The following is a 243,793-nucleotide window of genomic DNA, read 5'->3' as shown; positions in this document are numbered from 1 at the left end:
AGAGTTTTCTCCAGCTGGTAGCGTAAGATGGAGTCAGATTGCAAATGTGAAAAAGATTAAACATGCCACGGCTGCCTTGAAGATGAAGGAACAGGTCCAAGAAGCTGTGAGCAACCCCCACCCCTGGCAGCCAGCAAAAAAGCAGGGTTCTTGGTCCTACAACTACAAGGAACCGAATTCTGCCAACCACAGGTATGAGCATGAAAGATACCAAGCCCTGGCTGAGAAAGCAGCCAGCCAACACTTTGATGTCAGCCTAGTGAGACTGAGACTAAGCAGAGAACCTACCATGCCATATTGCCATATTGGCCTTCTTACTACACAACCGTGAGATAATAAATGGGTGTGGCTTAAGGCATAAAGTTTGTCGTAATCTGTCATGCAGTAAAAGAAAATACAGGAGTCAGTCTTCGCCTTCCACCAAGATTCACAAAGTGGTGAAATTTCACAAGCACAGAGGTTTGGCTACTAGGTGGCCAAAATGAGTAGGATGTAACGGGGAACCACAGACTTCTTAAGATAGGCTGTTCAGTTGTGTAGTTTTGTGGAAACTGAGAAGAAATCATGGCCCCCAGCTCTTTATGCCCCAGCCTTCTGGGGCAGTTGATGCCACCATGTACCCAACAAGGAAAGATCAGTGGCCTCGAACGTTAGCTATAGATCCCTTCTGAATAGACCTCTGATTTGACCCAAAATTCAGCAAATTATATACTTACTGCATTCTATAGTGAATTAAATCACACAAGTACTAAAGAACAAGTATATACAAAATCTTTATAAATTCACTTATTTCACCAAAAGTATACAAGCAGTATCAATTCACCGAGACAAAAATGAGTATTTTTGTTCTCCACAGGTCACTGAAGTCCTTGTACAATTCCAAGAAGCTATTCATAGAAACGGAACTAGGTTTGAAAACAGTACTGTGTCATGTAAAAATTACAATTCACTGTTGAAATTAAACATTGTGAATAATGTTAAGTACCTGCTATGTAACACTTTATCCAATAACAGTATTAACTGCTTGCTAAATAAGGCTTTGATTTATAAAATGCACATGTTTCCAAGACTGTTTAACATCTCTACTTATAAATTAATTCACAGGATTCCTAGTGTTGCTTTTTAGCTTCAAATGGATATTAGCGAAACTAATACGAAATGATCCCCCCTTTGCAAGCAATGAATTTACTTTCCTTCCTAAATGCAAACATCACATGAAATTAGATTACAACCTTTTTAACCTCTCCTCTAAAGGGTCTGTGACATGAAAGAGGAGACCAATGCCTTGTTTACCAACCTGGAGACATCTCTTGCCATCAATTCACTGAGTGGCCCCGACCTCCAGGAACTCCGGGCCTGGCATGTCTTTTACATCCAGCACTGTATGCATAAGTAAAGGAGAGCAAACAAGGGACCAGAAGGCCCCGTGTGAGCCAAGCATACTGAGCAACCACACTGTGCTTCTGCTTTACTCACTTCACTCATGATCTGGGTACCTGGTTAGCAGGCAGTAGATGGGACATGTCACACACAGATCTGAGTCCTCGAATAATGTACCCTTTGCCAGGTTTTTGTCCCTTTGTGGAAGAAAAATGGAGTAGAGAGGAACATAGCTGCCGGTAAAAGTTACTTTCCCCTCTCTCCCATCTTCCAAACCGTCACTCCTTATGAAATGTACTATTAAAATGATTTTTCTCTCTCCTTGCACCAATGGAAGAAATGAAGTTCTGCAGACACCCACAGTTAAGAGATCCTCCAGATCCAGCAAACAAGACCCTTAGGACATATGAAACGGATTCCCATTAAGACCAAACTGTTATGCTTCAATTAGGTACCAGGCTGGCATCTTGATACCTTGGTGAGGCCTAAATTTTACCTTCCTTGAGACTGTATTTCAGCCAATTGCCTGTTTGGAACAGGAGTAGGAACAGTCAAAAATATTAAATTATAAAAGGCAAAAAATTATTAAAGGCAAAGCAGCCTCATGTCAGTTTATCAGCTCATTTGGGAATATTTTTTTAAAAAGTACGACCCCTGTCCTACATTCAGGATTTTGTCACTTATGTGAACCATCTAAATCCTATCTTATTAGAGTAGCTCGAGTTTTATCAGGCTATACCAGTATGGGGTGAGGTGAATCTAAAAAGAAAATCTCCTAAGTAAGCTTCTCTCCTAAGGAGAAAAGAGGTGGCAAAAATTCAAGTGTTAATTTCCCTTTCCTGGGAAGAATTTTAGAAAAACTCAATAGCTCATCTTTTGAGCTCTACCAGCTCCTTATGAAATCCTCATAGCATTAGAATCATCTAAAATACAAGAGGCAGAAAACATATTTACAAAACTGGGCATTCTTTAAAAACAACTCTTGCTAATACTGGGAAAACCATGTAAAGGAAATGTCAAAAGAGGGACAGAAACATCCTTGGCAAAGTGAGGAATGAGAATACCAGGGTACAGCATCTAATATACATTTTTAATGCCAGAAAATGGTGAACCTAGGAGGAGCTGAGAGGTGGCCTGGTCCCTGAAGTGGACTGCTCAGCTATCTGCGGACCTAAGGAAGTTTGCAAGTGGATGACTGTGCACACACCGAACCTTGCGAACTAACTGGTAGCTGTTCTCATGAGAGAGCATAACCACCTGGCAAGCTTAAAGGCAAGTGTTTTCATTCTTTTAATTAAACAGGCTGTGTTAAAATTCACAACAAAGCCGGCCCAGAACCAAGCAGCCCGCTGTGATGTAGTGCAAATCTCATGGTAACGGAAGGCCGTCGAGAGGCTACACATTGGTTTCCAGTCCTAGCAAGCGTCCCATTCTCTCCATGTTCTTGTCAATTGTAGCCTGACAGGTTATCTCCTTGGCACATTCCATAGGAAACCAGCCTCTCTCTCCGTCTCGCAGTCGTTCCCCCTCATACCAGCCTGCAAACAGGAACAGAGTCTTCATGAAGCAATGAGTGTCTGGATGAATCTGGACCCTGCCTGGCTCTGAGGAGGATGTACCCCAGCTTGTGCATGACGTGATGGAAGGTGAGGAGAAAGTGCAGCATAGGGAAGGGCCTAAAGGAGGAATGAATGACATACCCGAGGTGGCACACAATCAGGAACCCTGAAGGGAGAAGGTTGAAAAGAGCCTGGGAGCTTGGGCTGGGCTGGAGAAGGGGATGCTGTGCATAGGTAGGGGCAGCAGGAAAAGGATTTTTTTTTTCCTTAAGTGAGGAAGGAAGAACCTCAAAATGAGAAGTCACTGGGGGAGTAGGAAGGAAGGGAAACATGGTTCCTTTTGAATAATACACCATGTGACTGCATTCCTATTCAGAAACAAAAGCAATGATGTAGCTACAGGAAAGGCAGGAGCAAATGAGCAAACAAACCAAAGGGATATGAAATATGAGCATTAATAATGTAATGAGACTCTTTGGTTCTATGGCACCCTGAATGCTGCACCAGGAGTATCCCTAAGAACCCCCACTTACCATCGCTGATACGTTGATAGATGAGAACCACATCCGCCACCTGTAGGGAGAGTTCGTCTGGCTGTTTGGCAGTGAAGGATCTAACGATTTCTACCTGGGTCAGTGCTGCGGGGTTAAAGGGGACATACTAAGCTCCCAGTAGCAGAACAGGTACAAATCAATACAGTATATTTATTCAATCTTTCTGTGCAATTCAAGGCCAGCTTGACAGAAACAAGTTTCTATCAAGCAGAAACTCTGTTCCTCGAACAGTCTTACTTGGCTAAGAGCTTTAGAACTTTAGAAGCTCAGGGGGCGCCTGGGTGGCGCAGTCGGTTAAGCGTCCGACTTCAGCCAGGTCACGATCTCGCGGTCTGTGAGTTCGAGCCCCGCGTCAGGCTCTGGGCTGATGGCTCGGAGCCTGGAGCCTGTTTCCGATTCTGTGTCTCCCTCTCTCTCTGCCCCTCCCCCGTTCATGCTCTGTCTCTCTCTGTCCCAAAAATAAATTTAAAAAAAACGTTGGAAAAAAAAAAAAAAAAAAAAAAAAGAAGCTCAGGATCAAGAGAAGCCTTTTATGATGCATGCATCCCCTCAAAAATAACCTTGATAAGGAGCCATTAGTCATGTCACATAATAAAGCAGACAACAGCCATTGTGCATTGGGGAAACTGAGGCCAGACAGATTAGGTGATGTGCCAAGGCCATGCAACTAGTGATAAAATCTGCAGTACCCCCATTCTCCCGGCTCCCACCCAGGGGTTTTTCCCTAGTTCACCAGCACAGGAAAGCTGCCAAATAAGGTCAGAAATAAAAGGAGCTCCAACTGAAAGTCAAACAATATTTCGAGTTCTCCCAACATGCTGGCTCATAACAATTGTAACTTCAGTGACTTGATACTGACATGAGTTCTTAATTTTTTTTAAATATAAAACTTGATTTTAGGCAACTTTTAAACCAATCGCTTTAGCTTTGGCTCTAAGCTTAAAGCTATGATCTCTGAGTGCTCCAAGCTAACCACTCTGGCTGCCCTAGTTCTTTCGTTTTGACCTTCCAGCTACAAACATCCAGAAAAACATAAAATCAAAGTCAAGGTGCTACTAAGCACATGACACGACCCTTTATTTACTGCATCAGTTTCTACTTCCCTAGAAGAAGGAAATGTATTTTCTTAATGTTATCACTTTAATAAATAAGGTCAAAAGGAATGGTAACATAATTTTCTTTAAGATTAAAAAATACATTCCACTTCGATTCAGACTGTCAGTATGGAGAAGGCTTAAACGTGCAACTCCTGCCCACTAACAACTGCTGAAAATCGAAGAGGTTTACAGTACAAGCAGAGCTTTCAATGTAAGTTACTTAACTTAATCCTGACAATATCCCTGCATTGTATATAGGGATACCCCTGACTTGCAGATGCACAGGCTCAGGAAGGCTGTGCAACAATTGGCCACGTTTATGCAACAAAGAACTGCACCTTGGATTTGAATTCAGACCCCCGACCTCCAAGGCAGGGATCACACAGTTCTGACGTAGGGCCACAGGAAGGAAAGCTTGGAGGAAACTTACAGCGTGGGTATTGTGGCCATTAAGCACTAATAACCCAGCGTCCAGCAGGGGGCATAGACCCTCCACATTCCAGACCAGGCTGCCCTCCAGGTACTTACAGGTTCGGTCCAGAGGTTGCTTCCCGCTACTGTGTCCCAGGGCAGTGATCCAGCGGGCTCGCTCGCTCCTAAAACACACAGAGCATATCCAACTGAGAGATTCAACGTGTCTGGACACAGAATGCAAAGCCATTCCCAGAAAACAGGGAGAGACTCCCCAGTGAGTTATGGTGGTGTATGAGTTATTTAAAAAGGATAACCTGGGGAATCTAGGCTGAAAATTAGTCAACACTGTTAAAAGATTCTGAATGAATTTGACTAATCATTGATTAAACAGAATTTAAGTTTAACATTTTTAAATTTTTTTAATGTTTATTTTTTGTGAGAGAAAGACACAGAGCATGAGCAGAAGGAGATGTAGAGAGAGAGACACACAGAATCCGAAGCAGGGTCCAGACTCTGAGCTGTCAGCACAGAGCCCGATGTGGGGGCTCAAACTCAGGAACCACAAGATCATGACCTGAGCCGATGTCGGACGCTAAACCGACTGAGCCATCCAGTTGCCCCTCAACATTTTTTTAAATTTAAATTCAAGTTAGCTAACATACAGAGTGGTTTTGGCTACAGGTGTCGAACCCAGTGATTCATCTCTTACATATGACACCACTATTTAATAAAGAGCTGATTACACTATCACATAATCACATAAAGATATTTAGTATATTCAATCTGATATTTTAACATTTCAAAAAAGTGAATTTCATTTAAAAAAAACTCCTAGTAAATCAGTTTCTCTACACTCTCTTCTTTCCCCCCACTCAAACCATTTCACAAAGATGAGAAACTTGACCTATTTAAAGTTGTGTAGTTCTTTATACAGCTAATACTGCCAAACATGAGCCTTATTGAAATAAAAATTCTTTGAACGTTTTTAGACTGTTCACAAATGCTTAAAATGGCTTAATGAATACAGCCAAAAAATGTTGAGGGGAAAAAACGAACTGGGACTTTTTATATAAAGCCATCATTACATGAAACAAAACAATTATTTAAAGGATCAGAAGTTTCAGATAAGCATTATTCCATAATTCAGTTATCCTCCGAAGGTCCAGTATCAAGATTGCAATTAAATAAATAAGGCTCACACACACACTTTAAAATCTTTGAGGCACTTAGTAACTAACCCATACTACATAGCAGACACAAGCATGTGACATCCATTACTTCATGTAATCCTCCAAAAGCCCATTTAAAGGATGAGAAAGAAGGCTGTGTGGAGGTCCCAAGGCAAGTGATACAAGTCGTCAGTTTTTATAAGGCACTCCACTGTCTTAAGAAGGGGCACCTTTATGCCCGTACTTGAAATACATTTTTTTCTCCTGTAACAGCCTGTACCTAAAGATGGTTGTCACCCTTGCCCCATCTTCTCCGCCCCTCAAGCATCCTTCCACACAGACTGCTTGTGAGCCTGGGGCATGCCACGCTGTTCCACACCCTTTCCTGCCCGTTCCCACTCTCAAGTAGAACCTCTGTTTCCACCCCTCATACTCATCATTAATGAAGAACATCCATAAAACAATGCACTAATCTTAAGTGTATACAGATCTGTGATTGCTTATGTAGGTGCACCCAACACCTTGTGTCCCTTTCCCATCAATAACCTCCCACAAAGGGAACCACCACCAGAGACTCATTTTACCTGTCGTGTACTTTATAATGGAATTCTTCAGCATGCCCACTCAATCTTGCAAACACAAGCCTCACCTCCTCCAGCTGGCCTCCTCTGATGCAGGAGCCCACACCTCCATCCCCATCCAGTTTGCCAATTCTGCTCCCATGCACTCCTCTGCTCAGCCCTATCCCGTTGCTGGCCAGCTGGAAGCCTCACAAAGGCAGGCATCTTGCCCTTTCAGTTCACTGCCGTTATCTCCAGAACATAACCAAGGCCTATAAAGATCTGTTAACCGGATGATCATGACCACTCATCACATACTGACCCCCATTTAGTGGCTTGTCTGTTTCTCTTGGCCATAAACTTCAGGAGGTAAGGCATTGGGTCTTGTTCTAAATAGTTATTAGAGCACTTATGTGCCAGCTGTGCTACTTTTTTGTATTTGGTGAGTACCATCTAATTTAATCTTTATGACAATACTGAAATTAAATATTACCATTCTTCCCCCCACACCCTCCAGAAGACAAAGCTGGAGTGTTAATAAGCATTTGCTCACAGTGACACAGCTAAGTGATGGAGTCAGAAAATAAGCCAGGTAGGGGTGCCTGGGTGGCTCAGTCAGTTGAGCATCCGACTTCAGCTCAGGTCATGATCTGACAGCTCGTGAGTTTGAGCCCCACGTCAGGCTCTATGCTGACAGCTCGGAGCCTGGAGCCTGCTTTGGATTCTGTGTCTCTCTCTCAAAAATAAAATAAAAAATTAAAAAGAAAAGGCAGCCTGGGATCTAGAAGGTGATGCTCCCTATCAGGTGCTCTCAAAGTAATGAGGGAAGTCAGGAAGGGTGGAAACTGCGATGTGCTGAAAGACAGACTTAGTTAAGAAAATGAGGCTGAGCCCTAATCAAGCTGATGCATCAGGTAATTGCACAATTTGTGTAGAAACTGATGATACAGCTTGCTTTAAAAAACAAAACAAAAATAGTATAGGACACAAAGGGCCTCTGGGTGGTTTTATAAGGAACAAGTAGTTTAATAAAGCACAGCCTTCTTTAAAATAATCTTAAGCCAACACTTAAATCCTTGATATCATCTCTGTCAGATATAAGATCTATTTTTTACTCGGGCTCAACTGGAAATTTCCAAAGTACAAAGGTAACTGAAAACTAAATAATACTGTACAGATGGAAAATTGTTCACCAAGAGACATCTAAAATGATCCACGTGCCATTCCCAAACAAGTCAGCCTCCTCCTTGCCTTACCGTGTGTCTTCACACGGCCCTGACTCCTGTCTGCGGCCCTTCAGTTAGACTCCCAGGCACAGCCCGCCTCTGGCACCGAGTGGCCAGTTTCAGTGACAGGCCTGACCCTGCAGACAGTTTCCAGAAATCCAGATGAAACCTTTCACTCGTGTGGCACGCTGCCTGGATGCTAATGGCATCCCTTAGACACGGCGGCCTCTCACAGAGACTCGAGAGGACAGAACAAGACACTCCTTGTTGCCCTCACTGAAAGGAGCCACTTCTTGACATGGCTTCAATGAAGCCAGTCCCACCCCCTCTTACATGCCGTCAAAACCGCACAACTTTCCCCGCGGCCTCCCAGAGCCCTGCCAAGGAGCTGCTTCCCACTATGAAGCAGAAAGCACTGCCTCCCTAAAGCAGGGAGGAGACTCCCTCAATATAAGAGGGAATTCTGAGAACAAGAAAAGCCAGGGCACAGACCTACCCATTATTAAACTGAGATATCAAGCCCAGGGCTCACTTGCAGACAGCTATCTTCTCCAGGGACAATATGAAACAATCAACATGAATCCACAGTCCACCCCACACCCCGTTCGCAGACTTTTCCCTTTGCCCAAATAAAGTGAGAGAATAAGTAACGCCACTCATGTGGACCTGGGCACATCAACGTCCAAGACACCCGAACGCTGCTCCCTTAGACCAACATCCACTGAGCGCCTCCTGCCTTTGCATGAGCCCTGTGCTAGGATGGGGTTGCAAAGTGAGTAAAACAGGGTCTCTTGCTCTCCACAGCCTTCAGTGTGAAGGAGCAGAGAGGGAAGCAAACAAACACAAAATCCAGCACAGTATGCAGTGGGCTGTGGCAGAACATTCTGCTTAAAACACATGGCACCCAGGGAGAGAAAGAAGACTGAGAAGAGACGTTCCACATAAATATCTGCAAGTAGAGTCCTTTCCTAAGACCCGTGTTCTTCATGCACAGCATAAAATTAAGCACCTGCAGTTCCCTACTCAGGAGTCAGATGTGGTAGCATCATGGCCTGCCTCTCATACAATTAAGCACAGTAGGCTTAAACTTAATTGCATAAAGGTCTAAGTTACAAAGCTGGATTTCTCATTGAATGCCAGGCATCTGCTAGAAAAGACAGATACGTACTGAGAAAAATGGGAGAGTAGGCTTTGAAACAAAGAGGCAGGGCTGCAGAACAGACAGGGGCTGTTGAACCTTCTCTGTGTCCCTCTTACGGTGGCAGCTGGCCAGATACCTTTTGTGTTTCTTGTCACAGCCTACAAATTTACCTGGGGTTCCTTTTGAAACTCCTACACCCACGGCCTTTGGGGGAAAGTCCTTCAAGCCTTTGTAAAGAGCAGGTTTGTGAGGATGGTTGTTTTTGTTCGTTCCCTCACACACTCAGTTCAACCAGATGAGTTCTGATCCATGAAAGAAAACCCACAGGGTAAAAAAATGTCATCATGAGTGCTGTGCATCAAAATCTTACAAAGCTGGACACATGTTCACAACTTACCTAATTTAAAAAATCTAACCCAAGCAAAGCAATTCCCTTAGCCCACTAAGAGGGTTCTAAAATTCAGATTTTGTGACATGTTATATAATTAAGCCAATTATTTCTTGAATTATCTGTTTCCTCGATGATATGAGACCCATGTCATCACCTGTGCTCCTGTTGAAGTGGGGCTGGTGATGACGATCACAAAAGATCAAGTGCTTTGAGGGGCACTATGCAGTGTAAGAGATCATTCCTGGATGTGGATTCCAGATTCAACGAGGGGAAAAATACTACAACCTATGATAAATACATTTTTGCACATAAATTACCATCTATTGTGGATTATTTTTTTTTTTAGAGGATGAAGCACAAGAGCATGTCAGACATACTATGTACAATTTTATTCCACTTACTTCCTGTTGTTAATTAAATCATTAACAGAAGCAGGAAGGCCGCAGACTCCCTGGCAAACAATGCGCCTTTATGAGGAGGCCCAGGAATTGGTCGCCTGGATGGCTGACAGGACCAGCCACATTCACAAGGCTTCTACTTCTTTCAGTGAGGGAGAAATTTTGAGAAGGATCTTTGATTATGGTTTAAGGTGATTATATCCTACAGCTCAACACAATGGGTAAAGAAATTGTGCGTTTGTCGCTGAGCATGTCCTGATGTCTCACGGCTGCATACACGGAGCCCAAATGCCATTCACATTCCACTGTAAACCCAGGAAGCCAAGGACGCCACTTGCTGCAGCCTCTGGTCTGTGCCAGCTGCAGCTGTGTGTGCTTCCTCTTAATGAAGGCAGACAATGGGGGCTCTCCGGCTCCCACATTCCTCTAGAAAGGCCCAGAGGGAGAAGAATGACAGCGGTAAAATATTCATCCTTTGTCCTTTTATAAAAGATAAGCTTTTGTACTTTTCACAGACGACGGTCTCATTAACAATGTGACTTAAGATTTTGAACGGCAGACAGAGATAACACCATCTACATGGGTTAGATGTACATCAAGAAAATTTTAACCACATCCTTTATAGCAATCTTTGAAAAACAAGCGGAACATAGAGAACACTTGCCTCAGCAGCACAGAAAGGACAGTGAATAAAGACTGACAGGGAAGCGATACTTCCCTACACATGGTTACTATTTATTCTATCTTGCCTTCTAGAAAAGCTAACTAAATTATGGATCAGTCCCAAAAATATGTATTGGGAACTGGCCACGGACAAAAGTGAGACAAAAGACAAAGCTGGAGTTGAGTGTAGGGATTAGTAATAAAACCACGCAAAACTGGAGAGAAGGAGAATCATTAGGACACTACAGGGTGTCTCAAAAGAGAAGCGATACACAGGTTGTCCTCGGGAATGTGGAAAGATGCAGTGGACTTTTGCACAGGAAGAACTGGCAGATGACAGGTTTGTTCAGACCTGGAAGCATCACAAATGACACCAGTCTCCAGATTGGATCAACTCGAAATGGTGCCAATGGTACCACTTTACCACTTACGGAAATGTGTGTTTAGGGAAAGCAGTGGGTAGCTGACTGGCTCAGGTAGGCTGCATTTCTGATGGGAGAGCGAATAAGGATGGTTAGAAATGGAAGGAAAGCTAAGAGAGTACAGATAACAAGTGAAGAAAAAAATCTCAAAAAGGGAGTCAGGGTGAGCTGAACAGTCAACAAAATGAAATGACACTGGAGGTAAAGAAAGGAAGACTGTTGAATGGGGTAACTAGGAAGCCACTACTCATCTTTCGATGGAACAGCCTTAACAGGGACGCAGAGGAAGAAGTCATATTGAAGACCCTTAAGGAACAACTTAACATGGTACTAGCTGCTCAAACCTAAAATCCAAAACATCATCAATTCGTCTCTCACAGCCACCCCAACTCATCCAATCCGTAAATTCATCCTATTCTCTGCCTCCGAAATAATCGTGTTTCTATCTCCCCTCTCAGACCACAGCCCAAGCCACTGCCAGGACTCCCCTTTACTGCAACAGGACCCTATTTGCTCTCTTCTGCCCCCATTCCAATCTTCCGGAGAACTTCCTGCCATGACTTAAAAGGCTCTACACGCTTGCTTCTCAAAATACGTGTGGTGAAGAACCAGTCCTCACCCCCCACCTCAACTTCCTATCCCATCCACTGTGAACCAAGTGTTCTTAGAAATACAACAAAAATGAATTAACTGTTAAAATAATCACATGCTTTGATGATGCAGAAATGTCGAAATGCTCTAAGTTCTTAATTCCTTCCCTCACGCACAGGAGGTTATGGTTTGAGGACTGATGGCCCACGGGCCATACTGGAATAGCTCTGCTCTGAAATGATCTGGCCTCTGTTGGCCTCTTGACCACCCACTCTCTCCTTGGTTTATTCTGATCTAGCCATTTTCACGATGTTCAAGCCAAGTTTGACAACATCAAACTCGTTTCTCTAGAAGTTTTGCATTTGTTGTTTCCTTTGCCTAGAACATTCTGGCCCTGCATTTTCCCACAGGCTGACTCCCCCTTGTCACTCAGGGTTCAGTTCAAATGTCACCTCAGAGAAGTCTTCCTGCACCATCTATTCTGTTTTTTATTATAGAATTGAAACAATATGATGCCCTAAATTTACCATCTGAGTTTCTGCAAATGTTTTTCCTTTTAGTCTATGGACCTAAGAATACAATTCACGTTTTAATAATTTCTCACATTTAATAGCAAGTGGTGGGGCGCCTGGGTGGCTCAGTCAGTTAAGCATCTGACTTGGGCTCAGGTCATGATCTCATGGCTCGTGAGTTCAAGCCCCGCGTCGGGCTCTGTGCTGACAGCTCGGAGCCTGGAGCCTGCTTCGGATTCTGTGTCTCCCTCTATCTCTGACCTTCCCCTGTTCATGCTCTGTCTTTCTGTGTCTCAAAAATAAACATTAAAAAAAAAAAAAAAACTGAAGTAGCAAGTGGCTTCCTGGAGTTTCCCTTCCAGGGAAAAAGGGCCAAATGGCAAGGTAGGGGTGGACTAGTCTGACTGGTGGCATCTCAGTAGGAAGATTCAAATTTGTTACCAGAAAGAACACTAGATTCAGGAGGGTCAGGGTCTAGTCCCAGCTTTGGCAACAACTCACTTCCTATATGACCTCAGGCAAATCATATCACCTTTGTCTCATTTTACATATGGGAGAAAAAATGAGGGAGGTGGAGTACCAACCAGTAATTAGGGCCACCACATATTTTACTACCTAAACAAGACACCTTTGAGAGTCAAAGTGGGTGCTATTGTTAGTTGTGCCAGAACAGACATTATACTGATCCTGAAGAAACCAAGATGTATGGTCACTTTACTTCAGCTCAGTTTTATCCTTCTCTAGAAACCCCTATGGGACCCTTCCTCATGTTCTATGGCTGGCTCCATTTGGCACATCCCAGATGCTCAGTGTTTACCCCATTTCCTTTTGGGAAGCTTTTCTACATTCTTTATGTAATCAAAGTTATTGATCTGTTCTACAATTTCACCGTTATAATGACTGAACTGTTGTGTCAAACAGCTGCACCCCTCCTGCTGATTTTACATTCTGTATATCCCCACATGATCTCTGTTGACAGCAGTTTTTCAAAGAAGGTAAATATTTAGGTATGAACCACCTCCTTTTTCAAACCAAAGAATAAGTAGACAAAGGACATTAGTAACTAGTATAAAGTACTACAGATATTAAAAGGCCAAAACGGTGGTGAAAACCTGGTTTTCTCAACCAGTTTGCTAATAGGCCACCTTAATCACACATAACATACAAGAGAAGAAACTTCAAAAACATATAGTCACCTATAAATTTTGCAAATCTTAGAAGCAAAGAAAATACTCTACGTAGACCAAAACTCTGATTGCTCAAAACCAGTTCGGCCCAGGGCTGACCTGCACTTTTTCCAACATGGCATATAATAATTTGCTGGACTTTTAAACAGTGAATTGTTTTCTGGGGGTTTTTTTTTTGGTTTTTTTTTTTTTTTTTTTTAAGGAAAGTACGTCCTGGCTGTAACATTTTCTTTCAATATAAATGCTATTTTATGCCTTGTATGCTTAAAGATGTTTGTTTATTTACTTTTCAACTGATACCTAAGTTGGTGGTGGAGGGGAGGAGAATGAGGGAGTCACTCCTGTACCCAAGGAGACCTCTGCCTGTCTGGAATGTTCTACACATAGGAGTCAGACCCATGGCTCATATCATTTATGGGTGACATAACTCAATATTCTGGAGAACATTTCTGATTGAGGAAATGAATATACCATTCAGTCCATGGCAAGATCAAAAGGCAAGAAGGTAAACAAATGCTACAGAATGTCCCAGAAAAGGATCTAGCCTTGGTATAAAAAGAACTGGACGTGTCGGTTTACTTCCTACTTTGCTGGAATAATCTCAGAAACAAGTGGTGGAGGTTACATAAATTATGAAAGAGACAGTCAGGAAAAGCTCTGCTGATACGTTGGCAAGACCTGAATATAGAACAAACAATCCGAAAAAAGAAAAAGAAAGAGAACAAACAATCCTTAGAAACACAGAGGAAAGGAAAACACAAAGCAAAACCAGCAACACTTTCACCATTACTAACTAAAACTGACAACTGAAAATCTGTTTGAGAATTCTCTAAAATCTCTGGATAAGCACTCATCTCCAAAGCCTTTAAAGACTTTTCACCCTTAAAATCATATAAGATCCAAAGCTTAGACATACTAAATTCTCTTTTAAAGAGAGGCTTCCCCAGAGGAAGGTTGGGTCTGTCTTCACTGGACAAGAGGTTTAATCACTTCCAGAGTTGAAGAAATGCCTTCCTGAGCCCTGGTCTTACGTGTCTCATGCTGGTCATCTGCACAGACCAGCAGTAGCACCCACCCAGAGGAGCAAATACAGGAACGTGCCTGGAATGCTGCAGGCTCCTTCGGCAATTTCATGGAAGAGCTCCGGGACCTTAAGAAAAGGCATTTCTTTGTTTCATAAACAAACATAGGATGAAGCTCCTTTTCTTACTCCCTCTGCTAACTCTCAAGTTCATTTGGAATACTCTATTTTGGCAAATTTTCAAATCTCAAATGGAGTTTACATCAACCTATCCCTCTTGGTTTTCTTTAGCCTTTGAAAAGTTACTTCTAGTGCCAAAAAGATATGAAATGATCATTGAAAACGTTTTATATGGATGCTTTATAATTGTAATCTTCTTCTGATGTCTCTCTTTAATGACCCAGAAACACTGTTAAAATACTCTTAAGAAGTAGGGACACCTCTCTGGGTTTACTTTCATTAAGATTTTGCTACAGTCTCAGGGTTGTTATTCACCAGCTGCTGATCCATTTTAATTACACCACCTGGGAACCTTGGCAGATTTGGGTGGGAGGTATGCGTAGGATGATCCCTGAGGATAAAGAGTGAGAGAACTTCCCCTTTCCTCTACTGTTCCACCCAACATAATACCGGCCTGTGATGACTGTTTCAAGAGGAGGTCTCCAGCTTCCAAACAAATAAACTGGTCAACTGTCTCTAAATGGACCAAACCATGGGGGTAGACTTGAAAATTAAGCTCGCTTGCCTTCATCCATCCAGTGTGAGGACGGACTGCACCATGACCACTAGTACGCCAGCAGACACACACAGCGGGACTCTCTAGCCTCGGCATCAACTCTGATAGGAAAGTGGATTCATTCATATTTCCCCAAACCGAGTATCTCTTTTGATAGAAATCATCAGGCTTTTTGCTGTCTAGCTGAAGGCAGGTGACTGCAAAATGGCCTTAACTCCTTTATCTGGGAAAACTTACAGCCTACATGGAAACTACCAGGTGTCAACTACCCATGGCTCATGGATCATATCTTTATCAATGATTAAAATAAAGTGATTTTTAAACCACTTTCTAAATATAAAAGCACACCACCTAAAGCACAATGCATCCATCAGGATTCATGAAGATGAAAATAATAACACCCATCTCTCGAGATGTTGAGAGGATCACAAGGAAAAGATGAGATTCTCCATGAAGCACCTAGACCGAGTGGTTGGGCATAATAGGTACTCAGCAAAAAAATACATAGTAGCTATTGTTCACCAGTTTTTTAGAGAGTCTCAGACCAAGGGTAATTAATTAGGGAAGAATGACACCAGATAATTCTGAAACCATCCCTGTCCATACTTACTGTGTCTCAGCCCCTAGCAGCATTTCCACTTTCTCACTCGCATGGTTACTCAGGACTGTCAGAGTAAAGAGGTGGCTGGCAGAGCTCTGTCTTGAATAAAGCATTGTAGAACTGTTCTTCCCTGGAGAAGAATTAAGCTCTTCATTGTCACAAGATTCCACCAATAGCTGATCTCTTAAGGAATAATCATTGACGTTGTAACTTTCTTCACTAGAAGGAAAAGGGAAAAGAACATGTCAACAATTCAATGGATAAGACTGTGACACTGTCCATTTTCAAGTCACATTCAGGGAGAAGGTGATGGGGAGGAAGGAAGGATAGGAGGAGAATGATTTATTTAAAACTTTTTTTAATGATTATTTTTGAGACAGAGACAGAGCACGTGTGAGGGAGGGGCAGAGAGAGAGGGAAACACAGAATCTGAAGCAGGCTCCAGGCTCTGAGCTCTCAGCACAGAGCCCGATGCGGCGCTTGAACTCACGAACCATGAGATTATGATGTGAGCCGAAGTCAGACGCTTAACCGACTGAGCCACCCAGGCATCCTGAAAATGATTTATTTTAAAATATGAACTAGAGGGGCGCTTGGGTGGCTCAGTTGGTTAGGCAACCGACTTTGGCTCAGGTCATGATCTCAGTTTGTGAGTTCGAGCCCCACATCAGGCTCTGTGCTGACAGCTCAGAGCCTGGAGCCTGCTTCAGATTCTGTGTCTCCCCCTCTCTCTAGCCCTCCCCTGCTCATGCTCTGTGTCTGTCTCTCAATAATAAATAAACGTTAAAAAAATTTTTTTTAATGAACTAGAATCTGAATTATATATACTGATTATGAATCAATATAATCCTCCCGAATTAAGCCTGTTAATTACTATTTTTCTGCAATGTATAAATTGTATCTCAGGTTTGAAAGCAATATTAAAAATAATGCTGGGGAAGGGGCACCTGGGTGGCTCAGTCGGTTAAGCATCCAACTTCAGCTCAGGTCATGATCTTGTGGTATGTGAGTTTGAGCCCTGCATCGGGCTCTGTGCTGACAGCTCAGAGCCTGGAGCCTGCTTCAGATTCTGTGTCTCCCTCTCTATCTGCGCCTACCCAGCTTGTGCTCTTTCAAAAAAATAAACAAACATTAAAAAAAAGTGTTGTTTTTTTTTTTTAAATAATGCTAGGGGCACCTGGGTGGCTCAGTGAGTTGAGTGTTGGACATGGGCTCAGGTCATGATCTTGCAGTTTCTGAGTTCGAGCCCATTTCAGGCTTTCTACTGTTGGCCTGTCAGTGCAGAGCCCGCTTCAGATCCTCTGTCCCCCTCTCTCTGCCCCTCCGTGACTTGTGCACTCCAAAAAATAAATATTTAAAAACAAAACAAATAATGCTAAACTCTAGCTTTCATTTTACATTATCCTGGAACTTGATAATGTATTACAAGTGAGACACACATGCATAGTGGTAATGCTCGAACAGGCACACTTCCCTAGTCTTCCCTCTGTCCGCAGAATAAAGAGGGAGCCCCAAACCTACCCATGCTCTGGATAACAACAGCTCAGTCCCAGCCTCCAAACCACCAGGCACAGGAGGGAAGAAGAGCCTTGGAGATCTGCCTAAGCCATCCTTCTAACACACACAGCCTCACCATCTGCTTCAGAAACCACCAGGACTGATTTCTCTATCCTTGCTTATGGCCATGATCCCGGTATTCTCCATTCCCCTGGAATCTCATCCCCAAAGCACTGTGAACACACCTAATCTGGCTCTATCTCCCTGAGCTCCTCAGCTTGTTCCTGAACCCCTTCTGTGTCCTCCAGAAATGGACCTCATATAGGGAATCCAGCAAAATCTTATAAATCCTCAGCTCTGCCTTGAACCCTCCCTTTACCTTCTTGCCTTAACAGAAGCTTGGCTCTCCCTAGAAAACATGGCCTCCCCATAAGGCTTTCTATCAGCTGGTTTCTCATGCTGCTGCTAGACAGTGATCACTTCTTCCTCCCAAAAAGTCCTTAGCTTTGAAGCTCATACTGTCCGGCTCTATCTCATAATCAAAGTCAAGGTAAGACTCCCAGTTGAGTTATCTACCCTTATGAGTTTAGTTGCTGGCTCACGGTCCCCCTACAACACTATTTTCTTGAATTTCCACACAGGGGAGACTTCCATTACCCCGGCTTGTCAGTTCCTTGACTTCCCCTTCCCCAACCATCTTACCTTCTGTCCTTCAGCTACCCCACCATCGTCATACCCTAGACCTTGTCATTGAAATCAACTGCAATGTCTCTGTAATCCCATGTCAAACACCCTCTCCAACCATCTGTCTCTCCTACTCCCCTCTTCTTCTAATCCTCAACCCCAATGATTCTTTTTTTTTAATTGTTTTTAACGAGTATTTATTTTTTAGAGAGAGAGATTCAAAGCATGAGAGGGGGAGAGGCAGAGAGAGAGGGAGACACAGAAACCGAATGAGGCTCCAGGCTCTGAGCTGTCAGCACAAAGCCCAACACGGGGCTCAAACTCATGAACCATGAGATCATGACCTGAGCCTAAATTGGACACTCAACCGACTGAGCCACCCAGGCGCCCCTCAACCCCAATGATTCTTTAGCCCACTGACTCTACCACCTTTCCCCTGTCCTTGAACCCTTTATGCTTACTAGATTACCCAGCTTGGATTTCTAGGGATGTAGTTTTAATCACCACGTGTATACATGCTCATCTCTTTGGCAAATCCCAACCCTGGTTAGATACAGCTCTCCCTCTACTCCACATCTGTGCCCTTGCAGCTGAACATGGGAAAGCTCAACAAATAACTGCTAAATAAATGGATGACTATGCAATATATTCTAATATATTCTAGGAACAATATTGAATATTCACCTTATTTAATAATAAATGCAAATGTGTGAACTCAGGGGAGCTATGAGAAAATGAAACTCCTCATGCCCAACTACACTAGGCATTTCAGGATAGGCCGCTTTGCTTAAGATTTCTTAGAATTTCTTTCATTCAGTGGCGGACGTCTACCAGTCAACCACTCCCTTGTAACTCTCCTTAGGAAAATTTATAAAATCTTTTCTAAAATTTAGTTTGGTATTCTCTCTTCAAAAGACAGCACACAGTTATTATCTATAAAAGCAAAATACTGCCTTCTGATCAAGTCTACTTGTTGCTACGGTAATAATCTGTATTAACTGGAAGTTCACATGGCAGGATCATTTCCAAAGCTTTCCTGAGACTGCCTGCAGACCAACACAGCCAGAGCCAGCACATATAAAATATTTCTCATATCAAAATAAGGTTTATCAAAGTTCACATGATTTTCATCAAAGGAGAAAGCAGAATAATACACTTTACAAACAAGTAAGGTTGTATTTTCAAAAGACCATGTTTACAAGAAACAAAGCAATTTTTGGCAGAGCAGGGAATGCTTATAAGGTTGTCTAGAGATCTTAAACATGAATTTAACAGCTCAGAACCCAGGATAAAAACCAAACCTCAAAAGAACAAAAGCAGAGCCTCAACAACATCAAAAACAAGAGAAAGAACGAGAAGAACGAGGGCCTCCTTGTTGCCATCCTCTCTCTGTAGCTCTAGTTACTCTTTTGGTCCAACTCACAAGTTAAACAAGATGACCTGTTAGCCAAAGACACCCATTTCCAGTTAAAAGGAATTCTGTTTTCTCAGAGAAATCCAAGCATCCTAATGTTGCGTATATGGGTGTTCAGGTAGTGCCCTAACCAATGACACTGCATAGGTATTCTTCATCTTTCCAAAGAAATAAAAGGCAAAGAAATGTATATGCCATAAGCCCATCATTCAAGAGGACTCAAGTTCCAAAAAGTTGTCGGCAGTAAAGTGGTTCCACCTATTCAAGACCAAGAGGTCGCAGGAAAGCCATGTAAACTCTTATGAGTTAACTAGTTAAGTCTTTCTTTTCCTCTTAATTTTCTGAGTTCCTATTTTCCCCAGTGTTTGTGTCAGTATCCGCTAATGTGTTGCAATGATGCTCTGAATCTTTGTCTTTTGGAGGCAATTAAAGCCAGAAAAAGTAGAAAAATTAAGAGTTTTTTAATTGTTCTCTGGAGCAATGACAACTACAATGCCATGAAGAGTTGGGGTGACTATGTGACCTAGTTTATGCCTGTTATCCTCTCAAATGTCCAGTTTGGAAGATAAATTGTGGCCACTTTATTTTATAGCTATGTGGCTTCACCTCGAGGTATCCATTTCTATACATCTGCACATTTGTGTCACAGAATAGGCCTGAACAGGGAACTTTTCCCACTCTTTGAATTTCTTGAATCCAAAATAGGACACAGGAAACACATTTGCTCTTTGTTGTTGTTAACTGATCCAATAGCAAGCATCCAGTATTACTTCACCTAGACCTGTAAACTTCATTACACAATGTTTACAACTTCCTCACTACTCTTAATATGTTTCTATTTTAAAAACCTTGGTTTCATTGAACAGTAAATCAATTATTTATTCTCACCCTCTATTATTCAAACCAACTGAAACAAAAACTAAAAAGCCATTCCCTCTTGCTAACACATCTGTGTTCTCTCTCACACACACACACACTCACACACTCAATCTCATAAAGGTTCAAAACAATCCTACTTTCTCCTCTGATTCTGCTAACTATTGGATAAAACTCATTCTCCTAATGTCAGTCGGCACCTCTCTCTCATGCTAATACAAAAGGAAAAATCTGTGTTAAGATACGTGCCTAAGCAGAAGGAAGAGGGGAGAATCCATAGCCAGATGCAGCTATTTACAAACCTACTTCCCTCCTCTGCTTACTCACCCATGTCCAATAAGTATAACAGAGGCTAAGCTGGGGTGGGTAAGAAACCCCTTTCCTGAGGGAAGTTGATGCTAATCAGACTTCCCCATGTTTGTCTCTATCATTTAACAAACATATGGTTTACATAGTCTCTGAAACAATTTGGATCATGTAATTAGGAAGTTAAATTGCACAGAAAAAGGCAAATGGAAAAACCACCTTTCCTTGCATGGAGAAGTTTATATGTAGACTTCCTTTGATTGTCTTATGTGTGCTCCAAGTTTGCCAGCTGCTAATCAAGGCTGTCTGCTTTGTGCAAGCAGGACCCCTATCAGGTGCAGCAATCACATCTATAGAAGTCCGTTGCTCTGCCATGTAAACAGTGACGGATCTCTCTGTTGAAATCTACTTAAAGTCCTAGTAACCTCTGCTGAGATTCCATTCTTTCCTTTCTTTCTTTTTTTTTTTTTTTTTTTGTTTCTTTTTTTTCTCTTCCCTTCCCTTCCTTTTTCTTCCCTTCCCTTTCTCTCACCAGATAGCTATCAGTAGAGAACAGGATCTGGTGGTAAATACATACCTCAATTATTCTTCCCTCAGGAAGGCATTCTTTTGTTAAGCAGTTCAAATAGTGTTTGGTCTTACCATATGCAACCTAACGAAGTGGGTTAAAAGATGACATACCTTATTGTGAATAGTGGCTTTCTTAAAAAGATTATTATGGATCACTTTTAACTTTCTGCCCCATCAATTTCTAGAAAGGCTGGGATTTTTCATACTAGGCCTCTATTTATTACCTTTAAATCAGGATATTTCACAACCGCATACAACAGGCACTTTTTTTTTTTTTTTTATTGTTTATCTATTTTTGAGGCAGAGAGAGACAGAGCACCAGCAGGGAAGGGGCAGAGAGAGAGACCACACACACACAATCCAAAACAGGCTCTAGGCTCTGAGCTGTCAGCACAGAGCCCAATGCGGGGCTTGAACTCACGAATCCATAAGACCAAGACCTGAGCTGAAGTCGACGCTTAACCGACTGAGCCACCCAGGCGCCCCAACAGGCACACATTTTTAAAATACCAAAGCCACATATATACATATGCATTAGTGAGTGTAGCAGGACAGATACCAACCTCAGCACAGGAGTTACTCTGGGGAGGAAGAGGAGGAAGAGGAAGATGGGATGATGGTGGAGATACTATGGATGTACCCGCAGTATTACATCAGGGCTTTTTTGTTTATAAAGGAATGATCTGACAGTAATATGGCAAAAAGTTAATGTCTATTATATCTGGATGATAGGTATGTTAGTGTTTGATAAGAAAAACTTAAAGAATAATAAATGCATCGTGTCTGTGGATGTTTAAGGGTACAGTTGGAAGTGACTATTGCATAATGGAATTTTTCTGGACCTCCAGAAAAAGGATTATTTGCAGATGACATCATTGCCTGAAAAGATACTACAAAGTAAGAGTGAATTCAATAAAGTAGTTGCATTGAGACAAAAAAAACAAAAAACAAAACAAAACGCTTTTCTATATATGACTGACACATGGTTAGAAAATGTAATCAAGTAAGTCATCTTATTTATAAGAGCCACAAAACCCATAAAATATTTACGATTAAACCTAACAGGTTTCTGCTATATGAAAACAGTTTCTGCTATACTTCAGAAGAAAGCCTGAATGGATACAGAAGTTTGATATTATAGAGGTTCCAATTCTTTCTAAATTAAAATAGAACTTTATCATATCACAACAAAGTACAAACAGGGTTTTTTGGGATGTGGTGAAGAATGGGAACAGTCAAGCTGATCGTAAAACGTACAAAAAATAAACATGTAAATACAGTCAGAAAGATTATGGAAAAGAATGAGAGCCATCCAGTCTTATGGCATATTAAAAGCATATTGTAAAACTACAGTAATTCGAAGACTGGGCCTGGAGATGAATTGACAGATGGGTTAGTGAAACAGAGGAGTGGGTTCATGAACTGATCCAAACACATCTGGGAATTTAGGACATGGTAGAAGTGACATTTCAAATCTGTAGGAAATTGACAGGTTAGTCAACAAATTATAGTGGAACATCTGAAGAAACATCTGGAAAAAAAAAATTTGGATCCCAATCTCATTCAGTAACCAGGATCATCTCCTTGGACCCAAGCTCTGGGTCCATTAAAAGTCATGAGGAAGAGGTGGTGACAGAACAGGTCTTTCTCCTAGGCACAGACCCATCTGGACTTGCCTTGTGATTGGAGGTGGGGGGTACTCTTAAACATGCAAATACCTTAGAGAGAGTTCTCAACTTAACCTTTATTAGCAAACCTTTTACTTTAAGTACATAATAAGGATGACCAGGAATGGGAAATGGGCTAGTTGACCAAGATGGAGCCATACATATGAAAGGAAAGATGTGATGGGGGAAGTGAGGGGAACGGTTGATTGTGAAGGCCAGCTTTCCCACAACCCACTGCTCCTCAGCCCTAGGAGTTGTCTCATATTTTACCATGCCATTGGTACGGGACTTTCTTTTATAGCCAAAATCTGACAGATGGAAACCCAACTAGCACCTCCAATTCTTCTTTTCATAAAAGAGTTAAATTTAAAAGAATTGATGCAATCAATGAATTATCCAAAACAATATGATTTTTCGCATACATCAAGATCGTGATGTTTATTTTTTACCTATGCAGTAAGTAGCTCCAGAGACTTCGTTTAAAACATGCACACAGTTGCCCTGTCCTGAAAAACCTTCATTTGAATCTGCTGGTGCAAGACAGACGTCTCCTGAGCTACTCACTGCCTGCATTTTTGGTTTCTCAGACCCTGTGCCTACGTGCCAGTGAAACTGCTCCCCAAGGCCAGCATGGCCCAGCATCCCACCAAACCCAATGACTTGATTTTCACAACTATTCTTGACATCTACAAAATTTGATGATGTGGAGTACTGTGACATCTTGAAACTCTACCTTCCTCTTCTCATGCCTGTGTAACATTTCTAAGTCATCCTCCTTTTGGGTCATTCTCCAAGATCCTCTCCTTGACCCCTGCTGTTCTCTCAGGATTTATAATGGCTCTGCCATTCTCCCCGCCTGTTGATTCACACGACTGGATGAGGTTTGATAAAATCAGAGTTTCTTCCTATTTTCCTTTAAGACATGCATATGAACTCCTCTGGTGCAAATTTCCATTAATTTCTCTTCTCCTTCCGAAAACATGATTTCTAAATCCCCATATCTGATCTTGTGCTTAACTAGAATAAAAATACCCTAGTTAACATTTCTGGAATGGAGACTATTGGTCTATACTGAAATTTATTTTGAGTTAAGAGATTGAAACATTATGTCACATGACTGACATTGATTTTACTAAACTTTAAAGCTTAGTTTTAGAATAATACAAACAAGTATTTAGTGAAATAATGTGCAATTTTAAAGTAATGAAGTGTAGTACAACAGGTAAGAATAGAGACTTGATTTAGAATGCCTGGTGAGAATCCCAATTCTATCACTTACTCACTTCATGATCTTGAGCACATTACTGATCCCCTTGGTGTTTTAGCTTTCTCATCTGTAAAATGGGGATAATAATACCAATCTCCTTGGATTGTTGTGAGAACTAAGTGATACAGTAATATATTTATTACTTGTAAATATAAGTCATATATTATTTTGTTGGAAGTAAAGTTCTTACAGTCATGCCTGACTCACAACCAGTAAATGTTAGCTATTATTTTTAATTTTCCTGACAGATCATGCATTTCAATTGCTTGACATTTTGTTCAAGGCTTGATAATTGCATGCACTTTGCAAATGGGCAAGTGAACAGAGCACAACTTGAACTAAATACGTATCTCAAGAAATTCATAATGTGGCAAGTACTCCAACAAAACAAGGCATGGTATTTATCCAGAAACCAAGTTCAGTCTTACTTGTTCAGTCCTTCAAAATAATTCTGAAGACTAACAAACATGCCATATGCTTGCTATTTCATTGTCAAGAATCTAACAAATAGTTGTAAGGACCACACTTGTTGGTAAGATAAGGATCTGCTGTGATTCATGGTCACCAAAAAACATGACTAGTGACGCATCACAGGACTAGAAAGGCCTCATTCCTCTCAACACCGATCTCCAGATTCCACAGCCCAGGACCCTGTGCCCATGGGATGCCCTGAACCCATGGTCCTTAAAAAAAGGAGATGGGCAAGTCCAAGAGGCTGTTACCACCTTCCTGAAGCTTTCTCTCTGGCATAACTAAACTAAGCAAGCTCTAAAGAGCAAGTAGGCAGCCTCTTAAATTGGCAACAGGATTACTACAAATTACTAAGTAATCTTCATATTCAGGTTTACTTCCACTGGCTTCCTTGAACGAAAGGAAAAAAAATACACCGAATTTACTTTTTTCAGCCACAAACTTATACTGTCTCCTAATCAGTTGTGAGGGATATTGCAAGACAATTGATACTAGAGAAGTGTACACATGAGTAACAACTTATAAAGGAATAAACGTAGATCAATGGTTATCCTTGCCATCTGACATGAACGGGGAGGGAGAGGCACTGAGTTAAACACGTGTATTTCTAAGATCATGTATTGGGGGCCACAAATCATGTCTGACTCCACAGTGTACCACAACCTTCAAATGTATAGCAATGGCTAAAGGTCTCAAACCATTTTTTAAAACTGTAAAATAATCTAGAAGAAGGGCAATAACTTAATTTGTGCCAAGATCCTTAGAGAAAAATACAATGACTAGGAATAATAATGATACTCAGCATGTATCAGTCACTTAGCAGAGACTATTTGCTGTCTTTATGTGCATTATCTTATTTAATTCTCACAGAAATTCCATGAAGATGATGAACCGTTAGACCCATTTTACAGATGATAATACTGAGGCTCTAAAAGATTAACAGTAACTTGCCCAAGGTCACATGGCCAGGATTTGAGCCCAGTTCTACTCAACCCCAGACATTGATATTGTGCTTCCCAGTCACCACAGCTTTCAACATTGAACAGCAGTGTCAACTCTTCCTACAAATTAGAGGAAATGATACCCAAACCACTCAATCTTTATCCAAGATTCTCCTAAAAGTTAATTTCCTGAGGAAGAAATTTATCCTGCAGAGGAAGAGAGACAATGTCAGGTGACTTGAGCTCTCTCTAATAGGAAAGACTTCAAAATGGAAAAACTCAAAACGAGGTCAAGCCAGGCTGTGACCCTTTGCAGGGAGCCTGCACAGCTTTAAGCCACTGGGCATTCAAACTGCTTGGGAACACTCAAGTTCTAACTTAAGTCCCTGAACTTGTGGATCATGATCTGGTAGTAATCCATTATAGAAAATCCTTTTTTAAGCCCTCAGGATTTGTAATGTGTCTTAGAGTTCAAGTTATGTCAATATATGTAACATTTATGGAACCAGGAATCAGGAAATGAAAACCTACTGCCTTAAATGTCTTCAGGAAGGAAATGTTACAAAAAGGAAACTCTCTTCCCTGTACTCTGATGCTAGATTATCTAAAAGGCAGAGGAAAGCTCGCAAATGCAATTTGGTACAGGTTCTAATTTCCTCCTAAGATTAGTAAGGGTGTTTCTCAAAATAAAAGGTGCAAGCTTCTAGGCTGTATTTCCCCAATGACATTACAGGATGAGGAAAGGTGAAAATATTCTAGAAAAATAAAGTTAAAACATAATGCACATAAAAAAATTGTTTAGAGAGGAGGCTTTGGAGTCAGAGACTCAGATTAGAATCATGAGTCTTTTCTGAGAGACCTTGGAAGAGCCTTTCTCTCTCTGCCTCAGTGTCCACAGTCGTAAAGCGGAAATACTAATACTACGTTGCTATAGCAACTCGACAGTATGTTGCATATGCACTCTGAGTACTGTACGTGCTCGATAATATGGGTTCTTGTCATCATCATTACTATTACAACTCACCTAACTGCAGGGAGTACCCGAAAACATCAGGGCCGGATCATTCGTGGGCAGAGAATTGAAAAGAATGAAAACACAAATCAGAACATGACTATACTTACTATACTTTCTTGTTATAGATAACAAAACTAGACTAGATTTCTGCATTCTTTTGGTGTTGTGCAGGACACCCAGACCCAGCCCATATATCTGTGTGCTTCAAACATGCTGGAGGACACATCTGGGCTGGTAGGAACAAAAACGTACTACCAAGATACTCACATGAACCACAGCTGGATGACTAACACCAGCCAAAAGGAAGTGGGTTCTGAGTCTCCAAACACTTCCGGCCTCTTTGAACTAATGCCCCACCCCCTTCCTGCATTTATCTGAAAGGCAAGGCATTAGTTCTTTTACAGAGCTCTTCTTTTATTCCCCACACTACTTGTATGTTAGTGTTCTGTGGAAAAGATGATCTCCCAGTTGTGGCTGGAACTGTCTATCATCTAATCTGCTGTCAGCCTCCCCTGCTTCTTGTCTACCAAGTCCCAGTGTGTCCAGCCGCAGGGGGTGCAGCATGGCTGAACCTGAACAATCATGGCTCTCCTGTTCCCCTTTGTCTTATGCTGGCGTTCCCAGCCTCTCTTCTACTGATGACAAGTCTTGTGACCCAAGACTGACCCATGAAACATAAGAAGCCTCCCAGGCACTGTCTGGGAAAGATTTTCCTCTGCTGATAAAAAAGAAAAGCCACTTAAGGAAGGAGTCCCTTTGGTCAGCCTTTCCTTCTCAGCCTTGCCTCCCTGCTAGGTGTTTGAAGGAAATCATGATGTTTGGACCTGCAGAAACCATGTGCAGCCCTGAAGCTATATGCATGGGGGCGAAAAGTGAACACAGCTCGCTGCATGCAGGTGAAGAAGAGACGGGGTTGGGTTACTCACGACCCTGGACCCAGACTTCCTCCCCTTAGTCACATGTTTGCCTACAGAAGTAAATGTCTTCGGTGTTTGAGCCACTGTTATTTGAAGGTTCTGTTACATATAAAAAAAAGCTTTCCTAAGTGATCCAACATTGAATCTCTCAAAGAGAAATGGAGTACACAGGGTTTCCCAAGCTCACCTGACTTGGGGTGTGTGTGTGTGAGAGAGACAGACAGACAGAGACAGAGAGATAAGTGAACAGTTTTTTTACTTAAACTCCTTGGTATAACTATACTTTTACTTACAGCTCAAAACATTAATTGATACAATAGTACAAAATAAAAGCAGGTCTGAAAACACTTCCTCTATAAAGCAGTTTTGCAAATACAGTCCTAAATGTTTTTGAAATTGAGGTTATGTGACATTACTGGGTAAGTTTATAGGTAAAGCTCAGAGATATGAAAAGCCACGTGATAAACACAGGTCCAGATTTGTATTTGCCAAAGTTAATTAAGGTTAATATATAATGGGACACATGGGTGGTGCAGTCAGTTGACCATTTGACACTTGATTTTGACTCAGATCAGGATCCTAGAGTCATCAGATCGAGCCCTGTGTCAGGCTTAAGATCTCTCTCTCTCTCTCTCTCTCTCTCTCTCTCTCTCCCTTTCCATCTGCCCCTCTTTCCTGCTTGCACTCTCTCTTTGAATTTTTTTTTTTTTTTTTTTTAGTGTTTATTTTTGAGAGAGAGGGAGACACAGAATCCAAAGCAGGCTCCAGAGTCTGAGCTGTCAGCACAGAGCCAAACATGGAGCTTGAACTCACGGACTGTGAGATCATAAGCTGAGCCAAAGTCAGACGCTTAACTGACTGAGCCACCGAGGTACCACTCCCTTTCTAAAATCAAATAAACAAACAAATAAATAAATAGGAATCTGTAATGGAGGATACAAAAAAAAAATCATCTTTTAAAATAAGGGAGAATTCAAAGTAATTTTAGCTTGGGGATGGAATGCAGGGGTCTGCCCATTGAGTAATGCATTCACTCAAACTGTTTATATTTACACAATCAGTTCCAATTTAACAGATATTTATAAATGATCATCATGGGCCAGGTGCTGGGCTATGCACTGAGGATACAAAGGTCAACAAGACAGATATGAACACCCAGTAACACAAATGTTACCACAGAGAAAGTACAGGGTTTTATGGGACCATAAAGCAACAGAACTGAACCCACTCCAGAGGACTGGATCATAGCACCCAGGGGGTATGACAATTAACTGAAGACCTAAAGAATAAAAAGGGCTTTGCCTAGAAAAGGCTTGGGTGGAGTGGATCAGTGGGGAGGGAGAGAATCCAGGCAAAGAAACATGTGCCAGGTCCTGGTGGCTAAAAAGGGGTTCAGTGAGGCTAGTGCAAGGTAAGGCCATAGAAGGGCCATCTACAAAGATGAACTGAGTAGATGTGCCTTTCAAACAGCACACTCTAAAAAACTAAAATAAGAAGATAAAAAGCAGACTCTGGCTGTGGAACGTAAAGTGGACGGAGGATGGTGGCAGGACTCCAGTCGGGTGTGTGTCACAGGTGAATTCAAGGTGGCTCCACAAGGGCAGTAGCCCTGTGAGAGGAGAAAAGCAATTTCACGGGCTGCTTAAGAGGTCGGTATTGGCTGGATAGGGGAGCACCTGTGGACAAGGAACCAAAGTAATCTCTTGGGTTTATTGAGGAGCACCTGGATGCATGGAGGTGGCTTGAACAAAGGAAGGGGAGACTTTGGACAAGAACAGGTATGAGAGAGAAAATGTGGATGAAGGTGACCTAGGAGCCCTCAAAATATAGGTGCTCAAGTCACGTGACCATGAGGACATTCCAAAATTATGAGAAATGGCATCATCAATCGATGTTTAAAAAAAAAAAAAAAAAAAAAAAAAAAAAGGTGTGTTCTAGGTGTGTTCTAGAACTGGCTTATGGCACTTTTTTTTTTTTTTAATCTGATTATAATCATAATTCAACAGTGGTGATGTTCTGGGCAATGTAGAGAGCTGAACTGTGTCCTCGAAAAGTCTAGCCCCTGAGACCTGTACATGGGACCTTATTTAGAAGTAAGGTCTTTGCAGATGTAATCAAGTTAGGGTGAGATCATCCTGGAGCAGAGTAGGCCCTTAATCCAGTAACTGGCGTCCTTATAAGGACAGAGGGATTTTGAGATACACTGGGACACAGAGAGAAGGCCGTGTGAAGACAGAGGCAGAGACTGAAGTTGCGCTACTGTAAGCCAAGGAAGCCCAGGGGCCACCAGGAGCTGCAACAGGTGAGGCAAGATTCTCTGCAGAGACTTCAGAGGGAACATGGAACTGCGAGTATTTTTATTTCAAACCTCTGCCTCCAGAATTGTGACACGATCCATTCCCATGGTCTTGAGCCATCCTGTTTGTCACACTTTGCTACCGCAGCCAATGAAAACGAACAGAGGGGGATCTGCATTTTGTCTCAGAAGAAATTGGGAGGGGAGACTGAAGCCAGATATAAGGCACTGAATGAGAATAAGGTGGTTAACTACCTTACAAAATAAGGCTTTGGCTGGGAAGCCTGGGTGGCTCAGACAATTGAGCGTCTGACTTTGGCTCACGTCATGATCTCGCAGTCTGTAGATTCGAGCCCCGCATCAGGCTCCGTGCTGACAGCTCAGAGCCTGGAGCCTGCTTCAGATTCTGTGTCTCCCTCTCTCTCTGCGCCTCCCCTATTCACACTCTGTCTCTGTCTCTCTCTCTCTCTCTCTCTCTCTCAAAAAATAAACATTAAAAAAATAAGGCTTTGGAGAATCTGAAGTGTTTAGGTCTTAGGTTCAGTTTTTACATTTCAAAACTAGAGACCAGACTACAGTTACTTGGTCTCTAAGGTTGTTCATGGGTATAGTCTAGCCTACACACTATAATCGATCATCATAAATAAGTTATTATGAGGCACAAATGAGTTATTATTCATTAGCCTGGCAATCTATTCCTTTCTTACAATATTCCTGTCACGGCTGTGTCAGGTCTGATAGGTTTGCACACCTTCACTACTGTGCTGGTTCACAGTCTGCCATGACTGTGGTACAGTGGTTCCCCACTGGGGGCAATTTGGCGCCCCAGGGACACACGACGATGTCTAGAGACGTTTTTGGTTGTCACCACTGAGAAGGAGGTGCTGCTAGCGAGGAGAGGCCAGGGATGCTGCTAAAACAACCTACAAAGCACAGGGCAGCCCTTGTGACAAAGAACTGTGTGGCCTCAACAGTGCCGACTTGAGAACTCTGCTCTAGAAGTACCCACATATCCCGCAGTCAAAGCTTCAACCACCGAAGAATTCACTTTCTCATCCAGAAGAGTCTATCTGGTCACATATCCTGCAGGAATCTGGTAGGACAGTCTATGAATACAGTGATCTGCAAACATCCCAGGGCTAACGGAGACTTTAAACTTCCTCTGATATTTTATTTGTTTTTAAACGTTTATTTTATTTTTTTAATTTTTTTTTAACGTTTATTTATTTTTGAGACTGAGCGAGACAGAGCATGAACAGGGGAGGATCAGAGAGAAGGAGACACAGAATCTGAAACAGGCTCCAGGCTCTGAGCGGTCAGCACAGAGCATGATGCAGAGCTCGAACTCACAGACCGCAAGATCATGACCTGAGCCGAAGTTGGACGCTTAACCGACTGAGCCACCCAGGCGCCCCAACGTTTATTTATTTTTTGAAGGAGACAAAACACAAGCATGGGAGGAGCAGAGAGAGAGGGAGACAGAGAATCCCAAGCAGGTTCCATGCTGTCAGTGCAGAGCTGGATGCAGGGCTCAAACCCATGAACCGCGAGATCATGACCTGAGCCGAAATCTAGAGTCAGACGTTTAACCCACTAAGCCACCCAGGTGCCCCATAAACCTCCTCTGATATGCTAGAAAAGGTGAAAATCCCTGACCTAGAAGACAGCCCCATGGTCGCTAAGCGCTCTGCAAGCGCCAGCACTAATACACGCACTGTGAAGCGGAGGAGGCCACACACGAGGCAGTCTGTGGAACGAGCTCAGCATAAACCATCTGCCAGACTGGGTCCGAGGAGGAAGAGTAACTGCCCTCCCCCGGTGGCCAGGAGCCTCCCTGAAGCTGAAACCCACTGGAGACCCAGCAGCTAAGCCCCTTGGCTGAACCCTGGCATTACAATTAGGCAGTGGGTGGCTGCATGGGTCCTACGGGGCTGGCACACGTAAGTATCTTTTATCTGTACCTTGTAGCCAAGCCGAAATTATTGCCTTCTTCAAAGCTGCTGTATCTCCTTCGCTGCTGCCTCTGGCATGCGAAGCATTTGCACTTGCTTCCTTGAAGCAACAGTGTAAATACGGCTGCGCATACTGTACATTTTTAACCAAGCCTGTTTATCAAGTCTCTGTGGTCTGCTTGTCACCCTCACCAGGTATTCGGGTCATAAACAACTTGAGCCTCCAATGCTATTCTCCTTGTCAAGAGCACCTTAGAAATATGATGAGCTAACTGGTAAGGGCAAAAGAAATCCCAGTTTGGGTAAAGGCAAAGTTAGGTACCAAGGCTGGCCTCTTCCGTGGCGCTGTAGATTTTGTTGTTTCATTTACTAATAAGACAAGTTTGAACATACCCGAGCAAATAAATGTGAGAGAGCTAGGAAAGCAAGGTTCCTTATACAGTAATGGCAGAATCTGCTGTGGAGGACAAAGTACACTGCTAAGTAGAATGGTATATACCTTAATTCTGAAGGTCAAATGTCTGCCTTTATTGGGTAGTTCTAGTCAAGTTTGAGAGTAAAAGTTGTATTCTACTAGTTTAAATACCCTTAATGTTTTCATCAAGTCACTGAAGACATCATTATCAAAGGTACATTTATATTTAAAATTGGCTTCGTACTGTCAATGTATATTTTATCATTAAAATAAGAAGTTTAGTTAAAGCTTTTGGTCCATTGAGACAAAACAAATATTTCAACAGCTGGAAGATGTTAAAAGTCCAGGGCAATGGCATTTGAAGAGTCCCACAGAACTACTTGCCCTAAAGACAACACATCTCAAAGAAAGCCTGAAGAAACATGCTATCTCAGAGGATACCAACAAAACACAAAAACCCGAAATTATAATCCCCTCTCCAATTTTTATTTATAAAAACCTACTCAGCTATTAGAACTATTTACACTTCCGCAGGTATGAGAAATCATTTCTTCTTGAAGTTACGGAAACACTATTTTCCTAAGTATGAAAAACACTAATCGGCATCTTTATGTATTTATCATAGTCATATGATGGCTTTTCATAGTCTTCAGCTCAGCTAGACAGCCAAGCAAGTGAAATAAGTCAAAATGCAGTCTGATTAAAAGGAGCAAAAAGGAAAGCTCAAACTCTGTTTTGATTTAGTTTGAATTTTCAAGCTAAACTGTCAGCAACTCAGACAGAGAATTTAACTATCTGATAGATACATCTGTACATTTATTTTATGTATCCATAGAAGTCTGCTACCATGATTCTCTTCTTCATCTTGTCTAAACTGGACTCCATGTACTGCCCATACTCCTATTATATGGCAGTAATTCAGCCCACCATCCTGGTCTTCCTATGTGGAAACACACCACGGATGTACGTTTCTCCCCTAAGTTCATATTCTAGAAAATACAGAATATTTATGAAGGACCAGTAGAAAAATACTTTACAATCCTATATACATTGAATACACTTATGAAGGATGTTCGCTAAAGGCAGAGCCGAGGGGAGTGTGTGTGTGTGTGTGTGTGTGTGTGTGTGTGTGTGTGTGTGTGTGTTTTGAATAGGGATAGTTAGAACAAATAGTGTAAAAAAAAAAAAAAAAAGTGTGTACAGTATTCCTCCCGGATGTCTTCCTACAACGGAACATGAATATACAACCAAAAGTCCAAAGTAAGAAGGGACATTCTGCCAAATGATTTACTTTAGTCCCTTCAGAAGGAAGTACTGGTGTACATTTTCCCAGTCACAGGGAGACTTTCTAGACCAGCAAACGTTAAGAGCAGTGGATTTTAAATTAAGTTACAAACACTAGAGTTGCATCCCAGCTTGTTCTGAACTGGAGCTACTTTGATCTGTTTGTTTTATAAAACAGTTTTATGGCAGACGAAGTTTGAAAAAAGCTGATGGGGAATAATAAGAGTGCTACCTCCCCAGGGACTTGGTGAAAATCCAGCAACACAAATGTGTCAAATGCTCAGAACAGTGGCTTGCACACTATAAAAGCTCAACAGAGGTTGGCTGGGATGATGATGTTGACAATGATTTGAGTCTTAACTGTGGATGTAATTTGAAGACAATGAAACATGGTTTCCTTCATGGTTCCACATGTAGAAATTATGCGTCTAACCTCACAAGCTTTTAAAGGATAATCACCCCTAAAAGGCATTTGAATTACAGAGCCTTAACGCTGGATGTACAGCCAGCAACCTCACAAAAGGGTTTACCTCTTCTTCTTGGTGATAATGAGTACGTCGTTAAAAAGGAAGAAGTAGACTTGCTGTTTCGATGTCCTTCTTGAGAAGAGCACCGTGTCTTCCACGTAGGCTGTCAATTCACCTCTTTTCACCAACCACCGGGAAGAGGAGACTAGAGGAAAAGGCTGCAGAACGAGAAAAACTCAGTGTATGAAGCCAAATTAAAGTCCTTTTAAGACTGTGGAAGGGAAAATAAAAACTCACATCGAAACAAATGATACATATCATGGGATACATCATTACTTGTAAGTATATAATAGTGAAATATAATTATTGAAGTACAGTACATTCTTCAAGAGAAAATAAAAAGAGAGCAATTATTTTACAATATGAAAAACCTATTAACTTGCCTATATGATAACTAAAACTCACTGAGAAAATTTTATTGAGTCAGCCAAATATTATTACCCTTCCATTAACTCTCACCTGAAAAGGAAGACTGACAAGGAGTCCCTTAAAACTGAAAAGCCACAAAATGAAATCCATCAGTATCAACTGTAGTTACTTTAAATACCACAAATCAGAATCTAAATATACGATTATTGTAGTTAAGAAACGAAAAAGATCTGCATTCAATCTATGAACTAAAAAGACTTTATTCAGCGGTGCCTGAGTGGCCCAGCTGGTTGAGCATCCAGCTTCAACTCTGGTCGGGATTTCGAGGTTTATGGGTTCAAGCCCCACATCAGGATCTGCACTGACAGCTCAGAGCCTGCTTCGGATTCTCTGTCTCCCTCTCTCTATCCTTCCCCTGCTCATGTTCATTCTCTCTCTCTCTCTCTCTCTCTCTCTCTCTCTCTCTCCTCTCTCTCCCTCCCTCTCAAAAATAAATAAAAATTAAAAAAATTGTTTTAAATAAAAAAATAATAACAAATAAAAAGACTTTATTCAAGGGGTGCCCAGGTGGCTCAGTCGGTTAGGCATCTGACTTCGACTCAGGTCATGATGGTCTGTGAGTTTGAGCCTCAAGTCAGGCTCTGTGCTGACAGCTCAGAGCCTAGAGCCTGCTTTGGATACTGTGTCTCCCTCTCTCTCTCTACCGTTCCCCCATTTATATTCTTTCTCTCTCTCTCTCTCTCTCTCTCAAAAATAAAAATTAAAAACAAATTGTTGTAAATAAAAAAAATAAATAAAAAGACTTTGCTCAAGGCGTGCCTGGGTGGCTCAGTTGGTTAGACGTCTGACTTTGGCTCAGGTCATGATCTCGTAGTCTGTGAGTTCAAGCCCCACATCAGGTTCTGTGCTGATAACTCAGCCTGGAGCATCTTTGGATTCTGTGTCTCCCTCTCTCTCTGCCCCTCCCCCACTCGTACTTGGTCTTTCTCTTTCTCTCAAAAATAAACATTAAAAAAAATTTTTTAAAAAGACTTTATTCAGAAAGAAAAACTCCCCACAAACTATGTTTTGTCTACTGATTACCTACTTAGCCATATTTTGGAGAACACCAGTTCTTAAGTTTATAGCAGTTTTCCTCATGGAAATTCATCTCTGAAGGCATCATGCCACTTTCTGACTGTGAAAACAATGTTTTTCCAAAATAATCCATCTTAATCTCATAGAAAAGGCTCTATCCAAGGAATTACGTACTGCTTTTTCTTTACCCAGCACCTAGTTTCCAACTGGAAAATTCAAAGCCAAAGAACAATCCTTATCCTTGGGTGCTTTTTTTTTCTTTTTAAAGTTACCATAAATGCTTACTGCCAAAAATCTGATTAAAAAAAAAAAAAAAAAACTGTATCCATAGAATAAGCAAGAGTTCTTGGACACACAAAACATAACGGTAGTATAGTAGTATGGTCCAACCAAATGTCATCCTTTTCAGAGAACAGTGAATAAAAATAGCTAGAGGAAGATATTATAGAGAGGAAATAAGAGCTAAGAAAGGATTTCATTTTTTTTTTTTTTACTTTTATAAAGGGACTTTTATAAGGAGGTTGCTCATCAGTTACATACTATTTTCCTGAAGGTTTAAAAGGAAGATGAAAGATTATGGCTGACCTCAAACTTTCAAAGCTGGCTATTAAGGGAAACTCACGGAGTTTCCAGCCCCCAAATTTCAAATCAAACGATTATCCAACTGAGATGGCTGAGACTTTAAAGACCAAAGACAGACAGAGAGATGCTTAGATAACTCCGGAGGACCCCACCAGCACACCCAAGAGGTCACCACAAGGGATCGCATGTCGGGTTTGGTCCTGGGAAGGGCTGCAATTACTGGGAGCCCAGGGCTATCATTGTATTTCGTGTAACTCTACAGGATAAACCAAGGACAGTGTTGTGGTTAAGTTCCAGTATACATGCCACCCTACAACTGTTCTTGGTGTAGGAGATGGGAGAAGAAAGTTTTTTTAAACTGCATTGTTTTTAAAATTGATTTTTATGGATTCCTCATATTCCACTAGGCAAAAATAAATTTCTAATAAAGATCTAAAACCCACAGTGGCTTTTAAGAAGTCAATGCTTTTTTGGAAAATAAAAATCTAATGTTATAAATGTTTTTTGTTTCAAAATTTATTGTTAGAAGATTAAACTCATATTTTTTAATTTTTTTAATGTTTATTTATTTTTGAGAGAGAGAGACAGAGAGACAGAGAATGTGAGCAGGGGAGAGGTAGAGAGAGGGAGACACAGAATCCAAAGCAGGCTCCAGACTCTGAGCTGTCAGTACAGAGCCCAAGGTGGGGCATGAACTCATGAACCGTGAGATCATGACCTGAGCCTAAGTCAGATGCTTAACAGACTGAGCCACCCAGGTGCCCCCCAGACAGTTTTGTGTTGTTTTTTTTTTAAAGGAAGAAACTATTGAAATGATCCAAAGAAAAGAATCCAAACAATCCAAAGTCAGAATAAATGAATTCCTCTAGTTAAGAAACTCTGACTAGAACCAACATTGGAAAAGAAATCCATGAATAAAAATATATCCTTAAAAGTACTGAAATAATTCCTATGGAGAAAAGAGTTTCCATTCTTTTTTTTCCTAGAAAACTCGTCTCAGCATAAAATTTAACTGATTTTATGGGTCAGTGAGACAAAGAGCCACTGAAGACTGAATTGTTTTTTAGTTGAGATAAAATTCATCATTTAACCATCTTAAAGTGTATATATAATTCAGTGATTTTTAGTACATTCACAATGCAGTGCAATGATCATCACTACCTAATTCCAGGACATTTTCATTACCCTAAAAAGAAACCCCAGGGCACCTGGGTGGCTCAGTCGGTTGAGCATCAGACTTCAGCTCAAGTCATAATCTCACCTGTGAGTTCAAGTCCTGTGTCAGGCTCTGTGCTGACAGCTCAGAGCCTGGAGCCTACTTCACATTTTGTGTCTCGCTCTCTCTCTCTGCCTCTCCCCTGCTTGCTCTCTCTCTCTCTCTCTCTCTCTCTCAAAAATAAACAAAGATTTTAAAAAATGAAACCCCACATGCAATAAGTAGTCACTCTCCATTCTGCCTTCCCATCCTCGGCTCATGCCCTGGCAGTCATTAATCTACCTTCTAACTCTATACCTTGGCCTGTTCTGAACACTTCACATCAACAGAATTATATAGTACAGGACTTTCAAGTCTGAGGTTCATCCATGTGGTAGCATGTGTCAGACTTCAGTACTTCATGGTTAAACACTAATTGTATGAATATACATTTTATTTATCGATTCACCTATTTTGTTGATAGACATTTGGGTTGTTTCCCCTTTTTTGGCTATTATGAATAATGCTGCCATGAACATTCGTGTACAAGTTTTCATTTGAGCAAATGTCTTCAATTATTTTGAGTATATACATAGGAATGGAATTGCTGGGTCATATAGTAACCCTATGTTTAACTTTTTGAAAAACCACCAAACCGTCTTTCATAGCACAAAGACTTTTTTTTAATAATAGATATACACTTTTAAATTTTATTTAAAACCAAGTTAGTCAACATATAGTGTAGTATTGGTTTCAGGAGTAGAATTTAGTGATTCATCATGTACATATAACCTCCAGTGCTCATCCCAACAAGTGCCTTTCTTAATGCCCCTCGCCCATTTAGCCCATTGCTCCATCCATCTCCCCTCCAGAAGCCCTTAGTTTGTTCTCTATATTTAAGAGTCTCCTGTGATCTTTTTTAACACCTTACGGTTCTGCATTTTGTCTGCTATATCCTAGACTTCTACTTATTAGCAAGGCCCCCAAACAATGACCAGCAAATCCATCCACCCACCAATACAACACCATCCCACTCAATTACTCTTAACTTACAGCTTATGGTGTGGCCCGACAATCCTCTACTTCCCCATGTATTTATTTATAAGGCCAAACTTCCCATGACAAGCCAAAAAGTAATCCTCCTCAACTCTGTGGAGGCAACTTCTAGAGAAAGCTGTGGTCTAGTGGAAAAAACACTGGATTTGAGGCACAAACTGGTCTCTGATCTCAGTTTGGTGACCGACTTTTTCCCTATAACCCTCATTTCCCTTCCTCCCACCAAGGTTGTTAGATGAAAAGCCAAATCTGTCTAAACAGTCTCACATCCTATTCACTCTCCAGCACCGCAACATGCCCACCAGGCCTATGAAACTATTCCAACCAAGAATCTGAATGATATTTACTGCTTGCCTCCTATGAAACAGAACTGTTCCAAGTCCTTCACATCTAGTAAATTAATTTTATCCTCACAAGAACTCCAAGGGCAAGTACCATTATCAGTCCCATTGTAAGGTTCAGAAAACTGAGACATAAAGCAATGTCCAAGCTCATACAGCTGTCCAAATTCTAATTTGGAATTTTCTAATGGGTTTTCGTCCTTATCTTTTTCTTTTTAATGTTTATTTATTTTTGAGAGAGAGAGAGAGAGAGAGAGAGAGAGAGAGAGAGAGCAGGGAAGCGGCAGAGAAGGAGACACAGAATCTGAAGCAGGCTCCAGGCTCTGAGCTGTCAGCACAGAGCCTGACTCAGGGCTTGAACCCATGAACCGTGAGATCATGACCTGAGTTGAAGTTGGATGCTTAATGGACTAAGCCACCCAGGTGCCCTGTCTTCCTTATCTTTTTCTTATCACTTTGAGTTTATATGTTGAAAATATTAATCTACTATCTGATATGTGGGCTGCAAATATTTTTCCAGTTTGCTATTTCTCTTTTCACTTTTTTATGTCTTTTATTTTTGCCCTCTATAGAGAAAGGTTTAAATTTTTTCATATAAATGAACTCATCAATTTTTTTTAATAACTTCTGGACTTGGGGGGCACCTGGGTGGCTGAGCCAGTTAAGTGTCCAACTCTTGATTTTGGCTCAGGTCATGATCTCACAGTTTGCGAGTTCGAGCCTCGCATCAGACTCTGTGCTGACAGTGTGGAGCCTGCTTGGGATTCTCTGTCTCCCTCTGTCTCTCTGCCCCTCCCGCCCCTCAAAAACAAAAAAAAATAAACATTAAAAAACAATGACTTCTGGATTTGGAATAAGTTCAAAAGGACTTTCCCATGTCGCTAAAGTGTCACTTCCCTGCCTAGAACTTTTCACTCTCTCCCAAATGACCTTGCTCAGCTGCTCCTCTTGGCACACAAGGCGCCACATGAGCTGCTTTTTACTGTTCTGGTTCTGCCTTACTCCCCCTGCACCTCATGCCTACCCACACTGGACACATACAGTTGCTGGACTACAGCAGCTGAAGCCATGCCCTGTGCATTTGCTCCTGCTTTTAACTTCCAGAAGCCTCTTCCTAACTCGCCTTTCAAGATTCAGCTCAAACATAACTCTGGGATGAAGCCTCGCCTGACTGCTGCAAGGTTGTGCTCCCCACCCCTCTATTCCTCACAGGTAGGGATGACCACCCCCTTCCCATGAGAGTGTTCTCACAAAAAAAAAAAAAAGTGAGAGAAAGAGATGGGGAGGGTCAAACAGTAAAACAGACTCTTAACTATAGAGAACAAACTGAGAGTTGCTGGACAGGAGGTAGGCAGAGGGATGGGCTAAATGGGTAATGCACATTAAGGAGGGCACTTATTGCGATGAGTACTGGGTGTTGTATGTAAGTGATGAATCACTAACTTCTAAGAACAATAAAAATAAATAATAGTAAAAAAAAAAAAAAAAAAAGCCGGGTGCCCTCAACTGTCTTCATCTACTGTGACAGCTGTAGACTTTGCTGACTCCTCTGTAATTCTGTAGTCTCCTATTAGACTGTTAGATCCTTGAGGGCAGGGATCATGTTTTGGTTTTCATGCTGCCTTCCACAAAGAAAGTGCTCACAAAATTTGATGAAACAATGTATGTGCTTGGACAAATCACTGAACTTCCAATATCTATCTTCGCATCTTTAAAATGAACTGAGGGGCGCCTGGGTGGCTATCGGTTAAAGCGGCCAACTTCAGCTCAGGTCATGATTTTGTGGTTTGTGGGTTTGAGCCCTGTATCGGGCTCTGTGCTGACAGCTCAGAGCCTGGAGCCTGCTTCAGATTCTGTGTCTCCCTCTCTCTTTGCTCCTCAAAAATAAACAAACATTAAAAAAATTTTTTTTCATAAAAAATATAAAATGAACAGGGGCGCCTGGGTGGCGCAGTCGGTTAAGCGTCCGACTTCAGCCAGGTCACGATCTCGCGGTCCGTGAGTTCGAGCCCCGCGTCGGGCTCTGGGCTGATGGCTCAGAGCCTGGAGCCTGTTTCCGATTCTGTGTCTCCCTCTCTCTCTGCCCCTCCCCCGTTCATGCTCTGTCTCTCTCTGTCCCAAAAATAAATAAAAAACGTTGAAAAAAAAATTAAAAAAAAATATATATATATAAAATGAACAGAATAAAAATGTCCATTGTTGTCCATGAAGTGTTACAGAAATAAGATCCTAAGATTTTAAGAGTATTTCTAAGTGACCTGAATTAAGCACCTCATTATAAATCAACACATAGATTATCTTCCTTTAGCCTCGCAAATAATTTTAAGCATTGAATCAAAAGAAAACAACCCAAAATTCATGAACTTAATTGATGTTAATCATTTATTTTTAAGGACCCTTAGGGTAAGCATTTTTCAATAACAAATTAATTTTGGGTTCTAGAGAAATAGACCTTAAAGATATCTTAAGCCAATTGGGGTACCTGGATGGCTCAGTCAGTTAAGCGTCTGACTTCAGTTCAGGTCATGATCTCTCGGTTCATGGGTTCGAGTCCCACATCAGGCTCTGTGGTAACAGCAAGCCTGGAGCCTGCTTTGGATTCTGTGTCACCCTCTGTCTCTGCCCCTTCTCTGCTCACACTCTGTCTCTCTCAAAAATAAACCCTAAAAATATTTTTTTTAAAAAGATTATCTTAAAGGGGCACCTGGGTGGCTCAGTCGGTTAAGGGTCCAACTTCCACTCAGGTCATGATCTCGCAGTCCGTGAGTTCGAGCCCCACATTTGGGCTCTGTGCTGACAGCTCAGATCCTGGAGCCTGCTTTGGATTCTGTGTCTCCATCTCTCTGCCCCTCCCCTGCTCGTGCACTCTCTCGCATGCTCTCTCTCCCTCTCTCTCTCTCTCTCTCTCTCTCTCTCTCAAAAATAAATAAATTTTTTTTAAAAAATGTTTTTTAATAAAAAAAGATATCTTAAGCCAAGTGATTTTCAGTGAAGAAAAAAAAATGTTAGGTAAAGAATTTATCGTCTTTAAAAATCAAACTGGTTAGGGATTTATAATCTGTAAAAAAAATGGGCAGGGCAGGGGGTGGTGGGGAGGTAGTACCTGGGTGGCTCAGTCAGTTCAGCGCTCAGCTCTTGGTTTCTGCTCAGGTCATGTTCTCAGGGTTTGTGAGTTTGAGCCCCACATAGGGCTCCAGTGTGGAGTCTGCAAGTGATTCTTTCTACCCCCATCCCCCACCTCTCTCTGTCACTCCCCCACTTGCTCGGTCTCTCTCAAAATACATAAACTTTAAAAAAAGAAGAGATAAAACTTTTGATTTCTAGACATATTTTCTAAAATACTTAACAACAAATTACAGAGAAAAACAAGTTCGTTTTTGAGGGATGGGGGAAAGATGGGTTTTGAAATTACCATAAATTTCTGTAGAAGATATTATAACTGAGTGTGTGTGTGTGTGTGTGTGTGTGTGTGTGTTTAGCAAGTACCTATCACCTTCTGCTCTAAGAATTATGGGTCATGTTCCGACATCTAAATAGTTATAGTCACGATGTTCTAGTGAAGGAGTTTACACTGATCTGCAAGTCAGGATATATGGACCCTAGTCCTGATCCTACCACCATTAGTCCAGTGACCCTGTTAACAATGAAGTATTCTCTGGGCTTTATTTTCCTTTTTTATACAAATAAAAGCATACAGTTACACTGTACCAGTGTCTCTATAATAGCAGAGAATCTGCTCTCTGCATAAGGCTATGAAATGATGATCACTGTATTTCTACTGCACAATTTAGGAGCACTTTTACTATGAAAAAATATGACCAGTCATTTTAAGTTGCTTCATTAAGTTTACAAGTTACAAAATAAAATAGAATCACAATCGTGAGCATTCACATCCACTAAGAACTCAGTTGTGAGCCAACAAAGGACTGGGACCTCTATTTGCCATTAATGGTCATTTTCTTTTTCAGTCATCCTGTCATCCACTCCTAAGTGGTATCAGACAAGCAGTAATAGGGAGCGCATATTCAAAAAAGAATTATGGAAGAAAAACAAATTTGAAAAGAACTTTCCACTAACAACCTTTGTTTGGCAAACTGGAAGAGGAGTGCCCTTATCTGATTTAGGAGAACACGTGATCCAATTCACGGGATACCACTGTTTTGCAGGACACTTTGAGAATACTAAAGAAATCACCTTTCCATCCCAAAATTCTATTTTTCTTAACTACCTTTTTCCCTAAATTTGGCATCTTCCTGGGGGGAGGGAAGTGGGAGGGAATGTGCTAGTTAGATAACATGTAACCTGTGGCCTGGAGAAAGGCAACTTTATCTGGTGACCATAAGCAAGAGAGCTGCCTGGTCCGTCTGCATCTATCTCCCTTGGTCAGTCCAGTCCCTCTGCAATCAATTTATGGCCCTTCTTTGAAAAGCAAATTCCTATCTACTCTGTTGCCCTCAACTACCTCTATTTACATAAGACATAGGCAAGAGCAGCAATAAATCTGTTTATGAAGAAATACGAGAATACCTTAATTTTAAATTCCAACTGGGAATTAATGGTGTACATCATTTCAGTCCTTTCCATCTTCCGAGCTCCTTCATTGCACAGTCGAACCAACTGGGAACACAGAATAATAAGGAGGGTTAAGAGGTCAAGGAGAGAAACCTTAATTTCAAATGCAGATCTCTCACAGGAAATAATTTGCACTTTGGAAGCTCCAGAGGCTCATTTCTGACAGTTAAAGAACTCACAGTTTTACACAGTTAAGACATTGTACCCCATTAGAGGTGGTGTATTAAGATGTGAGGACAGAGGGGGAAAAAAAACTCCTGAAAAGTCTGGGAGGAGCCCTCTGAGGGCTCTCCCACAGTCTGATCTCGGACCCTTCAGCTCCTTTCCTCTGCCCCTCCTCCTCTCCTTTGCCAGGGAAACCAGGGAAACCTCACACAGCCCCAGGGAAGATGCGCAGTCCAAATGGCTGGGGCAGACTACCAACTTCAAAGGCAAAGTTTAAGCAGACTGTTACCTGTAAAGCATAGGACCAGAGCACAGGATGCTAAAAGAGAGAAACCTTCGGTGGCAACTACTGGTGACTGATTTCTTCAAGGATAGGAACTTCAGGGTAATTAGAACTACTGAATTATCTACAAACTGGACGCAGAGTCCTCTGATAATAAGATTTATTTGGTCTTGGTTCATAGTTCCCAGCACACAGTCCCTACAGTCCTTATAATTTCTATTTACAAGAGCCACAGGGGCATTTTTAGTTATAATATTTACTTTTGTTCCCAGTTCCCAAAAGCTCCAGAGCGATGATGGTAAAATGGTGTCTTCTTATTCATAAGAAGCCCCTTTCAACCGCATCTGAGTTTATGTTAATGAAGTAGCTTTCAGAAAGCCCCTAAGGATAGGGGCCAGCTGCCAGCAGAGCCAACCAAGTGATTACAGAGAGGGTTGTAACGTTCAGCCCTACCACACCCTCCCCCACCAGACTTCTGGGGAGGGGAGAGGGCTGGTGATTGACTATGAAGTTCAGAGAACTCCAGGTTGGTGAACAAGAACACATCTACATACTGGGAGGGTGGGGAACCCCACACTCCATGAAGACAGAAACTCCCGTGCTCGAGACCCTTCCAGACCTCATCACAGCATTGGTCTAGGCAGAGTGAACACCATGAGCAAAGGGTATACGATGGCAAAGTGCTGGTGTGCCCGAGAAAGTGTAAGATCCTGACACATGAAGATGGCACAAGATGGAACTAGAGGCCAGGGTCAAAGCACACAAGGTCTTAAGGCATCTGGATTGTATTCCAAGTGCAAAGAGAAAAGTCTTACCAGCAGGCTTTCAGCAGGAACGTGATATGATGCAATTTATGCTGTGATCATATGCTTTTCACAATGTATTTATTCAACCCCCTACTGATGGACGCTTAAACAATTTATGATCGCCTAATGCATTTCTAGATTTGGAGGGTACCCCAATCTTCAGTTACAGCTTATCTTTAAGTCTGAACCTAAAGAGTTCACTGATGCAGGGAATGATGGGTATACCTGATCATGGCTAGGAATCTGAAACTGCACCATCCTGAAAGGATTAAGACATGTCAGAGTGAAATCTAACTAGGCAGCCATGGCTCCAGACATTATTATAATTTCTCTCGTGGAGTATGTTCACAGTTCCCCAATCTACGTTCCCAGACTCGGTCTGTCCCCTAGGCTCCACCTCCACCTAGAAGACATCTCTTCTTGGATGACTCACAGGCATCTCAAACTCAGAATGAGAATAACAAAACCTGACCATCACCTCCAACACTCACTCCCTGCAGCTGAAAAACCTAGCCCTCACAGCTCTCAGACACCGCCCTCTTCTTTGTGCTCCATATCCAAGCAGTCATAAAGCCTCCTTAATGCTGCTGTTCCACGGTCCATGACCCTCTCTTTGTATTGTACCGGAACTCAGGCTCAAACTCCCTCTTCCCTACCAATTCTCTGCCATCCCTTGCTGCTACCCTACTCTTACACATCCTCCAGATAATGCTGTCAATCTTTTTAAGTTCAAATCTGATCATGAAATGCCTTGGCTTAAAAGCCTTAGAAAGATCCCCTTGGTTTTCAGAACTAGGTCCTAGTAAAACCATGATCTGGCAACTGCTTATTGACTGCAAGCCTGTTCCCACTCCTATCTTGGGCCTCAGCCCTGCAAAATTTCTGGATAAAGCCCACGTTCCATCCTGCCCTTGCACTTTTGCATGTGCTTCCCTTCCCCTCTGCCTGAATACCCTTCATCCCGCTCTGTCCAACCAACTCCTTATCTACTAGATTTATACCCCCCTACCTGTCTTTCAAGACTTATCTGGGGCATTTCCTCTCCAAAAAGAATGAAAAGCAGAGATTGTGAAATCTCCATTATTTGTAAACCCAGTGCCCACAACCCAGCACCTAAAAACACAAGGAACATTCAGCAAATGTTTCTGCCTGAACAAGCTGCCTTCAGAGACAGTTTATAAATCACTTAAAAATAAGGTGGGTGGGAGGAGGGAACAGCTTCTTTATAGCAATCCTGTTTTAAAATGAGAGGGGTGGGGCGCCTGGGTGGCTCTGTCAGTTGAGAGTAGGTACGACTTCAGCTCAGGTCATGATCTCACAGTTCTTGGGTTCAAGCCCCACTACGGGCTCTGTGCTGACAGCTCGGAGCCTGGAGCCTGCTTCGGATTCTGTGTCTCCCTCTCTCTCTGCCCCTTCCCTGCTCACACTCTCTTTCTCAAAAAATAAACATTAAAAAAATTATAAAGTCTACTTTATAAAAAATGAAATAACATAAAATAAAATAAAATAACATAACATAAAATAAAATAAAATAAAATAAAATAAAATAAAATAAAATAAAATAAAATAAAGTAGGGGAAAATGGCATTATTAAGTTTGGGTTATCATCTTATTTCTTAAACTTTCAAATATCGACTCCCTCAGCAAAAGATAAGAGTCAGCCACCATGTCAGAAAACAGTGTTTTAGAAGGCATATTAAAAACAAAAAGGTTCCCAAACTGTCTTAACCAACAGTCTCATCAGTAGAGCCCATTTTTTTTTTTTTTTTTTAAATTTTTTAATGTTTATTTATTTTTGAGAGAGACAGAGACAGAATGCGAGTGGGTTAGGGGCAGAGAGAGAGGGAGACACAGAATCCGAAGCAGGCTCCAGGCTCTGGGCTGTCAGCACAGAGCCTGATGCGGGGCTCGAACTCACAAGCCGTGAGATCATGACCTGAGCCGAAGTCAGACGCTCAACTGACTGAGCCACCCAGGCACCCCAGTAGAGCCCATTTTAACGGCTATTTCAAAAGGACGAGGACTAATGCAGATATGTGTGCTCTGGTGTTTTTGATTAAAATCAAGCTCAGTATATTAAAGCCATGACTTCCTTCAGCAGCTGTTAAAGCTTTATTAAATTTAACTCACTAATTTCTTTAGGACAAATTTATTTTTTTAAAAAAAGCTCAAACACTCTAATAAGGAAATATAAATTGAAAATAAAATATTTTCAGTCGTTCAAACTTACAAAGATTAAAAGAATATCTGATGCTGAGAAGTGTGCAGTAAGACCAACATTTACATATCATGGTGGCCATGAACATAGGGACAACCTTTTATGAAGGCCCTTAGGGGCCTTTAAAAAATACCTACATTTTTTCCAGTAAACCCAGTTCTAGAAATTTATCTTTAGAAATAATCAGATGAGCACAATCACTGATGCAAGACAATGTTCTAGGCAGTACTTTGTAGAACAGTAAGTCAAACAGGTACCACACAAATGCATTTTTCAGTGTACGTTTATACCATGCACCGGTATTAGAACAAACATCCAACTGGGAGGATGTATAATAGAATGACAACAGTCATCACCTTCGATAAAAGTACTGATATATTTTTAGGTCTCTTAAATTTTCTAAATATCCTAGTTTATTTAAAAAATATACCTCTGTAAACCTGAAATGCATTCTTACAGAGCAGTACCTAAAAGGCATAACAGAAAACTTATGAATCCCTCCCTTCCACACAAAGCTTGATGTGTATGATTCTGCAACTGTTTCTACATACCAATAACATACATATGTGCGTCAACACATTGTATTATTTAGATGTTATCACACCATTTGTACTGTTCTGCAACTTAATGTTCCTCACGTAACAATATAGCTTAGGGATCTTTCCCTGTTAACAGATAGATACATCTACCTTGCTGCAAATGGCTGAAGCAGTAGTTACAGGAGAAGAGTGAAGAGACTTGGCTATTTTGCCACTAGGAGAACAGCTTATAATTTAATAGTATCTCCAAACAGAGGTAGCATTTTTGTGAGGTAAGAGTGAAAGCAGTTAATCTTTTCCGTGGGAGAGTAAATGGAAGAGAACGGCAGCAAAGACTTCACAGGCCTAAGAAACTCTCTCTCGACCACCACTCCTTCAACACCAGACATCATTGTGCACCAGCTGAACTTCAGATTCCCTGGAAATTGCCCTCCCCCTAGCTCCACCCCAGCATGTGAACAGAAAGTCAGAAGTAAACAAATTGTTATTGAGGAGAAACATCTTTCTTGCTTTTGAGTTGTTCAACTAGGCCAATAAGATTTTCCAAGGCCCCAAATTCGGTAAGCTGTAACTCTCATTCCAGCAACATGTATGAGGAATCTCAATGACATTATTCACACTATACAAAAAACAAAAAACAAAAAACAAAAAACAAAAAAAAAACAAAAAAAAAAAACTTCATTACATTAGCAGTTTAATTACCAGAGAAGATATTACTCATGTTTTCTAAGAATGAGTAACTATCCAGAGACACTTGTCCAGGGGCCTTCCACAGAGTCTGGCTCTAAAAACTTGGACCTTGATATACCAAATTTCACACTCTAAAATAAATACTGGGAACTCCCAATTGCTTTCTTTTTCGGATAAAGCAAACAAGTGAAATTCTGCATTTAAATTTTAAGAAATTTGTTAATGTTTATTTTTGTGAGAGAGAGAGAGAGAGAGAGAGAGAGAGAGAGCAGAGGAGGGGCAGAGAGAGAGGTAAACAGAATCCAAAGCAGGCTCCAGGCTCCGAGCTGTCAGCACAGAGATCGACATGGGCCTCTAATTCACAAACCGTGAGATCATGACCTGAGCTGAAGTCAGATGCTTAACCAACTAAGCCACCCAGGCACCTTGCATTTTAATTTTGAACAATAAATGCTCTATATATACAACCTGTTTGTTGAAAATACTGATACTGTTTTCCCAGAATCTGTAACTCCTCATCAGTAACCTACACAAATGCAAAAGAGGATTAATTCCTGAGCTGACTATATTAGTGGTTTTAGTTACCACAATATTAGGAGACTAGGGAAATGATGCTGATGTTCATAACTTGTGCTCAAGAGAGAAAAAGAAATGCAGAGAAAACAAGTCACGAAGACAGCATTTCTTCAGAGTGCCTTTTGTATGCTAATAGTATCAGATTAAGGCAATTCACTGATCCCTTACATTTTTGCCAGCCTTTACTACAAGTACCAGTGTCAAACCCAGTGAACAAGAGATGCCTGAAGGAATGTTGTGGCTTACTGTGACTGGGATGTGAAATTCTTGGAGACACTAAATATCATTCCTAATTCAACAACTACTACTGCCTTCCTCTTTCCTCTTCTGTGTGAATTCTTTTTTAACTTCTCAGTAACAACCAAATAAAATCTGAGAACATGTCCTTCAAATCCAAGGTTAGAACTTCTCTAGCAGCTCCACCTAAAGACCGTCTCCCCTACTGCCTCCAAGGAGGCAGCACGGGATATGGGGTCTAGAGGAGAGGCCCATGGGCAGGAGGACCTTAGGTAACCCATGTCAGGCTAAGTTTCTTCACTCGGTGTTTCCCAACGTGGGTTGTGCAGACCAATGATAGGGCCAGAGATGAATTTAAGTGGTTGGCAGATTGCTCTGGTTTAAATTTCTATACCCCTCCAAGCTCATATGGTGAACCCCTGACCCCCGAAGGTGATGGTATGGGGCAGTGGGGCCTCTGGGAGGTGCTTTAAATGTCATGAGGGTAGAGGGGGCGCCTGGGTGGCTCAGTCGGTTGAGTGTCCAACTTCAACTCAGGTCACAATCTCATGGTTCGTGAGTTCGAGCCCAGCATTGGACTCTGCAATGGCAGCTCAAAGCCTGCTTTGGATCCTCTGTTTCCCTCTCTCTCTCTCTCTGTCCCTCTCTTGCTTGCTCTCTTTCTCTCTCTCTCAAAATTAAATAAAAAATATTAAAAAAAAAAAAAGTCATTAAGGTAGAGCCTTCATGAATAGGATTAGTGTTCTTAAAAAAGAAGCCCTACTGCCCCCGTAGTCCCTTTGACCATGTAAGGCTACAAGGAGAAATCTGCCACCAGAGAGGACCCTCACCCAACCATGCTGGCACCTTGATCTTGGACTCTTCAAACCTCCAGAACTGTGACAAATAACAAATGCCTGTTGTTTAAAAGCCACCCAGTCTGTGGTATTTTGTTACTGCAGCCTGAATGGACTAAGGCACAGATAATCTTACTTTTAAATAAAAAATGGATGTTGGTGGCTCAGTCGGTTGAGTGTCCAACTTCAGCTCCGGTCATGATCTCAGGGTTTGTGAGTTTGAGCCCTGCATTGGGCTCTGTGTTGACAGCTCAGAGCCTGAAGCCTGCTTCACATTCTGTCTCCCTCTCTCTCTGCCCTTCCCCTGCTCATGCTCTGTCTTTGTCTCTCAAAAATAAACAGGGGGCGGAGGGGGAGGGGGAGGGAGAAGGAGAGGGAGAAAGAAAGAAGGAGAAGGAGAAAGAAAGGGGGAGGCGGAGAAAGAAAGGGGGAGGCAGGGAGGGGAAGGGGGAGGCGGAGAAAGAAAAGGGAGGCGGGGAGGGGGAGGGGAGGGAGGCGGGGAGGGGGAGGGGAGGGAGGCGGGGAGGGAGAAAGAGAGGGAGAAAGAGGAGAAAGATAAAGACAAAGAAAAAAAATGGATGTTAGAAAAACATATTAGCTCACAAAGCCCATAATTTTGTAGGTACATCCTCAAGGATGAGGATATGTAAAATGCAGTCAACTTAAACCTGATTAAAAGAAACCGTCAAGTGTACCTCACAGTAAAGTGGTGCAAAAGTATACCAGACTCTAAGGTGATGAGGTAGCTCCAAGGGTTCAGGAAGCTTCTGCTGCTATCATGATCTCTGCTCCCTCTGCCTAGCTCATACGGTATCCTGACTCCTACATTTCCACAGCTTTATCTCAGCTAGACATTCCTATTAGCATTTAAAAGGTACCCACAGATTTTTTAATCTGTAAACAAACAGAGACTTCCCACACTTTTCTTTCAGCTACAGCTCACTGGCAGCCACCGTGTTGCAACAGCCTGCTACGCTTGCCAGCCGGCTGCAAATCCATGCCTCCCACTCATTCCTAACACACTGCAATCCGGCCTCCCCACCTGCCACTGCGAGGACACAACCCACCTGATGATAAACCCATGAATGCCTCACTCATTACGCACTGTATCCCCTAGGGGCACTCGACAGCGCTGACCCTCCTTCCACCAAATCATCTGCCGTTTGCCAGGCCATTACGGTTTTCCTCCTTCTTTGGTAAGGTTTGGGTTTTAAGTGGCCTCTGTGACGAATGGTGGAGTTCCTCATGGTTGTGCCTCAGACTCACTATTCTTCTTACTGTACACATTCTTCCTAGGAAATGTCATCCACTCTCCCAACTTCAGAACCCATCCTATGCCCATGCGTCCCAAATCCAGGTCTCCACTATTCAAGCCAACTTGGATATTCTGTAAGAACCTCTGTTATAACCTATCCAACATGGAAGTCAGCAGCTTCTCCCTATGTTTCTATTGTAAAGGTAAATAGGAACATCCATGTAGCTGCTCAAGCCAGAGACCATACTCCTTGACTTCTGATCCCAAATACACTCACCCAATCAATCTCCGTGCTACTTCCTCAACATTCTATTATATATTGCTTCTCTCCATCTTACTGTCATATCCATAAAGGCCACTGTCACCTCTAGCCTACTCAACTACAAAAGCCTCACAACTGGTCCCATCCTCATTGTCACCTTCACAACACATGAATTTATAGCTTCTGTATCGTTTGAAGAGAAGGTCCACACGTCCCTAACATGGCTTCTTGGTATTCTTTCCTAGATTGGACTCTATAGCCACATAAAGAACATTCCAGCTCTTCCAAAGCCTCCAAATACTTTCTCGCTGTTGGGTCTCTACACACACCTGAGACATTCTCTTTCCCTCCAAGCCCTGGCTCCCAGCAAGCTAAGCTTGCTTTAGATTTCAGCTTAAACATCACTATGTTCTTCCCTACCATGCCACTCACCAGCCTTTATTATAATTCTTATTTAATGTCCTCCTTCCCCTTTACACAGCACAGTCCACAAGGCATTAACCACAACTGTCTTATGTACCCATCACCATATTTTCAGGGGCTGGCTTCATGCCTGGCACCATAGTTGATACTCAGGAAATAGCTGTTTAATGAGAGAATGAATAAACAACTATTCAGACACCGAAAGAAAATGAGGTATCTATTGGCCCTTACAGCAAGACTGTCTGAAATAGTCAAAATACTAACTTCACTTTGTCTTTTAGCTACCTAAGGAACTCCGTGCAAATGGCTTTGAGAATCTACCAGTATTTGGCACCAAAGCCAGACACATACTCTTCCAAGGTGTTGAATGGTTTACTGTGCGATGAACTAGCTGTTCCACAGTTACCTTGCTCACTTCCTTTAAGGCTCTTTTGCAGACTTCATACTTCGGAGAGTCCTTAGGTGTTTTCTGACAGATAGTCTGCAATGAAGTAAAAGAAAAACAAAATCAAGGTCCAGCCACATCGTTTTACTCACAGCAAACTCAATAATGCTGAACACAACATTATGGACACGTATGAAGATGATATTACAATCCAATTACAAAACTAGGAAATAGTCATTAGATGCACAGGATCCAAGTAAATCCAGGGAATTATTCAATATGAAAATAGACTTCAGAGGTAGATGAACCTGGTTTCAAATCCAAGTTCTGTCCCTTGCTAGCTATTTGACTTTGGGCAAGTCACCTACCTAGTCTCTGTAAGCCTCAGTTTCCTTATCTCTAAAATGGGAATAATGCCAACCTCGTCACAAAGCTGTTGCCAGGATTAAATGAAAATACATGTAAAGTTTTCTCTATGAGTGCCTAGCATACGGTAGGCCCTCAGTGAAAGACAAATTCACTTTAGTTATTACCATCATCATCATTATTTAGGGAAGTATGTTTGTAGATAATACAATTGAATAAAAAGATCAAGAAAAACAAGCTGATGGATTTTCTCTTGATATACTGACATGTAATTTTTGTGATGCTGAGATTGACTTTAAAGAGGGTCATTTCAAGGTAGGTACACCGAATTACAAATAGTTTTTGAGATCATATTCATGCAAAGCCAATGGAACCATTTAAATTGTTAAAAATGTTCATCTCAATTAACAAGTTTAACTAACACTCCTAATGAACTAAAATGGAAGGGACAATGCTTTAAGTACATTTAGATTCTGCCCAGGTGGCCAGATTCTGACGTGTAGGAAACTATTAGGGCAAGAGGCACCAAACAGAAGTGGAAAGTAAGTTGGAAACTGGCAAACCACTGGTACCTTGAATGTGGGTAAGCACTAGGCTTACAAATCCAAAGGTCAGGTGTCAGGATTCTTTTTTTTTTTTTTTTTTTTTTTTATTTTTGGGACAGAGAGAGACAGAGCATGAACGGGGGAGGGGCAGAGAGAGAGGGAGACACAGAATCGAAAACAGGCTCCAGGCTCCGAGCCATCAGCCCAGAGCCTGACGCGGGGCTGGAACTCACGGACCGCGAGATCTCGACCTGGCTGAAGTCGGACGCTTAACCGACTGCGCCACCCAGGCGCCCCTAGGATTCTTATATGTACTATGTGAAAAGCAAAGAGTGAGCCAGGGGGTTTATGTTAATGGTTCTCAATTTTTTTTGACTATGACCCCCTGTAAGAAATACATTTACATTAGCAATCAGTACAGGTATACACAAAGATGAAATAAGGTTTTATTTGAAATAAAATTTAATGACATTATGATCTGTGTACATCATGTACCACACATTCTATTTCATTTTTTTAATAAACACTACTTGTGATTCAAAAATCAATTTCATGACCCGCTAATGTGTACAGAAGCAGTAACCAAACACTGCCCTGAAAGCAGGCATCCTGAGTCCTGAAGTGTCTAATTTCATGTAAAATTTTGTGACTACTGAATTTTCTAGGGAGAATGACTATAGCTTTACTCATCTCAAAAGGGCCTCTGACCCAAAAAGTTTTGAGCCCACTGGACAATCATGGCATTTACGTTCAACATAGTATGTTAGATTCTGAGTCCTAATCTATTCAGTCAATTTTCTCTCAATTAAACAGAGAAAATATAGAAGGTCGAGAGATCATGGCATATACAAAATCTAAAGAAATATGGCTAAAAGACATTTTCAGAAGAAAAAGAACCCTGAAAATTTGTAACACTGCAGGAAATGTTGCATTTACAAAGCACCCATTTCTCCTTTTAAACAACAGCAAAATTTGAAATATTTCACTTAGATGGATCAAAGTTTCAAATGTTTATGAAAGTGTGAGGGGGCGCCTGGGTGGCTTGGTCGGTTAAGCGACCGACTTCGGCTCAGGTCATGATCTCACGGCCCGTGAGTTGGAGCCCCGCGTCGGGCTCTGTGCTGACCACTCAGAGCCTGCAGCCTGTTTCAGATTCTGTTTCTCCCCCTCTCTCTGCCCCTCCCCTGTTCATGCTCTGTCTCTCTCTGTCTCAAAAATAAATAAACGTTAAAAAAAAAAATTTAATAAAAATAAAAAAAAAAAGGAAGAAAGTGTGAGAAATCATATGAAATAAACTCTTTAAATGACTTTTTACTTCTGAGAAAATCTTATGGAAGAAAGTACAACAGCTGCTCCTTGAATGTATCTTTGCAAAGTTCACAATTTTTATGTAACTCAGGACAAGCCTATATACTATATATATTAATTTAGTCAAGAAACACGGAATGTTGGGCGCCTGAGTGGCTCAGTCAGTTGAGCATCCGACTTTGGCTCAGGTCATCATCTCACAGCTCATGAGTTCGAGCCCTGTGTCAGACACTGTGCTGATAGCTCAGAGCCTGGAGCCTACTTCAGATTCTCTCTCTCTCTCTCTCTCTCTCTCTCTCTCTCTCTCTCTCTCTCTCTCTCTCTCTCTCTCTCTCCCCTCCCACCCCACTCTCTTTTTCTCTCTCTCTCTCTCTCAAAAAATAAGCATTAAAAAAAAAAATAAGAAACACAGAGTGTCTGTTATTGTCAAACTTAACATTTACTTCTTCATTTGTTTTCATGCCAACCCTGCAGGTACATGTTATGCTTATGCTTCAGATGAAGTTAGGCAGTTTGCCTGGGATCACACTGTAAGTGGAAGGGACCAGAATCTGTGCCCAGATCTGTCTTACTCCAAAAGCCACAAGACTTCTACGATGCCAAGTTTACACGTCAGAGTCCCTTCTCTGGAAGTGCTGTGGGTGTTCGTGGGGAAGAAGATACATCTGCTCGGGAGGGCACTGAGTAAGGCTTTAGTGAGGAGCATTAGGGCCAGTGCTTGGAAAATAGGCTGGCTTGTGTTGTGAGACTGAGAAGCGGCAGCCAACAGCAACGTGAAAAAGGTGCAGAGCGGGTAAGTCCAGGAACAAGTGTGGATGGCATCTAAAAATAAACTTTTTTTTAAGCCGAAATTTGGTTTTGATAACCTGGCTGCATTCTATCCTGAGACATGGTAAATACTGAAATATTGTTCTCAAAAAAAGAAAAAATTAGAGAGCTACATTTTCAAATTCTGCAAGTCTCCTGATATTTACAAGGAGAGAAGTTCCTAAATCACAAGGGAAGGCTATGAAGGTAGTCAACTGAGGTGAAGCTGGAGAGCAGCAAGGTGTCAGAAAATTCTGAACAACTACCAAAAACCTCCCCAAACCAAGCGGCACAGCCAACAAAGTGACTATAATCACACACTTTTACTCATTGCAAAGTGCCAGTGCTTTTAGAATATCTCTTCAAATTTGTAACAATACGGAATATGGAATTTTGTAACCTTAAACATAACTTTTGGCAGTATTTGTATCCTATGTTTTGACATGTCAAAAAATCAAGCATGTTAAAACTGACATGAATGTTATGATCCAATTTTAAAGTAAAACTACAGCAAAATACCTCAACTGGATCACAAAGACACTATTTGGTCCATTAGCTGGTTGGGAGCTGAGTCGGGCCACCTGGTTCTCCTGTCATCGCTGCTGCTGCTGTGGTTCCGGCTCAGCCAGCGTGCGGGATCCCCCCCTGCCGGACACCTCGCTGTCCTCCCCGCTCTGCCTCATACCAGGCAACCTCAACTCCCTTCTCCCAGCCACATCTTGCCACCATTCAAAATCAAATCCTTATTTTCTTCATGAACGTTCCCTAAAATAAGAAGGATGCTGACTTTCGTCACTCTCCTTTGTGCAATACAAAATGGGGGCAAGTTCGTGCCTTCTAGTGCCAAAGAGTGTGTCTCACTCCCATGTAAAGCCGAAGTGCCTCAGCACCCTGAAACACTACAAGGAAGGGATCTTAGTGATCAAGCTGAGGAAACTGAGGCCCAAAGAAAACACTAAGTGACTTGCCCAAGGTCACATGCCAAGTGGCTCAGCTGGAAATGGAATCCAAGCCTCTTGTCTTCAATAAGCCAATATATTTTCCCATTTCAAAAAATGAGTGAGTGATGTAATCTGAATTCCTCAGAGTGACTACACAAGCCTAAATTGAAGATGATTTCCAACGATATTAGACACAAATGAGACTTTCCAACTGAAGGGCACCTTCTCACTTTACTTGGAGGATTTTATAAGAGGGATATATAGTACATTGATTTCAGTGAAAGCACAATAATCTTCTTAATCAGATTTATAGCAGCACAGCTCCCCACAGAGGAGAGAGCCACCAGGTCATGTCTTACGTCCATCAGCAGGGGCAGACGAGTTACCCTCTGCATGGGGAGAATGAGGAAGGAGATCATGGGTAAGTTCCTACAGTCTTCGTGGGACTCAATTCGTGACAATACTTCTTTAAAAGATGGGTTGGTGGCTCTGAGAAAGAAAAAGAAAGAAGCAACTTCAAAATATTTCCTCTTCAAATTAAAAAGTAAAAATATATTACAGGCATACCTCAAAGATATTGTGGGTCTGGTTTCAGACCACTACAAATCAAGCAAATACTGCAATATAGCAAGCCAAATGAATTTTTGGTTTCCCAGTGCCTGTAAAAGTTATGTTTGCACTACACTGTGGTCTGTTATGTGAGCGATGGCATTATGTCTTTAAAAAATGATGTACATACCTTAATTAAATCATACTTTGTGGCTAAAAAATGCTAGCTATCATCTGAGCTCTCAGTGAGTCATAATCACAGATCACCGTAACAAACATAATAATGAAAATGTTTGAAATATTGTGAGAATTACCAAAACATAACAGAGACAGCAAGTGAGCAAATGCTGTGGAAAAATGGCACCAACAGACTTGCTCGATGCAGGGCTGCAACCAACCTTCGATTTGTAAAAAAATGCAGTATCTGCAAAGTGCAATTAAGTAAAGCACAATAAAACTTGATGCCTCTATAAAATGTGATAAACTCCTATATGATGATTTTTTAATACATAAAACAACAATTACATAAATAGGCACAGATGGCTTGTCTGCCTTTTATAGTGAAGACTGGATATGAGTTTAAGGCAACAATATGAACAATATGTATGTGCTAGAAATTTATAAAAGTATAAAGCAAACAAATGAAGAGGCAATGGTTATCACAATGATGAACCTATCTGTGAACATATGAATTATAACCAGCATACAGACTAGATCTCATTAACTGATAATCTACATACAGTCCATTAAAAAGATAACAAATGATATGTTTTAAGTCACTTCTCTACCCCCAGATAATAATCTAAGAAACATCAGACTGGATTTATTTACGAGGAGGCTCCTAGCCTTTTTCAGAGCTTCTAACACAGAAAATTTTCTGGCCATGTCATCCAGAATATTTCTCTCCTCCCAGTGACATAAGAGCAGTGATAATATTGCCACATTTTTGGAACTTAGCAAGATACACGGACATATATGATCTCACGTGGAAACAGCCCTACACCATCTAATGAAGGCCAAAAGCGGATTCCAATAAGAATGGAGTCTCAGGAAGATCCTCCAATTGCCGAGTAACAGACCTATTATTTGGTGAAGACAGAAGTCAAACCAAGGCCTTCTGACTTCCGGTGGGTGCTCTTACCCCAGGATCACTCACTCTCTCACCTCACTTTACCTCAGAGGTGCTCTGGGGAGTTCCCCTGTGACTTACAACATGGAGGGGAGGGGGGATGGCATTGGATACTGTTATCCCACATTGGGGGATGGGGGAGGCCAGGAAGCAGGGCAGTGGCAATTGTGACCCCTCCCCATTTTTTTTAATGTACTTTGCAAATTACATGTTTTGGTTCATAAACCCATAAATACCTCGAATAGCAAACTGAAAGAAATTACACAGAAATGTTTTATTTTCATTTTCTCAAATTGAGGAGTTTTAAGTTTCCTTTCCTGCTAGCTTTAAAAAAAGATTCTTGGAAATGCAAAAAATAAATAAACAAACAAAACTGTAATTCAGTTGCATATTTAAATCCCTCAGGTCACAGGACCCCTACCTCCAAAGATTCTGATTAAACTGCCTGGGACGGACACTAGGCATTCACTGCATGTTTGCCTCTTTTCAAAGATTCTCAAGCATTCCCAACGTGCAGCCAGTCACTGCCCTACATGTAAATTCCCAACATTTGCAACAAAACCCCTGAAAACCCAACTACGACTTTCCATGTGACAGCTCAAATGGTGGTATCATGAAGCTAATTTAGATACAGTCTTTATTTTTCTTTAAGACTTCAAGTGACTTCTATACCTAATGTGGGGTTCAAACTTAACAACCCCAAGATCAGGAGTCATGTGCTCTTCCCACTGAGCCAGCCAGGTGCCCCTAGAGCTTTTATTTTTTAAGAGTTACATAATGTACAGCAGTACCTATTCACATTTTTTAAAATCCTACAAAACAAAATGAAAACAGAATTAAATTCAGCTCTAATTCAAAGCTCTGTTTTCAAACTTGCATTTTCTAACAGTTACACAGCAACCTCTATTATCAGCAGTAGGGGGATTAAGAAAAGCAAGGGGTAAGGTTATGCACTCAAGAACGTTTGTCGACGTCTGGCAACATTTTTGGTTGTCACAAATGGAGTGAGGGGCATCTAGTGCACAGAGGCCAGGGATGCTGTAAAACATGCTACAGGGGCGCCTGGGTGGTTCAGTTGGTTAAACACCCAACTTCAGCTCAGGTCATGATCTCGTGATCCCCGAGTTCAAACCCCACATCAAGCTCTTTGATGTCAGCGCAGAGCCCGCTTCAGTTCCTCTGCTCCCCGCTTTCTCTGCCCCACCCCTACTCATGCTTTCTCTCAAAAATAAATATTTTAAAAACTTCTTTAAAAGACGAAGAAAAAAAAAAAAAAAAAAACATGCTACAATGCACAGGATAGCACCCATGGCAAAGACTTATCCAGACCAAAATGTCCACAGTGCTGACAAACCCAGCTTTGTACTTAAAAAACTCATTTGGGGTTGCCAGCTGTTGGTTTTCCACATGCCCATGTAAGAGTTCATGAGGCTGTGGAGGGAGAAGGGGCACTATCAGTCCTTCCCACCAACTTGGACTTCAATGGACTGCTTCTTCCAGCAGCCATGAGGTAATAATCATCACCAGCCCAAATCCCTCCACAGGGGTTCACACATCCCACAGAAGCTGACCAGAGCTCCATGCTGCGGTCATAAATGCCACAACCCACAGAGGGGATAAGAGTGATAACAGCTGTCAGCCCCCAAACCGGGTTTATGGCAATGCACAACTGTGCTATAAAACAGCTACTAGAGATAAACAGGGTCCCCCAAAATAAAGTAAGATATTATTGAACAATCACTGACTTTTAAGAGTAAAGGAATATCTATCACATCAAAACTCTCAGTAACCTAAATAGGCCAAAGGGAAAAGGTGAGGAGGCAAATTTAAAGCCAATTCTTTTTTGTTGCACAATTAAAGCCTTTAAGAACATTTTTTCCCCTTCTCGCCTGACTTCTAACTACCCAGAAGGGGAAAATCAGCAACTCTTCTAAAAAAAAAAAAAAAAAAAACAAACAAACAACAACAACAACAACAACAACAACAACAAAAAACAACTTAATACTGAGTTGTCATTTGAACGGAGGAAGATTAGAGTAACAGAGAAACTCTGGATCATAGGCAAAATAGGAGTTCAACTCAAGAACTCTACTGGCCTGAAGCAAACTACTTAATACCCAGGTAATGGCTTAGAAAACCGGAGAGTTTGGCATGACAATCACTCCTGTGTTTTGCAGCAATTTAAAGAAACAAGGAAAACAATAACAGAAACCCCTAATTTCATAATTGCTTTAGAGAGAAAGTGCTCCACAGACTAGAATTTTCTACTCAAACACCTTCACCCTGAAAGCCATCCTGGGAAATTGCCTATCAGGAGGCATTTCTAAACATAATATAAGATATCAATTCATTTCTATCTATGTGACCTAATTAAAATGAGGTGAGGCTATTGAATGTAACATTCATCATCTCTTACAACAATTTCTGTAGTGTTCGTTGTTGGTAGACTTCATTTGTGCAGTATTTCACATATGGGTCAAATGTGGATGCTGTGTGCTTTTCCACAATGTCACTTATGTCATCTATGAAGATATTATTCTGATGTCTTGCTTCCAACTCCATAAAGAACCTGAAAAAAAAAAAAAACAAAAAAAACAAAGAAAAGCATTTACATTTTCTTCCATATAGTTAAAAAAAAAAAAAAAAAAAAAAAAAAAATCAGGGGCGCCCGGGTGGCTCAGTCAGTTAGGTGTCCGACTTCAGCTCAGGTCATGATCTCTTGGTTCATTAGTTTGAGCCCACATCGGGCTCTGTGCTGACAGCTCAGAGCCTGGAGCCTGCTTCAGATAGTTTGTGTGTGTGTGTGTGTGTGTGTGTGTGTGTGTGTGTGTGTGTGTGTGTGTGTCTCTCTCTCTCTCTCTCTCTCTCTCTCTCTGTCTCTCTACCTCTCCCCTGCTCTCACTCTATCTCCTTCTCTCTCAAAAATAAATAAACATTAAAAAAATTTTTTAAGGGGCGCCTGGGTGGCGCAGTCGGTTAAGCGTCCGACTTCAGCCAGGTCACGATCTCGCGGTCCGTGAGTTCGAGCCCCGCGTCAGGCTCTGGGCTGATGGCTCGGAGCCTGGAGCCTGTTTCCGATTCTGTGTCTCCCTCTCTCTCTGCCTCTCCCCCGTTCATGCTCTGTCTCTCTCTGTCCCAAAAATAAATAAAAAACATTAAAAAATAAAAAAAAAATAAAAAAAAAATAAAAAAAAATTTTTAATTAAAAAAAATCAAAGATGATTCTCATGCAATCTTATTATACAGGGTTTAAAAATGTCAACAGTACACAATACCATCTCAAAGAGATACAAGAAAAAACTATAAAAAATTGCCGAAGTTTAAATCTATCACATTAACATCTTACTACTTCAAGTGTTCAACTGGAAACACTGATAACACGGGTCCTTTTTGTTCTTTTAGGTATATTTTAGAATGTACAAATTTCACTACTTTTTTCTAAGTATTCCCTAGATATTGGAGGAGGAGGTTCATGTTTCCATATTTTATTGTACTGAAAAGTCTATGAGCAAAACATCTAAATAAGTACTTAAAAAACAAGTCTGAAATAAACCTAATTCTGTGTGCTTTCTCTGAAAATAATCATATTTTAACTCTAACGACATGCATGACATTTAAATGTACTCAGAAATTATTCAGATTGCATTTTAGGGTTGCCAGATTTGGGGTGGGTGTGTGTATCGACCCATTTATCTTGTGTCAAGTCCAGTGAAAATTACATTTCAGATAAAAGAGTCATTTTTTAGTACAGGTATGTATAAAATTAGTGCCTGGGACATCTTGAGCATCCTGTATTTTATCTGGCAACTCTAGAGGGCATCCACATTTTACAGCACATCAAAATCAGGTATTTGAAATAGGTTTCTACCCAGAGCATTGCTGCTCAAAATGTAGTCCACAGACCAGGCATCTAAGGGCTTACTAGAAATGCAGAATCTCACCACCTACCTCCCCCAGTCTGAACCTGCCTTATATCAAGATCTTCAGAGGATTCAAAACACACACTAAAAACAGAGATGAACCTCCATAGAGCACACTTACTGTCCAAGTTCGGAGGGATGAGAAAATCTATTAGAAATAACTATCACTGTGTGACCAAAGCATCTTCCAAAGAATGTGTAATGAAGGTGAAATCAACAGTAATTTCTAACACTGACGTCTGGAGGTCAAGGATACAAGGGAATATGGTTTTCAATAAGCTCTTAGCTAGCATTCCTCACATCACTTCTCCTAACCAGTGGACTCCAAATACAGAATTCAAGGCTGACGGTGAATGAGACAACAGCAATGTATACAAGATGATTAATAGTAAATATAGGCTAACATTTTCTCACATTTTCATCTCAGTTATTTTCAAAGAAAATCCTGGCACTCAGCAATAAGGTGAGATTTTAAAAGGTCTTAATTTGGGGCGCCTGGGTGGCGCAGTTGGTTAAGCGTCCGACTTTAGCCAGGTCACAATCTCACGGTCTGTGAGTTCGAGCCCCGCGTCAGGCTCTGGGCTGATGGCTCAGAGCCTGGACCCTGTTTCCGATTCTGTGTCTCCCTCTCTCTCTGTCCCTCCCCCGTTCATGCTCTGTCTCTCTCTGTCCCAAAAATAAATAAACGTTGAAAAAAAAAAATTTTTTTTAAAAAAAAGGTCTTAATTTTATATACTTACATGTACATTAATCTCATTGTAGTATAAACTGTGTCGTCATTACATATTTGATTTTTTAATGTTTTCATAGGAGCTTAAAAGATGAAGAAATATACCTTAACTCATAGAAGAGTAAAACTATGTATACCCTGAGAAAGTACCTGTATTTTTATTTCCTTTGAGAAGGATTTAGGGAAAATAATTAGTAGGATTCCCATCCACAAGATTGTAATTGGCCCAGTCCCCCAAGCCCTTGTTTAAAACAGCAAGAGAAAAAAACTTAAAGCACACTTGGCTGGGCTATTTGGCTTTCCTTCCAAAGGTGTCAGGGTTAGTATGCACAATTCTTACATAGTAGGTCAGAAAATACACCAGTATGTTCCAAAATAGCTGCATACTGCTTTGTCAGGACTGATTCTATTAACATTCAAGGAAAATATCAAACCCTCTCCTAAAAGTTTCAGCAATTGCAAAAACAACCAACTCCAAACTCACATGTTTATTAAAAGATATTTAAAAGCCATGTTTCTCAAAAGCTATTTTCTATAGAGACTGGTCCCTGACTTCAAGAAATCTATGCTACATTGGGAAGGTAAGTCTGATAAACATAAATGATAAAGACAACATACTTGCATAAAATCACTTGTTGGAACATACATGCCTAGCAGGGGTGGTGTCACTGTTTCTTTAATTACATGAACTATAAATTTTTTTATTGGGGCAAAATATATGTAACATAAAATTTACCATTTTAACCATTAAAAAAAATTTTTTTAATCTTTATTTATTTTTGAGAGAGAGACAGCATGTGAGCAGGGAAAGAACAGAGAGAGGGAGACACAGAATCCAAAATCAGAATCAGACACAGAATCAGACTCCAGGCTCTGAGCTGTCACTACACAGCCTGACGCAGGGCTCGAACTCACAAACTGTGAGATCGTGACCTGAGCCGAAGTTGGAGCTCAACAACTGAGCTCCATTTAACCATTTAAGGTACTCCATTTTAACCATTTTTAAATGTACAATTCAATGGCATTAGTCACATTCATGATGTTGTACAACTATCGCCCCTATTTCCAAAATATTTTCATCGCCTCCAACAGAAATGCTGTACCCATCACCTAATAATGCTCTATTCCCCTTTTCCCCAGCCCCTGATCACTTCTAATCTACTTTCTAACTCTATGCATTTGCCTGTTCTAGATATCTCATGTAAGTGGAATCATGAAATGTTTGTACTTTTTATCGGGCTTAATACCCTTAGCGTAATGTTTTCTGGTCAATCTCTGCTGACAGATGTAACAGAACTTTATTCCTCTTTATGGATGAATAATATTCTACTGTGCATATATCTATTATGTTTATCCATTCACCTGTTGAACATTTACACACGAGCATCTATGGGAGTCCTTGTTTTCAAGTCTTTGGGGCTATATATCTAGAAGTGGAACTTCAACCTGACCATCTCTGCCAATAATCATATATATCAAGAAATGATAGAATAATGCCAAGAACCACTACTGAAGAAGCTGAGTTATATGCCAAGGAGAGATTATTTCATTAAGTGAAAGCTGAATAGGAAATGATCCTTTTCTTTCTGACACTCACAGAGGAGTAGCCCATGGGCGGCACGGAACCAATTAATTAGAACACATGACCTGTAACAGAGGTCAGGGCGACTGAGAACATGGTAAACTCAGGTGAGGAAAGGTGCAAGGAGGGTCATCACTAACGAGGATGACATTACTGGAAGCAGAGGGGCAGGGGAGACAATGTAGATACTGGGGAACTGGCGTTCATTGAGGCTGAGGTGTTGACCACAGGAGGGCCAACGGCAGAGAATGAGGGCTGAAGAGCAGATCAGAGCTAGACTACAAAGGTCTGATTGTATGCTGAGGAGCTAGGGCTTTATCTGTGGACAGCGGGAACCACTGGAGGTGATGACGGCAGTAATAAATCATCGAATCAGAGAAAAATTGGGGGCAGAGAAGGGATAGATTACAGGTGAAGAGAAAATGGACCAGAAGCAGACCAGTGAAATGGCCAACATGGCATAAAACCTGACAGGGGGAAATCAAACAGAGAGGACACCGATTAGGGTAACAATGTGAGGGAGAAGTTCACAGAATGAAGATATTCATCAGATGGGAAGTCAAGGAAGATGCTGGGGTTTCCCTATTCAAGGTCTCCCCCTGGGCATCATCAAGGTGGGCCATTAAATCATTCACAAAGACAGGGATTTAGGAGGAGTGAGGAGAGGCAAGAAGGAAGCAATTTCATTTTGCCTTGGACATGTGAAACGGACAGCTGAAAATACACATCTGTGAGAATTCAGAGCCACAGGAATTCTAGGTCGTGTGTAGTCAAGTAGTTCACTTTTAGCTGGTTTTCCTATAAATGTAAAATAACTTGATAATTATTTTAACTCCAACTGTCTTTCAGGAAAATGTTCAAAGACAGTTGAAAAAATAAGAAACTACTCATAAAGTCATTATCGTGCAAATCTAAGAAATAAAGGTCTTAGAGGCAAATATCCCTTACAGTTTGTCTTTAAGTAACTATTATAGTCTGAAGGAATGCAACTACATAACCAAAAACAACAGTAACTTGGCTTTTCCCAATGAAAAGGAAAATTCATTTATCACAGTAAAAGCCTTGCCAAAGTACAAGATTAAAAACAAAGCACTAATGAAATATCTGTTTATGCTACTCACTTTCACATAAACCAAGCCACCCATCTTTTATTTTGACAGTAGCATAATTAAGACATAATTTAAAGCTTCCTATGTTAAATTATCTATTGGTTATTTTGGCAAATTTGCATATTTTACTAAGCAAGCTGGGCTACAAAAAGACCAAGAAAGTTATTACTGAAGAATGAGGTATTATTTCAATAACCAAGGACGCTGGAGATCCAAATCAAACCTGAAGCCAAAGTAAAAGCATGCTGGTTCCCTCAATGAAATTTAAATGAGTTTGTGAAGTAATTTGGCTTATTTGAAGGACAACATTTTAAGGGAAATATATTTCAACCCTATGAATTGTTTTTTTCTGGACAATATTTCCTCTTTGTTGCATTACCAAGATGATCGTGTTTTATAAGCAAACATGTTACACAGTCTTCCTCTCTCTCTCTCTCTCTCTCTCTCTCTTTTTCCACCCCACACCCTTCAATCAAAATTCTAATCTCATCACTAAAGTGTAGATTTTAAGAAACCTCTGATGGACCGACCAGAAAAGGCTTCTTGGAAACAGCGCCTCCTGACCAGAAACCCAAGGTAGCCCTGTTTGACCTCTCGAGCACCAGCACAACCACACCCACGCTTCAAACGATTGCAACCTGCCCAGGTGAGCTCCCTAGCTGTGTAGACAATGGTCAGACCACTGAGAACACCACGGTGGCCTCTCAGGAGCTGGAACTTCAAGATGACTTAATGACAAGTCTATGTTAGAAAAGCTTAATCATGACCTATATCCTTGACTCTAGTATTTTCCAGAACTGCTAGGACTGCATATTCTCTAGGATTTTTGTGGTTGCTTCATCAAGTGATTGTCTTAAAAGTGGCACCACATTTTGGGCTAAAAGACAAATTCAACAATGAAGGAGGTGTTTCTCATATACCCAGCACATGCACTTGTTAGCTTTACTTTTTCCCTTCTGTAGTGGGCAGAAAAGACACAAATGTGAAGTATAAATGTCTATCATACTAACAGCCTTCTTAATATTCAATTGGTGGGGCACCGGGGTGACTCAGGTAAGTGTCTGATTCTTGATTTCAGCTAAGGTCATGATCTCACAGTTGATGGGATCAAGCCCCACGTCTGGCTCTGCACGGACAGCACAGAGCCTGCTTAGGATTCTCTCTCCCTCTCTCTGCCCCTCCCCTGCCTGTGCTCCCTCCCTCTTAAAAATAAACAATTTAAAAAATATTCTGTTGGTAATGTAATTAGCATGTCAGACTTGAGTGTTCCTGATAGCTCTTGAGGGCTGTACAGTAAATTCACCAATCTATACAGGAGATTACAATTTATTTAATACAGACAACAAATCAGATTCAAGCAGTCACCACCAAATCTCCTCCCATGTGTCCAGCTCAAGGTTAAAGGCTTTGGTAGATGTCAAGGAGCAAACAATTGATATTCATGATCACCAAGCCCAGTGCTACATGTTTCCCATATACTGCCTCATTTAATTTAATCTTCAAGCCTACTTTATGAGATGCCTACCATACCCATTTTAGAGATCAGAAAACCAAGGCTAAGAGAGTTTATGACAAAAACTAAAACAATGGAGCCTCCATCTGAACCAGAGCCACAGCCTTCCGGAGCCCAGTGCCCATGCTCAAAGCACACCTACTGCTTCTGCTCACAGATGCCCACTGAGCTTGTCTGCTACTCCCAGCCGTCCTTCAATCTAGACATCCAGTAAAAAGACTGACAGCTGGAGCTGAGGAAGAACTATATTATTTTCCAAGAAGACCAGCTGTCGAATCATCTCAGCACGTAAATCACACACATCAACACAGTGAAGACTTGCACCGTTGATTTATGCTGTGGCAAGATCTGCAGGGCAGCGGACGAACTGTCGACCACCCCAGGTACAGCCTCCAGGGGAAGACAATTAGGAAGGCCACAGCTAGTGATGGATTCTGGTCCCCGCCGACACAGCATAAGCAAATGCTGGTTTCACAGAAGCCCTGTGAATCTCCGAGTCATTCCTTTTTGCCCTCCTTGTACCCTGCTGCCCTCCGCATTGCCTAACAAAGTCCCAATCAGCTTTCAAGTCTCAGATTAAATTTCATCTCTTTTCAAGAAGCTTTTCCTGACCCTCTGAGCTGCGTTGCTTTATGTTCTTTATAAACCCCTCCGTTGGTATCCCTACTATGATCCCAATTAATTATATTATGATTGTGTTTACATTTGCCTCTCTTAGCAAGATCTAGAGGACAGAGGCCAGGTCTCTTGTGTTCAAGTACCTGACTCTAACTGTAGTACGACCAAAAACCTGACCATAGTACCTGAAACACAGTCAAATATTTGACATGAATAAATAAAAAATTTTAATTTTAGTTTATTTAAATTACAAAAAAAAATATTTAAATTATAGTTAATACACAGTGCAATATTGGTTTGAATAAATCAAATTTGTGTTTTCAATAGGAAATTAAAGATGAAACAGGTTCAAGCAATTTTGTTTTACCAAAAACCTAACCCCCACAAATTGGTCAGTCTCTACACATGCTTTACTCACTGATGTATCAAATGAACATGTATTTTTGGACCACAAACTAGGTTCCCAAAACTACAGCAGGGCACAGTGAGGGCCACCAACCAATGAGGATACAAACTCCCTGCACAAGCTTTTAGGGTCCCGTCAAGTAGGATCACCCAGTTGAGATGGAGGCCAGTCCTAGTTTCTTCGCTGTCAGCTGCATTCTCCGAAAAACCTGCCTGGACCAGCCCCTTCCCCACCCAGTTCAGGGAGGATTCTCGCTTGGCTAAGAGGCACAGCACTCAGCGCTTTAGCTGGAGAAGCGCAGAAAGCAGGGCTCTGGTTATAATCAGCGCTGTCCCGTGCCCTTCCTGGAATGGCATCCTTTCAAGGTACTTTTCCTTCATTAATATCCATCTGCCTAACACAGGCTCAAATCATTCTTGGACTTCTTCCTCACTTGAATGAGCCGTCAATCTAAACAGCTGCAGTCTCCCACCAGAGAGGGTCATATTCACTTATGCTGGAGACATGTAACATACCAGGCAGGTTTCGCATGTCTAAGTCGCTGTTATATAATAAAATATCTTCACCAAACAAAGAAATATTCCAGATAAGTGGCAGCAAACTATTTGCTGCTGGAAATAATTTCCTAACAGAGCACCAACAGAACATCCTGTACTGTACCAAAAATGACTTTATATTCTGCTGCAGACAAGTGAGCTTTGGGGCTTGTTCGTTTGGGGCTTTTTGGTGGTAGTCATTTTGACGCTAAAGATCAGCGTCAATTTCCTTTAATACTACACTGGATGGGGGCGCCTGGGTGGCGCAGTTGGTTAAGCGTCCGACTTCAGCCAGGTCACGATCTCGCGGTCCGTGAGTTCGAGCCCCGCGTTGGGCTCTGGGCTGATGGCTCGGAGCCTGGAGCCTGTTTCCGATTCTGTGTCTCCCTCTCTCTCTGCCCCTCCCCCGTTCATGCTCTGTCTCTCTGTCCCAAAAATAATAAATAAAAAACGTTGAAAAAAAAAAAATTTAATACTACACTGGATGGGGGATGGCAGTGCATGACAAGAGTACCACCACTAACCTATGGCAGACGTCACAAACCAATTGTGGCACTCTGCCCAGACCCAGAATCTGCACTCCAAGCAGCCATTATCCATCAATCCAAATTGATGAATAAGGTGAAGCCCATCTATGAATCCTTCACCAGTCTAGCAACGATGGAAAAGTATGTTACTTTGACAAAAATATAGGGCTGCTGCTTCTCAATCAGACTACCCTACATTCTGATGTGGTAAAGGTCTCACGAGGTTTCCTCCTTAGCAGACTATGATACATATATCTTGTCATGTCCTATTTTAGCTTTTTCTTCTGAAATGTTATCTCTGGACTGATAAGGGATAAGGGTTGAAATTAAGACTGATTGGGAATGTGAGATTTAAATAAATAAATGAATAAATAGGTTATATATATATAATAAATAGGTTATATATATATATATATATATATATCCTAACGAAACTGTTCTGGTAAACCTAAACCTAACTCTCATTCTGATAGCTGCTGCTTGGTCCTTAAAATCTCTAGGATGGTTTTTTTTTAAGAGATTCTTATCACCCTGTGAAAACCTTTAAGATCAGCCTAGGCACAGAACAGAAGAGACTGGGGTGAAAAAGAGAAACTAAGGATTTTCCTACCTTCAATACCACACAACACAGAGCTTTCTTGGGTTTAAATCCAGTACCCCCAGGCACCTTCAGTTCAAGGCACCTAGCAATCCCAAAACAACGAAGGTGGTGCTAGGGCCAGGGAAGAGAGACGCAAAGACAGACTGCAGAGCTAAGGGCCCCCCACCCAAGACCACTCCACCTCAGTTAAGGCTCCCCTTTAATTATTTTTTCCTCTCGCTGATGACGTACATGCTCGAAGGAAATGTTAAATGGACCATACGAAGATAGGAAAACAGTGCTTTAAAAGTTCTTGCAATTTTAATGCCATTAGGCTGTTTTCACTTAAAAATGAGAATTTAAAGTCTTTATCATCTGAATGTTTCACAAAAACATATTGGAGAGAAAAGGGCTTGTTCCCATGGTAACTTACTGCATACTTGATTCTTTTGTTTCAGGGCTACTCACATGCATTCATCCATATTGTAATTTCTCCTGGAATGAGGATAACATGCTAATGAATGACAGAAACCATTCTTATCAAAACGTCCTTAGAAGATATCAAAGCTGCTGTATGAACTGGCCTGTGATGCCCTGGGTTATTATACTTTTTAATTTTTTTTTTATTTGAGCACAACTATTAATTTCCACACAACAGAAAATCATTCCCAAATTTTATATATGACCACAGAGACTGAGACCAAGTATGCTTGGTTCACCATTGGCTTTCCAGGAGCTGGCAAGGAATGAGCACTCGATAAATGTGCTGAATGAATCAAAACCAGATACCTACTAGTCCTCCTTGCCCCATTGTTCAAGTACCATCTTCCAAGGAGAGCAACAGGGAGTGATAACGTAAAGCAAGTACGCACCAAGCACGATTTAATACGTACATTAAATTAGCAGGGCCCTCTCGGCATGGGTGGGCTGTGGTGAGATGGCTCTGAATGGCTCTACTGGTCAGCAAATATCAGGGTAAACACATGGCTGGTTAGGCTTTTTGCACAGCATCTAGGATACCGGGCTTGTAACCTCAAGAATAATTTTGCTAATCCATCGCCTGGCAAAAATCCTTTGAAAACTCAAAACCTAGGAAAGATTTATGACTTCTGAGGAACTGTTTCCTTTTATTAGATGACAGTTACATAACCGATTCTGTGACCCTTTTACTTTGGCTGCCTGGAAGGATAAAGGTGTGTTTAACCCTCACTCCTAGTAACGCTAGGCAGGAGATGTAGCTGAGCACCTTGGCTATCATCATTGCTGCCTTGTTTTCTATTTCTTGCTTAAATAGCCACATTCATCTCCCACTCAAACATGTCATTTACTGTAAGGTGCCTTGAGCCTTCTGTGGATGCAATTGGGAATATAAATTATCAATTATAAACAAACCAGGAAAACATGGATTCTTGGTGGCTGATGGGAAACAGCCACCAAGAATGAATTTATAGAATACTGGAACAAAGTCAAATAAAACAAAACAGTCTTCATGCTGAAGCCCCCTTTCCTATTGTGGGTTGGTAATTCTGGAATAAAACCAGCACATGAAAGGACACATTTCTCTGCAGGCACTATTTCCAGATCCTTTTGCATGGTGCCCACAGTATTTCAAGTCAGAATTCAATCCACAAAGAAGAATAACATTTGAAGTAAGCCCCAAATCTTTGCATCTTTGTTTTTTATTAATCGTGTCCCCAAAAGTTGTCTTCCTAAAGAAATACGTCCTATAGCTCCCATCAATTTCATCAAGAAGAAAAAGGGACCAGGACACAATTTAGAAAAAGTATAAAAAGGTCAGTTTCCAGGGCGCCTGTTGAGCATCTGACTTTGGTGACGTGAGTTTGGCTCGTGAGTTTGAGCCCCGCATCGGGCTCTGTGCTGACAGCTCAGAGCCTGGAGCCTGCTTCAGATTCTATGTCTCCCTCTCTCTCTGCCCCTAACCCACTCGCATTCTGTCTCTGTCTCTCTCAAAAATAAATAAACATTAAAAAAAAAATTTTTTTTTTTAAAAGGTCCGTTTCCGGGGCGCCTGGGTGGCGCAGTCGGTTAAGCGTCCGACTTTAGCCAGGTCACGATCTCGCGGTCCGTGAGTTCGAGCCCCGCGTCAGGCTCTGGGCTGATGGCTCGGAGCCTGGAGCCTGTTTCCGATTCTGTGTCTCCCTCTCTCTCTGCCCCTCCCCCGTTCATGCTCTGTCTCTCTCTGTCCCAAAAATAAATAAAAAACGTTGAAAAAAAATTTTTTTAAAAAATAAAAGGTCCGTTTCCTAAGGCATAACACCCTAAGAAAAATGATCCTTGCTTACGCAAGAGAAATAGAATTTCAAGTCCTCTCTGACATTTTTCAAACCTGTTGCAGTTTACACAGCAGCTGGCTCCTGTCCTCCCTCTTCGGACAGCCCTCTCTGAATTTCAGCAAGGATTTTTTAAATGCTTTCTTTTTAGACGGTTATTAGCACTGGTTAGCAAAGTATCCAAAGGAAAGGATCTATGGGATAAACAAATTCTCATTCTGGCTCTTAAGTGGATTTGAGATAATGATAAATTTCTGTTTCTTCATTTAGTAAAACAAAAAGAACAAATGAATGGAGAAGACTAGGTCAACCATCGGTCCCACCACACGCCATGATCAGCCCACGCAAGACCACCAGCAAGCATCACAGCAAAGAGGTAAACATGCCAGAAAGAAGGGAAAAGAGCCCACAGTCCAATGGTAGGGGAGCATGAAGGAACAAAACGAGGGAACATGAGATGATTAAGCCTCCAAATCACCTCCTCAATACTAAACACCAGGGTTCCTGCTTTCTCGTTCCCAATATTAGGGATAGGTGGTGATCTCTTATCTCACAAGTAAATGCTATTAGATAATAATACCTACAGGTGAATAGACGTTCAGATAAGGTCAGTTTCACACATTACCTACTGGAGCAAGGCTAATTGTATACCATTACATCGCACCTCTGGAAAATGAGTGCAGGTTCAGGAGCCAGATGGCCTAGGTTCAAGTCCCGGCCCCCTCTTTTACTAGCTGTGTAACCTTAGGCGACTCACTTAACATCAGCAAGTCCTATTTCCTCATTTGTAAAATGGGAATAATAACGGTATGACCTCATGTGGTTCTCATGATGACTGAATGAATTAAACCATGGTAAGTGGTTACAATATGGTCTGGCACACGGTACACACTCATTACCATTAATTATTATTATCATTTAAAGTGCAATAAATGCCTTTCCCTCCTATATGAATTCTATGAATTCACACATCTTTTAAATAATGCCAGTAAGCTGTCTTGCTTTTCCAGTACAGTCTGTTCAAAGACAGCAAACCCAGCTCCTATATTTCCATCAATTAAGTCCCAGTGGGCAGATATAATAATCCTGCCATACACCAAATAAGCTCAAAATCACAGATATGCGTGTTCAACAACTTTTAAATTTTTTTTTAATTTAAAAAAATTTTTTAATGTTTAATTTATTTGTGAGAGAGAGAGAGAGAGAGAGAAAATGTGAGCACAGGAGGGTCAGAGAGAGGAGACACAGAATCTGAAGCAGGATCCAGGCTGTGAGCTGTCAGCATAGAGCCCAACGTGGGGCTCGAACTCACTAATTGTGAGATCATGACCTGACCCAAAGTCAGACGCTTAACCAACTGAGCCACCCAGGCACCCCTAAAAATTTTTAATAGATACTTATCAATGACAAAACTAGGGGTGTCTGAGTGGCTCACTCGGTTAAGCATCCGACCCTTGATTTCGACTCAGGTCATCATCTTAAGGTCATGGGATCGAGCCCTGTATCAGGCTCCGTGCTGGGCATGCATGGAGCCTGCTTAGGATTCTTACTCTCCCTAGCCCTTTGCCCCTCCCCCACACACACACACAAGCTCTCTTGCACACGTGTGCTCACTCTCTCTAAAAGAAAGAAAAGAAAAAAAAAAAAAAGAAAATTAGAGGAGGATCTCATTGGTCCTTTTTAGGACCTATGTTTTGGTACTAATTCAGTGAGTTACAAACGGGAAAGCAACAAAGTAGGGCAAACTAACAACTTTCTGCCAAGAAGTAGTAGAACATTTTTTTTATACTGTGAGGAAGAAGTCATGTCATGTCACAATTATGAGGCATTAAGCTAGGCAAGGCACAGACACACTTGGCAAAAACACAAAAGGCACTGTGTTTATCTGTAGAACGCCCTGTAGCAGGCTGAATCATGGCCCCCAAGGATGTCCATGTCCTGTGAATATGTTCTCTTACACGGTAAAAATGACTTTGCAGATATGATTAAGGATCCTGAGGGGGAAGTCCTCCTGAATTATCCAGGTAGGCCCAATGTAATGTGAAGGGTCCCTCTAAGCAGAGGACAGGAAGATCAGGATCAGAGAGAAGATGTAAGGATGGAAGCAGAAATCAAAGAGAAAAACAATAAACACAATGCACTTAGCTTTAGAGATGGAAGAAAGGGGCATACGCCAAGGTATGCAGGTGGCCTCCAGGAGCTGGGAAAGGCTCAGAAACAGATTATCCTCTGAATGGATAAAGAAGATGTGGTATGTATATACAATGGAGTATTATTCGACAACCAAAAAGAATGAAACCTTGCCACTTGCAACTACGTGGATGAAACTCAAGGGTATTATGCTAAACAAAATTAGTCAGAGAAAGACAAATATCATATGACTTCACACATATGAGGAATTTAAGATACAAAACAGGCGAACATAAGGGAAGGGAAGCAAACATAATATAAACAGGGAGAGGGACAAAAACGTAAGACACTCTTCAATATGGATAACAAACAGAGGGTTACTGGAGGGGTTGTTGGGGGGCGGGGATGGGCCAAATGGGTAAGGGGCATTAAGGAATCTACTCTCGAAATCATTGTTGCACTATACGCTAACTTGGATGTAAATTAAAAATAAATAAAAAGTAAAAAAAAAAAAAAAAAAGCACAGATTATCCTCTAGAGCCTCCAGAAGGAACTATCCCTGGTGATACCTCGACTTGAGAAAAAAGTTGTGTTGTTTTAAACCACTAAGTTTGCAGTAATATGCTACAGCAGCAATAGGAAATTAATATATCCCCTTAATCCTTTTGGAATCTGTCATCTAACCTCTGTTCCTTCACTGTCCAATATCTAATGTCCACTATCTGTAAGGTCACTGTCCAATATCTAATATCCACTATCTGTAAGGAGGCCCCTGGATTATTCATGAGCCTGACTTTAGAGGTTCATCAATTCCAGAAAGCAGAAGGTTCAAGACCCAGCTCCCTCTCCTATTCGTTCATTCCACAATTACTTAACTGAACACCTACTATGTGCCAGGCTCTATTTTAGGCACACAGAACACACAGCCCAGGGCAATTCCAACAAAAATCTCCACCTCGATAGCACTTACAGTCTAGTTCCTAGGGGGTGAGCCATCCCTGCTCTGCTCCTTCAGGGCCCTCCTGGAGGACTATACAAACAACTGTTAGCACCACTGATGAAAAACAAAACAAAACACTGTCTTTTTAAGGTCCTCCAAAAGACACTTCAAAAGGTAAGAGATTTTCGTATTAGGTAACCACCAGAAAGGAGGAGGGAGATGGGGAAGTGAGGGAATGGTAGGAGCAGAGATGGGAACTCACAGCTTGTGCCCAGGGAAGGTGGTGGTGGACCTCAGGGTTTGTTAATGGTAGACTTTCAGAGGAGTCAATGACACAAAGGAGTTTAGGAACCACTGGCTTTATGTAATGACAACAGCTCACATAGAAAGATACACAGAAATTGGGAAATCACTAGAAGATGAAATTTTAGATGTAGCTTGAGCCGAGGCTGTGAATAACTTGGGAGTCCTTGGTAAGCAGTTTCAATACCTTAAGTAACAGAGGACTATGGAGACTGCTTATATTTTAGGCAAGTAACCAGGAGGTAGCAGGGTAAAGAACAGGATGTAGAGCTGAAGACTCAACTGTGGTGTGAAGAAGCAAGGAGGCCATCCACAGTCTACACACATAATCCACTTAGGAGAAGAGAAGCCTGGCCGTTCCTCAAAATGTCTGAGAGTTCCCATATCACCCAGCAATCCCCCTCCTAGGTATATACCCAAGAGAAAGGAAAACATATGTTCACACAAAAGCCTGCACCCAAATGTTCATGGGCAGCATAATTTATAATGGCAAATAGGAGAAACAGCCCAATGTCGACCAACTAACAAATGGCTCAATAACATCCAGTATATCCATATGATGGGATATTACTCTGCAACAGGAAAGTACTGACACATGCTACAACATGGATGAACCTTGAACATGTTACGCCAGGTGAAAGAAGCCAGTCACAGAAGATCATATATTATGTGATTTCATTAATACGAAGTGTCCAGAATAGTCAAATTCACAGAAACAGAAAGTGGATTCATGGCTGTTCTGGAGATGGGGAAGTGTGGGGGGAAATGGGGAATGAGCGCTAATGGATACAGCCTTTCTTTTTGAGAAAAGCTCAGAGAGCTTTGCTCAGCCTGTGAATACACTAAAACCACCAAATTATACAACTTAAACAGATTATTTGTATGGCGTATGAATTATTCTTTCAATAAAAAGGACAGCAGCTGGGAAATGGACAGAAGGAAGGGGTCAAAGCTGCTATCTGTTAATTGTGTTCATGCATGGAGCGTGCTCTTTTCCTACTTTCCCAGACAGTGATTCTGTATGTGTTTCATCTCTTGTCAAATGATTCTTACTAAAAGTTCCAGGACTTAAACAATATAAGCAAGCTGTCCTGGCTGAGGCAGGGCCAGAAGGCCCAGAGTCCAGTTGTTTGGCTTCCATGACACCCAACTGGCCAACCCCAAAGTGCCTTCCGGAAATTCCAGGCCCCACAACAACACAATCTGAAACCACTCCACAGACCCAAAGGGCTGAGAGATGTGGGAGTATTAAACATCTTTGTAGGCTCAGTGAGAGGGAATCTAGCCCAAACCTCGCTAGCCACACCGGGGAACTGGAGACAGTACGGGCACACCAAATCAGCCCTGCCCCCCTGCATTGGCCTCTGACCCAAACAACAACTGTTAACCTTTTGCTCCCTTACCATACAAGATTCCCTAGTGAGAGAGAATAATGGTTTCATTTATAGAAAGCTAAGAAAGGTTTGCTTTTACAACCTCCCGTAAGACCTGCAGAGAGGTCCAATGATGGCAGTTTAGTCTAGAAGAGTCAAAATGTTCCAAAAATTTAACCTAGCATTTGACCACAACCAAGATGCTTATTACCTTTAATAATGATAAATTTCGGATTACAAAACACATTATCTATTCCTTGAGGGAAATTTCTACAGTAGATGTACCTCTCAAGTCCACATGTGATGCTGCCAGTAATTTATAAACCATGCACAGTCACATTTCACCAGTTTGTGTGCACCCCCTCCTTCTCTTATTTCCCTACCAAAACTTTGGCCCCAAAACACACGTCTTCTGCAATGGTATTTTTCCTCTTCATGATGCACCCCCCCCACCATCCCCTCCTTTTTTTACCCTGCTTCAATCCACTTTTAAGAACCTACCCAAATCCCTTCTAAAAAATCTGGCCCTTTCATCCCCTTCTAAACCATCAATGGGAGCCAGCTGTCCAAACCAAATCTCTAACTGTTGGCTTCTCACCACAAAACTCCTTCTAAGAAAAGCCCATGGATGCACACCTCTTCTTGGTTCCTTCCCATCCACCTGCCTGAGACACTTTACAAAGCCAGCCTATATGCCCGCACCCACCTACCTACTGTAGAAGGACAAAGCCATGGCAGAATCTTCTTCCGTTGCTTGCTAACAATGCTCATGCAAGATCACCACAACTCTGTCATTCGCCAGAATACGCAGTGGCTAGACTGTAGAGAGGTAACCACGCAAGTCTGCAGGGAGTTTGTCATGTTCCGGTCTTCTTTTTTCTTTATTGGCATCTTAATAGCTATAGTGGAAACTCCTGCATAAAGCTTAATCTGGACTTTGGCCAATATACACAGGCACTTGCATTTGATCAATTTAGCATCAAAGAGTAGCTCCCAACCACACTCTCCATCCTCACTTTCTGCAAAAGCAGAGCCAGCTCTCAGCTAGTCGTAGGCGTTTGAGAAGGACTAAAGAGACCGCCTACTGTAGTTTACTCAAGGGAGAGCTGCACTGTGATCCCTTTGTAGGGTGATGGTCTCCACTTCGAAGGAATGCGAGAGGCTACTACGCCAGTGGGAGGGAAGGATGTGCTACTGGACAGCAGGACTACAGGATCCAGGTCCTGCTGCGGCACACGACTGATCAATCACTCAAGTTGTCAGCAGCTTCTCTAGTTTTCGTAGTCCATCTGAAACTGAAGAGGGCTTGGCACTAGTGGTAGCAAGGCCAATGTGAGTTTCAACTACAGAATTATCATCTGCTAGATCTTGTATAGGGCTTTACAGCTTCCAAGTGCTTTTATACCTTCCATTCAACAGTAGTCCTTATTCTAAGGGCTTTCCTTAGAACTCATTAGAGCTATACAAAATAAATACCCACCAGCCTCTTTCTAAAACAAAACTTAACCAAACAGACAGTAGAAAAAAAAAATTTGGCAAACTAGAAAACCATAATTAATCTATAGAGAATTGTTCCATGAGAAGTGGTCCCTGAAACAAAAAAATCTTTTGGAGGTTTTATGATTATTATGAATCAGCAATAAACTAAATACACGATGATGAATTGACTATGTTATCTCTAGGAATTTTCCAAGAACTCAAGACTTTTGTAAAATGTCATTTCATTAAGGCTTGCTTTACTTTTACAAATTTTTAGGTCTCTGTATATTAATTCCTTATACGTTTTTGTTCTTGTTGTTTAAGGTTAGATTGAAGAGAGTCGCCTGGGTGGCTCAGTTGGTTAAGTGTCCGACTCTTAATTTTGGCTCAGGTCATGATCTCACGGTTTGTGAGTTTGAACCCTTCGCTGGGCTCTGCACTGACAGTGTGAGACCTGGTTGGGATGCTGTCTCCCTCTCTGTGCCCTTCCCGTGCTTGCTCTGTAACTGTCTCTCAAAAATAAATACTTAAAAAAAAAAAAAAAAAAAAAAAAAAAGGTTAGCTTGAAGATAAATAAGAGGAAAAAAAAAAGATGGAAGTATTTTATTGCCTTGGAAAGTTAATAGACACATGAATCAATGCCTGCCCTTCTCTGACAGTCAAAATGGCCTTACGATCCGCAGCTTTCCCACTGCAAGTTCTCAGTGACAACCAACCTTGGCTCAAATGGTTTGATTTAAGTGTAGCTGCAGGTGCAGAGACAGAGGCCAAAAAATCTAACCACCACCTTTCATAGAGACACCTTTTAAACAGGATGAAAGTGATGCCATCACTGTTTCTTAGACGTTCAAAACCCGAACTTTACCCTTGACTTTATGATACAGGGTAGTAAAATTCAGGTTTTAAAAAAGTAGACACTGAAAGCATTCTAGGTAGGAGCCCCTACACCGGAATATCGTGATTTGCATACAGAGGGCATTTTCACTACATCTAGGACCTCCAGAGATTCAACATAACATAATCATCTCCCTCATCTATTTTCTCTGTTTATACAAGATATATTTCTCTTATCAACGTATTTTCTAATTTTAACTATTTCTCAGTTTTCTGTAGTTGCCTTATCTTCTTACCAGACTAACACCTAGGAATCAACTCGTTTAACTTTTTAAATCAGACAAAATTCAATTGTGTATTGAAAATATACAAGAAAGGGGCGCCTGGGTGGCGCAGTCGGTTAAGCGTCCGACTTCAGCCAGGTCACGATCTCGCGGTCCGTGAGTTCGAGCCCCGCCTTCAGGCTCTGGGCTGATGGCTCGGAGCCTGGAGCCTGTTTCCGATTCTGTGTCTCCCTCTCTCTCTCTGCCCCTCCCCCATTCATGCTCCGTCTCTCTCTGTCCCAAAAATAAATAAAAAAGCGTTGAAAAAAAAATTTAAAAAAAAAAAAAAAAAAAAGAAAATATACAAGAAAGGCGAAAGGCACTATTTTTACTTCTATGTTAGTACCATATAAAAGGCAAATCTATCTGATGCTTTAGCTGCTCTATTATCAAAAAACTGACAGGGTAGTATAATTTAACCAAGTGCCCATTTAATTTTAACAGACTGAGAAAATAAAGATAAGCATGTGTTATTGAAACTTATACAAGTGTATTTTCTTAATGCCTCAAATTACATACTATTAACCATTAGTCAGATATGAACTTGAAATTCTTTATGCTTAATTTCCCTAAGTCCTGGTGACAGCAGGCACCCTAACACATTAAAACACATTTTCCCTTCCTCTGTCCTCCAACACCGCTAAATTTATAGAGGTCTCTGAGGAACTCCAAGACTGTGACTTGTGTGACACGAGCGCAAGGCCAATTGATCTTATCAGGCTAATTTAAACCAAATGATCAACAAAATGTGCATTAGAGCTCTCAGATGGGTGGCTGATGGGTTGAAACTGCCCTACACATGTGTATTTAAAAAATCTGAATTAACTCCCAACGTTTAAAAATCAAGAGACTGCACCCACCCATTCTAATTTCCCACTTTTCTTGAAATATCAGATCACAACACAGAGTTCAAACTCCCCCAACAGTCACAGTGGCTGGAACTGCACTCACACCTCTTTACAGCGACCACCCCCGCCCCCCAGCACCAGAACCATCCTGTACCCATCCTGCTTCACTCAGCTATGTGATCTGGCTGCCAAGGCAGGCATTTGAATTTGTCCCCCTTTAGAGAGGGCTCTGAGATCAGGTTTGGGTCTGAATTCTGGCTTATCACTTAGTATCTGAGTATTTACCACTCTAGCAATTTATTTAGCCTCTCCGTCATCTGCTAAAAAGGATATAATACTATCTCCCGCAGAGATTGTGGCAAGGGTTAAATAAAGCACAAAATACACAAAGGATTTAGCACAGCACCTGGCACACGGGGCTGCTTAAATGGTGGCAGGTGTTATCACCAAATGACAAAGCACCAAAGGTTACTTGACAAGATGTAATTTCCATCCAAGTCAAATCACTATTTCCACCTCCTCAAATTTATGTATAATTAGAAGCTAAATGAGTTTTAGGATTCATTAAACTTCTGCTTCCATTTGTCAGGAACCTGTAAGGCCAAACTCCACATATGTAGAAAAAATAAAAACCTCTGCAACTTTTCATTCAATTCCTAAGAAAAGCAACATACTGTTCATCAGGAATAGTTTCATACACACATCAATGGTTCCTCAATAACAGAAAAAAAAAAAAAAGTTTTTATCAACCTATAAAATATTATTTCAACTCTGAGGAAGAATTAATTGCTGAAGTTAACATCAAATTTAACAAGTATATGGTTATAAAATGTTTGTCCTTCATTATCAAGGCTTTGGAGTTTGCAAATTGCTATAGGTGATATCTCCGTGAGAACTATAATTAATCAAGAACATTTACACTTTGATTACAGAAGGAATAAAGGAAGACAAATTATACTCAACCATCTCCTCATAATCTTAATGCAATCTTGGAGAGCAAAAATCAGTGCAAAAGTCTTGTCAACTTATATTCATAACCTGAGCCAGAAGAAAGTAGATGAGAAGCTAAGTCCAATTATTTATAACATGCTGGCAAAAGTCCAAGGCAGGACCATAGTTAAATGTTAGAGGGGCTGGGGAAGGAGGGAAAAAGAATCCATGGAAACTTTACTAATAAATTCTCTTGCAATGGCATATTTAGGTATTAACAGCACCTGGCTGAACACATGACATTCTGATGATAAGTAAACTGTGCTGTAAAGCCTTAACAATTTTTCAAATGTTGATTTTGGCTACTGCCTATCTGAAAATTGGTCCAAACATGGGCTCAATTAAGATCCTTATGAGCACTTTGCTTTAAAGTCAATAGTAGTAAAGCACAGCCTAACGCTTACACCCTATGCCAACACGTGAAAACCAGGTACCTTATTGGTGCAATAGATGTTGTTATAAAGCTAGTATTTTTGTAAATCAAATCACACAAACAAAAAACCCTGCATGGTTCATTTGGTAAAAAGGCAATTTGGGGATGGAAATGCTGCCACTGAGAAGATTTCCGTTCTATTAAGTCTAATCTTAGACCAACCATTCTTTAAACACCTATCTCCGCCTTCAGCAAACAAATGAAACCAGGAAGAAACACCTACATCCGACTGTCCCAGTAAAACTTCAACAAAAGCATCTTGCCTTTTTGAGTGAAGCACTCAATCCTTCCTTTTTCCGATTAGCAGGAATACCAATTACCCCAATCACCCTTTGAAGGCCCAAGACTAATGGGTTCTGAAGGTGCATCCTTTATACACTGATCACACAGTGAAGTGAACCTACAGCAACTGCTTCTGGTGCAGAACTCTGCAACCTACAGACACAGTACAAAATATGGATCCTCCAAAAAAAAAACCTTCCACCTTGTGGAATCCTTTTAACTTTTTTTTTTTTTAATGTTTATTTTTGAGAGAGAAAGAGAGAGCATGGGGGAGGGGCAGAGAGAGAGGGAGGATCTGAAGGAGGCTCTGTGCTGACAGCTGATGCAGGGCTTGAACTTACAAACCATGAGAACACGTCCTGAGCCAAAGTTAGACACGTAACTGACTGAGCCACCCAGGAGCCCCTAAAGTAATTCTTAAGGTATACTGATTTGTTTCCCCTATCAACACAGAAAGAAAACAAAAAGCAAGCTAGATACCACTTGGCTTCTAGCCACACCATTCCCCTAGGTCTCCTTCAACCCCGTCCCCACCACCATCAGCTGCTCCTTCTCAGCCTCCTTTGCTGGCCCTTCTCCCATAATCCCAGTCTCTTAGTGTTGGAAAGTCCCAGGGCTTCGTGCTTGGCATTCACTCCTGCATCTCCATCCTTTCTGGAGAAACCTCACCCAACATCCTTGCCTGAAATCCCATCTAAATACCAACCCCTCCCAAACATGTTTCAAGCCATCAAACTGCCAAATCTAGACTTAGATACCCAACTGCCTGCTCAGCACTGGCTCCCTAGGGCATGTGAGAAAAATAACCACTTAAAAACTCAACACTACAATTAATGCCAAAACTATGGAGAGAGTAAAAAGATCAGTGGTTGCCATGGGCTTGGGCAGAGGGAGGGGATGAATAGACAGAACACAGAGGATTTCTGGGGCAGTGAAACTAACCTGTATGATACTATCATGGTGGATACGTGTCATTATACATTTGTCAAAACCCACAGATTGTACAACACCAAGAAGGAACTCTACTGTAACCTAGGATTTTTGGTGAAATGATGTGTCAGCATGGGTTTGATGATCACAAGTGTATCACTCTGGTGAAAGGTGTTGATAGCAAAGGAGGCTGTGCTTGTGGGAGATCAGGGAATAAGTGGGCAATCTGTATTTTCCACTCAATTTTGCTGTAACCTGAAACTGTTCTAAAAAATAAAGTATATTGAAACATCAGTGAATGAGCCAAATGAAGAGACACCTAAAAGTGTATCACTTAATCTGTTCCTGGGTATCAGGGTGTATTCACAGCATCCTAGCTAGAAAAGTATACAATGCTTTTTTTAAAGATCTCCAGAGGGAGGAAGGTCCTCATCACCCTTTAGTAGCAGTGACATCAGCCAAGAGTTTACACTTACCTCCATCAGTGGAGTCCATAGACACTCTGTCTCTTCTCACGTGGTTTGAAGTTAAGACGAGTTTTATGGGAGCTTCTTAACCAACCCTGATCTCTTAGATCCCTTGACCAGTAGTGTTTTCCACAAGTCCTTCCTGGCTACTGGAGGAAGAGCTGACCAGTGGTAAAGACATAACTCACTAACCAGAACCACACTCCAGACTACTCTTTTTTATAGAGCAGGAAGCAAAATGAGTAAAAGCCACACACCTGCCACATCTGAATATTCAACCTGTTCCCCTTCATTTCATCTTTTCCTAGCTGCCCTCCAAAACTAGGGGAAGGGAGATTTCAACTTAGCTCTTGAAGAGGAAAAAGAAGATAATCATCCCAACCTGTATTTACAGAAGTAGCCACTAATTAGGTATTATCAGATAATGAAGAATCATCCTCACAGCTGGTGAACATCAACACATAATTTATTCCCCAAATTGGGATACCTTTTGAGAGTGAAATGGGGCAATTAATAATCCCACCTGTACAAATGAAATCATCCTGGGCAGATGAGAATGTGCAATTACCCTAATAATTTAAAGAACACTTACCGAATACCACCAACTATTCCAACTGCTTTTCATGTATTGACTAATTTAATTTCCACAACAACCCAAGAAAATAGGTACTGTTATTTCCATTTTTATGTACGTGCATACTGAGGCACAAAGATGTTAAAAAGCTTGCCCAGGGTTACACAGGACATGCAGGAGAAAGGGATTAGACCCCAGGCAGACTGATGACACTCTTGGTTAGTCACCATGCCATACTGTAACACTACTTTAGCAACATTCTAGAAGTCTCCATTTTTACAGGATTTTAGAATTAGAAGCATTTTAGAAGCAATTAAATCTTAATCACAGTTTTTCACAGTCCTGAATTATTTCATTACTGGGCAATTTCCTTTCTCTTACATCCAACTGAAATTACTCCTGATATACCTTAGGGTGGAATGAGAAAAGATGAACCCAACTAGAGCAAGCAAGGAGGTGGCCACTTAAGTTTTGTATGTATTGATGATTCTCATTACTTATGGTAGTTATGTTCTATAAAGTTACTGCAAACACTGAATTAGCGAATACTGAACCAGTGCTCCTAGTGGAAATACGGGGTTAGCTTTCTATAAGCCTCTCATCACAGCATTTTCATCAACTAATCAATATATAACCTTATTTTATGTATGCCTCTGTTTAAGGATGTTTCCTTTAATATTATTAATTCCCTAGCATTGAACTTGTGGCCAACAACACTACAACTCATGCCTGACAAAGCTTATCAAACACAGACATTTCTCCATAAGGCACAGAACAGCCTTCTTGCACCTAGAAACTCCAGATAGCACTTCAGCACTGTATCTTTCGGGGGCCATTTTAAAGAGCAAGATCACCAACCAAAAAGGCCACAAAAATGTGAAAAATGTGGCATTAAGTAGACTGCGTGTCTGAACGACTGCAAAAGCACAGCAAGTATTAATTCTGGGCTACAAATAAATTTGAGTGAGTAGGCAATTCGCAAATATGGAATCCACAAATAAAGAGTATCAACTGTACACATCACTCACAAACTTCCTGTAGCAGCATAAGTACAGAAACTTCAACACTGACAGGCAAATTTGAGCGCAAGTCCCCACTCAAATACCCACTGGTTGGGTGACTGTGGGTAACTCACCTCCCTCTGAGCCACCTTTTTCTGATCTATAAAGTAATCATGGGGGCGCCTGGGTGGCTCAGTCGGTTAAGCATCCGACTTCAGCTCAGGTCACGATCTCGCGGTCCGTGAGTTCGAGCCCCGCATCGGGCTCTGGGCTGAAGGCTCAGAGCCTGCAGCCTGCTTCCGATTCCGTCTCCCTCTCTCTCTGCCCCTCCCCCGTTCATGCTCTGTCTCTCTCTGTCTCAAAAATAAATAAACGTTAAAAAAAAATAAAAATTAAAAAAAAAAGTAATCATGCCTAAACCTTCTCTTCTTTGGGTCAAATAATAGCAATTTTAATAACTTTGTATCTTGAGTTTTACTTTACATTTCTAACCGTTTTTCACACAGCCAAGGCCCCGTATTTCTCATATGCTATGGAGTCGAGCTAAATAGAAGAACCTGGTTCTGATCTAACTGAAGCAAACGAAGTGGGATAGGCATACTGACTCTTCTCAGGGAGCGTAAATTTAAACTCCAATGAGAGAAAAAAGGATGCAGAATAGTGTATAGTCAGCATGCTAGTTCTTAAGAAAAGAGAGACAACAAGAAACCATTCGTATTTGCCTATACTTACATAAAGAAATGCTGGCAGAAAGGGTGCCTGGGTGGCTCAGTCGGTTAAGCTTCCAACTTTTGATGTCAATTCAGGTCATGATCTCACAGTGAGGTTGGTGGGTTCGAGCCCCGCATCTGGCTCCACGCTGACAGTGTGGAGCCTGCTTGAGATTCTCTCTCTCTCTCTCTCTCTCTCTCTCTCTCTCTCTGCGCCCCTCCCTCACTCACTCTCTCACACTCTCTCTCTCTGAAAATAAATAAACTTTAAAATTTTACAAAGAGGGGCGCCTGGGTGGCTCAGTCCGTTAAGCGTCTGACTTTGGCTCAGGTCATGATCTTGCGGTCCTTGAGTTTGAGCCCTGTGTCGGGCTCTGTGCTGACAGCTCAGAGCCTGGAGCCTGTTTCAGATTCTGTGCCTCCCTATCTCTCTCTGACCCTTCCCCTGTCCATGCTCTGTCTCTCTCTGTCTCAATAATAAACATTAAAAAAAAATTTTTTTTAATAAATAAATAAAATAAAAATAAAAATTTACAAAGAAATGCTGGTAGGAGAAACAAGACATATTTCATGGTAAAAGAGTGTGGGGGTAACAGGGTCAATGCGAATAGGAGGGTGAGCAAGGCATCTCAGTGCACAAGTCTATACCATTGATACTGTTTGCACTTTAAGCCATGTAAATACATAACTTACTAAGAACACAATGAAATATCCTTTCTTGTAAAATTAGGAATCAAGCAAGGGTCAGACTTAGCTCTGATTCTAATCAGCTGTGGGACCCAGGGGGACTAGAAGTTACAGAATGGGATAGATGGCCTCTAATCTGCCCCCTCTATCCTACACATGCATGGAAATAGTTTATTAAACACAAAACAAAGTAAAAGTGTTAACCAAGCTCGGCTGTACCACAGCGATTACCAGGAGAAACAAATTAATAGAAAGTGGGCTAGATCTTAGTCAAGCTAATTATCTAACAAGACAGGTTTCACAATTTCTATTTCCTATTTTAAATAAATTATCTGACAGTTTAAAAAACAAAATCGTAATCATGAGTTACAGAAATTTTAACAAAACTAAACATTATCTAAGAACATGACATAAAAGGAGTTTCTAGTAAAACAGAAATCTGATGACTTTTCCTTAAGCTAGATAAACTGACAATATCCAAATCCCCCATATTTATAAATCACTCAGAGGTAAGGAAGGCAAAGAATTATGTATTCAAACTAAAAGCACATTTAGTATTTTGAACTGTGATAGATATAACCCAGGCTCTGTTTTTCTTTAAATAAAAATCTTCATACTATAGTTAAATGATCAATTTATTACATTACAAAACGTTGGTTTACTAAGCCCTATTCTATATATACCAATTGCCCATTTAATGAAGTTAGTTGCAAATATAAAGTAATTAACATATGACTAGTATGTTCATATATATGACTGTATAGTTCAAGACTAAGTTAAATTATATTTGAATTAAAAAATCTATTAAACTAAACTATTAAATAGCAGTAACCTTATGAGATCAATCTAGTAAGACAGCATAAGGAAGGAAGAATAACTAAGGGTTAAGAGTGACTTCCCTGTTTCCCCAGGCTGTGCTGAGGTCCTGCTTTGAGGGGTACCCCATTTCTCAGGTACCTGTTCCCTGTGTGCTTATCCCAACAGATCACCAGGACAGAAACTATGCCTGTCCTATTCAGTATTATATTTCCAATGCCTAGCACATTGCCTGGTACATAGCAGGTACTCTATAAATTATGCTTAAAAAAAAAAAACAAAAAAAACCTCACCCTAAAATATTTTATCAAAGAGGAAGATGTAATGCTCAAAAATCTCATATTCACAAAAATGACTATTTCCCTAAGAAATTAATTCCATAAGTCATGTGGAACAATTCATTCAAAATAGGAGGAAAAAAAAACAAACAGGGGAAACCCTGGCTTACTGGGGAGTACAGGAAGAGGGAAAAAAAAACATACTTAATCTTATTCTTCATTTGAGAATCTGGCTATTTGACTAAAAGGAAATAAATAGGTACTGGTGCAGAACAGTGTGTAAGGTAAGCTATCGTCACATAAAAAATATCATACTTGTACATGCAGAGAGCATCGCTGGAAGCTATACAACAAACCAGTTGTACTGGGGGACTGACTTCTCACTGCACACCCTTTGGCAGAATTTGAATTTTTTACCACATATATCTATTATTTTGAGTGGTGAAGGGCAGGACCTCTCACCCACTATTTCTCGTATTATAACAGAGTAGCCTCCTCCAGATGATCAATATCTAGCCAGCCTTGACGAGGAAAAAGCATGCATTTCAAATGGATCAAAGCAGTTCTAGACAAATTAAACCTTTACTTTGTCACGCTTTGCCTAATTGAATTCCAGGCTCATTAAAAGAAATACTGCCACTAAGATAATCAAAATGTTATGCCACGTTGTCCTCAGACATGGTGTTCAACAGTTTGCAGAGGAAAGGAACAGGCAGTTATGCTTTTAGAGCCCTCTGCCCCATCTGTTTTTCATAGCTTGGATGTTGACTCTCAGAAAACTGTTTTCATATATTATCTTATTAGCAGGTTATTCACATCTTTACTTCTTCCAGCCAATCTTTCCCACATTAAAAAAAAAAAAAAAAAAAAAAAAAAAAACTGGCCATGTGTACAGCTACATTTTTCCATACAATCCCCTAAAGGCTTTTACCACTTACCACATCCAGGCCCTAATGTAAGTCAGACTGTGAGCCTAAGGTAATGTTTGCAAAGCCCACCCTCATGAGCCTCACGAGACCAGCTTTCATGAATTCATACACCATGGGGAGAATATACTGTCTAGCAAAAGCACTGGTATAAATAAGTAATTCTCCAGCGTGAGTTGGTGAGAACAGACTCCTAAGTGGACAAGCACCTCAGGGCCCCAGTTTTAGACTCCTTAGTCTGATAAACATTAGCTCCATGCTGACGGAAAACTCACTTTGCAGCTAACATGTGGAAGGATGAAGTGATCCGCTTACAGACGAGATTAGGATTCCTTGCTCTAGTCTCAGGAGAGACAAGTGTGATCAGTAAGAATTAGACTTCAAAATTAAGAATCAGTTGATGCCAAGAAAGTCTGCAATAAAACAGACAAAAGCAAGCCAAAGTTTCTCCAGCCTGAACATCTGAGCTTCCAAACACACGGGGTCTTCAAAGAGTCCAGAAGAATATGTTTTATTCAACAATATGTGGAGGCAGAGTGTTTTAAGTTTAGATCATTACACGTTCCCCCTTCTCTAACCATTGGAAAGGATACTTAATGTGCAAAAAAGCAGAACCACCCTTAGTGTAAACTGTTCGGAAATATTAGTAAAATGACATCCTGACCTCTATAGCTATTAATAAATTGGTTAACTGATACTCCGATATTCTGAATTAATAAAGCTATATTCTGATCACAAAAGTAGTCTCGTGTTAGTAAACTGGATATTGGCCAGAAGACTGAAAAAGAAAAATAAAGGGATAGGCAAGGGCCCAAATAAAGGCATTTAATACAGCGATCCCTATGGTTGGCATAAACACAAATAAGCCAAACCAACTCTTCCCTGATATTTAATGTGGCTTAAAACCTGAAAAACATACATTCCCAGATGACTCCACCAGATGCTCCAAAAATTAGACATAAAGCAGCTAAATCTGTGATAACAGATTAAAAAAAAAAAAATAGTCCTCCTGATGATCTTTAACTTAACGCTACTTACTGAAATCTGAGAGAATAATTTCATGGCTTTAATCATTTCTGCTCCCTTTTCAATAGAATAGACTCAACTAAAATTTCAACTTGTGAAAGTGGCTATAAAGATGTCCTGGAGGGGCACCTGGGTGGCTCATTCAGTTGAGCGTCCGCCTTCAGTTCTGGTCATGATCTCACAGCGTGTGAGTTTGAGCCCCGCATGGGCTCACTGCTGACAATTCAGAGCCCACTTCAGAGCCTCTATCGCCCTCTCTCTGCCCCACCCCTGCTCATATTCTCTTCTCAAAAAATTAATAAAAACATTAAAAAAAAAAGATGTCCTGGAAAACATCTTATTCCTAGCATATGTTTCAAAGATATCTACACACACACACACACAAACACATACATACATATGTGTAACGAAGTGTTGTGCATCAAACATACACAAGATGCAAGAGAATCAGAAGTAGGAGTTCCAGAACAGGACAACTTCAGCAGATAAACACAAACACTGCCATTGTGCCCTGTTCTGGTTGTTCATATCACTCTTCTCTGCTAGAAAAGAAATTCCAATGAACTCTCGATACAGAGACAGTTTTCTTGCTACAAAGGGACCTTTGTTTGAAACCCCCACAAGTGACAAGGTCAATCTTAGCCAATCTTGACGTTTCTATGGAACCTTTCCACCAAATTTTTTTCCAAATTCAAATCATTTCCTGAAACCTTTTTGAAATCCAAAGAAAACACTGTATAGATAAAGTATCAGTTAGGTTCTTTAACAAATACCATTCATGATACACATTTTCCTCAAGATATTTTTCTACAAATATACTTGTAAAATCTAAAATCGCAAGGCTTGTGTGATTTAATCCCCATCCTTTAAAAAAACACACTAAGAATATGGTAATAATATACTGAATTAATATTTAAAACAGTATTAACCTGTCTTCTTAGCATATAGAAAGTGATTTCAGATTTTTTAATAAAATCATATGTTCACAGCTTTTACACAAAGCTGACATTTTAAAAATTAAACTATTTTTCTGCAAGGTTGCTCAGTATTTACATTACCACCTACGGGACAAAGAATTCTTTCATTTAAGTCCTAAGAAAGACTTGCAAACTCATTTTCTATGAAAGTTTACTCTGAAAACATCAGACTTTTCACAAAGAAGCAGCAAATAATCTGAATTTAGACAGCACTTTCCAAACATACATTCTCTTTTCCTCCCCACATCATTGTGAAAGTAGTTGAAGGACCTCAACAAAAACAATTTGAATGTTTTTTTTTAATTTTATTGAATAGTTGCATATTAGGGCTTCTGATAAGATATAAATTATAAGATTTTCATGATTAATTAGCTTATTTCTAGAGAACACAGTCAACACTTCAACCATGGAGCCACATTCAGCCATATTCAGAGACTGCCAAGGATAAAGCTACTGGACAGTTATCCCTGAGGGAACGATGATCATGGGGAAATAACAAGATGATGTCTACGATGTGCCATGCACGGAGCAGTGTCAAAACACTAAATGCTCTTTGCTTTTAAGTTCTCCACATTCTAAGAGGTCAAAGACATGCAAATAGGAGATAAGCATCTAATCACTCTCTACAACTAGCGCCAAAAGTGATGTATACCAAAAAGAGCAAATCCTAACTATTTTCCAGATGGGCAATCCCTAGTAGATGCCCTACACTGAAACCATAACTGTGCTTAAAATGTATGTGTAGTTCTGAAAAAGTGGTCTAGGGGAATGCATTCTAAAGAAGAAAAAAAAAAATCACTAGTTTCCATTTCTTTTAAGTGAATGATCTTAAACCAATTCACATAATTTGGGTTTCAAGCTCCTGCAGTAAAGAAATGATGGTATTCCACAAGACTCTGTAAAGGATTAAATCAGATGAAATGAGTAAAGCACTGGAGAAACAAAATTGATGCCCAGGTGCTAATAATTAATGCACAGTGTTTAGAGGTAACATCTGACAATAAATGAGCAATAAGCAAGCTTAAAGGAGTTTGCTTTTGAAATTTAATTCGTCAACCATCTTCCTCGTGCTTAAATCAAGTGCTAGATTTAACTTGGCGAGATCACAAAGTTTACATTAAAATCTTTTCCATCGGCCAGAAAAACTGTGTGGTCCTGCTTGTTTAACTCAAAACTGGCAAGAGTCAAAAATCCATGTAATGGTTCAAAATCTACAGCTGTAAATGCAATGCAGATGAAATACTGCAACTACACCCCAGCCATTGTTTCTTTTTCCATAATTCTACTCTAGTTTAAGATTGATAACAGCTAATGACTGAGCCTGGTAACACTTCCATCTGTCCCAACCAAGATCCTGGTCCAAGTTTAAATCTCTGTGTGACAACTCAGAATCCACAGCTCTCGGACCTTGCAAAAGCAATGCAAAAAGGCAAAAAAGCGTGTAGTAGCCCCAACCATCTGCAAAAACCAACCAGGAGAATGGCCCAATTGGCAGCCGGAGCATGTTAGGGTGTGTTTTGAAAGAATGTTCCAAGGAATCCACTGCTTACAAGACAAACACAATGCTGAGAGGAAGCAAACAGCTCAGATTTTAGTCCTAACCTAAGTCAGAACTAACATGCTTTATGATCAAGGAAGAATCCATTTATTTTTACTTCATTCAATATCAAAATGAAGATGATTGTTATATGTTGTAAAACATGCCACGATCATCTTTAAGAAGAAACTCATGCAAACCATTGTGCCACAATCCATAAAACCTATTCTTTAACCTAGTCCTTAAACAATGACAGCAGAGGCAAATATAGAGAGAATATCATACAAAAGTCACTAAATAAGTAATTCAGAGACATTTCATAAACCAGATAGAGATGATCAAAATAACAGTACTAATATCAACAAAATCACTCCTACTTGAGTTTACCTAGTATCGCACCAAGTGTGATCCCCTTTAATTCTCATACCAACCCTATGAGGTTAGATAAGCTACGGTCCCCATTGGACAGAGGGAGAACTAAGATGTAGAGATAATAAGTATTTGCCAAGGGAAATAAGAGCAAAAATGAACTATTGGGACCTCATCAAGATAAAAAGCTTCTGCACAGTACAGGAAACAATCAACAAAACTAAAAGGCAACCAACGGAATGGGAGAAGATATTTGCAAATGAAATATCCAATAAAGGGTTAGTATCCAAAATCTACAAAGAACTTACCAAACTCAACATCCATGCAGAAATGGGCAGAAGACATGAATAGACACTTTTCCAAAGAAGACTTCCAGATGGCAAACAGACATATGAAAAGATGCTCAATATTGCTCATCATTCGGGAAACACCCATCAAAACTACACTGAGATACCACCTCACACCGGTCAGAGTGGCTGAAATTAACAACTCAGGAAACAACAGATGTTGGCAAGGATGTGGAGAAAGGGGAACCCTCTTGCACTGTTGGTGGGAATGTAAACTGGCACAGCCACTCTGGAAAACAGTATGGAGGTTCCTCAAAAAATTAAAAATAGAACTATAAGCCAGCAATTGCACTAGTAGGTATTTATATAAAGGAGTGCTGATTCATAGGGGCACATGTACCCCACAGTTTATAGCAGTGCTATCAACAATCGCCAAATTATGGAAAGAGTCCAAATGTCCATCAACTGATGAATGGATAAAGAAGATATGGTGTATGTGTGTATGTGTGTATGTATATATATATATACATATATACACATATATATATATATACATACACACATACACACAGTGGAATACTACTCAGTGGTGAAAAAGAATGAAATCTTGCCATCTGCAACAATGTGGATGGAACTGGAGGGTATTATGCTAAGTGAAATAAGCCAGTCAGAGGTTCTGGGGGTTCAATCTAATTCTTTCTTGGATTTCCTCACTACCAGTTTAGAGTTAACCTGTTCAAATTGCCTGAAATAGTTACTTGAGAGTCCATCTGTTTTCAGGTTCCAAAATATTGCTGTCATTGTCTCTTCTTTTTAAATTTTGGGGTTTTGTTTGGTTTTGGTTTTTTTGGTCTGCTTGTTTTATTTGCTTGTTTTTGATCCTTGGGGGTTTATGTTCTTGACTATTCTATCATTTTTGATGGAATTTCAGAAAGGAATGAACTTAAGGGCATACGTCTCCTCAGTCATCTTTAACTAGGTGGCATCAGTTACAAAGACTTACAAACTCTTCAGACCTCTCACTGCTTCTCCACAGCCTTCCCTGAAAGGACTGGGGCTATTATTCAGACACCTGTCATCCTTCTTCCCCTACTTGAAATGATACTTAAATAACTACTTATTTCTTGTACTATTACTTCAGACACTGGTTATTACTAAAAGCTGAACAATGTGGACTAAAATATCCATGCTATTGTAGAGTACTTGAGGTGAATTTCAAATCAACTTCTTTGTTTCCTTATCTCAGGACGGAAAAAGCCAAAGCATGTCATAAAAAGAAGCTTCTGAATGTCACTGTCTTTCAACTATCAGCTGAAGAAGTTGGATTTTAAAAAGAAAGATTTTTTGTTCCATGAAGATAAACAGGGAAGTTGCTTTATTTACCAAAGATTCTGTGGTAAACTTCTATGGAGGTAAAAAAAAAAAAAAAAAAAAAAAAAACATTTGCTGACCAAAAACAATGGCAATAGCCAATACTTCAGGTTCTACAACATAAAGAGTTCCATATTCTCTGGCCTAGTTAAACTTAATTATGTTTTCTTGTAAAATTTAGCTTTAGGGGCGCCTGAGTGGTTGAGCGTCCAACTTCGGTTCAGGTCATGATCTCAAGGTTCGTGGGTTCAAGCTCCACACTTCAGGTACTCTGTCCCTCTCGCCCTCTGCTTCTCAAAAATAAATAAACTTGAAAAATAAATAAATAAATAAATAAATAAATAAATAAATAAATAAAATAAAGTAAAATAAAATTTAGCTTTAAAAATTAGGAAGGATGAAATGCTAATATTAATACTATAAAAGTTTTTAAGGTTTACTGTTAATGCATTAAAGTTTAGAGTTTTTAATTACCAAATAGGAAACCGACTTTACAACACAGATATGCTACACCATTATTTGAGTAAAATGTCAACTTTTGGAACATAAAGTCATTTCACAAAATAATATTAAAGCATATATATTGAGAACAGTATTTAGTGTCCCCTGACATTTCAATTTTCATATAACCTGATTAAAATCAGGAAAAAGAATCTTCTAGAGAAGCAAGTGCTGGGTAAGTACTATTTTGTATGTTTATTATTTTTGTAAGTTACTCTTCCACACAAGGCAGAAACTGAAGAGTTTGGCATTAGCTGCTCATCATATCTTGGGAACAAATTCAGTTCCTCGGGACACGAAAGCACATTGATGGATATTTTTATTTTACTCTGTAAAATTGAAGATGGCATAGTTTTAGCTTTAAATTACTTCCTAAAGAAATGCCAATCTCTTAACTTTGGAATGTGAAAAAGAAAAGCAAGCATCTTGCAAAGTTCTTTAGCAGTATATTTTTATAGGTTACAAATAATAGTATATTCTATTATTGAAAAAATTTAAATCCATCACCTAGAAATTTATAATGAAAACTCAGCATTGGGAGTACAAACACATCATTTTATAAAACATCAAAACAAAGGCTCATCTACTTTTCATTTTGCAGAAATCCTTTTAACACAAAACACCTTACTTAGAGCATAGCATTTCTAAAGACAGCCATAGGGTTGACATTTAGTCTTTACTAAAGGCCATTTCTTTTCCTGAAAGTATGTCTTTTACCATCAATAGATCTTAAATGTAAAAGCAAGAATTAGATCATATTCTGCTGCAAATGTATGTAAATCAATCATCCTTGTAGGTCTTTTCCTATTAATGCAGAAATTATCTATAAATCATTCTAAATGGACATAGATACATGAAAGCATCTTTGGTCCTTAAAAGACAGGAGGCCCATGAATCCAGAGGGGTTTCACAAATCTGAGTCAGAAGGAAGTTAACACAGTTAAGGTAAAAGGCAGTAGGTCCAGAGCTGGGAGGTCAAAGGCTCTGCACTGGCATGGACCCAAAGGCATAAACTTAAAAGATTCAGCTCTAATCATCACCGAAGGAAAAGAAAAGAGGCATTTTCCTAGGAGGGGACAAATATAGGATCAGCAGGAGTCCAGCTACCTCCTCACACACACAATGCAAACAGTTGCCAGGCCAGAAAGGGTCACAGGAAGGCATTAAAGAGAAAGCCAAGGAGCCTGAGAAAGATCAGCGTCATTCTTATCCTATCTACTTCATTTCTGTCCCAAACCACAGGCTCCTTAAATGTTTTTGTGCCAAAATTCTGACACTGGCTTTCTTTTCCATTCTCTTTTACCCATGCATCTCAAGGAGGGCACACCTGGCATCTGGACGGGACAATTCATGAGTGTCTGGGTCAGTCCTACCAACAGTAGGGTGCCTGGCACTTCTGTCCCCACCTTCAAATGCCAGGAGAGTCTCCAAGTCACTGGGGCAATCAAAAATACGTTTCCAAATGCCCCTAGTAGGTAAATACAACCACTGCCACCACTTGAAAACCAACTGTTACAAGCTCCAGTATCTCACTTAAACCCACAGTGTGGAGAACTAACTCAAATCCACATCTCCAGTCAAGATTTTTCTGGAGTTCTAATCCGTTTTTCTCCTTTCAAGTTGACGTTCTCCCCTCATGCTCCACTGTCACTTCAAAACTGGTCCCAACTGAATTCCTTATCTCCCTCACTAAGCCCCAACCTATTTGCCTTATATCCTAGCTAATACAACCACTGTCCACAGTCAACCGGGCAGACACCTGTGGGAGGCAAACAAAACTCCTCTTTCTCACCAAGTCCTCAAGACTCCATGTTCCAAGTATCTCTCAAGTCCTTCTTCATAGAACCCCTCTGTTTCCCATCATGTCCAGCTGTATTACTGCAGTGGCCTCAAACCTTCCACCATCTTTACATTCTCTCTAATGCAAACACCATACTGTCATCTCCTGGGCCACCCTGGCCGTCCCCTACTGGATCACTCCATGTTTCCACACAGCCTTCAGGAAACTTTGAAAACTCTTCAGCTGGGCACACAAAGGCCTTCACCATCTGCTCTCACCCTCACCAGGGACCCTTCAGCCCATAACCTCCAGCGTGACCCAGGCCTATCCATTTCAGGGGCAGGGCCCTGCTCTATGATTCCTCCGCGCACACACTACAGATGTGCCACCAGCTACTGATGATCCTTGGAGACCAAGAGACACTGGGTGGATGCCAGCAGAAATGCTCTAGAACCCAGGCATCTTGCAGAATAGGAGGATCCACAAGTGATGACTGAAATGAGCAATTCTTTACAAAACAAAGAACTTAGTAGGGAAATGCCACTGATAAGCACTCACACCCAGAATCGGAATGATCTGCCTGCTTTCATATACATCTTCTTACACAGAAAGGCTTCTTAGTGTTTATCGGCAAGCAGTGAAGAACCTGAGCCACTATTGAATTCACAAAGCTTGTTCTGACTTCAACTCTAGCTACAATTTTTCATGGAAGTACAACAATGAAGATAGTCTTGATTATGCCACACTAAGCAACGCCATGCTTCATCAGTAATCACTAATTTGAACACCAGTCATTTGCTTTATTCAACATTTTATTTAGTATTTCCTTAGGACTGGAAACTCTTTCATGGGTAGCACATCAAGTAGTTATCACATTAAATTTTTTTTTTTTAATGTTTATTTTTGAGACAGAGAGAGACAGAGCATGAGTGGGGGAGGAGCAGAGAGAGAGGGAGACACAGAATCTGAAGCAGGCTCCAGGCTCTGAGCTGTCACCACAGAGCCCAACATGGGGCCTGAACTCATGAACCGTGAGATCATGACCTGAGCCAAAGTCAGATGCTCAACAGGCTGAGCCACCCAGGTGCCTGAGAAATGAAAACTTTTTAATGAAATTATAAAAGATTTCAATTTTTTAAAAGATTGAAATTAAAATCACAAAATTGTAATCTATAATTTAAACAAAATGACTTACTTATTTCATGATTAACCAGCTATAGATTTTTTTTTAATCCCCATTTAATAAATAAGAAATGAGGGGGGAAGGTTTAGCAACCTGTTTAAGGTTAACCAACTACCAAAAGGAAAGGCAACTGCTGGAGCCCAGGACCCTGGTGAACTACCTTGATAAGCAAGCAGTGCTTTGGGGGCCCAAAGAAGGTAAGGACCCAAAGCATCCTCTGCCCAAGAACTGTTGCTGTCTACAACAGAATTTACTAAAGGCTTTCTCTGGAGTCATTTATACACTGCAAGAAGCTGACTGATGCCCACACAAGTCAAAGCACAATTCCACAGAAGAATAAAAACATGCCACTGTGGTTTTCAGAAAACATATTCTCATTGAAATGATGACTTACATTTTATAGTTATCAAAACAGTATTAATTCTTGATAGCTGTGTATCTAAAACAGAGCTCTGGTTTTATAGATCAACCAAAATAGACGTTAAAATGAAGGAGACTCACTTGGAAATGTGAATACCTTTCAATTAGGGACACACCATCTAAGGCTCTTGTTCCGACTCTTCACTGAAGGAGAAAAGAGATGTCCCTTTCTCTTACCAAAACTGCTAAGACTACCAAGAGGACCAATGCGCTGAACACAAGCAACAACCCCACGTCTAAACAAGGATTTCCAAGCCGAGGTGCATGCCCCCACCCACACACCACGGGCCCACTGCCTCCTCAAAACACGTTCTTTTTAAGTATCCACATCAGTATCAAGATTACCAAGATCTTTTCCTGTGGCAGAATTTGGATTCTGAAGTTGTGTCACTTCCGTGAAATTTTGAAGATCTCATGGATCTGACCACAAACTCCAGCACTCTGAAGTAGCCTCAATTCATAGGCTTACGTGTTCAACATGAATGGTCAATCTTGTAAGTTCAAAAGGAAGATCTACTTGCACACAGTGAAGGTGCCAGTGGGCATGAGCACGTTATCATTACTGTCTGCTTGGCTCTACCCTAACGTGACAAATAAACAATGTCCAGATTTACAAGAATACTCCCTACCTAGGACAGATCCGGTTTTTGTGGGTACTAAAGCAGGTACAACACACAGGCACAAAAATTAGAAAAATAAATAGGCACGGGGCACCTGACTGGCTCAGTTGGTGAGGCATCTGACTCTTGATTTCGGCTCGGGTCATGATCTCACAGTTCGTGGGATTGAGCCCCGTATCGGGCTCTGTTCTGACACTGCAGAGCCTGCCTGGGATTCTTTCTCTGTCTCTTTCTCTCTCTGCCCCTCTCCCACTCTTTCTCTCAAAATAAATAAATAAACTTTTTTTTAATTTTTTTTTTAACGTTTATTTATTTTTTGAGACAGAGAGAGACAGAGCATGAACAGGGGAGGAGCAGAGAGAGAGGGAGACACAGAATCTGAAACAGGCTCCAGGCTCTGAGCTGTCAGCACAGAGCCTGACGCAGGGCTCGAACTCACGGACCATGAGATCATGACCTGAGCTGAAGTCGGACTCTTAACCGACCAAGCCACCCAGGCGCCCCTAAATAAACTTTAAAAAAAAAAGAAAAAAAAAAAAACAGGCATAAAAGCAAATAATTAATTACAGCTTAAAGCTTAAACTTCATTAATTAGACGGTAAACCCACCTTTGACCCAACTATATAAAATTGCCAATATTCAACCATTTTGACCTAGCAAAATAGCAACTCAGGATGGCTCAGCTTAGCCCACTGCTGGCACATGGCTCCAGTACAGGCTCTGTAGTTCACTCAAAAGAATACAAGAGCTCATCACTGGTATACAAGCTGAGATTCCTACACTCACTGAAACTAATAATGGATACTCCTCTAATAGTATTTATGGAATCTTAAATAGGGAAAACCTAAAGAAACCAGCAGGTCACTGTGACTACATTTTCAAAATAATAATTACATATATGAACAAAAAATGTGAAAACAGACAAAAATAACATTTGTATTTGACTAGTATGACTGTGAGTCATTTTCTCCTGCACAACTAAAAGTTGTTCTATTATTGGTATAATTTAAAAGGAAGAATAAAAGGACAAGTGTGAGGAGGACAGGGAGGGACAGAGGAGTGAGAGACAACTCATTATGCACTTGGCATCCACCTAGACATCAACAACCTGAAACATACCTTAAAATTTATTTCAAGGAATAAAGATAAAAGCCAATTAACTCCATGAGAGACCTCATACTTCTAAAGGTCTTGTTTGAGGTAACACAGATGTTCGTTAGTAAGGAATGTCTTGGCCTGACTAAAGGCCAACTAAGGTGAACTTACTTTTTGCTTGCCTCACACACATCCATAATGTTGGAGAAAAGATGGTGACTCTCTGTTTTGGTCATCGTATCACTCAGTTCTTTAGAATTTTTAAACATTCGTATCAAGATCTCCAAGCTGAGTAAATATGAGTGTTCAGAGGATATGACTTCAAAGATAGCCTGGTAAAGAAGGGAAAAGAAAGATATCATTAATTCTTATAATTGAAGAACTAAAATAAGTTCTCATAACTCTCCTATAAAAAAAGACATATCTTGAAAAGCAAAAAAAGATAAGCATTAAGGAAAACGCATCACCTAACTACTGACTTCATGTAAAGCATGAACATCCAAATCTCAAGAAATAGAGTCACTGCCGACAGTGTAAAAATGAAAAAGTGGAAGCACTTGGATGACTTGAGATTGCATCCTGAGGTCATGCTTTGCCAAGGGGTGGAATCTATGGAAGAAAGCTAGGGCCTGTCATAAAATCTCAGTGTGACATTAATTAACCTTTGGGGTCATCTCCTACAGCCCTGTTTTCAAAGTAGACTGCTCTGGGACAGTAAGGATTTATAGACATCACTTGAGATTCAGAGAAAATTTCTTACAAATACATTTCTTTGCTCTCCTCTTGTGTGGGCCTTTTCTCTCCCTATGTTTCAGTCTAACAAATTTGCAGTCAATAACAGCAAAGAGTCTGGGTGTATTAAAAGAGCATGACTGTATTCACCCTTAAAAGGTTTTTATCAGCCACAGGAATTCTTTTATATTAAACTCATACAACTGAAAGTAATTCTGTTTATTCAACAAGCCACCCTCTCTGCTCTCGTCAATATCTCAAGAAGGAGCAAAGGACTGTCTGCGGAAATGGTTGGTGTCAGGCATACAATGGTTACCTGGTAAGTGTTCATAATGATGAAAAGCCAGCCTGCATAAGTGAATAGGCACCTACACCCTGTATAAGGAATTCATCTAGCTCATTAACAAAAATCACTTCAGGGGCTCCTGGGTGGCTCAGTCAGTTCAGCGTCTGACTTCGGCTCAGGTCATGATCTCGTGGTCTGTGGGTTCAAGCCCCGCATCAGGCTCTGTGCTGACAGCTTAGAGCCTGGAGCCTGCTTCACATTCTGTGTCTCTCTCTCTCCCTGCACCTCCCCTGCTCACGCTCTCTCTCTCTCTCTCTCTCTCACACACACACAAAAACAAATAACATTTAAAAAACAAAAACAAAAAAACAAAAACCACTTCAGATCCTCCAAGAATCACAATACAGGGATTCTTCCTGAGGTTGGGTGGTAAACATCCTTGCAGGCTTGAGATTCGCATCCTTTCCCGGAGATATCCCTGGTAACACTGCCATCATTGCCTTGACCTCCAGGACTCCTCCCCACCTCCCCTCAAGCCCCTGACCCAAAAGGCACAGGAGATTCTTCCCATAAGGCCCTGTGCTGTGGCTGAGACTAGGTGGGAGCAGACAGGCACAGGCACGTGGAAGCCCAACTGCTGGCTGGGCCATATTTTGTAAGTCAGCTTAGTGGTGCTGGTCTCAATGTTCGCCTCCCTTTTAAGCATCTATAAGCTTTAAAGGAAGTCTTACTTAAAGGTGTTGGTCTAGCCTCAGCTGTGCTCCAGACACTTAAGTGATGTAATCATCTAATGAGTAAAGAGTGAGGATATTAAGAGTCTCACTTGACCTGAATCTTGCATAATTCTATCAGTCAATACAATTATCCTTAGGAAATTCAATGCAGACTGAAGAAAATTGTCACTTCCTGACCAAAAATAGTGGATTTCAGGTTGTTCATAGATATGGTAACTTGGAATGACAAAATATTTTCAAAAGCAAAAGCTTTTGTAATCAAATGCAAAATACTAAGATTTGAACAAAAATATGACATGAACGATATAGAATAGGTCACGTGAAAAGATGAATAAGTGGCAGTTTAATGTAATAGATTTAATATAATAACTGCTAAAACATCCTGCAATAGAGCCATCAACTACTTAAAAGAAAATTGGGTTAAACTTTCTAAAAATAGCCATATAGGAATAGAAAGAAACCATAAAGTTAGATTTGCTGCCATCACTAGTTTTTTATCACAAATCTGAATATTTTCAAAATATAGGGGAAAGAAATAGGCTTAAATAGGAAAGGTTTAAAAGAACACAAATGTTCAAATCAAATGGGCTTAGGACCCTAGAGTAGCTCTTGAATTTGTCCACAAAGAAACACTGTTTATGTTGCGATAAAGAAAAAAAAAAAAAAATATCACCTACTGTCCAAAAGTTGGACAATAGCTTTTTTTTAAAAGGTGGAATTTAGAAAATGGAATACTATATACATATTAATACTACATTAATATATATTAACCTACATAAATCCCAAATATAGTGCTGAATGTCAAAAGCAAACAAAAAACATGTTCAGAATAAGCATATATCTACATTTTAACACATACACATGCACCCAAATACATGTACATAAATATATGTAATACATGACTTAAAAACACAATTTGGATAGATACACATCATTTCATAATTACAGTTGCCTCTGGGGAGGAGAGGAAGAAAATGACAACTGAGGAGAAAAGGAATTCTACTTTATTGAAAGTTTTGCTGTCTTTAAAAAATATGAGTAAAAAGTATAAATGTAGGGGCCCCTGGGTGGCGCAGTCGGTTAAGCGTCCGACTTCAGCCAGGTCACGATCTCGCGGTCCCTGAGTTCGAGCCCCGCGTCAGGCTCTGGGCTGATGGCTCAGAGCCTGGAGCCTGTTTCCGATTCTGTGTCTCCCTCTCTCTCTGCCCCTCCCCCGTTCATGCTCTGTCTCTCTCTGTCCCAAAAATAAATAAAAAACGTTGAAAAAAAAATTTTTTTTAAATAGTATAAATGTATTTGTTAATTCTCAGTGATGGGTACACCAATGTTATATACTATTCTTAAACTTAAAAAAAAAAAAAAAGGCACTATAATGTACCCGTGTATTTTTGTGTTATTTATGCCCATGAAACAAAAATACAATGCATGTCCTTTGTGTAATATTTGTGTGTGTATATGTATACACACATATATACATAAACATATATATACATGTTAACATGCATAAAACAAGAGGAAAGTGTTTTGAGAACTTCACAATATTATTACAATGAGTAATTTCCTTAAACTACATTTATTTAAACTTCAAGTTGTAAAATGCTATTACTATCAGTTTTATTTTTTATTAAGTAAACCTTTGTTTTGGTACAAATTTAATTTATAGAAATCTTGTAAAGAGGGTTCAGAGTTCCTGTATTTCCTTCATCCATCTTCCCCTAGCCAGGGCACATGACACAGCGAGGGTACATTACATTTTATCCGTAGACAAATTTATGTACTTTACTCAGATTTCATCAGTTTTCCCACCAACATCCTTTTTCAATTCCAGGACCTAACATCTCATTCATTTTTCAACATATTTCTTTCAGTTTAAATACCTCTACTAGGTGCTTTGTTATTTAAGTTAAAATGACATTAAGGTATTTTAAAGTTTTCTTTTCTGGGTGCTTACGTGGAGCTTTATTTGACAATGATCACATACCCCCTATGTTAAAAGAACAAAACAAATATGTTTTCGAAGGAAAACACTGAACCAGTGCACACAGTAGATGAAAGCACACACATTCCTTGGAACTCTAAAAAGTATCTGCTTGGGGCACCTGGGTGGCTCAGTCAGTTAAGCATCCAACTCTTGATTTCGGCTCAGGTCATGACCTCATGGTTCATGAGTTTGAGCCCTGCATCCAGCTTTGCACTGGCAGTATGGAGCCTGCATGGAATTCTCTCTCTCTCTCTCTCTCTCTCTCTCTGCCTCTCTCTTGCTCTCTCTCCCTCTCTCTCTACCCCTCCCCCACTCACACGGTCTGTCTCTTGAAATAAATTTAAAAACTTAAAAAATATCAAAATTTATATCAAAATTTATATCAAAAATATAAATAAAAGTATCTGCCAGTAGAAAACATACCTCCTGTCTCTTTCTTTCCTCCTGGCTAACTGTCTGTGATAATCCATTTCTTTTCACCTAGAGGAAAAAGCAAAAGAAAGTTGGGCTCATTAACTTTAACAATTTATCACATAAGGCATAACTCCACACCCTTTGAGAAATGAATTATAGGAAACTATGCAAGACATATGAATTAAGCACATATTAATTTCTGGGTCCCTCATGTAATATTGAATCATATTAATAAACTAGCATTAACACAAAAGAACTGCAAAGCGTCTAGAACACTCTCCTATCAGGCTGCATTAATCTGCTCTAGTCTTAGGTCTAGATATTCCTAAAATACTTCTCAAATTAACCTCACAAATCGTAAGTGAAGAAACCTAATAATAAAGAAAGTGAAGCCATCCCTCAAAAGTTTACTGCCCAAGACCGCACACTTAAAAAGTAACTTTAAGGGGCGCCTGGGTGGTGCAGTCGGTTAAGCGTCCGACTTCAGCCAGGTCAGGATCTCACGATCTGTGAGTTCGAGCCCCGCGTCAGGCTCTGGGCCGATGGCTCGGAGCCTGGAGCCTGTTTCCGATTCTGTGTCTCCCTCTCTCTCTGCCCCTCCCCCGTTCATGCTCTGTCTCTCTCTGTCCCAAAAATAAATAAAAAACGTTGAAAAAAAAAATTTTTTTTATAAAAAAAGTAACTTTAATTCTATATTTCACCAAGACTCCACAGAATACCCGTGCTCTTCATAGAAACCCAATCAAACAGGAAAAAAAAGTCCTCTCTGTCCGAATTTCACATATTTAAATTTGCCAAGTAAGGATGTTAGCCTGATGTTCTTTGGACAAGCAACAGTACCCACAAAAGCCATGAATGCAGGTCTCATACCGGGAGTAACACAGTTGCAGCGTTAGGTAAATCACTGCAGTCCCTACCTAAATTACAACCCATTTTTATTTAATTACTGCAGATTCTATCATAATGCGGTTTCTAAACCAAAGAGTAGAGGCTGAACTAAGAACTCCATGAAGGCGGGGCCTGGTGTGTTTTCTGCTACACCTGACACTGAGTCTGGCACAGGAAAGATACTCCTATTTTTCAACTGAAAATTAAATTAGCAAAAGAGGGGCGTCTGGGTGGCTCAGTCGGTTAAGCGTCCGACTTCAGCCCGGGTCACGATCTCGCGGTCCATGAGTTCGAGCCCCGCGTCAGGCTCTGGGCTGACGGCTCAGAGCCTGGAGCCTGCTTCCGGTTCTGTGTCTCCCTCTCTCTCTGCCCCTCCCCCATTCATGCTCTGTCTCTCTCTGTCTCAAAAATAAATAAACGTTAAAAAAAAATTTTTTTAAATGAATAAATAAATTAGCAAAAGGTCAGGCATACATACAAGTTGACCAATTAAATTCTGTGCTTAAGAGAAAGAAGGACCGCAAGAAAGGTGAGTGCCCTCCCCTTTTCTGAGAAACTAATAGCAATAAAATATTAACACAGGTCTTCAAACATTTTTGTTTTCATACTTGCTAATAAAGTTTTCTTAACCATGTTCCCCTAGATCATTCTTAAGTCGACATCTCAAAGTTTTCGTTGTGTATTTAAAGAATTAAAAAGATGGGGCACCTGGGTGTCTCAGTCGGTTAAGCATCCAACCTGATTTCAGTTCACGTTCATGAGATCAAGTCCCACACTGGGCTCCATGCTGACAGTATGGAGCCTGCTTAGGATTCTCTCTCTCCCTCTGTCCTTTGCCCCTCCTCACTCACATGCGCGCGCGCTCTCTCTCTCTCTCTCTCTCTCTCTCTCAAAATAAACATTTATAAAATAAGAATTAAAAGATATAGTTTTCTGCTAATTGTAAATCTAGACATTTTAAAACCTGTTGCCTACACTGTTTTCAATGTATCCAGTGGAATATAAAAAATATAATGATGTGATATCCGCCACCATCCATTTAAAGATAAATATACTTTCCATAACAACTGGGGATTATTCTTCTTTCTCCATAAAAATCACATTTCTATGCCAATTTCCCTCCCAAATTTCCTAATGTAATTCTATGTGTTAGGGTAGCTGAGGAATTACACTAGCATACTTTGATGCAAAAGTACACTTTTACATTTAATTTTCTAAAATATCCTCTGACCAATGAGTTTTAAGTATAAAAGACCCTCTTCTGGATTATATAATCACCACAATTATCATTAATAATCTATGATCAAAATAACACAATCACTTCCAACTTTAATGCATTAGACCCTAAAAATGAATTTGACTGAGAATGCAACCCTTAGTAAGGTGGCGACTTTATGGTGGCTTCATTAAAAGAGGCTTCCCTAAAACCAGTATTCTAAAAAAATTTGTTTTTTAATGTTTCTTGATTTTTTAGAGACAGAGAGAGCATGAGCAGGGGAGGGGAAGACAGAGAGGGCAACACAGAATCCAAAGCAAGTTCCAGGCTCTGAACCCAACGTGGGGCTTGAACTCACTAACCATGAGATAATGACCTGAGCCAAAGTCAGAGGCTTAACCGACTGAGCCACCCAGGCGCCCCTAAAACCAGTATTCTAAATTGACCCCCTGTATCTTGCGCCCAGTGGTCTGACACATTGGAACAAGGCACCACCCTAAGATATGAGATGGAAAAGAGAGACGCCTTTCTTTAGTAAAAATGCAAAAGGGCAACTGTAAGAGAGGAAACCGGGAAAAAACCCTGGGGTAACACTGTGCACATGCAGTCTCAGTGTTAGAAAGGAAGATCCCTGGAACTTAAAGATCTGGAAAATGGTATCCCTGTCCACTCTGCAGAGTCTCCATGAATCCCTGCTGGCGCAAGCCCTGTGTGAAGGCCGCTGGTGCACAGTGCCCTACATGGTGCTGCCGTGGAAATGAAGACAGTCACATGTCACAGTCTCCAACCTGACTTTTGGAAAAGGACAAAAAACAGTACAGTCGTGTAGAAAGAGTCTTAAATCAATAATGGTAAAGGTAGCAATCACTGACTGAACATTTATTGTGTGCCTGGAAGTGTGGAAATAAGCACCTCATACCTCTTTTCCCACTGAATCCTCATAAAAACTCAAGAAAGTCAATACTATTCTTATCTCCAATTCAGGTTTAAGATCTGAGATCACATAGCCAACAGGTAGCAAGGCCAGGATCTGCCTTCATGCCTGTCTAACTCTGGAGCTCATGCTCTCCATCATGATATTATATGGCTGAGGGACTCCTGCTCTCTGCGAGAGGCACCTCTTTTCTAGTGTTGGGCAATCATTACTAAGACTCCTTCTAATGCCAGGTCTGTAGCAAGTCTCCATATGTTCTTTTTCATCCACCCATACTGTGGAATGTTCTTAGCCTTACCCACCATCCTGACCCTGGGTCAGCCTGTCAGCAAGAATTCATGGCTAAAAAGGCTTCTTCATCCATTTTATAAGGGAGGAGACTGGCCAGAAGAATGAAACCGTTCAGCACTGCTCCCGTTTGGTTAACCCTGAGCAGGAATTTCACAGGATTTCCTTCCTGACACACAGTCCTGGCAGATCGATATCCAGGCACCATGCCCACAATCTCTGCAGGTGAGATCACCAGAATCGCCATGCACTGGCATCCCTGTCCAAAATTATTAATGAGTTCAGACCAAGAAATCTTAAGAGAAAGAGAGTGAACCACATGGGCGTTGAGACTCATACTGATGACAGCTAGTTTACTGAGGGATTAACAGTACTTCATCGTATCAAAAAGAAAAGAAAAAAAGATCCCTAGCTAAAATAGTTTTTCTTTAGAGGGGGAAGAAAGGTAGTGTTGAAAAGGCAAAGTGCTAACTCCCAGAATTATCATATTTCATTAATACTAATACAAACAATGATAAAATACTCCTTTAACAAAAAGTCATCAGTAAGAAACCAGCAACCCATACAAAACCATGGAGACAGGAAAGAAAGAAAGAAAGAAAGGAAGGAAGGAAGGAAGGAAGGAAGGAAGGAAGGAAGGAAGGAAGGAAGGAAGGAAGGAAGAAAGAAAGAAAGAAAGAAAGAAAGAAAGAAAGAAAGAAAGAAAGAAAGAAAGAAAGAAAGAAAGAAAGAAAGACGGACAAACGATTCTAGGGGAGTGTTCTTGGGTCATAATTAAGAAATCTGAAGTGCAGCATATTGGAGAAGCCTGAAAGTTTACTCCAGAGAGTTATGACAGACCAAGCCCTCCTGGCTGGCTGCCAGACCACTGCTCTGGGGCCTGCCCTCCTATCCCAGCCCTTCTCTGTTCAGGGCAGGCTAGACAGCTTCTCCCTCCAGAGCCAAGAGGAATCATTTTGTCCACCTGAGACCTCTTTCTACATTCAACTCTAAATTAAGTAGCACCTGAGAGCAGATACCTGGATGTAGAAGGTCATGAACAGGCCAGGTGCTTTCAGAGACTAAGGAGTGTGGAGAGATGTAACCAGACAAAGAGAGGGAGAGAATGATATCAAAGGAGGCCCCATGGAGACTAGCAAAAGGCAGGGTACAGAATATTAGGGTAGAATGAACACACTAGAGCAAAAGATCAAGCAGAAAGAAACAAGGAAGGAAAGGAGGGGTGGAGAGTGGAAAAGGAAGGGAAATAAGGAGAATATGAATAGCAAATACCTCTAGAAATTTTCTAATTCAAAAACAGCAACCTTATCAGTAAACTTAAGTAAACTCACTGAAATGCTCAGCCTATTTTTCCCCCCCAAGGGAAAAAAAATGCATAGAAAACATATATTTATACCTATAGTTTTTAAAATTGACCTGTTTTTTGCAGTTTGCACACCTGTGCCAAGAGAATCTGAAATATTATCAAGTTCATCATGTTTCTTCAAGTGTTCCCCGTTTCCATGTGTAGAAAAGAAAAAAAAATAGTATAGCAGCCTCTAACACCTGATTCCTGTGTGCTATCCTAAATGAAAAAAGAATTAAAATTGTACAGGCCTCTTCTATATTTTAACCTATATCTCGTACTAGTAGTTCTGCCTGAGTACAACTGGGAACACACAGACAGCAAAAGCAACACTCCTCTAAATGTCTGACTTCATTCGAGCTTTCTTATTCCTCACTGATTTAAAATTTTTAATTTAACTATGTCATCAGTAAATAAAACTGAAAAAGTAGTTTAATGAAACACTAAGAACTGGATTCAACCTGGGGTTCTTGATTTTGTATAACCTAACAGTTCACCTAATCTAATCTGCTATGGCAGATTCCAGACTCTAAGAAGAAAGTATGATGCATGCCATTATCTTCAATATTTTAAATAGATAAAAATTACTTCAAATAAAACAACACAACTGAGGCCAAATCTATATTTTGTGTTTTTTTTTTAATGTTTATTTATTTTTGAGAGGGAGAGACAGAGCATGAGCAGGGAGGGGCAGAGAGAGAGGGAGACACAGAATCTAAAGCAGGCTCCAGGCTCCCAGCTGTCAGTACAGAGCCCTAAATTGGGCTCGAACTCGTGAACTGCAAGATCACGACCTGAGCTGAAGCTGGACACTTAACCAACTGAGCCACCCAGGTACTCCCCAAATCTATAATTTTAACATAAGTTACAAAATATAAATGTATGTATGGGGCTTATCAAGACAGTGAATGCAGAGAACTCATTAATGTTATAATAGTTTTACATTCATCCTTATGATTCTATTTATATATACGTATTTATTGCTGTAATCAGTATTGAAACTCTTCACTCATGATCTAAGGGATATAATTTGCATATTCAAATGAGATGGAAATTGACAATTGGCTAAAACTAATAAAGAACGATACAAGATACTTCATCTATGGAAATGATATTGTCTAGTTAGACCTAAAATGTAGTTTTTGAAACTGATAAAAAGGTAAACTCTGTAAAGTATAATGCCAGAAGTTAATTATTAGATGCTCCATCTAAAATTCATGCCTGGCTCCTTCTTGATACCTTGCAGGCAGGTTTTTAGCACTTAATTCCATTCCTGTACTCACCATAGTTACAGGAGTTTTCACCTTGCAAAGAATTGTGTCCAGACATCCATAAACTTTGCATAATTATTCCTTGGCCTTTGACTTCATTGACTGGAATAGGTTATAAGTCAAGTTCTCTAAGTCCCAAACAGAGCCCTGGTATTGCCATTTATATAGAACCTATCTACAGAATAGAGCTGGTCCAATATCTGTGGGGGAAGCTGACATTAGTAACACCAATTTCTCAGCCAACTAGATGATCATTTTCCACGGGGTATGTTCTCAGGCCCTCCATGAGTTGACACTATTTCTAGATAAGATGCAGGCACATTCTTTCTACTATGTTTCCCCACCAGCCAGGGAAACCAGAATGGGAGGGCCCCAAAAGACTGACTGACCAAAAAGGCTCAGAAATATAGCTGGTGAAAAATTAGAACAGGTAGTTATACTCCAAGATCACTCTGGCTCCATAAAGCACTAATGTACATTGAAGACTCAACTTGAGCTAAGACCTTTGAACTTGTTGGAGTTTACCCACTTGCTGAAAATCATCTGGTTATTCACGCCTGTTGGTGATTCCCTATTCACAGGCTTTTGTTCTCAAGAGTTCAAGAGTGGGAAGGGAATGAATTGCCAAGTAAAATTATACCATGGGACACAATCACTCCCAGGTCCTTTCTACAGACTTAACACAACCCATACAGCCCCTGAATTACAAATGAGCTAGAGTTCTTTCACTGTAAATAACATGGGAACGGCTGCCCCCTGAGAGTATGTCTCAAGTCCCTAAAATGAAAAATCTGTGCAGATCCAGAAATAGTGTCCTTGCAACCAGGCCTGTAGGCTCTCTCTAGTCCCACCTCATTCATATCAGAAGGACCCTGAGAGATCACACTACCCAAGCTACGAGCTGCCACAGAACATCAGTCTAAAGGGTCAGAGATCTAAAAATACATTAAAAAAAAAAAACTAAAAAATAAAGAGTCAGACATCTGTGTAACCAAAGATCAGATAAATGAGATCAAGAGGAAGACAGTGTCACATTTTTAGGGAAGGGTGGGTAAATAGATAAAACACTATTTTAAAAAATGAAGAGGTAGAAGACAATGGTCCGACTAATAAAATCATAGGCTTGATTTTAAAAATATGTCAACTAACATGCCAGGGACCTCCTAATTCATTTGTTCAAAAAACCAATCTCCTCTTTGATCTACTGTAGTAATAATCCTGTAATCCTCACCAAAGTTCTTGGATCTTAAGAAGCAGCAAGCAGCCTCCTGGAGGTAACCTCAGGCCTGCTAAATCAATGGCAAACTCAGATAAGGCAGGCCAGGGCTCAAGGTTTTCTCTCCTCTATAGCCCGTGTCACCTTCTACAGACAGAGCCAGGATTCCCAAATGAACCCGAATTATTTCAATACAGATAGGAGGCAGAGAGTACAAACCACAAGCAGATAGGTAGTTAAAAGTACAAGAATGAACTGTTGTCCTTTGTACAATTTAGGAGATAAGCACACATTACTTCATCGTAGCCAGCCAGCCCTCACTAGCTAGCTACCTGTATCCGGCCAACTCCTGATGCAATTCTTGTTGGCCCTCAATTTACTTCTCAAACGACTGCTGCATCAAATGCTCACCATGCACCAGAACTTGTAACACCTAAACCTTATCACAACCATGCAAGGAAGCTGGCTCTAACCCTATTTTACAAATGAAACGCAGAATCACGGAAAAGTTAAATCATTAGCCCTAATATTAGTGCAGTAAAACCGGGATGCAAACCCAGTCCTGCCTGCTCGCCCCCCCACCCCCAAGGCTGTGAGCTCTTAACCATCACAGCACCCTGCCTTCTAACACTTCTGAATTCCTGGCGGTTGTGATCTGCAGCTGTTCATCCCCTAAAACAGTCCTCCTCCTGAATGCCCCAGACACCTCACCTCCCACTGGGTTCCCAGCTTCTGCTGCTCTTGAAAGCTACCCTGTCAGCGGGGGACCCTGCAACTTAACTCTTTCATTAGTCTTGACATGACTCCTGCTAAAAACATTCCTCTCTTTCACTTGCAGCTCTCACTAGCCTCATTCCCCTATGGGCTGCTGAGCCCAGACTCCAGCGTAGTCAACCCCTAGCCCCCAGATGAGAAGCAGCTCTCCCGTATTGATCAACAATTAAGAGAAAAAGTGAAGTTAGGAAAGGCATGAAAAGCTAATGACATGAAATAGAAAGGATGGAAAGGAAGCTGACTTTAGAAGAGAAGGGCAATTCTCTAAAAGCATTTAATAAAAGGCAAGATGTTTAAAAAGTAAAACGTTTAACACAATCCCCAGAAGCAGTGCTCACAGTAGTTAACCGGCAAAGGCCTGGAATTGGTGGTAAAGTCAAAACAGATTTAGCCTTAACTGGCATGTTGAATGTTGTAATATGGAGAATCTACCTGTATTACTTCTGTGATTCAAAAACATTGTTTGAAAGAACTTAATCAGCTTTAGATTTTGAGTTTTATAGTGAAGACCACAGAACAAACTAACAACTGACAACAGGGAGTTGGGTAAAAGAACCAAATATCCACTTATTTGATGAAACAGGCTATGGGCTTGAAAAAAAGTTCTTGTAGAAGAAAGTATAATGACATGAAAAGTCATTCACAACATGGTTAAGAGAAAAAAAATAAGTTACAAAACAGCAGATTTAAAGACATGAAGCGGTATTTATATTGGTAGGGGGAAATATGGGTAACAAGGCAATATTAAATTATTGAGCTTTTGCTCAAAAGAAAAAACTCTATACATATATACATTTTTTTTTTAAAGTCTGCGAAGTTCTATATCAAAACATCAATAATGATGGGGAGGGGAGAGATTTCAACTAATTTTTATTTTCTTCCTTTTGTCTACTGGTACTTTGTAATTACAGCCTCATTTTTAATAAAAGCTAAAATATGTTTCAAAGTCCTCTCTCGAAAGGAGGAAAGCAAGCACAGCAGGCAAATGGAATGGTTCCAGGGTGTCAATATTACCTGCGTTCCTTTGTTGTCACCCACAAGGAAAGCTAGAGGTGTGGCAGGTGACCACTAGCAGATAAAAGAAGCGAAATAGCTAAGGGAAAGGGAGGCAACAAGAAAGCAAGATTTCAATCAAGCCCAAACCACGAAGTGGCTTCTGAGGCAGTGATGAAAGTGAGTGAGGACAGGCAGGGGTGCAGGTGTGACAGTGGTGATTGGACTCGAAGTAGGTAACTGAGCATGAGCACCTCTGACTCATAGTGAAGGCGCGAGTCAACACGGGCTGACGAAGGCAGAACAGGGCTGAGGTGCGCTCCTCTTGCAGGGCAGGAAAACTCCCATTTGTGAAGGTGGTGCGAACATTTCAGTGGCTCTTTCACTTTTGTCTGTTGTTTTTGTCAAGTGGCAGATGGAGCGGAACGATCAACTCCAAAACAGTAAGTTACTTAAAACAACACTGACGATAAAGTTAATTTCCCAGACTTGCAATAAAAATCTAACTTGAGCAAAACCTGTTCTGGAATATTGGGTAAGAAAGTGAACTAACTGACATTTTACCTTAGGTGTACAAAAAGCATGCAATGTTTTCATCAGACAGGGATTGTCTCATGGTATGGAGGAGATCTGCAACACAGGCACAGAACTACCACTGTTGTTCTTCCTTTACCTATATGTCAAACGCCGTTCAAGCCATATTTCATACTTCTACTGCTTTTATTTCCTACTCTTCTGTCCACCTAGTTGTAGTCATATTCTCTAGAGAAAACTTCCCTGACCTTTATGGCTCTCTATAGTATCTATCTGGGTCATTCATTTTGGCATCATGTCCTACATTCTTTCAGAAACATCATTTAGATATTTCATTTCTATTGTCTTCTGAACCAGCTTCTAAGTTCCTACAGTGCAGGTACTGGGATCTAGGCTTGCTTTGTTTGTTCCATTCACTACAATGCAGTGTTAATATCAATGGATTTTGGAATCAGACACCAGTGCTTTCCAAACTACAAGTGATTGACACAATCAAGTTCATGGATTTCTGGTCAACATCTATTTAAATGTAATAAAACAGAAAGGACAGAAAACACCATTGTGTAACACAAGTACTGAGGGTAACTTCTAACTTTTGACATGTACACACAAACACACACATACACACACACACGATTATAAGGTAAAATGTATTTCTCGTTATGCTCCACCTCTGATAGGCAGCATGTTTGCAGCATCAATTCCACCATGTGTAAATTTACGCTAGATACGTGAGTCATGTCGCTCAACAACATGTCGGTCTCACAGACCCCTACAGAAAAGCTGTTCTACTCACAACCTCCACAAAATAAATGACCCAAGGTGGCCACATTGACCACCATAATGCATCATGGAGGCCAAAGCTGACTGGAAAATACCTAATTAGGCACCTTGAGCCAAACAACAATAAATGTTTAGGTGGCCTCTTAAGTGGGGGGAAGTGCTGAGCTAATATGATCCGATATGATCCTCTCAAGAAACTGAACTGGGTAGTTATATATGGAAGCTGAAAGGATAACATGAGGTGGGGGAGGCCCATCCCAGGTGACCTCAAGTCTAAGTTACCAGAACTCTGACACTGAGTATGCAGGAACTCTTGGGAGAAAACACAGACACAGTAAAATGGGACAATAAGTTCATGACAAGAAGTGAGCCAACAGGCAGATAGTTGCTGAGTCACATGATCGGCCAAATACCAGAGGTAAGTAAATATAGTTCCTGCTCTTCCAGAGCCCTACATACCTGTATCCATGATAACGGGGCACCTGAGAGGCTCTGTTCTAGGTAATAACAAGACCCTAACAAAAACAGTAAGAGACTAACCATATTTAACATCTCACAGTCTCAGTCACCTTGAAACAAAGTAGAGAAACAGCACTGCCCTCATGGTATTGTCCTAAGGACTATATAAACTGTAATGAAATGACCTAGGACAATCCTCAGTGCACAGTAAGTCCTCTGCAAATATTTGGTCAATAATTTAACTGCATGTAAACAAATTAATATCCTAATTGTCCAATGGCAGGTCCCAGAGCTACAGCTCTCCTGCAGGTCAGTCACTGCACTGCCTGCTCACACTGAGACCTTGAACCCATGTGGCTAGAAGGGCTCCCTGTTGCTCAGTTGAACAAACAACAATCACACTCCTCAGCCTATCACTACCAGAAACAGAGTTTCCTGCCACTTCAAAATGGGAACCACTCCATTTTTGTGTTATTGCAGTTGGATGGGTGGCAGTGTTTCTCTCCCACGCCAAAAGGGAAAATAATCTTCAATTACCTTTCACTGACAACACTACTTCTGTAGAAGCTGTCCATTGGCTTTATAATCTTTTATAGCTTCAATTGAAGATATTCAGATAGAGTGCCATAATAATGCTAAGACCTAATAAGAGTACAGATTAAAGTAGAAAATCCAGACTACCAGTACTCTGGATAAATCAAATTTTGAAAAAACACATTTTTAAGCACAAGTTCCATATCTAAAGATTCAATAGTAATTTTTATAGTGATGACTTCTTCCATCATCATGAAGAAAAATCATTCTGTGGATGTGGCCTTGAGGCAACAGTCCCATCATCAGACTAAAGGAGGAGACACCAGAGGGCACATCTTAAAATCGAGACAGTAAATGCAAGAATCTGACAGATGATTTCCACAATCCAAGGCTCAGTATTCAGAACTCCTCAAAGTACCTGAGGCTTCCCTCCTTTTACCTAATTGTACTATGTTTCTACAGAATGCTATTGTTCTTGCATGCACCCTATGTGCAAAAGAAATACCAAGTGAAAAATTAGGTTGCAACTGAATTTGATTTCATAGCATGCAAACACCTACCACGGGCTAACACAGTTCTAAACTGTGAAGATGTCAATTTTCCCCAATGTATCAAAGACATGTATTAGATCCAGGATGCAGCCAAACAACCATCACTAATTTTTTTTAATAAAAATTAAATATAGCCTCCAAGTGGTCCCTAAATAGGAAACTTCCTTGTTGTTTTCACTGATGCATAACTTTCTACTATTTTCACTTCTAGGATTATTTTTCTGAATTTATTCATTCATTTATACATTCATTCATAAATTCATTCAGTAGTTACTGCAAGTCTTCTGTAAGTCAGGCACCATTTCATGTGCTAGGAATAGACCAAGAAACAAAATGGACAAAAGCCTCTGCCTTCATGTACCTTTTATTCCAGCACAGTAGATGGGCAATTAACCAAAAAAGTAAATGACACAGTATGTTAGAGAGGTAAGTGTCATAGAGAGGATAAGAAATGTTAAGAAAGTGTAAAGGAGAAGGTAAGGGAGAAAGCCATGTGGCTCTCTGGAAGAAGAGTTACTAGGGGCGCCTGGGTGGCTCAGTCGGTTAACCGTCCGACTTCGGCTCAGGTCATGATCTCATGGTCCGTGAGTTCAAGCCCCACGTCGGGCTCTGTGCTGACAGCTCAGAGCCTGGAGCCCACTTTGGATTCTGTGTCTCCCTCTCTCTCTGCCCCTCCCCTGTTCATGCTCTGTCTCTGTCTCAAAAGTAAATAAACGTTAAAAAAAAAAAATTTTTTTTTTTTAAAAAAAGAAGAGTTACTAGCAGCTGGGCAGACCACAAATGCAAAGGCCCTGGCGCAGAGTACACCTTGTATTCAAGGACCATCAGTGAGACTGAGCAATGAGCAAGATGGCGGAGATAAGTCCAGAAAGGTAACCAGGACAGATTATACAGCTTCAATGGCTACTGTAAGACTTGGCCTTTACTCTAAGTGGAGGTGAGAACACTTTAGGGTTCAGAACAAAAAGCATCTTGGCATATTTTAACAGGATCACAAACAAACAATATAATTATATGCTCCTACATGGAGGACAGATGAAAAGAGGCCCCAGTAGAGCAGGAGTTGAGCTGAAAAGCAGTGGGGATAATCCACTTCTATGCCAGACAGGGCAGAACAGCAGAGTAGCTCTATTCTGAAGGTAAAGGCAACAGGCTTTGCAACAAATTTGAAGAAGGTTATGGGAGAAACAGAAGACTGAGGAATGACACCAAGGCTTTGGATGTTGGCAAGTAGAAAGATGGAATTGCTATTTGCTGAGAAAATAAAAATAAAAGAGAGTAATCAGAAGTGAACTTTTGGACAGGTTAACTTTGAGAAGCCAATTAGATGCCAGAAATGAAGCTGGATATCCTTCTCTGAAAATTCAGCAAAAGGTCCAGTCTAGAAATAGACACTAGAAGTCATCAGAGCATGTGATGTATTTAAATCCACAAGATCAGATGAGATCACCAAATGAGTGCACATAAGAGGCCCAAAGATGGAGCCTCAGGAGCCTCCAACATTTAGAGATGGGAAGAGTGAGGAAGAGCCCACGAAGCAGAGCAAGAAGCTCCAGTTGCACCAGTTTTAACTCCTCTGACCCACTATCACCCCAGAGGGTCCACGTACAGGATTTCTCTGCCTGAGATTCCTCAATCCTGTGCCTGTCCCCCACCACCAACTTCACCCAGACACCTATGTGGACACACCATTGATGGCAGGCTCCTGTCCCTTCCTCTCCCACCACCTATCGGTTGACAGCACCTTGCCCAGACAAGTGCCCTCCCCCATAGGATCTCAGAGCACCACAAACCCGTCCTTCATGGCATTAATACAGTTGTAATTCTGTCATTTATTTGTGGGATTATTTGATATTTGTCTCACCATGAAAAGTGTCTGCAAGGACATGAAAGCAAGGCGGAATCTGTTTTGCTCTATCTCCGAGGTCTAGCACGGGGCCTAGATTACAGCAGGCTCTCCATAAAGACCAGATGAATGAAGGAATCATTCATCAATCTCTCTCATTGGTTTTCTGCTCAATGAAATAATAAGACCTTCTTTGTACTGGGTCCCAAGTCTAGGTTTCTGCTTGAAATGCCTTTTTGTAGTTATGCTGACCAAAATTTAATATCCCTGTGCTCATCAATTCCCACTTTCTTGGAGCACCTGTCTCTTGTGTTCTGCCTCCCTAGGGGCATGGTGCATACACGCCCACAATTCACATCCCATTGTTCTCTCAGGAGAATCAAGAACATAAACACTGGCATATCTACTACTCAATTGCCCTTTCATTAATCAGCTTCAGCTGGAACAGGTTATATATCTATATATATTCTTCAGAAAGAGTTATACAGCTCAAGTTCCAACTCTGCTATAATTCAGAAAAAGGAAAACTTCTAAAGGTGATATGAACAACATGGAAGCTACTCGATATATAGAGAGCTCAAGTAAGGTGTTTCCAGTATTTAGAGATTAAACAAGAAAAAAAAATCCTCAAACTGAAATTTAAAAAAAAGAAAAGAAACAAAATTATAAACAAATATTTACAGGGGCGCCTGGGTGGCTCAGTCGGTTGGGCGTCCGACTTCAGCTCAGGTCATGATCTCACAGTCTGTGAGTTCAAGACCTGCGTCAGGCTCTGAACTGACAGCTCAGAGTCTGGAGCCTACTTCAGATTCTGTCTCCCTCTCTCTGCCACTCCCCAGCTCGCACTCTGTCTCTCAAAAATAAAATAAAATAAATTTTAAAAAATATTTACATGTAAATTTGTGTGTGCATTTTTAAAGACCCATGCCTCGAAGTTTTTATTACATTCTCAATGCACGTATAACTACCCAAAAGGAAAGACGGCAAAACAGATATCCATCCTATACAATAACACAGCAGCTAGAAAGAACAGTGAAGATCATCATGTATAGACATGAAATGATTGATATGATACATCACTCAGAAAAAAAGCAAAATTGTGAACACCACACAGTATATATTTAAGTAAACACATGTGATCTTTATATTTCCCTTAAATGTGTATGTGTGGATTTTGAGAAGAATGTTACCAAATTAAGAACAAAACTGCCTAGGGATGCCTCGGTGGCTGTCATTTAAGCATCAGACCTCAGCTCAAGTCATGATCTACAGCTCGTGGGTTCCGGCCCCGCATCAGGCTCTGTGCTGCCAGCTCAACGCCTGGAGCCTGCTTCAGATTCTGGGTCTCCCTCTCTGTCCCTCCCCAGCTTGCGCTCTTTCTCTCTCTCAAAAATAAATAAACATTTAAAAAAAATTTTTTTTAAAGAATAGCACTACCAATAGAGAAGGGAAAAGAGATTGGGATTGCAGATATGACAAAAGAGATTTTAGTCTTACCTGAAGACTAAAGAATTCTTTGAATTCTTTTTTTACATGGAGAATGTATTATGTGTTGCTTACATAAGTCAAAATTAATTTTTAAAAATGTTAAGAGAACCCCATAATCTAACTGTACTAATATGGCAGGAGCATATAGAGCCTAGTCCCTGGCTCAGCTAAGCAGGCCCCCAGCTCCAGGTTCCTCAGCTAGAACAGGATCTCTGCTTGGGTCTCAGGTCCAGGCACATGGACCTCTATTTCTGTATAAAGATACAAATATTCTGTATTTCTGTATAAAGATACAAACATTTCAGGAGACCTACTGCCAACTTAAAAGCGTGGACAAGTAGATATCTAAAGCCCAGACTGTTTCCACTATGAGCACTAAAAGCAAGCCAGACATGAAAAATGAGCATGTTTTTTTCTATTTTTTAAAAAACAAAAGATAGGTATGGTAAAAGGCACAAATCCCCATCTTAGGTAAAAAATAATTTTATGAGACTGCTATGTTGCAAAAGGTAAATAGAAAATTATATGACTGAAGATTATTTTATGCAAGTCACTGAACTGAAAATTAATTCAGACACGTGTGAAAATGTAAGGACAAAGAATGCAATTTTCTATGACCTCTCCATGCATTAAGTATTTCTGCAAACTGGATGATATTCAGGTTTATCACATCTGTGGAGCTCTGGTTTTTAGTAGAAAACAGTATGTCTCTCACCATGAACACAATATAAATTCTAAAAGAATAAGTCCCATCAGATAAAACTGCTAAGTCTCCAAAGTGTCTGTTATATATTCAACTGAATGAAACTACACGTATGTCAAAGTCACCATTTTTCAAATCGTCCTTTCTCGTTTGGCAGTTCGCAAAAGCCGTCCAGCGGCAAACTCTGTGCATCTTAAGAGCAGAGCCAGGGCTCAGAGACTGAAGTCCTGACATCAGATCTCCCATTATGCCGTTGGCCACACTACACACAGCTGAACACTCTGATGACAACAGAAAAATCAGTTCCTGGCTAGCATTTAACATTTCTGAACAACCTAAAGAGATACTCAAAATGATTCAAGATTACTGATAAAGCCCCATGTCAGCAAGTGCAAATGAAGAGTGCAGAAGAGGATGACTATATTAGGTGTTGAATTCCAGCAGAAAGTCTGCCTGCGTGCTTGTTTTTGCCTGCGGAGTCTGAACGCCCTTTTCAAAGGTACCTGGCATGTCAAGGTGATGGAAATTACACAAACACACCCCATGGCAAATAAATGGGGTCAGGGCATGGCTGGCGAGGGTGGCTTTGGTGCTGTCGCTGATCTTGACAAAGCAAACACTGGTTTCACAACCATCATTTTTTAGTACATGCACAGTGTGTGATCTCAGGGAAGGGAGGGGTGGTTGTGATAAAAAACGAAAAGGCTCCAGTCAACATCTATCTTTTGCTTTTGGTAATATTGTAAATGCTTCCAGGATCCCAGTAAAGGATGAACTTTAGGGAAATCCTGAAGCTCGCATTGCGTCCAGGACTCAGCTGGCTACACACCCGGCACTAACTGTAACAAGCACTCAGTGTTCCATCCCAGACTAATAATATCATCAATATTTCTCTTCAGACCTCAAGCTTTTCCTAGGGATCCAAGAACTGTTGGCTTAGTCCTCATGCTGCCATTTTAGGTGAGTCACAAGCAACATACCCGTGTGGGGCAGGTTCCTGGTCTCTGGGCACAGATCCCTAGAGGTTAAAAATGGCTTCCCTGGCTCAAAACCTCAAACCCTTTGCACTTCAAAACTGGGAACCGTAATAACTGAAAATTATATCTCATGTATTAGTGTTCTCGAAGGCCTGAAGAGCAGCACAGAGTTATATTCCCTGGAATGCAGACATTCTATCTCTACCTACTTTGTACCTACTTGGAGAGGTCTGCCCACTTTAACAAACAATTGAATGAAGAGCAAGCCTGTCACCATCTTATGAAATTAAGGAGCCCAGGTTGTATTCCTGACCACAGGACAATGGCCACCTCTACATGGAGAACCTGCTGGCACAGCCACCAATGCTGAGTTCATCACCATCAATTCACCTTAACCCGACTGGAGAAGTCCGTGGCAGCTAGACTCTCTATCCCACTGAGGCCCAATTAAATGTCTCTTACACAGTTCTAATTCTCCCTCACTGCTAGATAATCACAACCCTACAGTTAAACCTGTCCCCAGCAATGTAAACGGGGACACGTGTTGTCACCTGTGTGATTGTCCAGTAGAACCAAAGGAGACACATAAGCAAGCACACTAAGACACTACACTATGGACTGAAGGCTTAAAGAGCTGTGTAACAACCATAAATTACTGCAAACTACTGCACTTCTAAAGAGCCTTTTGCATACTGAATGCTTCTTACGGCCAACTGGTAAGAAAGGTTTCATCATCCCAGGAGGCATGCAGGTGTTTGCAACAAAGAGATTTTTAGAAAATAGAACAACCAACAACAGCCAATGCACATGTGTGCTCACACACACCCCTCCCAAGTAGAAAGTCAATAGATGCCAAACTGAGACTTAACCTTTTGCCAGAAAACCCCTTGTCCTACTCTCTAGAATCAAGGCCTTACCCAAAGAAGAGTTTTGTGTTAAAGTGATATATGCAAGGGGCACCTGGGTGGCTCGGTCAGTTATGCATCTGACTTTGGCTCAGGTCATAATCTCATTGTCCATGAGTTGGAGCCCTGCATCGGGCTCTGTGCTGACAGTTCAGAGCTCGGAGCCTGCTTTGGATTCTGTGTCTCCTTTCTCTCTACACCTCCCTTGCTCTCTCTCTCGCTCAAAAATAATAAATATTAAAAAAAAATTTTTGTAAATAAAGTGATACCTGCAAGATTAGATGCAGGTTACCCTACTAATTTGGCACATTAAAGGAAAGCATGGAAAGAGCAGATATTTTCTGAAACCCACCGTAAACACTGTAGCCCCTCTACAAGGAAGGATTAGGGCAGGAGGTCAAATGGAGAAATGGAGGTGCTGATCCCTTATGGAAACATCCTGACATTGGTCATAACTCACAAAGCTTCCTCTCTTTAGGCTCCTAATCGCAACTTGGACATACCAACTGCTAGGCTTTTTAAAACAGTAATGAACACTTTCTGCCGCTGAAATATCTACTTTCCTAAAAGCCAGAGCTGCTTGCTTGCATCTCTTTAGTGGACAGAAAACCCACATGGGAAGGACAGAAGAGAACTTCAGGGCAGTACTTATTCTGGGAAGGCAGAAAGGAGCAAAGTGCTGGAGATGAGGGTGGTTAACTGGATCTGCCTTAAGAAACAGAGATCTGGATGTTAAAATGGTAACATTTGTTCAATGTGGGTGGCAGGTACCCAGAAATCTATTACACATACTTATTTTTAAGTTTTTCCGCATGTTTCAAGTACTTTATGGTAGAAAACTAAAGTAAAATGTTTTAAATGTGAAAAGGAGACACAAAAAGCATAAAGGAAATGCAATCTCGTGCCTAAGAATGGGAAGAGGCGAAGTCCAATGCTGCTTTGATTAAATGTGATTGCCAAGCAACACAATAAATATACACAAGCCTCCTGGAAACACCGAAATCCAAGATAACACACACCAAAGTTAGAAGCCACTTTATAGCTTTATATTTTATCACCAGAGAGTCTTTTGACAGCAGCCTTGTTAACAAAAGGCACATCGATTTATCTTTGGCCAAATGAAATGCAGGCCCATATTTGAAGCTGTACGGAGTAGGTCCTGCAGTATTATTTTAATATGCATTCGTTAATCTAGATGAAAGCCAAATTTCAGGGGGCGGAAGTACAGCAGCTTGCTCTTCAGCACTAAAGCTAGGTTGGATCAGAGTGTGAGTGACACAGAAACACACATTTCTGTTTAGCGTGCAGAGAAGAACAGCAAGATTTAGGCCCGTGCTAACAAATGCAGCTGCCGCCACCACAGAGGAAGAACTCAAAAAATCCACAGCTTTCTTTTTGAGGATCCTCGACCAAATGGCCCACACCAACAGTGGAATGACAGCCATTTAGAGTTAGCATGGCCTCTAAGGGCCTGTCACCAGTTTCTCCACATATGTGCTCAGGGATTTACTATCACGAGATCATTAGATTAGGGTGTAAGGCTGCCAACATGCTGGTTCTGTGGATGGGTGTGACCACCTGACCACATGCGAAAATCACAGAAACATCACAAAAGTTCCAAAGCTGTTAGCACAGGAGACAAGACTGGCCCATAAATCCTTTGTTGGCCTCACACATCATTTTTCTAAAATTTCTAAAATTGAATTAGGATAATACTCATAAAAAAAAAAAAATCCGGATTTCGGCTTTCTCTTTTCTAAATGTCAGAAGATCTGGCAACACAGGGCTGGCGTGACCTAAGTGGCCACTGCTCAGGTTCCATTAGGCCTGTTCACCACAGTCCCCACCAGGCCTCATCCTCCACACTCACCAGCATCAGTTGTAACACCACCTGCCCTTTTAATCTGAGGGAATTTTAATTTAATTTTAATTCAGGACATTTTAATCTGTGGAATAATACTAAGGGAGCCACAGCTTGGAGGCACTGGAAATGAATAAATTCTCCTTAGAACAGAATTAGGGGCTGGGAGGGAGACAGGGGGAAAGGGCTAGTTTTCTAGAATTCTGAATTCCAACAGGGAGTAGAAGAGAGGAGGAAGAACCTGACCAGAAGTCATCCTCGTCATCACCATACATCCATTCCCATATCCCTGTTTATGAGCTCCAACATAGACAACTCCTTTTCTTATACTGGTGCAATCCCTAAATATATGATATTCTTGACGCTGAACAATGTTCATTTCAGCTTAAGAGGGAATCGCTTCTGCTCCCACATTGCCTAAGGGACTCACAGAGGTGTACTGGCTTGTTTTTTGATGCAATGCTCCCACCACCCAAGCCAGCCATGGGAATTCCTTTCTACTTGGTAATGCATCAGATGCCCACAGATGCTGTGCCCAAACTCCTATCAAGTAAACTAAGCTGCACACTGTGACATTTGTTAAACCAGGAGGAAGAGAAATTATGGCTATAAACAAAAGATGTTTGGTGCAGAGAGGAGAAATTACTCATCGACACAAAATAAGTATCAGACAGGCTCACACAAAAGATGCACAGAGGGATATGGAACAGAATGCCATTCATTAATCAACTGCAAGAACATATAATTGTGTCTATATCAAATGAAATTTCCAAGGAAAAACTGTCATAAACTCCCTATTGTGCATAGATACACATACACGTTACTGTATATATAGCCATAATTACGATAAAGTTCAGGATAGATTAAGTTACCTCTACATATATACTACATAAAAAATAAAAATAAATAAAAATTTTAAAAATTAAAAACAAGAAAAGATACTGAGCAGGAAAAGCTTCCAGAGCATAGTATATTAGTGTCAAGTCACCTTATTTTATCAAAACCTGATTTTCCCAATCAGAAGTGTTAAAGTCCATGTTCTCACCAGTGCCTGAAGACTTTCAAGACCCATTTCACAATCTAAAAAGAAGAGGAGTCTTTCTCTTCTGGGTTACAAGATCATTGGCAGAAAAAGTTAAAACCACATCCAGACCTAATTTCCACAGCTTGGTTTTTTCATGCCCACAGATCGGAAAGAAAAAGGTAAACACTCACCGCAGAAAGCTGGCTCCATGTGGATCTCAGTGGCTTGTGGTGAATCACAATTTTTTCATCTGACTTCTGTTCTTTGGGCTCTGACTCTTCATCAGAGTCAATGTCAAGAGCCTTTTCTTTGTAGTTCTGATACAGGACAGCATTTTCTGTTAAGAAATACAAACCCTACAGGTCACTAATTGCCCCCGTCTTTATGCTAGTTTTTCTAAACCAACATCCATATTTATACAAGGTTTGGACTCCATTTTAATGAACAACAAGGAAACAAATGGATTTCATCACTGAAGAAAAGTGATCAAAAAGTGATTTTCTCACTCACACAGCTCTGTCCCCAGTTCACCTATAGGGGAATGGGAGGGATCCATACATGAAATACCAATGGAAGCAAAGTTTCCATGTTTCTGTCTACCACCCACAGAGGATAGCCATGCCTATTAAATCACTGTTTTTCTTTAGGTTAAACTGAATTCATACCCTACGTTTCCTTCAAAGCCCATCACCATTCATTTACCTATTTAACCAACATTTATTGTATATCTACAATGTGCCAAGGGCTGAGAGTAAATGGAAATAAAAGAAACTTCTTGTGCCCTCATAAGCTAAAAATTGGAAGAGAAAAATATTCCAAGCCACTCACTCATTTATTCATTCAACTGATATTTATAAAATGCCTCCTGGATGCCAACAACTGCTAGGGATACAATGAACAAAAAAGATAAAAATCTCAATCTTCATAGAGCGGACATCGGAGTGAGCAAAGAGTGATAATAAATAAACAAGTAATTTTTATGGTACGTCAGATGCTGATAAGTGTCATGGAGAAAAGCAAAACCTGGAAAGGAGGGGAACGTTACAATGAGGGTATGTAGATTTTAAATAGGGTGGTTTAGGAAGGCCTCACCAAAGTGATATTTAATCTAAAAAAGGTGAGAAAGCAAGACATCTTACAGCTGGCAAAAGAACATCCCATCAGAGGGAAGAGCAAGTACAAAGGTCCTGGGACAGGAGTCTGTTTGGTATGTCTCTATGTGTGAGGACCAGCAAGGAAGCCTATATGGGTGAAATAGGGTGAGGGAAGGGAGGAAGCTTAAGAGATGGGGGCTGGAGATGAAGAGAGGGCAGATCATGTAGGCTCTTGCCTCAATGCCATAGAAAGGACTCTGGTTTTCAGTCTGAGAAGGCAAGTCACTGTAGGGTTGAAGAGAAAATAATCTTGCACATATATGTACCTATAAACTGAATGATTTCTATATGGGTGCTTGAAGAAAAGATTCTCAGCAGGGTGTGACCTCTTGTGGGTGGGGTGGGGGGTGGGGGTGGGCGGTGGTCAAACAGGTGTTACTGAGAAAAATCTAAGATCTGAAAGCTGAGAAGCTTCAGAGCTAAAGGAAAAAGTATATGCAAAAGCCCTGAGGCAAAAAGAAACGTAATACCTTAGAAGAACAAAGGAAAAGTCAAAGTGTAGAGTATGGGTGTCTAGTGGACAAAGGGTGCAAGGTGGGTTTAGGGAGGTGAGCCAGATAGTCTAAATCAAGCAGAGATTTGCAGGCGATGTTAAAGAACTGGATTTTATCCCAAGTACAAAACAACTGAATTTCTTCCACACTGCGAAGATTGTATTTTATCCTGATTACAAAGGGAATCCATGGAAAGGAAAAGATTTGATTATATTGTTGGAGCAAAATACTAGCTGCGTAGAGAACTAATTAGGATGCTATGCAAGAATGGAGATGGGCTATTGAGGATGGCCTGGAGATGGGGGTCAGAGAAAGGGAGGTGGTAAGGATGTTTCTAGGATGTTTCCTACATCTGCAGGTCCCAACAGCTGCACAGCGGGAGATGGGAACGCCTGAGGAGATGTAGCTTTAGAGGGAAAGATCACGAATTTGATTTGGGACCTACTGACTTTGAAATGCCTTTCCCACCTCCCGAAGAAAACAGACATCTGCCTCTTCATCAACTACAGCATGTTCTATATGCACCATGACTAAAGTAATACTGGAGTGGATTCAAGATTTTACTGTTCTCTGATGGTTTTACATACATAAAACAGATTATGAGGGTAAAGACTGCGTTACCACACCTCTGTAGTGTTCTCTAAAGTACCAGTGGTTGGCACAAAGCATGCGTAGATTGTTGATAAGATTACTCACTCATTCTCACAACAACAAAGGCAATAGTATTATTGGCCTCATTTCATCCATGAGGACACTGAGTCTTAGTGAGGTTAAGATGCTTGCTCAATGTCACACAACTGATGAACAGAAACTGTACGATGACAACCCAGGTCCCTGGCTGGCAGGTTCTCACCACTCTACTGCACCTCATCCTAAGCTACATTCTTCTTAGTCATTAACTCTAAGAATCCTGTATTCCTCACGTACGTATCTGTGAAAATTTCCAGGCCATCATATTGAGAAGAGACCAAAGAGTGCACACAGACAGCTCCTTATAAAAGGAAACAACATACAACTACATATAAAAAATAAAAGTAAAAATAAAAATAAAAAGTCTGTCCTCGGACTTAAAAAAAGCTCAACATTTTTAACCCTTTGAGACAAAGGTCCCAGAATCAATGTCAACTTCTAGAAGATGCAAACCATCTCTCTAAATGCCTATTAGGTAGATACTGTTTACTTCCTGGTCATAAAGTGATTCAAGAGTAAGCAAAATGGACTCAGGACCAGTTATCTGCCCTCATACTGGCTATGTGATGGTGGGAAAGACACTAAACCTCTCCAAGCTCCCAGTTTCTTCAATTATAAAATCAGAGAGATGAATTTGCCCAAACCAGCTAAAATATCATATATTTTATATATTCGTTGCACCTCAGATTGGTGCGACGAATACATTTTTATGAACTGGTCATGTTTAAATGCTCCAAGAGAATGGATTTTTATAAGAATTACACAGGGAAATATTTTGTAATCACCTAAGATTACGTATTTTATATCTCTGGGTGATTTTACGGTAGATTTACTTATAGAGAGGCATACCCTTCTTCATTACTCTTGAAAGATTAGAAAATCTTAACATTTCAAAGCATGACAGAAAGCAACTACCTTCACCTCCAGCATGTTCCTCCCACCCCAGGAAGGCTGCAGGTGGGGCTGTTTGCTTTGTGCTCTTCCAGTTACTTGACACTTGACCCGTCTGTATATACAAAGTCCTCTAATCTGATTAGGGTTTGAACACCTGGCTGAGCAGCTTTTGTTTTTGGGATCCTTCACAAAAATACTATACGGGTTACAAATTCTTAGGAATAGGTTTGTATCAGCCGGGACAGTTAGAGTTCCCCCAAGTTGAAACTTGATAGGCAAATAGGAAGTCAGTAATGATACTAAAATTTGGAAATACGGAGAAAAGAATATTAAGTCAAAGGAACTATGACTTAAGATTTAAGTGCCAAACTCAGGATTTTTAACTCAAAATCTAGAGCCGGCTCTTACTCTTTGTCCATTTTTTGAGGGAGGCAGGGATGGAACCAGGGTAGATAAGAATTAAAAATCCAGGATGTTGGCTGACAAAGTTATCAGCTTACAAAGAATGCCGTTAATTCCATTTACTGCTGGTATTACTGGATGAAAATTTAGCTTAGTGCAGAGATTCATACTGTATAATTTGGGAAGAAGTTGGACATTTTTCTCATGTTAAGTGTTTTTGTTACTGCGGTTGGATTTCAACTTATAATTGATATTCCACATTGAAACAGCAATAAAAGTCTGGAAAATCAAATGCTTACCTTCCCCATCAAATGTTCCTTGTCCTTTCAGCATTTTTTTCTAAGAAACAAGAAAAGCAAAAAAGGAAAAAGCAAAGCAAACTATGTATGAATGAGCCAAACAGAAAATACAGCTATTTTAAGAAAATTACTTCTTTTGTTGTTACATTCATTAGATTTCCAAAAGCATACAGCAGACGATCCCTTGAGTAGTTCACTCATCTGACTACTACAATTCACTAAACTGGTAAAATAAAATGTACAACATCCCACAGACCCCAGCAAAACAGCTTGAGAATCCTCAAAAGACCAGCAAGCAGCTCATTTCACTACTGGTGATTCACCATCACTGTTAAACTGAGCTGTGCTATACTTGCAGAGTTGGGGGGTGGGGGATAAAAACCACCTAAAATGTTATGTAATTTCTCTAAGGCCATGAGGTCGAAAATAAAATAGCCTTACTTGTCTATGACATATTGACATTTGTACAAACTGGTTCCACTTCTCTGATTAACCAAGGAAAGTTGAGGCTGCCAAAATGAATTTCTGCTGAGATCTGTCTTGTTTCTGGACAAAGCAGCACATACACACTCCAAAATGTCCTTCTTTAGTTTTCCCTGTCTCTTTATGTCATATTTGGCAGTATTTTAACCTATGAAATTTCTAGGCCTCGATCAGGGAGCAGAGTTCACTTGAATCTGAAGTTCTGAGCTACCAACTTGTTAAATGCTCTCAAGAATAAATGGACACAACATGGGAATAAAATACAACCACTGACAGTGGCGACAGAGACAAGCAACAACAAAGATGACAAACATTTGTAACTTTTATGATTCTGGCAATTAATTTTAAAACTCACATTTTACCTGGATGGCATTTACTATGTTATCACTTCTCCAAAAAAAATTCAGTAAGTAATTAGCATGAATTACTTTCAATAATTAAAATAATCAATATGCTCAAAAGAAATGGGTAGTTTCCTGTCTCAGCTGTGATGAATCAGCAACCCCTGACACCTCTAAACAAGCCCCAGACATTTTGACCATTCAGTCAAGAGTACCACACCTGCTCTCCACCTCCTGTTCAGCTACCTGTATTAAAAGTGTTCAGGACTCACTCAGCCAGTACCTAATTTGCTGTATTTCTTTTTCACATTTGTCCCCCACATTCTGCCACTCTGCCTGAGTTTAGAAAGTTAAAACAGTGGTAAGAGTTTTACTTCCTCCCACCAAGCTGCATTAACCTGGCTGTGACTGCCTGCAACAGAATGGCCAAGAGATGGATGTGCACAGGTCTGATCAACAAGAGAATTAAAAGAGAACAATAACTTCTGGTTTCCTCTGTGCCCCTCCCCCCACGCCCAACACCTTCGCTTTTGGCTTGGTGAATGCCTGGCTTAATGAGTGACACTCCTGCTCACCCTTACCTTTATCCTTCCCAGACTGGAAAACTTCTCCTTGTCTTCCATCACTGCTTTCAGAACAGGCTGGGACATTCTGTTCTTCTTCTTTGAAGTGGTAGGACTGTCAAAATCAAAGCCACTGACCACCGCCCGACGATAGGACGTGGAGCGCAAACCTCTCCGCAGAGACCCTGGGCTGTCCACGTCGTTCTCCGCCTCACCCTCATCGTCTGCGGGGCCCAGAGGTGCTCCGAGGCCCTCCACCATGCTACGCACCTTGAGGAGTCTCCTGTGGGGCTCCACATTCTGACTGTTGGATTTACTTATTTTAATTTCCGAGGCCAGGTTCTTTGGAATGATTTGCTGCTTCCCCACTTTGAGGGCAGCAGGGCTGTTTGTGCTCAAAACCACTGAAGGATTCTCTGGGAGCTCGTTCTCCTGTGAGGGCAGCCTTTGGAGGGGGAGTTTTTGTTCCAAAGACCTTTTCTGGGGCGCAGGAGAGAGTTTCGAGGGTCCCGGCTCAGGATCCTTAGTCGTCTGGCCGGATTGCGACCCAGAGCCTGGGGAGTCGATATTAGGGATTAGCCCATTTGCAGCCGGCAAAAGCAGTGGGCTGGTGGTCAATCCGGTCAGGTCTCCCTCCCGGCTACAGCAAGCGGGCGAGTTAGGAGTCCGCTGGGGGCGCAGCGGGTGCGGCATGGGCGAGGTCACTGTGCCATTCGCTGGGGATTTCGGGGAGCCCCCTGAAAACGCTTTGGGAGCCTGGGGAGACTTGGGACGTCGGAGCCGAGGAGAAACAGCTCTGTATTCCGGGGAGACTGTCCTCCCATTGGTCACCACCCTACGATGAGTACAAAGCAGCAGGGGGGTCCCCTGGACGGTCCTGCCCTCTGAAGCGGTGGGTACCTGGGTAGGAGTCTGCATCGCGGGGAGCGTCCCTCGGTCCTCCACTGGGAAATCCGTGATCAGCAATCCGCTGGGGCTCTGGTAGGACTGGGGCCTCGGCTTGCTCCGGCCCAGCAACTGAGGCTGAGGAGTTGACCGCCTCCGCCATAAAGGGGTTAAGCTGTTGCTAGAAAAATCCACATCACTCTCGCTGTCCATAGCGGAGACTCGGAGGTCAGCCCGAAAGGGAACAGCACCCAGTTAGTCTTGCCTAAAGAGGAAAGAAGTCATGGAACTTTGCCTCCGGACAACCAGACACGCCTTGCAAACACGCGCGCTCCGAGTCTGGCAGTCACCCGACTGCTGTGCGCGATACAACTGCGTGTCAATTAATTACCCACCCTTTCTCGGGCAAAATCTGCGCCCACCTCGCTGCGTGTTCCGGAACAGAAATCTGGGCTGTACCCAGGCGGAATAATCCAATTACCTCCGCGTCTCTCCAGCGTCCAAAGACCACCCGCACGGAAAAAGCCCGCCACCAATACGCAGGGTGCAAGCTGATGCACAGGAAACTTTGCTACGAGTTCAGCTTTCTTGGGAAACTCGCCGCGCGACGCTTCCCTCCGCCGCCATCCAGCTGCCCAGCCCCGTCGTTGGTCCCCTCTCGCTCAAGCCGCCTGGCTCCTGGGCAGATTTACCTTCGGGACTTTACAGAACCCAGGGCCAACGAGCGCCCACTGCCCCTTGGGTGGCCCGGGTCTCAGACCGAATCACAGCAGCGGGAGATCTGGAGACCACAGCAGCCGACTGGGGCCATCGGCTCCGCCCTCAAGCTTGGTCCCGCCCTCAGCCTTGGCCCCGCCCCAGTTTTAGCCACTCTTATTCCCGCCTCTGTCTCAGCCTGAGCAAATCCTGCTTTCCCGCCCTGGCGTACCTTCGATCCCCTCCGGTCTCTGTTTAAAACACTTGAGCACACGTGGGCTGGGTGCCGAACTCAAGGGTTCCGGACCGGGAGCTGTGGGCGCGCTAGGCTGTTGCCAGGAGCACAGCGTGAGAAAGAGCGTGGGAGCCATGCGGTGTTGCAATTTAGAAAGCCCTGGGGCAGGGTTTGGGGGAGGGGGTGGTTTAGGGGTCTGGTCCTACGCAGAGTAGAGTTTTGCGAAATGCGTGAGTTGGGCTGCGCGGCTCTAAACGCTGAGAGCCAGTGCCCTCTCAGCATTCGGGTGGTCTTAAAACACAAATCTGATGGCCTCGCTCCCCTGCTTAAAATATAATATAGATTGATAGATATGCTTGCTTGTGCTTAGAGTATTTCCGGAAGGATGTGTACCGGCAGCTCGGGGGAGGGGAACTGGGTGGCTAGGAAGCTGGAGGGAGGAGGAGTTTTCATTCAATAATATTGGCCCTTTAATGCTTTGAATCGTGAATTTTACCAAAATTTATTTACCAAAAATAAATGCAATTTAAATTACAAAAAAAATTGGTTTCCAAGCATACATAGAAAAAAATTCAAAATTCTCCAACTTACCAGGCACTGCACGACCTGCCTACCTCTGTGGCAGTTTTTTCTCTCAACACTTTGCTTCACTATTCTTAGGCCACACCCACTTCAAGTTTAACCGCCTCAGAACCTGCCCCTTTGTTTTTCCTTGACCTTCTGACCCGTTCCTCCGTCAGAGAGGACTTCCCTGACCCCTCCTGAATCAGATCTTGGCCCTGCTTATTTTCCCAGCCACCTGTTCTCTTCCTTTTCTACGGTTCATGACAATGTGCATATATACATTTATTTTTGTATTTGTTATTATGTTTTGTCTTCTTTAGACTGTACGCTTCAAGAGGGCAGGAGCCATGTGGCCATCCCTCCAGAATGCTCCCTTGCCAAATAGAAAGTTGGTTGTAACCTGGCCAAGCTCCTGCTATGTCCGAAGAATAAGGCAAACTGGAGAGGAAAAATGACCATAAGATCTATATAATCAAGTCTATCAGCGAGACATATGGGCTGCTCTCCAAGTTCTCCCAGCATTCATGCATCCAGCCGGGATATAGTGAGTATCCACTGTGTGTTAAGTTACTCATTTTTGCCCTAGATACATTGAATGTGATGGCCAAAAATCTTGAGAGGCAAGCTCTGGGTTGTGAGATGAAGCATGAAGTTTTTCATGTTTTATACTATTCTGTATTACCAAATGCTGTATGTTGAATATATATTACTTTGAGCTGAGATATTTCTGTAAACAAGAAATGGCATCAAAAAATTTTTAAAAGATAAGTGTAATCTATTTCTTAAACTTTAGTTAGTTAACATATAGTGCAGTATGGGTTTCAGGAGAATTCAGTAATTTGTCACATACATAACAAGGCCCAGTGCTCATCACAATGCCCTCCTTAATACCCATGACCCATCTAGCCCATCTTCCACCCACCTCCCTTCATCAGCCCTCAGTTTGTTCTCTATCATTAAGAGTCTCTTGTGGTTTGTTTCCCTCTCTTCTCTTCCCCCCTTCCCATATGTTCATCTGTTGTTTCTTAAATTCCACATATGAGTGAAATCATATTGTATTTGTCTTTTTTGATTGACTTATTTCACTTAGCATAATACATTCTAACTCTATCCACATTGTTGCAAATGGCAAAATTTCATTCTTCTTGATGGCTGAGTAATATTCCATTGTGTAAGATCCACATCATCTTTATCCATTCATCAGTCAATGGACATTTGGGTTCCCTCCATATTTTGGCTGTTGATGATGCTGCTATAAACACTGGGGTGTGTATACCCCTTTGAATCTGTATTTTTGTATCCTTTGGGTAAATACCTAATAGTGCAATTGCTGGATCATAGGGTAGGTCTGTTTTTAGGCTCTTGAGGAACCTCCATACTGTTCTCAGAGTGGCTGCACCAGTTTGCATTCCCACCCACAGTACAAGAGGGTTCCCCTTTCTCCACATCCTCTCCAACACCTGTTGTTTCTTGTGTTAATTTTAGCCACTCTGACAGGTGTGAGGTGGTATCTCATTGTAGTTTTGATTTGTATTTCTCTGATGATGAGTGATGTTGACTTTCATCTCTTAACCATCTAGATGTCATCTTTGGAAAAGTGTTTATTTGTGTCTTCTGCCAATTTCTTTAAGTGTTTATTTTTGAGAAAGAGAGAGCCAGGAAGGGGCAGAGAGAGAGGGGAACAGAGGATCTGAAGCAGACTCTATGCTGACAGCACAGAGGGTTCAGACTCATGAACTGTGAAATCATGACCTGAGCCAAAGTCAGATGCTTAACCTACTAAACTAACCAGGCACTCCTACCCATTTCTTAACTGGGTTATTTGTTTTTTGCGTGTTGAGTTTAATAAGTTCTCTTTAGATTTTGGATACTAACCCTTTATCAGATATGTTGTTTGCAAATATCTTCTCCCATTCTGCTGGTTGTCTTTTAATCTTTTTGATGGTTTCCTTCACCATGCAGAAGCTTCTTATCTTGATGAAGTCCCAGTAGCTCATGCTTGCTTTTATTTCCCTCGCCTTTGGCGACGTGTCTAGTAAGAAGTTGCTGTGGCTGAGGTCAAAGAGGTCGTTGCCTGTTTTCTCCTCTGGGATTTTGATGGTTTCCAGTCTCACATTGAAGTCTTTCATCCATTTTGAATTTGTTTGTGTGTAGGGTATAAGAAAGTGGTCCAGTTTCATTCTTCTACATGCCACCATCTAGTTTACCTGGCACCACTTGTTGAAGAGACCGTCTTTTTTTCCGTTGGATATTTTTTCCTGCTTTGTCAAAAATTAGTTGGCCATGTAGTTCTGGGTCCACTTCTGAGTTTTCTATTTTGTTCTATTGATCTATGTGTCCGTTTTTGTGCCAGTACCATACTGTCTTGATGACTATAGCTTTGTAATGTAGCTTGAAACCCAGAATCGTGATGTCTCCAGTTTTGTTTTTCTTTTTTCAGGATTCTTTGGCTATTCAGGGTCTTTGTGGCTCCCTACAAATTTTAGGTTTGTTAGTTCTAGTAAAAAAAAAAAAAAAATTAAGAGACTTAAAAAAGAAATACAGCTAATTACACAATCATAATACCCACTTTTTAATACAGAATATGTTCAATACTAACATATATTACTTTTTATATTAGAAAAGTATAATAATTTAAAAATGCTTAACTGATGATAAATAAAGTGTTACCTAATTCAGAATGCAATCTGTGACTTATGTTAACAAGTTAAAAATCATGGTATGAGAAGCAAGCTTACCTTCAACCTACGTTGTGTCTGCAAACAAGTGTAGCAGAGGATTGTGAAGAAATCACGGGGCTTTCCTATCTCATTTCCAGGCAACAGCTTCATTCCCACCAAAACAGCAACAGAAGACACCAAACTCTGTTCCTTCAATAGGGGAAGTTTGGAAATTCACAGACTTACTGCCTATTTTAGCCTCCAATTTATCATTTCCAAATCAAAGAGAGCTTCAATTGTATGCACCACCAAGAAAGGACAAAGAGTTGCCAATTTAACTACACAACATGTTATCATATAGGATTTTCATGTTTTTCCTTATTAAAGACTACTTTTAGACTTGGACATAGATTTTTTTAATAGTAATATGCATATATAAAAAAGAAATATAAGCAAATTAAATTAAGTATTTCTAAAAATTTTGTACACTAAATATAATTCTGAATCCCTTTTCATACAGAACATCAATATGTGTTTTTGCACACAAGAGAAAGGGCAGCATTTCTTAAAAGAATTTCCCAGTCTTGTCTCTGGAATTTGCTTCCTAGCCACTAACACTCATTCTGCACGTTTGATGCTGGGGCCATCCTGTTTGATGCCATTACAAGCTCTGCAGTTTTTGGGGTTTTTTTTTATGTTTATTCATTTCCTTTGAGAAAGAGAGAGCAAGCAGAAGCGGGGGAAAGAGAGGAAGAGGGAGAATCCCAAGCAGGTTCTGCGCGTCATTGTGGCACCCAACATGGGGCTCGATGTCAGGAATTGGAAGATCATGACCAGAGCCGAGATCAAGAGTTGGACGCTTAACCAACTGAGCCCCCCTCACCCCGGTCCTCCTCTACAGCTTCTCTTTTAATGGCCACAAGAAAGTTTCTGACAAATTAAATTCCATGCCTTAATGATAGTCGTATATAATACAAGAATTGCTTTTACCAGCCTCTTGTTGCTTTGGAATTTCTTTCACTTAATTTGGCAATTTCTCTCGCCTTCAATAGCATCTGTTATCATATGACTTTGACACGTGTAGTACTAAATTGCATAGACCTCAGTGAAATGATGACAATTCGAGCAGTTGTGACCATGTTCACAAATAAAGAAGCAATGCCAACTATATCATGACTGCCATCTGGCCATTGCTTATTTCTGAAGTAAGACATGTACCAGTTCCAGAGACATTAAAATGTGGGGCCAAAGTGCTTCTTAGAATTGGAAAAATATATACATTGAGCTAATGAGGAATGACAGGTTCCAGTGGTATATATATTATTTTTCCATTTTTAAAAATTAATTTGTCCAGTTCTATTGAGTTATATTTGACATAACATTGTACTAGTTTAAGGTATACAGCATAATGGTTGATATATGTATATATTTCAAAATGTTTACAAGTGAGTTATCATGCATTACCTCACAGTTATAACTTTTGTGTGTGACGAGAACTTTTTCAATTTGCTGCTAGCAACTTCCAAATATATAATAATTAACTGCAATCATCATGGTGTCCTTTATACCCCCAGAATTTACTTATAAGTACAAGTTTGCACGTCTTGACCACCTTCACTCCTTACCCCCGATGATATTAAAATATTCAATGGTACAAGATACCAGAGGCTGAGATACCAATTATTGTTATATGTCCGAAATCAATTTGCATTGATCACTAACTATATGCCTGGTATAATAATTGTGCTAATTTAAGTGTCCTTTGTTAACTAACTATATCTAAAACATTAAAAAATAGCAGGAGATACCCAACCTGAATTAGATGCATGGGAAGCTCCCTGTTCCCTGAACACCTTTGTAAAGAAGCACAGATAGAACCAGGCCGGAAGAATAGGTACACTATTGCGAGGTGGAGAACAAAAGAAGGGTATCCCAGAAACATGTCCCAGCATGAGCAAAAACATGAAAGGATGGCTGGAAAACAAATATTAAGTGCCAACTGTGTGTCACACATTGTCATTATTACGTAGCATTCAATCTCTCTCATTAATCCTGTCTCCACTTAAATATGAAGTGCTGAGGGTCACAATGCTCTTCTCATACTATTGGGGAAGTGGTTGAGTAAGAATCCCAACTTGAGGGGGCACCTGGGTGGCTCAGTTGTTTAAGCGATTGACTTTGGCTCAGGTCGTGATCTCACGGTTTGTGGGTTCAAACCCCTCCTCAGGCTCTATGCTGACAGTGTGGGGCCTCCTCGGGATTCTCTCTCTCCCTCTCTCTCTGCCCTCCCCCCACCCCCGCCACTTGTGTTTTCTCACTCTCTCAAAATAAATAAATAAATAAACTTAAAAAAAGAAAAAAGAATCCTAACTCGGGTCTGTCACGGTCAGACTTCAGAGCCCACAAGCTCCATATACCAGAAACTAAGCTCACAAGAACAGAGAGTTTGTAGTTAGAAGTTGTAGGAGATTCATGTGGCTAAATATGGTGAGAACCGAGTGTGGCCTGTGGCATAAACTAAGGGACCTGGATTTTACCTGGATGGCATCTGACACTCTCTGAAAGTACTTAAGCTTCTGTATCGTTTAAAACAATACATCTATCAACATTCAGTCTCAGAAATAAAAAATAAACAGCTTTGTTGGTAGATTTAAAAAAAAAAATCTACCTAAGCCCATAAACTCTGAGGGTGATCTTAGAGAAAAATTAAAGAAAAATATTTATAAATATATAAGAACAAAGCATTAATATCTATATCATTTGCAAATCAGTAAGAAAAAGGTAACAATGGAAAAATGAGCAGAGTGAGAATGTAGGTTTCAGAGAAGACACAAATATACATGAAAATATATGCAGCCTCAACAGTAAAGATAAAATGAAAAAAGTAATGAGATCATAGTTCTTCATCCACTAGCTCAACAACAAAAAAAAAGTTTTTAACCCACTGTTAGCAAAAGTGCAGGGAAAAGAGTTTCAACTCACTTATGGTAAGAATGTAAATTGGTGCAGCCTCTCTGGAGAGCAATTAGATAATACATACTCAGAACCTTGAAAACAGGCAAATGTTTGATGCAGGAACTCCACTATGCAGGATATAATCTTGAGGAAATTATCCTTGAGGGACGCAAAGAAGTATGTTCAAGGATGTTCATCAAAGCATTTCTTACTGTGGCAAAAAATTAGAAGCAGACTAAGTGTTTATTGGGAGGAGAGTCGTTAATAAATTAGGGTTACAATGCAACTACCAAAAATAGTGTAGATATACAATTATTCATAAAAAATTCAAAATGTTAAGTAGGAAAAAATGCTTTTACAAACGTGTTTAAAAATGCTGGTTTTAAACACATCATGCAGAATGTCCTCCTTGGCATTTTTAAACATGCAAATAGCTACGTGTATATACGTCACATCTGGATTTGGAATATTTAAAATGTTAGCATGTCCACCTCTGGACAGCAAAACTTCAATTATGCTTTGCTGTGCAACCAACCACCTTACCATCGGTGGCTTAAAAAGCCACTGTTGTTATTTATGGTTTCTCACCATCCTGTGGGCTGGTGCTTGGTTCCTCTGCTGGCCCCCCGGCTCTCCTGTGTTGCTGCAACCAGCTGTGGGATGGGCTGGATCTGAAGGACCCAGATGGCCTCACTCACGTGCTTGATGGTTGGTCCTGGCGGTTAGCTGGGGCCCCTCAATTCTCTCTTTCTCGTACCTTAACCATCCCGGACAGGCCTAGGACCCCCTGTACAATGAAAAGATAAAGCCAAAATGACAAGGAAAAGTCTCAAAGGAAGTTTTGAAGATTGGTTCTTACTAGGGAAAATGTTCTTAAAGGGAGGCTTTCTTTTTTTTCAATTTTATTTTTTTTTACATTTATTTATTTTTGAGAGAGCACAAGCAGGGAAGGGCAGAGAGAAGGAGACACAGAATCCAAAGCAGTCTCCAGGCTCTGAGCAAGTTGTCAGCACAGAGCCCAACACGGGCTTGAACCCACGAACCATGAGATCATGACCTGAGCCGAAGTTGGATGCTGAACCGACTGAGCCACGCAGGCGCCCCAAAGGGAGACTTTCTACAACACGTATAATATTGATTTGTATATTAGGCTTTTTTAAAACATTTTTTTGAGCACTCACGATATACCAGGCCCTCTTTGGAGTGCTTCGAATGTATTAAATAACTTAATCTTCACAATAACCTCATGAAGTAGAAACTACCATTGTCTCCATGTTATAAACGAGGAAACTAAAGCACAGGGAGGTTAAGTACCTGTGCAGTCTGGCCTCAATCTGGCTCATAACTATCACACTACTGTCATACTGTTTGTGACTCTGTTGTTCATTCATATTCCCATTTTTCGCAAACAAAATGTAAGCACCCCAATGTCAGACTGGTTCTTTCTCTATCTCCTCAAGTTCTTCAGTAATGAACAGATGGATGATATGTCCCAAGCAAAGGACATGCAGCAAAGGGCTGTGAGAAGGTGGAAGAGGGTCAGTAAAGTATCCTCCAGACTGAGAAGGCACTTTCAGACTGGGAAACAAAGCAAGTCACTCCATACCATTCATAGAGTTTTATCAGGGTAACTTACTGACAGAAGGATCACACGGACAGACCATCCACCGTGCTACGCAGCTATTCTCCACCCCCACTCAGACTTTAATCCACAGGTTTTCTAGAGCAAGGGGCATGATGGTGAGGTCAAAGCGTAGTTACCTAAAGGGGCACCATCTGTGCATCAGAAGGGCTCTAGCAGTTAGCTCGAGTGGAGCCTTGTGCGTGCGGTCATCTCTGCTAGTTACCCGAAGTGGGGTCTTCTGTGTGCTACTTTAGGGAAGATCAGAACAATCCTTCCTGCATTCCCGTCAAGGCACACATGAGCTTCCACGGGGCCTGGAACACGTGGCCCTGAGGGAGGTCATTGCATGGGCACGGAAATGATGGAGCACCCAAGATGGAGTCAGTGTTGTCAGCACCCCTCCGAGGGAGCATCCAGTGAGGAAGATAAACTCAAATGCCTTTGTTTGTTTATTTATTTGTTTACTTATTTTTAATGTTTATTTTTGAGAGAGAGAGAGCACGAATTGGGGAGGGGCAGAGAGAGAGAGGGGGAGACAAGAATCCAAAGCAGGCTCCAGGCTCTGAGCTGTCAGCACAGAGCCCAACACAGGCCTGAACTCATGAACCATAAGGTCATGACCTGAGCAGAAGTCACATGTTCAACCGACTGAGCCACCCAGGAGCCCCTCAAAGGGAAAGTTTCGGAAATCGAAGTCGATCAGCAGTCCTGGTCATGAACTAATATTTACTTGGCTTCTGGTTGGTGCCAGGCCCTGGGCTAGCCATAGATACAGTGGTAAAGAAAGTCCCCGCCTGGTCCTGCTAACAGTCTATGAGAAAAGAGCGATCCTTGAGGGCATGTAACGCCAACCCTGCTGCTCACGTGGTGCCCTTTCAACTAGCGCTTTCAGGTGTGGTGGGCACGGAATCCAACTTTCAGGGCTTGTACAGAAAGCAGCCAGTGTGAAAACTCAGGACAGGCGCTTAACTGCTAGTGTGGGAATTTTGACAGGAAAACGGAGGAAAAAAAGGCAGTCACTTGAGGGAAAAGGAGAAATAAGCAGTTTTATTTCACGACTGGGGACATTTGGCTGGAAGTCAGGAAGCTGGGTTTCAGCCTGTGCCTGCCACTTTCTTCTTGTGGGAATGAGGACAAGTCATTTCATCTCTAAGACCACAGTTTCTTCATTGTCAGATGAATTGTCCCTCCTTCTCAGCACAGTTTGGAAAACATTGGTGTAGATTAGAGTTATTTAAATGTGGCCAGTGTAATGGTTGGGGGAAAGGGAGACAGGGAGGTGGGGTGGGGATTGGGGAGAGATCTGGACAGATAACTGTACAAAAACTTTCCCCTTATCTTGAACAGCAACTAATTAGAATAAATTTCTGTTATTCTAAATCTAGGGTTAAAAAAAAAGATCATAATGAGAAAAGGGTTTCATCAAGTTTAGAAGTTGGTGAAAATGGCTCTGAGGACTCTTCTTGATGGGCCTCAAGGAAATAGTAGACTCACTCAAGAGAGAAAGGGCCTCTTTTTCCTAGTCCTTGTATTCAGTGTCCAGTCCACTAATCCACGACTGCAGTGAGAATGATCACTCTTAATATATTCACCCTCCAGTGACGGTCAATTAGGAAGCTCTACGTTCAGCCACAGTCTATGATTAGGATCCCAGGTAAACCACAAGGGCAGTGTGGAGAGTGACTTTCAGAACTGGTCAGGTCCCAGGAGCTATTGTTTTATTCTTTGAATTGCAGGGATGAGCTAAGCAATTGGGCAGCCACTTTCTTCCATGGGGTCTAATTTAAGGTCACTGCATGACTTGAACAGACTCTTCACCTCTCAGTACAGTACTCTCCTTGGTGGTTTGGCTTTTTTTCTTTTTCTTTAAAATTTGAATATGTTTATATGGTAAAAATTACACAAAGTAAAAAGTTTCCTACTTGGCCCTCTAGATGCATCCACTGTGAACAGTTTGTTGTATTTGATAAATTGTCAAATTTATGGTGGGACGTAAGCAAACATTTAAGGGCGCAAGGGTGGCTCAGTGGGTTAAGCGTCTGACTTCGGCCCAGGTCATGATCTCACAGTTTGTGGGTTAGAGCCCTTCGTCGGGCGCTGTGCTGACAGCTCAGAGCCTGGAGCCTACTTCAGATTCTGTGTCTCCCTCTCTCTCTGCTCTTCTCTATCTCTCTTTCTCTCAAAAATAAAGATTAAACAAACACATATCTGCACATATGGTAGACACACACACACACACAAACACACACACAAAAATGTCCTGTAACAACATTCTATACCTTATAGTTTACCTTGGATATCATTCCATGCCGTATCATTCCACTACTTCTAGAACTACCGTGTACTTCTCAATGTCTGAATAGCCTTAGGTAGAATCAAATAAAATTGTCATGTTTGTAAGTCATAAGCAAATACTGACAATTTCATATGGTTCCACCTAATATTATGTAATTGATTAGCAAATTTCCTGTTGATAAATCTTTAAATCATTTCTTTGCAAAAGCTAAGCACCAATAAGGAAAAAAGTGTTCTTTCCAGCTCTAAATCTCCATGATTCTTTGCTTCGTTCCCATTCTTCAGTGCCTGGAATATGTAGGGTAGTAAAAGAGAACCTTTATTGAACAACAATGCAGGTATGGTTTAATTCTATCAGGTGTAATTTGGAGTCTGCTCTAAGCACAATCTTGATGGTGAAATATGATGAACATGCTCTAAGCAGAGTTCTACTCCTTTTTGGGGAAACTGGGGTAAAAATGCCATCATCACTATCACTGATTTCCTTTGGTGATAAGTTCCCAGTGTCTATTTCCTCTTCTTTTCTGTCCTTTCCTAGAGCCTGCTCTTTCCCTGGATCATCAACACAGAATGTAGAATCACAGCTCTTGTTTCATGAAGTTTGCTAAGTAATTTGAACAAAGAGATATCTGGATAGGCCACACTGTTCCTTTTGTGTGAAGAGTTTGGTGTTTGCAAAAGAACTTGAGATTAAAAAACAAAATCTGTTGGGTACACGCCACTTTTCAGGTAAAACTGTATCAGGAATCATGTGGGGACACTTAAAACTAGCCGATACTTTCAAGTTTTCTCCTGCCCAGATTAGTTTGGAAGAAATCCAGTCTTACTATCTCAAAAATTCAGCAGGAAAAAATAGCTGAAATAAATTAAGCCCATGATTACTAAATTCTGTGTTTACCTAGACATTCTGACATTGGATTTCAAAGGCAAAGCTTTTTAGAAGTGTTTTTTAAACTCAGTTTTGCCATAGATTTTAAATTGGAAGAAAAATGGTAAACTAAACACATTTGAGCTCATTACCAAGCTACTCTCACCAGGCAGCACTAATAGAATTTGAAAAATGCTTTCCAGAATTGAGATCTGCCACCTAGCAACCACTTTGAAATGCTTCCTGTGCTGGCTCAAGACTACTCAAAATGCCCAATTTTGAAATTGGTGGGGCGTTTTGCTGTGCATTGGCCACAGTCATTGAACGGGGGATTAGAACTTGGTTTTTAGGGCATGCAGATTAGAAAGACTGTTTAACTTGACTGCTTAACTGGGTTTTGAAATAGTGTTGGAAGATTAAATACAGATTAAAGATCGCATCAGGCATATTATACTAAACAATTATTATTTATCTGAAATTCAAGTTTAACTGGGCATTCTGAATATTTATTTGTTACATCTGGTAACCCAATTTTGGGGAGACGTTTGTAGTGCAGAGCAGAGAAATGTTTATAAAATATATATCACATGTGTTGACTTGATCCCTCAAGGCTGCTAGCTTTACAGATCTCAAATATCTTATCCAGGGCACTGGTTAGTGAGCCTACAAGGGAGCCTGAAGTGCAGGTGTGGGCAGCACAGGATCTAATGGAAAGGAACAAGAAAATCACCCTAAAACAAGGGGAGGACAGACAGCAAAAGGGGTTAATAGTGCAGGAGCAAGATGCACCCATGGAGTGTAGTGCTGTGTGGTGAGGAGAGGGAACTGTCTAGAAATCTGGGAGGAAGTTCAGGTGGCATATCAGCATGTATTTTATTTTATTTTATTTTATATTTTAATTGAAGTATAGTTGACATAAAATATTATATTAGTTTCATGTGTAAGCGTAGTGATTCGACAAGTATATACACCATGAAATCCTTACCACGGTAAGTGTACTTATCATCTGCACCATAAAAAGTTATTACAATATTATGGACTATATGCCCTATGCTGTGCTTTTCATCTCTGTGACTTATTTATTTTATAACTGGAAGTTTGTACCTCTTAATCCCCTTTATCTATTTCACTCATCCTCTCCATCCTGTCCCCCTCCCCTCTGGCAACCACCAGTTGGCATTCATTTTGTTTCTAACGGGAAGAAGGAGAGGAAGTGAAGCCCTCTGCATAAATGTGCACTCTGAAGCTTAGGCTGTGGGAGGGGTGCAAACTGGGCATCCATAGAGGGCACTTCCACCTCCAGGCAGCATTCAGACAATTTCAGGTCACTTGCAATAGCACGGACAGCCAGTCTGGGACTGCAAAGGCTTTGTCAAGACGCTGTTCTTCCAGCTTCACCTGGCCCAGTTCTGAGCTTGGCAGAGGCTGTTACTTTGTCTTCAATCTAGACTATAGCACATCATCCCCACCCCAGAAATCTGCAGCCCCTGATTAATTTACTGCAGCAGTACCAAATAGTTAAAACAGAATGCATACATAATCCCGTGTGTTTGCACGCGATTGAACATCTCCTGAAGGACACACAAGAGGCTGCTAACTGTGGCAGAGGTGGGGATGAAGAGCGGGTTGAAGAGGCCTGGAGTGAGTGGGTCCTGAATGCAGTGAGGTATACTTGCTCACATATCTTTGTACTCATTTGTTTATTTTTCTATGTATTGCATTATATTTAAATATATTTATATACTAAATATATTTATTTGTTAAATATATTTATATATGTAATTATATTTAAGTATAAATCAATGACTAGGACAAATTCAGTCTAGAATCTGACTTATGTTTAAACTACTTTCCTCTCTGATTTAAAATGGCTCATTACAATAAGGTGTTTTTAAATTAATTTCTTTATATTAAGTTGCATGATTTGTATCTGTTAGCTAGGTCTGGGATCTGACATTTCAGCCTGCTTTCTGGAAAATTAGCTGCTGAAATCAATGACAAATCAACGGCAACCCTTTACAAAAAGGTTTTGCTCGTATTTTTAACTGTTTACTCTGAGTTTTGTGCCATGCTGTTTTTATGTATAGACGTATAGAAGCTCAAAATGAAAGTCTGATAAAAACTAAATAAGAGTTTTGTATATTTTTTAAATAAAAGCAATATTGAATCTTACCTTGTATGTTCTTAGGCTAAGAGTCTTTGTCCCTTTTGTTCAGTAATGGATTTCTAGGACTTAAATTAGTTTTGGCACATATTATGTGCTCAGTAAATTGAATGAAGGTATACATGATCACTGGAAAATTCAAACATTACAGAAAAATAGGATATTGAATGTGTAATTTTCTCTAGTCTCTTTCCTCCAAATAATCACTTATTTAATTCTCTTAAAATAAAAAAAAAATTTATTTCTTAAGGAGTAAAAGTTTCATTATAAACATTTTTAAAAACTAATTAGTTAAATGATACCATAAAGAATCAAAAGAAAAGAACAGAATGCAAGAAAATGTTTGAGACTTGCATAACTGGCAAAGGACTAGTATCTATAATATGTAAAGAACATATTCCAATCAGAGAAGCTGGCAAACTACTTGAACACACGTTTTATACAAAGGTAGCTCCTAATAATCAAAGTCATATGAAGAGTACTCTCTTTGTTTAGTCACAAGGGAAATGAAAATGAAAACTATGCAGTCACCAGATTGGCAACAATGTTGAGGTCTCACAATAGTAAATGTCAGTAAGGGTCCTGAGCAATAAGAGCTCTCATATATTGTCTGTGAGTGAGAAAACTAGCTAATCCAGTATAGATCACTCCTTAGCATTATCATTTAAAGCTAGAATACACAGCAATTCCACTCCTGACTATCCAAGAGAAGTTCATTAATACAGCAGCAGTATTTGTAATATCCCCAAATTGGAAACTGCCCAAGTATCTTCCAGCAGAGGAATGGATGTAAAAAGGTGGTATAGTCCCAGTACAAAATTCTACATAGCAATGAAAATGGAAAAAAAAAAAAAAAAGGCATCTTTAGAATAAGACTCACCAACAAATAGTTGTTATAGAGGTTTTTCTAAGGGTTTCCTTAGGGGATCAGCAGGTCATTTCAGTGGACAGACTCTTCCCAGCGATTCAGAAATGTCCCAGCACTGGGATATTCCCATAAACAGCCTGCTTCACCTGAGGGCTGCAGTGTTATGGGGGTAGGGAGAAAAGGTTCATAGAGAGTCACTAAAGAGGTTTGTGGGTGAAGGGGAGACAGTGAAGCCAGGAAACATTCAGACAGTGGCATAAAGTCCCTGACATAGAGATCAGAAAAAAGTCTTGGGCTGAGGCTACTAGAATCCCCTCTGGGGTCTGTGCACTGGGGCTCCCAGGCCTGGCTGTGCATCAAGAAAGCTAGTTCTGCTGTGATAGAGATTCTCGAACATGTAGGTATAAAGGGGCTGTAGAAAACGCTGGTCGCTCAGACTGAGGAATCCATAGAGGCAGAGGCTCTGGGTGACCTGCTGGTTCCTTGCCCCTGGCCTAAGGTCCTTGCTGCTGTTCTTACTGCTGCTGTTGCTTCTGACGCTGAGTGTCTTTGGCCCAGCTGTTCTTGAATCCCATCCGAACTTGAGCTCAGCTGAGGTTGAGTGTTTCAGCCAGTACCTCCTTTACTTTATAAGTTGGCTATCATCTTCTCAAGGTGCCTCTAACTCCTGCTGCTGTCTCCTATTATAGCGGTGTGTTCCTAACCCTGCCTTCTGACCCTGCACCTCTCTGGCTCTCAGTTTCCACATCAGAGAGCCGTGAGTTCCCGAGGTGCTTTCATCCTTTGTGTCTGCTATTTCTGCCCGTAATCATCAACTTGTTTGAACTACCATGAGTTTGTTCTACAGACATGAAGAAATGTGAATTTTAGGAGGTTTATGTAAGTGGGATGAAGCTAGAGTTGGTCGTTGTAAAAAGACAATCAAATCTGAGCTCCACCATTCTCCAGGGAAGTCTGAGCAAGTCCTACATCTCCCTGAATTTTATTTTCTTATTTTTAAGTGGGGCTGATGGCTGTGACAATCACCCAAATTGGGTGTGAGCATGGAATTAGAGAGCACTTGTGAAAAATACTCTAAGCTCTGTACAAGACAAAGGTGGACATTTTATTATTGATTTACAGGGGCAGGATTCTCAAAGTTAAGTGCAACTGAGAAGAATTTTCAGCGCACTTAAGATCAGCTCCTGCCTGGGCCACCTGAGTCCTCTGGAGATTCTCATTCTGCAGTCTGCAGCAGGACCCATGAATTTGCATTTTACAAAGTATCCAGGTGATTTTGATGCAGGTAACCCTTTGACCTCACGCTGAGAAAATGCTAGTTTCACTTTGGTTAATATTAACTGTTTCATATACATATATATATTATTTGTTCAAAGAAATTCTTAGTATTTCCAGATGAATAAAAAGGATTTAATATTGAATAAAAGGGATGCCAAAGAAGTTCTCTTGGAAGACCGGAAAGTTTTTTGGAGGACATGATAAATAGAATTTGAATAAGCAAAAAAAGATTTCCTGGCTCCAACTCTAACATGTGTATGCATTCATGATTTTTTATGAGATATATATATATATATATATATATATATATATATTTCATTATTTTTATGTTGGGTGGTTGATCATTTCCATTTCCTTACTGAATTTGAGCTCCTGGCATATCTAGAAAAATAGCCCTTTGCTGATTATATGCTTTGCCAGTCCATTGCTATAAAAATCTAAATAAAATGTTTTGGTATTTTCTTTTATGTCAAACTTGGAAAGGCCTATCCCATTCTATGATTATAAAAATATAAAACATGATTACCCATGTTTTCTTCTGGGACACTGACGGCTCAGAGTGGTGGTGGTGCTAAGATCCAGATCTTGAAAAGGGTACTGCCTGGCTCCCGGCATGTGGAGACAGAGAAGTCTTTGCACTCCTGTGTTCGTGAAACTTGCTGGAAACCTGCCCTCTAGGGTGCCAGAAAAAAACTATTCATAGGGAGGTGTCTTCCTGGAGGCATTTTGCTACAAAACTACCCAAGGGAGGTGGTAAGGCAAACTTCTGGCCAAGAGGAGCTGTTACAGATTGTACATTGCAGGAGCTAAGCATTTGGAGGGGCTGAGAGTCTCGCAGGAGCCTAGTGCTGGAGAAGCTAACAGCACTGCAGGAGGCAGAAGACCTCTTAGGCACAAAACTTACGAGGGAGGATGCATGAGGTGTGGGTTGGGGAGCTGCTGACCTCTGGGTGCTGTTGGTCACCATGCACCACAGAAGCTGAATCCTCAAGAAGTTGTAAGTGCTGGAGTCTGGTGCTGAAGAAAGCCACCCTTTACGCTACAGGAGGCTGCCTAACAAGACACCAGAACCAAGAAGCAAATCCTTTTCTTTCTGCAAAGTCTCTCCAGCTCTCCACTGATACAGTTTCAGTGCCAGCTAGCAAATAATATTTAAAGGGCTCAGGTCCATTTTCACAGGATAAACTTGGAGATGAGGCAATCAGTAGGTAACCAGCACACGTTTTCATGAATTCTTACTGAATAATAAAAGCATTTAAGGGTATTCATTTTGTTCTGAGTGCAGTTGTGTGCAATTCTGATTAAATTTTGTGTTGTTGTGTTTATATGTCACTCCTGTTTCCTAATTAGAATGTCATTGATGCTTTTGCTTTCTGTGAGTCAATAATTACATACATTTTATTTTTAGCTAACAGATGGATTTTTATTTATTATTTATGTTTTCTTGCTGCATAAGTATTCACATATCACATTGCAATAAAAAATGTGCCTTTACTAGTTGTACTATTTGAGATCTATTAAGATTTGCTTTAGAGCATTTTTAAAATGTTTCGTGGGTTTTTGAAAAGAATATAGGTCTGTATGGTAAAAGCTCAATACATATACTAAGTAAGCTTTAACATTGTATGTTATATTTAAAATATACATTATATATAATATGTATATTATATATAAATATACATTTAAAATGTATATTATATTGTTAACTTAGTCTTTAGAAAACAGATGTCTCTGATTTTTTTTAATTTTTACTTTAATTTCTCATAAATTTTATTTTGTATATTTTTGTGCTATGTTATTTGGTATATATTCATTAATGTAGATTGGAAGAGCATATCCAATTTTTGTCATAGTATATTTGCCTAGGTATGTGGTACATAGCAGATATTTAATAGACACTTATCTAATGATGGCCTTAATTTTTAAAAAAATCCTTTTTGAATACTATTTGTTTATTAGTATCAATATCATATCACTTATATTCTTAGAATAAGCTTTAAAATGTTAGCCAGAAAGAAGTGTATTCAAAAGATGGCAAGATTAGCAAAACTGTAGATAATTACTAAAGTTGGATGATGATACATGAGAATGAATAATACTATTTTCCTTTTTTTATTGCTTGAAGTTTTTCATAGTCAAAATTTCAAAATTATTCATACATAATTACTTATTAATTCTCCTCTTTGTAGGATAAATAATTACTTATTAATTCTCCCCTTTGTAGGATAAAACAGTTATTCCTTCTAATGGTTTCAGGTTTGGGTTTTTTGGTTTGTTTGGTTTTTTTTGTTCAGAGTCAGAGGATCCTTCATAGAAATACAAGGCTTGGGCTACATTCATCATGTAAACTGACATCCAGTATTTTCCAATATTCATCCAATATTCTCCATTGTGTCCCCCGCTTAAAATACTTAAAGGTTTAGTCTGCTTGTTTGTTTAATTAATACTTGAGCCTTAAAACGACTGCAGGCCTGGCTGAAAACCTTAGTGGCAGCCGTGCGAGAAACACAGAGCCGGAGCACTCAGCTCAGCTGTGCCCCCATGGAAACTATGAGACAATAAGTGTTTTAAACCGCTAAGTTTTGAAGTGATTTGTTATGCAACAGAAATCATTAATACAGCACCCAATATACTTCCAACTGATTCATTTTCTATTTGAATCTACCTGAGTTAAATTAACCTAAATTAATTTTTGTTCTTTGGTATCTTGTACCTTGACTGATACAGATGCTTACTACATTTTCTTAGTAATTTTTTAGTCTAATTTTTTCTCACTACTCAGTCAACTAGTATTTATGAGTACTTTTTCAAAACTGGTATAGAGTTGATAGATTCTGTAGTTCTCTTACTCAAGCATTTTCAAATGCAATTCAAACTAAGAGATGCATTTTATTTTATTACCCAGTGACATATACACATGGGGACACATACACACCAAATTTCCTTACTTTTAATATATGCTGTATTCTTTTACATCGATATTCTGTTCTCTTTGACTCAGAAATAAACGCTAGTTACAATGTACTAAATCAATTTCATGACTGACTAATAAGTCAGTGTTTGAAAAACATGACTATAAACTATCCTTTCTCTTTCCCTTTCTCTCTTTTTGTTTGTTTTACCATTTTGAGTTGTGCAAGATACATCAGAGTCCAGTCTGTTTTCTTTTTTTCTTTTTCCTTAGAGAAGTAATCTGTTTGTTTGGTTGTTTTCCCAACCTGGGTGCCCTTAGAAAATGTTTTCCTTTATCCTTGAAAGTAATTTATTTTTTCAGATATTCCACATGTCCTTTCCATTTGAAAAGTGACATGTTTTCTGCGTTCCGGGATATTTTCTTCTATTTTGGAATTGGAAATCCAAGTTTCTTACCTTCTTTTCCCCCAGGGCTCAGGTATTTATCCTTTGACCTAAGGTCTGGGAGAGTTTCTTAAATAACCATGTAAATCACTGACTATGTTTTTAGCAATATCTAATAGGTTTTTTTAATTACTGACATGGTGTTTTAAAATCAGATGGTTGTTTTTGAATCTATACAAGCTTTTTCTGTTGTCAGATTATATCCATGCATATTTGCAAAACATATCTGAGAAAGTACATTTATCTAAATATATAAATTACTTATGTGTAAAGATACTCATTAGAAACATGGGCAAATGATATGAACAGACACTTGACCAGCAAAGATGTACAGATGGCAAATATGTACATAGAAAGACGTTCTACACCACTAGCTATTAGGGAAAGGCAAGTTAAAGCCATGGTGAGACTCTACTACACCCCTACTAAATGGCTAAAATTAAAAAGAATGACAATACCAAGTGCTGACAAGGTTACAAGCAGATGAAACCCTCATAAATTGCTAATGGAAATCAGTGTGGCAGTTCCTCATAAAGTTATACACATGTTTGTCATATGATCCAGCAATAGTATCACTCCTAAGTATTTAACCCAGAGGAATGAAGACATATGTTCCTGCAAAGACCTGTATATGAATGTCTTTAATAGGTTTGTTCATCATAGCTTCAAACTGGAAACAATCCAAATTTCCATCAACCAGTGAGTGAATAAACAAACTGTAGTGCATTCATAGAATGAAATAGAACAAATTGCATAGAACAAATTGCATAGATAGAACAAATTGCATAGAATGAAATAGAACATGCAACAACATGGATGAATCAATCATTATATTAAGTTAAAGAGGCCAAATACAAAAGGCTATATACTATGGAAAAGGCAAACCTACAGAGATAGAAAAAAGATCAGTAGTTGCTAGAGGCATCAGTATGGGGGCAGGAAGTAGACTGCCAAGTTGCTGGAAGGAACTCTGGGGTGATGGAAATTTTCAATACCTTGATTTTAGTGGTGGTTATGTGATTGTATACATTTGTCAAAATTCATGAAGACTGTAAATTTAAAAAGGGTGAATTTTACAGTGTAAATTATACTTTAATAAACCTGACTTTAAAAATAGATACACGGGGCGCCTGGGTGGCTCAGTTGGTTGAGTGTCCAACTCTTGATTTTGGCTCATGTCACGATCTCACGGTTCATGATTTCGAGCCCTGCATCAGGCTCTGTGCTGCCAGGGTAGAGCCTGCTAGGGATTTTCTCTCTCCCCCTCTCCCTGCCCCTCCCCAGCTCTCTCTCTCTCTCTCTCAAAATAAATAAATAAACATTAAAAAATTAAAAAAAAAAAAGAACAGATACAGAAAATTGGGAAGTTGTTTTTCCATCTGGTAAAACTTACCCTGATCTCAAAATGTACTCATTTATAGAGACAATGTCTTTTTGACCCTTACAGAGATTATGAAAGAGATTTTTTTAAATTTTGTTTTCTTGGAATAAATTTGCTTCCTAAGGAACATTTGTTATGATTCCTCAGAATAATTCCTTTCTTTTGAACTTTTGGTCCTTCATTTGATTATTGATTTTTTTTTTCTACTCAAAGAGAGCAGAATTAGAATTTGCTGGTTAAAAAGTTTGTCTCCTGAAATATTTTAATAAAAGGAAAGGTGGAATTTTCCATTTTGCTGGGCTAGATTGGGTATTCAGTTGACTCTGCAGATGGAGATTTCTGGAAAGTAGCTCTTGACGAAGTAGTTACTTCTTAGCCACAATTTAGAGCATTTTTGCCATATGGAGTCCAGGGTCAGTACCAGGGTAGGCTCGATTGTTACCATATTGAGTGCACCAGCATACTGGGTGGGCAAGTTCATAACCAGGCTTTAACACAAGGATCACAGATTAACAAATCTACAGAGGCCAAAAGGTAACCTACCTGTACAAAATAATCCACAGAGATCTGCGAAAACCTGGAAAATGCTTGCCTTGTCTAAAAGGAACAGCTGCTGCTCAGCCCCAGTCTATTGTTGCCATGTGGGAATGTGGGTTTAGCTCTGCCAAAGAGAGCTTCTGATTTAACACAAGCCAGAAATCCAGATTTTTTTATGCAAATTTCCCATTTTTTAAAAATGTTGGCAATGAATTCTAAATTTTAAAAATACTATGTGGACCAATATTGTGTGGTCCTAACAAAACCCATCTGTGGACCAGTTTGTAACCTCTGCCCTAAGAGCTGTTCCAGAGGAGGCCAGACATTCAGAGAGGGTGGTGGTAAATTGAGGTTTACTCACCCACGACCTAGAATAATTTTATGGAACGCTGAACAGCCTCATTGTCTATCACAGTGGTTATTTTGGGACATAACAGATATGCCTTTTAAAGGTCATAGTGATTGCATCCTCAGTATCTATTCTGACCCTCCCTTCATGCAAAATAAACAGGTGGTTTGTGTGGGACTCCCACCCCCTTCCAGTATAATATCCTCTTCACCCTCAATAGACAGTAATCCAGGCCAGTGCCAATCAGTGAACAGCATCTCCTAGACACAGGGACCAGACCACAGTGACTTTACTGGACAAAGGTTACAGATTTTAGAGTAGAAGAGCCCTTAGAGCTCAACCAGTTCAGTCCACTTATTTTCAGACAAGGAAACGAAACCCTGACAAATGTTGTGATTTGGTGGAGATGTGTAGCTGCCTGGAGGTAGAATTGAGACTCTAACCTCCAGGTAGAGTTGAGACCATAACCAGTTTCCTCACACTACCCCCTTTATTTAAATTCATCATGTTGTACTATGGGTGCCCCGGTGGCTCAGTTTGTTAAGCGTCTGACTCTTGATCTCAGCTCAGGTCCATGGTTCATGGGTTCGAGCCCTGCATCAGGCTCTGTGCTGACAGCATGGAGCCTGTTTGAAATTCTCTCTCCCTCTCTCTCTGTCCCTACCCCACTCGTGTTTACTCTCTCTCTCTCAAATAAGTAAACTTAAAAAAACAAATTCATTATTTTGTTTTATAAACAACTGTCTTTGAGGTACTTTGCATTGATTACTCTGTTGTAAACATTATCATTTATATAATTTTATTAGTCTACCTGATTTCTGCAGTATTACCATACGTCATTACTGTATGCCTCCCTTCTCTGAACTCAAGATACATCTCAACATCACTCATCTTACAACTGTGTCAATCAAGACTCTTTTAGTTACTAGAGGCAAAAAAACGAATCAAACTTGCCCTAGCCAAAACCCTTTTTCTTTTAAAACCGAAAGCCTATTGGTGGCACTGACCCTAGGCACTGCCAGATTCAGAGGCTCAGGTGTCTTGGTCTCTTGGTGTGCTGGCCTCTTTCTCTTCTGGACTTGACAACATCCTCTGTGCCACTGGGGAAGATGGCTGCCAACAGCAGCAGGCTTACCTAATCATAATTTAGTAGCCGCATAGAGAAGTACCTTCTCTTAAGCTTTGTATATCAGCGTGGGAGACAGACCCTGATTCCCCCTTTGTGTCCTGGGTCTGCCACCTTGGACCTAGTGTCCAGAAAAGTATGCTACTATTATCCAGGTCCAGATTAGATCTTATTTCCACCCCTGCCAGGGGAAAGGAGGAGTTCCTGTGTTGAAAGCCCTCACGAGAACATCGAGTTAGGGAGGTGTTCCCTAAAATAAACAAGTGGGAAAGGAGCAGGATGTTTTTAAAAGAATGGGGATGGGCTAGAGTATTGTTATTTGTTATTTACAAATACCAGCTGTAAGAGTCCTCTGAAGCAATTAAGTAACCAACATCGTTGCACACTAGTGTGATTATGTTTAGGAAATACAGTAGGATTCTGCTCAGTCCCGTGCTTTTGGGAGATAGGCTTGGTTGAGGTACAGGTGAGTGTACCCAGTGATGGCAGGGATGTTATTTATGTGCAGAAATGGAGTACTTTAAGAAGAGACAAAGGCTGCATCAAGGACAGATATGACCTGGGCTGATGAGAGTTGGACATAAGGTACAAGGATGTTTTGATGAGTTTCACACAAAACAAGCTTGGTGGGTCTTTTTTTCTTTTTTTAACGTTTATTTATTTTTGAGAGATGGCAGGGGACAAGTAGGGGAGGGGCAGAGAGAGGGAGACACAGAATCCAAAGCAGGCTCCAGGCTCTGAGCTGTCACCACAGAGCCTGATGCGGGGCTCAAACTCACAAACTGTGAGATCATGACCTGAGCCGAAGTCGGACGCTTAACCAACTGAGCCACCCAGGTGCCCCTTGGTTGGTCTTACCACAACAGCAGTAACTTCCCTACAAGCGTGTTTTTAAGTCATTAGAAAGCTCCTGACAACCAACACCCCATTTTTACAGATGCCAGACCTAGAGCAATTGCTAGGGAAAAGTGTAAATTGGTTTAAACTTTCTGAAGTTTACAATGTGTGTGCCCTTCAACTTAGCCATTCCTCTTCTCCGGATTTGTCCTAAGGAAATATTTATACATGGAGATTGTGCTTTAAGCTGTTAATTGCTGTTATAAATGGCTAGAAGATGGAAACAACCTAAATGTCTCATGATATAAGACTGGGTAAGCAAAGAAATCATTACAAATGCAGACAAAGGAATACATTGCAGATATCTAAAATGCTGTTGTGAAAGAGTATTTAAAGAGATGTTAAATCTGTTTTTAATACAATGTTAGATGAAAAAAACGACTTCCAAAATGGTTTAATGTTAGCTAACTTTTATTATGCTCTACTATATACCAGCCAGTTGTATTATCTTATTTAATTCTTACAATTCTATATGGTAGGCATTATCATTTTTCTCATATTACTTAACTTCTTTGAACTTCATTTCCCTATCTATAAATGCCATATGGTTGAGACAGTCAGTGGCCAGTCACATGTCTGGATTCAGAGCTGGCCCTGTTACTGTCTATGTGACTTTGGACAAGTTATTTTTTTCATCACAAGGCGCATTAAAAATATGCTTTATATTGCAAATCAGCACTCACATGCACACACAGACACAATATAATGGAAAAATTTGCAAACTAATACTTATTACCTTGCATGTATTCTGAGTATTTATTTTCTATATAATTCCATTCCATTCTATTCTGATCTACTTTATTCCATTTTATTTTAATTAAGTTTAAAAAAAATTTAAAGAGAGAGAGGGTTGGGGGAGAGAGAATGAGCAGGGGAGGGGCAGAGAGAGAGAGAGAGGCGGGGGGGGGAGAGAGAGAATCCCAAAAAGGATCCACACTGTCAGCTTGGAGTCTGATGCAGGGCTCAATCTTGTGAACCACAAGACCACGCATGACCTGAGCTGAAACCAAGAGTTGGACGCTTAACTGACTGAGCCACCCAGGTGAATTTTATTTTTTGAAATGATTTGTATAGCCCACCAAACATAGCCCACTAAAGGTATCATGCCTGGTACTCAATAGATGCTCGGTAAATGGCAGCTATTATTCTTGCTGCCATTATTATTATTATTATTATTATTATTATTGGTAGTAGCATTGAGATAGTGACAGCAGGTAAAGGCAGTATCCATTAAAAATAGGAGGAAAGTGGGAGATTCAATTTATTTGGATCTTACCATATATTCAGAGTGTGGAAGTAGTCCACAAATACAAGGCAAATTGCTACAATTACCATAAATATAACATATGTAAGAAAACACTGGAGTTTATTCTGTACTTCATAATAAGCTCAATTTTCAGTCATGGCAGTAAAGCTGGAAATTTGGCCTAGGGAGGCAGCCAATATTAAAAGAAAGGAATCAGAAGACTGGGTTGATTGACAAACTCCAGAGATATTAGAACTCTTTCAGTGACAGGTGACACAAAGTCAAAACCAGGCTAAAGGAACAGAGAATTTATTGACTCACATAGGAAAAGTTTCAGTAGTAGATCTACTGGCTTCAGGTACTATTGGATCCAGGTGCTCAGAAAACGGTTTTGTCTATCTTTCGGTTATACTTTATTACACTGGCTTCATTATCAGGCAGGTATTTCTTTAACAGCAGCCTCTGGCAACTGAAGCTTCCCATTTGGAAGAAAAAGTCTCTCCTGCCAAGTTTCAATAAAAGCCTTGCACCTGGCTCTCTTTGACTCACATTGTATTCCATGTTGAACTCAATTGCTCTGGCCAGAGGGATAAGTTGCTGTGACGGACCAGAAACCCCAGAACCATATGGACTAAAAGAGAAATAGGTGGGTTGCTAAAGGAAACAGGATGCTGCTACCAGCAGCAGGGAGAAATGATGTGGGTGTACACAAAATAAGAAATGTCCACTGTAGTGAGTTATAGTTCAGAACAGACCGAAGGTCAGAAGTTCACATAGAAAGACAGTAGGCCCCAGAAACCCTTACAAAGTGAGTAGTCATAAGGGGCTAAAATTCAGGCGTGAACCACAGACAAATGCTTGAGCCACAGTAACAAAAAAATTCAGAACTCCAGTAACCCTTATATACTTCACCTGTCTGGTGTGTGCACTGAGTGTCCTCCTGACACGAGGAAGGAAGAGATCTGGAGCAAGGGAACTGCATTAAACTAATGAATATGATTTCATGTAATTAAAAAACCACCAGTCCTCAGGCCCCCCCGGGAGTGTCTAAGTTCATACAGCTGGAAAGTGATGGAGTCAGTATTTCAACAGAGCTTTGCTTACTCAAAGCTCACAGTCGTTACCTCTGCCTGAATTTTTTCTTCCCGTATTTTTCTGACTGGTGAATTCCCAGTCACACTTAAGACTCTCGAGATTTCTGCATCCCTGGGCTCCCATTACACTTAATTCACACCACCAGTGCAGAATCTTTTAACTCATTACTGTAATTAGTTGTTAACATACCTGTCAGTGGTGCCTAAATTCATTGATCATGCAGCCCTATTGGTCAAAACTCGGGGCAACCTCTTCTATATGTATTTTCATTTATTTATACTTATATATGTATAAGTATGCACATATGTATATGCATATATATGTATGTACTTATAAGCATGCTGGGTACATATTTATAATGCTGAAGTTAGTATTAATGTCAGTGAGCCGCTTGAAGGCAGTGGCTGTGTGTCATTTTATCCAGTGCTTAGTGAAGTGCCTGATATACGCTATGGCAACAGGATTCTCGAATGAAAAATTCTGAACATACACTTTGATACATGGTGATGATACAATTGTCCTTTAAAGCTAGACACTTACTGCATGTTATTCCAGAAAATGTAATCCTTATATTAGCTTTAACAGGTAGGCACTACTTTTCCCATTTTACAGATGAAGAATCTAAAGTTCAGAGAGATTAATAATGTCTAAAGTCACATGATAGGTAGCAAAGTTCACATTCTAATCCAGGTCTCCAGAGCCCTCGATGATGTTTAGCTGAATACTACATTCAGATCTAGTTTAACACATGAACTCCCAATGCATCAGAATATTTTAAGTTGACGCAGTTCCGGAAAATTCAGAATTAAATAATTAATATTAGATAACCTTGTATTGTCGACACTTTTCCTAGTTGCATGCTTTGTCTTTCTAGCTAGACTGTAAGGTTTGTGCGCATGATTGCTTTTTTCTATCCTTCCTTGCCTCGCCCAGAGGCTTAGCAAATGTTTTCTGCTGGGTTATTTTTGAGGCAGACCAGGAAAAGGTGTGGGGGAGTGGGGCTGTGGGATGAGGGATGTAGGAGCAGGGCACATAGCATTTATAGCGAGCCTGTCCTCAGTCCACACTCCACACACCACACGGCATAGGCTGCTGAGCGTAGTACTAAGTAGCCATAGAGAAAACTCCTACTCCCAATTGCTTCACGTAACAGAAGTACCTAATTGAAAATAGAGACTTCCACAAAATATTAGAGACTAGGATTTCAAAACTCCATTATTTGGTAGTAAGAATAGCACAGACATGATCACTCTGAGTTACTTAGGAAGTCTTTCAAAAAAATTCTTCCAGATTCATTCCCAGTAAAAAGTTGAAACATAAAACAAATGGAAAGATGCCAGTGAGAAAATTGTGTCTGCGGTGTTGACTAGAAGTTAGGAAAAGCGAAGGGGCTTTCATAATGAGATAGAAATCAACGGTGAGTAGACATATTGTCCTGTTTTAAACGATACAACATAACAAATATGAGAACCAGAAAAAAAACCTCAAATGACATTAAATTCCAGAAATGAGTGTTTTAATGTGCTCACAGCATTTCCCCCCTGCCACTAAATCATCTGTATTAGACAAGCCACCTACTTGGAAATGAACTCATTTATCTATTGTGTTTCAAAAGTGAAGTGATGCTACAAACTCCTTTTAGATAGAAAATTGAAGAAATTCCTTTGTATGCATAAGCCTGAGAACAACCCAGCTGTGCCCTCTAGTGATCATGGGGTCCTGTTGCTTTATTAGGAGACTTGAAAACCACTGAGACAAATTTACTCTGGGTGCCTCTTCTATCTTAGAAATTAGCTTTCTAGAGGGGATGATTGCTACTCTGAAGATAAATGCAACTAGGAGACAGGTATAATGAATGTAAAACAAAAAGTTCTTTATTTTTGTTCTCTGAAGCTCCATTTTTCTTCACGTATAACTTCCTTTATAAATTTGGGTCATTCATGAAACTGATATCTTCAATTCCACACTAGTCGGTTACCAGAGGGTTGGATTTAAGTATAAAGAATTCCTCACAGATACAATATTGCAAGTAAGTTGGATCAAGTTAGGGCAATAATTTCTAAAAGGCGTATTAACCTTCCTTAATACCTGTTATTATATATGATTTGGCAAGAACTCTGTCAGGGTGGAGGAATTTTCAGTCAAATCTGACTCTTGGTTCAATTTAATTTTACCAGGAATATATGTGTATGTGTCTCAACTTCTTTGCTCAGTTGTAAATTCCTTGTAGATAGGTCTTGTATCTTCTAGAACTTGGTATTTTGCACCATGTTTCAAAGTATCCCTAAAATATGGAAGGTTTAAAACAGGTTTTTGGAAACAATCACCAACTTAGAAAAAAGTAGCAAGAACAGTTTCTTGTTTGTTTGTTTCTGGACAACTTAAGGGAAGTCGCAGATATAATACCCACTCTTCACTGAATGTTTTAATGTGTATTTCCTACAAATAAAGACACTGTCCTACATAACCCTAAAGGCATCCAAATAAAAAAAAAAATACTCGGTATATTACTAAACCAAACCTCAGAGCTCATTTAAGTTTTGCCAATTATCCCAATAATGTCCTTTATACCTTCAAGCTCATGTGTTGTGTTTAGTAATTTCCCTTGAGTCTCCTTCGCTCTGGAACAGTTTTTCAGCCTCTTTTCACTTTCATGACTTCGATAACTTTTAAAGATTAGGCAGCCACTTACTTGGTGGAATGTTCCTCAGTTTGAGTTCGTCTGATGTTTCCTCAGGACTAGACCTAGGTTATACACCGTTGGTGGGAATATCACAGAGGTGACGCTGTAGTCTCATTGCATCCTGTCAGGTGACTCATGATTTCAGTGTGCCCTGTTATTAATGCTTTTCATTTTCATTAATGCTTTAATCAAGTGATGATGTCTGCCATGTTCCTCCGCTAGAAAGTTACTCTTTTCATTTTGTAACTTACAAGTGCTTTATTGCGAGTTCTTTTAGACTATAAATATTTCATTTTTCATCAAACTTCCAATGTATTCGTTTACATATATGTCTTTAGATTTATGGTTTAGATTTTATTCCATTGAACTCATTTAGTGGTCTCTTAATCTCATTATTTATTTTGTTCAAAGTTTCCCCAGTGGGGCGCCTGGGTGACTCAGTTGTTTAAGCGTCTGACTTCAGCTCAGGTCATGATCTCACAGTTTGTGAGTTTGAGCCTCCCCCCCGACCCACCCAGGCTCTATGGTCAGCTCAGAGCCTGGAGGCTGCTTTGGATTCTGTGTCTCCCATTCTCTCTGCTCCTTCTCTCCTCGTGCTGTCTTGCTCTCTCTCAAAAATAAATAAACATTAAAAAAAAAATTCAAAGTTTCCCCAAATCGGCCAATGGAAGCACCGACAAATTGACTTTTGTGTCCTTTTGACATGGTTTTGTTGAGTTTTTTGTTTGTTTGTTTTGTGTCTATGTGTTTGTATTGATCATCTCATACTCTCCCTAACCCATCCCTGGCATCAGTCATTTTTCTAAGGAAATCCTGGATATTTTTAGTAGAGAATGGTATTTAGATACTGAGATCTGGGCCCTATGCACCCTTGTTGCCCTCCCAGAAAACTGAGCTGAGGACTAGATGTGTGTCCATGTAACATAAATACCCCCACACATCCATACTTATTTTCATATTTATTGAAAACCATGATTCTATACTAACACCTCCAATTCCAGTCTGTCACAGTTCAATTTCTCCCTTTTCTTTGTTGTGGTTCCCCTCTCTGAGAGTGAGAAACTTGGTGTTCATTTTTCTTGATATATTTGCTTACTCAATTTACCTAAATGTTGCCATGTTACATTTCACCTGCCATCACACTCTGGGGCTGACACTCCATGTCTGCCTGCTCATACATGTTCGCTCTCCTAACCCCAGGTCCCATAACCCATGCAGGGTTCACCCTCTGCACTCCGGTTTCTCATTTAGAGCTGTCTCCTTGAGTGTAAGCCCTGCTCACCTTGATCAGGCTCTGACACCTGTTCCAAGCTCCCCTTCTCTCCCCATGCAGGGATTCCTCCTGATGCCGCCTGGGCTCCTATACCTACTCTGTAGTTGTTAGGGGAGATCAGCAATGGTCCCTAGAGCTTTAGGACTGAAATTTCAGGAAAGGAAAGGAAGGAGGAAGGAAAAGAGATTTTCTCTGTTTTCTTCAAATGTGTTTGAGGGAATGAATGGTATATTTGTTTCCTAGGACAGCAGTAACAAATTATCACAGGCAGGCTGGCTTAAAATGGCAGAAATTTATTGTCTTGCCGTTCTGGAGGCTAAGCTGTTTGTAGGACTGTGCCTTTTCTGAAGGCTCTAGAATAGAATCCTTCCTTGTATCTTCTTAGCTTCTGCTGGTCACTAGCAATCCTTGGTGTTGCTTGGCTCCCAGCTGTGTAACTCTAATCTCTGCCTCTGTCATCACATGGTGCTCCCTCTGTGTGTCTGTGTCTCCTGTCTTCTAAGGACACCAGTCATATTGAATTAAGGGCCCACCCTACTTATTAACTTAACTAATTATATCTAATTAAGAAATGAATGGAAGAGTGGTATTTAGAAACCAAGATCTTGGGTGCTAGGCATTCCTATTGTTTGGCCACTTTTTTTTTTTAATATATATAAGTTTATTTATTTATTTTTGAGAGAGAGCATGAACAGGGGAGGGACAGAGAGAGAGGGGAAGAGAGAATTCCAAGCTGGCTCCTTGCTGTCAGCACAGAGACTGATGTGGGGCTTGAACCCACAAAAACCATGAGATAATGACCCCAGCTGAAATCAAGAGTCAGGATGCTTAGCTGGCTGAGCCACCCAGGCTTTTTTGTTTGGCTTTTTTTTTTTTTTTTCTTTTTTTCTTTTTTTTACTTTTAAGAAAAGTCTCTTCTGCCTGACTTGTAGATGCTTAAGTTCCTGACAGCTCTGTCCTGGCCCCCCTTGTCTCTTTACCTGCAACTCTCTCAACCATTCCCATGGTTTCATAGAACATCTCTACAACAACTTCCAACACTAGATTTCTATTGAGTTTTTTCTACTGAGTTTTTCAACTTAGACCTCACTTCTAAGTTGCAGACTTTACACCACATTCTACCTATAACCATTACCCACGCCCCCCCCCCCCGGCTGTTTCACTTGTTCAAACCAATTTTTATTTTTATTTATTTATTTATTTATTTATTTATTTATTTGCCCCAAGTTTGCCTTCTTTTTATTTTTAAATATATGAAATTTAGTGTCAAATTGGTCAAAACCAATTTTTAATCCTCCTTACCTACTTCCACTCCAAACTCACCTAGTCCCATGTCTTCCATCATAGGTAAGTAGCCCAACCCAAAGCAGCCAGTTATATTTAACCCTCTTTCAAATATTCTTTCCAAACCGTCACTACAAATTCTCATATCTTCTGCTTACTCTTTCTGTTGTCTTTTCATCTCAGTTACCCTTATCCTAGTTAAAACCTCCATTATTTCTCAGCTGGCTGACTGTATTTGCTCCTAAATTCCAGCCCCAATTCTTATATTGTCCCCTCTAATCTATTCTCCACAATACAGCCAGGGTGATTCTTTAAATAAACAACTTTTTATTATTATAGGTGTTTTTAGTTATGCATCAAAGAGTAGAAAAAATAGAATAATGACCCCCCCTATACTCATCAGATTCAACCATTACCAGCATCTTTCCACACTTCCTTACTTGCTTCAACTTTCTTTTTCTTTCTTTCTTTCTTTCTTTCTTTCTTTCTTTCTTTCTTTCTTTCTTCCTATCCTCCCTTGATACTTTCCTCCCTCCCTCCTTCCTCCTTTCTTTCCTTCCTTCTTCCTTAATTCCCTTGCTTCTCTCTCTATTTTTGTGAACATATATTTAATAGGAAATTCCTGATATTATATAATTTCACCCTTAAATATTTCATAAAACATCTAAAGCAATGAAGAATATTTTCTTAGATAGCCATAATACCATTATCACAGCAAGCTACATTAAACCAAATTAAAAATAATTTCCCAAATCATCTAATCCTCAGTCCATATTCAGGTTTCTTTAATCATCTCAAAAATGTCTTTTTTACATTTTGTTTGTTTGTCAGATTAATCATTTAAAAATATGGACCATGTTCAAGATGAGATAGTCCCATTCTTTCCAGTCCCCTCCCTTTTACAACTAAAAACCCTGGACCTAACAAACCAAACAAGCATAGGAAGATTCTGAACAGTGGAAAGAACAAGGCTGATGCTCTAGGGATCTCAGGACTTGAGCAATGACATGGTGATGAGTTCCCTGAGTTTCTTTCTTGCCTCTCATATGTTTCAGATAGGTTATTGCCTCACAACTGGAACTGTCAATAGGCATAGACAAAAAAGCTCCAAGAAAAACCTGTTCCCTTAGCCAGAGGATCAGGAAAGTGATGGCCTCACAACAGAAAATCTTTCTGGTAATACCTGCCCTATTCCAATCAAATACCAACAGAAAAATTGCCTGCCTTCCTGTAGTTTCAGGGGGGCCAAACAGGAAGTGGATCTTCCATCCCTCTTTTGTCTCCATCCTGCCCTCCTCCCTCCCTACCCCTTCCCCCCACCCTATCCCCAATAGGTGTGGTGCTCTGATTTCTTCTGCTGGGATAAAGTCAGCGTAAAGTTGGTGAAACTGAGTGGGGAGACGATTTTCCATCTCCCCACTCAGCAGAAGCAGTTGGTTCTCTGATTCCCTAGCTTGGGTAGTGTTGGTGGGAATCAGTGAGGAGCAGATCTTTCCACCAGAAGCAGACATTGCTGCACTTCTCCTGCCAAGGTAGTATCAGGGAGGTCCAGTGGCAAGCTGAGCCTCCACTCCCATCTGGCAAGAGACTGAATGAGTCAGTACTTCATTATCTCCCACCCCTGAGTATCAGCAAGGCTTAGTTGGGGGCCAAGCCTCTGCCCAGATGCTGTAGCAGAAAGCTGTGTGACTCAATCTTCAGTTTTCTTCCTCTCTGCATGTCAGCAAGGCCCAACAGGAGCTAAGCTTACACTCCCATTCAGATACAAAGAAACAAAGCTAGTTGGTACCCTGATTTCACTGGGAAGGTGTCAGTGGGGCTGATAGGGGAGCTGATTTTCTACCTCCCCATGTGCAACAAGGTAGTATAAGTGGGTGCCCCACTTTTGTTGGGGTGCTGTTGGCAGGGCTTATTAGAAAGCTAACCATGCATACCCACTCAGCCATTGCACTATATCTCAACAGGGTGACTGCTGGCTGTAAAAGAAGATTAAATAGGATTCTGAGTCTCATAATATAATATCTAAAATATCTAGGATATAATTGAAAATGAAAATCACTTGTCACACCAACAAATCACAACTTGAATGAGAAAAGAATATTAACAGAGGCATACACTAAGATGTTGGACATAGATTTCGGAATGATCTGACACAGATTTTTAAGCAGCTGTCATAAAAGTGTCTTAAACAATACCAAGTTCTCTTGAAACAAATGAAAAACGGAAAATATCAGCAGAGAAATACGTCCTAAGAAACAACCAGATGGAAATCATTGATGGAAAAATACAATAACTAAAGTAAAAAGGCTCAATAGTAAATTGGAGAAGGCAGAGGATAAAATCAGTGAAATTGAGGACAGTTAGTAGAACTTACCCAGTTTGAACACCAGAAAGAAAACAGACTGAAAAGAATTAATGAACAGAGTCTCACAGACCTGTGGGATAATAACAAAAGAGCTAATATTTATATCACTGGAGTGCTAAAAGGAGATGAAAGAGAGTGGGACTGAAAAGTATCTGAAGAAATAAAGGCTGAAAACTTTCCAAAGTTGGCAAAAGATGTAAAAATGATTCAAGAAGGTGAGTCAAACTTAAATAGGATAAATGCAAAGAAACCTACTCTAAGACACATCATAATTAAACTTCTGAAAACAAAAGACAAAGTCTTCAGATATGGATCAGATGATGGCATGCTTCTGTTTCAAGCTTCCGGTGGTTCCCCTGTGCCCCTGATCCAGAGCTAGGCTTTATGATGGTGATTTGGGACTCCTATTCTTCAGTGCTATTAAGAACACCAGAGGTCTGCGGCGCCTGGGTGGCTCAGTTAGGCGGTTAGACGTCCTACTTTGGTTCAGGTCATGATCTCACGGCTTGTGAGTTGGAGCCCCGCCTTGGGCTCTGTGCTGACAGCTCGGAGCCTGGAGCCTGCTTCTGATTCTGTGTCTCCCTCTCTCTCTGCCTCTCCCCTGCTCATGCTCTGTCTCTCTGTCTCAAGAATAAACAAACATTAAAAAAAAAAAAAAAAAAAAAACTTAAAAAAAAAAAAAAAAAGAATACCAGAGGTCTAGCCACAGAAAGAGCCAGTGGCTTGCTTTAGTTCCCAACCATAAGGCTGTGGCTGTGTTCTCTCGTCTCTCTGGTCCCAGCTAAGCTATAATCTTAGGCAGCAGGAAACTTTTTTAAGCCTCCTTTTACAAGTAAAGAGACCCCATCCATGGCACTTATTCAAGCAGTGAGTCTGGCTCTGCGTGCTGCATCCCCAACTTACCACTTAAATGAAACTTTTTAAGTCACCATTCCCTATCAGGAGACAAACTCCCCATAGTCACTGCCTGCTTCTGACCCTGGAATCCAACAGAACCTTGAATCCACTCACGACTTTTCATTTCTGGCACATGGACATGTTTATCTGATTGTACATATTCTACATTTATTTATATTCATTCACTCTGTGAATAAATATTTAATGGTACATAGTATGCGCTTAATATTTGGGTGGGAAGAACGTATATCAATTAGACATAGATTCTGCCCTAAAGATACTTAGAATCTGGTAGCAGAGATAACAGAGGTACATGCATTTTAGAGTGCTTGCTCTATGTGAAGCACTTTATGGGGGCTAACTCATTTAATACCTGTAACAACGTTGTGAGGTTAGTGCTACTATTATACTCTCCCGTTATTTTCATCTTGTTTAGAGAAATGCTGAGGTAAAGTGACTAATTCACCCAAGGCAACACAGCTTGTTTATGGAGAAACCAGGAAGCTGACCAGTAAAAGGAAATCAATCTAAGTCTGGATGAGTGAATTATAGGCCAGTGCACTTGGCTCTGATGCAGTGGGTGATAACGAACTTTTGAACGATGTAGAGCTGGGATGTGATCAAATAGCAAAAAGGTCAGTGTGATTTTAGCAAACATGCAGGGTGGTTCAGATTAGGGGAGACTTTAATGAGGACATTATGAGGCAATGGGGGCCCAGAAATCATGGTAGCCATGAGAGTGGACTGGAAAGTAGAGAATAACAGTATTTAGTGACAGATTAGAAATAGATGTAAGGAACATCAAGCATCATTGGAAGGGATGTCAGACTTTCCTGGATGTGAGGTTTGTTAGAGTTTTGCTATTCACTAGATGTGTGTACCTTTGACATGACATTTTTCTTCTCAATCCTGTTTGTTACATTTTCTTTTTAAAAAAAAATTTTTTTTAACGTTTATTTATTTTTGAGACAGAGAGAGACAAAGCATGAACGGGGGAGGGTCAGAGAGAGGGAGACACAGAATCTGAAACAGGCTCCAGGCTCCGAGCGGTCAGCACAGAGCCCGACACGGGGCTCGAACTCACGGATCACGAGATCATGACCTGGGCCGAAGTCAGCCGCTTAACCGACTGAGCCACCCAGGCACCCCTGTTTGTTACATTTTCAAATGAAATGTGATGAGATTGGATTAGAGGCTCTAAAGTAGAAGCTACTATGGTTGGTTAAGCGTCCGGCTTCAGCTCAGGTCATGATCTCACGGTTCGTGGGTTCGAGTCCCATGTTGGGCTCGGTGCTGACAGCTCAGAGCCTGGAGCCTGCTTTGGATTCTGTGTCTCCCTCTTTCTCTGCCCCTCCCTGCTCACGCTCTGTCTCTCTCTCTCTATATCTCTCTCCCTTTCAAAAATAAATAAACAATAAAAATAAAATAAAATAAAGTAGAAGCTACTATGTATTATTGTATTTAAAAACAACAACAACAAAGCATTTTATAAAAATTTGAATAACTGTCTGGGGTGCCTGGGTGGCTCAGTCCGTTAAGCGTCCGACTTCAGTTCAGGTTATGATCTCACAGTTCATGAGTTTGAGCACTGCATAGGGCTCTGTGCTGACAGCTTGGAGCCTGCTTCAGATTCTGTGTCTCGCTGTCTCTCTCTGCCCCTCCCCCGCTCATGCTTTCTCTCTCCCTCTCTCTCTCTCAAAAATAAACAAACATTAGAAAAATTTTTAAAAATTTGAATTGACTGTCAACATCTGAACATTGGGATTATACACAAATCTGTATTTCTAGCTTTTCTTGAAAAACCGGAAGAACTGGTAAGACTAGGCTCCTGATCTCATAGAAAGGTAATGTGCTTTGTCCTGAGTAGCAGCTCTCCCTCCAGTGAGGCCACCACAGTCTTGCCTTCCCACCCCTCCCCGATCCTATACATTTGCTTCAATCACATCAATCATATTGCCTGTCTGGGCCCTGTAAACATCAGGATATTTTTAGCCCTGGGCTATATGAGTTTCCAGTTTCTTCCATTTGTAAATCTTGTCAATCTGTAACTCTCCCACAGAGTTTGTAACAACAATAGATAGGTTTAGGAGCTTATTTTGTGCACTATGTTCTAAACACTTGATGTATATAATCTCATTTAATCTTTAAAATAATTTTGACAGCAAAATTATTTTTATCATTATCCCCACATAAGAAACAAAGTCCCATAGAGGCTAATTTGCCCAAGGTCATAGGTGACTAAGTGGCAAGTCAGGATTTGAACCCAAAAATCCGACTCTAGAGCTAATGCTTCTGACTATTCAGTTCTGCAATGAGAAGTTCATGAGTTTTGGAAAAAGTCTAGTTGCGCAGGATGATGATTGTCAGTGTATCATGACCTTGAGGGGGATGAAGATAATCAAGATACTTCCTACTCTGGATAGAAAATCCTCAGCCAATGTAATTCTCCATGCCAATCGTCAGCCCAGCAAGAGGGACCCAAAGTGGTCCTAGTGGTAATGAAGAATTAAGAAATGGGACTTTCAAAAAGAAAGTCTTTAAAAGGATTTAAGAATTAAGTGGGGAGAGGGTGCCTGGGTGGCTCAGTTAGTTGGTTGAGCATCTGACTCGATTTCCACTCAGGTCATGATCCCAACGTTGTGGAATCCAGCCCCATGTCAGGCTCTGCACTGGGTGGAATCTGCTTAAGATTCTCTCTCTTTCTCCCTCTGCCCCTCCCCACCCCCCCCCCCCCCAAAGGCAGGGAAAATAATTAAGGGGGAACAGAAGCCAGAGTAACAGCTTGAGGTGGGGGAAGGGTAGCATAGTAAAGCTAGACAAGTACTAGCCCTTTTCTTCTAGAAGAAAGCTATGAGTACAAACTTAGGATTTGGACTGGAGGTTGGGCAGGTGAGATATTGCTGTACACCCATCAAATCAAGTTTACAAACTATGAGGAACAAGTTGTTTTTACAAGACTATTCAGAATGTCACTGGGCAATGGAGCTCCAGAGAGGGCTTAATGACTATTTTAAATTGCTGACTTATTAACTGATATCCAGTGTTACCTAAAATACATTTTAATAAAATATGGAAAAATGTACATAAGTCTTGAGGAACTTGTGACCTATGAAAAGCTTAAATATAAAACCATAATTAGCATATTTTTCCTAAAATGTAAATGTAAGCATTTTCCTTCTTTATCATAATTTTCCTTTTTCTTTTCATTTTTTATTCCTTTTGTAAAAAAAACAGTACAGGAAATTATCTAAAAGTTATGTAATCAGGGGCGCCTGGGTGGCTCAGTCGGTTAAGCATCTGACTTCGGCTCAGGTCATGATCTCGGGGTTTGTGAGTTCTAGCCCCTCGTCGGGTTCTGTGCTGACAGCTCGGAGCCTGGAGCCTGCTTCGGATTCTGTGTCTCCCTCTATCTCTGCCCCTCCCCTGCTCATGCTCTGTCTCTTTCTGTCTCAAAAATAAATAAAACATTTAAAAGAAATTAGAAAAAAAGCTATGTAATCGTTAAAGGCAAATGGAGCATAGGTTTAAATGGTAAGTATAGTCTTTTATAATTACCTGGACCAATTGAGATGTGGATGAGATAAATGGCTTATCTGCTATGATACACGTTTCGAAAAGTTGATAATAAACTAAGTTTAGAACTCTGTTTTATTTTTCCACTTAGGAAATATTTATTAGGCACCTATTTTATGCTGGGATTTAGATGCAAAGCAGAGAGAAAAAGATAATGTGATAAGATCCAGTACAGGCTTCAAGGAATTTATAATCTGCTCCAGGTATCTAAGGCCTGGCGACAGCGATTGACTTTAGTTTGGCTGTTTTGAGGTGGATGATTACCTTCTGCAAAGTGTGGATTGATCCACTGCTCCAAAGTATCTTCCCCTATTTATCTGACACTATTTATCTGCCATATACGTCAGGGTGAAATTGGGCAGAACCCTGAGGTGGTATCAGATCTCCAATCTGATACATTAAACAATACCTTTCACTCTCTTCTTTCAAAGTGTGCAAATATGTTTAAGTTATAATATTAAATTTCTGTTTTTCTAATCAATTCATAAAATGGAAAATGGTTGAGCCAGTTCTTCATAAACTGGCCCTATTCTTTACTTCTGTTAAAACTGCTTTTAAAAGTATGTAGAGTATTTTCATGGCAGTGCTCATGGCTTATGCTGACTGTTTTTTTTTTTTTTTTTTTTTTTTTTTTTTTTTTTTTATGCTGACTGTTTTTTACTTCAGGAAAGGATAAGACAACTATGACCAGCATTGGGAAGGCAGGAATTTGTGAGAAATTGAGATAAGATTTTAGACCATCTCCTATGACCAAATACTACCGATTTTGAAAAATACTGTGATCAGCTGATATATTCAAAGGGTGGCTTGGCCTGATTTCCACCACTGTCTCCAAAGCCACTGTAAATAAATTTTCTGGAAAATCTTTGCAAAAACAGTCGGTTTGTTAGGCAAATACAGGTTCACAAAAAGTCCCTCGATACCCTCTTCCAACCAGAATGACTCCTTTGAGTGCTTCCTGCATAAAAATTCTGGAGCAGCCACCAGCTAAAATTCATTTTACAGAAGCTTGAAAGCTGCTGCCAAGCCCAGACCCTGAACTTGTCCTGGTGCTACCATTAGAGCTGTTCCTCAGGGTTAACAAAACTCTTGTAACACGCAAGCCCTTCTGCAAGGATTAAACCAATGATGTGCAGTGAAGGATGGATTGGTTTAAGCAATATGGCTAGGAAGGCGAGAAGAGAAAGGTGTTCTGATGGTGGAAAAGAAAGAATGTGAATCTTTGTGCACCTGGAAAAGCAGGGCTGCTTGGGTGTGGGGCTGTGTGAAAACACTCCAGGAAGAGTGGGACCAAGCCCCCAAGACATGTTTTTTTCATTTCAGAATTTTGCCTTGGGTAAGGAGTAACAGGGAAACAAAGAGAGCTGGCTCTTACAGGTTAGTTGGACATTCTCCCCAAATAGGAATGTGGTCATTCATTTAGGCTGCCTCACCAATTTACATGTACACTTGGGCAGTCACTCCATTCATGTCAGTGTTGATCTCACCAGAGCTGCGTTCTCCTCTGCAAAATGAAGGCCCTAGATTTCTTGATCTTTACTACTTTTTCCAGCTCTGTAGGTATATGCTTCTAGGTGGGAACCTTTGCAGTTGACTGAGGTCCAGGGGAGGCCAGTGATGTCCAGACCAGATGTTTGGAATGATTCTGTTCATTAAAAATGACAAAGGGTTGTTCTGATATAAGAGAAGAGAAAGAAAGAAGAAAGAAGAAAGAAGAAGAAGAAATTTTGAAAGAAGAAGAGGAAAGAAAATGGCTTGGTGTTCCCAGCTTTGAGCAGACTACATTTTGGGAGCAAAGTGAGGCTCGTTTGGCTAACCGTGTTCAGAGTGGGGGGGATTCTTTATTTCATCCAGTGCCTTCAACTACACAAAACTGGCTAATTGCAGTGGATTCACTGCAATCATCAAAGAAAACATGGTTTAAAACTTAAAGGGTGAGATCGGCTATAACAGAATAATCTGTTTCTTTTTGTTTGAGAGAAAGCTAAGCTTTGTCATTCCTTACATAGAATATGAGTTCTTTACATTGTTCCTATAAACAAACCTTTTTTTTTAATTTTGAGAAATGAGAAGTGTCATACATGAAACTCTGAAAATTATTGTGACTAAAGCCTCATAGTTTTACATCTCAAATATTTCTGTGCTATGTTAAATCAAGGATGTGTAACTAATATTGTGAGAATATGGCAAATGGGATGGGGAAGGAAATGGTTTATAAATTTTAGAGTCACTGTAATTAATAGAAGGAAATACATAAGCTATTTTCATGTAATCAAATACACATGAACAGTTTCCAGTTGCATCATAGGCGTGGATTTGAAGGCAACATGGAATAGGGAAGGAGCCAACTTTAAAGATGTTTATTTTTTCGACATATGAGGAACATGTGGAATTAACTATATAGAAATATACATCTGAAAGTTAAATAACTACATCAACAATATTCAACTCCTTGAGGGCAGAGATGGTTTTATTCATTTTTTAATTCTTAGTACTTCCAACAGTCCCTTCTACACAAAGAGCATTTGGTACATTTTGAGAGAGGAAGGAAAAGTTTTTCCTAATAAAAGTTGGGAAAAGGCTTAACTGCCTGAATCTGTGGAAGAACTAATCATTTTCAAAAAGTGGTAAAAATCCACAAATAAAAACCAGATCATTTTATTGAGCACAGTTGAAGTTACTCTTTGAAAAAATGTTTATTCTTTGACTCGAATGTGCTGGAATGTACCAGGGCTAACACAGTTAAGAAGAGGAATAAGACACTCCTTGCTCTTAGAAAATCTTTGATCAAATAAAGGAGATAAACCAGAAAACGGTGACAAAGCTATCTAGTGATATAGATTTATTATGTTGCGTAAATATATTAGAGGGAGATATTTTGTCTCATGGCATTTACTGAATGCCTATTACATGCTAGGCATTTACAAAATCATTTCTCTCACAAAGATTGGCATTATTATTCGATTCTACCTCACAGGTGTTGGAACTGAGGCTCAGAAGGGTATGCGAGTGTAGAAATCAGAGCTGTCACTTTGGGCTAGATGTATGGGGCTCTGGGGCTCCCTAGCTCTCTTTTTGCTGCAAAAAGCTTGTTTGCATTTGGTTCATGGCTGGGAGGAGGGCTCCAGGGTGGTTAAAAAGAAAAAGCTGCCTCATGGCTGCAGGGAGAGGCTCAGGCAGATGGTCTGGCCCTAGGCGGTTGTCAGGGCCCCGCGAAGGCTTCTGGCCTCCGGAGACTCCTAGTGGTGCTTGAGGGGGAGCCTTTCAAAGAGACACTCGTTTAGCTGCCTGGCGGCAGTCCGCGCAACTACTCAGGTGGTCGCTATCTCCTTGAGGAGTTTCGCCTCCCCACGCAGGAAGTGGCTCTCCAGGAAGTCCCAGAGCTGGGGTCTGCGCGGGAGGAGCCCGGAGCACGCAGCTCCAAAAGGGTCTGCTTCTGGCTCTTCTCCAGAGCCACGCGGTTCCCCGGCATCCGGGGTTCGGGCCCAGGGCCTTGGGACAACTGCACGTCCAGGAAGAGGGCGAGGCTCCGCGCCGGTTCTGCATCTTGGAGGGACGCGCGGCCCTCCCCGCTCCTCCAAGGCCACTGGTGGAAGAAGTGGCCCTCGTGTTTCAGTTGCACCTTCGCAGTGAACCGAGGCCCAGGGAGAGGTAGGTGGAGGGGCCACCGTGGTGCGCTGACCAGGGTGTCGGTTGTTGAGACTCCATCTCGGTGGAATAATTCTGGTGAATCTGGGAGCCCGTGGCTGAAGGGCAGTGAGGAGCTAAGCGCAAAATCCGGCGTTGGCCGGTCCCGGGGGTCGAGGATGGCTGAGAAGATGGTTTCGAAGGCTGCGACTGGAAAAGAGGTTGCAGGGTAGTGGGAGGCTGGAAAAAGGGGCGTCCCTGGGTCTGTTCCATCCGAATACGGTTGAAGCAAGAGACAGATCCTAGGGGATCTCTGGCACACTTCTGTGGGTCTCTTTTAACTACCACACAGTGTCTATCTTTCATATCAGAGGAGGCTTGTGCAGGTAGTGACCTTGGGGCTGAGCCTTAGGGACTTTGTTCATAGCATAGTCCTGCCCTGTGAGGTTTCCCCTTGGTGTCAGTGCTCTATGGCCTGCCCTCCCCTTCTCCTGACCCATCCTAAGTAAGGTCAGCTAGAGTCCTCTTTTGAGAATTCTCAAAAGGAATTTTTAGAAGAAGCAGTCACACTGGGTGTGTAGGAGCTGTGGGAAATGTGTACTGGGAATTGTGAAACATCATGTTCCTCACCACGTGGAAGAAGCTGGACCATAGGAGAGAAAATGAAGCTAATACTGATGTGCCAATTACAGCAGAGATGAGAAAGAGGGACGGGAGTGGGGGGCAAGATGATGAGGTGGTCTTTGAAGGCAATATCAATTTAAGTTAAAAAAAGGAGGAAGTATAAAAGCATCTCTCTGTCTGGGTTCCTGAGAAAGCAGAGCCTGGGGCCGATCCAGCCTTAGGGGGTAGACACGAGAGAGAAAAGAGAGACAGGAGAGGAGAAGGACACATTGAGGATGTGGTATTGAGTTGTCCGCCACTTGATATTCAATAACAATGATTTCTCTAAGTTGGAAGGGGAGGAATTTATCCCCTGACTCCTATTTCCTAAATGTCAAAGGTATGCCTGATGGGGTATTGATGCTCTGCTCCTCTGAGTTGTCACATGTTTGCTTAGGGGGTTCACAGTATCAGCTACTACAAGGAAGCCTCGGGCAGAAGAAGATGGTTGGTATAGGCCCGAAGTGAGGTGCTAATGAGTTGTGTGTGTGTGGAATTGGCTAGAGTCTATGCAGAGATGGTAGTAATACTACCTAGTTAACATGGTTGACATGAGAATTAAATGTTAATGTAAGTAAAATACATAGAACAGGGAAGGATAGCTAGTTAGCATTAGTATTGGTAGACATTAACTATTATTGTTATTCTCCTACTGCTACTACCACCACCAAAGGTTTTGCAAACGAGTAATGTTACCTTAAGTGTACATAGGATGGGTTAGAATCAGGGAGAAAGTGGAGATGAGGAGACCAGTTAGACCCAGGAACACACAGTTGAGTGTATTGAATGAATTAATCAGAGGACTATTGAAATAGTTCAGGTGAGCAGATAAATAAAGCAGATTGTTATATATTTTTAAAAATCATGTGGTCCTCTAGACCTGTTTTTGCCGTTTTTGTTTTTTTTTTTAAACCACATAGGCATAGAAGAATATTTCTGTACCAGAAGAGTATCAGTGCAAGTATAAATGGCAACTAATTCTCAGTTTTGAAATCAGGGAATAATAGGGAGCAGTAGGGATTGAGGGAAACTGGAGACCATATGCCCTGTGTAAAGGAATAACCATTTCTCAGCGGCAGTTGGTTAATGCCATATGAGAAATCAGGCCAGATGCTGCCAGGTCTTCTGATATTTGAAAGGTAGCTGAAATCCTGAGATTTGTATGAAATCATCCACATTTTAAAGGAGGTTCAAAAGTTTCTAAGATGTTATATCAAAGAAAACATACCTAATGGCCTCTTGAAAGCCATGGTTGTTAATTTACAATCTTTCTGAGGACTGGGGAGGGCATAGAAGCCAGGTTATAAGGCTGTGACTTCCTAGAGTACAGAAACCATGTCTTATTGAGATCTGTAAACTCAGTATTAATAGTACCTCAGTGACTCAGGTATCAGGAAAGTGGTCCTTCCCTTATAACTTAGATGGGAGACAGACACATGAGCATATAATTATAATACCATGTGATAAATTCAATGATGGAGATGTGTCCAAATATTATGAGAGCACAGAAGTATGGTAACTAATTAAGAAAGCCTGTATCCAATAAACTTCTTGGAGGAGGTGATACAGCACCTCCTTTTTTTTTTTAAAAAAAAAACACCCAAACCCCAAAACCTAAGAAGATCACACACATTTTTTTCAGTATTTACTTTATCATTCAAAGTGGTTAAAGCAAATACTGAAATTTACAGAAACATATAGTAATTCTGTACATTATTCAGCTTCATGCCATGGAAAACAATAAATGCATTAAATTACACTCAGTAGTAAAAATGGGCAACCAGAAAAAGTCAAACAGTGAAATATTTTATTTTCTTAGAAAATAACTTCATCATCTGCCAGGAAAAAATGTTTCAAAATTATAAGAGTGCTTGTTCAGCCAACATTAAAGGGGATTGACATATTTATTCTCTTATTTGCTTCTCAGACTTGGAAAATATGGTGGGCCTTTGATCATCAGATAAAACTGCCTTTATTCTTTTTTTTTTTTTTTTTTTAATTTATTTATTTATTTATTTATTTATTTTTTAATATATGAAATTTACTGTCAAATTGGTTTCCATACAACACCCAGTGCTCATCCCAAAAGGTGCCCTCCTCAATACCCATCACCCACCCTGCCCTCCCTCCCACCCCCCATCAACCCTCAGTTTGTTCTCAGTTTTTAACAGTCTCTTATGCTTTGGCTCTCTCCCACTCTAACCTCTTTTTTTTTTTTTTTTTTCCCTTCCCCTCCCCCATGGGTTTCTGTTACGTTTCTCAGGATCCACATAAGAGTGAAACCATATGGTATCTGTCTTTCTCTGTATGGCTTATTTCACTTAGCATCACACTCTCCAGTTCCATCCACGTTGCTACAAAAGGCCATATTTCATTCTTTCTCATTGCCACGTAGTATTCCATTTTGTATATAAACCACAATTTCTTTATCCATTCATCAGTTGATGGACATTTAGGCTCTTTCCATAATTTGGCGATTGTTGAGAGTGCTGCTATAAACATTGGGGTACAAGTGCCCCTATGCATCAGTACTCCTGTATCCCTTGGATAAATTCCTAGCAGTGCTATTGCTGGGTCATAGGGTAGGTCTATTTTTAATTTTCTGAGGAACCTCCACACTGCTTTCCAGAGCGGCTGCACCAATTTGCATTCCCACCAACAGTGCAAGAGGGTTCCCGTCTCTCCACATCCTCTCCAGCATCTATAGTCTCCTGATTTCTTCATTTTGGCCACTCTGACTGGCGTGAGGTGGTATCTGAGTGTGGTTTTGATTTGTATTTCCCTGATGAGGAGCGACGTTGAACATCTTTTCATGTGCCTGTTGGCCATCCGGATGTCTTCTTTAGAGAAGTGTCTATTCATGTTTTCTGCCCATTTCTTCACTGGGTTATTTGTTTTTCGGGTGTGGAGTTTGATGAGCTCTTTATAGATTTTGGATACTAGCCCTTTGTCCGATGTGTCATTTGCAAATATCTTTTCCCATTCCGTTGGTTGCCTTTTAGTTTTGTTGGTTGTTTCCTTTGCTGTGCAGAAGCTTTTTATCTTCATAAGGTCCCAGATAAAACTGCCTTTAGTAAGAGACACAGATTTTATCTTTTGGAATAATAGAGAACTTTTATATGCATATGCAGCAGTGAAACAATTAAATGTATTAGAAATGCCCTTGCAAATAGTTCAGAGATATGGTTGCATTTGAAAATTTTTAAGATTTTTTAAAACTTTATTTATTTATTTATTTAGAGAGTGCGCATGTGAGTGGGGGAGGGGCAGAGAGAGAGGGAGAGAGAATCCCAAGCAGGCTCTATGCTATCAGCATGGAGCCCACCAGCATGGGGCTTAATTCCAGGAACCACAAGATGATGACCTTTACTGAAATCAAGAGTCAAGAGTCAGATGCTCAAATGACTGAGCCACCAAGATCTTTTTGAAATCTGAAAATCTGTTTTAATTTTGTTATTATGAAAAAGACAATATTTTGTTCTTGATAGAGGTATATCCCATTAAAATGAAGCCCAAATAGATGTGTAATCACAAACTTGCTAAATTCGTTTAATTAACATTTTCTCAATCACTAACGTGAATAATGTGGAGAATCTGAAATGGAAGAATCACATTGTTTTAAGTCAGTTACTATAATATTTTAAATTCTATTTATATTTCTTTTTTTTTGATAAAAGATCTAAGACAGAGGCGTATTAGAAGGAAATACTTACCTTGATGGGGAGAAATCATCTTTGGGATTGGGAAACCACCTAATGTGCTTTAGCCACTCACTGAATTAGTTCCTGGTACCATCACATGTTAGTAATTTTGGCTTTGGCTAATTAGTAGTTTATGGTAAACTAGACGTGACATAGGGTAGAATTGGGTTTTGAACCATTGAAAAGAGGGCGAAAGGATTTTAAAGCAGCTTACTGGTAGAAATGAGTCTCCAGATGAGATGTTTAAGATGATAAAAAAAAAAAAAAGAACAAGCTGTTCTCAAATGCTTGAGAAATAAGGACTTAAACAGATGAGCCATGCATAAATTATTTAAACCTTTCCTAAATCTTGTCTCATTTGGAAGGAACCTGAAAGATTATTCAGTGGCATTCAAATTTCACTTGAGTGAATGGAGGCCTAGCCTCCATTCTCTTTTTTCCCCCAACGCAGTTTTCCTTTGAGAAACCAGCCAGATGGTAAGCATGGAATTGATCTGATCTGACTGATCCTGGGGTGAGCCCTGAATGGTTTAAGCCAGTGGAATATTATCCATGACATAAGCTGGATCAGACATAGTGAACTTCTACTGAGACTGCTAGAACACAGATCCATTCTTCTCTCTTTGGCACCATTGCCACCCGTTCTAGTAGCATGAGGGGAGCCATGCTGAAGAAAGATCTGATCCAAACAGATGGGCAAAACTGGAAATTGGCAGACAAAGCCCTAAGGATACAGTAAACTTCAAATCTTTTGATGCCTAAAGACAACATTACCCTTGGACTTTTTAGTTGCTTGGACCAATGCATTCCTTTATTGTTGCAGTTATCTGGGGTGGGGATTCTTTCACCTGTGATTGATATTTGACACATTAGATGCTGACCAGGAATAAAGAAAAAGCCCAGTTGTTAGAAGATGATTCATGTTGGACACCAAGCCTCAGCAATAAGACCAAACGCTTCTTATGATTTGGGTGACTTGAGGTTAGAGGTGACCCGATGTTGAATCCCAAAGTACTGGGCAAGAACTATTTAAATGTCTTTTATTGTGGGGCTCCTGGGTCACTCAGTCAGTTGAGCATCTGACTCTTGATTTTGGCTCAGGTCATGATCTCATGGTTCTTGAGATCGAGCCCTGTGTTGGGTTCCATGCTGACAGTGTGGAGCCTGCTTGGGATTCTCTCTCTCCTTCTGTCTCTGCCCTCCCCCCACTTCCGTGTGCTCTCATGCTCTCTCTTGCTCTCTATTTCTCAAAAGTAAATAAAAGAGGTAAAATTAAAAAAAAAAAGTCTTTTATTGAAAGTTAGGATTGTTTCTAGAATTTAGAGTGAAAGTTGAACCTGTAGATGGCAACAAATTTATTGGGAAGAAGATGGGCTAAGAAATAGCCGGGGCCTGAGTCCATTTATAGCACTCCTGGAATTGATCTTTTCTAGCAATTGGGGACAAAGTTTTTGAGTAGGACCTAATTTTGGTTTTATAATGTAGGACAAAGGAAAACATAATTGCATACAAATATATTAATTGACTACTTAAAAATAAATTTCCTTTGTAGCTGATATCTCTACCGATAAGTGAAGCAAATCTATGTGGTGATTCTTTATTTAAATTGGCACCGAGAATGCACATGAGAATAATACAGTGACAGTTACAGTTAGAAGTTAAATTTCTTTGCTGTCCTTTTCCAGAGAGAGTATAGCTATCTTGTTTACTGTTATGTTCCCAGTATCTAGTACAATTATTGTTTGGCAAATTGGTAGATAACTGGTTGTCTACCTATGGATTCCCTGAAAGCTGACCATGACATAAGATCTTGAGGAGAGGTGGTTTATTTGGGATGTGAACTTAGGCAGCCAAGCAAGGGAGTAGGCAAGTGACTAGAGAAAGGAAAAGAATGAATAAAAGTTGTGCTAATAAGCCATCTGTCATTGTAGGCAGCAGGAGTTCACTCCCACTGAATTAGATTTACTCACAACCAAAGTAGTATTAACCAATATACTTTATGCTTTGTAGATATTATGTATATTTCTTTTTTGATATATATAAGATCACAAAAAAAACCCATTTATTCTACAATATGCTGAACAATTTGTTGAACTAGAGATTCTAGGAGTCTGAGAATCCTCAAATGAACCATACACACCTCATCTACACTAAAAAGTAACAACTGGGAAGAAAACAATCTTATCTCTGCTCTTAGAAGAAAAATGACATGAATGTTTGGTCTACAGAAGAGCAAATCCCTTTAGAAGGTCCTGAGTCTAGCACATATGAAGGTGGGTTTTATACACAAGTTTTATTTAGGACATCAAAGAACTCAGGGATGGTGTCAGGAGTCCATCAAGAAATGCTTTGTATCAGCAATGTGTGCTTGGTTTTTGTGTGTTCTAAAGATTTTTTAAAAAGTTTCTTTTACTGTGTATTTATCGTCTTAATTGTGATGTAATGCTTTACAATGACATTGTAAGATAAACACTCCTGTTTTTTCCTCTTCTTTTTTCTGTAACTATTGGGAACAAGTTTAAAAAGTAAATAGCTTGAGGATGTCATTACCTACATTATAAGGCTTTTTTATTTTATTTTTTCTTTTGTTAAATAGAAAATTCCTGTGCTACTTTCAGTATGCTGCTATAAAACCCTGTTTATTTACTGCTTAATTTTCTATTTGACACTTTCATGATACTTACTAAAATTGAGAAACTGCTTCAAACGAATTTGTATTTATATATACCATGTAGGATATTTCATGTAAAAGCAGATCATTTGTGAGAAAGCATAAGAAATTGACTTTATGTATGATTCTGATGAGAAACTATGGTGTTTAATATAGTTTTACAAACTTTTGAGTCATTTGTGTTGGCCAGAGATTGTGCTAGACACAAAATAATAGGCTGAATATCCAGTTTTCATAAAAAGCATGGCAGATGATTCTTGTTATTGGAGAGGCAATACCAAGAAAGTAGTGTGAGACTTAGCTATCTTTCCTGCAATTGAGTTCTGAGACGGCAAATCTGAAACCATGGGACTGACAACCTGATATTTCAGTCTCACTGCCAGGGGTACATTTATCCCAGGTAAACATTGCTCATGTAGGTGTTGTGCCAAGGTGGTGGGAATAAGAGGAATGTTTACCAGGAACAATAGTTACAAGTAATAGTTAAGTAGGAAGCACAAGTAATAGTTAAGGAGGAAAGGGAAGTCGCAGTGGGGCTGAGCTTCCTGTCTGGAGGAGTTTAGGGCAGTAAACAGGAAATTAGTTTTGAGATGAAAGCAGGGAGGATTGGGAAGAAGTTAAGTTGGATCAAGAGAGTCAGTGTTAAACCTCTATAAATAGTAGGAAGATTAAAAGCCCACTTCCTGGGGCACCTGGGTGGCTCAGTCAGTTAAGCGTCCAACTTCAGCTCGGGTCATGATCTTGCAGTCCGTGAGTTCGAACCCCATGTCAGGCTCTGTGCTGATAGCTCAGAGGCTGGAGCCTGCTGTGGATTCTGTCTCCCTCTCCCACTGTCCTCTCTCCCGTTTGCACTCTTTCTCTCTCTCCAAAACAAATATAAAAAAATAAATAAATAAAGTTAAAAAAGCTCACTTCTTTAGGATGCTGCAGGAGTGAATCTGATAGTTCAAAATTGCTATTCAGAGCCAGACATCCTCCACAAATCACATAACTGAAAACCAAAACAATGAAGGCAATCTAGCCGTCACTTACAACATGCCAAGTAGTTTACTAGATTAAACTGTTTTTCCTAAGGTAGTTGTAGCAATTTATATTCCTCCCTGCAGTCTCTGGGAATTCCAGTTGCTCCACATCCTCACCAACATCTGGTATCATATCTTTTTTGTTTCAGGATTATCAGTATTGAAAAAAAAATCTCATGTATCTCATCAGGAGCAGGGTTGAGAACGAATTTCCTATAATCTGAGAGAATCATACTAAATAGATGAGAATAAGGACTGATGTTTAAAATGATCCTGTGGGAATATTACTTAACCTCTTTGTGTTAGATAGTCATTCATGAAATTAGGATAATGCTTCATAAGGTTGTTGTGAAGATTTAAATGTGTTAAGACATGTATAGCACATTATGTTTGCAGTGTTAACTATTATTATTGTATCTTTGTCACAGAGTCTACCAAGTAGTGAGCAAACATTTCTGGGTACATTCTTCCATGGGCTGTGCTCACCCTCCCTAAACACTTCCATATTCTACAGTTTAACTAGTCATTCATCCATTCATCAGGCAGGAATATCATAAAAGGCACCTTTTTAGTCATTATCTGACAATGCCAGACAGACAAATCCGTGAGAAAAAAAAAAATGGTTGGATAGGAGGCAAGGGAAAATGGGGATGGGTTATCTTCATAATTTCCATTGCTTATAAATATCTTCACAAAAATGTCAACAGCCAAAGATACTAATTTTCCTGCAAATTCACAACACTGGCTTAAGAAATATTTCTCTTAATTTTCTAAGAAATAAAATGGAGGAAATAAAATTTAAAAATCACTTATCATTGCACACACACATATAAAATAATTTCTACCTATTTATACGGTTTCAGATACAATTTCAGAAGTAAGAAGACCTGGTAGGTGCTGTCCATGGAATCAGTGTAGGCTGAATTTTAGCTTATGAAAGTAAATTACTGTTTGTTTGCTTTTTTTTAAAATTTTTTAATGTTTTTGATTTATTTTTGAGACAGAGAGAGACAGAGTGCAAGTGGGGGAGGAGCAGAGAGAGAGGGAGACACAGAATCTGAAACAGGCTCCAGGCTCTGAGCTCTGAGCTGTCAGCACAGAGTCCGACATGGGGCTTGAACCCACGAACCGTGAGATCATGACCTGAGCCCAAGTCGGACGCTCAACCGACTGAGCCACCCAGGCACCCCAATTACTGTTTTTTTTTAAGTTTATTTATTTTGAGAGAGAGAGAGATCGATCGATCAAGGTAGGGTAGGGGCAGAGAGAGAGGGGGGAGAGAGAATCCCAAGCAGGTTCTGCACTGTCAGCACGGAGCCCGACTCAGGACTCGAACTCACAAACCATGAGATCACAACCTGAGTGGAAATCAAGAGTCGGAGGCTTAACCAACTGAGCTACCCAAGCACCCCAGAAATTACTTTTATATCAAATCAACATATTGGAAAAAATATAACCTGAAATATGAATATAATTAGAAGCAATAACTAAGTATCCATTCCAAGCATAGCATTATATCAATTGTACTTTTTTTTTTACCTTTTTTTTAAACATATTTTTTAAAAAAATGTTTTTATTTATTTTTGAGACAGAGCATGAGCAAGGGCGGGGCTGAGAGAGAGGGAGACACAGAATCCGAAGCAGGCTTCAGGCTCTGAGCTGTCAGCACAGAGTCCGACGCGGGGCTCGAACTCAAGGAGTGTGAGATAATGACCTGAGCTGAAGTCGGATGCTTAACCGACTGAGCCACCCAGACGCCCCTATTTTTTTAGTAATCTTTACGACCCAATGTGGGGCTTAAACTCATGAACCTGAGATAAACAGTCATATGCTCTTCCAACTGATCCAGCCAGACGTCCCTATCAATTGTACTTTAAGGCAAAAAATAGCATATTTTGCTTGTGGTTATTCAGAACTTAGGAGCAAATAGATCAAGTTTATTTTACTTCTGAGGCAAGACTGTTAAAAAGGCAACAATTTTTATTTGCCACCTATTGCATAACCAAACAAAGTACCTTTGGGTATGCTAGAGTCAAACATGCATTGTCATGTATTTCACTCCAAGTATTTAAATATTACTTTGTAAATAATTCAAACAATATATAATATTGTAAGAAAGATATAACCTGAAACCCTACCACTATTAATATTTGCACATACTCATTTGAATGTTTATTAAACTCTAGAAGTTTATGTCTCATTTTGTTTTCATTAGCTCTTTGGGCCACATAGTTAGATTCAGATATAATACCTTAGAATAGCCACTGTAGTATATTTATTTGCTGGTTGCTTCCTTCCATTAATTCCTCCCTCTTTTCTAAAAATACTTCAAATTTCCCATACCTGTGTGGATTCTTGTGGCTCCAGGTCACCGCAAGACAGCATATTAGCCCGGTTGGGTACTGTTGAGCTAGGCCAATCAGAACCGAGAAAAAACCCCTATGTTCTGGGATACCAGTCATGGAAAGAGACTTTCTCTTTTCTACTGCAAACATATAGCCTGGAGACCTTCTTGAAAGTTCAAGGAGAATGCCGGCTGGAAATGGAACAACCACAAAGGAGATATTGCTAAGAAATGAGAGCAGTAACTATATTCCAGTCACGTTTTTATCACTGGATTAAGCTTCTTCTGAAACAAAATCTACTCTAGCTTTATCAATTATGTGAGTCAATAAATTCCCTGTATTGTTTAATCCAGTTTGAGATGGAATTTTAGTTATTTGCAAGCAAAGTCATCCTGATGAATATGCTGAGCTACGGGTATTTTTACCATTTTTACGTAACAGCTCCATGATGGGAATGGCCAGGAGATCTATTCTTGCGTGTAGTCTCAGCTCTTGCATGGAACCACTGCTTCTAGACTGTAGAATGCTATATGGATAGATCACCGAGTTTTGTGTTAGGGGAAGTAAGTTTTAGTCTTTACTCTGATATTTTTGATTAAGTTAATTTTGTAATTCACTGAATCTTCGTTTATCTACAATATGAGGAAGTGGGTTTTCACCATGTTCTTTACCTGTCTATCACAGCAGAGCCCCTTTTCAAAAGAAATTTTATATGGAGCCCTAACCAATAAAACATCCAGTTGTGAGTTGCAAGAAGGTTAATTATTTTTCTCGTTCCTGTATAGATAGCACTGCCATACATTTGACAAATTGTATGTGTCCAACGAGTAGTTGTTGGATAAATGAATAAAAGAACTCCTGTGTTGGAGGGATGCCATGGAGTCTGGACCCCCTACTTACTTGGCCTTCCCCTCATTCTCCTGAGCTGTCCTTGAGGACCCACCAGTGAACTCCAGGGCTTGGCAGAGCACAGTCTGAAAATAATGACTAAATGAGGCCCTTCCAGTTCTAACATTGTGTGATCCAACCTAGTGATTCTCAGCTGTACCAGTATGGTAATGCATGTTGATTGTGTCATCAGAATTATATTCTGAGAGGTTTCAAATTATTTTTCCTATCCTACCATGATTTTGTTTTCTCTTACGCTGATCAATTAAGTACTGTTAATTAGTCATGTACTATTTTAATTAATCACCACTTGATTAACATAGCTTTTTAAAGAGCCTACCATGCCCAGGCATTGTGCCTGCTGGTAGAAGGGTGAACAAGATGGAGTGGCAGATATCGTCCCATTGTCTTAGGGCCTCCATGGATGTATATTAGAATATCTCAAAAGGTTTTCAAAATCTTGATGCTCCTGGGTCTCACCCCCAGAGAATCTGATTTAATTGGTTTAAGGCCATGGCTCAGAATGGAGGTGGGTGATTTTACTGTCCAGGGGTGAAATATCTGGAGACATTTCTGATTCTCACAACTGGGGAGAGGGGTATTTCTGGCATCTAGTGAACAGAAGTCAAGGATGCTATTAAACAATAGACAGCATAACTTCCCAGCAAATAATTATCTAGTACAAAATGGCAGCATTGCTGAGGCTGAGAAACACTGGTCTAGGGTTTGACCTGGTGATTCTAGTGTGCACTTAAGGTTGCAAATCACTCTTCTAGAATCTCCCAGGAAAGGGTGTTATGGTGGATGAAGGTTCTGTAGCAGTCTGTGTGATTTGGAAAGAGCTTCCTGTGTGATTCTCTATACCTTCCCTCCAGCCAGATTGAAATTCATGTTTTAAATATTTGGAAACTCCCAACGATGTGCAGTAAATTTGAAAGCTAAAAAGATAAACAGGATATGTTCTTAGGACTTAGGAGAATTATAATCTAGAAGAAAAAAGACATTCACAATCTATTTTACAATGGAGAGAGATGACTGGATTGCTGGAGATTTCTATTTTTTTTTTTTTTTTTTGCTTAGTTGTAGCTTCTAAAATTTCTAATATGTTTGTACTAAAGTAGTAAAGTGGTAAAAGTAAAAGATAATATAAATAAATAAAAATTATGTAAATGTAAAAAATAAGAGTATATATATTACTGTTTTTAAAGTGAAAAAAGTATGATCTCACAATGAGTATTGTTATTTGTCGAATGATGGCTAATTGAACAAATTAGCCCTTGCAAAAAGGCTTATTTGGAATGCATTGACTTCTCCATTCTGAGGTAGTTGAAGACAGATTGGGCAACTATCTAGTCTCTGTTTCTCTCTCTCTCTGTCTCCCTTTCTCTCTGTCCACACATTATCTCTCTCCACTCTCTGCATGTATGCATATGTATTTCAGTGTCAGACATCGTTGGTGAAGCTAACCACACTCCCTCTTCATAATGCATTTATGAAGTTGTGTGAAGTTGTGTGAAGCTAACACACACTCCCTCTTCACAATGCATTTTTCTTTGGGGTTTCAGGGGATAGTTTCATGACAATGAGGAGATATAAGGGGGCAGAATTTTATTCTTCCTTCCGTGATACCTATGTGTTTGTGTGCGTGTGTGTGTGTGTGTGTGTGTGTGTGTGTGTGTGTGTAGGAATGACTATGTGTATAGGAAACAGATCTGAAGAGAGTTAAGGGCCTCAATTTTTTGGCAGAAATGGATCTGGTAGGAAGTCACTACATTTTAGGTATATGTAAGACGAAACGTTTGAGGTGTTGTGATAGTGGAGATAGATAAAAAATTGACAAGTAAAACTTTTAAAACTAGCATTTTTGAGCCTAATCTAAGCCTTACTTGGGGTCAAAAATATGTCTATGTGATTGTGAAATTAAAAACAAAACAAGACCCAATCTCTCTACTCGTCTTAAAGGATGGGAATCTCTGTATTAGTTTAGGTGCTTTCCAGAGTTCTTTCTGTTAGAACCACTTTTGGTATTTAAATTTACTGGTGGGGGTGGGGGTGAAGAAAGAATGAATGAATAAAAGAGAGAGAGAGGGAGAGAGAGCATGTGTCAGGCAGTCCTTGGAGATCAACATAAGAGTTTAAAACACTCAGAAAAGCTGCTTGCTATTTTCAAAATAGGTACTTTGATCATTGTTTCAGTGGGATTTTAGAGGCTGGGGCAGGACTGTGTGGTGTTACGTGCTTCTTGCTTCTCCACATTTGCTCATTTAAGGCTCAGCTTAATTGACATTTTCTCCCAGGAAGTCTTCTTTGATCATGTCAGCACAAAGGACTTTGACAATTTTAAGACATGCAAAATAGTCACTGTTACATTATTTATTATTTTTAACAGTGAAATTCTCCTTAATTGGTTGCAAACTCACAGAGGCAGGACTTTGTTCATGTCTCCTCCCAGCAGGCCAAACCCGATGCTTTGGCATCAGAGGTCCTCAAAAAAGGTTTGTTGAAAAGGATAATTTTGTTTTCTTTCCCTAACCCAAGAATAAGAGATATGATGCAATCCTTCTTCATTCTGGCTCTGATTGTAAGAAGCAACCACAACAAATTTTTCTATAAACCTCCCCATTTAGATGTAGTAGTTCAGTGTGCAGCCTCTGCAACCAAACCAGTAAGGACACCATCTATTAATGTTAGATATCCACAAATGTTTCGGTTTCAAATACTTTCCACTGTTCTTTTTTTTTTTTTTTCGTTCTTTCACCAAATGAAATCTTTCCATGTTTTAGCTCTAAAAGAGATTAAGCACATTCAATCTAATTATGCAACCTACTGACAAAAGCAATCTAAATGTGAAACACTCTGCTGGTTGTATTTCACAGTTGCCATTGGAAACAGAGACAAGTTTGGAAAACTGTAAAGTCAAGTCTGAGCCTTGGCATTAGCATGCTTCTAAGGGAAGGCATTTCCTGGGTCTGTTCTTTCTTTCCTTCATTCTTTATATGCATGCTGGGTGTGTCTGGTCAGGCTCTACAATTAACTGAAAAGACTGTATCAAAGTAGGAATACTACATACATTAAAAGACGGACAAATGCTCTAGAAGTTAAACCAACAACAAACAAGCAAAACCCAACTTGCCAGGGAGTCTGAGACTTGGTATTTTACAAAGCTATATAAAACACAGTTTATCTGATGTTAAGGAATACCAGTTGTCATGGTATTTACAAAATTCCTAATTCCATATATCCGTGGTAACTCCTCAGGCTAACATTTCAACCTTATGTATTTCAGTTGTTAGTTGCACACTTTGTCCCTCACCATGGTACTGTTTGTTATATTCAGATACAAAGATGTACTATTTCCAAAACAGGTTTCTTAAGTATTTTCGTTTACTTTAGGTTAAACAATGAACGGTGGGTTTCTTTCTAAAAATAATTTTGCTGATTATTTTGAAATACAGGCTGGGTTTACATGATAGCTACAAAACATTTTGGAAGTGGAAGAAAGAGTGCTGGCATCAGTGTGGGGAACATTAAGATGCACAAAATGGTTTCCTTGAAATGAGAGCACTCAGCCATGCTGACAGCTGGTTTGACCAGACAGCCAGTTTGACCAGTTTCTTTTTCCCTCAACTCTCCAGGCTCTCACGTGTGTTATCTGATTGGAGAGTCTTGCAGCTGACTGACCGGTATGGCAGACCCCTGCAGGACAGCTCTTTGTAACAAAAACTGAGCTCTGTGTTAACCTCTCTGTTAACTCAGAGCACCCAAGCGTTAATCCAAGAAGCCTGAACTGCTTTCCTGAGTTCCTCACCTCACAGCAGTCCCTCTACCAGTGTGTGCTGTAGGGAGGAGATTCTCTCAGGGCCTGGGTACCTCCCCTTTTCTTCTGGCTTGTGGTGCTGAGATCCCAGAATGCCTTGAGGCAGGGCCCACCCAAGGGATTGCTAAATAGACTCCAATTTACACAGATCTTGAAATCATTAAAAATCTGGTTTCTACATTCTATTTCATGTCCCAGACTTGTACTATTAGCCTCCACCCAAGACCTCCCAGCTGGAATCACAGTGCTTCCCAGCTGTAGGATTAGCATTGACTGCTTCCATTCATTCACTTACTTATTCACCCATCTGGTTATCTATCGGTATCTTCATTTAACCAGTTTATCTGCTAATCATTGCTACAGATGGAATGTTTATGTCACCCCAAAATTCATATGTTGAAACCTAATTCCCAGTGTGTGGGTATTTGGAGGTGGGCCTCCTGGGATTAGGTCATGAAGACAGAGCCCTCATAAATGGGATTAGTGCCCTTATAAAGAGACCCCAGAGAGCTCCTTAGCACTTTCTACCATGTGTGGACATAGCAGAAAGTCTACGCAACAGGAAGAAGGCTCTCACTGGATGTCAAATCTACAAACACCTTAATCTTAGACTTCTGGCCTCCAGAACTATAAGAAGTAAATATTTGTTGTTTATAAACTACTCAGTCTACAGTATTCTGTTACAGCAGTTCAAACTGACTAAGACAGTCTTGCGTCATATACTGGGCACAGTGCCGTGAATACAGTGGTAAACAAAAGTAGACACAGTCCTGTTCACATAGCTCTTATAGTCTCCTAAGAGTAGAGGATAATCATCCCCAAGAAATTTAAAGTTAAAAATGAGTTAAATTCTTTAAAGAAAAGGTAGATGGTGCTATGAAAGACGATACCAGGTTAGGGAGTAGGGAGGATGGGCAGCAAGGCTTTCTCCCAGAAAATTTCCAACTTGTCTGAGATGAGTTGGAGTTGTGTTGCCAAAAGCATGAGGTGGGGGTGAGGAGAGCATTTCAGACAGAAGGAGCCATGAGCAAAGCTCCTCTGGCAGAGGAGGGTCAGTATTGCCTGGGAACTGAGATAAGGACAGTATGACAAGAGCGTGGAGAGTGAGAAGGAACAACAGGGTGGGAGAGGATCTGAAGGAAGCCTTGCAGGTCATGATTCTGATTCTGATCAGTAGGCTAAGAGAAATGATTAAATCCTTTAAAGCATGACAGCGGAGGCGCACCTGGCCGCCTCAGTCGATGGAGCATGTGACTCTTGATCTTGGGGTCATGAGTTCAAGCCCCACATTGGGTGTAGAGATTATTTAAAAAATATTAAAACATGACAGTGGAATGGCCACAATTATGAATTTTTCTTAAAAGATCACTTGGTTATTGTATTGAAAATGGATTAGAGTAGAGGCAGGAGTGAGATGGGTGATAGTAGTCTTGGTATAGATGAAACTCCCTAGACCTTGGTGGTGTGGATGCAAGTAGTAGAGTATAGGCTTGAGAGTCTTTCTGAGGCAAATCCATTTAGATTAGTATCAGTAATTTACTACTACTAATAGTAATTTGGCATATGGAATGTGAAGGAGAGGATTCTGGGGCTGCAGAACTTTCTGACTGGTGCAGTTATTCACAGAAAGGGAGAACTGGAAGAGACTGCATGTAAAGGAGAAGATTATGAAGTCAGTTATAGACATTTTTAGTTTGAGACTTTTAACTAGAGATGTCGTGTAGGCATTTGAATATTTAAATCTTAGTTTCCAGGGAGTGATCTGGAAGGGAATTACACATTTATGGATCACTGGTGTATTAGCGGTGAATGCATCCATAACTATGGCTGAGCTCTCCTGAGGAGAGAGTGTGAAGTAAGTTAGACAAGGGGACCTAGGACTGAAGACTACGGTATTCTAACATTTAATGGTCAGACAGAAGAAAATGAAATTATCAGAGATTGAGAAGTGTGGTCAGAGAAATGAAGAGAAAACCAAGAGAGAATAGCATAGTGGATATTCTCCATTTGTCTTTTTATCTTTCTCCGTACCGCTGAACAGTGTAACCCATGGTCCCTTGCCCCTGGCTTGATGTTGGGCTCAGCCAATGAGAAAAGAGATCAGATACATTTCCCTGGTTCCCTTCCTCTTATGCTGTAGTTTTACAGTGGTGTTATTCTATAGTTTTTATGTTTGAGTGAGTTGAAGAGTATATGAAGGGCAAAAGAGAGAGAATTAGAGCATAAGTATTAATACATTGGTGAGTCTTAAGACCACATTTTGCGTGGCTGTAAGCAGAAGAATGTAGCCACTGTCAAATCATAGCACAGCAGATTGGCTCTCATGCTCCCCTATGTGCAAATGTCTTGTGTGTGCTCTCTCTTTATCCTGTTCTACATCTCCCATATATTCTTCAATTTACTGCAATCTGGCAACCTAACTACATTTTGCATAAAGGAGAATATTCACAAGAACGTAGCTGGAGGCGAATATGGGCTCAAAGAAGAGCTAAAAAACCACAACACAAATATCTCTAGTCAGGTCAAGAAGTATATTCATAGCTTTAGGATCAGCACCAAACTAATTTGGTGGAGATATGAATTAGTTTAGTTGCTGTAGTTCTAGGGTCTGGTGTATAATAGGAGAGATTTGCACACATACCAGAATTACCTGAAATGTGTTGTTGTTTTCCATTCCCCACCAGAGTGGCCCAATGTGTATGATTAGGTGACTGCTTGCCTACCTTGTCTGGCTCTCTGGGTAGAACCGAGTCCATTTAGTCCTAATAATTATCTTACACCAATGGCTAGAGGGTTATTAACTTGCAACATTCTAGAGCAAGCCTGTATTTTGGAATGAGAACGCTATAAAGTGTTCTGTTGAGTTTATGAGAAGCATGAATAATGAACTAATCCTGAAATTAATATTCCTATTTTCTTTTAAGTTTTGCTGAAACTTTTAGCCAAATGAAGTTATACATTTTTCTTTGATCTTGTTTTACTTTCTTGGCTTGTCTGTGTCATTCTGACACATATCTCTTACCTTGTGCCTATCTGTGCTAGGAAAGTTATATTCTTGGGTCTGTGCCTTAATTACTGAGGTAATTAAGATGTTTTTAAAAACATATTATTGCTTTGAGTTCACTTTAAATATAAAAACACTATTAACTATCTTTAAAGAGGGTGGCTTCTATCCAGGGATTTCTGTTAAATGCCTTCTGCTAATTCCACTTATTCTCCTGAAAATGGCTTATTTTTTCATTTGCTGGATTTCAACTTTTGGCTTCTTTCTGAACACTCTCTATTGCCTTCCTGTGCTACCTACGTGTTGCAGTATGAGATTTATTTCACTTATTTTGTGAGGGAAAAGTAATTCGCAGTTTGGGTCTGAGCTGAAAAAGATCCCCATTGGGCAAGAATAGCAGTGCCATGGTAATTTCAGCCTTAGTCTACTAAACATCCTTCCTGGATACAGATGCTCAGGAGTTTAACTGTTTTGGAAGCAGTATCATGTGGTTTACATAGATGCCAACATTTAGATATATACAAAGGATCTTTTAGCAAGGAAGAATGCAGAGGTGGAATTTAGAGCTGGATTAAAATTCAAACCTGAAAGCTTTTAATTCCAAATTCTTCAGCTTCCTAGAAATTTTATACTTGGGGATAAATTATCCTTGGTAATTTTTAGGCTGTGAGGGCTTTTTCTGATGATGGAAGCCTATAGGCCCAAGGCTACCTATACAGAGTGGGAACAAAATAGTCGTGGATTTGGATTGGAAATTACCATCCTGGCTGAGCAGTCCTATTCTTGTTTACCCCATGGCCTGAACTCTAGATTGCACTCAAGTGTGTCCTCCCTGACTGCTCTGCATTAGCCGAAACTCACTGGATTCTACTACTTGCCTACCCCACATTATGTCATGGCTCCTCTGATTTATGACAGTTCCCAGTCTGAGCCTTTCACTTCAAGTCCTGACCATTGCCACATCCTACATGGCACTAGCAAGAGGATATGACATCATGGACGGGCACAGAGTTGGGATAAAATTACAGGTACATTAGCACACTAAAACAAATAAAATATTATTAATAGTAGTTTACATACTCTATCCTTACCTATGTACATAACGTCTATGAGCATAAAGTTTGTAGGCACATTTAACATAAGCCATTGTGTGAGGTGTCCAGCCATGCTTCAAAAATAGCAAGTAGAAGACTTGAGATACACTCTCAGCTTCTGAAAATGACCTCATTCTACACATCATGGGCAACAAATATATGTTTGTTAAAATTAAGAAAAAAAGAGATTAGTTATATCTTGGAGGATGTCATAACTAAGCAAATAAAGTTTTTGCAGCCATTTAGAGATTGTGAAAAATTGAAAATTTCTCATCTTTGAATTTGGGTATTTAGGAACTGGTGTAGAATATATGTGTATATATTAGTATTCTATTTTGTTTTAGCAGCAATTTATTTATTTATTGATGTTTGTTTATTTTTGAGAGAGAGAGGGAGACACAGAATCCTAAGCAGGCTCCAGGCTCCAAGCTGTCTGCACAGAGCCTGATGTGGGGCTTGAACTCACAAACCAGGAGATCATGACCTGAGCCGAAGTCAGACACTTAACTGATGGAACCACCCAGGTGCCCCTAGCAGCAATTTTTTTAAAAAGGAAATTCTGTCTGGAAACCCAACATGGGTGGGGTAGTTGCTTTGGTCGACAGAGTGGGAGTGAGATTGAGCTCTACCCACTTACCTTCCCTCTTCCCCTTGAGGGGTTCCCAGGAACTTGGTCTGGAAATCACTGGACTAGATGATCCCATGATCCTTTACACTTTTAATGTTTTATAATTCAGTATAACAAGCTTATTTGGACACTGTCTGAGGCTCAGTTCACTTCAAAAGTTTACATAACTGGTGAGCAACAGAGGTGGGTTTTGATACCAGATAGTCTGATTCCAAAGCCGACAATCTTTTTTTTTTTTTTTTGTTAATGTTTATTTATTTGTGAGAGAGAGAGAGAGAGGGAGGGAGGGAGAGAAAGTGCAAGTGGGGGAGGTGCAGAGAGAGAAGGAGACAGAATCCAATGCAGGCTCCAGGCTCCGAGCTGTCAGCACAGAGCCCCATACGGGGCTTGAACTCATGGACCGTGAGATACGACCTGAGTTGAAGTTGGACACTTAACCCGCTGAGCCACCCAGGCACCCCCCAAAGCCCACAATCTTAACCACATAATGTACTGACTCCAACAGTGTTACTGCTATTTTTTCTATCTAAAATGTTAATATACTATGTTCTAAGATCACTGAGGAACAAACGAGCTTCACCTATTTGTGCATGAGTGGTATTCCTTTGGGTATGCCCATACAGATCTTGTTTATTTATTACCACATAACAAATTACCCCAAATTCTGTGGCTTCAGATAATAATTTATTTATTCATGCCTTTGTGGTTTGGGGATTTAAGCAAGCTTTGACTGGGTGATTCTTCTGCTCCACATGGTATTGACTGGGGTTATTTAGTGTTAATGCAGTGGTTTTGTGGTCTGGCCTACAAGCCTTACTCACATGCCTGGGGCCTTAGTAGTAATGGACACAAGGTTACACTCAGTTGAGTCCTTCTCCTTTCCAGTATGGCCTCCGGCCTTTCTATTTGGTCTTTTCATCAGGGTGATCAACTTTGTCATGTGGTTGCCCAGGGTGCCATAGTGAGTCTTCTAAGAGAGAAGATGTACAAGCTATCAGTCTCTTAGGGTCTGGTCCCAGAAATGGTTATAGCAATACTCCTACCATATTCTATCTAGTTAAAGCAGTCACAGAACCTACCTACATTCAAGGGATGGGGACACAGATCTAATCTTTTAACAAAAAATGTGTTGGAGTATTTGAGGCTGTCTTTAATCTTTCACAGACTCAGCTGAGAAAGTAGTCTGTCAGAGCACGGCCAGCAAGTGCAAATGGGTTGCAGTCTGGATTTATATATTTTCCCCTCTGGTTTCAGGGATTTGGGAATTACAGTATGCTAGAGGATTTATGAGGCAATTCACTTAGTCAACCAAGTATGAACGTTGTTCTTTATCTTTGAGAGGGAAAAGCTGAATATAGGAGATGCTAGGGCCTATTTAAAGAAATTAATAGTTTCAAGAAAAGGGGGAAACCAGTTTGAATAACTATGGCAAGGTCAGAAGAACAAGATAGATATCATTTTAGGGCAGAAAAGTTGAAGGTTAAATATTCTTTTACTGAGGCTCAAGACATTACCTGATTTTCAAGGATTGAACTCTTGGGGTGGAAGAAGGAAATTTTCCAGTGTCTTTTTTAAAAGGTGGGACTGTGATAACCTTTGAGAAAAGAGGGCTAATTATGTAAATGCTCAGGATTACCCTGAAAGGAGAGGAGGTAGGAAGAGCTGGCCTATCTTTATATTTAGGAATGTAAAGTGGAAGGTACAATGAATCAACTGAGATGGTGACAGCTACCAAATGAAAGAGAGGAGCTATTTGGGGCTTGAAAGGAGAAACAGTAGATTTATCATTAGGAATTAGTACAGGTAAGTTAAACTTAGACATTTTGGAAGGGATGTGGGGGAAAGTGAAGGTGGAATTGAACGTGAGATGTAGCGAGAAAAGAAGGAAGCTCTTGCAGACGAAAGGAAACCCTGAAACAGCTTTGTAAATAGAAGAAAAAAGGAAGAGGGAAAAGCCTATAGTGGAACCAGTGGACAGAAAGACCCAAACGAGTGAGGCCAGCAGGACGGGGGAGCACAGAACAAAGACCCTAGAAGCAGGAACAGAGTTGGAGGAAGTGGAAGGATAGAACAGAAGCTGAGATTAACTGGAGACAAAAGAGAAGACTAACAGTTATTGAATTACAATGTCATAACTTTTTTTTACTGTGTTTATTGTTGTTATTATAATTCTTGTTACTTCCTACTTTCCCAGAGTAGTTGTTTCAAACCTTTTCCACTTTCTAAGCTTCAGTATTATTCTCAGCCAGTGACAGCATCTCCTGATCTGTTAGGAAGAGTGAGATCTTCAGAGAACACCATTAACTTCCCTTCAAGTTTATATCAGATTGTCTGTGTATTTGGTAATTGTCTCTCTTCTTTATTCTAATTTTAAAATGTCCTTTTTCAGGATACTCTTGATGCCATTTTCTCGTGTCTTCTGTAGCAATCAGTTCTTTAATTATCCATTTCTTACTCACATATTCAGTGCCTCCTACTCTTCTGACTTCTTTCCTTCTGAAGAGAAGCATTTTTGTGTCTGTCTTGTGCTGAAAATATCTTGTCCCTCCATTTGCTATTACAATGAACTATACGTCTTTATTCTTTTCATTTTTTTACTAAGCTTCTTACAAAAGAAGTCTGGGTCTATTCAGTCCACAGGTTAAATATTTAAAGTTTTAAAGCAGGGAAGAAGAAATTTAACTTTAAAAAGAAAAGAAAATCATGCAGAAGCAATTCTCTTTTTTTTTTTATTAATTAATTTTTAAAGACCTAGCAATTCTTGCTGTGCTTTAGCCAAAGATGAAGACAGTAGAGCCTGTTTTTGGTGTTTTCTTGGTAGGTGAAGGAGGCAGAGATAAAGGGTGGATAAAATGCATCTGCAGAGTTTATAAAGATTCAATTCCAAAGAGAAAAAGATAATAGGAGAATCATAGTTATGCTTAATCTGGTACTGTGGAAAATGAAAAATACATAAAAAGTAATACACATATATGAAAGAGAAACAGAATGAGGGGAATGTGTGCATGTGTGTGTGTGTGTGTGTGTGCGCCTTTAGATGGGTGTGCATGTGTGTTTTATAAGAAAGTGATAGACAATATTTTTGAAAATTTGTCACTTTGAAAGATAAGTTATAAATATATACTGTATACAGTAAGTATTTATCTTAAGTCACATAATCAGATCTATAAGAATTAATGCATTACTTTATTTCCTTTAAATTAACTTCTACCCTAACCTGGTTTCTCCATTCTGAGAAGTTGTTGAGGAATGCGGTATCAATCCTGATTGTGATTCTCTCCGCTCTCCAGGATTACCCAGGAATCCCGAGGCTCATACAGTGTTGAGAAAATGAAGGCAGGGTCTTGACTCTCTAGTACATTGTGGTTGCTGCTGATATCCTCATGACCCAAGCACTCTTGGGAGTGTCTGGTGTATAATAGGAGAGATTTGCACACATACCAGAATTACCTGAAATGTGTTGTTGTTTTCCATTCCCCACCAGAGTGGTGCAATGTGTATGATAGGGTGACTGCTTGCCTACCTTGTCTGGCTCTCTGGGTAGAACTGAGTCCATTTAGTCCTAATAATTATCTACACCAATGGCTAGAGGGTTCTTAACTTGCAGCATTCTAGTCCATGGACTCTTGAAATTCAGCAGTTTTGTTTTTCCATGCTATGGGTTGAACAAAACTCATCTATGGGCTTGCCATTTGCCCTAGGGAACAGGATGTAGATCTTCTAGACTCTCTCCCCTTCCGAGCTACTCCTCCAAAATCCATACCCCCCAGCATGGACACATGGGACACCAGACTGACACTTCAAAGGGACTCCAGAGGAACCAGCACACCATATCTGCTGAGTGTAGACTTTCACAAAATATTACCTTCAAGTAGCTTTTGCTCCCAGATCTATAAATATCCCCATGGGGTCTGGCTCAGGTTTCAAGATAGGTAAGAACTATAACATGGACTCTGTTTACTCCTGAAGCAGAATAAAAATTGAGCATAAACAAATAAATACAAAGATATAAGTCTATAGGTATAGTTCCTTACTGCGTCCCTTGTATCTGACAGATGCACACCCAATATCTGGGGTCTTGGCAATCCCTGAAAAGGGAAATGTCCACCAGGTTGGAGGGAGACTCACTGCCCTTTATATTTCCAGCCACATCAACACCCTGAAATAACCTAGTCCTATAAAAGTCCATACTTCAGCTTCTCCAAGAAGCCATGTGAACCAGATAAAAAAAATCTGGAGTCCAGGCCTTGAAATTGTTGCTTTGCCAGCATGGGGACTTTCTCTTCTTATCTGAATTTCTCATTTAAGTCTGTTTAGGGACTTTTTTGGTGGGCAGGCCTGGCGGTGGCCACCACACTGAGGGAAAGATATTAAAAAAAGAGCCTATCTACCTTCTTGGAAAAGGGGAAGGGAAAATACAGAAAGAAAAAAAACACACACATTCATACAGTAATAACTTCTGCCAAACATATATAAGTATATTTTACTATGTAGGAGAGCAAATTAAAGTATGTATGTGGAAATGTTCTGATAAATGGACAGTTGCCCTCGGATATATTTGATTTCTGTTTTTCAAATTATAGTTTCCAAATATCCTGAGCAAGGTTTATGACAAAGACATAACTTCTATTTAGACAGTTGGATTTATAGTAGTTTATTTTAATCGTCTATTTTAGGAATTCATTTCTGGCATAATGAATAAGATAATGTCTTATTCGGAGCCTGAGTTTTGCTCACTGAAAGAAAAATATTGTCAAAAACCAAAATTAACTGGAATTATATGCTAGGATATTGGCTACAATAATTGCTCAGTCTATACTGCATGTTTTCTTTGAAAACAGCAAAGTGTGATTGATGAGATTTCTGTAGCACCTTTACTCTGGAGCATTTAGGGAAATAATAGAGATCAGTTGCCAAGCTCAAATAATTATCTATAGACTAAGCAATTATGTCTAATCTTCTTTTATAATTAATACACTTCATTTATGATATAGCAACACAGTCCTTAATATGAAATTATGCTAATGTACTCACCAGTCTCAGTAAGGCATGAGCTATGAGCTTTTCCTCAGATGGCATGGAAATAGCTTTATTTTGAGAAGTTCATGTTTCTCCACAGCTTCTCTTGTGACTAATTTCATATATCTTTGAGTTAGCTGTTGGTCACAATGTTGTTCCTGAAAGTCTATTTAAAAAGGGATCAGAACACATCAGTCTGTTGAACTAACTGGAAGTTAATTTTTTCCCCTGATGTACATTTTTTGAAGGGCAGAGTATAAAGAATGAAAAAAGCACTATATAAAAAGATAATGATTGATAATCTTTTATATATGATGGAATACACAAACTTACAGATTTAGTAATTACAACAAATTCCAATCATACTTGGATATAACACGGTGTAACTGCAGAAGTCTAAAAATAAAGAGAAGATTTTTAAAACAGAACCACAGATGGCTCAAAGAAATGACAATTATTCTAATAGCAAACTTCTCAACAATAGTAACAGATTCAAAAAATGGTGGAACGATTTATTTAAACTTCAGAGAAAATAAATGTTCATCTAGAATTTTAACCTTTGCTAAATTAAAACAAATAATGTTTTTTATTTATTTCTGAGAGAGAGAGAGAGACAGAATGTGAGTGGGGGAGAGGTAGAGAGGGAGACACAGAATCCGAAGCAGGCTCTGAGCTGTCAGCACAGAGCCCTATGCGGGGCTTGAACTCATGAACCATGAGATCATGACTTGAGCTGAAGTTGGACACTCAACCAACTGAGCCACCCAGGTGCCCCATAACCTTTGCTAAATTTTAAAGAATTAATAGAAAATAAAGACACTTTCAGACATAAAAAAAAAACCTTGAAAACAATTGCAACTATTAGGTACTAAAGGAAGATTTAGAAGATGTGCTTGAGAGTACAGTATTCCTTTTTGTGTGTGGGGAGGGGTGTTGATGGAAATGTTCTAAAGTTGATTGTAGTGACAATTGCACAACTGAACATTCCGAAACCATTGTCTTACACACTATATTGTGTACAAATGGGTAAATTATATTGTATGTGTAGAGGGTTGTGTAGAGTGTCTCCCAAATTCATGTCTACCTGGAACCTCCGGAGATGGCCTTATTTGGGAATAGGGTCTTTGCAGATGTAATTAAAGATTTCAAGATGAAATCATTCTGAATTTAAGGTGAGCCCCAAATTCTGTGACCAGTATCTTAATAAAAAGAGGACGAGACAACAGACACACAGAGAGAAGACCATAAGGCAGATAAGTTACATTGCCACAAGCCAAGGAACACTGGAAGCCATCAGAAGTTGGAAGAAGCAAGCAAAGATTCTCGTCTTCTGCCTTTGAAGGCAGTGTGGCCCTGCCAACACTTTGATTTCAGACTTCTGGCCTCTGTAGCTATAGAGAGAATACATTTCTATCATTTTAAGCCACTACATTTGTGGTAATTTGTTAGAGCAGCCCCGGGAAACTAATCCTGTAAGCTGATATATATGATGTTCTTGAAGAAGAAAGTAAATTGTTCTAGAAAGAATTCTGAGATGCGGAAGGACTGATGAGCAAGGAACTTGGGGGAAATATGTGAGTGCATCTGGAAAAAATAATTTTATGGCATCAATATTAATACTTGATTTTGGTAGTTAAATTAAGATAGAACATAAATATTCAGCAAAATTAACATGTAAGATGAGAGGAATGTGATAAGAGTTCAATGTGAAATATTTGTGTTTGGGAGGAGGTTTTAAATATTGAAAAAAAATTTAGATGTTAAAATAAGTTTGCATGTTAAAAATTTTAAGTTAACAATTAAATGAATAGAAAAGCATATATACTTTTGAAAACTAAAAAATGGAATTAAAAAATTGAAACTTACCAAAAAAGAAGAGGTTAAATTATCCATTAGAAGACAGAGATCGTCAGGTCAATTTAAAAAAAAAAGTAGAAACCTAGTATATGCTGTCTCCAAGAGGAAGCTCAAAAGCCAAAAGACACAAAAAGTGCAAAATGAGGGATGCCTGGGTAGCTCAGTGGGTTAAATGTCTGACTCTCGATTTCAGCTCAGGTCATGATCTCGTGGTTCTTGACATCTGGCCCTATGTTGGGCACTGTGCTGACAGCACAGAGCCTGCTTGGGATTCTCTCTCTCCCTCTTTCTGCCCCTCCCTGCATTTGCTCTCTCTCTAAATAAATAAATAAACTTTAAAAAAAGTTCAAAATGAAAATACAGAAGCAGTTATAAGGTGATTAACTATTTTGGTTTGTACCAATCTCTTTGCTTTTGTGTATGTTTGAAACTGTTAATAGTAAAAATTCAAGTCAAAGAAAAAAGGGTATCATTGGAGAAATGACAGATATTTAAAATATAGTGAAGAAACTCCTGTGAACAAATCTATGCCAATGAATAAAAAAATTACAGACAATTTACTAGAAAACAAAATATAACTTGGCAAAACTCCATCAGGAATAATAATAGAAAACCTTTATTACTCACATAACTATTAAAAATTGAAGCAGTAATTAAAAATATCCTCACAAAGAGTGGACACTAACACTTTTACTAGTGAATTCTGTCAAGCCTTTATGGAGGAGTTAATTGTAATGCAATTTAAAACTTTCTTTAATGCAATTAAAAAAAATTTTTTTTAACATTTATTTATTTTTGAGACAGAGAGAGACAGAGCATGAACAGGGGAGGGGCAGAGAGAGAGGGAGACACAGAATCGGAAGCAGGCTCCAGGCTCTGAGCCATCAGCCCAGAGCCTGACGCGGGGCTCGAACTCACCGCGAGATCGTTACCTGAGCCGAAGTCAGACGCTCAACCGACTGAGCCACCCAGGCGCCCCTCTTTAATGCAATTTAAATGCAATTTAAGCCTTTTCTAGAGAATATGAAAAGAGTAAACACTTCTCAACTCATTTTATGAGGCTTGTAAAACCAAGCTAGGATATTAAATAATGAAAGAAAATTATAGAACAATTTCATTCCAGAACACATGTTCCAAAACTCCTAAACAAACTCCAGCAAACAAAATCCAGCAAAGTGAAAAGTGTAGTGTGAAAATACAAAAACATGTTCAAGTTGGATATATCTTTTAAAATATCATGTACTACTGGGGCGCCTGGGTGGCGCAGTCGGTTGAGCGTCCGACTTCAGCCAGGTCACGATCTCGCGGTCCGTGAGTTCGAGCCCCGCGTCAGGCTCTGGGCTGATGGCTCGGAGCCTGGAGCCTGTTTCCGATTCTGTGTCTCCCTCTCTCTCTGCCCCTCCCCCGTTCATGCTCTGTCTCTCTCTGTCCCAAAAAAAAAAATAAATAAAAAACGTTGAAAAAAAAAAAAAAAAAAAATAAAATAAAATATCATGTACTACTAACTGGGCTCCTGTAGTTTTTAATCTGTTGCAGGAGCTCCTCAGGACCTCAGACCTTTCCTGATTTCTCTCTCTGCATCTTGGCTAGTGGTCTCTCTGCTTGAATCAGGCTTTGTTTTCAGCTTCTACCAGGATTTGGCAAAAGCCCCCAGAGCAGAGAATAGCCAGTGACCATGGTCAACATTTCACATAGGAAAGACTCTTTTATCTTTGGACTTTTAGTTCACTCAATCCTAATTATTTCTACAGTTCTTCATTTTCATTGTTTTTTGGTACTCGGCTTAATATATTACAATTTACCCGTTTACTGTGTATGGACACTTGAGTTATTTTCAGTATTTGACTATTATGAATAATGTTAGTATAAACACCTGGCACATGTCTCTCAAAGTGCATGTAGGGGACACACCTAAGAATGGAATTGCTGAGTGATGGGATATGTGTATGCTCAACTTGGACAATGTCAAATGATTTTTCCAATTGTTGGTCAATTTATGTTCCCACTGATGGAGTGTTAGAACTTTCATTGTTTTTATTCTAGCCATTCTGATAAATACGTAGTGAGAACTTATGTTTTTAATTTGCATTTCTGATTACTAATGGGATTGAGAAACTTCATTCTATTTAATGGCTATTTGGATGTCCATTTTTAAAAAATTAATTTAAGGAGGGCGCTTGTTGGGATGAGCACTGGGTATTATATTTGACTGATGAATCACTGGGTTCTACTCATGAAACCAGTACCACACTGTATGTTAGCTAACTTGCATTTAAATAAATTAATTAAAAATTTTAATTTAATTTAACATTTATTTATTTTAAAATTTTTGTTCAAGTCTCCTGTCTGTTTTTCTACTGTGGCCATCTCTCTTTCATATTGATTTGCAGAAGTTTTTAATGTATTCTGAATCTGAGCCCTTGGTTACAATTATATATTTCTAGCATTCTATGGCTTGAATTTTTGCTCTTTAATGGTGTTTTTTTAATTAACAGAAGTTCTTAATTTTAATGTAGTCCAATTTATCAATTTCATTCTTTTTAGTTATTCCTCTTATTTAATTTTGACGGGGTCAACCAAAATAATGTTAAATAGAAGCAGTGAAGGGCGCCTGGGTGGCTCAGTCGGTTAAACGTCCGACTTCTGCTCAAGTCATGATCTCGCGGTCCGTGAGTTCGAGCCCCACGTCGGGCTCTGTGCTGACAGCTCAGAGCCTGGAGCCTGTTTCAGATTCTGTGTCTCCCTCTCTCTCTGACCCTCCCCCGTTAATGCTCTGTCCCTCCCTGTCTCAAAAATAAATAAACGTTAAAAAAAATTAAAAAAAAAAAGAAGCAGAGACAGCAAATATCTTGGTGTTGTTCTCAATCTCAAAAGGAAAGTGTACTTTGAGTTCTACATGTAAGGAGCTTAGAAGTCACCACTCTGTCCTAACAACAAGTAAAAAGCTGAACAAAATGAAAAATTGACAACTGTTCTTAGATCTGAAAGAAAAGTGAAGCCTCAAGGCAAACGACTCTCCCCCCAAATCAGAGAGACCAACAAAGGGATACAGAGAATCACAACATACCAGAACAGAAATCTCTATGGGAACCAGTGCTGTGGAAGGGAAACCTGAACTACAATTGATGAATTGCTGGTGGCTAGGTGAGGGCAAATCTGAGAGTCAAAAACTCCAGGGGACTCAGTCCTCGTTGAGGGGCATGCTTTTGTGGTTGTCTCCAGGAGCTCACACAAGGTTTTCACAGTAAATGTCAGAGAAACATTTCCTGTTGTTTCTAACAGAGGGAGGGAAAAAGAACCATTTTGGAATATGACTGAGTAAGTAGCGTGTTCTTAACAAGGCCTTTTCTCCATTATGTACAGTATTTTCTGTATGTGATTAAAGATATCACCTATCTTTACTTTGCAAAGGCTTTCTTAAAAATTATGATTGGGTTTTGAAGTATATCAAAGGGTTTCTTTCTATCTTTTTTTTTTTTTGTAATGATTGAGATATTTGTATGGTTTTTGATTTGTAGTTTTATTTATTTATTTTGAAAGAGAATGAGTACAAGTAGGGGAGGGGCAATGAGAGAGGGAAAGAGAGAATCCCACGCAGGCTCTGCATTGTCAGCACAAAGCCTGATGTGGGGCTTGATCTCACGACTGTGAGATCATGACCTGAGCCAAAACCAAGAGTCAGATGCTTAACCGACTGAGCCACCCATGCACCCCTAACCTGTAGTTTTAAAGAAAAGCTTTGCAACTCAAATTTCTTGGTTAATAGCATTTTTCTTCAGCTCTTTGAAGAGGTCACCCCAATGTCTTTTGGCTTTCATGGCTTTTGAAAAGTCAGCTCATAATCCTTTTCTTAGAATTCTTCTATTTAAGAGGTCAGTTTTCTGTGGTTGCTTTAAAAATAAATTTCCTCTTTATCTTTGACTTTCAGCAATTTGTGTGGGAGTGCATTTCTTTGTGTTTTCTTGCTTGGGCTTAAGTTTCTTAGATATGTAAATTAAATCCTTTTATCAGATTTTTTTTAGTTTTCAGCCATTATTTTTTCAAACATTTTTTCTTATGTTTACAGCTACTCATGTGTTAGACTGCTTTTCATTGTTTCAGAAGGTTTTGTGGTTCTTTTTACTTTTCCTTCAGTCTTTTTGTTTTTCTTCTCTGTTTTCAGATTGGGTAATTTCTTTTTCTCTTTCTTTCTTTTTTGTTATTTTTCAATTCTTTTTATTATTTATTATTTTTACTATATTGTCAAATTGGCTAACATACAGCGTGTAAAGTGTACTCTTGGTTTTTGGAGCAGATTCTTGTGGTTCATTGCTTACATACAACACCCAGTGCTCATCCCAACAAGTGCCCTCCTTAATGCCCATCACCCATTTTCCCCTCTCTCCCACACCCCCCTATCAACCCTCAGGTTGTTCTCTGTATTTGAGTCTCTTATGGTTTGCCTTTCTCCCTCTCTGTTTGTAACTATTTTTTTTCTCCTTCTCTTCCCCCATGGTCTTCTGTTAAGTTTCTCAAGATCCATATATGAGTGAAAACATGATATCAGATTGGGTAACTTCAGTCGCAGTCTTTAAGGTCTCCTTGTTTTTCTGCCATCTCCAGTCTAACTGTAGTGCCCAGGCTAGGGATTTTATAACTTGAATATTTATATTCTTCAGATTTAGAATTATCATCTAAAAAATCATCTTTATTTTTGAATGAGATTGCCAGTTTATTTATTCACTGATACCATATTTTCTTTCAATTCTTTTAAAATATTTATAGACCCGATAACCCTCTCTGTGGTGAGCCCCATATATTCTTTAGTACTTGGTTCACTGCCAAGTTTTTTAGGTATAAGGGAAGCCCACAGAGGACTAGACTTAAAAAGCAGGACAAAAACATAAAAACAGGGTAGAAAAGCAAGGGAAGCCTCTAAGGATACAAGTCATTTACTGCTGGTTTATTTACCTTGGGGTCTGTATTCTGACCTTAGGTTTTCTGGAACGTGATTTTTCCCACAGTTTGGAATGTTTTTAAGAAGAGTGTCAAATTCACATATCCAGCTCAGCTTTTTTCCAGAATAGATTTCTCTCTGCTTTCTATCTTCTTTGTAGTGTCCCCTGGCATCCTGTAACATATAGTTTAGTTATCAGTCACAACTTAGGGCAGTTTATGTTCTGAATTTGGCTCTCTTGTTTTCATGCTGTGAATTCAAAATTCTTAGCTCTACCAGTACAGGTGATTTCTTAGTGATTTTTAAGTAGTTTTATATAAAAAATTTCCCACTTTCCCCCTATTTTATAATTGTTACCTGTTGCAGGTTTATGGGATCACTCTTTCTTCCATCATTACTGGAAGTTGATCTTGAATTAACTTTGAATACTCTCAGTTTTTTTTATTACCTGAAAATATATTGACTTCACTTAATTTTTTTTTTTTTTTAAATTTTTTTTTTCAATGTTTTTTATTTATTTTTTGGGACAGAGAGAGACAGAGCATGAACGGGGGAGGGGCAGAGAGAGAGGGAGACACAGAATGGGAAACAGGCTCCAGGCTCCGAGCCATCAGCCCAGAGCCTGACGCGGGGCTCGAACTCACGGACCGAGAGATCGTGACCTGGCTGAAGTCGGACGCTTAACCGACTGCGCCACCCAGGCGCCCCTTGACTTCACTTAATTTTTAAAGAATGATATTGTTGTGTATAAAACTCTACATTGGCAGTTATTTTTCTTTCAGTGTGTTAACACGGATTTTTTACTATTTAAGCTTCTGTTGTTGCTCTTGGAGAATCAGCTGTTACTTTAAATTACAAACACTGTTTCCCTCTCATTTGATACAGTGCCTATTGCTGTAGTCTCTTCCATCACTTTTCGTAGCAAGTATTACTGTCTAAACTACTGTATATTTTTCATTAAAAGAAAGTTTTAATAGATGGATCCCTCTCACTTAAAATGTAAGGTCCATGGAAGCAGGAATTTTTCTACTATGTTCACTGTTCTACCCTCAACACAAAAAGTAGAGTCTGTCACATAATAAACACTCGGTAAATATTTGTTGAGGAGATGATAGAGGAACCTTGTCCATGTTCTTGAGAGAGGTTAGTCATAAGTTCAGCTCTGCTTAAGGAATGCTTTTCTTGGCACAAAAACTCAGTGGAATAGAATAGAGATCAGTGGAATAGAGTAGAGAACCCAGAAATGGACCCACAAACGTATAGCCAGCTAATCTTTGACAAAGCGGGAAAGAATATCCAATGGAATAAAGACAGTCTTTTCAGCAAGTGGTACTGGGAAAACTGGACAGTGACATACAGAAAAATGAACTTGGACCACTTTCTTACACCATACACAAAAGTAAACTCAAAATGGATGAAAGACCTAAATGTAAGACAGGAAACCATCAAAATCCTTGAGGAGAAAGCAGGCAAAAACCTCTTTGACCTTGGCCACAGCAACTTCTTACTCAACACATCTCTGGAGGCAAGGGAAACAAAAGCAAAAACGAACTACTGGGACCTCATCAAAATAAAAAAGCTTCTTCACAGTGAAGGAAATAATCAGCAAAACTAAAAAGTAGTCGATGGAGTGGGAGGAGAAATTTGCAAGTGATGTGTCAGTTAGTATCCAAAATCTATACAGAACTTAACCCAACTCAACACCCAAAAAAACACATAATCCAGTGAAGAAATGGGCAAAACACATGAATAGACACTTCTCCAAAGAAGGCGTCCAGATGGCCAACCGACACATGAAAAGACGCTCCACATCACTCATCATCAGGGAAATACAAATCAAAACCTCAATGAGATACCACTTCACACCTGTCAAAATGGCTAACATTAACAACTCAGGTAACAACAGGTGTTGGCAAGGACCAGAGAAAGAGGATCTCTTTTGCACTGCTGGTGGGAATGCAAGCTGGTGTAGCTGCTCTGGAAAACAATATGGAGGTTCCTTAAAAAATTAAAAATAGAATTACCCTATGACCCAGCAATTACACCACTAGGTATTTGCCAGGGGATACAGGTGTGCTGTTTCGAAGGGGCACGTGCACCCCAATGTTTATAGCAGCACTATCAACAATAGCCAAAGTATGGAAAGAGCCCAAATGTCCATTGATGGATGAATGTATACAGAAGATGTGGTGTGTATATTTGTGTGTGTGTGTGTGTGTGTGTGTGTGTATATACATATATATATATATATATATATATATATATATTCAATGGAGTATTACTTGGCAATCAAAAAGAATGAAATCTTGCCATTTGCAACTACGTGGATGGAACTAGAGGGTATTATGCTAAGCAAAATTAGAGAAAGACAAATATATGAAATCACTCATTTCAGGCCTTTAAGATACAAAACAGATGAGCATAAGGGAAGCAAGAATAATATAAAAACAGGGAGGGGGACAAAACATAAGAGACTCCTAAATATGGAGAACAAATAGAGAGTTACTGGAGGGGTTGTGGGAGGGGGTATGGGCTAAATGGGTAAGGGGTACCAAGGAATCTACTGCTGGAATCATTGTTGCACTATATGCTAACTAACTTGGATGTAAATTAAAAAATAAATAAATAAAAATACAAAAAAAAGGAATGCTTTTCTGGGGCGCCTGGGTGGCGCAGTCGGTTAAGCGTCCGACTTCAGCCAGGTCACGATCTCGCGGTCCGTGAGTTCGAGCCCCACGTCGGGCTCTGTGCTGATGGCCCGGAGCCTGGAGCCTGTTCCCGATTCTGTGTCTCCCTCTCTCTCTGCCCCTCCCCCGTTCATGCTCTGTCTCTCTCTGTCCCAAAAATAAATAAAAAACGTTGAAAAAAAAAAATTAAAAAAAAAAAAAAAAAAAAGGAATGCTTTTCTAAGTTCCTTAAGGAACATAAGTCAAGACTGATTGTGTAATGTTTTTAATAAGATTCAAGTACAAAGGGAAAAAGCACTGATCTGTTGCAGCTGGTGAATATAATACTAGTAACTAAAAAACAGTAAAGCAAAAATTTTAAAAGTTTAGCTTATTAAAGAATTACCTGAGTATGCTTAATAAAACAAAGGTTCCTGGTCAGTCCCTTTCTATAGAATTGTAAGTCAGCAAGGATGATGTGATACTCAGTGAGGTGCATTTTACGCTGCCATTTCAAACTTGGAGAAACCTTGGCCTAAAGAATAACAATTTGTTCCTTGAATGAAGCATTGCAATGAGTAGTTAGTAGCTGAGTATGGAAAACATTTTCCGTCCTGACCAGAGCATATCCTCCTTCACCATCCACTTTCTAACCTCCATAATAATTTACTGGAATTTTCAGAAAAAGCCCAACTTCTTCATGCTTTAATTTTCTTCTCTGTGAATTAATTATGGACTCACATTTACTATTTCATATTTACAGAGTGCTGGAAGTAATATTCCTGGAGCAGAATCGAATACATTAAAATATCTGATAATAAATAGAGATTCCACTGGAGAGGAGCTTATGGGATCATGCTTCATTCTCTTAGATTTGCAGTATTAATATGCTCACCATCTGTGTTCAATCAATATTTATTTCTTTTCATATTTGAATGTAGTCCCAACTTGGAGACAGAGAGCTAAGAAATGCATTCTGAAATTGATCAGAGAGAAAATTAGCTACCTAACCTCATGACTATTTTCTGTTGACCTGTTTACTTTAGTCTCCATTTCAGTAATCCACAAATTCTTGCTACTACCTGATACTTGAATATAAAGCATTAAATTGTTGATTACAAAGATTTTGTTTTTAGGGGTCAGGAAAGGGTCAGGACATCCTGGTCTGGATTTCATTCTTTTCTAGACTTCCTGTGTAATTTTATGCTTTTCCATCTGCACTCAGGTTCCTAGCATAATAAAGGAGATATTTCAGTCCCTTTCTTTCATTGGTATGTAGCTGCGTTTCTAATAGCAACTTCCCAGTAGAGGTGCAGGTGCTTATATTAAGAAAGGTCATTCTTACTACCTCTTGAATTTGGAATCATACCTTTAGGAGAATAAGCTTTACACTTTTCACTCAGCATACCCACTTGTTTTAATTTTTAAAAGGTGGAAGTCTTTCCCCAAAGCTGTTGTAAGATTTCTTCCAATCTATTGAATTGAGGCATCTACTTTTTGAGGATGTGTAAGGATGGGTGTTACAGTTTTTAGTCATACAGTAGTTTTCCCATGTACCCCTCCCAACTTTATATAATGGACCCCTTCACCATTTGCTTGATATTAGCAGGTAGGAATGAGACCCAGTCTTGTTTAATTGGAGCACCCATTCCCTTGGCTACACAGATTTGTTCAGAAGGTAATTCGTGACATCAAACAACCAATCAGACTCATTGGTCTATTTCTATTGGAACAAGGGTAGAAAATTGTTTCTTGCCTCTCTGGTCCCCTTGCTTGAAGGATATGAAGTTTAGACCACTGGCAACTGTCCTGCTTATAATATTATGGAGTCTGACAACTATAGAGAATGAGGCCCACACTCAGGTGGAAGCAGAGTTTTTACCTGTGAGAAAGGATCTTGATGATCTGGTCCTGGATATATTTATGCCTGCTGGGGCTGCCCCTTCCCTTCCTAGTTATGTAAGTCAATATTTTTTTTTCCTTTTGTTACCTTAAGCTAGTTGAATTTGGTTTCCGTTACTTGTAACTGAAAATGTCCAGACTAAAATGAACGACAACAACAACAAACAGAAATGGAGATTTTTAAGAAATGCAGCAATTTAGTAATCCCTTGAAATATGTAAATGAGTTTTTTGTATATACTACAGGTTTAGACATTTTCTTTTATAAGTTGGTTTTCTGTCAGGATTCCATTACGCCTCATTTAGCTGACAATTAATTGCTATATCTTGATTAGAGATATAGGGACCTCTCATAATAATATGTTAAGGCAGATCCCAGAAAAACAGCCTTCCCAAAGTCTTTCATAACCTGGGTACACTGTCACCTTAAGCTTAGCAAGCCAAAAATCATTATGGAGATGGATATGTCCCTTTCTTAAGGGGAGAGTTCCAGAGTAGCTGAATAGGTTTATTCTTTTGGGGCAGCACCATGATTCCTAGCTCTAGTTTCTAATACTTTAGGGGGAATTTTGCATTTGCCATTGGAGATATTATGTCAGTGCTTACTAGTGAGATGAATTAAAGATAAAGTTACCTTGTCTTACACTCTGGGACACTTTTAAAAGTAAAAGGAGCTTCTGTTAATAATTAGACCTAGGACAACAAATGCACACTGGGGACATTTTGAGAAAAGAGAGATACAGAGTCATGATAGGCAAAGATGATTGGCTCTTTCTCGAGAGTAGTAATTTTTAAACTGGTTCCACATTGGATTTGTCTGGGAAAATTAAAAACAAACAAAAAATGTAAGCCAGGTCTTTCCACCCAGGGATTTTGTTTGAATTGTCTATGGTGGGATCTGGAATTCCACTTAAAAAAAAATTCCTCTGGTGATTCCTTTGCGTTAGCCAGATCTGAGAACCATAACACCTTAGCCTGAGTTTAACTCTTTTAGTTTTAGTATACACATATGTAAACCTGACACTCAAAAGGTCAGGACCTGGTCTCCCTTCTTTCATTAGCTAAGTTGGTGATCTTGGGCAAGTGATTTTCTGGTTTTCAGTGGCTTTATCTGTAGAAAAGGGGGCTTAGAATAGAAAAACTCTAAGATCTATTGAACTCCTATTCCACAATCCTGATCCTGTTGAAGACTTCTTCTTTCAAGGGAGTAAAAACTCTTGAAATCAGAACCTACTTCCTTCAGTCTTGGATCATGACAGAACATTACTCAGAGGAAGGATAAATCAAGTTCATGTTTTAGAAGCCAAGGATTTGTGGTATAAATGAAGTGATAGAACATACCCACATATTTCTTCCAGTGCTATTTGACAGTGCTTAGCTGTTTTTATGCCAGCTGAGAGGATGTAAGGCCTGCAACCCTCAGAGAGATTATGTAATCTCTGCAATCTAATCCAGTATAATATCCAGCAACCGAAATGTTGAAGGACAGGATTACTTTTCCCAGAAAGAATTTTTATGGTTTTATATAACGAGGCACTGCATCGGGTGTGTCTTGTTAATGACCTAATTCAGTGTGTTCTTATGTCTATAAATGGAAACAAACTGAGGGATACACAATTTGTCTAAAATAGAAGGCCTAGTTAAGGTGTGAAATGTAATTTGTTAAGTCATTTTACAACTCAGTTTCTCATGCCCTTTAAGAACAAGATCCTTTAAAGCCTTATACAAGCATCGAATTACTTTGAGAAATATAACCCTGTTAAAATCTTCTCACCTCTGTCTGTGTGCTCCTTTTTGCCCTGTCTGGGTTAATGTATCAGGCAGGACATACTATATCTGCCCTTTTCTACAACACTGTTGTACCTTTTCCTCAAACTTGCCAGTTTGCAATCCTCCTTTCCCTTAAATGTTCTTTCCCTTCTAGTATAGCGTAGTTCCTAATAAATATAAATGAGACGGACCATCTCAGCAAACGTTTAACTCCTGAGTTACTCATATACAGACTATTTGTCCAAAAGGTGAACGAATTCCTACTGGCTCTTCAGCAGACTCTTAAGATTAAATGGCTCCAAGTTTTTTTTTCTGGATCTCTAGCTCAGCCTGTTAGAACCCCAGAAGTGAAACATGTTGCAAAATAATGTTCTTTGCGTACATCTCCAAAGACAAACTCCCTTTCCTGGATTGGTGTCAGCTAAGAAGAGGAAAACAATCATATTTAATTAATTTGCATTACTGTGTAAGTGACTAATTGATTATGTGGTTTCAATAGGACAAGCACCTTATGCATTCTGTTTAACTACTTACAATATTTTTTCTCTTCATGTTCTCTGTAAACAGTCTTAAGTTTTTTTCCTATAACAATTTGTTAAAGCAAGTTGAGTTTGTATTTTGGGGTTGTTGGTGCACATTTCCACATAAAGTGGGGCTGTAAAATAATGATGAGCTGATCAACCAGTCTCCAAAAAAAATCCATTTAACTCTTCTTGTGCTGTATATAAACAAGACTATTAATAAATATTGAATACGTGAATAACTGAATAGGTAACAGGCAGAAAGGAGGGCTAGTCTACAGAGATCTGAGGGTGATATTCAGTGCTTATCCTGGGCAAAACACTGGCCCTAGGCAAGACTATAATGCTCACAAAGTGTCTTTTGTATCATACATCCCTATTTATACTTCTTTTCAACCTCTTCAGGACCACTCTACAGTCCCTTCCTAGGTTCCTAACTATAGGTTTTGTTTTTTTTTTTAACCTTTTCTTATTTATGCAAGGTCTCCTTGCTCCATTATTGACTATTTCTTCCCTACTCAGATTCTTCAAACCTCTCAAAATCTATCGTTTCTGAAATTCTTTCTAAGCACATTTTAGTATAAAAATAATCTGATTTAAATATTATACTCCAAGATTGTGGCACTTTTTTTTTATTGTTTATTCTTGAGAGAGAGAGAAAGACAGAGTGTGAGCAGGAGAGGGAGACCCGGAATCTGAAAGGCTCCAGGCTCTGAGCTGTTAGCACAGAGCCAGACATGGGGCTTGAACTCATGAATTGAGAGATCATGACCTGATCCAAAGTCAGACGCTTAACCAACTGAGCCACCCAGGTGCCCCAGGATTATGTGAACTTTAAGGGAAGGAAGGTATGTGTTAACCTGAAAGTACCCCCTTTACTGTCTTTACAGAGGCTTACCTAAGGAATGGAATTCATTTCACTCTTTTTGCGGGTTTGGACTATGAGTCTTTGAGAGATGCTACTCTGGGGCTAACTTTTATGGGTTACAACCCAACAGAGTTAGACTTCATCTCTTCTTCAACTGATTACATGAAATAATTGAATTAAGTAAAAAAGATGAAGACTAGAGACATAAATGCATTTGGTACTTATTTATTTCTTACCAGACCTATATCCCTTAGTACAGCTCTATTTAAAACTCTAAAATCTGTCTTCCTCCTCCCAAGATTGGTCTTTTATCTAAATTCGAAAAATGTTGTGAACCTGGAGCAGTGTATATTTTCTGAGCATTCCTGAAAACAAAATTCCATTATAAAATTAGTAAGATCACATTGTAGAAAATTTGGGGGAAAAAAAGGGAAAAGGAAATACTACCTACAGTAGTATTATCCTGATATAAATTGCTATAAATGAATATGATACTGTTTTGGCTGTTTTATCTTCATGTTTTTTGCTTAATAAAGACCTATTAATTATTATATTGAACGCTTGACCTCAGATAAAACACTTCATTTCTTCTTTCACGATATCACAGTGGCTCTCAGGGTATTTGGGATCTAAGGAGAATGATTATTTAGTAGCTATTTTATATGCTTCAAGAGTTTATATGTCAGAATCAGACTGTCATATAAATTGATGTTATTATCTGTTCAATTCTGAAAATCCAGAATCAAAGTCTAAGTTTATCCTTAGAAAAAGTGATAATTTTGAAAATACTAAGTAAATACAATTTCTTAATGAAATACCGTTGTAATGTTCATATTTTCTGTATATTTAACATTACATCGTATATTTGCCTCTACGTTCTTGTCTGGATAGCAAGATGTGTCAAATTGCCTTGTCAAGACTTCTCTATATGATGTAGTCAAAGATACTGGGGTAGGTGGAGAGACCCTCTTATTACCCTTTTTGGACCCAGTTTTTTCATTTGTAATAATGGAACTAAATTAGATGATCTCTAAAGTTCAGTCCTATTTTACCAATAGATTATGTAGAGTTGAGAACTTGAAATTTCCTTGATTTAGTACAGAGTTATTTTTGGGCAGAAATGCCTTTTGTGTTCTCAAGACATGACACTAGTCTTCTAATATGTTTTTAAATATCTGCTGAAAGAATTTTGAAAAACTACATATCTTCTTGCTCATATACATTTGAAATTTCTCTCAATAATTATGAATAGTCACAAAGTATAACATTTCCAGTATAATGTAAATATTGACCTTTAAAAACTCTGTAAAAAGCACTCAGTATTACCTAACGGCCACAACAGTGTGTTGCTAACTACAATCCATTCAAAAATTAATGAATAAACTTCAAACCAGAAATTTCACCTTTAGTTTGCTTTGTACTTGTATTTCTATTCTATTCCTCTACAGAATTTTATCCTAAATTACATTTCATGCTTAAACATAAATTTTTAAATTAATTTATTATTTTTAAATTAATTTAAGTTAATTTTATTAATAGATTACCTTTTAATGAAATTATACTATATGCAAATATTTTTTAGAAAATTTATGTCCATAAGAGTCTATTAAATGAGTTTTTATTATAGTTATTAGCATATAATTTAGATAAACACAAATATATTATAAATTTTGACAATTATTATAGAAATAGGTTTCTTAGGGAGATGGTGGAAATTTTTACCAATGATCTTATATAGACATGGATGAATATTACTGCTAGAATGCCACAGGATTGAGCATTAATTCTCTAATTTTCATATTTACAGATGGAAAGATTATGTCTATTTAAATAGGTAGGAATGGAAGTTTTGTTGTAACATCGTCACTCAACTTGATTCTATTGATTCTGACTAATATAATCTCTTATTAAAAATATTTTTAATCATCTATCATTTGATAGTTTAGTTTCTTCTTAAATTTTTTCAAGGCAAGGATTGCTCATTAATTGCAATAAATAAATAAAGAAATAAAAAAATAAGTAAAGATTTTATATTCCATTGTTAACTTTCTCAACACCTACACCAGTATTTCAAATGGTGTCTTTGGTGCCTCAGAGGTTTTGACATCGCAAAGGCAATGTTATTGTGAGGCAGAAGAAGGACAATCATGAAGGAGAACCATTTTATTTTATTTTATTTTATTTTATTTTAATTTAATTTAATTTAATTTTATTTTATTTGAATATACTTGACACACAATGTTATTATATTAGTTTCAGGTGTACAACGTAGTGATTCAACAACTCTGTATGCTCTGCTCTGCTCGTAAGTGTAGCTGCCATCTGTCACCATACAACTCTATTAAAATACCATTGATTATATTCCCTACACTGTACCTTTTATTTCTGTGACTTATTCATTCCCTAACCTGGAGTCTGTGTCTCCCACTCCTTTACCCCTTTTGCTCATCTACCTCCCTCACTCCCCTCTGGCAACCATCAGTTTGTTCTCTGTATTTATAGGTCTGATTTTGCTTTTTGTTTATTCTTTTGTTTTGTTTTTTCGATTCTACATATGACAGATCATATGGTATTTGTTTATTTCTGTCTGACTTATTTCACTTAGCATGATACCCTGTAGATCCATCCATGTTGTTGCAAATGGCAAGATCTTATCCTTTTTTATGGCCGAGTAATATTCCATTGTGTGTGTGTGTGTGTGTGTGTGTGTGTGTGTGTGTGTGTGTGTGTGTGGCGGGGGGGGGACATCATCTTTATCCATTTATCTATCAGTGGACACTTGGGATGTTTCCAAGTCTTGTAAATAATGCTGCAGTAAACATAGAAGTGCATTTATCTTTTCAAATTAGTGTTTTTTTTTCCCCCACCCAATAGTGGAATTATTGGATCAGATGGTATTTCTATTTTTAATTTTTGGAGGAAACTTTATAGTGTTTTTCCACAGTGGCCGTACCAATTTACATTCCCTCCAGCAGTGCACAAGGGTTCCTTTTTCTCCACATCTTTGCCAGCACTTGTTATTTCTTGTCTTTTTGATCTGGCCATTCTGACAGGTATAAGGTGAAAACTTACTGTGGTTTTGATTTGTATTTCCCTGATGATTATTGATTTTGAGCATATTTTTCATATGTCTGTTGACCAGATATCTGCATATCTTTGGAAAAATTTCTATCCAGGTCCTGTGCCAAGTTTTTAATTAGATTATTCATTTTTTTGGTGTTGAAGACCCATTTTAAATGGATTTCTGTAAATCTATCTTTGTCTCAATACATCATAAAAAGTCTTAGGTTGCCTCAGAGCTACTATATCCAAGTCTGAAAACAGCCAATGCAAATCATTTTGCTATGTACATTCTTAACTATTTTTCCTACTGTTATTTATTTATGGATAGCATTTGACTGTGGTAGAAATAAAGTACACTAAAAAATATAAAGCTTAGAAATAAGGAAAAAAAGCAATGATAATCATTTGGATATTGATATTTTCATATTAGTGATGTTATTGATACTAAGTTAAACATATTTAAACAAACCAGAGCCCTTTGATTAAATTCCTTATGGTTCAATTTGCAACTTCATTGTACATTTTTACATATCTCTAGTTACCATATCAAGCTAAACTGAGCAATTGATGCTCATCATCTGTTTACTACTAAGAGAACAGATTCATGCTTTGGACCTACTATTTGGTGCAATACTGAAAACTTTTGGGTCATACATCAGGAAAAGGGATATAAACAGTGTTTCATGACACTTAACCCAAGTATTTTTGATGCTGTAGCCTCGGATTTCTCCCAGACTTAGCATCGTGTTTGACACATGGTAAGAGCTTCATAAACATTTGATGAATTGATTGAAAGTGCAAAAATAGATTCTAAAGTATTAAGTACTCAAAATTGTGGTTGTGGGCATTTGAAAAAAAGTCAGTTCCATGAAAATAACTCTTTTTATACATTGATATGAAAGATATAGAACATGATGACAAACAAATTGAATAAAAGGGCCTACTGGTAGCAAAAGCTTGATACCCATTACCTATAATAAATAAATGGAATCCATTTATTTCTCTCGGATAGTTCATATTACCAATATCGTAGAGTATTCTTTACTAGTGAAACATAACCTTAATTAATTAACTTTATAAAATACAGTCTAAAAATCCTTAAGTGAATTAATATGTTAAAGGGTTTAGTGTCAGCTATCATTACTGTGGTTATTACCCCTTCCTTGTTTTCGTAAGTGGAAAATAATCTTTTCATAAGCGAAATACCATCCTAATGGCCAAATTTCCATATCTGTGTCAGTTGAACAGGCAGTGCTGATTAATGTTGAGGCATCATCTAAATTCCTTTCATTCTTAAAATTATTTAAGTACTACAATTTCTGTGGAGAGTTAAAGTTGTGAAGAGAAAAAATTCTAAAATGTGTGTGTGTGTTATAATGTATAACGTTGAATAGAACACAATTCACTGGTATTTGGAAAATGATGTCTTATTTCAAAATTTGAGTAACAATTAGGTGGTACAATAACTTAGGGGAAAAAATGAGGTTTCATGTTCTCTAGTTTTCCAATTAAAAGGAGCCCATTTTGAAGTTCAGAGAAAGTGTCAGTAAGATCATTTCTCCTATGTGAAAATCATACAAAGCTTTTCAGAGTCACATAGGCCAGGAGTCAGGAGTGCAGCTGAATGACTTCGCCTCACATCTATAAAAGCTGTTGTCTGCTTTAAAAGGAAAAGCTCTCAGCATGACTTTAATGTTGCATTTCTGAAATACAGCTTGAAAAGCTCTTCTCAGGGCTGAGCAGAGCATGAAGGTAATGGTTATCATTTACCTCAGATTTAAAGAAAAGAGGCAAACTGATACAAAGACCTATTTATTGTCTTTAGGCTGTGCTTTAAAGAGCCTTTAAAATATTTCATTAAAATCTGCTTTTATTCTGCAGTGTTACCTATATAGCGTTAATGTTTTTCTTGTGCTATTATATTCAACCACCTCTCTCTGAGGTCTGATAGTTTAAAAGGATATTTGTGCTGCAGAATTTTTGCCTAAGTAAAAATCTAATTGGATAAAGTATTAAAGATAACATTTACCAGAACTCATATATCCTAAACTGCATGCTCAGAAGAGCAAGATACAGATAATGCCACCAATTCAGTTTTGATGGTTCAGAAGCATTTTCCACCCCTCTAGTATGCTGGAACTGGCTTGCACTGGCTTGTGAGAGCTGTTAAATTTTCAGGAATCACGTTGGTAGCTTGAAATTGATCCTGGAGGGAGTATTTATACCATGGAAACCAGCAAACGTTACAAACCAGGACTTTGTTTTTCTCCAGATAGGCCAGTTCTTCAACATTAACCAGCATATCACTACCTATGTGTGTATTACACACACATACACACATACACACATACACAGAATTTATATGGTTAGGGGTAAAAAATTCAATGATTAGTATTCAATTGGTTATTAAAATTCTCTGACAAGTTGTGAATCAAATACACTATATTCTTCAGAGAAAAATATGAAGACTGGACAAAAGACGAACATCTCAGAGAATTTATAAACTGGTATTAGAACATACAGTTCTAGATTTTCTCTCCAATTGAAAATATGTTCAGTGAAAATGAATAACTGGTTTATTATCTTCATAAACAAGGACTCCATTTACAACTGAGCAACTGTCTTTTTTCTGGGAAATTTCTTATAAGATTCTTCCTCTTGCCTCAAAAAGGAAACCAAACTTAGACTCAATTCCCATTTAATGTGAGGCAATGTTTCTTGGCAAAGCAAGATAATTGTAGTGCTATTCTGCCAGTATAGAATTAGCCTCAAGGCACTTTGTTCCTAACACTGTTGCTTATATTGTTCCCAGTTATAAGGGCCTTTATTATGCCTAATGTAATATGCATACACAAGGAAAGTAAAGAGTCAATATTGGTAGTGGTACTATGAGCTGAACACATTTGCTGCCTGGACAGTTATGTGCGACAGGATTGTGTGAATTAGTTGACATTAGCACCTATTCTCCCTAAATAACCTTCAAAATGTAATACTGGGATTCCTCTCTTCTGACCCAGAGTTCACATGTTAAAAGTTTTTGATTTCAGAGACTTCTATGCAGACCAGCACAGTCCAAGATTCTCTTACAAGGCTACTTACTAAGAAAATTTAGGAGACTCAGGTCATATTTCTATTCATTCACATTATTATTTTTTTCACACAGACTGCCTTGAGCAATAATAACTAGAGCTTTATCATGGTCTTGTATAATTTTATTCTTTAATAAACCAGATTTTAGTTATAGCAGAAAAAAACCATATAATTATTGTAATAAATTTTTCACTCATGATTGATACAGCCACCTATAATTATATGATAATTTGTCTTATCGTTAGTAAAGGGTTTTTAAATTTCATTTTACAGGATTTAAAATAAAATTATGTAGTGTATAATTACATTTGGTAAATGTTCCATTCATTTCTGAATAGAATGTATATTTTCTATTTGAGGGAGCTCATATTAAGGTTTCCTCACATGATTATGGTCTTGTCAGTTTCTCTTTTGATTTCTATATTTTGAAGACATACTTGAATGTTTTTACTTCTTGGTGAATTACTTCCTTTAAAAAACCTGAAATATCAATGTCCTTTTTAATGTCTTGAAATCTACTCTTTTGCTCTTAAATATTAATATACCAGATTTTTTTTTTAATGTTTACCTGTTACAGACTTTTTTTTTCATCTACTATCTTAAATCTTTTGTGTCATTTTGCTTAAATGGGTCTTTCATAAATCATATAAACTAGATGTAAAATTGAATTATATCTGAGAATTTGCCTTTTTTTAGAGGTAAATTTAAGCCACTCACTTTTTTTTTATTACTGTTAAGATTGGACCTATTTTTGCCATATCATGTTTGGTACTCTTTTACCATGCTTTTTATTCTTTGGTGTTTCCTTTTCTACTTATTTTTGGTTGATTAATTATTTTATTTTCCCTGCCATCCATAGTTTGGAAGTTCTACATATTTTAAAATAAGTTATGTTTTTAGGGGCTCCCTAAAATTTCCTAAATTTTTGAAAATTTTGATTTTTAGGCAAGAAGTAATAAACATTCAACTTGGTAATGTTTTTCAAAGACAATATTTTTTTTTTAGAGCAGTTTTAGGTTTAAAATGAAATCGAGTAGAAAATATAGAGATATTCCATATAACTCCCATTCTCACACATGCACAGCCTCCCCCATTATTCACATCACTTACCAGAATGGGACCTTTATTGCCAAGGATGAGCTTACACACACACATTATGATCACCTGAAGTCCATAGTTTACTTTAGGCTTCCCCCTTAGTGTCATGCAATCTGTGGGTTTGAACATAAGTATAATGACATGTATTCATCATTATAATATCATACGGAGTATTTATACTGCCCTAAAACTCTTTTGTGCTCTATTCATACCCTCAGCAACCACTGATCTTTTTATTGTTTTCATAGTCTTCCACTTCCCAGAATGTCATATAATTGAGATCATATAGTATTTAGCCTTTTCAGATTGACTTCTTTTCCACAGAATATACAGTTAAGGTTCCTCTATGTCTTTTCATGGCTTGATAGCTCATTTCCTTTTAGTACTGAGTATTACATTATCTGAATATAGCACATGGATATGTGTCCATTCACTTACTAATGGACATCTTAATTGCTTGCAAGTTTTGCCAATTATGAGTAAATCTATAAACATGCATATGCAGGTTTTTATGGGGGCATAAGTTTTCAAGTTCTTTGGGTAAAAACCAAGGACTATGGTTGCTTAATCATATTTAAGAATGTGTTTTTAGTTTTGTAAGAAACCAAATTGTTTTCCAAAGTGACTGTGGTGCATTGTTCTGGTTTTGGCCATTTTAAGAGGTGTGTTGTGGTATCTTGTTTTAATTTGTAATTCTCTAATGTCATGTAGAGCATTGTTTCTTACGATTATTTGCCACCTGTGTATGTTCCTTGGTGAGGTGTCTTAAAGTCTTTGGCCCATTTTTCGATCAGATTGTTGTTTTCTTATTGTTGAGTTTTATGAGTTCTTCAACTTGATTTTTTTTTAATTTTTTAAAATGTTTATTCACTTTTGAGAGAGAGAGAGTGAGTGGGGAGGGGCAGACAGAGAGGGAGACACAGAATCTGAAGCAGGTTCCAGGCTCTGAGCTGTCAGTACAGAGCCCGATGTGGGGCTCGAACCCAAGGCCTGCAAGATCATGACCTGAGCTGAAGTTGGACGCTTAGCTGACTGAGCCACTCAGACGCCCCTATATTACTATTGACTATTTCCTTTATGTTTGTTATTAACTGTTTTGTGTATTTAGGTCTCTGACGTTGGGTCCATAAATATTTAAAATTTTTATATCCTTTTGTTGGATTGTCTGCTTTGTTATTATATAGTATCCTTCTTTGTCTCTTGTTATAGTCTTTGTTTTAAAGTCTGTTTTCTCTGACATGAGTGTTGCTACCCCAACTTTCTTTTCACATCCATTTATATGATAAATGCTTCTCCATTCCTTCACTTTCAGTCTGCCTGTGTCTTTAGGTCTGAAGTGAGTCTATTGTAGGCAGCATATAGATGGGTCTTGTTTTTTTTTTTTTTTTTTTTATCCATTTCATCACTCTATCTTTTGATTGGAGCATTTAGTCCATTTACATTCAAAGTAATTATTGATAAGTATGTATTTATTGACATTTTGTTGCTTGTTTTATGCTTATTTATGTAGTTATTCTCCATTTCTTTTCTTTCTTTCTCTTTTCTCTTACCATAGGTTGGCTTTGTCTACTGACACACTTGGGCTTTTTATTTTTTGCATATCTATTACTGGTTTCTGATTTGCGGCTACCATTTGGTTTGTATATAATATCTTCTCTATATAGTAGTCTATATTGAGTTGATGGTCACTTAATTTTGAGCCCATTTTTTTACTCCTTTCCCCTTAATGTTTTAGTTATATAGCGTCATACTTTACACACTTTTATTTTGTAAGTCCCTTGACTGATTTTTACAGATGCACTTACTTTTACTGCTTCTGTGCTTCCTATTTTCCTTAATCTTGCTCATGGTCTTTCCTTTTCACTCAAAGAGTCCCCTTTAACACATCTTGTAGGGCTGATTTAGTGGTCATGAATTCCTTTAATTTACATTTGTCTGGGAAACTCTTTATCTTTCCTTCTATTCTGAATTATAGCCTTACTGGATAGAGTATTCTTGTTTGCAGATTTTTTTTCCTTTCAGCACTTCCACTCTATTATGCCACTCCCTTCTGGCCTGTAACATTTCTGCTGAAAAGTTAGCTCATGGCCTTATGGGGTTTCCCTTGCGTGTGACTGCTTTCTTTTCTCTTGCTGCTTTAAAAATTCTCTATTACTAGGTTTTGCATCTTAATTACCATGTGTCTTGATATAGACCTCCTTGTGTTGATTTTGTTGGGGGCATTATGTTCCACCTGGATCTGGATTCCTGTTTCCTTCCCTAGATTTGGAGTTTTCAACTGTTATTTCTTTAACCTTTCTGCCACTATTTTTTTTTTTCCTCTTCACCTTCTGGGATCCCTATAATGCAAATGTTATTATGCTTGATGGTATTACTGAGTTCCCTAAGTCGCTTCTCACTGTGCATATTTCCTTTTCTTTCACCAGCTCAGCTTGATTACTTTTCCAATACTCTGTTCTCCAGGTTGCTGATTTGTTCTTCTGCTTTGTCTGGTCTGTTATTTATTCCATCTATTATATTTTTGATTTCATTTATTGTGTTCTTCATCTCTGATTGGTTAATTTTTATTTCATTGTTAAGGGTCTCACTGATGTCCTACACTCTTTTCTGAAGTCCAGTGAGTATCTTTACGATCATTACTTTAAATTCTCTGTCAGGTATATTAGTTATCTCTGTTTTGCTGAGAGATATTGCTGTGATTTTGTCCTGTTCTTTCATTTGAAACATATTCCTCTGTTTTTTCATTTTGTCTCTGTGTCTATTTCCATGTGTTAGGAAAGACAGCTATGTCTCCTGTACTTGAAAGTAATGGCCTTATAAAGTAGAGGTCCAGTAATGTCCTGCTGTGTAGTGTCCCCTGTTCACCAGGACCTAGTCTTCAGGAATGTCTCCTATGCATGATGTGTGTGCCCTGCTGTTGTGGTTGAGCTGCCTTTTCCTTTAGTCCAGTCATCTGCAGTAGCTCTCTTTGCCTTTTGTGGGCAGGGTTAGATCCCTGTGGTGTTACAGGGTCAGTCTGGGGATGCCTTGGCTTGAGTTGTGTCAGACCAGGCATTTGCCAGGGTCGTAGTAGTGCCAAGTTGCAGGGTACTTTTTCTGTATTGTCCCCTGAGAAGCTTTCATTGCTGCGTGAGGCCTGTAGTCAGACTAAGTGTCTGTCCCTTGCCCACTGCTGGGGCCTCTGTGTCACTGGCATGTGTGGTTATCTTTCTCTCTCTCTGGGCCAGGAGTCACTTTGGAGTGGTGCTGGCTGCTATAGGGGCTATTTGCACACTGCCAGGCCTGTGATACCACCCTGTGTGGACTGAGCCTTGTGGAGTGGGTGGATCTGTCAAAGCACAATGGAGTGGGGCTGTTTGGTGGTGCTTTGCATGCCATTGGTCCTGTGAGAGAGAGACCCTACACTGCCAGGACTGAGGCAGGCTGTCTGGAGGGGTGGATCCCTGGAAACACAGTGAAGGGGGACAGTGCAGTGGGGTGGCAGTGCTAGCAAGCTTTGGGTGCCACTGGTCTGTGGGAGGGGCCCTGCAGCTCCTGGACTGAGGCAGGTTCTCTGGAGGGGTGGATTGGAGGAAGCACAGCACTGGGGGGTGGGGGAGGGAATGCTAGCAAGTTAGGTAGCTAGTCCTCTGGGTTGCCTTATTAAAGCTGGGGGGCAAGGGAGGGAAATGGTGCCTGCCAGTTCCTTTGTTCCTGGAGGAGTTCCCAGAGATTTCTGTCCCTCCAGGACATACTCTGAGATTAATAAATATGTCTACCTCCAGTATGCCCCAGGCGTCTTTCAAACTGTTTATATGCTGACTCTCCCTGGGCTGTTTGTTGTACTGTCTCTTTAAGAGTGGGGCTCAGTTTCCTCTCTTTACCAGCTGCCCCAGAGCCAAGCCTACTGAGTTTTTAAAATTACAGGTTTTAAGTCTGCTGGTAGTAAGAACTCAAGAAATTCTGCCCCTCTGGTTTTCAAAGCCGAATGTTATGGAGATTCATCTTATCTGTGCAGGTTCTCCAGCGTGGGGGTCTGTTTCTCTCCCCTCTCCATACCTGTGGCATCCCTCCCTCCTGCAGACAGTCCACATAGTCCACTTAGTTCCTGGTGGTGTCTGTTCTTCCTAATCTCTTTGATGTGGTTTTCTTCTCTGCATTTAGTTGTGGAGTTTATTCTGCCAGTCTTCTGTCCTTTTCTGGGTTATTTACACCAGTGAGTCTTACATAGTTGTATCCATGGGAGGAGTTGAGCCTAGGGTCTTCCTACTGTCATCTTCCCTGGAAGTGTCTTAAGTCTTTTTATTCTACTACAGTCCCTACTCATTTTAAAAATACTATTTGTTTATTGAAGAAATCAAGTTGTTTGTCCTGTAGAACTTCCCATGTTTTGGGTTTTTGTTAATTGTATCTTTGTGGCATTAATATGTTTTTCTGTCACCTGAATTTCCTATAAACTAACATTTGATCAGCTACTTGATGAGATTCAGACTGTATTTTTTTGCAAGATTAATACATAAGTGGTATTAGATATGTAATACAAAATAGTGTGCGCTCTCTTAGTAATGTTAAGATCAATCAGTGGGTTCAGGAATTGTCTGCCTGATCCATCCATTATCAAGATCCAACCTTTTATCTAGTATTTTTAGCAGCCATTAATGAATGTTGCATTAATCATTATTAGGGGCGGAAAAATGTTGATTTATTTTCTAATTATAGAAATGATTGTTCTACAAAAGAGAACTTTCCCTCATCAACTTTTTAGTCACCCTGAAATAGTTTGTTCAGAAAAGATAAGATAAATGTTCATTATTTCACTTTATTTTTCAGTCTTTAGAATTAAAACAATGATGGTTGTTAGGCGTAGAATTTTGGAGGTTTATTATGAACTCATGGATTTTTATGTATTTGATACATAAAAATGGATATTTTATGTATTTGATTTGATGTGTTTTTATCCATTATAGTCATGATTCATTTTTGATGTTCTAATTTCTTTAGAACAATGGTATTCAAAACTGGCTTTTTTTTTTTAAGTGTATTTATTTATTTTGAGAGAGAGTGAGAGCATGTGCACATGAGTGGGGAGGGGCAGAGAGAAAGGGAGAAAGAGAATCCCAAGCAGGCTCCTTGCTGTCAGCCCATAGCCCGCCCTATGTGGGCCAGCCCCATGAAACCGTGAGGTTATGACCTGAGCAACAGTCAAGAGTCCAATGCTTAATCTACTAAGTCACCCAGATGCCCCTGTGTCTTTTTTGAAATGACACTAATCATCCCTGATAACTGCCTTTCTTTTTAGCACAGTAGGATGTCCCAGGCTTATCTACTGTATTTTCTGCCAAGACTTACACTGGGTATTAGTCAAGGAACCTTGGTTTCTTTTGGTGGGAAAAGGTGTTTAGAGACCACAATCTGCTATTGGGAGTACTCATTGCTATTGGCTTATCATTGCTTCAATGCCTTTTTAAGTAGGTAAAAAATATGTACCTATGGATATTTCCAGTTTATTTATTTATTTTGAAGTTTTTATTTATTTATTTTGTGTGAGAGAGAGACAGAGAGTGTGTGCATGAACAGGGAGGGAGGGAGGGAGGGAGGGAGGGAGGGAGAGAGAGAGAGAGAGAGAGAGAGAGAGAGGGAGGGAGAGAATCCCATGCAGGCTCTAAGCTGTCAGTGAGAAGCCAAATCAAAGCTCAAATTCATGAATCCTGAGATCATGACCTGAGCTGAAATCAAGAGTCAGACACTGAATTAACAGAGCCACTCAGACGCCCCAATATTTCCAGTTTAAAAGGCATTTTTCTTGGATTTTTTAAGCCTAATATTACAGACTTTTTACTTTATTCTACTTTCTATTTCCACTGAAATCTTCATTGTTAGTGCCATTATTATAATCTCTTATTTGCTTTTCCTCGCATGCATAATTACTTACTCAAAAATAGAAATACCACTGGACCTCCTGGGTGGCTCTGGCTCTTGATTTTGGCTCAGGTCATGATTTCATGGTTCATGAGTTCAAGCTCCACATCAGGCTCTGTGCTGATAGCACAGAGCATGTTTGGGATTCTGTCTCCCTCTCTCTCTGCTCCCCCTGCCCCCATCTCTCTCAATCTCTCTCTCTCTCTCTCTCTCTCTCTTAAAAATAAACTTAAAAAATGTCAAAATAGAAATATCATTAAAATATGTATGTTTTTCTTGTTATTTTGGAATAATTATGTTTTTATAATGTTACTTTGTCATGAAAGCAGTATAGTCTCATATTTCAGAAATGTTATACTTCATTTAAAATTTTTTCTTTTGTTCTATTACTATTCTATTTACTGCATTAGATACAATTTCTTGTACTTTTTTTGATGCCTCACTTCAATTGTTGATTTTCTTAAAAAAAAGAAAAAGCTTATGTGTGTATTTGAGATTCCCTTTTACTTTGTGAGTGTAAGTGCTATACTGCTTGCTTTAGCCTATCTTGAGTAATTATGGGGTAGAGGCAGCACATATTGCAGGGCACGGTATGCTAGGAGCTAGAAAGATTTTTCTCTTCTTTGTCAGTCTTGTAACCACCTGAGTTTCTCCCATTTTCTTCCTAGCACTTCCAGACACCGTTCCTTCCATTGTCTGTGGCTCATTGTCCCATAATTGGTGCAGGCAAGAAGGAGGAGTGAAGGCTGGGTGGCATGTCGCAAACTGGGTGGTTGTCAGCTTGGCACTCTTCCAATTAGTCGCTCTGATAATTGTCCCAGAGTTAGCTCGCCATTGGGAAGCTTGAGGGAACTCTTTAAGCTTTCCTGCTTTATTTGTAACAGATCTCTCTTTTGCCTGTTTTGGGTTGTGCTTTCATCTTTCAGTTCAATCCTATCTACCTTTTTGTCTTTCAGAAACTTAGTACTTTTGCTCCTCTGGTATTTCTGTTTTTCCTTTGGAAATTTTCAATGCATATTACTTGTTTACCATAAAATATGTATTTAAATATATATGTCATCATATGGAAATCTATAAACTGCTATCCTATCATAAGGAAATATATCGTATGTTATCACATGGAAATTTTAAGCATATATCCAACATATATTCAAGAATTATGGTAATCTTGTTTTACACTCCATCCTAAAACTTTTTTTCCCGGATTATTTTATAGCAATTTGTATGCAGGTTTTATGTTATTTTATTTATTTATTTATTTATTTATTTATTTATTTATTTATTTATTGGTCTAAATATGTCCTATCTTGGCCATGTAATGGAATATCTTACACAAAACATTCTTCTCTTCTTTAAAGGACTCAAACATGAGTCCAGAGGCAGTTGGGCTGTGATCTTCTTTGATAATGAATGCTATCATCCTAGGTTCACCTCTACATAACAAATTGCTACATACCAAATTGCCACAAATTTAGTAACTTAAAACAACACTCACTTATTATTTCATGGCTCTGTGACTTAGGAGTCCAGGCAGTCTCCACTGTGTTCTCTGTTTAGGTTTCACAAAGCAGAATCAAAGTATCAGCCAGACTGGACTCTTACCTGGAATCTCTAAGGAGGAATCTGCTTCCAGATTATCCAGGTTATGGGCAGAATTTACTTTCTTGTCACTATAGCACTGAGATCCATATTTCCATGGTGGCTGTCAACTGGGAGCCACTCTCACTCCTACAGGCCTCTCTCTGGACCTCGAACATGGTCCTTTCCATCTTCACAGCTAGCAACGGTGCTTAAAATCCTTTCTGTGCTTCAAATCTCTCAGATTTCCTCTTGTACCACTACCAGACAAATTTCTCTACCTTTAAAAGTTTTGTATGATTAGATTAGGCCTAGATTAGATTAGGCCAATTTTGATTAACTCAAAGTCAACTGACTAGTAACTTCAACTACTTCTGCAAAAACCTTTGCCCCATGAGATAACTTAATAGCGGATGTGCTAGCTCTTCATATTTGTAGCTGTGAAGATTAGGACCAGATTTCCTCATGAGCCATCTTAGAACCATTCCTGTCATAGTCCTGCTCATTTTTACTTCACTTTTGCCTCTTTTGGGATGAGTTAGCTTTCAAAATCTCCTGAAACATAGGCTTCTAGTGGACTCTCCCCCTCTGGCATGAAAATTGGTCCGTATGTATCAGGACTTCAAATTAGGCTGTAGTTGAGACATATATATAAGATGGGTACATATTTCAAAGAGCTTTTGAATGTTAATATGATTCTCTCACTTGGAGGAATGCTTAAATCTTCCTCTGTGCAAACTTTTAGCTCTTTTTATAACATTGCATTCTCTTGAGGAGAAGATTGTTATTGAAAGAAGTAAGTTCAGATACTTAGAGCTTTGAAATATGCACAAAAATGTATTTCTAAATCTTTTCAAAATGCCAACAGTTCTTGATAAATAAAAGGTCATGTTAATTCTTCTGGCATTTAAATAAGCACTTTTAACATGATTAATTGACTTGCCATTTAATACATGATTGTACTTGTGTTCTATTATTATATGGAAATACTGATTTGGATCCAGAAGAATATTAAACAATTATTAATTGATTCTGATTGTGCTCATCTCTGCATTTAATTCCCTCCCATGTTTAATGAAATAAAATAACTTTGCTTTTGTAAAATCTAACCCAGTTTGCATTTTCACTTACACTTATGAAAAATAAAGATTCAGAAATAGTCTTATGATATAGATGTAATAATAATACTAACCATTTCCATAATCTTGTGAAAGTTATATGACCAACTATGTCCAAAGGACAAAATAAAAAAAACCCAGTATTTTACTTTTCAAGGAAGAACAATTGCAGAAACTTAACTTTTCACCCTTTACTCTCTAGAGATGGTTTATGCTAATTTAGAAAGTGGAAATTTTCATATCTGTTTCACTTCCTACCCTTTATATTAGGAGGAATAAAGTAGATGAATTTGTTGAATAGAATACAAGCTCTCTTTTGACCCTGAATCTCTTTGTAATATTTAATTCCTCTTATTGGTGCCCTATTCTGCCCAGGGAAATGGAACCTAGGACATTGTAATTTCATCATTATGGTGAACATTTCTTGACTTTGCCCAACATTTGTGGACTGTTCCTTTCACAACGATCATTAAATTTCCTTTGGGGAACTCCGTGACACCCTTTGCCAGTACTTTAGTCTTTGTATAGGCATCAGATCCTCTCTTCCTGGACAAAAAAAAAAAAAAAATAGTTGAGACTGATTTATTCTTGGTATTCATACTCTCAAGAAACAGTCTAGTAATTACTACTACTAAGATCCCTGGAGCCTCCCAGGTTCCTATCTTTTCCTGAAGCCTTGTTCTACAGCTTTTCCTTCAATTCTTTGAACTATCCCTATAGACTTTCAGTATATTTCTTTTTTCACCCTTCAAGTTAGCATGAGTTACTTTTCTTTGCTTGCAGTCAAAGAAACCTAATTGATATATTCATTAACTGTATAAAAATTCAATTCTATATCCACTAAAGTTATCCTATATTTATCATGTTACTATCCTCAAAGGCCCCAGTGTCCCAAGTCAGTAAGAACTCAGTTAGACTGTGCCAAATTTTTTCCCCCACTGCTGTTTTGATACAATTGATCAGTGTTCAAATGCTAACACATAGGGAATATTTGATAAATTTTATTGTTTGCATTAATGAAATCCCAAACAGTAGGTTTGACTGTCACCAACAGAAGGACATGGAGGTCAACTCCATGTTTTTTGCATGTTAACCATGTTTGGGAGGGAATTATTAAATTATCTGGCATTTTGAAAAATTAGTATTGTGTTTGAAAGTCAGAGCTATTTGTTGAGTAGCTCAAGGCAAGCCAGTTCCAAGAAAGTATGTTTGCAAAGGGGACAGGCAAGGCTTTCTTTATATTGTGGCATTTCTCAGATATTTCTCCATATTTGACTTGTATTTTCATATATTTATACCATATTCATAATTTAAAAATTTTTTTTGAGTGTTTATTTTATTTTTGAGAGAGAGAGAGAGCACGAGCTGGGGAGGGGAAGAGAGAGAGGGAGACACAGAATCCAAAGCAGGCTCCAGGCTCTGAGCTGTTAGCACAGAGCCTGGTGTAGGGTTCAAACCCACAAACTATGAGAACATGACCTGAGCCAAAGTTGGATGCTTAACCGATTGAGCCACCCAGGTGCCCCCACTGGTGATTTCTTAAGACTGCTTTAAGATACTCATTATTCCTTTATGCTATAAATTATACAAAGATTATGTGAAATTTTAATTGCTTTTTGAGAAAATATGTCTTTTCTTTGGTTACTATATGCTAGTATGCCCTTTTTACAACTTATTGAAACAAGTTGTGCCATTTCTGTTTTGCTTAAAAAAATTAAATCCCACTTGATAAAGTATATATTTCATGGCACAAATGGATGTTTTTGTTGGTTGTTAACAGGATGGATGGCTATAAAAGGTATGTTATGGAAAGAATGCCAATTCAAAGGGATATAGATAGCAAAGAAATCGGGAAAGGAAAACTATTAGAGAGTAATGAAATATTTTTAAAAAAAATTGTTTTGTGTTTTATATTTAAGAGAGACAGAGAGAGAGAGTGAGAGAGAGAGAGAGAGACAGAGAGACAGAGTGTGCAAGCAGGGAAGGGGCAGAGAGAGAGAGAGAGAGAGAGAGAGAGAGAGAGAGAGATGGAGACAGAATCTGAAGCAGGTTCCAGCCTCTGCTATTAGCACAGAGCCCGACGCGGGGCCCAAACCCACGAATGGCAAGATCATGACCTGAGCCGAAGTCAGACACTCAACAGACTGAGCCACCCAGGTGCCCCGAGTAATGAAATATTTTTGAAAAAAAAATGGAAAAGCTTGAAGCCCTCAAATAGTCTAGGGACCTACAACATGTGGCCAGTGAGTCAAATTGAACCTCAAATGTCATTGCCACTATTTGTTTGGATCCCTATCTCTGTAGGATTCTAAACATTTTCACTGAACCCCTTTCTTTCTCTGGCTTTAATCCCATTATTGAAAGCTGTAAATGATGAATTCTAGGACAGTAGCATTAGTCTGGTGTCAGGTCAACTCTTATTCTATCCTGACTTTGCTCTTTATTTCCACTAACTGGATTCTTACCCTTTGTTTCTCCCATATGCCCAGTTCTAGAAACTAGGTCATTCTTTGGTTCTAGTATCAAGGATAATTTTAATTATATATAGCAGAAATTGTGACTACAGTGGCTTAAAAAGCAGGAGTTTGTATTATGTACCACATACTTCACATAACAAGAAATCTAGAGTGAGACAATTCAAGACTGGTATGTTGCTTAACAATGCCGTTAGACATTCAGATCTTTTCTTTTTGTTTGAGTATCTTTAGCATCTTTATGTATATATACATGGTTTCAAGATGACTGTCACACTTTCATATATTCAGTTTGAGCTTAAGGCAGGGAGAAGAGTAAATGAAGTATTGCTGTTTTAGGAAAACAAAGCTTTCTCAATGCCTCTCCTTCCCCTGCCCTCAGATATCAACATATGTTTCACAGAACCCTAATGGCATACAACAATGAATGCTTATATACCATGCTATGGGATGTAGCTAATGAGGATTCGGCTCACTTGGGTGGTTCTGCTTAGCTCACTTATGCATCTGCATGTTAGGTGAAGGCTGTGCTCTAGGCTGGACTAGACTGGCTTGTTTGAAGCACCTTAGCTGAGACAGCTCTATATCACTGGTTTATTTTCCTCCTTTCGGAACTAGTGAACTATCACAGGCAAAATAGAAGTGTAAGAGTGAGCAAGCAAAAATGTTCAAGGCCTCTTGAGATCAAGGCTTAGAATTGACAAAGGTCATTTAATTGGCCAAAGTAAATCATGTGGATGAGCTCAGAGTTGGAATGGGACAACACAGGAAATGTACAAAGAAATCACATGGCCATAGGGGAAGTGAAGAACTGGAGCCTTTAATGAAATTTTCCACTGGCAGAAAGATGCTACACCATTCCTAGCTATAGAGGAGTCAGGGCAATAACAGCATTTATTGGATACATTGACATTGAAATAATACTTATTTCTTTCCTTCCTTTCTTATTTTTTCTCTCTTCTTTTCCCTTCTCACTCTCTTCTTCTTTTCCCTCTTCTTCCTTCTCTTTCCTCTTCTTTTTGTAAGGAAAGTGGTACAAATGGATATTGAGTAGGCAGCCAACAGTGACAATCATCATTCTTTATATTGTAAATCTTTGGTATAATTGCTAATGGATCTCTCTGACATACTACCTTTCTTGACTTCTGCTCATTCTATTTCCTGCTACCAAAACTCTAATAGTGAAGTTTATCTCCTTGCCAGATTTCCCACTTGTTGCCTCCTGCTGTGATCCCCTGATGTCATTTCTTGCTTTCTGCTGGGAGTGTCCTGATTGCCTGGCCATGAAGCAAGGGGTTTGTAGATTTTAGTCATGTCTAATATCCCCATTTAATTTTGATAGATATTAAGTAAAAGAAAAATGTAATGATATTTTTGTGGATGTTAAATATAGATATCAAAATTATAATCTCATTTGACTAAATGTGATAATCAAGAAATGAGATGAGATGAACAATAAAAGAGTAGATGAATTAAGACTGAAGATATAAAGCTAAGGCAGAAAAAAGAATCCGAAATCAGTAGCTATAACTAAGAGCTTAATGTGTGCGGGGTTTCTTGAATGCAGTGGTTATTGACTGAAATCAGCAGAGGAAGTAGAATGGAAAGTACAGTGGGGAAGTGTGAAGGTTGATGTGGCCCAGGAAGGATAAGTCAGGAAAAAAATGGTGTAAAATCCCAGCTGGAATCAAGACTTGGTAAGCTAGGTTTGTTTCTGTCGTTTTAGAGACAATTGTTGAAGCAGCTTGGAAAAATTTTTAGTGAACTAGACTTTGATGTTGCTGTTTATGTTTTTCTTATAAAATCAAAGCTGTCTATCAAGTCTTAAATAATATGTTCTTGTAATATTGGCTCCATGCTGTTCCCATTACTTTGGAGTATTTATAGCATTTAGATGTAAGTGTGATTATTAAAACCAAGGCTGATTTTTGGCTATCAAACAGAGCATTATACGCCTTAAAAGCTGTTTATCAAACTTACCGACCAAGAAGTCTCTTCCACTAACTCTCAGAATTTAAGATAGTTAAAGTTCCTTGGAATTCTGCCTATATCCAGTTAAGTATGTATGTGTTTACAGTATATATCTCGATTGGAAAGTGTAGCATAAAACAAAACAAAAACACTAACTGGAACATGGGAGACCTGAATACTGCTATCCGCTCTCGTGCTATTTGGATTCATGAATTCGTATGAGACACTTAATGCCTCTGAGCCCCAGTGTACACATCTGTAAGGCTGATTATAGAATCATCATTCTATTACTTTATTTTTAAGAAATCATATGATTACAAATTAATGTTAAAATAAGCTCATAATAATAAATCCAAATAGTACTAAAGTTGCAAAGGTACAATACTTGACTCTTTAGTCCCCAATTTATACTTTTTATTCACCAGTTAAAATCTCTCTTCCCAGTAACTTGTAGACTTTCAATAATATGCCTGTGAGTATGGGAATTCTTAGGCCCAAATGGAAAATGAGAGCAGGCCCTTGTGCCTCGCTTCTGGCACCGAGCTGGCACATAGTGGATCCTCTGTCAAGGACTGACTGATGCCTGAGTGCCTTGAACCCTGCGCCTCAGGTTCTGCCTTACAAACTGCCTGGTGCTCAGTATTTTTTCTTCTCCTGTGTCCTGGCTTTTTTCTTGGCTCCCTCACTGGGGCTTTGAGCTTTTCCCTTGAATCTCAGTCTGTGGCAAAGGTTCTGCTAACTGCTGATGGATTTTTTCTGAAACCAAGTACAGCTTCCCATCGGGTAGCAGCCTGGTGCCACTGGGCACACCCAATTCTTGCCTCATAAGCAGTCTCCTTTTTGCATTATCGTCGACTCTTGAAGTGTGGTGGTGACTGTGTCATGAGAAAGCATATAACAGTATGGGTGTTTTTAAGTCTGCTGTGTTTTCTCATGTGTCTGCTGTACAGTTGGACTGTAAATGGGCACCTCAGACCAGCACAATCATTTGGAAGCTATGACATAAGTACAGTGGGGTTGCAATTTATTGGCTTGCAGTTTTCCCAGCATGACCTCAAACTATTACTTAGGTCTTTATAAAAGCAAACAGACTGTTGGCTGCCTGCAGGTTCTAGTACAGATGCCTAAAAGAACGACATAAAATATGTAGCAGATTAAACTGTCTAGAGGGGACTCCATGTGGATTTTGAAACCATCAGAATATCCATGAGCTTCCTCAAAATAACTTTCCAGGAAGTGATGTTTGTGCCAGCAAATCTACTTTTCTGACAGACTATTGTAATAAACACACAGGGCCATGAAAATGCTCTTGCCATATTTGATTTGAATTTAAAATTTCATTAAATACAAATGGTATTATGCTAAATGTTATTCTTTTGTAAAGTGCTTATTTCTCTCCACATTATGTGATAGACATTTATGTATGTTGATACATATAACTTTAGTTCTTTCATTTAAACTGTCATATACTAGTTTGTCATATGAATATACTGTAGCATTCATCCATTTTCTCATTGAGCTGTGAGCATGAGAGTAGTTATTGCTTTATACCACTAGCTATTGGGACAGTTTGTTATACAGCCTTATAATGCAGTAGCTAACTAATACACAAGGTATGTACACTAACTTCATTAAATATTGCCAAATTTCTTCTGAAGGTGTTTTTTTTTTCCCCAGTTTTACAGTCCTGTGATTGCTTCTCAACATACTGGCCGAGCCTTTTACATTTTTGTTAATTTACTTTGATGGTTAACAATTTTTGTTAATCTTACTGTTTTAATTTGCATTTTTTAAGTTATTTACTTAGGGACAGGTGGGGGGAGAGCATGTGCAGGGAGGGGCAGCAAGAGGGAAAGAAAGAGAATCCCAAGCAGGCTCTACTCCATCAGCGTGGGAGCCTGATGCAGGGCTCGAACTCATGAACCGTGAGATCATGACCTGAGCCAAAATCCAGAGTAGGATGCTTAACTGCCTGATCTACCCAGATGCCCCTTAATTTGCATTTTCTGACTGTCAGTTTGATTATCTTTTCACATGTTTGGTACCTATTTAGATTTCCTGTTCTGTGACTAGTATCTGTTCAAATCTTTTACCTATTTTAGGCTTGATTATTAATGTTATTTTTATTAAATTTTAGGAATTCTTGTATTTATTCTGGTTACTTGTCTTTTTCCAGTTATATGTGTTTCAAATATCTTCTTCTAGTTTTTAACCTTTGCTGCATTGAAGTTTTTGTTAACCTCAAATTTATTCATAACTTCCTTTATGACTTGTGTGATTTATATCTTGTTTAAGGAATACTTTCTTATAAGGTCATGTAATATTCTATAGTCTCCTTCAAATGTTTATAAATTTGGTTTTTAATTTGGTTTTTAGTCCTTTGGGATTTATTTTGGTATATGGTATAAGGCAAGCATATGATTTCATTTTTTCCTTTTGGATAACCAATTGTTTTAGTCCCATTTATTGAATTATTTGCAATACCGCCTCTATCATATCGAGTCCACATATTCCTATGTGTGTTTCTAGATTGTTTTCTGTTCCTGGTCTTTTAGTTTTTCCCCATGTTAATGCCCTTCTAACTTAAAGGATAAAAATTTAAAATAAATATTTTAATATTGGCTCTTTATCCTTTATTCTTTAAAAATGTTCTTTATTATTCTTACTCCTTTGATTTTTCATAGGATTTCAGGATCAGCTTGTTCAGTAAAACCCTGTTGGGATTTAGATTGGAGTTATATTAAATTTAAATGTTAATCTGGGGACACTTAATAGTTTTCATGCCTTGAGCCTTGGCATCTATAAATATAGTATTGCTATTTTTTTATACAGATCTTCAATAATCAAAATTTCTCCATAAAGATCTTACATAATTTTTGTTTTATTTTTGGATACCTTTTAGATTTTATTGCTATAGAGAATGGTATCTTTTTCTGTTACACTTTCTAATTGCTTGTTAATGACAGTAGACAGGATTATTTTTGTTTGATTTTATATTCAGCAACCCTTCTAAATTCTCTTACTAATTTAAATCATAAGTCTGAGAATTCTCTTGTATTTTCTGTATAAGGCAACTATATTGTCAGCAGATAACTATTTTGTTTATTCCTTTCATATTATTCTCATTTCTTTTTCTAGGTGTTTCAATAGGATGTTGAATAAAAGTGGTGATGAGTGTATTTTTGTCTTGTTTCTGATATTAAGGGAAGGTCTTTAAAGTTTGTTTGGGTTGTTGATAGGTACTGGGTATGCTGGTCATTTGTATCTTTGTTCTCAGATCTCTTTACTTTTCCTGTAAACTACATCTCCTAGATACTAACAACTAGCTTTTGGCCAATAGAATGTACTGATAGAAGACTGGAGTGGAAGGAAGAGAGAAGTCACAGAGTTTTTACCCACCTCTTGATGTACCAGAGCTTTATCTACTACATGATACCACCTCCTACTAGACAGTCCTGTGTTTTGTGGTCCTAGTCTATACCAAATGATCTCCATGTAGATCCAGCTGCCTGATGGCCTTATGTCTTGGGCTCTACTTACGCAACCTCCTCCTTCTGTTCCTCCTCTAGGGATGTAACTTCCTGCTTCACTAATTTCTGTTACCTTTTTGGTTTTCAGCTCTCCCCACATCTCTGTAACTAGTTCTCTAAGTTAAATTCCTTCAGTAGGACTGTTTGATTGAGTTCCATATTTCTGACTGTACTCTGACTAATATTGGTACTGAGTTGCTATGTGAGCAACTTATTGAGAGGTATATATGTTACTTCTTTTTTATTCTCTTAATGTGCCATATTAAATTTAATAGGCTTCTTAAATATAAACCATCTTTGCATTCCTTGGATAAATTCTATTTGTTCATGATGGGTTTTTTTTTTTCTTTTTCAACATTGCTGAATTCACTTGTTTGCTACATTATAAAAGGATTTTTGCATCTATGTTCATGAGTATAATTGGTCTATAATTTTCTTTTTTTTTTGTATTGCTCTTATCTAGTATGATAATGAAGTTTCTATAATCGCTGTTAGTTTAATTTTTGTGCCATTTAAAGGGAATTTATTATTTGTTTTAGCTTTTAAGATTAATGCTTCATTAGTTAGAGTAGTCATATAATGAAAATAACTATTCATTAGTTAGAGTAGTTTGATGCTCTAATTATTTTAATTGGGACTTAAATTTTCTCCATGTAGATTATCTTTCTTTCTTTTTTAGCAATTATAATAACCTTTAACAAAACATAGAATGGGTTTTATCTTTTTTACATAGAGTTAAGATAGTCTTCTGCCAGTCTCTCAGTTGTGTCCAGGTATCATGCCCTCTATTTAATCATCATTTAGGGAAATGGGAGACTTTTCCTCAAATGGCTCAAAAGGTTTTATTAATGTGAGAAATTTTAGAATGGCTATTTCATAAAGCATTTAGAACATTCTCATAGTGAATATTATAGGGAGGCTATAGGAAAGTGATAGTATTTTCACTTCTTTTAATCTCCAAACATCACTGAGTGTAAATGTATTAAAATATTGAAACAGTTTCATAGAACTGTTGCTAAACTATCAAGGCTGGAAATAATTGGCTGATTTGTACCACTATCTGTGGGCACATACCAAGTGGCCATGTAGAAATGGAACTTTTTGGAGACCCTCTTACCTGTTTCACTGCTTTATTTGTCTGTTTTTATACCAGGTATGTTCAAGTGTGGATTTACTTTTATCTGTGCTGCTCAAGAGTCATTGTGCCGGGGCGCCTGGGTGGCTCAATTGGTTAAGGGTCTGACTCTTAATTTCAGCTCAGATCTGAGATCCAGCCCCATGTCAGGCTCTGAACTGTATGCACACTGTCAGTGCAGCATCTGCTTGGGATTCTCTTTCTCCCTCTCTTTCTGCCCCTCTCACGCTCATGCTCTCCCTCTCTCTCTGTCTCAAAATAAATAAACAAATATTAAAAAAGAGTCATTGTGTATATTGTATGTAAGGACATTTTTCTGCAATTCAGAAAATTATCAGCATTGTATTTTCAGCTGTTGCTTCTTACTCATTCTCATTGTTCTTTGTGTCTGTAACTCTTATTCTCACGTTGAAGCATTGAGTCTATCCTCTGCAACTCTTCAATCTTTTTCATATTAAAAAAACCTCTTCATATTTTTTTGCAAGTTCTTGTTAATATTTTCTGTACTATCTTCCAATTTATTAATACTGTCTTTAGCTAGGATTTATGCAATCTATTAATTTTCTAATAATGATTAAAATTTTATTTCTAGGATTTCTAAATGCTGCTTCTCCTCTCACTCATATTCTGCCTCCCTTTTCTTGCTCCCTTGTGCTTTTTCAAATCTCTACTGTCCTCAATGCATAGAAACTTGTTTTGTTACATAGTTTTTATTTTGGCTCTTTTGGGGGGTGAGGAGATGTTATTCCTTTAAAATTTTTTTTGAGGACTTAATTTTTCTAGAAGGCTTTTCTGTTTTTGCATTTACTTAAAATTGAATCTTCCCATTTGTTGAATGATTTTAAATTATTTTGATTCCTTTTCATTTTATTATATTTATGTGTGCTAGAGTTTTAGTTTGCAAGTTCTGTTGTGTAGATATTTCTTGTGTCTCCCTCTCCACCTTACCCCCTTCCCTGCCATATTCCTGCTTCTTAGTGTCTGGAAATTTACAGTTGCTTCTACTGGTCTCAGCAAGATCCTCCATTAAAAAAATAGTCCTGTGTTGATGGATCATGTTTTGTGTGAATAGATGTTACAGATCAGTTTCTTGGGAAGTAAGAAATTTGGTCCAGCTCTTGCTGCTGCTTCTTGACCACTCGAGGCAGTGACTCCCTAAAGGCCTCGGCAGAGGAGATAGCACTGACTTTGGTCAGTTAATGGTGGGACAGTCAGGATTGGCACAATAGGTCTGTTTGCTCTGTTTCCCCACAATTACTGGGGACGTAAGCCCAGCTACCGCAGTAGAGGTAAAAATTCTCTGCCTATTATAGGTCTCACAGCCACTGCCTACATCCTTGTATTTTTGTTCTAAAAATTTCCCCTTCTGTGGATTTATGTGTTTGTGATAATAACTATATGTTTGTATATTTTCTTGTATTATGTCTTTGCTATTTTGGGGTGGAGGTGGGAGGTGGAAGGATGGTTTTCCATCTGAAATCACGGACCATCTTGACCAGAAAGTTCAGGTTCATATTTTAGAAAATTAAGTCTGGAATGAGTGTGGTTTTTAGAGGCCATTGAAACTTGATATACGAGTTTTATTCTGAAGGATTCCAGGGGAAAAAAAGATAAAGAACGGTCTGTGAAAGGAAAAATAGAGATATTAGAGATATTTAGAAAATGGTATCCAATTAGAGATGGAACAGGGTTCTCAACAGAGTTATACCGCCCCCTAGGGGGTATTTTGGAAATTGATGGTAATGTTTTTGATTGTCAGAGATCATGAGGGAGAGCCTGTGATATTAAGTAGATGGGAGCCAGCTGTGGTTAATGTCCTGGAATATGCAGAACAGTCTTGAACATTGAAGGAACATCCTATGTCCTGAATGACTTTCATATCTCCCAGATATTCACCTATTTAAAATTATGTAAGCGAAGAATCTATTTTATATATTATTACTAAGTTTTTTCCACAAACAACTGTCATCTTAATTCAGTGAAGCTTATATTTCATTTTTTTGGAACTTAATCCAGAATAATATACTATTTCAGAAAATCAGTATACTGACAGCAACAGTGCTCATGCTACATAAATCTCCAAAATTGGAAATCTGGACCATTTTGTCATCTGTGACTTTCATGTGTAATAGAGAAAATAGATTATTTTGAATAGATTAAGGATTAAATATTTAACTAATGGAATCACATGATATGTGAGGATCTCATTAAATTTCACTAGTAAGTTTCTTCAAAGAATTTTGTAGCATTTCATATGTTTTACTAAAATGCTTTTTCTTTAAAGAGTTTCATAACATTCTATATACTTTTTATGTGTGTCAAAATGATAAATCTATATTTTGAAAATTACATAATAGAGTTAGTTACTATTTTTGGACTGCCTGTTGCTTCTCAACATTAATATTGTCTCCAGAGGCCTAGCATACTAATTCTCTTTAGTCTTTAGTATTAAGTTCCTTTTTAAAAAACCATGGTCTATTCTCCATCCCTATCAAAGGCTATGCCTTCTAGGTAGCCCAGAAAATTGTAAATTCCATAAATTTCTAAATTCTGAGATTAAATGTATGCTTCAATATATGACGAGATTTCAGGAGAATTTTTTGTGGTATTTCATCCAATGTCATAACAAAGTGGTTATTTAACACTACACTTATAAATATAGTCTACTCACATGTGAGAGTATCTTACTCATTTTTCCCACTCTGACAGTGTGCAATTAATCTTGGCATTTATTCCTACTTCATCCAATCCTATTTCCTCTTTGCCTTTTGTTATACAAAAAAATTCCAGTCCATTATTACTTATCTTTTGTTTTATTAAAAATTTTTTTAAATGTTTATTTATTATTGAGAAACAGAGAGAGACAGAGCATGAGCATGGGAGGGGCAGAGAGGAGAGGAGACACAGAATCTGAAGCAGGCTCCAGGCTCTGAGCTGTCAGCACAGACCTGACACAGGGCTTGAACTCACAAACCACAAGATCATAACCTGAGCTGAAGTCGGATGCTTAACTGACTGAGTCACCCAGGCACCCCGATTATTACTTATCTTAATAGGTTTTACTCTAGTACTACTCATGCTGCTGCTCTTTTTTTCCCTCAATCCACTTTATAGAAATGGCTTCTGATCATCTTACTTTTCTTAAATTTAAATATTTTCATTATAAGTAGATGCAAGCATCTGGGTACTTTATTATATATTATATCTTCTATTACAGTGATGCTCAAGAATTTATACTTTGAAATATATATGATTTTATCATAAGTTTATTTTCTTTCATTTGTCTTTCATATTATACTTAAGACTTGACACTGCTTGTTTTTGATATTGTTATGGACTGAATTGTGTCCCCCTAAAATTTCTATGTTGAAGTCTAAACCCCCAACTACAGCCCCAAATGTGACTGTATTTGGAGATAGGAGCTTAATTTTTTTAAGTTTACTTGTTTATTTGAGACACAGAGAGTGAACACGAGTGGGTAAAGGGAGAGAGAGAGAGAGAGGGAGAGAGAGAGAGAATATCCCAAGCATGCTCCACACTGTCAGTGTGGAGCCTGATGCAGGGCTCAAATTCATGAACTGTGAGATCATGACCTGAGCTGAAATCAAGAGTCAGTTGCTTTACTGACTGAGCCACTCAGGTGCCCCAAGAGAGATAGGGTCTTTAAAGAGGTAATCAAGGTTAAATGAGGTCATAAGTTTGGGATTTTTTTAAGGAAAGGAAGAAATACCAGAGATGCTCATGCACGGAGAAGAAGCCACATAAGGACACAGCAAAAAGGTCAATCATCTGCAAGCTAAGGAGAGAGGCCTCAGGTGAAAGGAAGCATGCTGGCACCTTGATTTTGGATTTCCAGCCTCCAAAATGTGAGAAAATAAATTTCTGTTGTTTAACCTACCTCGTCTATGGCATTTTGTTATTGCAGCCAACCTGTTATGTGTGAAATTATCTATGATGATCTCTTTCAGGTAAGTTGAAAGAGTATTGCAAAACACGTTATGAAAGGGGTTTGGAAGAGTCATGGAGCACTCACAGCCACATGCTCTCTTGTATTTCCTAGCCCCTGTGTATCTAGGTGGGGTCATAAACAGGTTATGACCTAAGGATTGTGGGAAGAAATGACTCGTGTTCCTTCTGAGCTGAGCCATAGATGAGTTAGGGTGTGATCTTCCAGCTGTATTTCTTTACCTGTCACAGTAATCAGCAGGGCTCTATGTTTAGATAATGGAAAACAAAAAGCCGGATCTCTGAGAGAAATGCTTTTGAGACTTGTGAAAATCAAAATGGACATCATACGAGCAAGAAATACCACTTTTCTCAGGGTCATAAGGATAATTTGTTAAGATGGAATAACTTATTGTTACACTGACTATACACAATTTGGTGTTGCCATTATAAAATCTAAACTATGTGCCATTGGCTGTACTGTCATATAGTGGATGGCAAGAAAATTTTTGTTGGGGGATGGGAAGGGAGTAATCTATGTCAAGCAGTGTCAAAATATGTTAAAACTATCATCTTTGGAAATAGACAAGGCTAGTTAAGTGCAAGGAAGTGGTTGGAAGCTATGGGTTCCATTCAGCAAGGTATTACAAAAAAGAGATGAACTGGATAAAGAATCCTGGTAAATAGGGGAAGTCCATGGTCTTGCATTATTGGAAAAGTTAACTAATTTGAAATCTTAATGGTAAGAAATAGTTAAACAAGGCATTCAAAAATAAATGCCCTGAAAATCTCTCAAGTAATGAAAAAACTGCAGAGAAAAGATTAGGAGTACAGTCCCCCCACATATGATATTGTAATTTATAAGACATATATATTAATATGATATATTAATATATATGGGGAGACCATACTCATAACATATATATTATCTGAATGTTACCTGAATGAAATATATATTGGTCATAATATATATTTCTCATATATATTTGGTCTTTACCCATAGTTTCTGGGAGTTGGTTGTCAGGAGAAGCAGCCATGAGCTAAGGGTTGGAACTTTTAGTCCCACCACCTTGACTTCTGGGGAGGGGAAAGGAACTGGAGAACCAGTGGCCCATGATTTAATCAATCATGCCTGTATAATGAAGTCTCTGTAAAACCCCAAAAGGTTAGGGGTTCAGAGAGCTTCCATGTTGGTGCACATGTGGAGATTTAGGGAGAATGGCACACCTGGGGGGGGGCATGGAAGCTCTGCAGCCTTTCTGCATACTTTGCCCTATGCATCTCTTCCACCTAACTGTTCCTGAGTTACTATCTTTTTATAATAAACTCGTGATTTAGTAAACAAAATAGTGTTGTGAGTTCTGTGAGTCTCTCTGGAAAGTTAAACCCACATAGGGGGTCCTTGAAACCTACCATCTATAGCCAGTTGGTCAGAGAGCACAGGGGACAGCCTGGTCTTGTAACTGGTATCTGAAGTGTGTGTTGTGGGGTGAGGCAGTCTTGTGGACTGAGCCCTTAACCTGTGGGATAGGATGCTATCTCCAGGTAGATAAGGTGAGGATTGAGTTGCTTGGTAGTGTGGAGAACCACCCCCATCCGCGCCATTGGAATTGATTCCAGAATCCTTAGTTGGTGATCAGAAGTGGGATCAGATTCAGAATATTACTGTAATTAGCCCAGCACCTTCAAGGTAGCAGTCACTATATTAAAAACGAACAGAAGCTACCTCATGTGAATGAGAGAAAATAAATAAATATTGATGAAATCTCAAAAAGAACTAAAGTTGAGTATATCTTTATATTTATTGGCCATTTGAATTTCCTTTTCTATACATTAGCTATTTCTATTTTTGCTCATTTTTCTCTTGGGCAATTTGATTCTTTTTAACTGATTTGTATATAGTAGATATTATTTTTTGTTTCAACAAGGGCTCAAAATACATCCTTCTGTCCCTTGTCTTCTGACTTTATATTGTCATTTTTTTAATATAGAAGTTTTACTTTTTTCATGTGGTTTAAATCTGTTAATCATTCATGTTATGGATTTTAAAACTATTTTTTTAAGTGTTCTTAGATTATATATAAAAAACTTTTTTTCTGGTTTTATTGGGTTGGCTAGCCATGTAGAACAATGTCAGAGAGTGGCAACAATAAAGCCACCATTGCCTTGTTCCTAACTTTAATTGGAATATTTCTCAAGTTTCGCCCAAAAATAGTATATTTACTCTAGAACAGATTTGCTTTGAGTATTACATGATGTCTTCAGCACAGAAACTATAAATAATAGCTCTTATTTATTATTTGTCAAACTACTTCTCTGTCAAATTCTCTGTCCCAAATCTCCCTATGCATAAATGAGGAATTGGGACTGAATAATCTCTGAAGTTCATTGTAGCACAGTTTATCTTAAAATTCCAAGATCAATTTTTGGAAAGTCTCATGTCATTTCATCAATCTAGAAAAAATCTTCCATGTGAAATAGAACACTTAATCACAAACACAAGGGAGCCATCTCAGTAACTCATATTTAGGCACGTAAAGTAGTCTGAGACAAAAACTGATCTTAATTTTGGTATATTTCCAGTTTCTTTATAAAGCTGTTTGGCAACTTTCACTAAAGGGAAAAAATATGAAGTGGAGGGGAAATGAAAATGGAATGATGACTGGAAAATCACGGACGAATATGGCAGTACCCTGGTTTCAGGCCAGTTGTAATCCAGTCAGTCTTGGAGTAAAAGCAAGTGTTATCATTATTATAACTTCCTTTCCAATGGGGTGGAAACTCATTGTCCAGGGGGTAGAAGGAGGGAGAGTCCCATAGTGGGAATAAAATGATTAATTCCCTATTTCCTATAAAGACACATGAAGTAGAGGGAGGAAGGCAATGCTCACCGGGAAAAGCCATTGAAATCGCTAAAGAACGAGAATGGAGAAGCATCCAGAAAAGTGTGCTGAGCAGAAGAGCAGACAAAGATTGCAGGAAATTGGCAGGGAGTCACAATCGATGAAGCCAGAAAGGTACACAAAGGGCCTGGAGTGAGTCAGACGTTGTAAAAGGAGTTATAAGGGAGGAACAAGCAAGCATGCCTGTGGGCCCTGGGACAGGGGAGGCTGAGGAGAGTAAGGAAAGGGTCAAAACATAGCAGCTTCAAAAATACAAGTTCAGAACTAGTTGCAGAAGCTGCCTAGAGACAGAAAGCTGCTCAGCACATTTTCAGGGAGCAGATTGTGGATGAAAAATGCCAGCGTTTTATTAGAGTACATGTCATCATCTAAACTCCAAGGGGCAGGGGAAGTAGGTGAAGGATATAGTGGAGTTAAGAGCTAAACCACCTTCACCGAACCAGACAAGACAAAGGCTGTAATAGGGGGTAGGATGGGGTGAGAAGCAGGGTGAAAACAACTCTCACGTTGTTCTATATTGGAGGACTGGGGCAAGAGGTTGAATGGAAGCCCACCTACCGCATGCATAATAATTTAAAACTTAAACATCAAGCTCCCAGGCTGTCAAGCAAAATGTTCTATTCACCTGCCTTGACAAATATACCTTCTTAAAGACATTGAAGACCACTTCACATTTAGAATTGGACTTGGAGTTAGCCAGCAAGTGTTCGTGCTTGGAGCACCGCCGACCCATGTACCTAGGGCTTTGGCCTATACTCCTCTGACCCTGTCACCCGCCCGTTTCATCCCTCACTCTTTCCTGCACCATGAGGGCCTGACTTGCTAAGTTTGTGTACTCTCTAGCTCATATGCCTCTGAAATAGCACCCTTTGCTCACTCTTCAGGCCTACCTGCTGCTTTGGAAGAAAGACCTGAGGAAAGGCTCATGTAGCTCTTGGAAGGCATTTGAGGCCTTTGAAAAAGGAACTCCAGGTCCTGTGCATCCAGAGCTTGGTCTCTGGACAGATGATTCCTTACCCCTTAGAGTGGGGATGACCAGAGGAAGGCCAGAATGGATGTCTCTATAGCATGGGGATCAGGACATGGTGCCCTCTTGCCCAGGTGTAATGGTAGTTCTTGTTTCTAAAACCTGTAAAATGAAACTAGGAATTCTTATAGTGAGAGGGAAAGAAAAAGTTTCTGTCAGAGCAAATTTCCTACATGGAAGGCACAGGTATTTGATTTGTTGACTCTCAAGTTTTCTGG

General features: G+C 39.7%; 1 protein-coding gene and 1 long non-coding RNA gene across 5 annotated transcripts; both read right to left on the bottom strand.

Moving 5' to 3' along the window:
* Positions 1-749: 749 nt before the first annotated feature.
* Positions 750-130,286, bottom strand: ARHGEF26 (Rho guanine nucleotide exchange factor 26). Of its 3 annotated transcripts, XM_058730274.1 has the most exons (15): positions 130,170-130,286; positions 128,611-129,742; positions 127,206-127,245; positions 123,464-123,609; positions 102,692-102,748; positions 98,707-98,867; positions 59,650-59,802; positions 55,915-56,044; positions 51,610-51,684; positions 42,869-42,958; positions 33,725-33,879; positions 15,632-15,841; positions 5,119-5,186; positions 3,473-3,577; positions 750-2,918 (listed from the first exon to the last, which is right to left on the bottom strand). In XM_058730274.1, the coding sequence occupies exons 2-15, from the start codon at positions 129,688-129,690 to the stop codon at positions 2,776-2,778; spliced, it is 2,613 nt and encodes an 870-aa protein (XP_058586257.1). In that variant the 5' UTR covers positions 129,691-129,742; positions 130,170-130,286; the 3' UTR covers positions 750-2,775. The 3 variants fall into 3 exon arrangements, with proteins under 3 accessions (XP_058586257.1, XP_058586259.1, XP_058586258.1); XM_058730276.1 differs by lacking the exon at positions 59,650-59,802 and having other exon boundaries at positions 128,611-130,269; XM_058730275.1 differs by lacking the exon at positions 102,692-102,748 and having other exon boundaries at positions 128,611-130,267.
* Positions 130,287-133,710: 3,424 nt separating this feature from the next.
* LOC131512051 (uncharacterized) lies at positions 133,711-152,533 on the bottom strand. 2 transcript variants are annotated; one of them, XR_009261894.1, is made up of 4 exons: positions 152,316-152,533; positions 137,176-137,374; positions 136,673-136,798; positions 133,711-133,842 (listed from the first exon to the last, which is right to left on the bottom strand). It is a non-coding gene; the product is annotated as an uncharacterized LOC131512051 (long non-coding RNA). The 2 variants fall into 2 exon arrangements; XR_009261893.1 differs by lacking the exon at positions 152,316-152,533 and adding an exon at positions 146,589-146,741.
* Between the last annotated feature and the right edge of the window lie 91,260 nt (positions 152,534-243,793).

Source organism: Neofelis nebulosa, chromosome 5 (genome assembly GCF_028018385.1).
Source record: "Neofelis nebulosa isolate mNeoNeb1 chromosome 5, mNeoNeb1.pri, whole genome shotgun sequence".
In the NCBI taxonomy this organism is placed as follows: domain Eukaryota; kingdom Metazoa; phylum Chordata; class Mammalia; order Carnivora; family Felidae; genus Neofelis; species Neofelis nebulosa.
Note: the sequence above shows the minus strand (reverse complement) of the source record. Positions and strands in the feature narration are given on the sequence as shown.

Bases quoted from the DNA above. Each gene is read 5' to 3' on its own strand.
- ARHGEF26 (XM_058730274.1), bottom strand. From the start codon at position 129,690: ATGGACAGCGAGAGTGATGTGGATTTTTCTAGCAACAGCTTAACCCCT. The intron at 59,803-98,706 runs GTAAGTTCACCT...TTTTTTTTTCAG, and splicing joins GTGTGTGAGGCAAGCAAAAA to GTTCTTTATGGAGTTGGAAG. The intron at 5,187-15,631 runs GTAAGTATGGAC...TGTGTGTTTTAG, and splicing joins CTGCTAGGGGCTGAGACACA to GAGCGAGCGAGCCCGCTGGA.